The following is a 269,971-nucleotide window of genomic DNA, read 5'->3' on the forward strand; positions in this document are numbered from 1 at the left end:
GACGGGGTTTCACCATGTTGGCCAGGCTGGTCTTGAACTCCTGACCTCAAGTGTTCTACCCGCCTCAGCCTCCCAAAGTACTGGGATTACAGGCGTGAGCCTCCGTGCCCAACCTGGTCTTTGTGATTTCTAATTATCTTTTTTATCACATGGTACACTTAAAATAAGTGAGTCCTATCGTTGTATAGGATAGGATGCACTTATTACAAATTATTATTTGTATACGATAGAACTCACTTATTTTTTAAGGGTACCATATGATGACTTTGGTTATTGTGTGAAATTCTGTAACTACCAGCACATCAAAATATAAAACAATTCTGCCACCCAAAAAAGTTTCCTACTGTGCCTTTGCAGTTGATCCCCTGCCCCTTCCCTGGCCCTAGACAACAACTGCTTTCTGTCACTATATTTTTGCCTTTTCTGTCATTTTCTGTAAATGGAATAATGCAGTACAACCTTTTATGTTTGATTTCTTTCACTTGGCATAATATTTCTGAGATTCAGCCATGTTTTTGCATGTGTTATGAATGGTTCATACTTTTTATTGCTGAGTAGTATTCCCAAGTATGGATAATATGATTAATTTATCCATTTACTAGTTGACAAACATTTGAGTTGCTTCCAGTTTGGGGCTATTCTGAATAATACAACTATGAATATCTGTGTGTATCTTTCTTTTTTTTTTTTTTTTTTTTAAGATGGAGTGTTATTCTGTCACCCAGGCTGGAGTGCAGTGGTATGATCTCGGCGCACTACAACCTCTGCCTCCTGGGCTCAAGCAATTCCTGTGCCTCAGCCTCCCAAGTAGCTGGGATTACAAGCTCACACCACCACATCTGGCTAATTTTTTTGTATTTTTAGTAGAGATGGGGTTTCGCCTTGTTGGCTAGGCTGGTCTCAAACTCCTGACCTCAAGTGATCTGACTGCCTTGGCCTCCCAAAGTGCTGGGATTACAGGCATGAGCCACCATGCCTGGCCAAATATCTGTGTATCAATCTTTGTGTGGACATATATTTTAATTTCTCTTGGGTAAAAACTTGGAAGTAGAATTGCTGTGTTACAGGGTAAGTTTATGTTTAACTTTATAAGATGATAACATACTCTTTTCCAAAGTGGCTGTGCCATTTTGCATTTCCACTAGCAATCTATGAGAGTTCCAGTTGCTCCATATCCTCACCAACACTTGGTATTGCCAGTATTTTTCAGTTTAGTGTGTAGTGGTACTTTGTTATTATTTTAATTTCATTTCTCTAAGGACTAGTGGAGTATCTTTTCATGTAATTATTGTCATTCATGTATCTTCTTTTGTGAAATTTCTGTTCAATCTTTTGCCCATCTTCATCTTACAACATTGTAAAGATTCTTTATATATTTTGGGTATGCACTCTCCATATATGTTTTTGTTTTTGTTTTTGTTTTTGAGATGGAGTCTTGCTTTATCACCCAGGCTGGAGTGCAGTGGCGCAATCTCGGCTCACTGCAACCACCACCTCCCAGGTTCAAGCAATTCTCCCACTTCAGCCTCCCAAGTAGCTGGGATTACAGGAGCAGGCTACCACGCTGAGCTAATTTTTGTATTTTAGTAGAGATGGGTTTTTGACACATTGGCCAGGCTGGTCTCAAATTCCTGACCTCGGGTGATCTGCCTGCCTTGGCCTACCAAAGGGCTGGGATTACAGGTGTGAGCCACATTGCCTGACCTTTGTTTTTGTTTTGCGACAGGTCTTGCTATGTTGCCAGGCTGGTTTTGAATTTCTGGGCTTAAGTGATCCTCCTGCTTCAGCCTCCTGAGTAGCTGGGACTAGAGGCGCATCACTGCTCCTGGCTCCATATATGGTTTCTAATGTAAATTTAATTGAAGTATAATCATCCATGTTATACTGACTACATCAAAAAAGGTAGATAGTGGGCTGGGCGCGGTGGCTCATGCCTGTGATCCCAGCATTTTGGGAGCCCAAGGCAGATGGATAACCTGAGGTCAGGAGTTCGACATCAGGCTGGCCAACAAGGTGAAACCCCATCTCTATTAAAACTACAAAAGTTAGCCAGGTGTGGTGGTATGCGTCTGTAGTCCCAACTACTTGGGAGGCTGAGGCAGGAGAATCGCTTGATCTCAGGAGGCGGAGGTTGCAGTGAGCCAAAAGCATGCCTCTGCATTCCAGCCTGGGCAACAGACAGCAGAGCAAGACTCCATCTCAAAAAAAAAAAAAAAAAAAAGTAAAATCTGTCATTCTGCAATTGCCTATCTCCCCCCACTAGGCATCATATTTTTAAAATGTATCCCTGTGGATACATGTTGCTCTAGGTAATTCATTTTACCTGTTGTGTAGGATTCTGTAATGGGATCAAACCATGATTTATGTATCCGTTCTCTGTTGAATGATAGATTGCTTCCAATTTTTTGCTATTTCAAACAGTTCTGCAGTGAACACTTTTATACATATTTTCGTACACACATAAGAGCTTCTCTAAGCAAACACCTAGAAGAGGCATAGGGGCTGCATATCTTTAAATTGATTCCAGTTTTCTCTTTAGCTGTATTTATGCTACTATTCAGCCAGCCTACTGAGTTTTAAATTTGAACAATTATTTTAAATTCCCAAGATCTTTTAGTGATTCATTTTAGTAACAGCCTGTCCTCAAGTCATGAATATGTTATCTTCTCCCATCTCCCTCGGGATAGTAACTGCACACTTTAAGGTCTTCTTTGGTTTGTGTTTGCTCTTGAAGTCTTTTCCCTTGGGTCTCAGGTCTTCTCTTCGCTAAGTCTGATGCCTCTCTTTCGGGGTCGACTTTGTTCAAATACTTGGGCATTCTTGGTTTTCTGCTCACCTTTGCTTTGGGAATTCCTATCTGACTGCCTCTAAAGGATGATGTCGACCACAAGGGTTTGCCTCTGATACTTACCGTGAAGGCGTGCCACTAGTGGTCTGTGATGGAAGTTGATGTTTTTCCCATTTCCTAGTGTGCCACTAGATACTCTAGGGCAGGGGTCCCTAACTCCCAGGCCGAGGGACCTGTACTGGTTTGTGGCCTGTCCTAACTGGCCCGCACAATGGGAGGTGAGTGGTGGGTGAATGAGCATTACCTCGTAACGGGAGCATAACTTCCCGTTAGATCAGCGGTGGCATTAGATTCCCATAACAGCGCAAACCCTACTGTGAACTGAGCATGCAAGGATCTAGGTTGCACGCTCCTTATGAGAATCTAATGCCTGATGATCTGAGGGGGAACAGTTTCACCCCAAAATCATTCCTTCCCCCTATCCCCTCCATGGAAAAGCTGCCTTCCATGAAACCGGTCCCTGGTGCCAAAAAGGTTGGGGGCCACTCCTTTAGGGCATGTTCTGACTCTCAGACTTAAATATTCCCTTGCACACCTCCGGTTAGTGGGCAAACCCCACTTCTGCTGGATGTTCAGCATGAGTGATGGGTGGGGTGGGGGTGCTGGGGGCAGTTGGGCAGTGAGGGGCTGGCCAGCTTGGCTGCTCTAAACCCTCTCAGCTGTCAACTGTCATGACCGCCCCAGGCTCTCTCGCTGGTCTGAGTATTCCTGGGTTCTGCTGACTCTGAGCTTGGAGCACTGCTGGAGCCGGCCCCGCCTTGCACAGTGGATCTCTCCTCCTGTGGCAGAGACACTGTGAGCCCCTCTGTCAATCCAAGACTGTCTACTTTCTATCTTTCAGGAACTCCAAAGTTACCGGTCCACTGAGGATTCTCTTTCTTGTTTTCTACAACTGTTATAGATAGTATACATTTATTTGAATATATATATATATATATTCTGACAACAGGAGATTTAGAGACAGAACTGTATGCCCAGTCTGTCCCTTTTGCTCACTCTTCTGTGTTTCTTATCTTCCTTATTATTTATTTATTTGAGACGGTGTTTTGCTCTTGTTGCCCAGGCTGGAGTGCAGTGGTGTGATCTCGGCTCACTGCAACCTCCACTTCCCAAGTTCAAGCTATTCTCCTGCCTCTGCCTCCTGAGTAGCTGGGATTACAGGCGTGTGCCACCACGCCCGGCTAAGTTTTGTATTTTTAGTAGAGACGGGTTTTCACCATGTTGGCCAGGCTGGTCTTGAAGTCCTGACCTCAAGTGATCCACCTACCTCGGCCTCCCAAAGTGCTGGGATTTCAGGCGTGAGCCACCGCACCTGGTCCTTATCTTCCTTAAATTCAGTCTTCATTGGATCTCTCTGACCACGGGTCTCTCGGTTTCTCTCTGGCTGTGTGTGTCTCTCTGGGTCTCTGTCTCTGGCTGTTCTATTTCCATGTCTCTCCGTGGCTCCATCTCAGTTCTGATGATCTCTACTCACGCTTCTCTCCCTCTTCCTGGTCCTCTGAGCCCCTCTGCCTCATCAGGCCCCTCATCTCGGTGACTGCTCCCCATCAGCGTGAGGCTCTGGTCCCCAGGGCTGGCTGGCTCTGGAGCAGTTTGCGGGTGGGGGAGCCCCAGATTGCTGCAACATGGAACAAGGATTTCCAACACATGCTCCCCCTGGCAGCCTGCCACCACAGCTCGCTGCCTGCCAACATCACACTTCAACTTAAAGAGGGAAAACTGCCAGACCAATGTTTTAGCTACAGCCCTGTGTCAGGGTTGCATGGGGAATCTCACAGCAGCCCCTGCCAGGAGCTGGAACTGAGAGGGGGTTAGGGAAGGGGCTCTGGGCTGCTGGGTGGTGACGGGGGGTCCCAGCTGCCACCCTCCCTTGCCTCCCTTGTTCTAGGTACCAGAAAGTTTGCCTGGAATCCACTCTGGGCTCTGGGCTGAGGTGAGTTCCTCTGGGCTTTCCCCAGGATCGGGGCCTCCCTTATACTCCCCTCCTGGGCAAGTATAGGTCACCAGTGGTCCTGCTTCTTTCGTCATTCTCTCCCCGCCCCCACGCCACCCACAGAGTAGCTGCCTCTTCCATCCACAGGCAGGATGGTCTGAAACAGAGGACACGTCAGTGGGATCACACTGGTTTACTGGTCAAGATTTAGGAAATGTGCCAGGCATGGTGGCTCACGCCTGTAATTCCAGCACTTTGGAAGGCCAAGGCAGGCAGATCACCTGAGGTCAGGAGTTCGAGACCAGCCTGGCCAACATGGTGAAACCCCGTGTCTACTAAAAATACAAAATTAGCCGGACGTGGTGGCACATGCCTTTAATCCCAGCTACTTGGGAGGCTGAGGCACGAGAATTGCTTGAACCCAGGAGGCAGAGGTTGCAGTGAGCCAAGATCGTGCCACTGTACTCCAGCCTGGATGACAGAGTGAGACTCTGTCTCAAAAAAAAAAAAAAAAAAAAAGAGTTAGGAAATGTCAGAGACTGGTGTGAAAGCACACATCCTCACCAATGAGGGAATGCCCATCCCTTTCGGTGCAAAATCTCCATATTTTTCTAGGACTTAACCCTGCCGGTATAGATATGCCCATCCTCGCCAACGTGGACACGCCCATCTACAGAAACACTCATTCTAGCAAATGCCAGGATTTCCATTTATGCAAGTGTAGAAAAGTGCCCATCTCTATCTGCATAAGAGCACACTTCCCTGCCAGTGTAGACTCACCAGTTCCTTCAGAAGAATCATTCCTGTCCCCGTGGACACTCCCAGCTCAGCCACTGTAGATGCGTTTGTTCCCATCAGTGTAGAAGCAGCCACACATGTGAGCTCTATTTCTATCACTCTAGAAGTACCCCCTTGCTAACTCCCACCAGGATTCTCTCTAGATGTCCCTTCTCCCAGCCAGCCTTCCCATGTTCTGGGGAAGATTCCTCCTCCCTGCATATGCAGAGACTCATTCGGGGCAAAGGAGAAGCATGCTTATGTCTACAGTATAGAAGCGCCCGGCATGGTTGGTGCGCTATTTAGCATTCCTCGTGGTGTGAATTGCACCCAGTGGTCCAGCATGAATAGAATAAGCCCATGCCAGAACAAGGGCAATGCCTCCTTTAGGAGTACAGTGGCTCCTAGAGCAGCAAACATAAGCACATGCGTGTGTGTGTGTGAGCATTGAAGTGGTCACTTTAACTAGTATAGAAACACCCATCCTTGGCCAGGCACACTGACTCACACCTGTAATCCCAGCACTTTGGGAGTCCAAGGCAGGCAGATCACCTGAGGTCAGGAGTTCAAGACCAGCCTGGCCAACATGGGGAAACCTTGTCTCTACTAAAAATACAAAAAATAGCCAAGTATGGTGGTGGGCACCTGTAACCCCAGCTACTTGGGAGACTGAGGCAGGAGAATCACTTGAACTTGGGTGGCAGAGGTTGCAGTGAGCCAAGACCATGCCATTGCACTCCAGCCTGGGCAACAAGTGTGAAACACTGTCTCAAAAACAAACAAACAAACAAACAAAACAAAAGACACGCATCCTTAAGAACATAGAGGTTACCAATCCTACCAGCATAGAAGTGTCCATCAATATGGAGCCATGTACTAGTGGGAGTATAGAAGCTTCCAGCTCTGCCATTATAGATGCACCCATCTGCTATCAGAATCCAGAAGGCCCCTTGTGACACCTGGCAGACCCAGAAGGACCCTGTATCAATGAGGAAAGGCAGCAGGGAGGGGTGGGGCGGGGAGGAGCCACCTGATCAAACCTCCAGCCTGCGGAAGTGCCGGCTGCCAATATAAACAGATAAGCACTAATAATCACTCTTTCTTAAGAGCCCCACTTGTGCGTCCCATTTTCCTGAGGATGCCACGTGCACAGCTGCTCCTAATCAAGGACCATTTAATTCGTTCCCAGATCATTGTCTGCACTAATTGTCTTAAACAAACTGAAGTTCATTTCACCTTATTCCCCAAGGGCCTGGAGGGCTTCTAATTACCTGTAGGTGGTTCTCCACGCAGCCCAGCTTCATTAAAGATCACAATATGTTCCTCTAATACGTTTCCCATTAAAATCCAATGGGTTCCCATCAAAATGAGTTATGTCCCAGAAAAAAAAAAATCCACTAAAATTTATTTTAATTAAAGTGAATTAAATATTGCATACGTCTGTTTCTGCCAACAGGTTGCACTTGAGACTGATACTAGCAGAAAACAGAGGGAGAGGTGGGAAAAAGAGGGAAGGCCGGGACAGGAAAGCTCAGTTGTGACATGAAGAACTTTGGGATCAGATGGTGGCTGTGCAACTCCTGGCAGGGTGACTTTGGGCAAGCTCTCTTTGAGCCTCAGTTTCCTCATCTCCAAAATGGCAATAATAATCCCAAGATTGCAGTTTATTTTTGCTAAGATGAGAGGCTCTTTACATATATATGTATAAAGTGCTTCGTACATAAAAAGTACTCAAGAGATGTCACCACTGTTAATATTATAACTAAATGTATTAGTCAGCTGTGCTGTGTAACAAACAACATCTCCCCCACCAAATCTCAATGGCTTACAGCAATAAACCTTTATTTCTCACAAGGACTATAGGTTTGCTCTGCCCCATGTGTTTTCTTGTTCTGGGACTCAGGCTGAAGGCACAGCCCCACTCTGGGACAAGTCACTTTCAGGACAGAGAGCAGAAGTGCAGGAGAGCAAGCTGGACCATGCAACTGCACTTAAAGCTTGTGCTAGACATGCACAGGTCATGTCGCTCCCTTCCCAATGGTCAGAGGAACTCACTGCCAAGCCTGGCAAAGGTGCAGACAGCTGCACTCCTGCCTACCAGGAGGCAGGGAAAGGGTGGGGCTGGATAATCCCTCTTACAAAGAAGGGAATGAATTTTATTGTCAACGATAAAACCATATACCACAATCCTATCATTAGGTATTATAGCAGTGTTTCCCAAGCTTGCCTGATGATAAGGATCTCAGGGGGAGGGAGGAAGAAAAATATAGACACTGAGTCCCACCTCAGAGCTACTAAGTCAGATTCCCCAGGGGAGGGTCCTAGGAATCTGTACTTTTTTTTAAACAAGCATCAGACTCTTTTTTTTTTTTTTTTTTTTTTTGAGACAGAGTCCCTCTCTGTTGCCTCCCAGTTTCAAGCGATTCTCCCACCTCAGCCAAATAGCTAGGATTCCAGGTGCCCACCACCTGCCCAGCTAATTTTTGTGTTTTTAGTAGAGACAGAGTTTCAGGCCAGGCTGATCTCGAACTCCCGACCTCAGGTGACCTACCCACCTCAGTCTCCCAAACTGCTAGGATTACAGGTGTGAACTACCATGCCTGGCCAGATCATCTTTATCATTAGAAACATTTGAAAAACATGGTTTTAGAGAATAGTGGATAGGCACATGGGCTTTGAAATAGATCTGAAATTGCAAACAGTCTCCACCACATATTAGCTATGTAATCATGGGACAGTTTTAAAAAGCTCTCTGATTCTCAGTTTCTTCATTTGTGGAATAAGATAATACACACAAAGCACATAGCACAGCGTCTGGTACAAGGCAAGCCTTCCATAAACATGAGCTCTTCCTTTTTTAAAAAAGATCTTACTTTTTAAGAGCTACTTCAGGTTAACAGAAAAAATAAGCAGGAAGTATAAGGAGTTCCTATATGCCCTATGCCCTCTGCCCCCACATGGGCACAGCCTCTCCCATCAGCCACATCCCCACAAGAGTGGTCCATTTGTTACAATTGGCAAACCTGTATTGAGACATCATTATCACTCAGAGTCCATAGTTTAGCTCAGGGTTCATTCTTGGGGTTGTATATTCTATGGCTTTGGACAAATGTATAATGACATTTACCCACCATTATAGTATCGTACTGTGTGTTTCTACTGCCCTAAAAATCCTCTGTGTTCCACCTATCCATCCCTCCAAGAGCTCTTCCTATTTTAAAAATAACAATGATAGTAATGATGATAATGAGTATAAAGTGCCCAGCTCAATGCATTGCAATAAATGGTAAACTCTGAAAACAATCATATTACGTTATGATAATGATCAGAATAAAATGCGTAATAGAAATATATAATAATAATATCCATGTAAGGATTAAACAGGAAGAGCTATCTGCAGCAATAAACACACACTAATTTAAGCTCTGAACGCCTTAGTAATAGTCCTTGACCTTGGCTACACATTGGAATTACCTGCGGAACTTAAGAAATTCCCAGTGTCTTGTTCCCACCCCTGGGGATTCTGAGTTAATTAGTCTGGGATATGGTCCATGCTAGTCATGTTCTCTAGGTGTTTCCTCTGTGCAGCCAAATTTGAAACCCATGGCCCTGGAGCTCGCTACTCAAGGTGTGGTCCTCCCACCAGCCACAGCAGCAGCACCTGGGAGCTTGTTAGAAATGTGCAGTCTCAGGCTCCTCCTTGGACCTGAGGAATCAGAATTTGCAGTTTCAAGACCACAAGACCCCTCAGTGATTTTGTGCACGTTAAAATCTGAGCAATGGCAAGGTGTGGTGGTTCAGGCCTGTAATCCCAGCACTTTGGGATGCCAAGGTGGGTAGATTGCTTGAGCCTGGGGCAACGTGGTGAAACCCTGTCTCTAAAAAATATATATATATATATATTAGGCAGGGTTTGGTGATGTGCACCTGTAGTCCCAGCTACTTGGGAAGCTGAGGTGGGAAGATTGCTTGAGTCCAGGAGTTTGAGGCCAGCTTGAGCAACATAGGGAGACTTCATATCTACAAAAGTAAAAATAAAAATTAGCCCGGCATGGTGGCATATGCCTGTAGTCGCAGCTACTCAGGAGGCTGAGGCAGGAGGATTGCTTGAACCCAGGAGGTTGAGGCTGCAGTGAGCTGTGATCCCGCCACTGCACTCCAACCTGGGCAACGGAGCGAGACTCTCCCAAATAATAATAATTATTGTAATTATAACAACATCTGAGCAGCACTACCCCGGGTACCTCATCACCTGCCCCCAGCCCACCCCCCGCCCCTGCCGAGTGGTTGTGTCCCTCAGCCTCTCAGCAGCTCTCCACTGAGAAAATAAAAATGTGTTTTCTTTTCTTTTCTTTTCTTTTCCTCTTCTCTTTTTTCTTTTCTTTTTCTTTTTTGAGACAGAGTCTTGCTCTTTTGCCCAGGCTGGAGTGCAGTGGTGCGATCTCGGCTCACTGCAACCTCTGCCTCCCAGGTTCAAGTGATTCTCCTGCCTCAGCCTCCTGAGTAGCTGGGACTACAGGCGCGCACCACCATGCCCAGCTAATTTCTTTGTATTTTTAGTAGAGACAGGGTTTCACCATGTTAGCCAGGATGGTCTCGATCTCCTGACCTCGTGATCCACCTGCCTCGGCCTCCCAAAGCACTGGGATTACAGGCATGAGCCTCCGTGCCTGGTGTCGAGCAGTTTTTCAATCACTTTCCTTTCTCAGCTTCCAGGACACCACACCCTTCTGGTTTTATACATTTCTGGCCCCTTTGCAATTTTTTCCTTTATTCTTCTCCTCTATTGACCTGTAAATGCTTGAATGCCCAAGGTCAGTGTTGGGTCTTCTCCTTTGCTGTCACCTTCTATCCTTGGGTGTCCTCACCTGATTCCATGGTTTTAGATGCCATCTATTTCAATGTCATTTTGTGGCTCCTGAGCCACGAGTAGTGTTGGGAAAATAAATACCTGTGTCAGGACTGACTTCAGGGACAGGTGGCCTGTGCAGCCCCTAATTTGGTTCAATGCTCTGTGGTCACCGTCTTGAAATTTGCAAGCATTTTTGAACAAGGGGCTGTACATTTCCATTTTGCATGGGATTTGCATTTGCAATTTGCATAATTAGCCCTGCAAATGATGTTGCTGGTCCTGACCTCTGCTCTACCAAGACTCCGGGGGCCCGGAGCTCCCTGAAGGATCAAAGAAGCTTAGAGTCAAAAAAACGTCACAACACACCCACCATGAGCTTCCCCCACCCCAACCTATTCCTGTTCCAGGCTTACCCCTTTTTGGCAAATGGCACCCCCAATATCCTGCTTTTCAAGCCAACAATCCTTGATCACTGTTTGCTCAACTCCACGTGCATCTGTCAACCTCTGAAATATGTTTTGACCCTGTCCCCTTCCTCTCCAGCTCAAGCCCTCCTTGTCTCTTGCTGGGACATTTGTAACTGTTTCCCCTGCCTCCTCTTGTCTCCAGAGCTGCCAGAATGACCCTTGGTGGGAATGGGGGAGGAGGGGGTCGGATTTCAGCATTCCTCAGCAACACCTCCAATGGCTTCCTCCCTGCAGCCCCTGCTGACTCATTTTCTTCCTCCCTACCACTCCCTCCCCTTGCACCCCACCCTCCAACCAGACTGAGGGTCCTTCAGTGCTTTGCTCTGGGGTCTTTGCATAGGCTGTTCCGCTGCTTGGAACACACTTCCTTTCCCCATTCACACACTCCATCCCCCACAGGGCTGACTTCCAAGCTGCCCACAGCCCTTCCCCTGGACAGCCTTCCCTGACGACCCTCTCCACTTGAGGCTGGTTGTACCCTGAGCTCCCCTGGGCCCTGGGGATCCCCATCCATAACTCTTCTATTTTCACTTTTTTAATTTTTGAGACAGTGTCTCACTCTATCACTGGAGTGCAGTGGCATGATCTTGGCTCACTGCAACCTCTGCCTCCCAGGTTCAAGTGATTCTCCTGCCTCAGCCTCCCAAGTAGCTAGGATTACAGGCGCACACCACCATGCCTAGCTAATTTTTTTTGTATTTTTAGTAGAGACAAGCTTTCACCATGTTGGCCAGGCTGTTCTCAAACTCCTGACCTCAGGTGATCCGCCCGCCTCAGCCTCCCAAAGTGCTGGGATTACAGGCGTGAGCCACTGCGCGGGTCCCAGAACTTTTCACATGCAGTGCATTTTGATTACTTGCTTTCATGCCCATAGCCTCTGCTAGACTCTGAAATTTCCATGAAAGGAAGGGTCACGTCTTTCCTGTTCCCTTGTATCCCTGATCCCTAGCACTGAGCCTAGGACACAGTCAGAGCTTATTCCGTTTTTGTTGAATGAATGAGTGAACGAGTGAACCCCCCGAGCCTTTGCTGCTCCTCTAGCTCTGCTCACAGGCCAGAGTCCTGAGCAACGGGCCATTCTCTTATTTCCCAGGCTGAGGCCTCACTACAGTAGTCACCTGCCACGCACCCGTGGGGATAGTGCTAGGGACATAAACACAGTCCCATGAGCAACCAGGAAACCTCCTATCTCTTCTGATCCATTTGGTGAGAGCTGCCTCCCCATGCCAATCCCTCTAGTGATCCTTTGGGGCTGTGATCAGCTGCTCCCCATCCCCATTGCCCTGGCTGGCTGTGCTGGAGCTGGCTGTTTTCCCAACTCTGCATTCAGTGACATCCCATTGGTGGCTTGAAATCAGCCATGGTGTGAATATTTACACCATGGAAATTGGCAAATGCTACAAATTAGGGCTTTGCTGTTGAAGAGCTGGTTTACCAGCACATCACTGGGTTCTACTCTGCAAATCCACTCTGACTGCAAATCTAACACTCGTTCAGACCCCTTGGGCTTTGACATCTCTACCCTGGACCCAGCTTGACCAGGCTTCTCACCTTCAGATAGAATCCAGTTATACTGGCCCCCAATCCCACCCACCAGACAGCAGGTAAAGGACAAGACCATGAGCCTTCCCCAGAGCCTGGTCTGCTGGAAGACTAACAGAAGGAACAACCACAGACACCCTCGGCCCACCTAGCTCAAAAATAGTCTTTGAGATTGACACTTCTGGCCTCTGTCCACCTCTTAGGGCACCTCCCCAGCTCTCACTGTCAAGCCGCACCTCTGGCGTGAATGTCACCCAGGAGACCCCTCTTTCTCATGGCCTCTCCATGCTCTAGCCACATATGCACACCACCACTCTCTGTCCTACTGGGCCACCCAGCCAGACTGCCTGGCACCCAGAAACCTTGCTGTCTTTTTACAGTATGACTATTGGCATATTGATTATTTTACCCATTATTTTAATACAGTTGGCCCCTGAACAATGCAGGAATTAGGGGCACTAACCCCCTGCGTACTTGAAAATCCATGTATAACTTTTGACTGTCCTCAAACTTAACTGCTGATAGCCTGCTGTTGACCAGAAGCCTGACTGATAACCGTCGATTAGCACATATCTTTTATGTTATGTGTTATAGACCGAATTCTTACAATAAAGTAAGCTTGAGAAAAGAAAATGTTATTAGCGAAATCATAAAGCGGAGAATACATACGTACTGTTCACTAAGTCGAAGTAGATCATCATAAAGGCCTTCATCCTTATCATCTTCACATTGAGTAGGCTGGGGAGGAGGAGGAGGGGTTGGTCTTACTGTCTTGGGTGAAAGAAATGGAAGAGGTGGAGGAGGCAGAAGGGGAGGTGGGAGAGCAGGTATACTCGGTGTAACTTTTATTTGAAAAAATTCACGTATTGGCAGGGCACAGTGGCTTATGCCTGTAATCCCAGCACTTTGGGAGGCTGAGGTAAGGAGATTGCTTGAGCCCAGGAGTTTGAAATCAGCCTGGGGAACATGGTGAAACCCCGTCTCTACAAAAAAAATACAAAAAAAAATTAGCCAGGCATGGAGGCACACACCTGTCGTCCCAGCTACTGGGGAGGCTAAAGTGGGAGGATCACTTGAGCCTGGGAGGCAGAGGTTGCAGTGAGCTCAGATCTTGTACCACTGCACTCCAGCCTGGGTGACAGAGTGAGACTCTTGTCTCCAAAAAAAAAAAAAAAAAAAGGCCAGGCACAGTGGCTCACGCCTGTAATCCCAGCTGAGGTGGGCGGATCACGAAGTCAGGAGATCGAGACCATCCTGGCTAATATGGTGAAACTCCGACTCTACTAAAAAGACAAAAAATTAGCTAGGCTTGGTGGCAGGAACTTGTAGTCCCAGCTACTTGGGAGGCTAAGGCAGGAGAATGGCGTGAACCCAGGAGGCAGAGCTGGCAGTGAGCCGAGATCACACCACTGCACTCTAGCCTGGCCTGGGCAACAGAGCCAGACTCCATCTCAAAAAAAAAGAAAGAAAAAAGAAAAGAAAAGAAAAAATCTATGTATAAGGGGACCCACACAGCTCAAAACCCATCTTGTTCAAGGGTCAACTATAGTTGTATTCATAATTAATATTTAAAAAATGAATTAATACTTAATAAGTAATTACTGAGGCTGGGCGAGGTGGCTCATGCCTGTAATCCCAGCACTTTGGGAGGCTGAGGTGGGCGGATCACCTACGGTCAGGAGTTTGAGACCAGCCTGGCCAACATGGTGAAACCCCATCTCTACTAAAAATGTAAAATTAGCTGGGTGTGGTGGCACATGCCTATAATCCCATCTTCTTGGGAGGCTGAGGCAGGAGAATCACTTGAACCAGGGAGGCAGAGGTTGCAGTGAACTGAGATCATGCCATTGTACTCCAGCCTGGACAAAAAAAAAAGAGCGACACTGTCTCAAAAAAAAAAAAATCAATCAATCAATAAAAATAAGTAATTACTATTGCTTGGTTATTTTTAATTATCATCCCACCCCCATAACAAAAGCAACATATGTAAGTAAAGGGAGCTTTGAGAGCTGACCCGAGTAATTTTAAAATTCTACCCTCCTTTCCAAGTGGTCAACAGTTCTCAGACTCATCCTGGGAAAGGGGGCAGTTGCTTTTTGGTTCTGGTGACACACATACTGATGGCCTTTTGGTCACACAAAGCTCCTGTGTTCTGGAATGAAGAAGCTGCATAAAGAGACACTAAACGGACCCACAGAACGCTGACGAAGGCTGTCGCCCTTGTGGGCAGTTTCATCACAAGAGAAGGCTTGTGTGTATCTGGGGGCAGAGCTAAAGCTGGAGGCTTCAAGGATTGCTCTCGGCCCCATCCCACCCCTGGCTGCGGAGCCGCAGTCATTCATTCATTCATTCATTGTCACCACAGACCCTGTCCTGGGTACAGGAGATTCAGTGGTGAACAGAACAGTCAAGTCCCCTGTACTCATGGAGATTACAGTCTGATGTTAGTGGCAGACAAAAATCAGGTCAACAAACAAAAATGACTACAAAATACGATAAGTTCTCTAAGGGAGATAAACAGGGTGCCAAGATACAGAAGAAAGGAGACCTGCATTAGATTGGAGGAGGAGGCCAGGTGCGGTGGCTCACACCTGTAATCCCAGCACTTTGGGAGGCCGAGGCGAGCAGATCACTTGAGGTCAGGAGTTCAAGACCGACCTGGCCAACATGGTGAAACACCATCTCTACCAAAAATACAAAAAATTAGCAGGGTGTGGTGGTATGTGCCTGTAATCCCAGGTACTCGGGAGGCTGAGGCAGGAGAATCACTTGAACCTAGGAGGTGGAGGTTATAGTGAGCCCAGATCATGCCACTTCACTCCAGCCTGGGTGACAGAGTGAGACTCCATCTCAAAGATAGATAGATAGATAGATGGATAGACAGATAGATAGATAGATAGATAGATAGATAGATAGATAGATAGATATTGGAGGAGGAATCAGAGCTGGCTCTCTGAATTGGACCTGCAGGATGAGAAGGAGCCAGTCTCAGGAAGAGCTGTTCAGGCAGAGGGCACAGCATGTGTCAAGGGCCTGAGGCAGCAGGAGGCAGCCAGTGGGTTGGAAAGCAGGCATTCCCAAGAAAGTGAATCTGGAGAGGCTGGCCAGGCTGGGAAAAGCCTATGGGCTACAGTGAGAATGTGGGTTTTGCTCTTAATGACCTGACCCATTGGCTTCCCAATGGTCTGTGCTGTTCCAGCAAGGAGCAGGCCTGGTATTGGGCAAGGTTGCTTTTACATTTGCTGAACGCACGAGTGAGCCAGGCCCCTCTGCAGGAGCTGAGGCTGGGGACAGGATGACAGAGAGGAGGCTGAGCTGCGGCCAGGAGAAAGGGGAGAGGCCTGGGCTGGGGCAGTGGCCTCGGGGGCTGCAAAGGAGGCAGATGGAGAGATGGGTGAGGACAGAACCTGTGGACTTGCAGAAGGAGGAGTCAGGGAAATGGGAGACAGAGCCAGGGTAACTCAGAGGTTTCTGGTGGAGCATCCCTGGCAAATCTGATCACAGGGGCCACCCCTGCTATGTCTTAGATCAAGATTGTTGCTCTTTCTTTTCTTTTCTTTTCTTTTCTTTTCTTTTCTTTTCTTTTCTTTTCTTTTCCTTTCTTTTCTTTGAGATGGAGTCTGGCTGTATGGCCCAGGCTAGAGCGCAGTGGCACGATCGCGGCTCACTGCAAACTCCACCTCCCAAGTTCAAGCAATTATCTTGCATCAGCCTCCTGAGTAGCTGGGATTACAGGCGCCCGCCACCACACCCAGCTAATTTTTGTATTTTTAGTAGAGACGGGATTTCACCGTGTTAGCCAGGACGGTCTCAATCTTCTGACCTCGTGATCTGCCCACCTCGGCCTCCCAAAGTGCTGGCATTGCAGGCGTAAGCCACCATGGCCAGCCTATTGGTTTTTTTAAATATAAATTTTACTGTGTGTATGTGATGTTGACAACATGATGCCATATATAGAGAGAGTCAAGTGGTTACTGTAGCGAGGCAGATGAGCATACCTATCATCTCACAGTTACTTCTCTAAAATGCGTGACGAGAGCAGCTAAAATCTGCTTGTTTAACAGAAATCCCCAATACAATACAACTTTATGAACTTTAGTCCTCACAGTGCATGTCAGATCTCTTGGCTCCTTCATCCCGTATACCCACTATTTGATATCATTTTGACCCGCATCTTCCCATTCCCCCACCCCTGTAACCACTGCTTCATTCTCTATCTGTGTATTGAGATAGAGAATCTTTTGAAAAATGTTCCACGTATCAGCGAGATCATGCAACCTTTTTCCTCCTGTGTCTGGCTTATTTCACCTGTGTAACGTCCTCCAGGTCCATTCGTGTTGTGGCAAATGGCAGAAACTCCTTTTTTAAAGCCAAATAATATTCCATTGTACATATATGTCACATTTTCTTTATCCATTCATCTATCAATGGACATTGAGATTGTCTCCATATCTTGGCTATTGTGAATAACGTGGCAATGGACACAGAAGTGCAGTCTTTCCAAGGTGACTCCATCTCTGATGCGGTTTGGATCTGTGTCCCGACCCAAATCTCATGTCGAATTGCAATCCCCAATGTTGGAGGAAGGGCCTGCTGGGAGGTGATTGGATCACGGGGGCAGAGTTCTCATGAATGGCTTAGCACCCTTGGTACTGTATAGTGAGTGAGTTCTCACGAGATCTGGTTGTTTAAAAGCATGCAGCACCTCCTCCCTCTCTCTCTTTCTCTCTTCCTTCTGCTCCTGTTGTGTAAGATGCCAGCTCTGGCTTTGCCCCTCCACCATGAGTAAAAGCTCCCTAGACCTCCCCAGGATCACATGCCACCATGCTTCCTGTACAGATTGCAGAATTGTAAGCCAATGACACCTCTTTTCCTTATAAATTACCCAGTCTCAGGTATTTATTGCAATGCAAAAATGGACTAATAAAAATATCCTTTGGGTATATACCCAGAAGAGGGATTGCTGGGTCCTGTGGTAGTTCTATTTTTGATTTCTTTAGGAACCTCCACACAGTTCTCCATAGCGGCTGTGCTAATCTATATTTCCACCAACAATGTACTGGGGTTCCCTTTTTTCCACACGCTCACTAACATTTGCTGTCACTTGTCTTTGTAATAACAGCCATCCTTACTATGAGGTGCTATCTCATGGTAATTTTAATTTGCATTTTCTTATGATAGTGATTTTGAGCATCTTTTTATATACCTATTGGCCATTTTTATATCTTCGTTGGAGAAATATCTGTTCAGGTCATTTGCCCAATTTTAAAATTGGATTATTTGTTTTTCTGCTATTGAGTTGTAAGAGCAACTTAAGACATCCAAATAAATTTTGGATGTCAATCCCTTATCACATATGTGGTTGGCAATGATTTTTCCCAGTCCATTAGTTGTCTTTTCATTTTGTTGATCATTTCCTTTGTTGTGCAGAAGTTTTTTTTTTTTTCATGTAGTCTCATTTACTTATTTTTGTTCTTGTAGCCTGAGTTTTTTGTGTGATGTCCAAAAAATTATTACCAAGGCCAATGTTGAGGAGCTTTTCCCCTGTGTCTAGGAGACTTTATGGTTTCAGGAAGAGTCTAGAAGAGTCTAGGAGCTTTATGGTTTCAGGTCTTACATTTAGGTCTTTGATCCATTTTGGATTGATGTTTGCATATAGTATAAGATAAGGGTCCAATTTCATTCTTTTGCTTATGGAAATCCAAATTTCCATTTGGATTTCCATTTATTGAGGAGACTATCTGTTCCCCATTGTGTCCTCTTAGTGGTCTTATCAATAATTGATTGACCATATATGTTTGGATTTATTTCTGGGCTCTCTGTTTTGTTTCATCAGTCTATGTTTCTGTTTTTATGTTAGTTACATACTGTTTTAATCATTGTAGCTTTGTAATATAATTTAAATCAGGCTGGGTACAGTGGACCACACCTGTAATCCCAGCACTTTGAGAGGCCGAGGTGGGTGGATCACCTGAGGTCGGGAGTTAGAGACCAGCCTGGCCAACATGGTGAAACCCTGTCTACTAAAAGCACAAAAAATTAGCTGGTCATGGTAGTGCACACCTGTAGTCCCAGCTACTCAGGAGGCTGAAGCAGGAGAATTGCTTGAACCTTGGAGGCAGAGGTTGCAGTGAGTCAAGATCGCGCTCCTGCACTCCAGCCTGGGCAACAAACAAGAGCAAAACTCCATTAAAAAAAAAAAATCAGGAAGTATGATGCCTCTTTATTTTTCTTTTTCAGTATTTCTTTGGCTATTCACGGTTTTATTGTGGTTCCATATGAATTTTATAATTGTTTCTTCTATTTCTGTGAAAATGCCATTGGAATTTTGATAGAGATTCCCTTAAATCTATACATTGCTTTGGGTATGGACATTTTGGATAACCTAGAGGAAATGGATAAATTCCTAGAAAAATGTAACCTATCAAGATTGAATTGGAGGAAATAGAAAGCTTGAACACACTGACAACAAAGGGACTGAACAAGTGTATTAAGCCATTTTCACATTGCTATGAAGAAATATCTGAGACTGGGTGATTTGTAAGAAAAGAGGTTCCGTTGGCTCATGGTTCTGCAGGCCGTACAGGAAGTATAATATTGGCATCTGCTTCTGGGGAGGCCTCAGGAAACTTACAATCATGATAGAAGGTGAAGGGGGAGCCAGGCCTCTCACATGGTGGGAGCAGGAGCAAGAGAGAGAGGGGGAGGGCCACAGACTTTAAAATGACCAGATCTCGGGAGAACCCACTCACTATGGTGAGGGCAGCACCAAGGGGATGGTACTAAGCCATTCATGAGAAATCCGCCCTCATGATCACATCACCAGGTCACACCTCCAACACTCAATATGAGATCTGGGTGGGGACAACATCCAAACTGTATCAAAAAGTAATTTAAAATTTTCCAACAAAGAAAAGCCTAGGACCAGATGGCTTCATGGCTGAATTCAGCCAGCCATTCAAAGAATTATTACCAGTTCTTCTTAAACTCTACCAAAAAAAATAGAGCTAGATGAAATACTTCCAAACACATGTTATGAGGCCAGCATCACCTTAATACTTAAGCCAGACAAAGATACCACAAAAAAAAAAAAAAAAAAAAAAAAGGAGAAGAAGCTACAGGCCAATCTCTATAATGAACATTGATGCAAAAATCCTCAATAAAATATAAGCAAACCAAAATCAAGAACACACAAAAAAGACTACATACCATGACGAAGTAGGATCTATTCCTGACAGGCAAGACTGCTTTAACATGCACAAATCAATCAATATGGTACATAACATTAACAGAATGAAAGATAAAAACCACATGATCATCTCAGTTGAAACAGAAAAAGCACTTGACCAAGTTCAGCATCCTTTCTGGATAAAAACTCTTAACAGTTTTGGCAAAGAAAGAAAGTTTCTCAGCATAATAGAGGCCATTTATGAAAAACCACAGTTAACACCATAATTAATGGGGAACAATCAAAAACTTTCCTACTGAAATCTGGAACAAGGCAAGGATGCCCACTCTCTCCACTTCTATTCAACATGGTACTGGAAGTACTAGCAAGAGCAGTCAGACAAGAAAAAGAAATAAAAGTCATCTAAATCAGAAAGGAAGAAGTAAAATGATCTCTATTTGCAGATGACATGATTCTATATGCAGAAAATCCCAAAGATTCCACACAAAAACCCTGTTAGATCTAATAAATAAATTCAGCAAAATCACAGGATACAAAATCAACACACAAAAGTCAATAGCAGATCTACACAAAAACAACAACCTAGGTGAAAAGGAAATCAAGAAAACAATCTTATTTACAATGGCATTAAAAAAATACCTAGGAATAAATTTAACCAAGGAGGTGTAATATTTGTATACTGAAAATTATAAAACACTGATGAAGAAATTGAAGATCCAAATAAATGGAAAGCTATGTCATGCTCATGGATGAAGAGAATTAATATTATTAATATCTGTACACCCAAAACAATCTGTATTATTAATCTGCACACCCAAAACAATGTACAGATTTAATGCAATGAGGTCAGGGGATTTTAATTGCAAGGAAAGAAAGAAAGAAAGAAAGAAAGAAAGAAAGAAAGAAAGAAAGAAAGAAAGAAAGAAAGAAAGAAAGAAAGAAAGAAAGAAGGAAAGAAAGAAAGAAAGGGGGCTTCTTCAAAACAACCCAAGAAGAGAAGAGGATTTGTTAAAACAGGAGGGTCCCAGAGATCCAAGGCTGGACATGCAGCAGCCTCAGGAAGGCAGGAGTAGGGACCCAGAAATTTGTCAGGAGACCTGGAGGTAGCGTCTTAGGCTTCTTGTGACTCTCTCTCTTTTTATCTCAGTCTTCCTCTTTATTTTCCTTCCTTTCCTTCCTTTCTCTCTCCTTCTCCCCACCTTGTCTCAGTATCTCTCCTGCATGACTGCCTTTGTCTCTCTCTCCCATAACTGCATTTCAAGCTTTCCATGATTGAGTCTCCTCTCTGCCATTCTATGAGCATGTGGCCAAACACAGCCAGCCCAGCCCAGCTTCATGCCTCTTTTCAAATAACCAGCTAGGAAGTCAACCCAGTAATACTGATTCTCAAGGCCAAGGTCACAGGAGAAAGAAGCTGATTGGCTCAGCTCAAATCAGCCTGCACCTCTGGTCTAATCAGCTGTTGCCAGGGGAGCAGAGAGGTACAAATATGGCCCCTGAGGCTCCACCTGGGGGAGAGGAGGGTATAAGAAAAGGGAGCTGGAGGACTGGCCAGGAGCACAGATGCCCAGCACACCTTCCTGCCCAGTTGGACCCTCTCGGAGATGGGTTTTGACCTGAATTGAGCTTTGGTCCTCTTGGCCCCTTGGCCACGGTCATGTAGACTGCTAGCTGAGCTCCATTCCTTTCATCTCTGTGCATGGTACTTCCCTTCTCTGAGTCTCTGCTTCCTCATTTGTGAAATGATAGTGACAGCCCCTCCCAGTGGGGTGGTTACAAGCCCACATGAAGTCGTGTGGGCAGAGGGCCGAAGGCCCTGCTGGCCACAGTGACCATGACACATCTGAATTCCCTAAAGTCCTACAGTTCCCGTGGTCCTCGCCCACCTGCCCCACTCCTCCTTTCTTCCCCTACCTCCACCATCTTCCCCCACTGCCATTCAAAGAATGCCCAGGATGCATGTGGTTACACCCAGTGAGAGCTACCTCCATCACTCACCACCCACATATCACTAATTTGAGAAACACCAGGGTGCCTGGGTTTAGCTGTTGAAACCACACATTCTGACCATCCTCTCAGTCCACTGAGCCTCCGTGGTCAGCCTGACTGAGCTCTTGTGGACCACACATTGTTCTGCAGTCCCTACTCTAAAATTAGGTGGGAGACACCAGACAGCATTAAGGAAGCATTAGTGCCTATAGTATATCAGACACCCCAGATGCCCCAGGGCTCTCCTGGAAAGCTACCCTACATACTGTGGACAGATGCAACTGTTGATGTCATTTCTCTCTCTCTTTTTTTTTTTTTTTTAATTCGAGAGAGTGTCTCGCTCTGTCGCCCAGGCTGGAGTACAATGGCATGATCTCAGCTCACTGCAAACTCCACCTCCCAGGTTCAAGTGATTTTCCTACCTCAGTCTCTCGAGTAGCTGGGACTACAGGCATGAACCACCACACCTGGCTAATTTTTGTGTTTTTGGTAGAGACGGGGTTTCCCCATATTGGCAAGGCTGGTCTCGAACTCCTGACCTCTAGTCATCTGCCCGCCTCAGCCTCCCAAATTGCTGGGATTACAGGTGTGAGACACCACACCTGGTCTGTTTCTTCTTATTTTTATTTTCTTATTTATTAAGCCAGTGTTCCCCGCTGCCTGCTCTCTTCTTACTGGAGGCTGGTCACTGGGAATTTCTGTATCTATAGAAGATGGGGGTGTTGAACTTGGGAACCTCAGGCCATGATGTAAGGCTGAACAGGCCTCACCATCCTGTGGGTGCAAAAAGATCACATGGAGAGGCACATCCAGTACCCAGCCCCAAGGCCCACCTCTTTGTCCCAGAAGCCTAGTCCACCCCAAACCTCCCACCTTCTGCCCCCACAAGAGAGTTTGGGCTCCCAAATGGAGTCTTCCATGGACCTGTGAATCTGACCAGGCTGCATGGGCCTCTGTTGGCCTTCGATCCTCTGGTTGTGCCGTGGGCCTCTCCCAGCCCTGCTGGGCACCTCAGCTGGCCTCTAAGCTTTTTTGTTTGTTTGTTTGAGACAGAGTCTTGCTCTGTCACCCAGGCTGGAGTGCAGCAGCACGATCTTGGCTCACTGCAACCACTGCCTCCCAGGTTCAAGGGATTCTCCCAGTCAACCTCCCAAGTAACTGGAACTACCCGTGCCCGCCACCACACCCAACTAAATTTTTGTATTTTTAGTAGAGCTGGGGTTTCACCACGTTGACCAGGCTGGTCTTGAACTCCTGGTGACTCGCCTGCCTTGGCCTCCCAAAGTACTGGGATTACAGGCATGAGCCACCACGCCCAGGCCCTGGCCTCTGAGCCTTTGCTGCACCAGCCTCTGTTCCACACAGACCTTGCCTGTGCCTTGATCCAGCACCAGACGCTTCCTGACAGCACCAGCCCCTGAGACGCAAGCAGATCCTGGGTCTGTGACAGAATGCTTTATGCTCACTCAGGAGGTTCCTGCCTGGAGGTGCTTAAGCCCCAGTGCAGAAGCTGATGAAGCTGCTTTCTAAGTTCAAAAACCTACAACTAGCTTTTCCCTTGGGTGCAGCACACACCTCCGCAGGAGGATGGGGTTGGGGGTTCAAGTCCCAGCCACCGCCTCAAGTCTGGAACTCTCCTTTTTGTTCAGGCCCTATTGCTTACTCCAGAATCCATATTTTCTTAGTACATTCTCCCTAGGAGGCCCTGCAGCCGCCACCCCACCCCACGACCCGGCTTCCATCTCGGCTGCAAGTAGAAAAACTCTAACTGGACTGGTAGACACTCCTGTCTCACAGAGGGGAAAACTGAAGGCCAGCAGGGCTGTTCCTGGGTCAGTTATGTCTGTGGCTGCATGATAGGTTGGGGTATTGGTCCGTAAATATCCACAGGCCTCCGCCTGCCCTGGGTGAGTATACATCCTGAATGGTGTGCTGGGCTTGGTCACGTGACTCTCATCAGCCATTGGAATTTGAGTCAAGTTCTTTTTTTTGTGTGTGCTTCTTTGAGAAAGGGACTTTCTCTGTTGCCCTGGCTGGTGTGCAGTAGGACAATCACAGTTCACTGTAGCCTCAAACTCCTGGGCTCAAGTGATCCTCCTGCCTCAGCCTCCCAAGTAGCTGGGAATGCAGGTGCCCACCACCATGCCCAGCAAATTTTTAAATTTTTCATAGAAACAGGGTCTCACTATGTTGTCCAGGCTGGTCCCAAACTCTTGGGGCTCAAGCAATACACCTGCCTAGGCCTCCCAAGGTGCTGGGATTAAAGGCATGAGCAACCACGACTGGTCATCCAAGGCCTTAAATGTGCTCATGTGAGTTGACTTAGCCCCTCGCACTCCTGAGACCTGCTGAATTCATCCCAGCTGTAGCATCCCTTCAGCCTGGTTCCCAGAATAAACACATCGGGGGAAGACCAGAGCCCAGCCTGCAGCCTGACACAGGGTGGCCCAGCCCATTCTAGGTTAGCTAAACCACATCAACTTGCTCGCCTATGATCTGGGAGCCTGAGACAAGACTGCATTAGCCACTGAGTTTGGGGCGGCGGGGGGTTGTTTGCAGCATTATTGTAGCAACAGCTGACTAGTTCATATGTTCATGGCAGGTTCCCTTTGTCCTCAGGCCTGTCCCCAGAGGTCATGCATGGCTGCTGCAGGGCCAGGAGTTATGTCTTCAGTCACACAGAGAGGCAAGCGAACGTGGCAGCTTTTCCTCTTGCCATGTTTCTTTTCGTTTGTTTTATTTTTAGACTGGAGTGCTGGAGGGCAGTGGTGCGATCTTGGCTCACTGCAACCTCTGCCTCCCAGGCTCAAGTGATTCTCCTGCTTCAGCCTCCCGTACAGCTGGGGTTACAGGTGTGAGTCACTACTGCCCAGCTAATTCTTATATTTTTAGTAGAGACGGGGTTTCACCATGTTGGCCAGGCTGGTCTCGAACACCTGAACTCAAGGGATCCACCCGCCTCGGCCTCCCAAAGTTCTGGGATTACAGGCATGAGCCACCACGCCCAGCCCTTCTCTTTCTTAAATTCAGTCCTAGTTTTTTGTTTTCTATCAAAGGGAATGTTTCCCTCTCCCCAGTAGGCATCACCTCCTGTCTAAGGAGCAGAGTCCTGTCCCAGGCCTGTCGCCCAGGCCCTGATAGATCACTGGCAAGAGCGATGAAATCATCCCAATGGGTTCACCTTGGTGCCCATTTCCTCCCTCCTTGTGGCCAGAAAGGGAGCCTGTGAATCACAGGGGCACCCAATGGTCAACTCAAATCAGATTTCCGTCAGTTAGGACGGAAGTGGAGCAGGGCAATTGAGTGGGAACCCACAGGGCTGGCCACAGACTCCTGCTGCCCCAGGAAACCAATTACCAAATGTCAGATATGTGAAGCATATATCAAATGCATCAGTGGGAAAACAGCACTGCGGTTCTTGTTTTCCTGCAATTCCAGTAGGTCCTCCCTGCATTTGCATCTCTAAGGCAGTGGGGGACTGCCAGGTTGCTATTCATGGGCCCTTTGTTTTGTTTATTTGTTTGTTTTTTGAGATGGAGTCTCACTCTGTCACCCAGGCAGGAGTGCAGTAGGGCAATCTCGGCTCACTGCAACTTCCACCTCCCAGGTTCAAGGGATTCTCCTGCCTCAGTCTCTCGAGTAGCTGGGATTACAGGCACATGCCACCACGCCCAGGTAATTTTTGTATTTTTAGTAGAGATGGGATTTCAGCATGTTGGCCATGTGGGTCTTGAACTCCTGACCTCAGGTGATCCACCTGCCTCAGTCACACAGAGAGGCAAGTGAAGGGGGCAGCTTTCCGTGCTCAGCCTCCCAAAGTACTGGGATTATAGGCATGAGCCACTGTGCCCGGCCTCACGGGACCATTTTGAAAAACAGCATATAAAATGGACAATGTCAGAGATACTCTGGTTCCTAGGGGATATTGGGAGGAATGCGGGAGTAGAAGCCTGATTTTCTCTGCCTTCCTCTTCACTCTCTTCTTCACTCAGGACCTCCAGAGACATTGTCAAAAAAAACAGGATTTTTTCAAAGTCAGGAAAGTATTGGAAAGCAGAAACAGAGCTCACATTTACTGAGTATCTACTACATTCTAGGCAATTGGGCATAGATTTGCTTGGAAAATATCCTTTACGCTCATTTTAAGAAGAAATGAATCATTGTCTGAGGCCCTACCATAGCAGTAGAGCCAGGATTAGAAACCAGATGTCTGGGCCAGGCGCGGTGGCTCATGCCTGTAATCCCAGCACTTTGGGAGGCTGAGGCGGGCGGATCACGAGGTCAGGAGAGTGAGACGATCCTGTCTAATGCAGTGAAACCCCGTCTCTACTGAAAACACAAAAACTTAGCCGGACGAGGGGGCGGGCGCCTGTAGTCCCAGCTACTTGGGAGACTGAGGCAGGAGAATGGCGTGAACCCAGGAGGCGGAGCTTGCAGTGAGCCGAGATGATGCCACTGCACTCCAGCCTGGGCGACAGAGAGAGACTCCGTCTCAAAAAAAAAAAGAAACAAAAAAAAAGAGAGAGAGAAAAAAAAACTAAAAAAGAAACCAGACGTCTGCCTCCAAAACTCATTTTTGGTCTCAGTCTCAGAGCAGTGACCCTCAGCCCAGCTGAGGGCTGGCCTTGGGATGGTTGCCAGGCTGGGCATTTTGGAAACCGCCCATTCTGGAGCCTTGTGGTGGGTGACTTTGGAGAGGCCTGGGTTTGAGCTCCAGCAGTGAATATAACTTGCTGTGCGGCCTTGAGCGAGTCTCTTCACCTCTTTCAATCTCGGTTTCTTTATCTGTAAAATGAGATGTCGGGTCCTTAGATCTGTGACATCTTTGCACCTAAATTTAGCCCACTCTCATTGGCCTGGATTGAGAGCTGCTGGGCAAGCCCTCCCACAGCAAGGAGGCAGGAACAGCAGTGAAGGGCCTGGGCCTCCCAGAGAGGAAGTGAAACTGGACGCCTCTGCCTTCTTCCACCCCCTCTCCACCCTCACACACTGCCACCTTCTGTACTAATTGAAACCCAGCCGGAGTGGGCCCTCACCAGTGACTCAGCCCCTGGCCCTATCTGATTGTCAAAGTCAATTCCTAGAAGTTCAAGAGAAGTGACTTCTCTTCTGCTGCCATTGCTACCACCTCCCACTGCAAGATGAGTTCTAATTCTGTCCTTCAACCACAGTCAGGAGGAAGGCAGTGAAGACACAAGGGGCTTTCAGGGGAAAGTCTGGGTTTGACGTGCGGCGGCTGCGCAGCGCTGGAAGGGGTGAGGGAGGCAGGGAACCGTCCTTGTCGTGGTTGGAAACGTGATGTGCAAAGGTGGGGAGGGGGCGGAGGCGGGCAAGATCTCAGCTTGCCACTTATGAGCTGTGTGACCTTGGACACATTCCATCATCTCTCTTTGCCTCAGTCAAATAAACAGGGAAGCCCTCCTTCCCAATTTCACTTCTCAGAAGTAACCGCCGCTAATGGTTCAGGGTTGCAGATACCAATCCAGAAGAGACAGAGGTGAAGATGGGAATTGAGATGGAAAGTAGGTAGATGGGCACAGAGCTGCTGATTCTACACAGAATGGTGGGGTCAGGCTGTACTGGAAGGTGGGGACAAGGGGAAGAGTGCAGGCTCTGCTCTGAAGAACTTGGCTTTGAAGAATTTTCTATCTCCTTCACAACTCCAAGAGAATATAAACCCAACAAGAGCAGGAACTCTGCCTGTCTTACCCAGCAAAATACCCCCAGCACCTGGGCTTGGGCCTGGCGCACAGGCACTTGAACAGAGGAATGTCAGGAGGCAGAGAAGCTGGAGACCTGGCTGCTGCCCCTTGACTGCAAGGTAAACCAGCAGGTACTGGACAACAGCACCTGGTACCATGCACCCGGTTTCCAAGCGCAAAATGCACATGTCTGCTGCTTCACTTCCGTCTTCCAAATCTCACTCTTTTTTTGTTGTTTTTTTTTGTTTTTTTGAGACAGAGTCGCGCTCTGTCACCCAGGCTAGAATGCAGTGGCACAATCTCGGCTCACAGCAACCTCTGCCTCCTGGGTTCAAGTGATTCTCCTGCCTCAGCCTCATGAGTAGCTGGGATTACAGGTGCCTGCCACCACACCTGGCTAATTTTTGTGTTTTTAGTAGAGACGGGGTTTCGCCATGTTGGCCAGGCTGGTCTCAAACTCCTGACCTCGGATGATCTGCCCACCTTGGCCTCCCAAAGTGCTGGGATTACAGGCATGAGCCACTGTGCCTGGCCTCAAAATGTCTTATGACTGACACTACCCCAGAGCTACGCAGGGAAGGGAATCTGGGAAACATAGTTTCAGTTTAGTCAAGTTGTCACAATACAAAGCCACATCAGTTCAGATAATCAAGACATCTTCAGACTGTATTGTGACAGAGAGCAGGAACATTAACATCATCTGGGGTTTCAACAGTGACTGTGGACTGATGTCTGCCCCATGTGAATACACACTGCTCTCACCCACCTTTCTGATGGGGATAGAAAAGAATACACTCTATAGATCAATAGCCACATACCAAGCGCCAGAGGTGATGACAATCTGTTCAATTAAGATGCCACAGCTGGCATAGCAGCTGTGATTGGTCCTACCACTTAGTTATATTTGCAGTGATTTACCATCTTCTGCCATGATCCACCAGATTTTTTTTTTTTTTTTTTTTTTTTTGGACACAGTTTTGCTCTGGTTGCCCAGGCTGGAGTGCAGTGGTGTGATCTTGGCTGACTGCAACCTCCGCCTTCTGGGTTCAAGTGATTCTCCTGCCTCAGCCTCCCAAGTAGCTGGGATTACAGACGTACACCACTACACCCGGCTAACTTTGTATTTTTAGTAGAAACACGGTTTCTCCATGTTGGTCAGGCTGGTCTCGAACTCCTGAGCTCAGTTGATCTGACCGCCTCAGCCTCCCAAAGTGCTAGGATTACAGGCGTGAGCCACTGTGCTCAGCCACCACCAGATTTTTACAAAGGCTCTCTTGGTGACCTAAACGGGGGTTTGATAGGAACCACCAGTCCTGCATCCTTTAAGTCTTTGAGGATGGCTCTCATCTCTGCAATTGCTTCTAATATGTGGTATCACTTCTGATTTACTATCTTAGCCAGGCTAGGGCAGTCCATTCTAAGACATCCACCTCTATGAGCCTTTTTTTTTTTTTTTTTCTTTTGACAGTGTCTCACTCTGTTACTCAGTCTGGAGTGTAGCGGCACAGCCACGGTTCACTGCAGCCTCAACCTCCTGGGCTCAAGCAATCTTCCCACCTCAGCCTCCTGAGTAGCTGGTACTACAGGTGTGCACCACCACGCCTGACTAACTTTTTATTTTTTGAAGAGATGAGGTCTCGCTATGTTGCCCAGGCTTGTCTTGAACTCCTGGACTCAAGCAACCCTCTCACTTCAGCCTCCCAAGATGCTGGGATTGCAGGCATGTGCCACCATGCCTGGCCAGCTTTTTTATTCCTTCTTGAAAATTTACCATGGCAGTTTTGTCATCTCCATCTCATTTGCTGTAGGCTCTCTTCATGTCCAAGCCTCAAGTAGCCATCCCAGCAGCATTATAAATGGGACCAGGGCTCTGGAGTCATAGCAGAGTGTCCCATATATCCTCATATCCATATCACCTTATATCCTCTGTCCTCTAATAAAGGATGATCACTCCCAGGAGTGTTCTCCTAGTTCCTACCAGTACACACTAGCCAGCTCCTGCATAATTCATCTCTTCTTATTAAAAAAAACTTTGGCCGGGCGCGGTGGCTCAAGCCTGTAATCCCAGCACTTTGGGAGGCCGAGACCGGCAGATCACGAGGTCAGGAGATCGAGACCATCCTGGCTAACACGGTGAAACCCCGTCTCTACTAAAAAGTACAAAAAACTAGCCGGGCGAGGTGGCGAGCGCCTGTAGTCCCAGCTACTCGGGAGACTGAGGCAGGAGAATGGCGGGAATCAGGGAGGCGGAGCTTGCAGTGAGCCGAGATCGCGCCACTGCACTCCAGCCTGGGCGACAGAGCGAGACTCCATCTCAAAAAAAAAAAAAAAAAAACTTTAGACCATGTCAAGACCTGACCCTAGTTATTGGTCTGAATAGCAGTTGGGAAAAATTGAGGATGTTGCAGAAGAATCCACATTACCTTGAGAAGCAAAGCATCCACCTCAGGTGAGGTTTTGCATTGTCTCCCACCAAGGTGGGGCTGCTCTTCTCTAGCAAAGAGGATGGGGGACCACTTCTACCAGTCCAGATTCTCAGAGGAATCTGAGGGTCTGGTTTAACAGGAATACCCACACAAATGTTCCCCTCCTAGGTCTCAGGGTCCCAGTCTTTCCCTATTGGCTCTCTGATTTCAGCATAGAAGTCTTTCTGGGGTTGTGAATTTAGCCCCCTGTGTACTGCCACTACTCTTTCAATCAGATCTTAGGTCTGATTTTCTGCACAGTCTGCCCTCTGGCTTCAGGAGTTAATGGTCTATTTCAGCACCACCCTGTAAGCCTTCTGACTTTCACACTGGGACACAAATTGATAGTTGGCTAACCTGAGCCTGACATTTTCTTTGTCTAGGGCTTTAATTGCGGTTAACTTCAGCCAAACAATTCTGCAATCCTTACAGTTACCATTGCCCCCCATATCTCTCAAGTGCTAGAGATATACCACTGTGTTTTCTTCCATCTACAAATCTTCCCAGTCCAATCAGGTGAGAGCCTTAGCAAGGCTGAGGCTACAGCACACCAGGGGTTACCACCACTTCTCTTACCACCAGCAATGTGGTTTTTATTGCCATCTTGACTGTGAGTGATTGCATCCCAGAAGCCCAGCTTGAAAATCTACTTCCTAGGACCATTTGTAATGCCAACTGTCTCAGGTTATGTTCCCCTAGAAGCAGATCCTGAGACGAGGATTACGTGTAAGCAGCTAGTTTATTTTAAAGCTGATCTCAGGAAATAACAATAGGGAAATGGGGAAGCAACACAAAGAAGGAAAAGCAGTAAAGTATATGTGTTAATAAGCAAGCTCCCACCATGGGCAACTAAGGCTCGATGTCACTGGGGAACTGATGGAGTAGAACATGCCCTAGAGCTGTCCTACTCAAGAGGGAAGGAAGCTGGTATATTTATCCTTCCACTCCTATGCACCCTTGGCTGAACGCTGTTCCTGAGGGTGTTAACAACCCCACGCTTCTGGCCTCAGCCAACCAACTCTGCAATATGGTGAAGAGGAAGCACTCAGGCAGAAAATCAATCACAGGTGCTTGTGCAGGACACCATCTGCATGTACCAGAAAATCAAGTACCCAGGGAATCTGGGTGGGACACTGACTGCAGCAACAGGTCTGTTGAGAGTATAAGATATACAAGCATTGCAATTAAATAATAAAAACAGTGAAGTTACTGAAAGCTTACTATGTTTAAGCATTTTATACACTGTTAACTCCTTTCCATCTTTTTTTTTTTTTTTTTTTTCTGAGATGGAGTCTCGCTGTGTCACCCAGGTTGGAGTGCAATGGCACGATCTCAGCTCACTGCAAGCTCTGCCGCCCAGGTTCACGCCATTCTCCTGCCTCAGGAGTAGCTGGGACTACAGGCGCCCGCCACCACGCCCAGCTAATTTTTTTGTATTTTTTTAGTAGAGACGGCGTTTCACTGTGTTAGCCAGGATGGTCTCAAACTCCTGACCTGGTAATCTGCCTGCCTCAGCCTCCCAAAGTGCTGGGATTACAGGCATGAGCCACCACGCCCAGCCTACTCCTTTCATCTTCACAATAACCCTGTTAGTTGACTACTATTAGGATCCCCATTTTACAGGTGAGGAAACTGAGACACGGAGATACTAAGACGTGGAGATAGTTGCCCAACATCCCACAGCAAGTAAATCACTATTCTTCAAGCTCCATGATGGTTGTTTACTGTTCACCGATGTATATTTGGTAATTTTGTTTACCAATGTATATTTAATAGACATTTAATGTATCTTTGCTATGTAAAATGGATATTTACAATGTATATTTAAGGGATTAAATGAATGATGAGATAATCTCCTCTGAATGTGCAGTGGACTCCTCGAGGACCAGAACTGGATCTTTTGGTCTTGGTTTTCAGAGCATCTAGCACTCAATGAAAATTTATTGAACAAATGAGTGAACGACTTAGGAAGACGCTGAGAACTGGAAGTCTCTTCCTCTGCCACAAATAACTGTGGGAGCCTGGCTAAGTCACCTCCCTGGCTTGGCTTCAGTTCCCCACTCTAGAAACACCCCACACCACACTTGCCTCCTACCCTTGCACACCCTGGCTCAAGTACCACCACTGCCATAATTCTTGGGCTCTCATCAGGACTGCCAATCCATTGGCCCCGCCTCTTCTGACTATCCATTGGTCCCCTCCTGGCTTCCTTCCTCTACTTGAGTGAGTCAATTTCACCCCATCATCTTCCCTTGGTGTGTGAGTTTCCTAGGGCAGATGTAACAAATTACCAGAAACTGGATGGCTTCAAGCAAAAGAGTCTATTCTCTCACTGTTCTGGAGGCCAGAAGTCTGAAATCAAGGTGGCAGCAGGACTGAACTCTCTCTGAAGTCTCTAGAGGAGAACTTTCCTCATCTCTTCCAACGTCTTCCGGCTCCAGGTGTACCTCAGCTTGGGGCTGCATAACTACAGTCTCTCCTCCATCTTCACATGACCTTTTCTTCCTCTGTGTCTTGTTTTCTGTGTTTTTTGTTTTGTTTTGTTTTTGAGAGGGAGTCTCTCTCTGGTGCCCAGGCTGGAGTGCAGTGGTGCCATCTCGGCTCACTGCAACCTCCGCCTCCTAGGTTCAAGCGATTTTTGTGCCTCAGCCTCCCGAGTCGCTGGGATTACAGGCACCCACCACCACATCCAGTTAATTTTTTGTATTTTTTTAGTAGAGTCAGGGTTTCGCCAAGTTGGCCAGGCTGGTCTTGAACTCCTGACCTCAAGTGACCCTCTTGCCTTGGCCTCCCAGAGTGCTGGGATTACAGGCTTGAGCCTGAGCCACCTCACCTGGCTGTCTTCTGTCTTTTATAAGGACACTGTCATTGGATTCAGGGTCTACAGGAATAATCCAGGATGATCTCATCCTGAGATCTTTAATTACATCTCCATAATTCAATTACATCTCCAAAGACCCCCACCCCCTCTTTTTTTTTTTTTTTTTTTTTTTTTTTTTTGAGACAGAGCCTTGCTCTGTCACCCAGGCTGGAGACATCCCGGCTCATTGCAACTCCACCTCCCAGGTTCAAGTGATTATCCTGTTTCAACCTCCCAAGTAGTTGGGATTACAGGTGCACACCACCATGCCCGGCTAATTTTTTTTTGTATTTTTAGTAGAGACGGGGTTTTGCCATGTTGGCCAGGCTGATCTTGAACTCCTGATCTCAAGTGATCTACCTGCCTCGGCCTCCCAAAGTGCTGGGATTACAGGCGTGAGCCACCACGCCTGGCCTGAAGACCCTTTTTCCGAATAAGGCTACATTCACAGGTTCTGGGGGGTTTGGCTATGGACATATCTCTTTGAGGGCACCATTCAGTTTACTACACCCGGTGACTTCCTGACTCTGTGTGCCTGTGCCACCCCACCCAAGTGAGTATCACTGGAGAAAATCATACAACTAAGCTTCCGGGTTTCACTCTAAATTCATGACCACAGACCTCAAATGGGCACCTCAAGCTGCCCCACCGAGCCTTCTGTGTTTCTCTTTTCTGGAGTAAGCATTTCCTATCTTTTCACTTTTCAAATCTATCCCCCCCTTGCCACCTCATCTCTCTCAATAGGTCACCTTGCCCCAAACACCACTGACGGAACAGATGCTCAAGAGGCATGACTGCCTTCTTGGTCTTGCCCCATCCCTGTGAACCTATCGCATGTGTCTTGGTCTTTGTGTCCTCCTTCCTGGCACCCAGAGGCCATGTCCCTTCCCTTCCCAGAGGCCAATGCCATTACTTGTGCTCTGAATCCCATTCCTTCTCGTCATTTGTATTTTTGTTTGTTTGTTTGAGACACAGTCATGTGTCATGCAGTGGCGCGATCTCAGCTCACTGCAACCTCTGCCTCCTGGGTTCAAGCGATTCTCCTGCCTCAGCCTCCGAAGTAGCTGGGACTACAGGCACATGCCATCACATCCGGATAATTTTTGTATTTTTGGTAGAGACAGGGATTCACCATGTTGGCCAGACTGGTCTTGAACTACTGGCCTCCTTATCTGCCTACCTCGCCTTCCCAAAGTGCTGGGATTACAGGCATGAGCCACTGCACCTGGCCCCGCTTCTCGCCTTTTTAAGGGCTTGAATCCTATTGTGTGTTCACCATCGGTACCTTCCTCTCCTGTCAGCCCACAGACCTGCTCCGGGGTCTTGCATCTTGAAAAGTCCTCCCACTTCGGGCCCTTCCCCTCCCTTCCTCCTCCCATCATCTTGGTAGAGCTGCCGCTGCCTCCTCACCTCCCATCTTCCTTTCCTTAGCCCAACCCTATTGCCTCCATTCCTCCGAACGGAGTCTTGGAGTCCTAGGGCTCCTGGGATGCCCTCTAGGAGTCAAGGGAGGTAAGGGGCTCCAGGCCCTCCACTTCTCTCCAGCCTCAGCAGCAGAACACTCATCTGTTTAAACTAGGCTATTCCAGCCCGAGCCACCGAGACCCCCTGTTCCATCACTCTGAATGGAATCTCAGCCTCTCTTCCTTATGAGGCTTCGTTTTGGGGACACACTTCTTGATTCTTGGTTTGGACCTAATTTCAGCGAGTTCAAAGTGGTTTCAGCTGAATTAGGACAAATACAACGAGCCACTGCCAGCTTCAAATGGTTTGAATCAGCTGGATCAGTTTACCAGTTTACTGAGCTCAGATGGATTTCAGTGATCCATTGTGACTAAAATCAGGCCAACCCAGAGAGTTGAGAATGGGCCCAACTAGAAAGACCCCATGACAGGATGGAGCTGGAGTCACTTCCAAACCTGTTTGCTGGTTTCATCCAGTTTGCTCTGGTCATAGTGAGCTTTTGAAGTGTCTCGGGGGTACAGGGGGACACCATAAATTTATGCTTGGAAAAAAATTTCAAAGTGTTTGGAAACCACTGGGGGAATGATTACTAAGATGTCCAGCCCTGCTCTCTATGGTTTTAAATGCTAAGGGAAGGCCGGTGTTGATGTCCATTTTATTTTTATTTTTATTTTTGAGATGGGGTCCCACTCTGTTCCCCAGGCTGGAGTGCAATGGCACGATCTTGGCTTACTGCAACCTCCACCTCCCAGGTTCAAGCAATTCTCCTGCCTCAGCCTCCTGAGTAGCTGGGATTACAGGTGCTGCCACCACACCCGGCTAATTTTTGTATTTTTAGTAGAGATGGGATTTCACCATGTTGGCCAGGCTGGTCTCAAACTCCTGACCTCAGGTGATCCACCTGCCTTAGCCTCCCAAAGTGCTGGGATTCCAGACGTGAGCCACTGTGCATGGCCCAGTTTATTTTTTTATTATTAATTTTTAGAGCTTTCATTCTTCATTTTTTCACTTTAATTTTTATTTTTAAACACTACTTTTTTTAGAGCAGTTTTTTGTTTACAGGAAAAGAAGCAGAAAGCACAGAGAATTTCCATATACACCACCACCTCCAACCTCACTATTTCCCCTATTATGAACACCTTGAATTACTGTGGTTACATTTGTTACAATTGGTGAGCAGTATTAACACATTATTATTGACTAAAGTCTGTAGTTTACACTGGGATTCACTGTAGAATGCACGACACAAATGTATAATGCATGATGACTCATGTATACAAATTTAATGTACAATGACTAACATATAATGACAAGCACCCACCGTGACAGTGGCATGCAAAATAGATTCACTGCCCCAAAAATCCCCTGTACTCCACCTCGTCATTTCCCCTCCCTTCCTCCCCGCCCCAACTTCTGGCAATCACCAATCTTTTTTTTTTTTTTCTTACTGTTTTACTAGTTTTGACTTTTCCAGAGTGCCGTATCATTGGAATCATACAGTATGTTGCCTTATCAGACCGGTTTCTTTCACCCAGTAATATGCATTTAAAGCTCCTCCATGCCCTTTTAAGACTTAATAGTTCACTTCTTTTTTTTATTGTGGTAAAATATACATAACATAAAATTTTTCATTTTAACCTTTTGTGTGTGTGTGTGTGTGTGTGTGTGTGTGTGAGAGAGAGAGAGAGAGAGAGAGAGAGAGAGAGAGTCTTGCTCTGTGGCCCAGGCTGGAGTGCAATGGTGTGATCTCGGCTCACTGCAACCTCTGCCAACCAGGTTCAAATGATTCTCCTGCCAAGTAGCTGGGATTACAGGCGCCTACCACCACGCCCGCTTCATTTTTGTGTTTTTAGTAGAGATGGGGTTTCACCATGTTAGCCAGGCTGGTCTCAAACTCCTGACCTCAAGTGATCCACTTGCCTCGGCCTCCCAAAGTGCTGGGATTACAGGTGTGAGCCACAGCGCCCAGCCTCATTTTAACCATTTTTAAGTTGCATTAAGTACATTTAAATTGTCGTGCCACCATCTATCACCCAAACCAAGATCCATACCCATTAAACCGTAACTCCTCATTCCTACTGCCCATTTCTTTTCATTACGGGATAATATTCCATTGTCTGGATGGGCCACAGTTTGTTTATCTAGATAAACAAATATCTAGATATCTCACCTATTAAAGGATATCTTGGTTCTTCCCACATCTTGCCAATTATAAATGAAGCTGCTATAAATATTCGTGTGCAGGTTTTTGTGTGCACATAAGTTTTCAAGTCATTTGAGTAAACACAAGGAGTGTGATTGCTGGGCCTCTGTCTGACTTTATTTCATCAACCGCATTGAGCACCTGGAGTGTGGCAGGAGCCAGGCCCAACACTCTACGTCTGTCACCTTATTTAATAACAGCCCACAATACAGCCAGGCACAGTGGCTCACGCCTGTGATCTCAGCACATTGGGAGGCCAAGGCGAGTGGATCACCTGAGGTCAGGAGTTGGAGACCAGCCTGGCCAACATAGTGAAACCCTGTCTCAACTAAAAATACAAAAAATTAGCCGGGCATGGTGGTGCACACTTGTAGTCCCAGCTACACCGGAGTCTGAGGGAGGAGAATCGCTTGAACCTAGGAGACGGAGGTTGCAGTGAGCCGAGATCATGGCAAGATGCGGGAAGAACCAAGATACTTAATGCCACTGCACTCCAGCCTGGGCGACAGAACAAGACTCTGACTCAAACAAACAAACAAACAAAAAAATCCCACAATAACCCTGAAAACAGATGCTGTCATCCCCAAATTACTGAGGAGCAAACTGAGGCTCAAGGAAGTGAAAAAGAACTTGCTTGTGGTCACATATCTGTGAACTGGCATGGCCAGGATATGCCCATCCAAGCTCTCAGATTCAGAGAAATGCGCTCGAGTGAGAGTTGGGCAGAGAGATTATTTCCGGCTTTCTTTTTTCATTGGTTTTTTGTTGCTCCTTCTCTCTTTTTGACAAAACAAACCAGTTTGTTTTCTGATCTGATTGTTCCCAAAGGAACGTCCTTTCCTTCTCGGTTGCTCTCGGTTTAATTGGAAGAGTCCTCTGACTCAGGAATGACCTACTTTTGGCTAATAAAGAAAGCTCTCCACTCCCGCAAACACTCTCCTGTGAATCCCCTTCCTCACCCAGCCTCATCCCTGGACTCAATTGGAAACAGCTCCTGGTTGTGGAGAAACAAACACCTTCAAGCGGATAAATCCCTTTATCTTATGAGACCTTCTCCCGTGTGTGTGTCCTGTGGTTGTGGAGTCCCTGGAGAGACCCAGATTCAGAGCAGGCACGTCGGGAGGTGTTGCAGGCAGCAACCTCCGTGGGTGGTTTTCTTTATGGTCCGTAGTGTTCATGGGGAATAGAGCGGAAGTTCATGGGGTCACGTCACCCTGGATCCAAAGGAAAACACAACCAGAAAAGAGACTGGGCCCACCCATGCCAACAGCTCAGCCAGGCCCAGTCAGTACCCCCCAGTGGCCTCCCCTTCCTTCCCCACCCCGGCCCATTCCCTCCATCCCCAAGCCCCCTTAAGTACCAATAATGGAAGTGCTTACCAGGCCCCGCAACAATTCACCCTTATCTTTTATTTATAGCTGACAAAGCTCCAAGCAGGAAAAATATAATCACACTTTAAATAATGGAAGTTGTAGGTATTAGAGCTACACGGGCAGTTACCGGAGTTGCAGCGATGTCTCCCTGCAGACCTGACGGGGCGCATGCCGACTGCATTTTTAATTTTTAAGACATATTTCTTCCCAAATTATTCTGCGTTACCGAGGAGCCACATTTATGGGGGTGATAAATTACTGTAATAAAGTGCCTCTTCTTCAAATATATAGGAGGAAGCCGCGTTGAGCGCAGCCCAGCACAGGCAGCCCCGAGAGAGGGCGAGAAGTCTCGCTGCCTCCCTCCTCGCTTTAATTATTTGGCTGATGCGTCCTACATTTTTAATACAGTCACAAGTTTTCTTTAAGCAAGGAATTCGAACCGTGCACTAATTTGTATTTGTGTGTGCCGGTGCTTCGGAAGACATACGCGTGTGAGTATCTGTGTGTGTACCCTTGGGCGGTGAAACATGCGTGACTGCAAACCAATGTCATGTGCACGTGTGAGCATGTCTGCGAATATGCCTGCGTGTTTACATGTGCAAGTATAGGGGGCAGCTTGTGGGTGCCCGGATGTGACCCACACGTGTGGATGCGCAGGAGTATGAACAGATCCCTGATCTGATTGGGATGATTGGGCATGCACGTATGAGCACGTTTACATGGATATATGTGCATTAGCTAAACACGCATTTTTGTGTAGACCTGTGTGCACCGTACACATAGTGTGCATGGATTTGTGCGTGTCAGAGCACACTAGTGTGGATGTATGTGTCCAGGCATACAGCAAAGCACTGAGGTTAAGCCAGAGGCTCTGAGGTCGGACTGCCTGGGTTCAAATCTCAGCTCTGCCTCTTATTAGCTATATAATCTCAAGCCATCTGGTGCCTCAGTTTCCCCATCTATAAAATGGGGTTCATGTGAAGAGTAGTTACCTCATAAGGCTGCTGAGAAGATGAATGGGTTTAATACACAGAAAGTACCGCATGGGTAGTGAGCACGAGCGCTTCCTCCTTCCTGTTGGACATGCTTCCTTGGGAAGTTACATGCTAAAGAGAGCCAGGGGTGGGGAAGCCACGACCCTGTGAGGCCGTGGCCTAGCTCAGCACCTACCCTCCTGCTGCCCCAGTTCATCTGGTGGGAGGAGAGCCATGGCGGAGGGAGGGTGAGCACTCAGCTACGTGAGTTTGTGGGTGCTCCAGGGCAAGGCTGTGCCCACTTCATCTCTGCTCCCCTGGCGCCAGCATAGGGCCCGGCAGAGTGGGCACCATGGGCATTTGCCATCTGAACAAAAATGTGAACAAGTGACTGGGAGGGGAGATGGGGTTGAGGATGGGTGTGGGTGGCTTATTTGGGAGAAGGTGATTGCAGGAAGTAGGAGAGAGGGCATGGGGACAGTGGGGCAGTTAAGAGAGAAAAGTCAATACGGGTCTTTCTGTGCAAATGAGCAGGTTCCTGGGTGGGCACACGGGGCTCAGTTCCACTGGGGCCCTGCCAAGGGTCTTCACTGCCTGCCACCCCTTCCTGGGGGAGGGCCTCCCCGGGGACTCTTGCGGCCCTGACATTTCTGGGTCTCCCTGCATGAACTTGATTGCTGGGAGCTCCTGTGGTGCCAGAGAAAGCCCAGGCAGGGGACTAGGGGTGAGAGCATGTAGTGGGGACAGTCTACTGCAGGGCAGGGAACTCAAAGGTAGACCGAGGAGATACGGGCCGTGCATCAACAGAAGCTGCTCCAGGTCCGTGTTGAACATCCAGACCCACAGATGGACCTGAGGGTGGACGCATCTGCCTGTGGACGGCAGACACGTGTACTACTCTTGGCCACACGCCAGATTCACAAACTCAGGACTCCTTTCACTTCCCCACAAACATCCCCCAACCTCCTCGATTCTGCATGTGCTACTCCTCCTGCCTGGAAAGGCCTTCAACTAAACCAACCTGAAAAATTCCTTTAGATGCCTGTTCAGGCTCCATTCAAATACCATCTTGTGCACCAAGCCTTCCAGTCGAAAGGAATCCCTTCCTCCCCCACAGTCCCTGGGGGCTTCCCTTGAACCCCAAACATGACCCTTACTGGCAGCCATCTGGTGTTATAACAACATAGATGCTGACACATTTGTCCCCCACCAGCCCTGGGCTCCTCAAGAACAAAGAGCATATCTGTCACAGTGGTACCCCCAGTGCCCAACACAGAGCCCAGCGTGGATGCGGTGCCTCAGTTTCCTCACATGGATCATGGGGGGATAATGGCATCCACTTCATCCTGTCCTGGGGAGAGTCTCATGAGTGAATGTGTTTAGACTGCTGTACTTGGAGCAATGCCTGGCACTAGAGAAGCGTCGGACACGTGTTATTCTCATCAATGTGGTTACGAATGGACTTGGAAGACTCGGGTGAAAGCAGTGCCAGCTTCTACTACACCTACAACTGCCCTGTGTCACCCCTTTTACAGATAAGGACACTGAGGCCTGGGAAAGGTCACACAGCTAGACAGGGCAGAGCCAGGACCTGCGTCCAGGTCTGTGGCCACGGTACCTGTGTCCTCTCCTGCACCAGGCTGCTGCAGGCCCTCTCTGTCTCGCTGTCTTTCTCTGTCTCTCCTTCCTCCTCCCTAATGTTCTCCCCACCCAGGTATAGCTCTTCAGAGGCTGTTGCAGGTAGTGGATGAAACATGGATCTTTTTTTTTTTTTTTGAGACAGAGTGCGGTGATGCGATCTCAGCTCACTGCAACTTTTGCCTCCCAGGTTCAAATGATTCTCCTGCCTCAGCCTCCCGAGTAGCTGGGGTTACAGGCGCCCACTACCATGCCAGCTAATTTTTGTATTTTTAGTAAAGACAGAGTTTCACCATGTTGGCCAGGCTGGTCTCGAACTCCTGACCTCATGATCTGCCCACCTTGGCCTCCCAAAGTGCTGGGATTCCAGAGGAGAGCCACTGCGCCCAGCCGGACGTTGATTTTTAACAAACGCGGGTTCAAATCCTGACTTGCTATTCACCAGCTATATGACTGTGTTGGGCCTGTGGCATCCGCTCCCTAAGCCTCAGTTTCTCCGCCATCTTCTGAGGACTTTGGGGACACTGTCTAAAGGCAGGTTTGCCGTAGCACTACAGAAGCTTCAGCTTTGGGGCTCCTCACTTGCATAGGCCCTTTTGGAATACAAATTCACTGTCACAGGTAAGTCTGAATTTGATTCTTTTTTTTTTTTTTTTTTTTTTTGAGACGGAGTCTCACGCTGTTGCCCAGGCTGGAGTGCAGTGGCGCGATCTCGGCTCACTGCAAGCTCCGCCTCCCGGGTTCCCGCCATTCTCCTGCCTCAGCCTCCTGAGTAGCTGGGACTACAGGCGCCCGCCACCGCGCCCGGCTAATTTTTTGTATTTTTAGTAGAGACGGGGTTTCACTGTGGTCTCGATCTCCTGACCTTGTGATCCGCCCGCCTCGGCCTCCCAAAGTGCTGGGATTACAGGCTTGAGCCACCGCGCCCGGCCCTGAATTTGATTCTTATGTCTTCAGGCTCCCCACTCCAGTCTGCCCCAAGACTCTCTCTCACATCCTTCCAGCCGGGATGAAAGACCAGGGGCAGGGTGGCAGAGCACCCACGTCTACCCCACTCCCATACCGTGCCCAGAGGTCGGGACCTGTCCAGTGTCGGGTCTCATGTCACAGATGGGGACATAGGGGCCTAACAGGGGGAAGGGACTTCAGGAGATCATACAATAAGTTAGTGTCACAGCCGGACTTGGAGCCACGTCTCCCAGCTTCAAGGCTCCCTATTGTGCTGTGGGGAAACGGTGCACAGGGCTGGCCCAGGGACAGGGCCTGTTCCTCACTTATGAGTGCTGTGGGTTGGGGCTCAGAGGGTAACTTGGTGCCTTGTAAGGGGGCCAGGGGCAGCTGTGGGTGGGGGTGTCTGGGGATTGCTGCTAAAATAAGTAGCGGCTTCCTCTGAAACGCCTCTGTGGTCTGTGGAGGGGAAGGAAGTGGAGAACCGGAAACAGGAGGAGGCAGAGGGCTGAGAGGCTGAAACTTCTGCCAGCATAGCAGAGACCAAGCTGGGCACCCCCCACCCACCCAGACACAACACTTGGTCTCTGCCAGGCTGCAGCTTTGGGGCTGCAACCAGGAGGGCCCGAGAAGCTCAGGCCCAGTCCTAATATGGCCACGCAGATGCTAGAGAATCCCTCTAGGTCACTCCTCGCTGGCTGGGCTTCTTCCCTTCCTCAAAGCACCACTCACTTCATGTGCCATTGTCTTTGCCTGGAATGCCCTTCTCCACATTTTCCTTTAGTGCCCAACACCAATGTCACCTCTTCTGGGAAGCCTTCCCTGACCACCCACCACACACACACAGACACACACACACACACACACACACAGAGGCAGGACAAGACAGCCACAGACCATCATGAATAGTGGCATTCACTGTGACAGTGGCATTCATCTGGTGCTTCATGTTTACGAACCGCTCTGCATGGATGACCTCACTGAATGTTTACAAAAAGACAATGCGTGGTTCTATCAATAGCTTCATGTTACAGATGAGTGAACCAAGGCTCAGAGATGAGCAACTTCCCCAAGGTGGCATAGTCAGAAAATGGCTGAGTGGGGAGTGTGACCCAGGTCTGACTCCACGGCTGGGTCATTGAACCAGGCGCCATCCTCTTAGACTGGGATAGGAACAGCGTCGTGCAACACGCCGACTCCAAGGAGGCTGCACTGTGACACTAGCAAAGCTTCGTTTTCAGCCTTGCCCTTCCCAGCGCCCCTGGAGTAGCTGGGAGCTATAGAGTACTCTAGGGAGAGAGGAAAACCAGCTTGTAATGAGGAAGCATTTCCATGTAAACATTTCTGGTAAACTATGTGAAGAGATCTCAGAAGTATCTCCAAGCCCTTGATACTGTCTTGGGTTTTATTTTCTCCTTCTAAATAAATGCTTTTGAATCTAATTTTGTATTCTGTTTCTATACATGGGGCTTCCAAAATGCAAAAGCTTCAGACTTCACAAATCCTAGGTCCACCCTGTGGTGCGCTGTGACTTAACCACTGCACTGCCTGGACCCGCCCAGTCCTCTCCAAGGCCCACTCTCACTGCACCAGGGTTTTCTATCTATGGATCTGCCCCGCTGCCTGCCACTCCCACAACCCCCACCCATAGATGGGCCATGAGCTCCTCGTTGGCAGAGGGCAAGCCCTGGTTTCTTGGTACCCTAGGGACTGCTTGGTATCTAGAAGACCAGGACAGATTTGTTACAGGAGGGAATAAAGGAATAAATGAATGAGTGAATGAATGAATATGGGGCCCTTCAATGCCATCAGGAAGTATGAGAGGTACAACTCCAGCTTTAAAACTCCAGGTCAGCTGGGCATGGTGGCTCACCCTTGTAATCCCAACACTTTTGGAGGCTGAGGTGGGTGGATCGCTTGGACCCGGGAGTTCAAGACCAGCCTGGGCAACATGGTAAAACCCATCTCTGCCAAAATTAGCTGGGCATGGTGGCATGCACCTGTCATCCCAGCTACTCAGGAGGCTGAGGTGGGAGAATTGCTTGAGCCCCGTTAGTGGAGACTGCAGTGAGCCGAGATGGCACCACCGCACTCCAGCCTAGGCGACAGAGTGAGACTCTGTCTCAAAAAGAAACTCAAGGTCCATCTCCCTGTGTGCCAACCCTGCATGGGTGTTGAGGGTGACTGACAATTTGGACAGGGTTTGGCTGAAGCCAGTCTCTAGCAAGGAGGCCCAAAGCCCCTCCGGTCACTCTGCTCCCTACGGAGACAGCACTCTAGGCCCCAGGCCTGGACCTCAAGCCTGCAACAGGGCCCCTGGCTGCCCCCTACAGCCTTGGAAGCCCCTGAGATGAGGCCCTTTAGTGCAGCTGCAGCAGGTCAGACGCCTCCTCTGGAGAAGAAGGAAGTGAAAGTGCTATGGCAGGCAAGTCATTGGAGGGTCCCTCGGGAGGGATTGATTCCATGAGTGGCATAACGGGGACAGGCTGGGAGGGAAGAGCCACCAGGGTTAGGAACCCTTTCAGTGTCCTCCAGGAAGGCCCCACCTTACCTCCCGGCCCCTCCCAGATACTGGGGTCTTCAGGTTGGAGAAGAGAATGCCTTGGAGATGCCATCTTTGTCCTAGTCTCTGAAGTGGGTAGAAATTAGACACGGTCCACAGCAGCGGGGGAAGATGGAGCCAGAGGCTAACTGGTTGCTCCCAGGGCCAGGCTCTGGTGTGCTGGCCGCTGCCTGGCAGTCATGATGGCCAACAGCAAGTAGGGTGGTCACCTGCCGTGGGTCAGGGTGTGGATTCTGGATTTGAACCTCATGTCCTCAAACTCTGGCTCTGCCCCTCACAAGCTGCAAGATCCCAGGCAAGCAGCTCCCCCTCTCCACACCCTCTCCTTCCTCTGCTGTAGAGTGAGATCATAGCGCTTAACGCATAGGATGAGCAGGACACGATTAGATACATTAATGTATGTAAAGTGCATAGAAGAGTGCCCGTTCCCAGGAAACCCACAATCAATGGTAACTATTGTATCAGGCAGCGTCTCATCAGGAAGCCTGAAATGCCCTAAATTTTGAACAGAAGGGATTTAATACAGGGGCTTGTCTTCCAATGGAAGGACTGAGAAACAAAACAGGGAATGGTGCAGCCGCCCAGGGATAGGACTTTGCAGTCATATTCTACTTCCTACTGATGCTCATCCTCAACCTAGTTGCTTTATGTCTCAGAGCTTCAATATTTTCACATGTGAAAATGGGACCAGAAAGGACTTTTTAATTTATTTATTTGTTTATATATTTTTAGATGGAATCTCGCTCTGTTGCCCAGGCTGGAGTGCAGTGGCGTGATCTTGACTCACTGCAACCTCTGCCCCCTGGGTTCAAACAATTTTCCTGCCTCAGCCTCCCCAGTAGCTGGGATTACAGGCATGTGCTACCACACCTGGCTAATTTTTGTATTTTTAGTAGAGACGAGGTTTCGCCATGTTGGCCAGGCTGGTCTCCAACTTCTGACCTCAGGTGATCTGCCCACTTTGGCCTCCCAAAGTGCTGGGATTATAGGCGTGAGCCACTATACCCGACCGATATTTTGTTTTTAAGGATGAAATAGGATAATGTAGGTATAGCGTTTGGTAGAGTGCTGGCTTAGTGTAAGGACTCCACAATGATCCTAGCAATTGCTTATGCAACACACTAGTTCTCATGACAGCTCTATGAAGCAAGTACTGTGATCACCATTACTCCCATTTGACAGAAGAGAGAACTGAGGCATGGAGAGATCAAGTCACACAACTAGTAAGCGGCACAGCTGATCTGAACCAAACTGTTGGGCTCCTAAGTCCCACCCTTAACCATTACACCATGCCCCCTTCCCATTTTACCATCAACAACTCTCTCCCCAGTCAGCCTCACCCAAGCTCAACGCCTCTCTCCTTCTCAGAATTTTACCCAGGGCCTGCAACTCAAATCAATAACCAGCATCTGTTCCCAAGGGTAACGCCTGACACCTGACTTCTCACCTTTTTCCCAGGCCTGGGGCCCTGGAGTCACCAGGGTTTGAGTCTTGACTCTGCCCATTTTCCAGCCGTGGAGCTTGTAGAAGTCACTTCTCTTCCTAAAGCTTCCATTTCCTCAACTGCAGCGTGGGGAGGGAGGCTTGTCCTAAATTTGTTGGGCTGTGGTGGAGACAACTTGAAGCCACACTCACAGAGCACGTTGCACTGGAAGTGTGTGTGTGTTCAGTGTGTTCCCTGGAAGCGTATGTGTGTTCAGTCCATGAAACTCTGATCAACAGTTAATCATATCCACAGAGTCCTGGGGACACTGCCAAGTATTTCTTTGCTTTTCCCAACACGTTCTCAGCCCCTGCAGTGTGCATCGTGGGCAAGTGTGCTGGGCAGTCCCTGTGTGCTTGCCCCTCTCCTGCAAACTGCTTTTTCCAGTTTCCTTTGCCAACTGGCTTCCTGTTAGGTTGGGCCGAGGGGAAGCACTGGCAGGAGATTGGAGGGTAGGAGGAGGGGACAATCTGGGTATTTCTCCCTCCCTCTGCTTAGGGAGGGAGTGGGGGTGGCCTTTCCCCAGCAAGGCTTCTCTCTTCTGTGTCTTTAGCTTCTCTAGAACCACCCTCTTATCTGCAGTTCCAAGTCTCCAGCTGGCTCTGATGGTTCAAATTACCCCCAGGCAGTATCACTGCCTCTTCCTTTTGTCTCTCCACCCTTAAGTGGTAGCACTTGTTGCCATTGTGGAACAAGCAATTGCCTCACCATTTGCTGTTTGGCTTTTCAGCTCTTCCCTCTTCCAGGTAACCAATTCCCTATATTAAAGGTCCTCTGTTTGAAATACCTAGAGTGGCTTCTGTTTTTCTGACTGCCCCTGACTTTTACAGTGGGCATCTTCTGCCCAGGAATTGCCTCCCTCTTCTCCAGTTCCAGAGTTTTTGCCCTAGAGAGGCAGCATCGGACCCCTGAGGTCACAGGCGGGACCAATGGAAGAGGCTCTAGCTCCTTCAAGCTCTTTGCCGTAAACTTACTACAAGACAGCAAAGCTTTCTCACGCTACTGCTGTCTCTTGTGACATAGGTGGAGTAGCATTGCGCTACTGTGCTATTTCTCTACTTCACCTTCCTGAAGACTTATTGCACAAAGGTTGGGTGGAGCTGTTCAGAGCCAGGGGAGAGAAGAAAGTAGTGAAAGGGGAAAAGAAGCCCCTCCTGCCACACTAGCAAAGTGCTTAGTACAGGGTAAGCATTCAGCAGGATATCCATCCCTTCCCCTTCAGCATCTGTTGAAAATCAGGCTGCAGCCTCAAATATTGGAACCAGCCCTAAGGGGAGTGAAGGCTTGTTCTGTGCAGGGGTTCCACTGCTTAAGGAACAAAGGAGTGGGGACAGAATCCTTTCTGTGAGTAGAGGGGTGGTACTGCCTCCCACCCAGTGTCGCTGGGGTTCCTTTTGGAGGCTGTTCACGGAGGTTCGCCCACCTTGGTCCCCCCACTCCCATCCGCCCTTCCAGCTTCCTGGGCAGAGGTCACATCAGTCAGTCCCCTCCCTTCAGCCCACGGTGGTGGCTTGCCAGACGGAAAACAGTGGGTCCCTCAGGCCCTTGCTGGGCCTGCCCTATCCCAGGATCTGGGTCCCTAGCTTCATCTGTCACTTCAAAGCTTCCTGTCCCTCAGCCAGGGACCAAGGTAAATTCTAGGCATTCTGGGCTCTCACTTTCCTCATGTTTGCATGTTCTTTGCTCTGTGGTATCCAAGCCGCTGCAGAGGTAGGAGGACGCTGAGGGCTCATCCGATCTAACCTCTTCCTATGTGGTTCAGATGGGGAAACTGAGGTTCAGAATAGAGACTTGCTGGAAGCATGAAAGTCATTGACAGGTTGGTAGGCGTCCAGGGGGTGAAACGTGTGATAAGCTGGGCCAAGGCTCCAGGGACACAGATCCTACACCGGCACTTGCATGGACATCCATGTTACCTGCACTCACGTGTAGTAAAGAGGTCATGCATGTTTACAAACCATAATACCACCACAGAGACCACAGGCCCAGCAACTGGGGCTCACACAGGCATGCACACGCACAGACGTGTATCCTCGACGATAAACACACCCACCCACCATCGTGCACACATACGTGTATTTACACCCACACACACACTCATCGACACACAATCAGAGCCACACACCTGCATGTGCCCCACAGAATCACACGTGTGTGCAGTCTCACCTATCTGTACTTTGCCATGGGCCCCATTACATACATGCATGCAAACAGATAACACACATACATGTCAGTCGCCAGTGCCTCACACACGAGGACACACATCGTACCATCCCCACAGACTCATGCATGGACCACTTTCCAGGCACAAAACAGCATCCAGCATCCGACAATCTACCGGTGTCACTCCCCTGAGCGTAACCATGGCTCCATGCACAGGCAGAGGCAACACACACACACATACACACACACACACACACACACACACTATGACAGCTCCCCATTGGCCAGCCTCCTCCACTGACCACCCCCCACAGCCAGGTGCTCCGACACTCTCCTTGGTGGGACCCTCTCTCTTCAAGGGGCCCAGAGCCACCCGGCTGGCCTTGGAACTAAGCAAGCACCCTGCCCACCCCCAGCCTTGTCCCCTAAACTGGGTGGTTTAGGTCTGAGAGGTGGGGAGAAGGTTGCCCAGAGTTCAAAGTCCAGGGGCCAATATCTTGATTGCAGGCGCTGGTGGAAGTTGCACAACCTGCCAGCCGGTGACTCGGGCTTATTGTCTCCGAGTTCCCCTTGGCTGCAGGCCCAAGCCCAGCCAGTGACCTGTTTCTCTGGAAGAGGGTGGGGAAGGTGGTTCCTCCCTCCCCTGCCTGGGGAACTGATGGCCGTTCCTGGGGACTGGTGGCTGGTCCCCAGCTATGTGTGCAATACACCTGACACTGAGATACACAGAACTCAGCATCCAACCTGTCCTTTCCTGGGTGGGAAACTGAAGCTTAGGGAAGGAAAGGCTTGACCAGGGTCACCCAGCAAGCAGGAGGCCCAGCAAAACTGGAACTCAGGCTCAATTTCCTTTCCTTTCTTTTCTTTTCTTTTTTTTTTTTTTTTTTTTTTTTTTTTTTTTTTTTGAGATGGAGTCTCACTCTGTGGCCCACTCTGGAGTACAGTGGCGTGATCTCAGCTCACTGCAACCTCTACCTCCTGGGTTCAAGCGATTCTCCTGCCTCAGCTTCCTAAGTAGCTGGGATTACAGGCACGCGCCACCACGCCCAGTTAATTTTTTTATATTTTTACTAGAGACAGGGTTTCACCATGTTAGCCAGTCTGGTCTCAAACTCCTGACCTCAGATGATCCGCCTGCGTCGGCCCCTCAAAGTGTTGGGATTACAGGCGTGAGCCACCGCACCCAGCTCAGTTTTCTTTCAAACCCTTTATCAAAAGAAATATCATCCAAAGCCAGAGAGTTCTAATGCAAATGAACAGAACTACTCTGGGTGCGAAAGGAAGGGACCCCAGAGCCGGTGAGTAGAGACCACCTTCCCTTTCCACATCTACCGTGGCTAAGTCAGTCAGTCAAAGGATCACTGTGCCATATCACCAGATCATTGAGCTTAACAAATCTATCCCGACTTAAAACATTTTATTTATTTATTTATTTTGAGACAGGGCCTTGCTCTTGTCACCCAGGCTGGAGTGCAGTGGTGCAATCTCAACTCACTGCAGCCTCAACTTCTCGGACTCAACTCATCCTCCTGCCTCAGTCTCCCAGGTAGCTGGGACCACAGGCACGTACCACCACACCCGGCTAATTTTTGTATTTTTTGTAGAGATGGGGTTTTGCCATGTTGCCCAGGCTGGTCTCAAACTCCTGGCCTCAAGCAATCTGTTCACCTTGGCTAGGACTACAGGTGTGAGCCACCCCACTGGGCTTTTTTTCATTGTGTTTTAATTCGTAAAAGTTCCCACTGTGTGCATGAAATGAATTAGCAAGGCCATCATGGCTATGGGGAGTCAGGATCTGGGGCCTTCAGATCCCTCTCACCTCTGGGACCTGCAGCCCAGACTGGGCTTAGATCTCTATTGTGTTCCCTTCCAGTGGCAGCATCAGGGACGTGGGGTAGAGACAAACTGAACATTCCTGAAAATCAAGAAATCTTCTAAAACTTTTAAAACCCATCCTGTGCCTGCCTGCCTTTTCCCTCTCTCCTTCGCTGCCTCCCTGTATCTCTCCCTTCTTTCCTTTCTTCCTCTTGCCTGCCTTCCTTTATCAGTGCATCCAATGAAAATCATGAGGCCCAAGGACGACAGTCACAGTGGCCTTCGTGAGGCTGGACCTGGGCAGCAGTCTGCTGGAATCAAAGATGGGTATGTACTGGGGCGGAGCAGAGGTATAGCTTACCGTGGACAAGAGGATTCAGGTTTCTCCCTGAGGAGGCAGGGAGGTACAGATGCAGAAAGGAGGAAACCGGCTGGATGCAGTGGCTCACGAGGGTAATCTCAGCACTTTGGGAGGCCAAGAAAGGTGGATCACCTGAGGTTGGGAGTTCAAGACCAGCCTGGCCAACATGGTGAAACCCCGTCTCTACTAAAAACTACGAAAATTAGCCAGACGTGGTGGTGCACACCTGTAGTCTCAGCTACTCAGGAGGCCGAGACAGGAGAATTGCTTAAACCCAGGAGGCAGAGGTTGCAGTGAGCCGAGATTGTGACACTTCACTCCAGTCTAGGCAACAAGAGCGAGACTCTGTCTCAAAAAAAAAAAAAGATTAAAAAAAAAAAAAAAAGCCAGGCGCAGCGGCTCACACCTATAATCCCAGCACTTTGGGAGGCCAAGGCGAGAGGATCACTTGACATCAGGAGTTCGAGACCAGCCTGGCCAACATGGTGAAACCTCGTCTCTACTAAAAAATACAAAAATCAGCCGTGTGTGATGGCACATGCCTGTAATCCCAGATACTCAGGAGGCTGAGGCAGGAGAATCACTTGAACCCAGGAGGCAGAGGTTACAATGAGTCGAGATCACACCACTGCACTCCAGCCTGGGTGACAGAGTGAAACTCCGTGTCAGAAAAAAAAAAAGAAAGAAAAAAAAGGAAAAGGAGGAAACTGAAGAAGCCTGTGGTGTTGGAATGAAGTTGGAGCTCTCAGTGAGAACACATGGTGAGAATGTGTGTTCATGTGGAGAGAGAGAGAATACAGATGGAAAGGTGTATTTACATATATACATGTATATGCACCCGCATGCATATGTGTACACATGTATGCATATTTGATGTGTGTGTGTGTGTGTGTGTCAGCTCTGTTCACCAAGAAGGTCTGGGAGCAACAATGATCTGGTAGCACCTACTGCCAAGATCTTGTTTTCAAAATGCTGTTTGGAGGAATCCTGAGTCCTGGGCTGGGACAGAGGAAGAACAAGATGAACCTGGAACACCTTGTTGTGGCAAAAAGTCACTAAGCGTTCAAAGCATAGTGCGGACATGTCAAAGGGACACAGGGGCAGCTGGACTGGGCTGCACCAAATCTGGTGTAGTTGAAAAATCCAAATTAATAATGATAGCAATGAATGATAACCCATTGAATAAAAGAGAAGGCCCTGACTCCAACTGCTATAAACAAACAAACAAATAAGTAACTGGACAGAAGAGAAAGCTTTTCCTGACAGTAGAATGCCAAATAATACAGAAAGAAGGAAAACCACCTTTGGCAAGTATGATCATAATTATTATCTCAGGTAAGAAACATTGATGGACCCAGGTTAAAACTAGGGATGCAAATAGAGTGAAGAATAGGATATTAGCTTAGCACTGGAGCCCGGGAGTTCCGGTTCAGACTGGGCAATATAGCTTGAGCCTATCTCTAAATAAATAAATAGACAGAAAATGAACAATTCTAGGAAAAACAGAAAGTTGCACAAGAGAATAAATGCAATAATGCAATCACAGTACTCTGTATGGCAGGGCTATCAACACTGTTCACATGGCCACAAAATAAACCCCAAATATTTATTTAACCAAAACTTATGAGATGATCTTATAAGGAAGATAGTACCAGGGGAAGTAGGGACAGGGCAGTATGGGAAGCAAATTCTAATCTTCCAAAGTAAGAAGAGAGTAGACTGTACATAAAATGGAAAATCAAGAAAGAACAGTATAGACATGTGATTACAGTGGAAGCATAAAGGCAAATAAAAAAAGAAACTTGTTTCTTATTAAAAAGCAGTTACCTCTGATGGCTGGGAACTGGAAGCAAAGATGGATTAGACAGGAGATAGCTGTTTTTCATCGTTAAGTCTTGCAGAACAAAATGCATGTAAAATTTTTCGAAAGTGAAATCAAAATATAAAAATATAATTAAAAGGCATACATGTTGTAGACCAGGCGCGGTGGCTCATGCCTGTAATCCCAGCACTTTGGGGGACCAAGGTGGGTGGATCACTTGCAGTCAGGAGTTCGAGACCAGCCTGGCCAACATGGTGAAACCCTGTATCTACTAAAAATACAAGAATTAGCCGGGCATGGGGCACACTCCTGTAGTCCCAGCTTCTAGGGAGGCTGAGGCAGGAGAATCACTTGAGCCCAGGAGGCAGAGGTTGCAATGAGCTGAGATCATGCCACTGCACACCAGCATGGGTGGCAGAACAAGACTCCATCTCAAAAAAAAAGAGAAATATATTTTGAGATAAGCAGTAAATTTAGATAATTGGTTGAGTTGACCATTTAACAAACTCTTCAAAGGATCCTTCAGGTGCTAAACTTCTAAGACAGAAAATTACTTTTTTTCAGAGGTTTTATAAAACAATCAGTCTAAAAGCTAAAGTTCCCATGTGATACTGTGGAAAACATATTCATAGGATATTATTTAAGAAGAATAGACTGGGCGCAGTGGCTCATGCCTATAATCCCAGCACTTTGGGAGGCCGAGGTCAAGAGATCGAGACCATCCTGGCTAACATGGTGAAACCCTGTCTCTACTAAAAATGCAAAAAATTAGCTGGACATGGTGGTGCATGCCTGTAGTTCCAGCTACTGGGGAGGCTGAGGCAGGAGGATCACTTGAACCCAGGAGGTGGAGGTTGCAGTGAGCTGAGATTGTGCCACTGCACTCCAGTCTGGTGACAGAGCGAGACTCCGTCTAAAAAAGAAGAAGACGAAGAAGAAAGAAGAAGGAAGAAGAAGAAGAAGAAGAAGAAGAAGAAGAAGAAGAAGAAGAAGAAGAAGAAGAAGAAGAAGAAGAAGAAGAAGAAGAAGAAGAAGAGGAAGAAGAAGGAGGAGGAGGAGGAGGAGGAGGAGGAGGAGGAGGAGGAGGAGGAGGAGGAGGAGGAGAAGGAGAAGAAATGCATTAGAAGAGCAAATGTGTTACGGCCCTTAACTTTGGACAAATTAAATAGTCCTTAAAATGCTGCTAGAAATGGAATATATCCACTAGAAGAATATACATTAAACATAATTTTAAAAATAAATTTCTTCTTCTTTTTTTTTTTTTTTTTTTTTTTTGAGATGGAGTTTCACTCTTGTTACCCAGGCTGGAGTGCAATGGCGCAGTCTCGGCTCACTGCAACGTCTGCCTCCTGGGTTCAAGTGATTCTCCTGCCTCAGCCTCCTGAGGAGCTGGGATTAGAGGTGTGTGCCACCACGCCCATAGAGACAGCGTTTTGTTCGCCATGTTGGCCAAGCTGATCTCGAACTCCTGACCTCAGGTTATCCGCTTGCCTCGGCCTCCCAAAGTGCTGGGATTACAGGCGTGAGCCACCATGCTGGCCAAAAAGAGTATTTCTTAAACAGGTTTTTGAAAAACCAGTAATTCAGTAATGTGAGGCAGTGGTCCTTCAATGAGCTTTCAGAGAACTGCCTTTTGTCCAATCGGCCTTTGAAGGTGTGGCAGCTTCCCCTACACCCGAAGGAAGTCCCACCCCAGAACACAGGCCCTGGCCTTGGGCACGACAGGCCAGTCTCCCCCAGACCCACCCTAATCCCACTGGCAGCCTCCCTGCAGGAGGGGACTCACACTCCTCACAACAGCCCTTTGTGGTGTAAATACATAGCCCCATTTTACAGATGAGAAAATGGAGGCTCGAAGATGTGGATCAACTTGCCCAATGCCTCATAGTCAAAAAGCAATCAAACTGGACTTAGTGCACAGGTTGACAAACTGCAAGGCCAGGATTCTCTCCTTGTTCCCTCAACCCTTGGATCTCCCATCTGCTGGCGCCAGACCTAATTAGGAGCTCTGCTGGCCCCTGAAATGGGTTGGAAGGTGGGTGTGTCATTAGAGTGTGAGATTCTGGAAGCTCCTGCCATGTGTCATTATGTCTAATTACATGAGTTCAGGCTTCTGCGTGGGCTGGTGGAGCCAGAGCGTCTCCATGCCCAGGTGGCCAGGGAATTTCTGCAGCCAAGAAGTGGATGAGAGGCCACTGAAGGACCCTGGGAAAGTGTTCCCCACATCTCCTGGAGAAAGCCGAGTTCCAGACCCCTCCCTGAGGCTGTAGGGTGGCCCCAATGGGGAGTTGGGGTCTGTCCATGCTTCTTTGGGTATACTTAACGAGACTCCCACCTGGGCAGGGAATAGAGTAGAAGGAAATGGCTGCATGAGGGGCACAGCCCCCAGTCTCCTCATCCCAGCCCCAGACAGACAGGCAGACAGACACACTCACACATGCATACGCAAACACAAAACACAGAAACATGATGTTGGAACAAATATCTGGACTTTTATTTTTGTAGATTGTATCTTGCTCTGTCGCCCAGGCTGGAGTGCAATGGCATGATCTTGGCTCACTGCAACCTCTGCCGCCCACAGAGTTCAAGCGATTCTCCTGCCTCAGCCTTCCAAGTAGCTAGGATTACAGGGGCCCACCACCATGCCCAGCTAATTTTTGTGTTTTTAGTAGAGATGAGGTTTCACCATGTTGGCCAGGCTGGTCTCAAACTCCTGACCTCAGATGATCTGCCCACCTCGGCCTCCCAAAGTGCTGGGATTACAGGCATGGGCCACCATGCCCAGCCAAATATCTGGACCTTTGAGTAAAGAGCTGCTTACACTTTCATCACTTCCACTGGGTGTTCACTCTGGCGGAAAGGCGAGTGAGAAGGAACGTGGAACAGGGACAGAATGTGGTCATTGTCCTCCCTAGGCAGACATGGGTGCGGGAGACAATCTTTTGCATGTGTTCATTTAACAAGCAGGTATTGGCTGGGCGTGGTGGCTCATGCCTGTAATCCCAGCACTTTGGGAGGTTGAGGAGGGTGGATCACAACGTCAGGCATTCAAGACCAGCCTGGCCAAGATGGTGAAACCCCATCTCTACTAAAAATACAAAAATTAGCCATGTGTGGTGGCAGGCACCCGTTATCCCAGCTACTCAGAAGACTGAAGCTGAGAATCGCTTGAACTCGGGAGGCGGAGATTGCAGTGAGCCTAGATTGGGCCATCGCACTCCAGCCTGGACAGAGCGAGACTCCGTCTCAAAAAAAAGAAAACAAACACACAAAAAAAGCAGATATTGAGTGACTTCTGTGTGCCAGGCATTGTTCTAGGCATTGGGGTTATAAAATAAAGTCTCTGGGCCGGGCGCGGTGGCTCAAGCCTGTAATCCCAGCACTTTGGGAGGCCGAGACGGGCGGATCACGAGGTCAGGAGATCGAGACCATCCTGGTTAACACGGTGAAACCCCGTCTCTACTAAAAAATACAAAAAACTAGCCGGCCGAGGTGGTGGACGCCTGTAGTCCCAGCTACTCGGGAGGTGGAGGCAGGAGAATGGCGTGAACCCGGGAGGCGGAGCTTGCAGTGAGCTGAGATCCGGCCACTGCACTCCAGCCTGGGTGACAGCGCGAGACTCCGTCTCAAAAAAAAAAAAAAAAAAAAATAAATAAATAAATAAATAAATAAATAAAGTCTCTGTTCTCAAGGAGAGAGAGACGATAACCATACACTAAATATGTAATGTATCAGATGGTGACAAGCAGAGTGAGGGTGAGGGGCTACTGCTCATAGATGATTATCTGGCTGGAGAAAAATAGTCAAACCTTTCCCCACTCACTTCCCAAACCCAGAGGATAGATGGAGAAATGACGTGGGGAATAGAAAAAAGGACCCATCACCCCAGGTGCCTCCTCCTCCTTCTCCTCTTCTACTCCCTCTGCTCTAATGTTGTTTTTCCTTTAAAAGTTACTTAAAGCAGAGCAGGTACAGTGGCTCACGTGTGTAATCCCAGCACTTTGGTAGGCCGAGGTGGGAGGATCACTTAAGGTCAAGAGTTTGAGACCAGCCTGGCCAACATGGCAAAATCCCATTTTTACTAAAAATACAAAAAGTAGCCAGGCATAGTGGTGCGCACCTGTAATCCCAGCTACTTGGGAGGCTAAGGCACAAGAATCGCTAGATCCTGGGAGGCGGAGGTTGCAGTGAGTGGAGAGCAGGCCATGGCACTCCAGCCTGAGTGACAGAGAGATTTTGTCTTCAAAAAATATAAAAATAAAATTTTTAAAAAGTTACTTAAAACATACGGGAGGTATAGAAAATTATATGACAAATACTCATGTACCTGCTACCCATGTTAAAAAATGAAACTTTAGGCTTGTGAAAAAAGAAAAACTGGTCAGGTGCAGTGGCTCATGCCTGTAATCCCAGCACTTTGGGAGGCTGAGGCGGGCAAATCACGAGGTCAGGAGTTCGAGACCAGCCTGACCAACATGGTGAAACCCCATCTCTACTGAAAAGATGAAAATTAGCCAGGTGCAGTGGCATGTGCCTGTATTCCCAGCTACTCAGGAGGCTGAGGCAGGAGAATCACTTGAACCAGGAGGTGGAGGTTGCAGTGAGCCGAGATCATGCCACTGTACTCCAACCTGGGCAACAGAGTGAGACTCTGTCTCAAAAAAAAAAAAAAAAAAACTTATAAATATAATCAAAGTTCCCTGTGTTAGCCAGGAAAGCCTAGGTTATGCTGTAGTAACAAACAAACCCCAAATTTCAGTTGCTTTAAACAAGAAAGGTCTGTTTCTACCACATTCTTGATCCAGTGAAAGTTGACTAGATTGGGCTATATTCATTGTAGTCTCTTAGGAACCCAGTCTGAGGGACACGCCACTATTTATGATGCTGTGATCTCAGCAAAAGGCTTCAAGGTTCACCAGGTAAGGAAGGGAGCAAGAAGACTCAGGCGCTGGCTCTTAGATGTTTCCATTTGGAAGTGGCACGTGTCAGTTCTCCTCACATTTCATTGGCTAAAGCAAGTCATGTGTCCGTGTCCAACTTCGAAGGGGAAGTGAAGTATAATCCTCTCATATGCTCAGAAGAGAACTGACATGGTGGTGAGCATTGTTAATATCCACCACTTTTCTTATCCCATTTCCGTCTACCCTTCACTCCCAGCAATAAGACCCATCGAGAAGTTGTTGTACATCCTTTTCACCTGTGGATTTTTAAAAACTTTTAGTATGCCTGTATACATCAATAAAGAATATATAGAAAGAAATCTGCCAGGCACGGTGGCTCATGCCTGTAATGCCAGCGCTTTGGGAGGCTGAGGCAGGCAGATCATTTGATGTCAGGAGTTCGAGATCAGCCTGGCCAACCTGGTGAAACCCTGTCTCTACAAAAAATACAAAAATTAGCCAGGTGTGGTGGCACAAGCCTGTAATCCCAGCTACTGGGGAGGCTGAGGCACAAGAATTGCTCGAACCCAGGAGGCGGAGGTTGCAGTGAGCCAAGATTGCGCCATTGCACTCCAGCCTGATTGACAGAGCAAGACTCAGTCTCAAAAAAAAAAAAAAAAAAATATATATATATATATATATACACATATATATATATAGAAAGAAATCACAAAGAAAACTATAAAATATTTTGAGCTGAATAACAGTGAAAATGTAACATATCAAAGCCTATGTGATACAGCTAAAGCAGTACAATAAAGGGAAAGTTATAACATTAAATGACTTTATTTGAAAGGAAGAAAGTCCCAAAATAAATACCTTTGCTAAGCTTCCACCTTAAGGAACTGGACAAAAAAGAGCAAATTAAACCCAAAGCAGGTAGAAAGAAAGAAAGAAATAATAAGATAAGAGTAGAAATCAATGACTAGAAAGCAGAAAAACAAGACAGAAAATAAATGAAACCACAAGCTGGCTCTTTGAAAATATCAACAACATTGATGAACCTCATCTTAGTCAGTAGAAAACAGAAAGACATGGGCCAGGTGCAGTGGCTCATACCTGCAATCCCAGCACTTTGGGAGGCCGAGGTGGGAGGATCATGAGGGGAGGAGATTGAGACCATCCTAGCTAACGTAACAATACCCCATCTCTACCAAAAATACAAAAAATTAGCCAGATGTGGTGGCGGGCGCCTGAAGTCCCAGCTACTTGGGAGGCTGAGGCAGGAGAATAGCTTGAACCCGGGAGGTGGAGTTTGCAGTGGGCTGAGATCACACCACTGCACTCTAGTCAGGGTGACAGAGTGAGACTCCATCTCAGAAAAAAAAAAAAAAAGTGACACAAATTACCAACAAGAAAAAAGAAAGGCTGGGTGCAGTGGCTCTGCCTGTAATCCCAACACTTTCGGAGGCTGAGGCAGGAGGATTGCTTAAAGCTGGGAATTCAAAACCAGCCTAGGCAACACAGCGAGACCCTGTCTCTACAAAAAAATAAAAAATTCGCTGGGTGTGGTGGCTCATGTTTGTAGTCTCAGCTCCTTGGAAGGCTGAGGTGGGAGAATCCCTTGAGTCCAGGAGATCGAGGCTGCAGTGAGCTATGATAGCGCCATTACACTCCAGCCTGGGTGACAGAGCAAGACCTTGTCAAAAAAAAAAAAAAAAAAGCAAGAAAGCAAGAAGGAAGGAAGGAAGGAAGGAAGGAAGGAAGGAAGGAAGGAAGGAAGGACGGAAAAGAAAAAAAGAAAGAGAGGGCATCCCTACACACCCTATGAACATTAAAAAGATAGTAAGGAAGTATTGTGCCCAACGTTATGACCATACATTTGACAACTTAGATGAAGTGGACACATTCCTTGAAAGACACAAACTAGCAAAGTTCTCAAGAAGAAACAGAGAGAAGTGGAAAAGATAACTGTTGGTTGCTGGGCTTAATATCTGGATGATGAAATAACCTGCACAACAAACATGTTTACCTGTGTAACAAACCTTCACATGTATCCCAAACCTAAAATACAAGTTTTAAAAAAGAGGGAAAAAATTACTTTTTCTCTCTTTCACTCTGAGAAAGCAGCAGTTAAAATTTTATTATGTGAATACGTACGTTAGCTATTTCATGTTAGCATATATGTATCAAAACCAATAAAACTGTCATCAGCATTGAAATTTTTAAAAAAATAAAATGTGCTGGCTTTTTTTTTTTTTGAGACAGAGTCTAGCTCTGTCACCCAGGCTGGAATGCAGTGGTGTGATCTCAGCTCACTGCAACCTTTACCTTCCGAGTTCAAGCCATTCTCGTGCCTCAGCCTCTTGAGTACCTGGGATTACAGGCATGTGCCATCACGCCCAGCTAATTTTTGTATTTTTAGTAGAGACAGAGTTTTGCCATATTGGGCAACCTGGTCTCGAGCTCCTGACCTCAAATGATCCACCCACCTCAGCCTCCCAAAGTGCTGGGATTATAGGCGTGAGCCACCGCACCCGACCTTTTTTTTTTTTTTTTTTTTAAGACAGGGTTTCACTCTGTGGCCCAGGCTGGAGTGTGGTGAAGAAATCTTGGCTCACTGCAACCTCCACTTCCTGGATTCAAGTGATTCTCCTGGCTCAGCATCCTGAGTAACTGGGATTACAGGCATGTGACACCACACCTGGCTAATTTTTGTATTTTTAGTAGAGATGGGGTTTTACCATGTTGGTCAGGCTGTTCTTAAACTCCTGACCTCAAGTGATCTTTCCTCCTCGGCCTCGCAAAGTGCCAGGATGAGAGGCATGAGCCACTGTGCCCAGCCATAATGTGTTTGGCTTTGAGTACACAGTTTAAATAAAGCAACACCTAAGGGTGTCACTGGGAGGTCTGTGAAATAGGCTGAAGTACTAAAAACCAAGCAAAAATAGTAAGAAAAGCTGAGAAAGAAACATGGAAAGGAAAAAAAAAAAAGGAGTGAAAAAAGATTGGCAATGTAGTGCCTCACCAAGAAAATGTATTTCATGCTGTTTAGTGATATTCTCAGTTAATTTCTAAAAGCTGTGGAAAGCAAGTCGAATTTTGTTCTAGCCTTCTGTTGTGAAAAAACTAGGTAACAAATATGCTTCAAATCTATTGTTTTCCAAAATATGGTGTTCATGCTTGAAATATGCCATTGCAAAATAAAGTCTATTTTTGATATATAAAAAAAGAAGAAACAGAAAACCCAGATAGTCCTATACATCAATTAGGGAATAGAAATTCACAGTAAAAACTTTCTCATGAAAAAATTTCCCAGCCCAGATGGCTTCACTGGTGAATTTTATCAGCTAAATTTATTTTAAAAGAAATATTAATTCTACAGAAAGTCTTCCAGAATGTAGAAGGGGAGAGCAAAACTCCTAACTAATTCTATGAACTCAGAATTATCCTGATACTAAAGCATGACAAAGATACAAGAAAAGAAAGCTATAGGCCTATATCCCTAACGAATACAAATACAAAAATCTTTAACAAAACATTAGCAAATCAAATCTAATAACATACAAAAAGGATAATATATCAAGACCAAGTAGGGTTTATCTCAGGAATGCAAGGTTGGTCCAATATTCAAAAATAAATCAATGTAACTCAACATATCAATAGATATAAAAAGAAAAACTATATGATCATCTTTTTTTTTTTTTTTTTTTTTTTTTTTTTTTTTTTTGAGACAGAGTCTTACTCTGTCACCCAGGCTGGAGTGCAGTGGTGTGAGAAAAACTATATGATCATCTTATTAGAGGCAGAAAAAGTGTTTGATAAAAATTTACTCATGATTTTTACAAAAGAAATTTTTGGCAAACTAGAAATAGAAGGGAACTTTCATAATCTGATAAATAACATCTACAATAAGACCTACAGCTAACACCACACTTAATAATGAAAGATTGCTTTCCCACTAAGACTGGGAACAATGTAAGGATCTCTACTGTTGCCACTTTTATTCAGCATTGTACTAGATGTCCTAGATAGTACAATACAACAAACAAGCAAATAAATACACATAAATAAATGGCAAACAGATTGGAAAGGATTAAGTGGAACTGTGTTTGTAGAGAACATGGTGTCTACATAGAAAAATATATTACAAAGCTAATAGAAATAACATGTGAATTTAGCAAAGTTGTAAGACACAGGGCCAACATGCAAAAGTCTATTGTCTTTCTACATAACAGTAATTTTAAAATTTAACATTGAAATTAAAAACCGACTGGGTTCAGTGGCTCATGCCTGTAATCCCAGCACTTTGGGAGGCCAAGGCAGGTGGATTACAAGGTCAGGAGATCGAGACCATCTGGGCTAACATGGTGAAACCCCGTCTCTACTAAAAATATTAAAAAATTAGCTGGGCATGGAGGCAGGTGCCTGTAGTCCCAGCTACTTGGGAGGCTGAGGCAGGAGAATGGCATGAACCCAGGAGGCAGAGCTTGCAGTGAGCCGAGATCATGCCACTGCACTCCAGCTGGGGCAACAGAGCAACACTCCATCTCAAAAAAAGAAAAAAAAGAAAAGGAAAAAAAAAGAAGAAATTAAAAACCAATACCACTTAAAATAGCATTAAAAATATGAAAAGTTAAGAGACAAGTATCATTAAATAGGATTTGTGCACTGAAAACGGAAAATCATTACCAAGAGAAATAAAGATCTAAATAAAAGGAGAGATATACCATGTTCATGGATGAGAACTACTTTAACAAAATATTAACAATTCTGAAGAATTATGTTAGTACTTTCCTAATTGATGTTGCAATTTCAGTCAAAATCCCATCAGGCTTTTTTTTTTTTGGTAGATATTGACAAGTTGATTCTAAATTATATATGGAAATGCAAACGACCTAGAATAGCCAAAACAATTCTGAAAAAGAAGGAAGAAGTTGGAGAAGTCACATTACCTTATTTGAAGACTTACTATAAAGCTACTATACGGAAGACAGCATGCTCATAGCATAAGATTAGACCTATAGATCCGTGGAACAGAAATGAGTCCAGAAATAGTCCAAATATACATTTGGTCAGTTGATTTTTGACAATGGAACCAAGGTAATTTCAATGGAGAAACAACAGTCTTCTCAACAAATGGTGAAGAAACAATTCGACATCCATATCCAAAAAAAAAAAGCCTCAACCCTTACCTCTCACACCATATAAAACTTCAAATGGATCATAGCCTTAAATATAGAATATAAATCTTCAAAGACATAGGAAAGGAAAATATCTTTGTGACCTTGGTAGATAAAGATTATTTAAACAGGATGCAAATAACATAAACCACAAAAGTCAAAAATTGAAAAATTAGCCTTCAAAATTAAAAACTTTTCCTTTATGAAAGTCACTGTTAAGAAAATAAAAAGACAAGCCAAAGACTGGGAGAAAACGTCTGATAAGTAACTGGTATCCAAAATTTTAAAGTAACTCATAACTCAATAATTAGAAGACAAACTAACCAACAATAAAATAGTCAAGAGCTTTGAAGAGGCACTTCCTCAAAGACATATGGATGGCAAATAAGCGCATAAAATTCAACATCATTATTCATTAGGTAAATGCAAAGTAAAGCCACAATGAGCAAGTGCTACATACTTATAGAATGGCTAACATTTTTAATACTAACAATACGAAGTGCTGGTGAGGATGTAGAGCAGCTAGAATATATATTGCTGTCAGGGGTGCAAAATTGTACAACCATACTGGGAAATACTTTGACAGGTTATTTATTTAGTTAATAGATGAACCTTGAAAACATTATGCTAAGTGGAAAAAGCCAGTCACAAAAGTTATATTGTCTGATTCAATTTTCTGAAATTTCCAGAATGGGTAAATCCAAAGAGATAGACAATTGATCAGTGGTTGCTTGACACTTTGTGGGGAAGGGATGATTTCTCTTTTGGTGATGAAAACATCCTAAAATTGACGGTGGCAATGGTTGCACATATCTGTGACTTTGTGACTATACAACCAACAAACACTGAATTGTACTCTTTAAATGGATGAAGTGGATTGTGTGCTAATTATATCTCAATAAAGTGTTTTTTTTGTTTTTGTTTTTGTTTTTGTTTTTTTTTTGAGACGGAGTCTCGCTGTGTCTCCCAGGCTGGAGTGCAGTGGCGTGATCTCGGCTCACTGCAAGCTCCGCCTCCCGGGTTCACGCCATTCTCCCGCCTCAGCCTCCCAAGTAGCTGGGACTACAGGCGCCCGCCACCACACCCGGCTAGTTTTTTGTATTTTTAGTAGAGACGGGGTTTCACCATGTTAGCCAGGATAGTCTCGATCTCCTGACCTCGTGATCCACCCGCCTCGGCCTCCCAAAGTCCTGGGATTACAGGCTTGAGCCACCGCGCCCGGCCTGTTTTGTTTTTTTTTAATAAAAAGATTGAGCCAGGTAATTCCTCACATTTCTCCCACTCTCTATTTCCTAACTCCATAGTTTTTCTTTTTTCCAATAAGTATTTCTTGGCTGCTCCCAAGCAATTCTTGTTTCCAGTTCTCTCTCTTCCTTCTCCCCCCTCAAATGTTCCTGCATTAGCCCATAACCCGAATGGCCAAAGAAAGGATTCTCCTGGGGAGTGGTGGGTGCAAGAGAAGCTACAAGGCAAACACAGAATTCTCTCTCTCCATGGGGCAGGCCTTGGGCCCCAGGACCAGGATTAGGTAAGGCGAGTGAGGTATCCAGGACACAAGATAAAAAGAAGTGCTCACCCAGGGCGTGTAAGTGAAGCTCAACTCCTGAGAATGGATGCGTCCTTACGTCTTTTTTTAATTTATTTTTTATTTTTTATTTTGTTGTAGTAAAACACACATAACAGAAAATTTACAGGTTCAGTCATTTTTTGTTTTGTTTTGTTGTTGTTTTGGGTTTTGTTGTTGTTTTGGGTTTTGTTGTTGTTGTTGTTGTTGTTGTTGCTGTTGGAAATGGGGTCTCACCAAGTTGCCAGGCTAGGGTGCAGTGGCGCGATCTCGGCTCACTGCAACCTCCGCCTCCTGGGTTCAAGTGATCCTCCTGCCTCAGCCTCCCAAATAGCTGGGACTCAGGCATGTGCCACCACACCCAAGTAATTTTTTGTGTTTTTAGTAGAGACGAGGTTTCACCGTGTTGACCAGGATGGTCTCAATCTCTTGACCTCATGATCCTCGCACGTTGGCCTCCCAAAGTGCTGGGATTACAGACATGAGCCACTACACCAGGCCGGTTCAATCATTTTAAAGTGTACAATCAGTGATTTTCAGTACATTCACAATGTGTGGAACCAGCACAACATTGTCTAATTCCAAGACATTTTCTTTTTTTCTTTTCTTTTCTTCTTGGTTTTCGTTTTGTTTTGGACAGATTCTCACTCTGTCACTGAGGCTGGAGTACAGTGGTGCAATTGTGGCTCACTGCAGCCTCAACCTCCCAGGTACAGGCAATCCTCCCACCTCAGCTTCCTGAATAGCTGAAACCACAGGTGTGCGCACCACACCCTGCTAATGTTTAAATTATCTGTAGACATGGAGCCTCACTATGTTGCCCAGCCTGTTCTCAAACCCCTGGGCTCAAGTGTTGTGTCTGCCTTGTCCTCCTAAAGTGCTGGGATTACAGGCATGAGCCACTGCACCCAGCCCCAAGACATTTTCATTACCCTAAAAGAAAACCCTTTAGTCACAGGTATGGTTCCGGGTGTCAGCTGGCTTTGTGATCTATGGAGCTGAGGGTAGAAGCTTCTATTTGAAACGTCTGCTCAGGTGGCTTGTGGAACGTGGTGGGACTTCAGGTAGACCATATCTTAGTTGGCTCTAGACAGGCATCTAAGAAGTTGTTCAGAATTTGAAGTTGTATAAAAGGAGACCCATTTACAATACACAAAAGGGAGCTGACTATTGAAAAGAAGCCAGCAGTGAATCCTTAGGCATGCCTTTTGTGTTGAATAATTTGGAATTTTCATAGACTGGGTTTGCAGCTCCACCAAGTTCTGAAAAGTGTGAGTCCAAACCACATAGAAGTGAAGGTGGCAGGACTCAAGTTTCTATGGTTTTAAGGGTACAGGGACTTTCTCCTGGGCAATAATCTCATCTAAGAGAAACCCACGGCCTCCCACATGGGCTTGTACAGAGAAGGCTCCAGACTACAGAGAAAGGGGGAAACTGTGTTTTCCCCGCCCACAGATACTGAAGGTCAGACTAGATCATGTTAAAGCAAGAAGACGTGGTACTCTTCCCTGGGGAATTTGTAGGTTACCAAGATTGGCAGGGAAGGGGAGGAGGACCAGAGATGTTCTAGAGTGTCACTCAATCCCCATGTATGGAGGGAACATTAACCCTGTGTCACGCACTTGGCACTTGGTTCTTATTATTCCATTTAATTTCCCCAGCAAACTCTTCACTTACAGGTGAAGCCTGCAAAGGATCAACAAGGTAAAGTGGCTGACCAGGGCCACCAGCACATCAAGCCCTGCGGCTAGGATTGGAACCCAGATCTCATGGCTCAAGTCTTGAGGCTGGCTCCACCAAGCCACTGTGAAGTCCCCCTGAGAGCAAACAAGAGCCAGATATGTGGGTGGTAACGGGGCCAGAGAGGTTGTTCTCAGTGGGCAGTGCTAATGTGACCCTGTGGGAGGGACATTCCTGTCTTCTCTTTTTGGTTTGTCTTGGAAAGTCCCACATCTTTTGCAGAACTGCTTCCTAGTATCCCTATCTGGAATTTACACCAAAGACAGCCAAAGGCCAAGATTGGCTCCAAGGCCTAAGGAGTGGGGATCAGAGAAAAGGGCCAGTCCATCCTGTGCAGCCCTCCTGGCCTGGGCCCCTGTGAGTTGATGGAGGAAATCAGTGTTCATCGTTAACCCATCCCTATCCTGAGCAGGGGTACTGGAAGCCCTGGGAAAGCCCCCGAGCTAAGATTGATCTTCCTTGTCCAAAAATAGTTGCCTGGGATTCAAAGAGACCGCATGGGAAGAGATGGAACTTCAGATTCAGACCTAGGTTCAAATCCCGGTTCCATCTCTTACTTGCTGTGTGACCTTGGCCAATGTCCGTCACCTCTCTGCACCTTGGTTTCTCCATCTGTAAAGTAGGGCCAACCATCATCCTATGGAAGGGGCCAGTCCACAGGAAGCATCTCTCATCAAGGAATGGGAGCTGTTAGGAGGCTTCCCAGCATTCCTCCAGCTTCTAGAAGCCCCTTTCCAAGGAGTAAAACTTGTGGCTAAAGTGCTAGCACTCTGGCCTGGGCACTGGTTTGGCCCTGGGGAGCTACCATGATGGACCAGTTATGGTTCCTGCTCTTCGGGAGCTGGAAGTCTAGAGAGGAGGACAGAGCCTAAGCAGGCAGAGCTACACGTGGGATAGGGCTGCAGAGAGGGACACACAGGGGCCCCAAAAGGGAAGGAAGATCCTGCATGGGGTCAGGGAAGACTCCACAGGGACAGAGAATGGGGGCAAGAGTCTAAATATTTAATAATCTGTTTGTCACAGTCACTGACCAACCAGAAAGGACACTGGCTGTAAACAATCCACAGGACCCACCAGCGTCTACCAGTTGATGACTGATGCTCTGGGAAGGGGCATTGATTGGGGTGCTGACGGATGAATAAGAGTTCTTTCAGCAAGGGGGAAGAAAGGGCCCCCAGGCAAAGGGAACACTACGTGCTCAATCCTGGTGACAGGAAAAACCATGGCTGGAGCATAAGATGCGTGAGGGGAAGGTGGAGCATGGCAGCACAGAGAGTCTCGAATGCCACTAAGTTTGGGAGACATGGTTAGGACTTCTCTGTTGTGGCACTCCACACTGGTGACCCAGTTGAACAGGCACTGCAGTGGGAGTTTTCAGGGTCTGGACACGCCTCCTCTCCCAGGCCCACGACATCTACATGGGGCAGAGCTCTTACTAGGGGTACAGGCTCAGGCTCCATTCTCTTGGGAGAGGGGCTGGCAAGGTGGGTCAGGAAGAGAGGCTCAGTCAAGGGGCTCTAGAGAGCCTGTTGAGTGGGGAAACTGAGGCCAATGCTCAGCCAATGAGTGGGATCGAAACAGTGGGAGGTGGAGACACTGGTGATCTGAGCTTCCCTGGCTTTGAGTCCTCCCGTTAGAGTGGCACTGAGGCCTCCTGTTAGCTCAGGAGAAACTCAGGGATGTTTTGAGGGTCAGGTTCTAGCACCAGCTCTCCTACTGATGCACTGTGACCTTGAGTAAGGCACGGAACCCTCTGGGCATGAGGGACCCTGTTGATTGCTTCCTTGAAAATGGAAGGTGTCCCAGGTTGATCCTCTTCTGCCAGCCTCCCTGACCTGGCATCATGGAGAATGTGAGGGCTTCGGATTCAGGCAGAGCTGAGTCTGAACCTCCACTTTGGAAATGGACTGGATGTTTGACTTGGACCAAGTGCTAAGCTCTGGGCCTTCATTTCCTCATCTACAAAACAAGGAATTGATTGGTGAGGTTAGGGTTGAATGGAATAAATGAAAAACTCTGGTGGGTGCGGGGGGTAGGGGGCAGCTGGGCACAGTGGCTTGTGCCTGTAATCCCAGCATTTTGGGAGGCCGAGGTGGGCGGATCACCTGAGGTCAGGAGCTCATGACCAGTATGGGCAACACAGCGAAACCCTGTCTCTACTAAAAATACAAAAATGAGCTGGGCATGGTGGTGCACATCTGTAATCCCAGCTACTTAAGAGGCTGAACCAGGAAAATCACTTGAACCCGGGAGGCGGAGGTTGCAGTGAGCCGAGATTGTGCCATTGCACTCCAGCCTGGGTGACAAGAGTGAAACTCCTCTAAAAAAAAAAAAAAAAGAAAGGAAGGAAGGAAGGAAGGAAGGAAGGAAGGAAGGAAGGAAGGAAGGAAGGAAGGAAGGAAGGAAGGAAGGAAATAAAAAGAAAAAACTCTGGGGACTGGAGACAAAACAGTAAAAGGAGGTGGTAGAGAGCCTTGCTTCCTCCCTCACCTCCTATGAGGTGCTTGCAGAATCTCTGAGCAGTGGGGCTTTTGCAGAAGCTGCAGGTCAGTGGTGAGTGAGGAGGGACGCTGTATCATTGATTGTTCTCCCAGGACACTTTGAGCATGAAAGGGGGCACCGTTAGTAATAAACCGCCATAAACCTGGGTTGTCCCAAGGAAACCAGAGTTTATGACGCCCCTGGTGATGAGTGGAGATTCAGAAATTGAAATGGAGAGGCGGAAGCGGGGACACAATTGAGGAGGGATGTGAGCAGGTGCCAGGAGGCATAGCCTTTGGAGAGAGGGTGTGGTGCCCAAGCAGGCTTTGGGAGGCTTTTCTGTGGGAGGTACCGATTTGCTCCCCTCTCCTGGGTCCCAGGTGAACTTCAGGAAAGAGCGGCTTTGCTTTGCAGCAGTTTGGGAGCTGGATTGGGGCTGGAGACGTTTTGTAACCTTATCCCTCTGCACGCTGGTTGACTGCTTCACTTTTTTCTTGGTTGTAACTTCCTGCCGAGACTGGTCTTCCGCTGGGAGCAGGAAGGCCCCCTCAGAGTTGGGTTAGGAAAGTAAAGGGGCTTTTACGATGCCTAGAAGGCAGTAGTTGCTCAGTAAATGCTCATCCCCTGCCATCTTCACTAGCAAGGGCCTTTGTTCTGGGACCTTGGTCCACGGTTGCTTCAAGCCCCCAGAGGAACCGCTGCCTTCATACTCCCCCAGACGGCCTAAACCATCCCGCCTCCCACCCCTCCCACACACGAATGCTGAACCTAGGAGTGCAGGAAGTCCTCTGAGAGCCTGCTGGATCAGTTTCCTTTCCGCTTCCTTTCTCTTCCTCTCCGGTGGGGGCTGGGACGCAGCTGGCGGCGTTGGGGGGGTCTCCCCCAGACTGCTTCTCTGCACGGCCCCCTTAATGCGTCACTCACAGGGCCTGCATTCCTCCATCCTTAATGCCTCCTCTGGGAACATAGGCTTCCAGAAACCTGAGATGACCAACCAGCCGGTGCAGGCCAGAGGGAGAAGGGCCCAGACGGTGAGGGAGAGAGTAAGGGGCTTGGCTTCTGCCTTTGCTGAAAACAGAAACCACAGGCCTCCCCTTCCCGTTTCAGCTTCTGGGACTTCTAGACCAGGGAGCAAAAAGCACTGGCTCTTGCCAAACCCACTTAGGGAGATGGAAAAGGAAAGATGGCACAATAGTTTGTAAAGGTGGAAGAACTTTTGTCACATATATCAGGTACAAAGGTTTTCATACTGGGAACCCTTTACTGTCCCTTTTGGTTTCTAGAACAATAGGGCAGACTACGAGCAGGACCAAAAACAGAGAGGTGAACCAGGATTAAGTAATGGCTCCCAACAACTGCCTTGCAACTCCCTGATATTTAATAAGCAGCTCTTATTTAATAATCAGCTCCTGCCAGCCAATGTGCACCAGCTCTAGCACAACACTGGTCCTATCTATCCCCCTCTCAGGCCTGAGAGGTCAGGAGTTCGAGACCAGCCTGGCCAACATGGTGAAACCCTGCCTCTACTAAAAATACAAAATTAGCTGGGTGTGGTGGCGGGTGTCTGTAATCCCAGCTACTCAGGAGGCTGAGGCAGGAGAGTCACTTGAACCCAGGAGGTGGAGGTTGCAATGAGTCAAGATTGCACCACTGCACTCCAGCCTGGGCGACAGAACAAGACTCCGTCTCAAAAAAAAAAAAAAAAAAAGAATCCCGGCCACACAGCCAGGAAGTAGAGGGACTGAGGTCCAAACCCAGGTTGGTTTCACAGCATCTTATCGCCTCCAAGTATGTATGGCCAGGTACAATTGGAAGCATCTCCCCTCCTGCACACCTCTCCCTGGTTAACTAGTGAATCTCTTCCCTTGGGGATTTAATTCATTTCATTGATGTAAGCCCGTCCCCACCTCACTACACTCTTGCAATCTTAAAATTATGGCTCACTAGGCCCAGAAGGATCTTTAGAAATTCATTTGTCCAATTCTTTTCCCTATGGATGGGGAAACTGAGGTTCAGAAATAAGACAGGACTTCCTTGTATCAGCCCTAGATCTCCTGAGGCAGAGCGCTTCAGTGCAAAGGGTCTTATCAGACAGAATCGGCCTTGAGTCCTGACTTTTGACATTTACTTTCTGGGCCACCTTGGCTAGCAGACGTTACTTTGCTGCTGTTGTTCTTTGGGGTTTTTTGAGACAAGGTCTTGTTCTGTTACCCAAGCTGGAGTGCAGTGGTACAATCACAGCTCACTGCAGCCTCTACCTCCTGGGCTCAAGCAATCCTTCCACCTCAGCCTCCCGAGTAGCAGGAACTACAGGTGTGCACCCCCACACCTGGCTGATTTTTATGTTCTTCATAGAGATGGGGCCTCATTATGTTGCCCAGGATGGTCTCGAACACCTGGGCTTAAGCGATTCTCCCACCTCAGCCTCCTCCCAAAGTGCTGGGATTACAGGTGTGAGCCACCATGCCCAAAGTCACTTTTTAAATTTTATTATTTATGTATTTATTTATTTTTGACGGAGTCTCACTCTGTTGCCCAGACTGGAGGGCAGTGGCGAAACCTCAGCTCACGACAACCTCCGCCTCCCAGGTTCAAGTGGTTCTCCTGCCTCAGTCTCCCAAGTAGCTGGGATTACAGGCGCCTGCCACCACATCCAGCTAATTGGTGTATTTTAAAACAGAGATGGGTTTTCGCCCTGTTGGCCAGGGTGGTCTCAAACTCCTGGCCTCAGGTGATCCGCCTGCCTCGGCCTCCCAAAGTGCTGGGATTACAGGCGTGAGCCACTGTGCCTGACCTATGCTACTTTTTTGAGCCTCAGTTTCCTCATCTATTAAGTGGAGATCATAATACCTTCACTGACGGGTTGTTGTAAAGATTCAAAGAGGTCCCAGGTTGGGATGCAGCAGCCTCATTCCTGGCACACAGTGGGTGCTCAGTGCAGGCAGCCCGCCTTCTCCCCAGCAAAGGAAAATAGAATCTTAAGGCTCCGAGACCACAGTCACCCCTTTATAGGGGCCTGAGAGGGGGATAGATAGGACCAGTGGTGTGCTAGAACTGGTGTGCGTTGGTGGGCAGGAGCTGATTACTAAATAAGAGCTGCTTATTACATATTTGGGAGTTTTGGGGAGCTTTACATCAGCCATGGCAGAAGTATTTTACACCAAAGAAATCAGCCAACTCTACAAATGAAGGATTTTATTTTTTATTTTGCATTTATTTATTTAGTTAGTTAGTTAGTTAGTTAGTTAATTAGTTATTTTTAAGATGGAGTCTCTGCTGCCCAGGCTGGAGTGCAGTGGTGCAATCTCGGCTTACTGCGACCTCCACCTCCCAGATTCAAGCAATTCTCCTTCCTCGGCCTCCCAAGTAGCTGGGACTACAGGCATGTGCCACCACACACGGCTAATTTATATATATATATATATAATTTTTTTTTTTCAGTAGAGATGGGGTTTTACCAAGTTGGCCAGGCTGCTCTTGAACTCCTGAATTCAAGTGATAGATTTTTATTTTTTTTTTAAATAAAGGCCTATATGGCCGAGCACGGTGGCTCAAGCCTGTAATCCCAGCACTTTGGGAGGCCAAGGTGGGTGATCACTTGAGGCCAGCAGTTTGAGACCAGCCTGGCCAACATGGCGAAACCTCGTCTCTACTAAAAATACAAAAATTAGCTGAATGTGGTGGTGCATGCCTGTAATTCCAGCCACTAGCGAGGCCGAAGCAAGAGAATCACTTGAACCCAGGAGGTGGAGGTTTCAGTGAGCTGAGATTACGCCACTGAACTCCAGCCTGGGTGATGGAGTGAGACTGTCTCAAAATAATAAATAAATAAATAAATAGATAAATAAATAAAGGCCTGTAGTATGGAATTTTTCAGTGGTAGGAAGTGATTGAGGGGATCATTATGATAGTCAACCAAAAAAAAAAAAAACCAATGTAAAAATTTGGAAAAGGAGAGGAGACTTTGTTTCGTATAAAGAGTTACAGCCTGCAAGGGGGCCATCCCACAAGCAGGGAAATGTGTCTTTGGATAAGACCAGCAACAGTTACTTCAAAGGAGGAGGGGTTGGGGTAGAAGGTTTATGCTGAACAGGTTGCCTAAGCAACATATATATTTAACAGGTTACGAGAAAATATTTATGATGGTGGTCATGACACGTGTGTATTGAACAAACAGGTATGTAATATAGGACCCATTTTCATTTTGGGATAGAGACTTAACAGTTAAATGTATTATAATTAGGCCCTGTAAATCAAAAGGTCTTTTCGGGACACAAGGCACACAAGTGCACCATCTCCATAAACCCACCAGGGCCCGTCTACAGTCAGTGGTCCTTTTATCAGGAGAAAGTTACTGAAGTTAGTCTCTTGTCTAATGAAAGTTGTAGTTATGGTTGGCGGACCAGTAAGTCAGTATTTCTGAGTTGGATGAATTGTAATCGTTTTAATATTAATATTATTTTGAGGCCAGTGTTTGTTTAGTTGTCAGAGAAAAAGACAAAGCCTGTGGCAGTTAAAACACAGTTTATTTTTGAACTGTAGGGTGTTTGACTTAGTGCTTGCCTGGCATGGCCTTATGTCTTCTTCGTTATTATTATTTTTTTTTAAATAGGGTCTCTCTCTGTCGCCCAGGCTGGAGCACAGTGGCACAATGTTGGCTCACTGTGACCTCTGCCTCCTGGTTCAAGTGATTCTCCTGCCTCAACTTCCCAAGTAGCTGGGACTACAGGCATGTGCTACCACACCCGGCTAATTTTTGTATTTTGAGTAGAAACGGGGTTTCACCATGTTGGCCAGGCTGGTCTCAAACTCTTGACCTCAAGGGATCCACCCACCTCAGCCTCCCAAAGTGCTGGGATTACAGGTGTGAGCCACCACACCTGGCCTATAATTTGGTATTTTGTTGTTACTAAGAGTCTTTTCAGTCTTACGGTCTCTATCTTAACATTAATGTTGGAGGCAGGACAGGGTGGCTCACACCTGCCTGTAATCCAAGTACTTTGGGGGGCCAAGGCAGACAGATCACTTGAGGCCAGGAGTTCAAGACCAGCTTGGGCAACATGGCAAAACCCCGCCTCTACTAAAAAATACAAAAATTAGCTGGACGTGGTGGCTCAACCTCCAATCCCAGCTACTCAGGAGACTGAGGCATAAGAATCACTTGAACCCTGAGGCAGAGGTTGCGGTGAGCCGAGATCACACCACTGCTCTCCAGCCTGGATGACAGAGCAAGACTCCATCTCAGTAAATAAATAAATAAATAAATAAGTGACTCTGGGGCTAGTTGTGCCAGCCAAATGTATCTGCATGTCTGCTATGAATTGCAGCTTTCCTGGGTCCCAATTGTGTGACCTTGGGCGAGTCACTTTACCTCTATGAACCTTTTCTGTGTGTGTGGTGGGGGAAACTGAGGCAAATTCCCAGCTGTATATGTATCTATAAAGGATAACACTGACACTCGCCTCATAGGCTTGTTGGGATAATGAAATGAGATGATGTATGGAAAATGTGAAGTGCTAGGCTCTGAGCTTGATAAACAATTGGTATTGGTATTATTTCAGCCACATGCTGGGTCAGTGTCTTCCCACACAGAACTGTAACCTGGTGAGAAAGATGTTACACAGACAGTTTCCTAATGAGGCACCAAGGCTCTGAGAAGTGAAGTGACTTGTTCAAGTTCATAGTGCTAGAAGGTGGCAGAGCCAAGCTTTGAACCCTGATCTGATTGGCTCCAAGACTGAGGCTCTGCCAAGACTACCTGGCCTCAGTCCAGCTCTGGGGGGCTGACTGCAGAGCAGGGGTTGTGGTACTTGGCCACAGCCTGCAGACAGAATGTGTACAGCCAAATGGCCATCTATCCCAGGGGCCTGCCTGAGCAACTCATCTCAGATCCTGAAGCCTGCAGCTTTGAGCCATGCGGCTCACACATGCCTCCTTCTTTGGGGGTTCCGGAACCCCAGATTTACTGCCTTTTCCCCAGTGTGCCTCTCTAGCCACTCATCCTGTTTCAGGGGAATCACCCCAAAATAGCAAGCACCACCCCCAACCAGGTCCCTCAGAATACCATTTGAATGGTGGAAGGCGACTTTCTTTTTTTTTGAAACAGGGTCTCACTGTGTCACCCAGGCTGGAGTACAGAGGAGAAATCATAGCCCACTGCCACCTCAAATTCCTAAGCTCAAGTGATCCTCACATCTCAGCCTCCCGAGTAGCTGGAACCACAGGCACATGCCACTATGCACAGCTAATTTATTTTTTGTTCTTTCTTTTTTTTTTTTTTGTAGACAGGGTCTTAATATGTTGCCTAGGCTGGTCTCAAACTCCTGGCCGCAAGCCATCCTCCCACCTCGGCTTCCCAGAGCACTGGGATTTCAGCCATGAGCCACTATGCCAGGCCTAATTTTCTTTCTTGATGATGGGTTAGACTCTGACCACTTACAGTCCTAGTATGGAGGGCATGTTTGGGGCTGAGGGGAGGGAGTGGCAGTACCCAGACCCTGGCAAGCCCCTTCTTGAAGAATCTTCTCTGATTCTCTGCCCCTGCCCTCTTCCTCCCCACTCCCATCCCTGTTTTGCCAGGTTCCTCCTCCGGTTCCTTCTCCCCACTCCACCCCCCAAGACAAGCCTGGTGTGTCCTGATGCCTGGAAAAATTACACCCATTCCCAGCCAACCAGGGCCAGAGCTGAGAAACCCACAACCAAATGCCTGCCTCTTCCTTCAAAGCAGTTGCTTCACATTTGGGATTTGGGGTTGATGGACAGATGATGTCATCGGCCCCAAATCCAGGGGGCCCCTTGCCTCCATCTGCTCTGAGAGCAGCCAGCCCTACTGGGCATGCAGAGGAGGCCTCGAGCTCAGAAGACAGACTCACTCCAGCCACATGAGCCAGGAGTTTCAGGAAGGGTGTCTGGGCCCCCTCACTCATCTCTAAAGCCAAGGGGTTACCTGGACACCTGGAGAAGAAATATGGCCAGGGTGGGACCCAGCTGACTCAGTTCATGTATTCCCCTACACCGTCATGCTTGGCAGCACAGAGAAAATAGGAACACAGATTCTGAGCCTGTCAGACATCCTGCTACAAAGTGTGCTTCAGCCAGGTGCAGTGGCTCATGCCTGTAATCCCAACACTTTGGGAGGCTGAGGTATAGGTGGATTGCCTGAGCTCAGTAGTTCGAGACCAGCCTTGCAACATGGCAAAACCTCATCTCTACAAAAAATACCAAAATGTACTGGGTGTGGTGCTCACATCTGTAATCGCAGCACTTTGGGAGGCTGAAGCGGGGGGATCACCTGAGGTTGGGAGTTTGAGACCAGCCTGGCCAACATGGCGAAACCCTGTTTCTACTAAAAATACAAAAATTAGCCAGGTGTGGTGGCACACACCTGTAAACCCAGCTACTTGGAAGGCTGAGGCAGGAGGATCGCTTGAACCCGGGAGGCAGAGGTTGCAGTGAGTCAAGATAGTGCCACTGCACTCCAGCCTGGGTGACACAGCGAGATTCTGTCTCAAAAAAAAAAAAAAAAAAAAAAATAGCTGGGTGTGGTGGTACATGCCTGTAGTCCCAGTTACTTGGGAGGCTGATGTGGGAGGATTGCTTGAGCCTGGGAGGTTGAGGCTGCAGTGAGCTATGATCACACCACTGCACTCCAGCCCGGCAACAGAGTAAGACCCTGTCTCAAAAAACAAACAAACAAAACAAAACAACAAAGTGTGTTTGAGACAAACTGGTTAATCTCTCTGAGCATCAATTTTCTCCTGTGCATGTTTTCTCACCTGAGACACAGATACCCGCATCAGGGAGGTGATGCTGGTGCTACCTACGTGCAGGACTCAGTGCCTGAATGAGTGAGAGGCTGTTTGTTCACGTATTTAGTCACCTGCCTGTTATTGTTTCATGTGACATGAAATTCAGGGTGGCCATATAATTTATTATCTGATCCGGGACACTTGTGAGTGTGAAAAGGGGCACTGGGTTGTTTGTTTGTTTGTTATTGTTTTTGAGACGGAATCTAGCTCTGTCACCCAGGCTGGAGTGCAGTGGCGTGATCTCAGTTCACTGCAACCTCTACCTCCCGGGTTCAAGCGATTTTCCTGCCTCAGCCTCCTGAGTAGCTGGGATGACAGGCACGTGCCACCATGCCCAGTGAATTTTTGTATTTTTAGTAGAGACAGGGTTTCACCATGTTGGCCAGGCTGGTCTTGAACTCCTGACCTCAGGTGATCCACCTGACTTGGCCGCCCAAAGTGCTGGGATTACAGGCATGAGCCACTGCACCCGGCCAGGGGTTACTATTATGAATTATGCCAGGACAGTAGGCATCACCCAGGACCATCCTGGGGGCACATGCGATTCTTTGTGGGGAGAGAGTTCCAGTTTTCTCAGAAGGATTCATTTGCTCTCATCATCCAGGTGTGATTATTAACAGCAACCCCTTTCCCTCTGCAAGTGTCTTGCTTTGGATGATCAACTTTAGGGTCACCTTGGTTGTCTGCAAAGGCCACTGCATTGGGGAATTCATATTTTACATTATACAAAATGGGGGCATCTTGTCTGCTGGGCCCTTCGCCACATACCAATGTCTGGGTGTCCCGCCAAGAACTTCCAGGAGAGTTTAAGCAATTGAGTCACATTTTTAGGAGCAGCAAACCCTGCTGGCTACGGAAGGAGTTGGGACCCTCTCCACCTCCTCCCCAGCCCTGCCATCACTCCCTGTGTGACCACGGGCCAGTCCCTGCCTAGCACAATGCAGGGATGTGTCTCCAAGAATCCTGTCAAGCTTGACCTTCTAAGATTTCCTATTACCCAATGACCCTGGGGAATTTCAGTAAAAATTGGGATGCAAGAAACATCACACCATCATATGGCTCACTGGTCGCACCATGAATCCTGGGTCTTCCCTGTGCCAGGCTCTGGGCAACTGCTGGAAGCCAAGGCATATCCATCACCACTCCTGTTTCACGGGAGGAGAGAGACGAAGCCAGCAACAGATCGGCCTATTCAACTCAGCATCAGGAGAGAACAGGTGCCAGAAGGCAAGCAGGGATACAGCCCAGTGTATTGTGAGCTTACAAAACACCTTCAAAGGCCAAAATCACATTCCCCCAATACCCCCACTGCCATGTCTGCTGCCTCTCAGCAGCCAGAAACTCCTACTCTCTTCCTGAGGAGCACAATGATTTTGAGGGTTCCTTTGGGGACTGACATCGCACCAACTCCTTTGTGATTTTAGTATTCATGGTCTCTGAGTCTCAGTCTCCTCATCTGTACGATGGGCAACAATCGCTACTTCAAAGTGTAGTTGAGAGTATCAGGTAAGGGAACGGACAGGAAATGTGGTTCATATGCAGGTCATGGTGCTCCCTGCAGGTTGTAGGATTCGAGTCTGCTGGTTGAAACAGCCGATGTTAGAGTGGGTGGTGGAGGGAAGTTCAGGGAGGTGCGGGGAGGTGGGAAATCAGCGAGTGCATTTCTGCCTCTTGATGGCTGCGTGGCCTTGAGCAAGTCCCATCTGTAAAGTGAGGGTGGGAATGATAATCCTCGATAACTTCTGTTTTTTCCATATTCCAGAAACCGCCTGGGTGTGGGGTCTCCAACCGTGTGGGGCGAGGACTCAGTCCAACCGTGTCGGGCGAGGACTCAGTCGGTGGCAGTCACTGCCAAAGGCGGAAGGAGATAACCGGTTAGCAGGTCCTGTCACAAGACCAGCAACGCATAAAAGACAAAATGCTTCCCTGCGGCAGGAAGCGCTGATGACACACTGCGCTTAAAGTATTCCTCCAAGCCCCACCTCATTCTTCCCGGATCCTCTAGCCTTGGAGTACAGCCTCTAACTCTTCACTGAGCATTTTCAGGAGTACAATCTCAGGTGACTACCCCAATCCTGCAAGGGAGGCTGCCTGCCCCGCTTTGACAGATGAGGAAACTGAGGCCCACAATGGGGGAATGGAAGGCAGGAACTTGAACTGCGCAGAAGAGGCAGACTGAGTTTTCAAGTCTCAAAAGAACCTATGTCTGGACTCTTAAAACAACTCTACAGATGCCTGGAGCAGAGTTTTAAAAATTAGCTCCAAAGCTAACCTCGTGAACAGACATCGGGACCCGTGGAGAGAGCACTCTTCTCTTCCTCTCCAATGTTCCTGTCGCCAACCAAACCATAAAATCTTGAGGGCAGAGGTCATGGCTGAAACGTCTGTTCCCTCCCACAATATTTAGAACAGTACACAGAGTGTTTGCTCTATGCGGATTAAACAGAGCAGACACTTGCTCTATGTGGAATTTGTATGTGTGTGTGTGAGACCGTTTCACTCTGTCGCCCAGGCTGGAGTGCAATGGTGCGGTCCCAGATCACTGCAACCTCCGCCTCCCGGGTTCAAGTGATTCTTCTGTCTCAGCCTCCCAAGTAACTGGGATTACAGGTGCCCGCCACCACACCCAGCTAATTTTTGTATTTTTAGTAGAGACAGGGTTTCACTATGTTGGCAAGCTGGTCTTGAACTCCTGACCTCAGGTGATCCACCCACCCTGGCCTCTCAAAGTGCTGGGATTACAGGTATGAGTCACCTCGCCCAACCTCTATGTAAATTAAATGCAAATCATTTGGAATACTGTGCAGTCATATAAAGGAAGCAGTTTTTCTGGAGCTAACAGGAAATGGTCTCCAAGAAGTGAAGAAAACATAAGATATACAATAGTGTAGATTGCATGCTATTATATGAGCAAAAATTAAGAAGAAATACATATACATTCGCATATACATGACCATATACAGGTGCATACATATATACATGCCCACACAAAACACGCTGTCTGGGACAGCATATATTTGGCAACATTGGCTCCGTCCAGTGATAAGAACCAGGTGGCTGGGAGGTAGGGGTAGAAAGGACACTTTTCACTTTGTCCCCTTCTGTGCCTTTTGAATTTTGAACTGTGGGCATGTATTATCTATTCAAGAAACAAATTAAACCTTTTTAAATTTAAATAACTAAAAAATGAACCTGCTACTTTATAAAGTGAGCCATATGATGGTGTGATGTCTCCTACATCCCTATCCTGACCGAAATTCCCCAGGGTCATCAAGTAACAGGAAATCTTAGAAGGTTAAGGTTGACAGGATTCTTGGAGACACATCCCCGCCTTGTGCTAGGCAGGGACTGGCCCGTGGTCACACAGGGAGTGATGGCAGGGCTGGGGAGGAGGTGGAGAGGGTCCCAACTCCTTCCGTAGCCAGCAGGGTTTGCTGTTCCTAAAAATGTGACTTAACTGCTTAAACTCTCCTGGAAGTTCTTGGCGGGACACCCAGACATCAGCATGTGGCGAAGGGCCCAGCAGAGAAGACGCCGCCATTTTGTATAATGTAAAATATGAATCCCCCAATGCAGTGGCCTTTGTAGACAACCAAGGTGACCCTAAAGTTGATCATCCAAAGCAAGACACTTGCAGAGGGAAAGGGGTTGCTGTTAATAATCACACCCGGATGACGAAAGCAAATGAATTCTTCTGGGAAAACTGGAACTCTCTCCCCACAAAAAATCCCATCACCAGGAAGCTGGCAAGATGATATTTTGTAACAAAGCGACTTCAAAGGAACATGGCCTGATTCTAAAGTTCTTGCCTCTCCTGTCTCCCCCACTACCCCCTCCCCTAATACTGACAACGATAAAGGACTTGAGTTAACCCGGATTCAAATCCTGGCTGTTTTCTGAGCCTCGGTTTCTTCATCTATAAAACATAAATCATGACGCCTATCTCAAGGGATGCTATAAGAATTAACTGTCTCATACAGAGCCAGCTGCAGAGAAGGGGCCCGGTAAGCAGTAGTTTCTCTTCCCTTTGTGCAGAGAAATAATGAAACAACACACACTGAATCCTGAAACTCTTTGGGGTGAATGGAGACAGACTTTCTCCCAGACCAGATGAACAACACCTCGGTGGGCAGAAGCGTGAGGCACTGTGTGCAGGGAGACGCTGATCCTAATTCTGGGTGCCATTTTGCAAAGCAGCGCTTCATGATGACTCATTTTGGGACTCCCTAAAAACTCCTTTGAGTTAAAAACAAAAGTTGAGTGGGGTTCAGCTTGCATTGTACCTTATCACTCCACTGTGCCCTCGTCAGGGTAGCAGGGTACTGCAGGGAATTCAAGGATCTCTGAACAGGCTAAACCTGATGTTTGCCCTGTAGCGTCACCAGGAGCTGGGACCATCTGCACAGGGCCCAGGACAGAGGGAAGGAAGTAGCCATGAGGGATGGAGAAGAAGGAGGAAGGCCAGGAAAATGGGGTGCACAGGATTTCTCCCCCCTGCTCCCACCCCTCCCATCTCTGAATTGTAGTCCAAGGGGGAGGCAGAGCCGTGATGCAAAAGCATTCCTCGGTCCTCCTACCCATCCCTGCTTTATTTTTCCACCAAACTTTTTTTTTTTTTTTTTTTTTCCGAGACAGAGTCTTGCTCTCTGTTGTCCAGGCTGGAGTGCAATGGCGCGATCTCAGCTCACCGCGACCTTGGCCTCCTGGGTTCAAGAGATTTTCCAGCCTCAGCCTCCTAAGTTGCTGGGATTACAGGCACATGTCACCATGCCCGACTAATTTTTTTATTTTTAGTAGAGACTGGGTTTCGCCATGTTGGCCAGGCTGGTCTTGAACTCCTGACCTCAGGTGATCCACTACCTCGGCCTCCCAAAGTGCTGGGATTACAGAATGAGCCACTGCGCCCAGTCTTCACCAAACTTCTTATCTTTGAAATGCCAGACATTCACAGTGTCTTCCTCCCATCCCACTATCCCACCTTGGCTGAAGCCCCAAGAGAATCAGGGGTAGATTTTGTTCACGCCTATATCCCAGGACAAGGCTTCTTTATTCCCCTAACACTTAGCCTGCCTGCAGCCACACCTACCTCTGTTGATTATCACTGGCTCTGTGACCTGGGACAAACTGCTTGACCTCTCTGAGCCTCGGTTTCCTAACTGGAAAATGAAGACATCACAAGTATCTATCATAGGGGTTCTGTGAAGCTGGGGAAGGGCTTTGCAAACAGTAAAGTCTTACACAGATATTGTGTGTTGGGGATGGGGGCAGTCCTTTTCCTCCCAGTGGCCTGATGGGGCTCCCAAAGTTTCCTTCAAAAGGGAGTTTCTGGTTCTTGCTCTGTAGCTTAACTGAATAGCTGCCAGAGTATGGGACCTGCCCTCCACATAGTAGGCCCCTACTGACTTCTCCCACTCCCTCATTCAGGCCTCTGCTCAGATGTCACCTCATCAGAAGGGCCTTCTCCCAGCACCCCCTATAAAAAAGCACCCCTGCGTCCTCCTAGCCTTCCCTGAGTTATTTCTCCACCTAACTTCTTATCCTCGAAATGGCAGATATTCACAATGTCTTCCTCCCACTCCATCCCTCCCCCTTGACTGAAGCCCCAAGAAAGGGCCATATTTTGTTCACTCCTTTATCCCAGTGCCTAGAAAAGTACCAGGCCCATGGCAGGTGCTCATAGATGTGTCGGGTGAACCAATGAATGAACTGATGTTTGCTGCACGAATATGGCCAGTATCACAAATCCTCTAGTAACACGGCAATACGCTGTCTCAGAACTTCTATTTCTTTCTATTATTTGTTGCAGTGTTTATTTCTTCTATTTAACTTTTCAATCTGTCTGACATTTATTGTGGTGTATATCATGTGAGGCAAGGCTGTAAACAGACCTCCAGATAAACAGCTAAACAATTTGCAGAATGATCCATTTTCCCCCCATTGGTTTGTGATGTATGCATTTTCATCCACAAGAGCTGAGACCAGGCCGGCTCCTGTGGGCCAGCTGCTTCCTCGTCTGCCCTCTTGTTCCAGCAGCCCAGGGCTATGCTATTCCTGAGGCAGGGCTGCCTAGTAATTGGAATACACAGGTACTAGAATTAGACAATCTGCCGTCCACTTTCTAGCGCAACCACTTACCATCTGCGTGACTCTGAACAAAAGAATTTGCTTTTTATTGTTGTTGTCCAGGCTGGAGTGCAGTGGTGCGATCATAGCTCACTACAGCTGCTAACTCCTACGACAAGAGTTCCTCAAGAGATCCTCCCGCCTCAGCCTCTCGAGTAGCTGGGACTGCAGGTAGGCACCACCACACCCAGCAAATTCTTACATTTTTTTTTTATAGACATGGGGTTTTGTTATATTGCCCAGGCTGGCCTCAAACTCCTGGCCTCAAGGCATCCTCCCACCTCGGCCTCCCATAGTAGTGGGATTACAGGTGTGAACCACCACATCCAGCCTGAAATTTCATTTCTAAGCCTCATTAAGCCCATCTGTAAAATGGGCACAAGGGTAACGTTGGCACACATGGTGGACGCTCAGTTGGTGTCATTATTACACATCACGGCCAGTTAAAGAACCTTCACTCATTTGGCAAACAGAAGCCCGACACGCATTCACCCTGTGCCCAGTACAGTGCTGTGCCTCAGCAGGCAGTCAGTGTCCCTGGCTCCAGCCCTCCTGGGGGGCAGCGCAGTTTTGAATATGGAGGGGAGGCGGCAGGGGTGGAAACGACCCAGCCAGGAGCGGCTGCTCTCGGCGCGGGGAGGAGGTGAAGTGAGAACTGAGCTGCTTGGGTCCCAGGGAGGCTCTGACTTCTAGAGGGCGCGTTCAGCATTCTTTAGTGGGGACTTTTACCACTTCCAGAAACCTCTGCACATTGGCTCTTGCTGGACCCTGGGGGCCACAGGAAGTGGGAGCTCCAGATGAAGAGTCGCTGGCACTTTGAGGGCAGGGGGCAGGGCCTTCCCCTCATCGGAATACTCTTGGAGCCTACTTCAGTGCCTGCATTCAGCTGGTGCAAAATAAGTGCTTGTTACTTTGCCAATTTCAGTATGACTAGGACTGTGGCAGGACCAATGCTAGGTGATGGGGAATCCGAAGATGCACGGGAGGAGTTCAAGGGTTGGCTGCCTGCAGACCCTCATCGTAAGTCTAAAGCCGGAGAAGAGGGGGAGACGCCGGCCTGCGCCCTGTGACTCTGGGCCTCAGTCTTCTCATCTCTGAAATGGGGAAGGGGTTTCTCTGCCGAGCGGATCGGCCGCAGGACTTGGCGGAGTCGAGGGGTCCAGGCCCAGGAAGGACGCCGTCGGGGCGCCCCCCGCCCCTCAAGCTTGCGTGGCGGCAGCGCGCACGAGCGCAGGGGGCGGCGCGGCCCCGCGGCGGGGAGGGGCGGGCGCGCGCGCGCGCGGCGGCGGAACCGAGCGGACTGGCGTGCGGCCGCGGCGCCGCCAACTCGTGTGGGACGCAGCGCTCTAGCCGCCCGCGGGCCCGCGCACCGGTCCCCCCGCGGCCGCCGAGCCCGCCCGCGCGCCGGTGAGTAGCCTGGGGCTGGGGCCGGGCCGGTGGGGCCCCGCGGGCCGGGGAGGGGCGGGGGCCGGGCGGCTGGGCCGTCACCCCCAGCCGGGCCGAGGGCGGGCGCGCGCCCGGGGCTCCGCGGGGGAGAGCGGGAGGCGGGCGCGCGTGTGGCCGCGCGGGGCTGAGCGTGTCGGTGGCCGGGCGGGCGGGGGCGGCGGCGTGTCCGCGTGTCCCGGGGTGTGCGCGTCCCCGGCGGGTGTGCGTGTGCACCCCGGAGCGTCTGGTGGCGTTGTTGGGGTGAGTGCGTGCGGGGACGCGGGCATGGCTCCCCGCTACCCACTTCCCGAGTGGGGACGACGGGCGGAGGAGTGTGCCGGGCGCCGCAGGGAGTACGTGCGGGTTTCAGGGAGTGTGTGTGTGCACGTGTGTGCATTCCAAAGTGATTTGTGTGCACGCACATGCGTGAGCCCAGGAGGGCGAAAGTGTGCCTGTGTGGGTGTGAGTATAACGAGTGTGCAGGACCGCGCGAGCGTGTTTATTACTGAGGTTGAGGGCCCCCTTTGCGCCCACCAGGCCTTTGCACAGTGATGGCCCCCAAGCCAGGGAGCCCGTGGAGAGAGAATCGGCCTGGCATGGGCTGGGGGTCGGGACTGGGCCTGATCTGGTGAACCAGGGGCCGGGAGGACAGACTCAGAGCCTGGCTGGGCCTGACAGAGGCGAAGGTCTCAAAACCAGGCTGTGGCAGGGCCACTGGCAGGACCCTCTCTGCACACACAGGCTGGGCGAGCGGAGGCTGTGGTGGGCCTCGGCCGGGCACCCGAGGACGGTGTTTTCCTAAATACCCTCCGGGCTCCCCTGTCTTTGTTCTTGACTCTTTTCAGCCAGGCCTGGGGGGCTGACCTTATACTTGCCTGTGTATGTGGGTGCCTCTCTGCCCGCCCTGCTAAGTAGATGGATCTTTTGATTTATTTATACCTCGCTTAGGCTCCAAGTGTGAGTCCCAGGACGGTAACAAATTGATCACAGCGGGCTTGGGACACCAGCTTTCGAGGTCTGTCCTTGCAGTTTTGACTGACAGGCTTTTGTGTGTGTGTGTGCACTCTCTAACTGTTGAAAATCTTTGCAGTTGAAAGTCTTAATTGTTTTAAGGCAAACTTTAGAAACTCCAGAGCTCCCTACTTGCTCTGACTTTTCCAAATTCAGCTTGCCTTTTCTGGGGGAAAATGTCGCCTTAGTTTGGTGTACAGTACGTGCAGGCAGGTCTTGAAGGCACGTTTAAAAACCGTGTCGTTAATGGAAGAAGAATTTCATTGAAAGGGACGCAGAGCCGGCTGGAAGCGCCTGCCCCGGACTCAGCAAGTTTGAGCTTACCGAGTGAACTTTGGACGTCTTCTTTTAGCAAACAAAACCTGGAAGGAAGCAAAAAAGACCCACATTCTTTTTCTTTTTTGTCCTGAAAATGAAAAAAAGAAAACACCTTCTGAGTTTGCTGGAAATGCCCCCTCTCCTTCCCCCATCAAGGCCAAGCCCTCCCTGCATCCCCCACCCCCAAATAAAATATGCCTGTGGGGAGCCGTGGAATGAGTCACTCCCTGGCAGAAAGCCTGATGGGCAAACATTTGGGAAGGTTCTTGCCTAACTTCCCAGAAGAAAAGGCCCAGGATTTAAAATGGTCCCTGTGGTTTGTCAGCCTCTGCCGTCCCGTCTGCTTCGGAAATGACTAAAAAGTAGTTTGTATCTCCACAAAATAAAGTCTCAGACTGAAGGCCTTAGACCCAGGTTGGTCTGGATTTAGAGCTGTTTGGGTTTCCAGAAATGGAGCGCCCGGCTTTAACTGGTGGCATTTCTGGTGGGTTTGAACAAGGGCAGAGGAGGGAAATGGGGAGGAGGTTCCCATTTACAGAGCAGAAGGGACTGTGTGCTGGGAGCCGTTCTAGGGTGTGTGAATCTCCCAGTGCTCTTCTGCGACAGAAAATGCTTTTGGTTTTGTGCACAAGGAAACTGAGGCACACGGGTGTCAAGCCTGTGTCCTGGGGCAGCTGAGAGGAGGTGGGGGCAGAATCCTAAGTCACCTGCCCAACCTCACAGCCTTTCCTCTTTCCACTGCACTTGGGATATGGTATTTGACTGGCTGAGGTGCACAGACCTAGTGCTGAGTACTTTAACACACATCCGTTCATTTTCTTCTCGTCGTAGATAGGGTTTATTATCCCCATTTCACAAATGAGGAAACCGAGGTTCAGAGACGTGACCTGCATAATTTCGTTAAAGTAGCACCATGACAGATGGTCCCCATTTACTTTTACTTATTTATTTAATTTTGAGACAACGTCTCTGTTGCCCAGGCTGGAGTACAGTGGCGCAATCTCAGCTCACTGCACCCTCTGCCTCCTGGGTTCCAGTGATCCTCCTGCCTCAGCCTCCTGAGTAGCTGGGATTACAGGCACATGCCACTGCACCCAGGTAATTTTTGTATTTTTAGTAGAGATGGGGTTTGACCATGTTGGCCAACCAGGCTGGTCTCAAACTCCTGACCTCAGGTGATCCACCCAACTCAGCCTCCCAAAGTGCTGGAATTACAGGCATGAGCCACCATGCCCGGCCATGTCCCCATTTATTGAGGATATACTGTGTGCTACGTCTGGTGCCGTATTTCCCCCAGTCCACTCACCAACACTGAGATGGGAACCATCATGATGCCCATTTACAGGCGAGGAAACTGGGACACAGAGAGATGAGAGAATGCGCCAAAGACCATGTACCAATACAGAGCAGACCTGGATTTGAACCCAGGCTTGTCTGAGCCAAGCCCATGGTCTCCCCACTGTACTAGGAAGGTGGCAGGCACTGGGCTGGGTGCCTGGCCTGCGCTGAGGTTCAGTGTCATTTTCCTGATCTTACAGAGAGGGAGGTTAAGTAACTTGGGCAAGGTCATAAACCTGCAAATGGCAGAGTCGGGATTCGAACCCACATCTCTGATTCCAGAGTTCCTCACCTTAAACCACATCTGGCTGCCTTTGTCGTGCTTTGCTTCTGTTGCATGCTGCAAAGCCACGTAGGTTAAGACAGGCTAGGTTCCTGCAGGGCTGGGTTGCGCGAGACCTGGGAGAGGTCTTCTAGAAGGTACTGCTGGCCTTCCTCGCCCAGGGCCAGAGCTACTGGAGAGAAAGGGCCGCCATTCACATTTTTTCTTTTCTTTAAGTGCCCCAGATACTTTTCATAGGGGAAGTGTCAAAACAGTTGTCAAAAAGAGAAGAATATTTCCTTCCTCTTCTCAGGCTAGACCAAGCAAGGGAGTTGGAGGGTGGAGAGTGGAGGGCCCTGATGAATCATCCAAGATTAAATACGGGTAGCCACTGCCAGACTTGTGTGGAGATGAGGCTGGGACACTGCTCGCAGGAAGAGTCCGGCGTTCTGACCCCCCGATGTCACCTTCACGGGCCTGACTCACAGTCCTAAATATCTGACAGCGTGATCACTTCTAGGTAGGCTTCTTGTCTCTTGTCATTTAAGTCCCCTGCCTGCCTTTTTTCCCCTGCTCATTTCCATTTTGATCACGGCTTCTACTACGTGTGCTTGAAATGAATGTTGTGTGTGAGGACCTGTGTGGTTTGGGCCGTGTTGTGCCCCCCGCCAGTGTCCTTCGGTGTTGAAAGGAAAAGGTATTTCTCTCCCTTCCATGTACGTTCTGCAAATTGACGAACATTTGCAAATTGCTTTGAGATGCGTTAATTTAAGGTGTGAAATAATAGATCTTGTGCGAAGGCTCAGCCACATTTCTGGCATTGATGGATTTTTCTCCCGTCTGGCCTGTGATTTGGGGAGGTAAAAATAGTCCTTGTTTCTACGTTTTTATCTTTTTTTTTTTTTTGCTGACATCATTCTTAGGAAGTGGCGTGCACATGCCATGGAACTTTACACGGAACATGGAGCTCTGGGGAGCAGGAGTGCTCTTGGAATGAGGGGTGGTCTGCGGTGGCCGGGGTACCTCCTGGCTGTCTGTGAGATGGCTTTGAAATGAGCAGACACTGTTGAGGGCCTCAGTGGCTTTTTGGTATTTGGCTGTCTTTTCACTTGTGACGCTTGGGTAATGGCAAGATAACTTTTGGGGAAAATGTTAGTTTAAAAAGAAAAAAAAATCAGGCCAGCACTTTCCCTCATTCCTGTCTGAGCTGGTCCCTTCCCTTGGCCAAAGCTGAACTAAACCAATGGCCTTCTCAGACTCGACTTCCAGACGGAGGAGCCGACATCGGGGCAAATCAGTTGGTGGTGTAATTTCCTGTGACATTAACTTTGGGAACTTGAACTTGGAGTGGGAGCTAGCATTTTGACATCTGTCCCTCTAACAGGACTCGCTTGTGTGGACACAGACCCACATACACGGGCTGCGCCATTGTCTCCAGTTCTGGATTTTTCCACAGATGGCTTCTCGGGTGGTCTGGTGGTAAAGAAACAGGTCTTCTAGCCAGGCCTTCAGCAGGGGCAGGATCACAGCACCCCACCAGACCTGACTGGCCACCGCCACCGTAGCTGTGGCTGGGCAAGTGGGGGGGCCATGGGAATCGAAAGATGGGGTGGCCAAGATCTGAAATGCATTCAGTTGCAGTGGCCTGGATCTGCACGGAGCCGTTCTTTCTTTCTCTTAGACATCTGCGTGATGGTGACCTCATAGAAAAGAAAAAAGGGGCTTTATGTGGGAATTCCATAGAGTGTGAAGGAATTTGGACAGGGGAAGGGGGAGGGAAGTTGCCATTCAGAGCCTGCAGTGCCTGCATTTTCCCCGAATTATTTAACCCTCGTGCTTCAGAATTAGGCTGAGGTTTGCGGGGTGGGTCGTGTTGACCCGGGTGAACAGAGATCCCTTTAAGAAGAACTCCATGTTCCAGAGGGGCGTTCTTACTGCAGGTGAGTGGCAGTATGGGAATTAGTCCGCAGGCCCCTTCTCGAATGCCTGCCCTCTCTTGTTCCTTGTCCTCAACGTCTTTGAAACTTGGGCTTGTTGGGAAGACACCTGCAAAAGGATGGATGCACATGACCTTCAGCTCTAATGAATCCAAGCTGCTGATGAGGAATTCACTGGGCTCCCAATCCAGAGAGCTTCGCACACACCCACTGGGGTTGAGATGAGCACTGGGTTTATTTATTGTGGACTTTTGGAGTCGGAAGGACTCTCGCCAGCCATTTGTTTCACAGAATGGAACCTGAGGCTCAGAGAGAACAAGGCGCTCCCCTGCAACCGCATTGAGAGCCTGGGCTCGGGCACCCGATGGGGTGAGTGAGGCTGGAGTCCCAGACCTGCCTCTCCTGAGCACGTTGCCCACTGCTCTGAACCTCAGTGTCCTCATCTGGAAAACAAGGACGATATTATGACCTCAGAAAGTTTGGGGGAGGAACTAAGTGAAATAATGCATTTCAGATGCTCAGCACCTTGTAAGTGCTTGATGCTCCTTCCCCGAGATTACATGAGAGACATGGAAAAGCTTTAATGACCAAGGACCCACCCAGGGTCACTCAGCCAGGACCCATAGTCCATGGCCCAGAATGTCTCCAGTGCCCCTGTATTGAGGCCCTAAACAAGGCCGGAAGTGGGTGCCGGGGACCCCTCTGGATTCCACCGGAGCACCTTCCTAGGATCATGGCTCCCAAAACGGAAGGGAAGGAGACAGTGCAGTTTGCAAAGAGGCAGGATTTAAGCACCAGGGTGGCCCTGTGGCACCTCAAGAAAATGTTTGCCTCTCAGTGTCTGCTCTTGTCCCCACCCACCTCCCCAAGGCGAGGCCATAAGTCCTCGGTGTGGTGTTGGAGGTCTCTGAAGGCCCTGAGAGCTGTGTCAGCCACGGTGTGTTATGAAGCAAGGCAGATGTTTTGTTAATTATTTACACAGCGTCAGCCCTGCAGAGGACTGTGCTGACAGGAGCGGCTGGCACAGGCCTGGCTGTGGGGCAGAAGTGAGCAGCCCTCTTCACCCAGCAGTCCTCCTGAAAAGGTCTGCATAGCAAGGCCTGAGGGAGTCCTGCACATTTTGTGCACCCGCCCCCTGCAAAGCCGTTTGAGTTTCCCTTAAACTGGCTCATTTTCCTGAGCTGGTGGAGAGATCCTTGCCCTCTGGAAGTGGCCATCCCTCTGGGGCGGCTTCTGTGCCAGCTCGTCACAGCCTAGACCCAGCTGTAGTCACCAGGAGAAGGTGTCACCAGGCTCTGGAGGTTCACTCCTCTGCAGTCATCTCATGCAAGGAAGGCTTCACGGGGGCCCAGCCTCTACTCCCTCATCCGCAAAACAAGCCAGTGACACTAGGCACCAGCCCTGTGATCCTCCAGCACCCCTGGGGGTAATGTGCCTTAGAAATTCAACTTTAGGATTAGAATTCCACTAAGAGGTTGTACCATATGACAGAAAAGGTAATCTAAAAGTCACAAAGACCAGGACGGGCCTGGTGGCTCATGCCTGTAATCCCAGCACTTTGAGAGGCCGAGGCGGGCAGATCACTTGAGGTCAGGAGTTTGAGACCAGCCCGGCCAACATGACAAAACCCCATCACTACTAAAAATATGAAAAATCAGCTGAGCGTGGTGGTGTGCACCTTTAATCTCAGCTACTCGGGAGCCTGAGGCATGAGAATCACTTGAACCCAGGAGATGGAGGCTGCAGTGAGCCGAGATCACGTCACTACACTCCAGCCTGGGCAACAGAGCGAGACACTGTCTCAAAAAAAAAAAAAAAGAATTCTGCAAAGAATGGTGCCTGGCATCAGAGCTTTCCCTGAAAGGCCACTAAAAATGAGGAATGTGAGCTCCGGGGAGGCGAAGGGGGCAAACCCACCTTCCTGTTGCCTGTTTTACATAAGGAGGTTTTGCATAGGAGTCATTTTAAGATACATGAAATAGCCAGAATAGATAAATCCACAGAGACCGAAAGCAGATTGGTGGTTACCAGGGCCTCTGACGGGGGGGATACTGGGGAGCAACTGCTTAAAGGACATGGGTTTTTATTGGGGTGACGCAGATGTTTTGGAACCAGATGAAGGTGGTGGTTGCACAACATTGTGATTATAATAAATCCCATCGAGCGGTTTGCTTTAAAATGGTTAAATTTATCTGAGAAAAATGTTAAACAGAAAAGTTTTGGCCAGGCACAGTGGCTCACGCCTGTAATCCCAGCACTTTGGGAGGCCGAGGCAGGTGGATCATGAGGTCAGGAGTTTGAGACCAGCCTGACCAACATGGTGAAACCCCGTCTTTACTAAAAATACAAAAATTAGCTGGGCATGGTGATGGGCGCCTGTAATCCCAGCTACTCGGGAAACTGAGGCAGGAGAATCACTTGAACCCGGGAGGCAGAGGTTGCAGTGAGCCGAGATGGCACCACTGCACTCCAGCCTGGGCAATAGAGCGAGACTCTGTCTCAAAAAAAAAAAAAAAGACAAGTTTCTCTTGCTTAAAAAAATAAATAAAAGCATGAAACCCCCTCCTTTTACACATGGGGACACTGAGGCCCAGAGAGACACCATAACCAGCCTCAGGTCCCACATGCAGCCTGCTGCTGTGTAGCCTAAATCAGATCACTGTCCCAACTTTCAGACTAAGACTCTGGTTGTGACACCTGGGCCTGGACTGCGGGTGAAAAGTTTTGACGCAAAAACACAGACCTTCCACTGTCGTGTGGGCTAAGGGGACTCTCTTCTGCTGACCAGAGATGCTTGCGCTGGCTGTGTGGCACATTCTCTCATTCCTTCAAGACGTATGTCTGGATAGAAGTCCTGTGTCAGACATTGTGCTGGGAGCCCGCACAAAGACCCTCTAACGGCCCCACCCATTGGCCTCTCACCACCTGGTGGGGACAGAGGCTGTCACAACCCCTTCTTAGGTGCTCTTGATCGATTTGCAGGTGGCGTCTTTTGGAATGCACTCTCTGGGGAAGTAGGAGAGCTTGCGGCAGTGAGCGGTGTTTGAACCCACCTGGAGGGAGACGTGGGGTTTGCCAGAGGCCTGAGAAGGCTGGGGTGAAGGGCAGGTAGACCCCAGGGTGGGGAGGCAAGTGGGGCCGGGAGGTGAGAGCCGGGGCTGTGGAACTTCCTTCTGCTTCCTCGGCCTTTGCTCCCGTCGGTAGATCGCCTTACCAGGCACTTGCCGTGGCTCATGTTCTAATCTAACCCTTAACCTGAGGGAACGCGCTTCATCCTCCCAGTGATGCTGTGATGTGGGTACCATTATGCCCAATTTATAGATGAGGAAGCAGAGACCCAGAGAGTCCAGGATCTGTGGTACTTGACGAGCATCAGCGTGAGTGCTGTGAGGACACCCACAGCCTGGGGGTCTGAGCTGAAAATCGGAGGACAGAGGCTGCCCTCCAGAAGTGACCAGGATGTGGGCTGTGAGCTGCCCAGATCAGGGCCTGGGTGAGGGCCCGTAGGCAGCTGGAAGGAACAGCATGCACCCAGGTACCATGCCAGGGCCCCTGAACATCCGTCTTGTCATCGCATGGTTGTAACCTGCATCACAGACTGAACATGCAGTCCAGGAGGGGGTGGGACTGGGTCTGTGGACCACAACGGTATTCTCTATGCCCAGCATCGTGCCTGGCACATAGGAGGAGCTCAATTAATATTTATTGAGTAAATGGGAAGTTTTAAGTGGACATGCCGCGGCAAGATCTTTGGAGAATGTTTATATGGAGTGAACGAATCTGTTAACAAACGTTCCTCACTGCCCTCAGTGGGCTGCGCAGGGCTGAGTTGAGCTGAGCTGGCCCTTCCCTGGGAGAAGAGGTTTCTTAGAGAAATGCTCATCCTCGAATTATTCCAATGAGGAGGGACCTAAGCCCAGAAGGGCTCTGCCTCCCAGAGTTACAGGCTCTCCTTCCTATACCCCTTCCCTGCAGAGGCAGCTCCCACATGTCTGCATAGGAGGGCTTTGGGTTGGAATGGGTCAATGCTGTGTCTTAAAGCTGCATTTTCTACCAAGCACGCACTTATTTTGTTCAGAGGGCATTTTTTTGGGGGGTTGCTTTGAGGAAAGGCTAAGCAAGCCACCTTGTGGCACAGACATGACTTTTCAGCAAATAAGCAGGACCCCAGATTCCACCCCGTCTTAGAAAGCAGGAAACCCAGCATTGAAAGAGGAAAGATTCTGTAGCTGATGTGGCCTTGGCGGGCCACCAGGGTGGATGCCCAGATGGCAGGATCACTGGGCACCACATGGCACACAGAAGGCAGCAGAGGAGAGGGAACCCGCCCCTGGGCTTGGCAGGTCTGGTCGAGTCCGCCTGGATTCAGTTACACCAGGACCTCGAGTGGGCCCGGCGTGCCGGACTGAGTCAGTGTGTGTACATTTCCTTTGTTCATCTCCCCCGGGAATGTCGTGGCCTTTTGTGTTTGTTTAAAATGCCAGCCTCCTTACCTAACCCAAGAGGAAATGAGGACTGGGTTTTTGTCTGTGCAGAGGCTGGGACAAGTGTGGGAGCCACCTGCTCTTGGAGCCAGCCTGGTGGCGACAGCGTGGCATTTGGGAAACATTCGGTGGTTTTCTCCAAGGGGTAATGGGCACACTGGGTGCTGGGCTGCCCCTAGACTGGGCACCAGGACCCTGAAATGAGGAAGCCTCGTGACCAGGTTTCACGGTGCCATTCAGCAAAGGATGGCTGAGCACCACACGCCGCCTTGGCCCCTGGGGAAACATGCAGGAATCAGATGAGGTACCTGCCCCATCTTCCTAGGGAAATGTGCAGAGAAAGTGCTTGTACTCCGAGCTAACACTTTTCACTCATACAGGCCTTTATGGTGTTCTGTGTCTTCAGACATCGATCACCTGTAGGTGGGATACATCATGGCCCCACTTTCCAAACTCCCAAAGCGGCAGTGATCTGTAGAAGTATTTAGTGCCATTCAGGGACGGGAGAGGCGGTTTGGAAGATGCTGTCTGCTGTGCGAAGTCCCTGGATGCTCAAATGGCTTATGGGGTGGCATCTTTGAAATTACACAGTGAGGACATATGGTCACTGTGATGTGCTAATGTTAGCAATTGAGATATTTAATTACCCAGAAAAAAAACCTTTTCCTACCCAGTACAGGTTACTGGAGAGCCTTTATTTCTTAGGAGGAGGGTCTTACACAGTGTAATTTGGACCATCAGATAGGGAGTCATTATCCCTCATTCATTTATTAGCTAATTAAGTGGTTTATCTGGTCACACATTTATTCCTTCAGTTGCCATTCATGCAGCACTATTTGCTGATGTACCTGGCCTGGTGCTAGGCACTGAGGGTGGAATGAAACAGAACAAATATGACTGAGTCCCTACTGTGTGCCAGCTCGTAGGGTGTGCTGTGTGCCACAGGTGAATGCATTCACTTCCCAGTGGACATGTAACGACCACCTACTGTGTGCAGACTCGTGGAGGCACAGAAATGCAAATGGCACCGTCCGTAGTTGTTTGGACACTTGTGGTGTTTTGATGGGGTCTTTGGTCCTAGCCCTCTCTCTGCTTGGTGTGATATACCCAGTCAGCCACTGTTCACAGGCCACGTGGTGACATCCCCAGAATGAACCAGAAACAATCCAGATGCCCCAGGAACCGACGTGAGAGCAAGGCATCCGCTTCACACGTTGTGTCTCAGTTCAGCGTCTTGCCACCACCCAGCATTTTGAGACAGAATGTGAGATCGCGTAGTTGGCTAAATATATAAATATTTTATGTCTTGATATTCTGAAAATGAAGCCCAAATGCACAGAACTGCAGCACATCAGTGCTATAGATCATATGTTATAATAATCTGATGACATGTTGTTTAAATATTTATGGACTGATGCGACATGACAATGGGGGAGAGAGGAGGCTCAGAGCAGAGTCTCGGCAGATGCGGAAAGGAGGGAGCAGATTCCTGTGATCCTGAGAAGCGTCACAGGACACCTGGGTTTCTGATGTGATGTTTGGAGTTTTATGACAAGAACAGTGGCTGACATTTATTGAGCACTTGCTGAGTGCCATACCCTTCACTGATACTATGTCATTTAATCATCACAGCATCCCCAGAGGATGGGGTTCTTATTAACCCCAAGTTACAGAGGGGACACTGAGGCCCAGTCAAGGCAGTGGTCCACCCCAGACCCCACAGCCAGCGAGTGGCTCAGGAGCAAATCCAGGCTGACCCCATTCTGCATTGTAGCTCTTAATTACTGCGCCGTGCTGCTCTACGGGTGACAGGTCATATCCGAAAACCCCCCACCCCTGCCTGGGTGACCCCTTGCTTGGTACTAACTGGACTTTTTTTTTTTTTATTGAGACGGAGTTTTACTCTTGTCACCCAGGCTGGAGTTTAGTGGCACGATCTTGGCTCACCGCAACCTCTGCCTCCCAGGTTCAAGCAATTCTCCCTTGCCTCAGCCTCCCGAGTAGCTGGGATTACAGGCACCCACCACCACGCCTGGCTAATTTTTTTTTGTATTTTTAGTAGAGGCGGGTGTCACCATGTTGACCAGGCTCGTCTCGAACTCCTGGCCTCAAGTGATCCGCCTGTCTCAGTGAACTTTCTAAATCACAGGAAAGGAAGGTGATGTCTGTAAAATGTCAGGTGGGGTTGGAAGGCACAAGGAATGAATATCTAGCCCAGGAGGGGCAGGGAGTAGTGTGGAAGGGCCACTGCATCCCAGGGCCTGGCACATAGTAGGTGCTCAGGAAACGTGATTCTTGAGCCTCTGCCCTTCTCTTTGTTGTTGGTTTTGCAGAATCGTTAAGGGGGTTTACTGCGGACTGTCCCCCATACAAGTGTCCTGTGGCCCCTGAGCCTTTGCCTCAGCTTCTCCTTCTCCCTGCAGTGCCCTGGGAGGAATCAACTGACAGCCCTTTCAGTCTCCCACCATCCAGCCAGTTAAGGCAAGGTGTTCCCCTTTTATAGAGGAGTCTCCTAGAGCCAACCGCAGCATCCCTGCCTTTGGAAGCCACCTGGAATGTGCCAGCTGCAGTGGCCGTTCCTTCCATGCCCCCCATCCCGCTGTGTGCTCCATCCCCCCACATCTGCTGCTGTTGGTTCTGCCTGTTGCGTTACTGCTCTGTGACCTGGATCCCCTCCAGCACAGAGGTCTCGAAAGGTTGATCAGACATCCTCAGCACCTGGAGTGGGGCCTGGCCCACAAGACGGCAATAAACAGCCAGCCATGGAAATTCACCCGACAAGACCCACAGGGCGGGGGCTGAGTGTCCGAGAAGCCTCTTGGGAGGTGACGGTCTTAGACCTAATGGTGTCTTCCCATTCTGCAGAGGCCTAGGGGTGTCCCTAGGTCCCCAGAGTGGGAGGGTACAAGTCAGAAGGCCATGAAAATGGAACGCAGGGCCAGCTACAAAATTTGTGGGGCCCAGTGCAAAGTGAAAATGCAAGTTCCCTTATTCAAAAAACAGTAAAAAACAAGAAAAAAGGTTTTTCCTTTCCTTTGCAATCTCTCTTTCCATCTGTCATGATGTTTTTTGTTTGCTCTTTAATGTCTCACTCCCTGGGTACAAGATACTTTCAGGGTGAGCGCAGACCTCACGGGTGTGGGCGCACCTGCCCCCGACCCTCCTGCCTGCATCTGGGCCCCTGCTGCAGGTAGCGGGTGGGGGAGCAGGCAGCTGAGGACCCATCCTGGGGAGGCAGCTGAGACTCTGTGCTGCCAGCACGTGCTGCATTATTCCACCAGACTCCACTTAACACAAACTCGAAGATGACATGAAGCGTTTCAGGACAGTGAAAGCACAGCATGAAGCCCTAAACGCTTGGGGCTCCCTTCTTAGGGCAGGGCTGGGTCACCTGGACATGAAGCCAGCCTGATGGGGGAGGGGCCAGAGCACCCACACACACATTTCACACAGAGCAGGGGCCTTTTATTGGTTCTCTCCATGGGGCTGGGGCCAGATCTGATTTGAAGGGAAAGTTCTGTGTTAAGCACTGTCTGCAGACTGCTGCCCCGGCAGGATAGTCGGCCAGCCAGGAGCTCTCCTGAGCCTCTGGTGCCAAAGACACACCGTGGTCAGCCCTCCCTGACTTAATCTCTCACATCATTGCCAGAGATTTTTGCACTAACAAACCCATCCCCTCTGACTTCCGTTCCTTGAGTGACAAGGGTCAGAAATCAAGTGACGCAGTTGCCAGCCTTCTGGGAACAGCGCCAAACACACGGTGCCCCAGAGATCAGAGAGGGCAAGGAGCTCAGATTCCACCAGCCATCATGCTGTTCCCAGCCCTGAAATGGGGAGGCTCAGCAGCCACAGGGAGTGACGTCTGATTACTCTGAAAACATGGATGAGGAGGCTCAGGTGCGGGGTACTTACTTAGTCCCCCACTGTGCACCAGAGGCCTGGCCAAGTACTTTCCGCGTGTTGCCTTTATTAATCCTCGTGGGCTCTGAGCTGATCCCATTTTTCAGATGAAGTTAACTAAGGCTCAGAGAATGAAGCTGCCATGCCGGGCGCGGTGGCTCACGCCTGTAATCCCAGCACTTTGGGAGGCCGAGGCGGGCGGATCACAAGGTCAGGAGATCGAGACCACGGTGAAACCCCGTTTCTACTAAAAATACAAAAAATTAGCCGGGCGCGGTGGCGGGCGCCTGTAGTCCCAGCTACTCAGGAGGCTGAGGCAGGAGAATGGCGTGAACCCGGGAGGCGGAGCTTGCAGTGAGCCGAGATTGCGCCACTGCACTCCAGCCTGGGCGACAGAGCGAGACTCTGTCTCAAAAAAAAAAAAAAAAAAAAAAAGAGAATGAAGCTGCCAGTACAAAGCCATAAGCCACACAGTTTGGAAACTGAGATTTGAACCCAGGCCCTGGCCCCAAAGTTAGTACTCTTTGCATGTGAATCCCAGGCACACTGGCTGGCTGAGGTCCCTCCCGGGCTGGGCCTCTTGCCCCCACTGTCTGCTGCATCTGTGTGGGGGCAGGACAGGGGCCAGGCCTCAGTGCTGCTGCCTGTCCGCTCCTGACCCTGAGCAGTTACCCTTGTTCTTGGCAGGAAGCAGATCTCAGGGCCACGGCTCCAGCTTTTCTCCTGCAAGGCCTGGCCAGCTCTGTGGCTGTACTTATGCCCAGAGAGACAGGTGGCAGCGGCAGAGTTAGGCACACCTGGCCGTGAGTCACACCCACCTTGTGCTCACCGTGTCTCTTGGGCTTGTCGCCACCCACTCAGGTCTCCGTTTTCCCATTTGTGGAGCAAGGGGTAATAGCAGTTCCTGTCTCTGGGGCAGTTTTCCCGATCCATTGTGGTAAGGGTGTATAGTCCTCAGTTCCACGCCAGGCCCAGAAGTGGCATTTGATCCTCTGTGTTGATGATAAACAACATGGTGTGGGGTGAGATCGGAGCTTGGTGGCCCCTGTGACGCTCAGGAGCACCTCCCCAGGTCAGGGCATGTTGGTGGGCTCTTAGCCCAGAATTGCCCTCTCTAAGAAATTCATCCCTTCCTTGTTTTCTTTGTTCATTCATTTTATCCCACAGAGCCAAGTGCTCTGTTGAGATACAGTAATGAGCCCCAGGCATGAAGTCCCTGCCTGCACAAGGCTGGTGTTATGGTTCCTAAACAAGAAACAGGTGCAGGGTTCCTGGCCAGGCAGCACTGGGGAGAGGTAGCTGGGACAGCCTGGTGGCCCATGGCTGCCACAAAGAATGGAGTTCCTTCAATGTCTTCCTTCCATTAAAGGGCAATCCCTGGGGATTTAACATGCTGCCTTTTGTGTGAGGTTCCAGCACTCCCAGGGTCCTGGGAAGGCCTCATCGGGCTTGGCTTTGCTTCAAGGTGTCTTTGAGAAATCAGTTTTTCTGGTTGCAATGTGGGAGTTTTCCCCAGGCTCTCCTAAGACTCAGAACCGCTCCCCCTAACGCTGCTGGTCATGGGGACCTGCCTGGGCCAGGCCCTGGTCACATGTGATCGCATCGACTTGTCTCGGTGACCTTGAGAAGCAGGTCCTATTAATTCATTTTACAGGTGAGGAAAGGGAGGCTGAGTGAGGCTGCATCATTTGCCCAAGAGTGCCCAGTGTGCCCACTGCCAAGTCAGGATTTGAACCCACGCCCGTGGCTTCCAGACCACACTCTCGGAACCACTCTGTCCTGGTGTGAATGATGTTTTTTTAATTCTTGGCAGCAGAAAAACCACAGGTTCTGCTCAAAGCACTAGACTCTCAGCGGACACCTACCATGTGTCAGGGCCATGCTGGGTGCTGCAGGAGGGCACTGCAGAGAAGAATAGAGATAGATTGTTGGTGCTAAATTGGCCTGAAAAATGACCATTTCTGCATGAGCCAGGATTGTGTTGACTCCTTGCTCCAAGGCTGTGAGGTTCATGTGACAGATGAGGAAGTGAAGGCTCAGAGAGGCTGTGTGGTTTGCCGAGGTCACACAGCCCCGGTCAGCCTTATTCCACATCCACCTGCTCTGTCTGCATCATCCATGGCGGTCTTCGGACTAGCTTGGGCCTCCCCAACATCCTGCATTTGGATAAACTGAGGCCTGAAGAACAATTCAGGGCTTGATCCCGAACGGGGGCGGGGACGGAACCCTTTGCATACTTGTGGAAATGGACACTCATTCCACAGCGAAATTGCCTTCAAAATGCCACCGATTCTCAGGGCAGGAGAAGACCTAAGAAATGACAGCGGGCAGTCAGGGCACGTGTGTCTGTGACAGCAGAGGGGCCCGTATCCACCCTTCCTGGGACCGACAGCCAGGGTGATGGGGTTTTATAGCATCTGGAACAGGCAAACCTTTTATAACAAAATGTTTCCAAAGCTATCCCATCCCACCGTTGGCAAGCAGTCCTTAAACGGCAAAGAAGCAGCCGTGCTCCGTATTCACGCAATGGTGAGCTGGCCTTTAGGCCATTTATTTAAAGCGGGAGTTGAGGAGGCTAAAGGCTTCAGTTCTGAGCCGCGGCTCGCAGCCTCGTTGCAGCAGGGGAGCGTCATCTTCAGGGTTTTCTTCCCATTTACGGTTTTTTTTGTTGTATATTTGTAAAATGAGGCTTCTGCTGGCAAAAGCAGGTTTTAGCGAGTGCGGCAGCTCTTTCAGGACCTAATAAGGCCCCAGCGGAGGGTGAATTCCAGCAACACTTTCCTTCCCCCCAGGGCCCCCCCATTCCATCTTGCCTCATACACTTTGGGCACAGGGTACCATTCATCTTGCTTCCCATTAATGGAATTACTGCCATCACTTCTGCAGGATGAGATGGGCCCTTTGGAACTGCCTTGGGGACAGAGGCAGGATTGGCCGCCGAGGGTTTTGCTTAGAGGGGAAGGGAAAAGAGAGAGGGAGAAAACTCTTACACATGGATGCTTCCTTGGGCGGTAAAGATCCTTGGCCATGGAGGATAGAGGCCGCAGGGCCCATCCAATCTGCTTCCTGCTCATGTCCCATGTGAGCCTCGCAGTGGCAGGGTGTGTGTTGGCCCCAGTGGCAGATGTGAACGGAGCTTGACACCTGTGTACCATAGCCCCTAGACTTCAGAAGAAGGGAAGGAGGGGACCCAGGATTTACGGGCTGCTCACAGATACCTGGCACTGCGCTGGCCAAAATTTGGGGACTGGTATCTCTGTCCTCATTCTTAGATGAAACAACAGAGGCCCAGAGAGTGTAGACACTTAAGCTTTGAGTCACACAGCTCAGCTCATAAGCAGCAGCGCTGAAGTTTGAACCTCAGTCTGTCCATTTTCGCGGAGGACAAGCAGCGCCCCTCCTTGAGGCTCCAGGAAGCAGCAGAGCAAGGACTCACAGTCCAGGTACCTGTCAGCAGCCTGTCCCAGCATCACCTCCCAATTCCCTGGGAAAGTGAGCAGACATCTGGAGGGTTTTTTGCTTTCATATAAGAATGCTGGTCGAGGACAATGCTGAATGTCGTGTATTCCACCTGGACATCTGATAGAATTTCAGGGGTCTGGGATCCTGAGGATGAGGGAGGGAGGTGGGGAGCTGACTGGTCTGACACACTGTGCTTGTCATCCTGCATGTCCATTTGCAGCAGGGCTGGCAATCATTGTCCTTTCCAGTTCCGGCTCGATAGATTGATAGGGGCTGCTCGAGATGCCGTGTTGAGAAGGCTTTGGAGACTGGCATTGATTAGTAGCGTCTGCTGTGTGCACAGGAATGAAGAGAAGGGTGTGAAAAGGACCAGACCTAACTTAGTACAATTCTTAACCTGAGCAGCGACCCCAGGGGCACCAACCCTGCTCCGTTCTCATGATTAGTTCATCGTGTGCCTCACCACACTTCCATCCCAGGAAACTCCAGGAGGGTGAGACTGTGCACAGCACACAGAAGGAATTCCACACATAACAGAAGGAAGGATTGATGAAGGCTCTGCGGCCCCCAAAGAGCCAACAGTTGGAATCCTACAGTGGATGTTTTTAAAAACATATTTTTAAATGTCTAGGGATGAGATCTAGGTGCCCACTTATTTAAACCCGGGCCATTTCATCCATGTCACTAACTTGCTGGATATCTTTGAGTCATGGTTTCACCTGCCTGAATCTTGGTTTCCTCATCTTCGCTCCCAGCACTGTGGAGGGGTGACCCTGTTTATGACAGTCGGGGAGCCCAGAACCCATGGGTAGTGGGGTTGGCATTCAGAAATGTCAACTCCGGCTGCCTGCCCCTGCCTGCCGGGCCCTGTCCTCTGCCGGGCGGAGCTCCAGGCTCTCTGGGTCTATAATGCTTTCCTTCTCTCTTCTCAAACATCGCTGCCTCTGGGGAGTCTCCTCTGACCTCAGCACACTGCTTAGAAACGCTTGCTTGGTGCTTCCATAGCCCTTTCTGCATCTTCCCTGGCATGGCCCCCCCAACCCTGTGAGGCCCACTGATGGCCAGTCCCCTGCCCCAGGATCCCCTCCAGGGCTGGGACAGACCCACTTTCTTCTGTGGTCTCAGCGCTCAGCCCAGGGCCTGGCCTGGCGAAGGCCTCGGTGACAGTAGTGAGGGGAGGGAGAATGCACCCTTCGTTTGTTCCTCAGGCCTGTGGCCATGGGGACGACTGAGCTGCTGAGACCACTGTGTCCAAAACCCAAGCCTTTTTTGGGGACAGATAGGTCAGTGGGACAAACGGAACCGGCTCTGTGACTCACACACCCATTGTGCCTGCTACAGCGATCCTTTAAAGGACAGTTGGGTTTGATCCTGCGGGAGGCATTTGGAAAGGTTTTGAGCAGGGGCATGGCCCCCCGAAGCAGAGTGTGGCCCATGGAGGCTGGGGGTGCTGGGAGGGTGCTGTGAACTTCAGGAGAGATGAGGGGAATGGGGCTGTCCTGGGGAGAGTGGGGAGAAGTGGGGAGCAGCCTGGAACAGTGCCAGGTGCCTGGTGTCCACAGGCTGAGCTCCCGCCTGGAGACCCCTGGATCAGGGAGCAAAGAATTCAGGGCTGCGAGTCAGGAAACATGCTCCCCAGGAGCTTCCGTGGCTCCGGAGTCTCAGGAATGATCTCTGGATGGGCGACTGGGGCAAGGGGGGGCTGGGGCCCTGGTCTTAGTCTCTCATCAGTCAAGGAGGGCAATGTGCTTTTTGCCTTTGACTCTCCTCTGACCCAGGCCCTCCATACCTGGATCTGTCTTGGGGGCAGGGTGAGGCTGAGGCCCACAGAAGCCATCGGGTCAGCCTAAGAGCAAGAGTGGAAAAAGAAAAATCATGAAGCAGTAATGTATTAGCCCCTGTGGCACATCGAAGGGGCCGGTGAATCCCTGTGGACTCAGGGCAGACGGTGGCCGGAGCAGTGGTTGTCTCTGTGTGGCTGGAGTGTGTGCAGAGCGGCCAGTGCTTGAGCCTGAATCTTCACAGCCCCTCCGCCACACACGCGAATCCTAACAGTATATTATTATTGATATGTACATATTAACTATTAGCTTTTTAAACAATAATTGCTCCTCCTCCTGCTATTGTGGCTTGTTCATCAGAGCGCCCTTCATATCAGTAGGAGTTGGCCAGGTGGCGAGGTCCTGCAGTTAGAGCATGGGGACACTGCGTGAGCAGGGTGCAGAGGTGGGAAACAGCGGTTGCAGGAACCCGTAAGTGGCTCTGTGGAGCTGACATGGTGGAGGACAGATGTCACTTGGGCTCGATGGGTCAAGGGGTCTTAAGTGCTAAGCTCAGGAGGGATGGCAACCCGGAAACCTTGAAGGTGGATAAGGAAGGGGCGATGGAGGCTTAGGAATATGTTTCTGGTGGCTCATGTGGAAAATGATGGTGCTAAGGCTGGGAGGACTTAGAGGCCAGTGGGGAGGCCCAGGTGTTGATGCCACTGTGGAGGTTCCCGAGCCTCTCAGCTACCTGAGGCCGCACTTCCACTCAAAAAGAGTCCTTGGCTTGGCCGGGCATGGTGGCTCACACCTGAAATTCCAGCACTTTGGGAGGCCAAGGCAGGTGGATCACATGAGGCCAGGAGTTTGAAACCAGCCTGGCCAACATGGTGAAACCCCATCTCTGCTAAAAATCACAGAAATTAGCCGGGCATGGTGGCACACGCCTGTCATCCCAGCTACTTGGGAGGCGGAGGCAGGAGAATCTCTTGAACATGGGAGGCGGAGGTTGCAGTGAGCCGAGATCGCGCCATTGCACTCCAACCTGGGCAACGCAGTGAAACTCCATCTCAAAAACAAAACAAAGAATCCTCAGCTCTTTCTCCTGTTCCACCACCCGCTCCCACCCTTTCCTGCTGGTTGTTGGGGCGGTGGGGGGCTCTCACCTCAGCACCCTCGGCCTCTCTCAGCTTTCCTGTGAAAAACCAGGCCCACGCCTGCCGACTGGTGAGAATAAATGATAAAATCTGTGAAGCTCCCAGCAGTGCCTGGGGAGAGGACAGAAAGTGTTGTTGTCCCTAAATTCTGATTTCTGCGTGTCATTTACTCTCTTCCCTGTCAGAGAAACGGCTTTGATTCCTGGGGACGAGAGAGGCCTGCGTTCACGGGAACGCACCCGCAGGCCCCATCCAGGCAGGTCGGCGGCAGCCGCGGAATTCATTTGTATCCCCGATATCAAGGCTGCCTCGTGAGTCTGCAAGAGCCCTGCTCCGTGTGTGCTGTGGGGGAGTGCGTTGTGTTGTCCCTGTGACTGAATTTCGATCCTCCCTGCATTTATTTGTTTATTTGGGTCTGGAGAAGTCTGAGGTGAGGCTGTGAGAAGGGGCGTCTTTGAGTTTTTGTTTTTTTGTTTTGTTTTGTTTTGTTTTTGAGACAGAGTCTCACTCTGTCACCAGGCTGGAGTGCAGTGGCGCGATCACTGCTGACTGCAAGCTCCGCCTCCCGGGTTCACGCCGTTCTCCTGCCTCAGCCTCCCGAGTAGCTGGGATTACAGGTGCCCGCCACTACGCCCGGCTAATTTTTTTGTATTTTTGGTAGAGACAGAGTTTCACCATGTTAGCCAGGATGGTCTTGATCTCCTGACCTCGTGATCCACCTGCCTTGGCCTCCCAAAGTGCTGGGATTACAGGCGTGAGCCACTATGCCCAGCCGTCTTTGAGTTTTAATACAGTATGTACCACCACATAAGAACACTGTGGTCAACAGCAGACTGCCTATGTGTCATTGGTCCCATTAGATTATAATGCCATCTTTTGACTGTACCTTTTCCACGTTTAGACCCACAAATACTGACCATTTCATTACTGTCGCCTGCAGTACTCGGTACGGGACCATGCGGTATAGGTGTGTAGCCCAGGAGCGACAAGCGACACCCTATCGCCTAGGTGTGGGGGAGGCGAGACCGTCTGGGTTTGTGTAAGTCAACTCCGAGACGTTCACACAGTGACAAAATCGTCTAATGCTGCATTTCTCAGAGTGCGTCCCTGTCGTTAAGCGATATGTGACTGTTTGTATCTGTGGCACTTCGTATGCGTTGGGAGCGTGGGCTGGGCTCGTAGGTTCCCCTAGGTGAGCAGAAGTGTCCCAGGCAGTGAGGAGGGGCCGTTCCCAGGGTCTGTCTGGGCGTTGTTTTCCATGGAGGAGAGGTTGCTTAGGAAGGTGAGCCCAGGCTAGCCCACAAGCCCTCACTCCCTTGCAGACCCAGGTAGCTACAGGGGGATTCTAGAGGAAACTGGGTTCTGCCCACCAACAAGGGGCTCAGCCACACATCCCCACCCCTAGCCCACCATAGGACTTAGTGCCCACTTGGGATGCGGTCAGAATATTTTTAGGTCAAATGGGTGCATGAGGGTGGGCAGGCAAATGCGTCAGATACCAGCTGGATGACTTCATGTGTGTTGGTTGATGCATTTTACAGCTGGGGAGACTGAGACTCAGAGAGGCTGAGGGTCTTGGCTAAGATGCCCAGCAAAGAAGCCTTCATACCACATCTGACTCCCCACTCCCTTGAGAGCTCCCGTCACCTACAGCACCTGCCCCAGCCCCTGCCTCAGTGCGGGGAAGGATCGGTGGAGACCAGGGCGGGGGGACTAAGCACGATCTCGGACCTCCTGTGTACCAGGGCACTTTGCCTACACAATCTCATATTAAGTAGATCTCCTTCCTGGTTTTCTCATCACAAAAATGAGGCTTAGAGAGGTGATCGGTTTGGGCAGAGTTTCCCAGCAAATAGGTGGAGTGTCCCATATTTCAATTCTGGCCTGGCCTGGAGAGGAGACTTGTCTGCTGGAACAGGTGGAGGATGGGTGGCTTCAACCTGTCTTGGTGGGATAGCCTGGGCTGTGATATTGGAGGCATCATTTTCCCACCAAGAAAGAGCAGGAGGGTCTTTATGGGGGCAAACAGGGCAGGGAGCTCCCCCTTGGACCCCTGAGAAACATGGGGCTAGATTGGGCCTGATACCAGCCTAGTCCCTTTGCAGCCTGCTCCAGCCTTTCTCTTCCCCCACTCCCCCCTTTTTTTTTTTTTTTTTTTTTTGAGATGGAGTCTCACTCTGTCACCCAGGCTGGAGTGCAGTGGCACGATCTCGGCTCACTGCAACCTCTGCCCTCCGGGTTCAAGTGATTCTCCTGCCTCCGCCACCCGAGTAGCTGGGGCTGCAGGCACACACCACCGCGCCCAGCTAATTTTTGTATTTTCAGTAGAGACAAGGATTTCACCATGTTGGCCAGACTGGTCTCGAACTCCTGACCTCAAGTGATTCTCCCGCCTCGGCCTCCCAAAGTGCTGGGATTACAGGCGTGAGCCACCGCGCCTGGCCCAGCTTTTCTCTTTCTGACTTCACTTGTCCCACCTGTGCAGTGGGAGGACAGGAGAACCCCTTTATCTGTTGAGTGCTGATTATGTGCCAAGGAATTTGCTGCATGATCTGGTCTGATGGCCCCAGCGACTCTTTGAAGCCCAGCCCTTTATTGGCACCACCCAGTCACTCGCTGGCTGCGTTTCCCTCAAGGCACATATCACTGTCTGAAATGACCACGTCTGTTCATTCTCGTGTCTGTGTCTACCTCCCGACCACGCAAAACCTGTGGGAGGGGAAGGCATTCTCTGTCTCGCCCACTCCTGTGTCCCCAACCCCTCGGACAGTGCCTGGCTTCACGAGCTTCTCAAGAAATGCTTGGCAAATGATGGCAGAATGGGTTAACCCTGGTTTTCTCAAAAAAGGAATGGAGGCCCACAGAGGGCAGGCCTGTCCCTGGGTCACAGTGCCAGGGCAGGATTGGAGCCCCTGCCTGCCCAGGATTAGCTTGGTCCTCTCTCACGGACCAGTTTTGAGCCTGGAATTCCAGGTGTGCCTGGCTGTGTCCCTGCAGGTTCACACCGCCCAAAGAAACTTCCAGTCCATGCTTGTGGCTTTGGATCAGCTCAGAAAAAGTGTGTCCTGTGACTGCTCGAGGAATCTGGGCATTTAGCCCAGAAAAGAGTGTGTTTCCTGGCTTCCTGAGAACTGGGGCCCACCCTGCCCCCGGTCTGGGCGTGCAGAACAGGAGGGAGGGGAGTTGAAATCGGGGCCTGGAAGGCTACGGCATCAGACCTTATCATCCAAGTGAGGCTTGCCGCTCACGCCGAGACTGTCCCGCCCGAGCACTCCGGGAGAGGGCATCCCCACCATCGGCGCGTCCTCTGAGATGGCAGCAGCGCCTGGAGTCGCTGGAGAAGAAACATTCCTCACGCTCATGTGAATGTTTCCCCGGGCTGCTGTCCCGGCACTGGGTACCGTGGGGCAGACATGGGTGTGACGTTTTCCAAGCACGAGGTGACCAGTCCATTGGGTCATCAGGCCTCCAGGGCCACATGTTTGGAACGATATTCCTGGAGCACCAGGCATCTGGCCCCTCGCTCTGTGGCCAGGCACGGGTTTATGAGAGGACCCTGCAGAGAGAGCTGGGGTCCTCAGCCTTGACGTCTGCACATTGTGCATCATTTCGCTCTTTACTTTGCTTTTTTCTCTTCCTTTTTTTCTTTTCTTGAGACAGGTTCTTGCTCTGTTGCCCAGGCTGAAGTGCAGTGGCATGATCTCGGCTCACTGCAGCCTTGACTTCCTGGGCTCAAGGGATCCTCCCACCTCAGCCTCCCAAGCAGCTGGTACTGCAGGTGCATGCCACCACAGCCAGCTAATTTTTGTATTTTTTGTGGAGATGGGGTTTCTCCATGTTGACCAGGCTGGTCTCGAACTCCTGACCTCAGGTGATCCACCCACCTCAGCCTCACAAAGTGCTGGGATTACAGGCATGAGCCACCGCACCCGGCCTGCTTTGTTTTTCTTGAGAAAGATCAGAGCTTCCCTGCTGTGTCTCCCGCTCTTCACTTGTGTTTTCTTTTCTCCCTCACTAGCCGGCTGCCTCGTGACTGGCCTAGGGGTCTCCTCCCTCAGACTGGGAGATCACCCAGTACTCAGAGGGAGTTCACTAGAATTACCCTCATGTTCCCTGGAATATAGTGGTCCCGTTTCTGAGAGGGAGACCCCCTTTTTGTACTCATAGGAGAGTGGAGGAGGCCAGCCGTGCTTCTCCTCAGCCAGGATTGAAAAAGTCACCTAGCACAGTGGCCTGAGTCCACTGGTTCCCAAATCCCAGTCCCAGGCCGTGTGAAGTCTTCCGCAGACCCATGGTGAAATAAGAACAGGAAGGCCTGGCTTGGCATAGCTACTTTCCATGTCAGCTGTTCTTTCTTTTTCTTTTTCTTTTTCTTTTTTTTTTTTTTTTTTGGAGATGGAGTCTCACTCTGTCGCCCAGACTGGAGTGCAGTCTGGGTGCGATCCCAGCTCACTGCAACCTCCACCTCCAGGGTTGAAGCAATTCTCCTGCTTCAGCCTCCTGAGTACCTGGGATTCCAGGTGCGTGCCACCACGCCCAGCTAATTTTGTATTTTAGTAGAGACAGGTTTTTACCATGCTAGCCAGGCTGATCTCGAACTCCTGTCCTCAGGTCATCTGCCTACCTCTGCCTCCCAGAGTGCTGGGATCACAGGCGTGAGCCACCACACCCAGCCTGCCCTTTCTTTTATGAAAGATGGTGATACTCGGTGGACATTTTATTTTAGATGCTGGAAAAATCTGGCAACCTATGTCTGTCTTCAAAATGTGGGAGAAGCTGTCCAGGCCTGTGACACCCCCAGGCCCGGGAGCCATTGTTGTGCTTCTGCATCCAGACACAGAAGTGGAGCCCGGGGGAGACTTTGATGCCTCGAGAACCTCTGAGTCACGGCCACACATGAGCCCCCGGCTCTGCCCTGGTGTGTGGTGGGTCGTGTTGGTTTGCTAGGGATATTATAACAAATTACTGCAAACTGGGTGCTTGAAAACAATAGAAATTCATTCTCTCGTGGAGAATCCTGGGGGCCTGATGCCTGAAATCAGGCTGGCGGCAGGCTCAGTTCCCATGGACGCTCTCACACAGCACCTGCCGTGCCTTTTTCTGACTTCTGGCAGGTGCCAGCCACCCTCCTTGTTCCGTGTTCCGTGTTCCGTGGCTTGTCTACATGTCCCTCCAGTGCTCGCCTCTGTCACCACATGGCCTTCTTCCTTGTGCGTCTGTCTCTGTGTCCATCCCTCATAGAAAGACACCCATCATTGAATTTGGGCCACCCTAATCCCATGTGACCCCAGTGTAACTTGATTAGTATCTCCAGGTAAGGGCCTATGCCCCAGTTCAAGATAGACAAGGGTTTGGGGGGAACATTACTCAGGGGGCATAAGAGATGAGGAGGGCAGATCCAGGGAGCCCGCCCTCATTCCCAGGAGGAGACAGGAGACCAAGGCGCAGAGTCTGGCGGGGGAACGCTGTCACCACAGTGAGGGCCAGGCTGAGGCCACAGCGGGTGGGTCAGACACGCCCACTGAATACTCAGGGGCACAGGGGAGGGCCGGGGTCCCCCTGACTCTCTGCATCCCAGATTCGTTCCTGCGCTTTCATACAGGCCCCAAAGATGAGTGCTGAATAGATCTTGGTCTTCAGCACGATGTTGTTTAAAAGCAGGCTTGCAGCGTTTAGTCCTTTGGCTGCACCAGCCAGGACTACTGAGGGCTGAGAACGTCTCAGCGCCCAGCACAGGCCGCCAGCTCTGGCTTTGCTCTTTTGGGTGGAAGAGCGGCCCCTCCCAGTAATGACAGGGCCCCGCCATTCCTGGCAGCGCCCACCAGCACGGCCTCCCCCGCTTTGTGGACAAAGGGCAGCCTGTGGGGCAGGAAGGAGGGAATCCAGCCTCTCCTGTTCCCCCAAGGGCCTTTATCTATTTTGGCAAAGGCCCTGTGATCAGACGTTTCCGCCCTGACAACTCCCTGCCAAGTGATCTCAAGCAAGGGAGTCCCAGAGCTCCCCTGAGCCCCACTTCTCTCCTGTGAAGCGGGAGGCACAGTTCCAGCCCTGTGCCTCTCAGGAAGGCTCGGGATGACAAGGCGAACCCTTCCCATGCCTAGCCCAGGGCCTGGCACGTGGTAGGTGCTCAGTCAATACTGAATGAGAGAGAGCATCTTGGGGCCAGGAACATAAATTTCATGCCACTGCTGCAATGGAGCCTCAGTGGGGCCTCTTGGGAAGGAGATTCTATAGGCGTTTCCTTCCCCACATCCTGAAGACACAGTTAGCCGAGACGACCGGGCAGGGCTGGGGAAGTTGAGTGTGCGCAGGTAGCATTGGACAGAGGACAGATGTGCTGCTAATCTGCATCTCAGGCATTGATTGGTCACATGACCCATTGAGTAAAACCCACCTAGACTTGGTATCGCGGGAGGGAGGGTAGTGTGCAGGGAGCCCTGGAAGGGAGCCTGGAGAGCTGGGTGCCAGCCCTGGCTTTGTACCACTTGCCAGCCATGTGCAGGCCGTGGCGGTGCCCTGTGGATCCTACTTCCTGAGCCTCCCCTCTGCAACCTGAGCCTCCCCTCTGCAACCTTGATGCCACTGCTGTCATTCCGGCCCCTATCCCACAACTCGCACAGGGCTTGCCTCGCCTCCAGGCCTTTGCATATGCCATGCCCTCTGCCTGCAGTGCCCTGCCCCTATTCCTCCACTCAGAACTGCTTCCCGTTCTGAGGAAAAATCCCATGCCCCAGGTAGACTGCACACACGTTTCCCTGTGTTTCCACACCCTGCCTTGCAAAGCAGCGGGCACACTGGTTGTAGTTTATGCGATGCCTAAGAGCCCCATTGAGGATGGAGATTGGTCCCCCTTGCCTGGCACGCGGTCGGTGCCCAGCACTTGTGTGTCCATTGAGTGAGCAAATAATGGAATGTCTGGAGGCCTGTCACACCTCTGCTGTGTGGCTTGGTTTCCCCATCTTTAAAATACTGGATGTGGGCCAGGCGCAGTGGCTCCCGCCTGTAATCTCAGCACTTTGGGAGGCTGAGGTGGGAGGATCACCTGAGGTTGGGAGTTGACACCAGCCTGGCCAACATGTTTAAACCCTGTCTCTACTAAAAATACAAAAATTAGCCGGGTGTGGTGGCGCACATCTGTAATCCCAGCTATTTGGGAGGCTGAGACATGAGAATCGCTTGAACTAGGGAGGCGGAGGTTGCAGTGAGCTGAGATGGCACCACCACACTCCACACTGGGAGAAGAGCGAGAGTCTGTCTCAAAAATAAATAAAATAAAATAAAATACTGGGTGTGGACTGGCGGAGTCCTTGGTGAAACGTGAGGCCTCGAGTGAGTGGACTCGGGTCTCTCCTGCTCCCGGGAATAGAATGGGAGTGTGGCAGCAACCACACACACGTTTGTTTAATGATTATCCAATGTTGACCCAAAACTATGAACAAAGCTCCGGGGATTTTTCTGGGCGTTCAGCACAAAATTCCCGGTTAATGGGTTCCAGTGTCTGAAAAGGCAGGACTGACATGGTCTCTATGGAGTCGTTCTGACTGCAGCTGGGCCCTGTCCTTCCACACCTGCCCCTGCAGGAATTCTCCCAACGCCTGTGGAGGGAAGAATGTGTGTGTCTGGGGTCCGAGACCACGTGCACCGCCTGCTGGAACTTTCTCTGCTCTTGCATGTATGTCTGGTGGGAGCTTCCCTTCATGACACATCCAGTATTTTATTTTATTTGTTTATTTATTTTTGAGACAGAGTCTCACTCTTCGCCCAGTGTGGAGTGCAGTGGTGCCATCTCGGCTCACTGCAACCTCCGCCTCTCTAGTTCAAGTGATTCTTGTGACTCAGCCTCCCAAGTAGCTGGGATTACAGACGTGCGCCACCACACCCGGCTAATTTTTGTGTTTTTAGTAGAGGCAGGGTTTCTACTAAACCCTGCTTCTGCCGAGATTCATCCCCAACTCCAGGCTGGCACCAGTGTTCAAGCCCCTGCCTCTGCTGTCTCCCAGGTCTTCACATTTGCGCCACTCTGACTCTCATCTGCAAAATGAAGGCAGGAATGCCCATGTCATGGGGTGAGCTGATGGACCCAAATATGTGGTGCGGTAGGTGCCACAGAGTAGTGGCACGTGATTTCGTGGCTCTTGTTAGCATGAGTATTCCTTACTTTAGAGAGTGGAGCAAAACAGACCAGCAGATTGTTTAAGCCAAAAAATGTCTGTTGTCTAAAGAATTTTGTTTTGGAAGGCAAACCCAGGTTTTGGGTCAGAACCGTATTCCCTCAGGAACGGCACGGTTGAATGTCGTGGCATATTTTACAGGCTTGGTGACCACTCAAGTCTTTGAGCCCTCCATGCGGATGCTCTGAGGTCCGGCTTTTCGGGACGCCCTCGCACAGCTGGTCTGCTTGTCGCGTTGGTAGCACCGTTTCCACAGAGCAGGCTCTGTTTGGCTATGAATAGATGTTTTTCTCACTCTTTTCTTGGATGCCTGAATGGCAGGCTCCCTCCTGCAGTCCCAGAGGCCGACCTGCATGTAAAACTCCAAACGGACATCAGCGTGGGGTCGTCTGTTCCTGCTTGGACTTGAGGCTCTCAGCGAGGCTCAAAGAGCTGGGTCGATGGCTGCCGTGACCCAGGGAGCCTCTCGAGAGTCTCCCAGGCTATACTTTCTAAAGGCTACCGAGTGAACTGAAGACATCAGAGTTCACGGAAGAGGCAGCAGATCGGAGCAACAGCTGAGATGGAGGAGGATGGTTCAGGATCTCCAAACACGGGCCCGCTGGCTCCATGGTGTCCAAGCCACAGATGCAAAGCCTGTTAGGACAGGAAGGACACGAGACAGCAGCCAGGGCCGGCCGCAGACGGGAGGGCCGGGCCACCAGCAGCTAGGAGTGTGGGTTCTGGAGCCACACAACCTGGGTTCAGATCCCAGTTTTTCCCACCTCTATTGGGCAGCATACTGTAGGCCTCAGTTTTCCCCTTCTGTAAAACGGAGATAATAATTTACCTGTATCACAAGGCTGTTACCAGGATTAAAGGAAGTTAACATGACTCACGTGCATAGGACGATGCTGGGTACACAGTAAATAAATACAGATAAACTGAGGCCCAGAGAGGGCAAGGGACTTTGCTGTGGTCACTCAGCAAGTCATTGGGGCAGCCAAGGCTGAAACTCATGACTCCTAGTCTCGTGGACAGTCCCCCCCTTCCCCACCCTCCCCCTCAGTCAGACTTTTTCAACGCTGCCTTTTGCAAAGGAAATCGCGTGACCCTTCAGCCCACAAGAATTCCAACTGCACAGAATGTCTGAAACCTCTTCGGGCTGGCTGGGGGCCTTGTTGCAATTCTGTTCAGCTGTTAGTTCTTTTTTTCCCTTCTCTTTCTTTTAAAGCTCTATAGGATCCTCCTTTCCTGTCTCCACAAACAGAAAAATTAACCTCTTGACAAAGGAGTTGGAAGACTTGAGTCCCTGCTGTGTGTCCCTGAACCAATCCCCCAGCCTCAGGTCCCCCGGCTGTGAAATGAGAAGGTGTCCCCTGTTGACAGGGAGGTGGCCCCACCTGCCAGTCTGTGATTTGTGATTGCCACAGAGACAAGCCAGCTGAGAGGTGCCACCCCTGACGACGGTCGGGTGAGTGCTGATTAAACAGAATCTGGTGACACATCCTTCTAAGAAGCAAGGTGAAACCTACCAGAGATACTGCGTGCTTCCGCCCACCTCCTCGTGTCAAAGGTGATTTGAGTCATCAGACTGGCCTGCACTTTTCTCGCTCTGCTGTTTCCTTGCGGTGCCCCTGAGCCACTCGGGGTCCCATCTGCAGACTCCAGGGCGTCAGACCTGAGGGGCCTGGTCACCTTCTGATTTCTGCTGGGCGCCCCAGCCATGAGCTTCAGAGGCTGCCAGCCTAGTGTGTGAATCTGTCTCCGAAGCTGCTGACACGGGTAGGGACTTCCCCTCTCTCAGCTTCAGTTTTCTCGTCTGTGAAATGGGTGCCTGGGGGTGAGATGAGGTACACAAGCCCTACCCTACTTCACTCCCCTCTTCCTTCCTGCCCGAGAGGCCCCGGCTCACCTGGGATCCAGCTGAGGCACAGCAGGTGTTGATATGTCCAAGTCCTCCCTGGCTGCGGGGGACAGGGGACAGAGGGACAGCTGGCCACGCCAGGAAGCCTGGGGACAGACCCTCGGACATCAGGGTCAGGAGCATCCAGGGTGCAGCCCTCTTGGCCTAGTGACGGGGATCCCTAGGGGAAAGACCTAGGGGCCAGGAGGTCATGGAGACAAGACTCGAACCCCGGATTGGGGCCCCCAGGTCCTCCTGTCCTTTGTGCAGGCTCACTTTCAGGTTACCCTGGCACCAGCAGGGGCCAGCCTGGTTGGGCCTGGGAATTCAGAGATGGGTGTCAAGGTGGGCCTGGAGCACAACATAGGCAGATGCAGGGCCGAGCCCAACCTTGCTACCTACCCCCTGGTAGGGGCCTTGGGCAAGTCATGGCCACTCCTGAGCCCCCATCTCCTCATCTCAAAAATGAACATCATTCCCACTCTTCCCACCTTTCAAGGTTTTTGAGGCTTCCTATGATAGTGTGGACAAAAGTCACTCTGTAGACCATCAAAAATTGCCTAGGCCGGGTGCGGTGGCTCACGCCTGTAATCCCAGCACTTTGGGAGGCCGAGGTGGGTGAATCACCTGAGGTCAGGAGTTTGAGACCAGCCTGGCCAACACGGTGAAACCCCATCTTTACTAAAAATACAAAAATTTGCTGGGTGTAGTGGCATGCAGGTGTAACCCCAGATACTTGGGAGGGTAAGGCAGGAGAATCACTTGAACCTGGGAGGTGGAGGTTGCGGTGAGCCAAGATCACACCATTGCACTCCAGCCTAGGTGACAGAGCGACACTGTCTCAAAAAAGAAAAAGAAAACTGCCCAGAAGAAATGTGTCATGTCACCCTCTGGGGCATTTCTGTATCCCTGTCACCAAGGCAGAGTCTGGTATGGAGTAGGTGCTCAGTAAGTGTTGAATGAATGAATGATAAAAGTTACCTATTACATACCGAGTGTCACCCAGGGAAATTTCCATAAGGTGTTCTCATCTTCACAGCAACCCCAGGAGCTTAGGTATGGCCCATTTTACAGATAAGGAAGCTGAGGCTCAGAAAGTGAAATTACTTACTGAAGGTCACACTGCAGGTGGCTGAGGAAGTCAGGATTCACACCTGTCTTTTGAGCCCGTGTCCTTTCGGGTGCTCAGGTGCCCACTGAGTTATTCCTTCCCTGGGGTGCGCTGGTGAGTGTTCAACAAACAGTTCCGGGACGAGGGAGATTTGTACACACCCCTGACTTGTAGCATTTGCCAGTTCCCGTGGTGTAAAGATTCCCACCATGGCTGATATCAAGCAACCGGTGTGGTATCAGCTGTCTCACAAAATCCCTAAAATGTAACAAGCTGCCCCCATGAGCCAGAAGCCAGCTTAGTGCACCCCCATAGCCCTCTCCTTTGCACAGCCCCTTGCTCACCTAAGAACAGCCGCAGAGTTAGGAGTGTCCCTCGAGGCTGAAACAGCAGACCGGAACTAAGCCAATGGCTTGGGTGGGAGTACCTGTGCCTGTAGACCCCCAGCCCTGTCCACCAGAGGCCGTGGAGCTCCCTGGCGTCTCAAAAGCACACAAAGACTTGGTTGGATGGATGAGACCTGAGGATGGATCTGCAGGACCGAGACTGGAATATTAAGGTCGGCCAACCCCACGGCGTGCGATATTCCTGCCAGGCCTGGAGCAGAGCCCTGTAAACGCCGGGATATAATGGACAATAAAAGTCACTGGAAAATAGTGACTCTCCTAGGACCCCTGTCATCTCTGCCACATGCTGCCACTGGAACCGTGAGCCCTGTGATCATGAGGCACAATCGTCATGTAAATATATAGGGTCTCTCGCCAGCCGCGCGCCAAGATTTATTTTATAGAGACAGTGGGGGAGGGGGCCAGCTCAGTTTCATTGTCCTGGTAACTTTGTAAAATGCTTTGCCGTCACCTCCCAGCTCCTGGAAGGATGCAGCAGGAGCCCAGCGGCCTCACTCGCCCTCTCAAAAGCGAGCTCCCCAGAGGCCCTGGACACCACCTTCTAGGTCCACAGGCCCGAAGGCCTGGTGTCCATAAGGCTGGAGCTCCCGGGAAAGTGGGTTGCTGGAAATACTTGTTGCAGGGATATTGCTGTTGCATGAGTGCTGGTTGTTTATGATTACAGGAATTATAATGGTAGCAGTACCCACATTGATTGATGGATGGATTAATTGATTGATTGAGACAGAGTCTCACTCCATCACCCAGGCTGGAGTGCAGTGGCTTGACCTCAATTCACTGCAAGCTCCACCTCCCGGGTTCACGCCCTTCTCCTGCCTCAGCCTCCCGAGCAGCTAGGATTACAGGTGCCCACCACCACGCCCAGCTAATTTTTTGTATTTTTAGTAGAGATGGGATTTCACCGTGTTGGCCAGGCTGGTCTCGAACTCCTGACCTCAAGTGACTCACTCACCTCAGCCTCCCGAAGTGCTGGGGTTGCAGGCGTGAGCCACCCCGCTCAGCCCAGTACTCACATTTATTAAGCTCTTCTGCATACCTGGGCCCTGATAGTCCTGGGCTGGGATTTTACCTGCATGTAAAATACCTCACTCGGTCCTCACAGCAGCGCTACAAGATGGGTCCTACTGTGGCTCCCAGTTTATAGAAGAGGGAACTGCAAAGGGATGACCCTGGGACCGGCCCAAACTCACATGGCCAGACGGAGGCAGCACCGGATTTGCACTCAGGGCTCTCAGACCCCTGAGCCCGTGCCGGCTGCCGCTCCACCTCCCCACTGCCTGGCCTGCTCTTCCCAGATCCAGGACATTGCCTCCCTGGAGCTCCCTTCAGTGCCCCACGTTGAAATTAATGGCCGCTTCTGTGATTCAGCAATGCAGTTAAGCACTTTGGGGTTTTTTGTGGTGTTTTGTTTTTTTGTTTTTGTAGAAACAGGGTCTTGCTCTTTCACCCAGGTGGAGTGCAGTGGCACAATACTAGCTCTCCACAGCCTCGAACTCCTGGGCTTAAGTGGTCCTTCCACCTCGGCCTCCCGAAGTGCTAGGATTACAGGTGTGAGCCACCACGCCTGACCTAGTTAAGCACTTTGATTGGATCCCGCCCCCACCGCCAACACACACACACACACACACACACACACACACACACACACACACACACATATGTACACACTCCATCTGCTCCTTCGCTGAGGGGAGGGTGCTCTGGACACACTGCTGAGGGTGTCCAGGTCAGGACTCAGGCCTGCATTCCCATCCAAGCTCTGCCTCTGCAGCTAGGACTCCCTGAGCCTCAGTTTCCTCATCTGTCAAATGGATACACTGTCTGCCTTCCAGGGTTGTTTTGTGAGCACACAGGCTGCCACTATCCCTGAAGGATCCGGCCCAGCACCTGACACTGATGGGTGCCCTGGGTGCATGCCTCCATTCACACACCTCCATGGCTGTGTGTTGGGGAGCCCAGGAGGCATCCAAGCCACAGCTCCATGTGGCTGTGGCTACTGTGCATGAGGAGGGCAGTGTGCAGGGGCTGGAGGGCTCAGAACTGATCCAGGGTCCAAGAACAAATTCCCTTAGCAATGCCAGACCGAAAAGATCTGGTTTTCTAGTGCCCAGAAATGAGCACGTGATGAGATGTAGGATCCCCAGCTTAATTTCAGAGCAACCCAGTGAGGCACAGATCCTCTGGCAACCATACAAGAAACATCTGAACAAGAAGAGCCCTTCTAGACTGTGGAGTCCAGCCCACCCATGTTGCGGGTGGGGAAACTGAGGCCCAGAGATAGCCCGTGACTTTCCCAAGACCATGCAGCCCTACAGGAGTCCGAGCTCTGACTCCGGGGCCACCAGAGCTCACACAGAGCAGCTCAGAGCACAAGCCGCTCCCGCAGAGCTAAAAATGGCCACATACTTCCTAAGCCCAACTCCAGGGTTCAGTGAGGATCCTGGTCAGGAGAGCGACACTGGAAGGTGCAGGGGTTGCCGTGGCGTGGCCCCAGATGCTGTCATTTTGTGCCAGCCCTGTCACACCGTACGGGTGGTAGGACTGGGTAAAGAAGACGCCGCCACTCGGACGCGCTGAGCTGTGCACAGCTGCATGGAGATGGTGCTGGGGGCTCGCGGTGACTCTCAGGAGGTCCCGGCCTGGCCTATCTGGAGCCTTCTCTGTGAATTGACGCTGGCAACGCCCACTAGCAGGGTTGTAGGGGCATGGATCTGTGGCCACCTCTTCCAGGGGTGCCGCATGCACCAGGTCCTGACTGGGAGTCCAGCCCCCAGGGCCTGTGGACGGCTGGCCTGGGCCCAGCCTCAGCCCCCCCAAGGGTGCTGGTACCTGGCATCTGCCCGACAGTTGGGGCCGGCTGGCAGGAAGGTGTGTGGCAGGTGGCGGAGCCTCGGTGCCAGGATCTCACTCGTGCGTCCTCCAGGGCCTCAGCTGCTGTATGCCTGTGTCGGTCCCGGTGGTGGTGGAGCTGCAGATGGGGCACGAGGGTGGTTTGCCCAGGGCAGAAGTGGCACGTTCTGAAGAAGGAAGCAGGCGCTGGCCACGGAGAGCCCCTCTTGGGGACCAAGGGCTGTGGCTGGCCTGCAGAGCCCAGATTCCTCTCACAGACTGGGTGGTGGGGCGGGGGTCTTTCTAGCCTCCGTGCCCTTGATCCCACGGTGTCTTCTACTGGGAATCCCCTTCCCCTTTAGTCCAAACCCTACTGGTCCTTCTGGGCCACTCAGGTTTTCTACCTGTTGTCCAAAGCTCCCCGTAAGCTGGCCCAGCCAGAAGCAGCAGCCGTGGGTCCTTTTCCTGGGCAGCTTCGTGCTCTTTCTAGCTTGTGGATAGCGGTTCCAGGGCCTGCTCCTAGGGACCTGTAAGAGCAGGAGCTGTGTCTGCGTCGTTTTGGGGTCCCAAAGGGAAGACAGGAACACTCCGCGTCCTCTGATCCTGGATCCGCACCCTCATTTTGGAGAATGCAGGGCTCGAATAAGGATGCAATAACAATCAAATAACAACCCCATTGATGGGGTATCTGCTGTGTGCCCAGCCTGGCTCTAAGCTCTTTCGACTCGTGCGATGTCTTGTAACCCGCCAGCACCCTGGGCGGTAGATACTACCATTGTCGCTGTTTTACCCCTGAGAACGCAGGTGTACACAGCTGGGATGTGGCTAAGCCAGAACTTGAACCAGGACTGCCACCTGCCAGGGCTCTCATCTCATGGGCAACCAAGGATTTGGGCCCAGTTTACAAAGGAGAGAATAGAAAGGGTTAAGCTTTTAAAGGGACAGCAAGACCTGGGCACGGTGGCTCACGCCTATAATCTCAGCACTTTGGGAGGCTGAGGCCAGCAGATCACCTGAGGTCAGGAGTTCGAGACCAGCCTGACCAACATGGAGAAACCCCATCTCTACTAAAAATAGAAAATTAGCCGGACGTGGTGGCGGGCGCCTGTAATCCCAACTACTCAGGAGGCTGAGGCAGGAGAATCACTTGAACCTGGGAGGCGGAGGTTGCGGTTAGCCAAGATCATGCCGCTGCACGCCAGCCTGGGCAACAAGAGCAAAACTCTATCTCAAATAAATAAACAAACAGCAAGAACAGTTATGCTATTCAGCATCTTGCTGGGCCCCGGTGTGGATAGGTGGGGAGCGAGCACAAGGACCAAAGGAAAGGACCCTTATCCCTCCCTGAGCCCACACTGGTCTAATCGGGTGGCACTGCCATCCGATTCCAGTCCCTGGTGAGCAGGGGGCTCCGTGGTGGCTGTGACAAGTTCCATTCGCCTTGGAGGTGGCAGCCGGAGCTATTTTTAGAGCAGCGCGTGGTGGGGGAGTTTCCTTTTGGCGGTGTCTGGGGACTGGAGTCTTGGGAAGGGGAAGTCCCATGCGGAGACAGAGGCCCTTCTTCCTGCACCCAGCCCAGCCCAGAGAGGCCACCCGGCTCCCTGGAGGCACCGGCACCTCATGTCCGTCCTCAACCCAGAGCTGAGCAGACCTTCCCTGGAGCTTCTCAGGAGCCACTTCAAAAGGTACCCAGACTTTCTCTGCCTCCTGCTATGGGAGCCGCTTGCTCTCAGGGGTGTGTCCAATGATGGATGGGGAACCAGGCCCTAGGGACCTCCAGGGCTGGGGCTCCAAGTACCTCGACCTGGCTGCACCTCTGCCACCCACCACTGCCCATTTGGCCAGTCCCACCAGCCTGGCAGGACCTTTGCCACTAGCCTGGGACCGGGTGGCTGCTGATGGCTGGTTTTACGTTCAGTAATCCCCGCGCTTGGCCAGAACTTCTGAGTTTCCAGGGAAGCAGAAAAAGCAAGTTTTCTTTCTCCAGGGTGGGTTTTGTCTGCCCCTTCCTGCCTGTAGGAAGGAGACAAAATTAGGGGAGACCAGGGGCTTGAAAGCTTTCCCTGCATGGAGGCCACTGGATGGGGAACACCAAAGCCCTCCAGCCCCGGGGCTGTTCCGCTTGGTCCTCCTTCCACTTGGTCCTCCTTCCACTGTCGGTCAGCAGGGTATAGCTGCGGTTTGAGACAGGAGTCTCTGCTTTGAAATTCATCCCTTCCCGTAAGCCCTAGGCTCTCCCCAGGGGCCCGCCCTGGCATGAGTTGGCCTGGGGGGCCAGGCTTCTCCCTCCTGGCCTCAGGTGTTTCTGTACTAAGTCAGCAGCCCCTTACCCAGCCTCTCCTCTGCCACCTGCTGGGGCTGTTTAGTCTCTACCCCCAAGGAAATTTCCATGTTCAAGTAGAGAAGACACAAGGATTAGACAGAGACAGCACGGGTGAGCAGGCTGTGGAGCTGGGAGTGACTGAGTGAGTCCAGGAAGGCTGCCTGGAGGAGATGCCCAGGAGAGAAGTTTGCTGGGAGGCAGCTCATTCCAGGCAGGAGGAGCAGAGCCTGCCAAGGCCTGGAGGTGAGAGCAAGATCATTTCCCCAATCAGGCAGGGGTCTCTGGGATGAAGGACCTGCTAGCGGGCCTGGGACTCCTAGAGTGAGACCGCAGCTTTCCCCAGCTGCATTGTGATCTCCAAAGGATCACCTTAGGCAAACGATTCAAATGCAGACTTTGGAGAGGGTTGGATCTGAGTTCAGAAACGGGCCATGCTGCTTCTCAGCTGCATGAGCTTGACAAGCCATTTAACTTCCCTGCACCTCAGTTTCTTCATCTGTGAAAGTGGAGGGCTTGCAGACCTCACAGCAGGGATATGCTGAGCTGCTGCCTGCAGTTCCCGACACAGAGGAAGCACTCAACAGATCTCAGCTTCGTCTTCAGGGAGGCTGGGAGCGAACCCAGCCTTGACTAGGTCCCAGAGTCAAGAACCTTCTGGGCAGAAGCCAAAATGCCTTGTTGCTCTTTTAACTGAGAGACAAGATGTTTACAGCTCCTGCATTTTCTTCTTCCACAATTGGGTTTTATTACCCGAGGAGGAAGTGAAAGGTGATTGCAGTGCTCCTCGATTTTCAAAAAGGCGCTGGGAACCCTGCAGTGTGTGGCCCAGTTGGTTTTGAATCGCCGGTGACTTTTGGCTGATCTGTGACCACAGGGATGCCGAGCCTTCAGCAGAGGTTTCTTGGGGTTGCAGGAGGGGGATGGGAAGAGCCCCCTCCACCTACTGGTCAGAGATTCATTCCGCCGACCCCCCCTGGGTGCCCACTTTTCACCAGGCCCTGGGTGAGGCACTGGAGGTTTAGAGATGACCACAAAGGTCAGTCCCTGCCCTTAAAGGCTGGCCGAGGAGGCAGACATGGTGACAAAGGAAGCGGTTTGTGCCCGTAACAGCCCACCTTTAGGGAGAAACCTGTGTAGATACCACCAGATGGGAAAGGGAAGAAGGGGCCTGAGTGCCCCCTGGATGCCCAGTGTGTACTCACAGAGTCCTCGCAGCCTCCCTGCCAGTTCGGGCTGTTCCCCTTTGTGGATGGGGACGTTTAAGGCTCAGGGAGGGGACGGGACTTCCCCAAGGTCCCATAAGAAGTGCCAAGACTATGGCCGGGCGTGGTGGCTCATGCCTGTAATCCCAGCACTTTGAGAGGCCAAGGTAGGAGGATCACCTGAGGTAAGGAGTTCGAGACCAGCCTGACCACCATGGTGAAACCCCGTCTCTACTAAAAATACAAAAATTAGCTGGGCGTGGTGGTGTGCGCTTGTAATCTCAGCTACTCGGGAGCCTGACTAGTGTGTTAGGTCCTCCCTGCCAGCCAGTCTGCCTGGGTGTGGTCGTCCTTCCAGCCCCTGGGCTTGCGCTGAGTTTCTTTCTGCAATTGCTTGCTCTGGCTGCTCTGAGAAGCAGGTTCAAATGACAGGAGAATCGCTTGAACCCAGGAGGCGGAGGTTGCAGTGAGCAGAGATCGCACCATTGCACTCCAGCCTGGGTGACAGAGCAAGACTCCATCTCAAAAAAAAAAAGAAAAAAGGAGTGCTGAGATGAAGGAGGGCCCAGAGACCCGGTCCTGGCAGATGAGTGGGACTTTGCCCATTGAGAGGCACCAGTGGGTCTTTAGTCCAGGGCTGGTGCATGGAATGACGTGGAAGCGCCAGGTGCTGTGTCGCTGGGGAGGGGGGCTGGTCATTTAATATGGCTGCATATAGGGCCTGGCGGATATTGGGGGCAAATGCATGAGGGCAGGCTTATGCCAGGTGGTCAGGGAATGGCTTCCTCCAGTGTGCGGACCTTGTGCTGTGGAGTTTCGGGAGAGATCTGCAGGTTCAGGCTTGTGTGTTAGGAAAACCTTTCCATGGCGGGCTGGAGGTTGGGCTGGAGGGGAGTTGGAGGCTGAAGGTGACTGTAGGGACAAGGCCAGCACAGGGTAGAGGCCCCGGGGTGAGTGAAGACATTTGGAGGAACAATGGGTGGGACTGGATGAAGACCAGGGTGGGTCCTGGAGGCTACAGCGGCCCTGTTTCTGGGTAGGCACCACGTGGCCCCCAATCAGCTGGCCTCCTGATCCTGCAGGCCTACCCTGGGGGAGGCCCCGCCACCCTGAGGAAGGGGGCAGCGGGGAACCTGTCTGCATGGCCACCTTCCAGGAGTGGCTCATGGTCCTGCGTCCCTGCACCGTAGAGAAGCCAGGCTTCCGCTGGTCATGGAGCTACAGAATCGGGGTGGGATGCATGGCGTTGCGGGTGGAGGGCTGAGGCGAGCGTGAAGGAACACAGGACCCAGCCGGAAACCAGACACCATCTGTGGCTTGTCCCCTCCAGCTCGACAGGCCCCCATGACTCTGGCCTGAGATCAGGCTGCTTCCTGTCAAGTGATGAATGGGCAACGTCTGCTTATCCTGAGACCAGACAAGAAGGGGGGCCGGGGCTGGGGAAGGGCCCAGCCGCCAGCGCCACAGCTCTGGGCCAGAATTCATTCATTCAGGCATTTATTCACACCCTCTTCCAAGGCAGTTCGGACCAAGGCAGACTTGGTTTCGAGTGTCAGTTCTGCCTGCCGCCTGCTGTGTGACCTGGCACCCGCCACTTAACCTGTCTGAACTTTGGTTTCTCCTCTGAACAATGTGGAACATAGCGGTGCCTGCCTAGGTGTCTGTAAGGGTGAACGAGGTACACGCAGCACTGGGCACCTGCCTGGTGCATGCGTGGTACACGCTGTGTTGGCGGGGGCTGTTATTCTGGTCCTCCCTGCCAGCCAGTCTGCCTGGGCGTGGCATTCCTTACAGCCCCTGGGCTTGTGCTGTTTCTTTCTGTGATTGCTCAGTCTGGCTGGTCTGAGGAGCAGGTTCAAATGGCAGCTCTCTCCACTGTGTGGACTTAACTTTGGCCAAAACCATGTTTCTCCTTGGAGCCTTAGTTTCCTCATCAGCAAAACAAGGGTGATGGCACTTTGCAGGTTTCTTGGGAGATGCCGTCTCACCCGTGGATGTTGGCTGATGTTGAAGTCGGTCCAGCCTTGACCCAGCCAGCGGCCAGGTGCAGTGAGCTGTCCTTGCCGAGCCTCCAATCTCCAGCTCCCTGGGGCACGTGTCAGTCAGTGGAGCCTCTGCAGGCTGCCTGAAGGCCCCAAGCAGTGGGCATCCATCCTAGGCCCCTGCCACCAGGAGCCAGCTGGACCAACAGACATCGCCCCTGGTGCTGGCACTGGTGCTGCCAGTACCATTCGCTCGGGGCAGAGAGAAAGCTGTGTGTGCCTGAGTGCGAAGCCACAAGGACGGCTTCCTGCTTTAGGGAAAACAACCTGTGTGAGGCTGTCCCCTCGGCTGGAGGCCCAGAGGAGGGGCCTCGCTCGGAAACTGCGGGGGAGTACAGTGTCTGGCCAAGGCTGACCTCCAAGGCCAGGAGTGTGGTTCTCCCTGGGCTTGGCAACACCTGTCAGTCTGGGAGCCACAACTTCCTTTGCCACCTCTACCCTCTGCTTCAGTGGACAGAACGAGACCATGCCTGTGCTCAGAGCCTGGTGGGCATTAGCTGACCCCTGACCATGCCTGTGCGCGTGCACACACAGGAGCAGAAGAGGCAGGCGGGACACACACTGTTACCGCCTGCGGGGTTCAGAGCAAGGAGAGGTTAAGAGCCAGTATATGAATGCACTTCCGTGGACCCCGGTACACATGGATCCTTGCAAGCTCATGCCCCGAAACCTGCTCCAAGCGGGGTCCTTGGACAGAGCCCGCCTGGTGTCTGAGGTCGTGCTTCACTGGCCGGGCCACGATGAGCCACCAGTCTCCATGAAGTGTGGCATTTAGTAGGGGGCACAGGGGGGACTTCCCCTAGGTGAAGTTTCCAAAAATTCAGAGGCAAGGGCCGCATGACAGCCTTGGTCAGAAAGGCCACTTGGAACCTCAGAGCCAGCCCATTACAGCAGCCGATCCCTTCCAGCAGGTGCCTGGATTAAACCCAAGTGCTCGTGTCTCCCTAGGGTCACAGCCCACATTAGTGAGAGCCTCACCATGGCCGGGCAGGGTGCGGTACAGCGGTGGGCTTTGCTTCGTCAGCCACGGCTCATGAAGATGATGAAGGTGTTTGCTCCAGAGCAGTCCTAAAGAGGCCATGCAGCGTAGGACATAGAGCGGCCATCTTGGGTCCAGCAGCCCCAGCTCTGTCACTTACCAGCTGCGTTACCCAGGGCAGGAGCGACCCTGGGCAAGTCCCTGCCTCAGTCCCCGTGTCTGTCACATGGAGGTGATCACTTCTCCATTGTACAGCGAGGGTAGCTTCAATAGCTAAGTAGCCTCATAGCTAAAGCCTCAGAGGTCCCTTCCCATGTGCCAGGCTCTGTGCTAAGGAGTTTACAGTGACCCTAAGAGGACGATCTGACTCTTAGCCCATTTTCCAGATGAAGAAACTGAGACACAGCGTGGTTAGATGAAACCAGGCCAGGACCTGGACCCCCGCAGTCCAGCTCCCCACCAGCCTCACTGAACCCTGAGGCTCCTCCCAATCTGGTCCCTAGGTGCCTGGGGACACACAGCAGGCGGCAGCCTATTGTTGTTCAAAGCCAGGAACCGGAGCTGGGAAGCCTCACTGCGCAGCTATCCACAGTGCCTTGCAAATGCAGGGCCGTTGCTTGAGGCAGAAGAAAAGCCCTCTTTGAGGTGGTGTTCAGTGTGGCCTGCGGCTCTGGGTCTTGCATTCCATGGATTTTTGGCCCCTGACTTGGGCTTGGCAGCCACTACCTCATTGTTCTGCAGCTTGGCAGGAGCCGCGGGATCCCAGGGACAGGCAGTCCCCAGTGTTACCCGGAGGCGCCTGCACACATGTGCTAAGGGTCTTTTCCCTGCTCCCTGTGGCTCGTCCTTCCACGTACCCTTTGCCTTGGTCTTTCTGCATCTGAGCCCCCTAAGAAGCAGTTTCTGGCAGGAATTTCCAGAGCAAAGGGCTTGGGTTTCTGTTGGGGAGTAGACCAATAGAACAAAATGCCTAAAATCCAATACCCATGGAGAGCCCCAAGAGGCAGTGGTTCCTTGGAACAAAGACGGGGTTTAGAGTCACTGAGAGCTGGATTTGAATCCTTTCTCTGCAGCTTATTAGCCTAATGGCATCGAGCCTCTTCTCTCTGAGCCTCGGTTTCCCCATCCATAAAATGGGTCTACTAACAGCCCCGAGGGTGAATGGGAAAGACCTGGCTCACATGAACCCTCATCCCTTCCTTTCTCCCTTCCTCCTTTCCCCCGCACCTTCCTGCCTCCTTCCCCTCAGCAGGGACCCTCTCTGGCTGTCAGTGAGCAGGGGCTTGCAGAGTCCTCCGTGGCTGCTGCTTTCCTAGAACAAGGAACATCAGCAGCCACTGGCTCCTCCCTGGAGGCTAACGGTGCCGCAGGTTCCATTAGGTTCTGGACAGAGCAGCTTGTAATGACTGGGGTTTGGCAGCAAAGGCAGTGTAGACAGTGGTGCTGCATCAGCTTTCTGTGGTCAGTGGGGCAGAGTCTCTGGGGGCTCCAGCCCCTGGGGACCCTGTGGGGGAAATGGGCCCTTGTGGTCCGCCAGCCCTGAGATCACCCCTGTGCATCAGCAGCACAGGCCCCATTCTCAGGTGGACAGAGGGCCCATTCTGGGTGGAGCCGACTGGAAAGCTGATGGTGTTGCCGTGTAAGACCTGTGGGGAGTGCAGTGCCGTAGTTTTGGACAAAGATGCAGTTGTCGGTTCAAGTCCTGGCTCCTCTTGCCTGTGATCCATGAGACCCGGGCAAATCTCTTAACCTTTTCGTGCCTCAGTTTTCTCATCTGGAAAATGGGACCATAATAGACCTTACCTCATGGGGTTGTTGACAAAATCAGATGGGCTAATAGAGGTGAAGAGTGTAGGACAGGGCCCAGCATGATCAGGGCCCTGCAATTATTAGCTCTTATTCCTGGTCCCCCTTGCACTGCTCCTGGAGCCCTGCCTGTGTGAGGCCACAGGTGAGCTCCTGAGAGTGTGCAGACCATGGCCTCTGGCCACAGCTGTTGGAGAATGCGGTCAGCGCCAGGTACCTGCTAGGCTCCCCCCGCAGTGGGATTTGCCCAAGGTCTCAGCTGGTGAGTGACAGGGTCGAGATTCACTGCCAAGGTTTCCTGTACATGGGAGGCCCCAGGGCAGGTGGGCAGGTAAGCCGATGTGTGTGTGGGTCTCGCAGGGGTGACCTGTGGGCCGAGCCTGGTGCCTTCTGAGATAAAGGTGGAACCTTCTCACTGAAGACAGTTCTCCACCCTTTCCCTGGAGGTCTCCCTAAGGGCAGAGGACAGTGAACATGTCACCTTGGGGGTTCTGGGGCTGCAGCTGGAAACAGCTGCAGAGCCTACAGGAGGCTCTGTTTTATCTTCAAATTCATGTGCATTTTACATTCTGCTCCCTCTCGTGTTTCCCCCTAACAAAGATGCCTGGAGAAGGTGCTCCGTGTTTATCTGTTTGTCCTGGGGCTCTTCATACCCTGGGTCTTCCACTGTGTCATCTGGGGATGTCACCTGCTCTCCAGTACAGGAACTCAGCACAAATGGTGGAGACACTGAGGGTGCCACGGTCCCATCTGCATTTGAGGGCTTGGCAGGGAGAGCACTGAGCGCTGGGAGACCCAGGTGGGAGATGAGGCCTGTGCTGAGGCAGAGGCAGGGGTGGGGAGGGAAGAGGCAGGTGCACCCATAATGCCCCTCCATGTAACACTGATCTAACAGTGCTCTGTGTGCACAGAGTAAAGACAGCAAGAGACCTGCTGATTGGTCTGTCCACACTGGGATGAACCACATCAAATGGCCGAGTCTGTGGGTCAAAGTTGGTTGAGTTTCTGCAGCTGCCCAAGCAGGAGACTGTGTGAGCCGGGCTTGGCAGGACTTGCAGCCAGCGAGGGCCCCCCGACCCTGAGTTGGGCGTGTTTTACAGTCCATACCATCCACTTCCCTGTGCTCTCACGTCCTGTAATCTATCTTGAGAGAGCAGGTTTACCCCGGAACAGCCTGTGGAAGGTGTGGGGCAGGGAAGGGAGCTGGGCCGCCCTGAGGATGCAGAGGGAGAAGGGTGCTGGGAGCCAGCCTGCAAGTTCTGGGGAGCCTCAGGGTGCCTTTGAGGGCACAACTTGGGAGGCCCAGCTCAGCGGGCGAGTTAGGGTTTGGTGGACATCCTTTGAGCCTGAGAGATCTGGTTGGTCAACCACTGTAGCTGGAAACAGACTACAGTAGGGGGGAAGGAAGAGTGACTTGTACCCTGAGACACAGTGGCCGGACCTCTTGGAGCTGGCTGTGACAGCCCGGCGGGTGTTGATGCCTTTCGCACCTCCTGGAACACCCCCGTGTTAATGGGGGCGTGGGTCTACCCGGGAGGGAGTGGCAGGGCTGCTGGCCCAGCAGACTCAGGGAAGACTCTTGTTTTGGAATTTGACTGGGGCGTAGGTGACCAGGTGAGACAGCAGAAGGTGGGGTCTGTCTGGAGAGAGATGACATCTTCGGCTGGGTCCTCCAGAAGCCAAACCTGAGATGGGGATATGTAGGCGTGGGATGTATGAAGTGCCCCTGGGGGAACCACTCAGGGAGGAGGGAGGGCAAGGCCAGGAATGGGCAGGAGATGGACCAAAGGTTCCATCTCAGACAAAACCCGCTGACCACGCCAGGGGCTCTAGGATGTGAGTCACAGCTTAAGAGGGCCCCAACCTGAGACAGGGGACTGGCTTTCATGCTCAGTCCCTTAGCTGTTGAATAAGGGCCACTGCAGGGGGGCCCTCCGTTCCTCAGGACTTCTGATTCTCCAGGGGTACAGCAGAGCTGCTCTGGGAGCCTAGGCCAGACCTCAAGGGGTTCTGCCTAGGATGTGGTCACACGAGAGGTGCCCTGGGGACATCCAGGGCTTGTCGGGGAGGAGGAGCAGCGGCCAGGAACGGAGGCCTCACCACTTGCGTGATCTAGTGCCTTTCATGCACACCACGTGGGAGCCCTGGCATACAGGAGGTGCTGCAGAAATGCTTGTGAGGCGAGCGCAGATCTCTCCTCCCAGGGAGGAGGAGGGCTTTTCCCCTGGCATCAGGAAGGATCCCGGTGGCTAGGTCATGTAGCTTCTGTGCACATAACCTCAGACCCTGCCCCGGAAGCACTTGTCTGATGGTGGAGGCCAGAGGCTAAAATATTGGAGGAGATGCTCCGATGGCCTTGAGCTCAGGACTGGGCACCTAGTGGGTGCTTAACCAGGGACCTGTGGCTGCTGTGACTACCTGTGACCAGCGTCTCTGACTCTCCCAGGGCAGCACAAGCCCTGGAGGCTGAGGGGGGCTGTTCCTTTGCACAGAGGTCTAAGTAGGACGGCAAACAGGACCTCTTGACCCTGGCCTTCCCTGTGTCACATGTGTGGTGTGCCAGGGCCCAGCCAGGACAAGGACATGGGCTCCTTCCCAGAGCCGCTGTCTGCAGCCTGATCAAGGCCTTTCTCTTCTGAGCACCCAGGCTGCCAGCGTGGGTATAGGTGAGGGTGACAATGGGGGATAGGGGTACAGAACGGCTCCTCAAGAAACAGGGGCAGTGCTGTGGAAAGAACAAGCCTTTGGACTCCAGCAAATGTGGGGTTGAATCCAGTGTCTTCCTTCCTGGCCTTGGGGGCTGTTGATGGACGTTTACCTGCCTGGAGCTTCTTCCGGTGGGAATAATCCTAGTGACTTAGGACGGTCTAACAGAGGGCGACTGTGTCACCCGGGGATGTCCAGTTGTAGCCCTGCCACTTCAGAGCTGGGTGGCCGTGGGCAAATTACTAAACGGCTTTGCACCTCAGCTCACGCGTCTGTAAAATGGAGTGAGCAAAAGCCCCTCCTCCTCCTGAGGGTCTCAGAGAAAGTGACCAGGCCGCTGTTTTCTGTTGCAGCTCGTGCCCTTGTGAGGCTGGCATGCAGGATGGCAGGACAGCCCGGCCACATGCCCCACGGAGGGAGTTCCAACAACCTCTGCCACACCCTGGGGCCTGCGCACCCTCCTGACCCGCAGGTAAGCCCCTCACCTTTGTCTGCAGCACACTGAAGATTCCCCAAGGAATACAGATCCCTGAGCCTCCTTTGTGCAAACTCCTACTGGTGGAAACCCTTCAGCTTCCTGAAACAGAACCTCTTCTTGAATGCTTCCAGTGATGGGGAGCTCACTACCCTATCTAGTGAGCTCATCATTGAATTCAGTAATACTCAGAGAAGCCTCCTCTGCCAAACTCTAGGCGGGGACCCTGGACCCTAATCATGCCCCTGGGTGTTCTGAGTGGATGGAACAGCTTTATCTCGGGGATCAGCGTGGTTGGAAGGGTACAGAGGGTTCTGTGGAGGCCCTGAGGACAGCGAGGGACTCAGAGCAATGGGCTGACTATCCTGAGAGTCAGAAAATTCTTTCTTACAGTGAGCCAACATTGCCTCCCATTTTGGTCTTAACTGTGTTTCAGTCCCTTTCAGCGTTTGGGAGAACACTGGCTTCTTAACACCTGGCTCACGCTCTCTGTAGATACCTTGGAGAACCGGGCAGCCTTCAGGAGCTTTTCTGAAGGTGACTTCTAGGTTTCTGAACTGCCTCATGCACCCCATGCTGCCCGGGCCTGGCACTCCCTCCCTGGCCCCTCTTCCAAGTCGGTGCAAATGCTGCTCCCTCTGGGGACACCTCCACCTCCACCCTGCTGTCTGCTCTGGGGCTGCCCGCACACCTTGTCCACACACCTGGGTGATGGCCGTGATCACATACATCTCACTGGGGCACTAGTTCCTGGGTCTGCCTCACTTTCTAGACAGAGAGCTCCACTGGAGCGGGGCTTCGCTGGTGGCACCATCCCACGCCGGGCACAGAGAGGCCCTGCATGCTCGCTGAGTTAAGGAACTGTGGATGCGTGTGCGGCGTAACCACGTAGGATGGGGCTGTGTGCAAGACACACTCAGGTCTGCTGTTAGGCAGCACACAGCCTCATGGGAGAGAAAGATAAGGAACTGAGCAGAAGAACCTTGCGGGCCTGGGGAGCCCAGCACGGCACCTGATCCGGGGCCAGAGACGCGTCCTCACGGAAGCGGCATGCAAAGGCCTGGAGGGGACAGAGAGCTTGTCTGGACAGGCTGACCGAAGCCAGATCCTGGAAGGTCCTGTGGCCAGCTTAGAATGATGAGAAGTTCTCTTACGTGGTGTTGGCTTTTTGTCCAAAGGATGTGAGACCTAAATTCAGGGGAGGCTCAGAGATGGCCACCCTCCTGAGCCATGGAGGTCTTGGTCATAGCTTCTTATTAAGCCTCATCCCTCTTGGAAGACTTTAGATTGGCTGATGTTTGACCTCAATGGCAAGGTCGCCATGTATAGTTGTACAGGTTATGCACTGCACAAAGCTTCTGGCCTAAGGAGGCAGATAGGTCTGAAATCCTTCTCCTGTGCTTGCATTATCACCAAGCCATGCTCCGTGGTGGACAGCTACATCAGCCCAAGGAGGGCAGTGATGCTGCAGATTCACACAGAGGCGACACGTGAGCTAGTGGACGCTGCGTTTGTGTGTGTCTCTGGTGGGGGGGTGTGTATATGCATACACACAAGCATGCAGAGGGTCCAAGGAGCATCTATGCTATTTTTACTCATGCAAGGGCCCGTTTCCTAGGTAGAATTTTGGGAGGCAGATCCCAGAAAGCTGGGAAGCCCCAGGACACTGTGGGTCCAGAGTCTACCAGGACATGGTGCTGATGGCTGGGGGCAGCAGGGCCTCCTCGAGTAATGTAGCAATTTGTCATATTAAGTCATTCACTAACAATTGAATCCCCCTTGATTAATCTCCCAGAATTAGCCAGTTGCATTTCGAGCAATTAGGGTTAATTACAACCTCATTTGGCAGAGGAGAGGGCCCCGTAATTATTTCACGAACAAGGCGAAGAGGCGGTGGGCTGCGGTGGCGGCGTTCACGACGTCTCGTCGCACATGTTGGAGAGGGTAATGACATAGTTAAGTGTAATTAGATACGATTACTCAGAGCTGGGCGGCTCTGGGCAGCGGCTGTCGGGCAACGATGCCCCCAGTCCCACCAGCATCTGGCTGGGTTTGCAGAATGGGGACGCAAGGCCACCCATGTGCTGCGGCAGCTCCAGGTTGGGATGGGAATGGAGGACTTTCTCCTCCGCTCCTGAAGCCCTGGGGTAACACTGTCTGGGGAGACATCCTGGCCGTGTCTCGTCTGTTTCAGGACATAGAAACACCTTGAATTAATGGGCCAGGCATTTTCCTTAATAGCAGGAGGCACCGCTGCTTCCCTGAAACCGTCCTCAGAGGAAGGAGCCGGGCTCAGAATGCTTTGATGTGGGCCAGGCTGGTTCCGTACCCAGCTCTCCATCTCTCATTAGCCAGTGAGACTGGGAAAGCGACCTCTCTGAGCCTCAGTTTCCTCATCTATAAAATGGGATAATAATATTATCTCCCTCATGAGGCGGCTGGGAAGACTAAGCGAGATAGTTACTGTAAACATCCAACACGGCACCTCACGTCGTGGGTATTGAGGAAATGTTATGTCATGGATCTTATATTTTAAAAATCATTTCTGTTTTCATAGCTAAAGACCTCCGAGCTGGATAATACCCCCAGTGTAGAAAGAAAGAAACTACAAACACCGGAACTGTGGTTTTTGTTAACCTTCTATGCCCAAGGCTAGTGGCTTGTTCTTTTCAGGAAGCTTTCTAGCCTTGAGAGCCAGCAGCAGTGAAAAAATATTTGCTGAATGCGGCAGAACCATATATGAAATTCATATATACTTAGGAAAGCTGAACATGCTTGCTTTTATAGAGGTTTCTAATGAATGAATGAATGGAATTGAGGAAAGAAGCTTAAAAGGCCTCATGCTTTTTAGATTTTACCAATTTGCTGCAGAGAGCTTTCATTGGGCATGAAGTGTAAGCCTCAGCCGACACACTATGAATCACGTGAATTTCCAAGAAGGGGGAAGGTATTCTTGCCTGAGAAAGCCCCAGCTAATGTGTCTTCTGTCTGGAAAGTCTTTGCAAACCCGCTTGGGATATGCCAAGTTCAGTTATATTTGGGCGCTCTTCCAAGAGAACTTTTCAGGGGATGGGGTCAGCTCTTTCTAGGTGTGCATTGCAAGGGCCGAAATCTTTGTCAAAACCTTCCCAAAGCAGTGATGCTAGTTGGTTAAGGTTTAATGACCAAATATCAACGGCTATTAAAATTAAGTTAGTGGAGCCAGGCATGGTGGCTCATGCCTGTAATCCCAGCACTTTGGGAGGCCAAGGTGGGTGGATCACCTGAGGTCTGGAGTTCAAGACCAGCCTGGCCAACATGGTGAATCCCCTTCTCTACTAAAAATACAAAAATTAGCTGGATGTGGTGGTGCTCACCTGTAATCTCAGCTACTCGGGAGGCCGAGGCATGAGAATCGCTTCAACCCGGGAGGCAGAGGTTGCAGTGAGCCGAGATTGCACCATTGTACTCCAGCCTGGGCAACAGAGTGAGACTCCATCGCAAAAAATAAAAATTAAAAAAAAAAAAATTCCGTGTCTGCTAACTGTTGTCAATTCAGCAAGCGTTTGTTTTGTTTCTGCCATGGGAGGTGCCCAGTGCCTGCCTTGGGGGGGTTCCCAGTCTACTGAGAAGCTCTCCGTGGAAGCTCCCCGGGAGGGATGGACAGATGCTGGGAGAGCCCAGAGAATGGGGAGGCCAGTTCTGCTAGATGGATGATAAGGAATTTGTGGGGGGACAGAGAGAGGCCCCAGACCTGAAGGTGCATGGTCAATCAGGTTAGAGAAGGTGTTGAAATACCCATGCTTAGATAAGGTAAAAGAATAGTGTTTATGAAGGTCTCAAATCCATGCTATCTCATTTGAAATTGAATCTGTAGCAGATGAGTCCATTATGGGTTTTCGGGTGGCAAGGGGGTGCTTGGGTTGGGTTCTAGATTAGATCACTGGTGGCTTGTGCTCAAGGCTCAAGGAAGGTGAAAATAGGGAGTGAGGAGACCCCTTCTTCACTAGGCGAGATGATGCCTCATGGGGCTGCAGCACTGGGGGCTGGACATGGGGAGAGAGGGTTCCAGAGACTTACAGGGGAAAGCAGCCACACTTGGTAGTGGAAGGGATGAGGGAGAGGGGGTGTCAGGGGTGGCAGCTGGATCTCTTTGTGGTTTCGTCCTTCATGTCTTTGCTTGTGAGTCATCGGAGCTGGTTCCAGATCATCTTTCGTATGTTTAAGCTTAGCCTTTTCCAGACTCAGTTAATGAGAATTGTCCTGGGGGAACCACAGTGATTTAGATCGTTTTGGGTTTTGTTATTAGGAATCTTCCATATGATGGGCATTGGCTCACTGATCCCATGAGCCAATGGCCCACGGAGTGCGGTGCAGACATCTAAGCTGAGCCAGTAATGGTGGTGGTTGTACAAACGGCCCAGTGCCTGGGACTCATCTCATTTAGTACTCCGGCCGACTCAGAGGAGTTGCTTATTGAATGCTCCATTTTGCAGGGAAGGAAGCTGATGTCAAAATCTGCCATCGCGCCATCAGGGGGCAGAGTTGGGATTGGGTCCAGGCCTGCGGGATCCCACGGTGCCCCTTCGGGCAGCTAGGTTCTTCAAAAGGGATGACTGGCTTTGGGTCTGAAGTTAGCCGGATCGTGAGGAGCTGAGCTGGACTGGCCTCAGAAGTCTGACAATGTGGACTCTTTGTAAATCGTGCCCTTTTGTGCAACACAGATTTAAAATATATCACTATATACGCATCTACCAAATCCATTAGAAGTTCCTCACCCACGGTGTCAGATGTCTTTAAAGGTGAAATTCGTTTATAAGAAATGTCATCCTGATGAAGTGTGCTTTTTAAAATCATAGAAACGGTTGCCTTAAAATTAATGATGCATTGCAAATATCAGGGAAAAAAGACCCATCCAGTGTAAAGATGATTAAAATTCAGGTCAGAAGTCTGACTTAGTCAGGCTAAATTTTTTAATGAGATTTCAGAAAATTAATTGGGCGAATGCATTTTTATTCTTTATAGCATGTAATTTTATGCTCCTGTTTAAAAAAAAAAAAAAAAAGATTTGTCTATGGCTGAGGCTGATTGTGGTTCAAACATTTTAAACTCAAATTAGCGCAGGGTGGGGGGGTGTTTGTGGCCTAATTTGATCTGACTTGGAGGAGAGAGCGTGGGTTTGTCAGAGCTTTCTGGGTGAGGGTAGCTATAGTGGTCTGAGACATTGTCCCCGCCCCCCAGTCTCCCAGTCATGCCTTGCCTCTTCCTGAGAAAGCCAGCGACATTTCTTGGGAGGTGGGATTGGGGTGGTGGTGGCTCCGAGACCTCAGCCGTCTCATTGGCTCCTGCTCGCCAGTTTCCTGCTGCTCCCCAGGGCCCTTGTTCCAGTGGTCCCTCCATCCTCCTCCTCTCAAATCCCATGTGCCTGCCCCAGGCAGCTCAGGCCTCCTGCCTCGTGCCCACGGTGACAGGCAGCACAGTGAGTGGTGATGCTGCAGGGTTAGCCTCCCTGTCCCCCAGCCCCTCGACCCGTCTCCTCTGCCTTTGTGGGAGAGCAGAGGGCCCCCGCGCCCTGGCGGAGGGGCCCGAGGAGTCAAAAGTGGTCTCTATGGCGTTGCCCCACAGCGCAGCCCTGGAAGGGAGGCTGAGGGCCGCTCTTGCCTAGCACGGTCCCTTGACAAATGGTCCTGGGTGACAGAGTCGCAAGGTTGTGTCTTTTACCTGTCCGCAGGTGCATGTCAGCCCCACGGCCTAACTGCAGCCCCCAAGGTTACTGCCAGCCCCCGGGTCGGCAGACCTCCGAGGGGTGGGAACGGCAGGGCGATGATATCAACAGCCGAGAACCTGCGGGCTTGTCCACTGCTCCCCAGGGAAGCAGGTGCCACCCCTAGGCCCATTCGACAGATAGCAGCACAGTCACCGTCACCACAGCAGCTGGAGAATGACATGTCCCAGCACCTAGTGCCAGGCCCTCTTCCAAGAGCTTGCATTCACTCATCCATGTAACCCCCAGCAGCCGCCTGAAGGGGGTACTGTTATGATTTCAACTATACGGAAGAGGAAACTGAGGCCCAGAAGGCTCACCCAAGGCCCACAGCCAGGAAGTGGCGGAATTGAGGTTTGAGCCCGTCTCCATGCGCCAGCATTGGAGTCTCAACATCAGAGCCAGAGCAGTGGTTACCCCTCTGCCAACTTGTGCCCTGGGGTGCGGTTGGGGGTGTTATTTTGCCCAGAAGCCAGAACAGGGTTTCACACAGAGCAGGGACAGTGAGCAACAAAAACCAGTTTTCTGGGCTGGGTGCGGTGGCTCACGCCTGTAATCCCAGCAGTTTGGGAGGCCGAGGGTGGTGGATCACCTGAGGTCAGGCGTTCAGGATGAGCCTGGCCAACATGGTGAAACCCTATCTCTACCAAAAATACAAAAAAATTTAGCCAGTTGTGGTGGTGGTCGCCTGTAATCCCAGCTACTCGGGAGGCTGAGGCAGGAGACTCGCTTGAACCCGGGAGGCGGAGATTGCAGTGAGCCGAGATTGCGCCACAGTGCTCCAGCCTGGGCAACAAGAGCAAAACTCTGTCTCAAAAAAAAAAAAAAAAGCAGTTTTCTGAAAGACCATCGAGGTGGTCGGTCATTAGTCAGCAGTGATCACATTTGGGGCCACCCTGGGCACACTGTTCTGGGGCCAGCGCCATGCCTGTCTCGCAGTTTAGAGCCGCACAGACACTTATCACCAACATCATCTCCCGGAGTCCTCAGAGAAATCCTGGAGCCAGTGTCCCTGTGTGTGGATGACCAGCCCAGGATCACTTGGCTGCAGGGGCAAAAGTGGAACTTGCGGGGGGCTGACCCAGGAGGGGAGGGAGGTCTTGGAGGTGGCAACAGAGAGCAGCCAGGCCTTCCAGGCCAAGAATACAGTTCACCCTTTCCCTTCTGCTGAGAACCCCCAGGTGCGTCAGGGCCAGGACTCTGCCACCCAGGCAGCTGCCCCCAGGAGACTGGTGTCCTGAGGTGCCCCACACCTGAGCAGAGGCCACCCTGGGAACAGGGTCCCATGGCAGCCCTGGGAGTGCAGTGGTGTCCCAGAGCCTGCTGGACCATGCCCCTAACACACGTGCTGCCATCTAGGAAGCTGCCCCACCAGAGGAGCTGGCCTCTAATTGGGTTGGATGGGCTGTGACAAGAAATGCAAATCTGGGTCATCCATATGCATGTGAACAGCTGGAGCCTCAGCCACCTCCACCCACATCCACTAGGAGCTTTGACCCCACTGTGGAGCTGCACAGTGTAGCCTCCCAGGACGGGCAGTGTTGGGAACCCCGGCCAGACTCCCACTAGTCACAGTGAGAAGCCTGGTCTCCCCAGGGCAAAGACCCTCTGGGATCACTTCCTCTAAACCCTTCACTGTGTCTGGGGGAAACTGAGGCCCAGGAGGGGAGGGAGCCTACCCCCATCACTGGCGGTGCAGCTGCCTCTAGATCTGACAGGGAGTTCCAGCCTGTTTCCTGGTTTGCGAGATGGGATTCATAACTCTTGCTTCATGAAGCTGTTAGGAGTTTGGAGACATAGAGCTGGCTAAGCAGCTGGAAGCTGGCACATAGTAGGCGTCTAATGCGCACCACCTCATGGTTATTTTTATGAGTACGTGCGATTCCTCTGAGTGCTCAGAAAGCTGCCCTGGCTATTTCTGAGGGTGTGTGATTTCAGCTGCATTCCTAGAGGTGATGGCGTCTGAGTCACAGAGTCCCACTGTGCGCCAGGTCGTGTCGGGCGCATTCCATGTGTCATTCCACAAACATGCTCCAAGCAGTTGCTCTGGGCAGGTCAGAGCCTCAGTGCAGAGGACGTGGAAGGGACTAGACGGGCCCGCTTTTGAAGAGGCTGGTAGCGGGGCATGGGTCAGGGCTCAGGTAACTGAAAGAATGGAGGCTGGAGCAGGAAGTGGCAGTTCTGGCCGCTCAGGGGGTCTTGAGCGAAAAGCCGAGAAGAGATCTGAGCTGAGAGCCCACCCCATATGGAGCAAGGGCTTGGGCACCACAGTCCCCAGTCCTGGGGTCACATCCCAGCTCTGCTGTTCTTCGCTGCCTGATCAGAACAGGTCACTGCTACCCCTCCAAGCCTCAGATTCCTGAAATGGGGACAGCAGTGAGGCCTACTTATAGGGTGGTTCTGAGTACCCAAAGAGTTGGCGCATGGGTGGTGTCTGCACACAGCCCAGCATGCAGTAGGCACTCAGGGATGCCTGCTCTTCTTAGGTTTGCGCTCCGTGTACAGGTGTATTTACCCAACAGACATTGGCACTTGGTGAAGAACTAGAAGTACCATATGACCCAGCCATCCCATTTCTGGGTATATACCCAAAGGATTATAAATCAGGCTGCTATAAAGACACATGCACACGTATGTTTATTGCAGCACTATTCACAATAGCAAAGACTTGGAATCAACCCAGATGTCCATCAGTGACAGACTGGATTAAGAAAATGTGGCACATATACACCATGGAATACTGTGCAGCCATAAAAAAGGATGAGTTTGTGTCCTTTGTAGGGACATGGATGCAGCTGGAAACCATCATTCTCAGCCAACTGTCGCAAGAACAGAAAACCAGACACCGCATGTTCCCACTCATAGGTGGGAACTGAACAATGAGATCACTTGGACTCGGGAAGGGGCCTATCACGGGGAGGGGGGAGGGGGGAGGGATTGCACTGGGAGTTATACCTGATGTAAATGACGAGTTGATGGGTGCTGACGAGTTGATGGGTGCAACACACCAACATGGCACAAGTATACATATGTAACAAACCTGCACGTTATGCACATGTACCCTAGAACTTAAAGTATAAAAAAAAAAAAAAACCATCATCTTCCTCTTCCAGCAGCCCTCCAGGTCGGGTCCCCCAGCAGGACCCACCATGAGAGGTAATTAGGCCTCGAGGCTTCAAAGTCAAGGTTGGCCCAGCCCTCACCTTGCTGTGTGCCGTGAGGCCTGGACTCCCATCACTCACTCCCACAGGAGGGTGTTCTGTAGAGTTCCCTCAGCCAAATCTGGAAGAGAGATTTTCTTTTTTTTGAGGTGGAATCTCACTGTCGCCCGGGCTGGAGTGCAGTGGCACGATCTCAGCCAACTGCAACCTCCGCCTCCCAGGCTCAGGCAATTCTCCTGCCTCGGCCTCCCTAGTGGCTGGGATTTACAGGCACACACCACCACCCCCAGCTAATTTTCGTAGTTTTACAAGCATTTTTTGGCCAGGTTGGTCTCAAACTCCTGACCTCAAGTGATCCGCCCACCTCGGCCTCCCAAAGTGCTGGGATTACAGGCGTGAGCCACCGCGCCCGGCCTGGAAGAAACATTTTCACTTTACTTTTTTCCCTGCTTTTCCAGTGACTTTCTGTTTCTCATTAAGTCATGATTCAGGGTCCCAGAGTAGGGATCACCACATAACCAGGTTCCCCTCAGGCACCCTGGGAGAAGGACGGAGGAGAAGTCGATGGACCCAGCTTAGACCTGCCCAGGGAACGTGCCCCTGCTCCGCAGCCATCTCAGGCTGAGACCCAGGTGGTCCAGCCAGCAGTTCCTGGTGTTTCCGGGTAGGGAAGCAGCTGTCAGAAGGACCAGTCCTGTAGTTCTCGGTTTGGTCTTGATTCCTTCCGCCAGGGTGCTGACGCCCAAAGACACCTGGTGCAGCACCCAGCTCAGTGTGACCCTCAGCAAAGACCCATTTCATGCTAGAAAGTTGAACTGCTGGTTCCTGCTTCAGTTGGGGCAGTGGCATGGAGCTGGGTGATGTGGGCATGGCTGGGCCCTCTGGGCCTCAGTTTCCTCATCGGGCAAATGGAGACACAACAGGGCCCATCTCACCATAGGGCAGCCCAGAGATGTGGCATCCTCTCCCCTTGTCTGTCTCCTCCTTCCCTGGCCCAGGGTTGGCGCCCCCTCCTGCCTTTTCCTGAGAGCTCACTGCACAGATGTCCCGGGGCCCTCCTGGCCACTGCGGCCTCACCTGGAGGCTCCATCCCTGGGGAGGTCCCAGCGCAGGATCACGTGTTCCAACGCTGGCCCCTGCTGAGTCTTCGTGGAGCTCTAGTTTCTTCCCGGCACCCTAAAAAAGTAGTTTATTTAAAGCATGGGCTCAGTGTGTAAGGCCGCACATTTTTTTGAGTGGGGGACAGAGTCTCCATTACCCAGGCTGGAGTGCAGTGGCATAATCTCTGCTCACTGCAACCTCTGCCTCCTGGGTTCAAGCAATTCTCGTGCCTCAGTCTCCCGAGTAGCTGGAATTCTAGGCATGTGCCACCACACCCAGCTAATTTTTGTATTTTTAGTGGAGACGGAGTTTTGCCATGTTGGCCAGGCTGGTCTCGAACTCCTGACCTCAAGTGATCCGCCTGCCTCAGCCTCCCAGTGTGCTGGGATTACAGGCATGAGCCACCACATCTGGCCAAAGCTACAAATATTAACCTGCGTTTTCTTGTCTGAGATGGGGAACGGCTGTCCCAGGAGGGGAACTTACCATTTCTTACAATGACCTGGGGCATTTGGCATGGTGGCCATGGGCGGGGGAGACCTGACCTGCACCCAGCTTGCTGGACCCCAATTTGGGCATCAAGGATTCAGGAGAGGATGAGATGGGCAAGGCCCCTGGTCCCACGGAGCTAACCCCCGGGGATGGGATTCAGCGACAGCAAACAAGCAGTCAGATAATGAAGGCGGTGATAAGGGCAGTGGGGAGCGTGAACAGCCTCAGTTTTTCACCTGCAGTGGGGGTCCTTAAGGGGAACCAGGGACCCTGTGCAGAAAGCCCCTGGGGGTGCGCCTGGGAGGCTCTGAGAGCAGGGTTGGCAGCAGAGTCCCTCCTTCACCTTAGAGGGTGCTGTTGGGGTGCTGGGGCTCTAGGGGTCGTCCCCAGGCCTCTGCTCCAGCCTGGCTGCTCACGGAGACCCTCTGTCCCCTCTTCCAGAGGCACCCCAACACCCTGTCTTTTCGCTGCTCGCTGGCGGACTTCCAGATCGAAAAGAAGATAGGCCGAGGACAGTTCAGCGAGGTGTACAAGGCCACCTGCCTGCTGGACAGGAAGACGGTGGCTCTGAAGAAGGTGCAGGTGAGCTGATGACCCATGGGGTCAAACCTGCATCTCTGGAGGCCGTCTCTGCATCTGGACGGGGTGCCCGGGCCAGTCCCTTCTCTCTCCTCCTCGGTGAACGAGGGAAACAGCACCCAACCCACTGGGTTACAGGGAGAACCAGGTAGACACCTGTTCACTGTGAACCACAAAGGAAAAGAAAAACAAGCATGCATTGAGCGCCTGCTGTGTACTGGGTCATGCAAGGAGCACGTGGAGCCTGGCAACGGTCCCGTGGGTGGGGACTGTCATTTCATCTCTCAGATGAGGACAATCTCTCAGAACACCCCAGGGTCCCAGCGTGTCACGGGGGAGCTGAGGTTCAGACCATGTCCACTCATCCTTGTACCTGTGCTTGCTCCACAGTTGTGGGCTTCCTGCCTTCTGCGTCCCTCCTAAATGGAGGAAGTAGATCAAGCGGCAAAGTCAGGACAGGAGCCATGTCCACGGGAGCTGCTGGGCCCATCTGAACACGGCTTTGCTGGAGGAAATGGCTTCAAATCCTCCAGCAAAGCTTCCCAAGCCCCTTGATTTGCTTACTTGTCCTTAAAGAATGAGATTGAGAGCCTGGGCAGAGGAGGCCCGGGAGAGAGAATGGCGTCGGGGAAATTGGGAGAGAACACCAGTAGCTTCAGGGCACTGGAGGAGCAGCGGGGTCCTCTGACCAAAAAAGGACCAGTTTTTCTCTTGATTTTTTTTTTTTTTTTTTTTTTTTTGAGACAGAGTCTCAGTCTGTCACCCAGGCTGGAGTGCCGTGGTGTGATCAGCTCACTGCAACCTCCACCTCCCGGGTTCAAACGATTCTCCTGCCTCAGTCTCTTGAGTAGCTGGGACTACAGGCGTGCACCACCACACCCGGCTAATTTTTATATTTTTAGTAGAGACGGGGTTTCACCATGTTGGCCAGGCTAGTCTCAAACTCCTGACCTCAAGTGATCCACCCACCTCAGCCTCCCAAAGTGCTGGGATCACAGGTGTGAGCCCCCATGCCTGGCCCTCTCTCTTGATCTTCTGGGGAGGGGCTCACCTGAGCTCCCTGTCTTGATTCTTTAGTGCCACGATGGGTTTTGTGGTGGGACAGTGCTGGGGGACCCACAGTGAGTAAACCTTACAGGGGCTGGGGTGCGGGGGGTCCCTCGGTGAGGAGGTGGGAGAGCCAGGACTGGAAAGCAGACCCCGTAGCCCCCTACAGGGGCTCTGGACACAGATTGTAACCACTCTGTTTCTCTTTTTCCTCCCGCCCAAGATCTTTGAGATGATGGATGCCAAGGCAAGGCAAGACTGCGTCAAGGAGATCGGCCTCTTGAAGGTGAGTGCCCGGGGCTGAGTGGGAACCTCGCGTCCTCGGGGAGGTTCTGGGGCACCGGCTAGGCCATATCATGTCCATCACTGCCCTTGGGTGCCAGGAATCCACAGCCCCTTTGGACGGAGTTTCACTCTTGTTGCCCAGGCTGGAGTGCAGTGGCACAATCCCTGCTCACTGCAGTCCCCACCTTCTCGGTTCAAGCAATTCTCCTGTCTCAGTCTCCCGGGATTACAGGCACCCGCCACCATACCCAGCTAATTTTCATATTTTTAGTAGAGACAGGGTTTCACCATGTTGGCCAGCCTGGTCTCGAACTCAGGTGATCCGTCCACCTCAGCCTCCCAAAGTGCTGGGATTACAGGTGTGAGCCACCACGCCCGGTGGCTCACATTGTTAATTTTTTGTAGGGATGAGGTCCCCTTATATTGCCCAGGCTGGTGTCAAACTCCTGAGGCCTCAAGCAGTCCTCTCATCCCAGCCTTCCAAAGTGCTGGGATTACAGGCAGGAGCCACTGCGCCCGGCCCCCAGTGAAACATACTGGATTTGCTCGGCAGTTTCCAGCAAAGTGGGATTGCTGGTGGCAGGGATGCCTGCTGAAGCCACAGCTGCAGAATTTCAGATTAGCAGTTTATTCTACCACACCCTACCCTGTTTTCTCAGGCCTTGGCCCTGCCCTTGGGGACTTCCAGGCTGGTGGGGAAGCAGATGGTGACCTTCCAGGGTGATGCAGATTGACTGGTGGGCCAGGAGCCCCGGGGAAACCCACTTCCTGAGCGGGTCTTACAGAGGCCGGGGCACCATCCCAGAATCTGGAAGGCCGAAGTGAGCCTGCTTCCAGGCACTGCAGCAGTGTGGATTATGGGAGGTTGGGGAGACAGAAAGCCGGACATGGCGGCAGGGCCAGATACACACGCAGAACCAAAGGGGAGCCCCTGAAGTGGCTGCAAGCTGGGGGGCCATGGCGGGGTGTGAGTTGTGAGTGCCTGCTCTGGTGGCCCCCGGCCACAGTGGGTGATGGAGTCAAGGCTGGAGACAGGAGATGTCCTTACCGCTAACTATTATAGGTCAAAAATATCCCTCGAAAGCATTGTTTAAATGTTTAAGTAATGGTCAACTTGCTGCCACTTACCCAGCCCTGATCACCCATTGCCCTCTCCCCACCTTGCATGCCTTTCTCCCCAAGTGAGGGAACCCGCAGGTGAGCATGCTGAGCACAGCCTGGTCTGGTCCCTGGTCACACAGATGTGCCATCGCAACTCCTGCCTTGCAGGAGCCTGAGCCTGGCGTAAGCCCACCTGGCCGCGGAGGGGATTCTGCCCCTTCCCCAGGGCTGTGGTGCAGCGAAAGGCGTCAAGCCTGGGTTCAGAGGACACACCCCTCGCTCACTAGCTGTGTGGCTGCGGGCCAGCCGTGGGCCTCTCAGGACCTCAGTTTCCTCATCTGTAAAGGGGGCATGATGACAACAGGCATGCTGGAGAAGTCAGTGAGGAAGCACGTCTGACGAGCTCAGGGCAGCACTGGTGTGTGGTACACTCGCCGTCCAAGGCAGCCCGGTTGTCATGGTTACCACCTCTGCCCGCCAACGCCAGCCACTTTCCAGAACACGGGTCCCACTCCTCGGGTAGCCCATGGGAAGTCAACAGGATGTGCCGGGGCCCGAGGTGCTTCCTTCAAAAAACAAAAGGAAACGTGGTTCTCGGAGGGGTGACTGGTTGACATATTATATCATTCATGCCAAGAACCCAAACCCAAAACCTCTCAAGTGCAGGGGGCTTGTCAGCACCACTGCCAAGCGTGGCACAAGAAGGCGGGTCGTGTGGAATACAGAAGTGTGTTCATTCATTCCGTGCAATTTCTGAGCACCACTGAATGCTGGACACCAGGATGCAGCCCAGTGGGGAAGACAGATCATAGACAGACACTCTGTGTTACATCCGAGAGGGCCTGGAGCTTGTAGCAGAGCCCCTGATGGCAGAGATTCAAAGGACAGGGACCCTTACTCTCAGCTCTCCCTCCCTTCCCTCTGGCCACCACCACAGCCAGGCAAGGCCCAACCACGTTGCGTCTTTGCAGCACCTTCCCTGTCCCTGGCCCAAGTGTGTCCCCTTCCAGACCCACCTGGGCCCACCAAGAGGCCACAGGCTGTGAAGTGGACCCCGTGTGGACCAGGTTCTAGAATCAGCTCAGCCCCTGCTGCTGTGGACCCGTGGCTGATCCGTTCCCCTCTCTGGACCTTGAGGATTTAGCCCAATGGATGTCCAGAGCCTCTTTCTGCCTGTGCCTTTGTCGACTACCTGGGCATTTAAGGGAGCCCTTCCTTAACCCCCTGCCCTCAGACCTGTAGGGAAATGGGGGAGGAGCCTCCCTCCTGCCCTCCCCAGGAACCAGCACCTCCTTGATGGGGCTTTACTTCCTACCCAACCCCTCTCATTTCTCCCTTGCTAGAGAAACTGTCATGCCTGGACTGCCAATGACCTGGGCAGTTTTTGGGGAGTCCTCCCTGAGAGGGTGTGAGATTTCCTGGTAACATCATGAGGTGAAGTTCAAGAGGAGGGTGAAGGAGCAGGGTGTTCCCATTTATCCTGGTAGCAGCTTGTCCACGCCATAGGTCGTGTCTTAGAGATTTGAAAGCACTTTCAACTTGCCATTCACTTGCTTTGACACTTTTTTTGGTAACTGAAAAACATGTCTATGGAGCGTGATGTGTGCTGAGGGCAGCGATGCGATGGCCAGTGTTCGCGCAGGACGGCCTTCTCAACACAAAATCTGGGCAAAAGGATTTTCCTATTTCTTTTCCTTTGTTTCTTTTTTTTTTTTTTTTTTTTTGATACAGAGTCTTGCTTTGTCACCCAGGCTGGAGTGCAGTGGCGCGATGTCGGCTCACTACAACCTCCGAGTAGCTGGAATAGCAGGTGTGCACCACCACACCCGGCTAACTTTTGTATTTTTTTAGAGACGGGGTTTCGCCGTGTAGGCCAGGCTGGTCTTGAACGCCTGACCTCAGGTGATCCGCCTGCCTCGGCCTCCCAAAGTGCTGGGATTACAGACATGAGCCACCACGTCTGGCCCACCTTTTTAAAATTTCCGTTTTTATTTTAGATTCAGAAGGTACACATGCAGGTTTGTTACGAGAGTGTATTGTGTGATGCTGAAATTTGAGCCTCTGATCCTGTCACGCAGACAGTGAACATCGTACCCAATAGGAAGTTTTTCAGCCGTTGCCCCACTCCCACCCCCTCTTGTAGAGCCCAGTATGTCTACTGTTTCCATCTTTATGTTCATGTGTACCCAAGATTTAGCTCCCACTTATAAAAGTGAGAACATGCAGTATAGATGTGTTTCTATGTTAATTCTCTTAGGATAATGGCCTCCTGCTGCATCCATGTTGCTGCAAAGGACATGACTTTTATTCTTTTTTGTGGCTGCATGATATTCCGTGGTATACATGTACCACATTTTCTTTATCCAGCCCACCATTTCTGAGCACCTAGATTGATTCCATGTCTTTGCTATTATGAATAGTGCTGTGATGAACATACAAGCCCATGTGTCTTTTTGGTAGAACAATTTATATTCCTTTGGGTATATACCCAGTAATGGGATTGCTGGGTCAAATGGTAGTTCTATTTTTAGTTCTTTGACAAATTTCCAGACTTCGTTCCATGGTATCTGAACAAATTTACATTCCTACCAACAGCATACAAGTGTTCTCTTTTCTTCGCAACCTCACCAACATCTGTTATTTTTTGACTTTGTAGTACTTGCCATTCTGACTGATGTGAAATGGTATCTCATTGTAATTTTTTTTTTTTTTTGAGAGTGGGGCACACGCTGTCATCTAAGCTGGAGTGCAGTGGTGTGATCACGGCTCACTGCAGCATCAACCTCCCATGATCAAGTGATCTTCCGGCCTTAACCTCCCAAGTAGCTTGGGCTACTGGCCTGCTCACGAAGCCCAGCTAATTTTTTTTTTTTTTTTTTTAGTGACAAGGTCTCACTATATTGCCCAGGCTGTTCTCAAACTCCTGGGCTCAAGCAGTCCTTCCACTTCGGCCTCCCGAAGTGCTGGCATTATAGGCATGAGCCCCTGCACTCAGCCTATTGTGTTTTTGTGTTTTTTTTTTTTGAGACAGAGTCTCTCTCTGTGGCCCAGGCTGGAGTGCAGTGGCTGAATCTCAGCTCACTGCAAGCTCCGCCTCCCGGGTTTACGCCATTCTCCTGCCTCAGCCTCCCGAGTAGCTGGGACTACAGGCGCCCGCCACGTCGCCCGACTAGTGTTTTGTAATTTTTAGTAGAAACGGGGTTTCACCATGTTAGCCAGGATGGTCTTGATCTCCTGACCTCGTGATCCGCCCGTCTCGGCCTCCCAAAGTGCTGGGATTACAGGCTTGAGCCACTGCGCCCGACCCTATTGTGGTTTTGATTTGCATTTCTCTGATGATTAGTGATGTTGGGCATTTTTTCGTGTTTGTTAATTGCTTGTATGTCTTCTTTTGAAGAATTACTGTTCATGTCCTCTGCCCACTTTTTATTTTATTTTTATTTATTTATTTTGAGACAAAGTCTCACTCAGCCACCCAGGCCGGAGTGCAGTGGCATGATCTTGGCTCACTGCAACCACCGTCTCCCGGGTTCAAGCGATTCTCCTGTCTCAGCCTCCTGAGTCGCTGGGATTACAGGCACCCGCCATCATGATTGACTAATTTTTGTATTTTAGTAGAGACAGGGTTTCACCATGTTGGCCAGGCTGGTGTTGAACTCCTGACCTCAGGTGATCCGCCCACCTCGGCCTCCCAAAGTGTTAGGATTACAGGTGTGAGCCACCGCGCCCAGCCTGTTTACTTATTTTTTATTTTTATTTAGATAGAATCTCGCTCTGTCACCCAAACTGGGGTATAGTGGCGCAGTCTCAGCTCACTGCAACTTCCGCCTCCCAGGTTCAAGCGATTCTCCTGCCTCAGCCTCCCGAGTAGCTGTGACTACAGGTGCCCACCACCATGCCTGGCTAATTTTTGTATTTTTAGTAGAAATGGGGTTTTGCCATGTTGGCCGGGCTGGTCTCGAACTCCTGATCTCAAGTGATCCGCCCACCTCAGCCTCCCAAAGTGCTGGGATGACAGGCGTGAGCCACCATGCCCAGCCTCCTCTGCTCACTTTTTAATGTTTTTTGTTTGTTTGTTTGTTTTCTTATTGATTTAAGTTCCTTATAGATTCTGGACATTCATAGTTTATGAATGTTTTCTCCCATTCTGTCAATTGTCTGTTTACTCTGTTGATCACTTCATGCAGAAGCTCTTTCATTTAATTATGTCCCACTTGTCAGCTTTTGGTTTTGTTGCAATTGTTTTTAAGGACTTGGTCATAAATTTTTTGTCAAGGCTAACGTTGAGAAAGGTATTTCCTAGGTTTTATTCTAGGATTTTTATAGTTTGAGGCCTTACATTTAAGTCTTTAATCAATCTTGAGTTAATTTTTACATATGGTGGAAGGTAGGGGTTCCGTTTCATTCTTCTGCATATAGCTAGCCAGTTAAGTGAGTAGGGAGTCCTTTCCCTTTGCTTATTTTTGTCAACTTTGTTGAAGATCAGGTGGTTATAGGTGTGCTGCTTTATTTCTGGGTTCTGTATTCTGTTCCATTGGTCTGTGTATCTATTTTTGTACCAGTACCATGCTGTTTTGGTTACCATAGCCTTGTAATATAGTTTGAAGTCCAGTAATGTGATGCCTCCAGGTTTGTTCTTTTTGCTTAGGACTGCTTTGTGTGCCACCTTCTGAAGTCCAGTCACCCTGTGTAAATTACCGACATTTGTTACTGACCAAAGTGCTTCCACAGGGGAGCCTGCTGCTAAGATGGCAACAGGGCTCCCTCCCAGCCACCCCTGGGAACCAGGATTGAATGTGCCGCACCTGTATCCAGAGCTATGCAGGGTGCCTGGTTCCTTGGAGTGGTGTCTGGATGTTTACTGAGCCCTGGCTGGGGGCAGGCAGGGGCCAGCACACCCACCTCAGGGTCAGACCTTGGTCCAGAGCAGGGGCTTGAGGACTCGGACAGGCAGTGGGCGCCATAGCAGAGAGGGATCAGTCTCTGGGGGGACCTGGTGAGAGGATGGACACATGGGGAGGAGCTGGGGCTAGTGGCTGAGCCCACTCTGGCCCCCAAGGACCTGAGCTGGGGCCAGTGGCTGAGCCTGCTGTGGCCCCCCAGGGTCCACACATGGGGGGCTGGCTTGGGGAATGAATTAATGAATAGGGGCTTACATGGCTCTGTAACATCTGCCCAGGCTCCCCTCATTTTAGAATCCATGGATGGGCACAGTGCATCCTTCTTCCAGCCACTTCCGGGCCTTTTGGGAAATGTGCTCACTATCGGCCTCTGGTGGTCGGCTGGTGTCTGGACTAGTCTGATCACACCCACACCAGGGCAGGATCTGAGAGAGCAGAGTCCCCTCTGCTCTCTCAAATCCTGGAGTCACTTCGATATAAACAGTCAGCTTTGTTATGAACAGATGCCAGGGGCTCCTCTTAGCCTAGCAGGGCCTGACTTCCAGCCAGAGGGGCACCGTTCTGTCCTGCTCCATGCTCCAGCTCCGTGCTCCACTGCAGCAAACATGCAGGCTATGGTGCGAAGGACAGAGGCAGGGTCTCAGCATGAGCAAATCAGCTGGGCGGCTCTCATGCCTCCAGGGATTTTTTTCAAGATTTCACAAGGGCCGGGCATGGTGGCGTGCAGCCGTAGTCCCAGCTGCTCTGGAGGGTGAGGTGGGAGGATCGCTTGAGCCTAGAAGTTCAGTTTCAGCCTGGACGACATAGTGAGATCCTATCTCTACAAAAAATATTTTTGTAAAAAAAATGATTTCCCAAGAGACAGGTCAGGGATTGAGAGAGTGGGAAGGATGAAGGGAGGAGACGATCCTTCTGAGGAGCACCTGCAGGCTGGCCGTGTCTGAGCACAGGGCACCGGGACAGAGGTGGGGCCCGATGCCGCCCTCAGGGTCTGGTTGGTGAGGAGGAGGGGGAGAGTCCTTTCCACAAGCCCATGCTGAGTCTCACGTAGCTGTGCAGCTGCCCTGGTACACATTTCAAGAGTGTTGACCCGTGTCGTCTTCACAACTAGGCTTCAAACATGACTTCAGTTTTACAGATGAGGAACATGACTTCAGTTTTACAGATGAGGAACGTGACTTCAGTTTTACAGATGAGGAATCTGACCCTCGGGGAGGCCAGCTGGCTTTCCCAGTGTCACCCAGGCCTTCCTGACTCCCCAGCACAGGCCTTTCTTTCCCTGGGACCCACCTCTCTAGCAAATGCCAGGGCCTCAGTGACCGACCGGGTGCCAGCAGGGTGCCGGTGGTGGGCAGGCGCTGGGTCTGTCCCGTCTTCACTGGTGCCCCCTCCCCTCTTTCTCTCCTCATGCAGCAACTGAACCACCCAAATATCATCAAGTATTTGGACTCGTTTATCGAAGACAACGAGCTGAACATTGTGCTGGAGTTGGCCGACGCGGGGGACCTCTCACAGATGATCAAGGTAAGCACTTGGCGGGTGGGGGTGCTGGGGCTGCACAGCTCTGGAGCCAAAGGTGGCAATCTGCCTTCAGCCCAGTCCTACAATGCTCTGCCCTTAGCCAGAGGCGGCCGCCGGGGACCCTGGGCGCCCCTGCGGATGCCCACAGGCCTTAGCTGCGGTCTGGTGAGGGCCGCTCAGGGTCCGTCCCCAGCTGCTGTTGCTGGAGGCCTCTTTCTTTCCATTGACCTCAGGGAAGCCCAGCTCAAAAGAGCCCGTGTGCAAAAGCAAGGCGAAGGTGGCGCCAAGACAGGATGGTGGCTGGGAGGGGGCAGCCATGGGCAGAAGGAACCCCTCTGGCCACCCCCCATGCCCCAGCCTGTCCACAGGCACGTGAGCCACTTCTCCTGTCTCATAGAAGGAGCAGGGGCAGCACCCTATTTGGTCCGACCCCAGCTCTTGGGAAAGCGTCTTGTAGATCCCACTACCTCATTTTACAGGAGAAAACTGAGCCCAAAGAGGTTAAGAGACTTGCTTGAGGATACCCAGCATTGTGGGGACAGAGCCATGCCTGTGGCCCAGGTCTCTTCCTGGCCTGGGACCCTTTGGTGGACATGGTCCAAGATGACTTCCCCAGCCCTAGACGGGGAACTCCATTTCCATGTTCCAGCTGACGCCCAGGCCTGGGGTCTTCAAGAGATTGAGCGATCGTTCGAGTCACATGGGCAGGCTCAGCGCCAGGGCTGGCTCGTGCTCCGCACCCCTACATACCTCTCCACCTGCTTCACCCCGCTGCCCAGGGCACAGGGCGGGGTCCACCGTGAGTCTGCTGTCCAGGACCACTGCAGCTTCAGTGAAAGAGCAGCACCTCCTGCCAGCCACCACCCAGCACAGTACGCTCACGCATCCCTCACCAAGTCCCCGCTGTCCTCAGATAGCAAAGCTCAGAGAGGTCTAGTCTCCTGCCCAAGGCAGCTAAGCCTCTACATGGAGGCCCCCAGGCCTGCCTGACCCCCAGGCCCAAACCCTCAGCCCCTACTCCTCTGTTCCTTAGTGGAGGTCCTCACATCCCTACTGGCTTGGACCTCAGTCCCCGGGGCCCTGCTGTGGCCCCATCACCTCTCTCCTCTGGATGCAGCCTGTCTGCTCCCAAGTGAGGCTGGGCCCCACTCGAGCGCCTACCCTACTCACAGCCGTGCGTGGAAACGGGGCTGGATGTGGGTTCTCTGTCTTTCCCATCAGGCATTGGGGGTTGAGCAATTGCTTGGTGCTTTTCTGAAATTTGGCTCCTAGGAATATAGGCGTCACTGGGAAGTGGCATTACTTGAGCTGTTATCACCTGCTCTTACATTTCCGTTGACATATTAATGCCTTTGCAGGGATGTTAATCTGCACACAGATCCCTGGTGGGAACAGATGTGCTAGATCATGTCTTAGCTCTTCCTCTCCCCCGTCCCCGCTTTACTTGTTTCTCCTTCACACATTCCCTTGCTGGACACACAAGCATCGTGCATCCACCGTGTGTCACCCTCGTGCCAAGAACTAGGGATGTCACCGGCATGGCTACTGCCCTCAGGGATCCCGGATTCTAACAGGAAGACCCTCGAACAAGTAGTTAGGAGCCAGTGTGAACAAGCCATGTGCAGGGCCTGTGGGAGTCAGGGAAGCCTTCCTGGAGGAGGTGACACTGAGCTGAGCCATTAGGGGAGGCAGGCTGTCCAGAAGCAGGAATGGTCCAGCAGGGATGGGAAAGGGAAAGGGGAGCTGAGATGGAAACCACCGGATCATGCAGGGCCTCTCACTCGAGGCTCAGGATCCGGGACCAGGCCCTAACGTCAGAGAAGCTTCCTAAGATTCATGGCAGGGAACAAACATGGTCAGCTCTGTGTTCTAGAAGAAAGACTGGAGGCTGGGTAGAAGAGGTGAGGGCGGGGACGGAGGAGGAGCAGGAGGTAAAGGAGAGGCCTCTCCCGTGTGGCAACACGGGAATGCAGCCCATGGAGAGGACGCCTCACCCTCTCGGCACCAGTGGAGCCCAGACACTGCGGCCTCTCAGTCCATGGAGTGGGCCTGCAGTCAGACAGGCAGATGGGGGGCTGAGGCTGGGCAAATCCCTCTTCCCTGAGCCTCAGTTTCCACCCTGTCCCTGGGAACTCTTGGAGGGAGCATTGTGGGAAACCCAGGCCAGATGCAGTCTCCTTCAGCAGAGAGAGAAGAGGAGGCATGGGGGCATTCTATCCAGCATCCCTCCTCTATGCCAGGCTTGGGAGGGGGTGTCCCCTTCCTCTTCACCGCTTCCTTGGCTTCCCCAGAGCCAACACTGGCTCAGGGTTCAAGTCAGTCATAAACCCAGCGGGATTGAGTCTAGGATAGGTGTGGCCTCAGTTTCTGAGCAGCCACCTGGCCCGCCATGCCTTGGGTCCCTCCTCCTCCCCTGGCATAGTTCCCCCTACCACAGCCCCCACCTCTCCCCGCCAGTGTCCCTGCCTGCTCCTGTTCCCTCCAACCCAGCTCAGGGGCCCTCACCTGCAGAGCTGGCTCGGTGCAGCTGCCAACAGGGGAGGCCTGGCAGTGCAGAGACCCACCCGAGTAAGACACGTCTCCTGGATGGCCTCGGGCGGGTCCCTGTGCCTCAGTTTCCTCATCTGTAACATACCAGCACAGTGTCTGGGGCTTGGTGGGAGCTCGGTCCCCCTGGTTCTGCCTGCTCTCAGGCCACCTCTGGGTTTCCAGAGGAACAGGGGCCACCGCATGGTCGTTCCACTGGCCTCAGAGGCTGTCAGGCAGCAGGGCTTGTGTCCCAAGAGCCTGCAGCCTCAAGGGCTAAGCTGCGCCATCACAGCCATGGTGCCCGAGTTATTTATGAGGAAGAGTGAAGCTAGGAGCTGCCTTAGCCCCAGAACCCACCAGAGACTCTGCACCTCCCTGCTAAATGTCAGACAGTGCTTATAGGACGTGACATTTAGAAAATCACCACTCTCGGCCATGCGCATCCCTGCTTAAATGCTGTAATGAGGATTCACTCACGTCACAGCGTGAATAACATCCCAGCCTGGCCTGCCGCAGGCCTGGAGGTGGCCCGGGGTTGGGGTCTGTGCTGACACCTGGGACGGCTCACCAGAGAGGTTCTCCCAGAATTGCACCTCAGAACGGCCTTGAGGGGATTTATGGTGAGGCCAGGGGTTCCTGCCTGCGACTGTCCCACTGTGGGAAGCACCCAGACCTGGGTCCCAGCTGGGTGCCAGGTGACCTTGGGCATGTTCCTGAACCTCTGAGCTCGGTCTCCCATATCAATGGTTACTGGTGTTAATAGAAGTGAGCTAAGGGGGCCAGGCGTGGTGGCTCACACCTGTAATCCCAGCACTTTGGGAGGCCAAGGCAGGCAGATCACCTGAGGTCAGGAGTTGGAGATCAGCCTGGCCAACAAGGCGAAACCCCGTCTTTACTAGAAATACAAAAAATTAACTGGGCCTGGTGGCGCACACCTGTAACCCCAGCTACTCGGAAGACTGAGGCGAGAGAATTGCTTGAACCTGAGAGGTGGAAGCTGCAGTGAGCTGAGATCACGCCACTGCACTCCAGCCCGAGCGACAGAGGGAGACTCCATCTCAAAAAAAAAAAAAAAAAAAGAAGTGGACTAAGGGCTTGGGCTTTCTCGGTGGGAGGCCTGGGGTTGAGCTGTGTTTCTGCCTCTTTCTGTGTGACCCTCAGTTTTCTTTCCCTGGCTGTAAGATGGGCCCAGCCCTCCCTCTTAGGCGCGGCGTGGTGGCCACACCCTGCAGGTGGTCTGAAAGTGCCAGCCCAGGTCTTTCCTCCACCCATGCCCCTTCCCAGGCCAGTGTGTCCTGGTCAGTTCTCAGCTTCCCAGCACCAGAGCAGCTGCCCTGACCATCAGGCCCACAGCGCCGCCTCTGCCTGCTTTGGGGAAAGATGGTTGCTTTGAAGCAAAAAGCCCCTGAACAAAAAGCTGGTTTGCAGGTAGCTGGTGAAGTCCTGCCCCACCGCCATGGGCCTGGCATCCGAGAGCCACCCCCGTCTCGAGCTGAACCGTGGCTGTCACATGCTCTGGGCCTGCCCTCTGCAGGACCTTCTGTTACGTACGGCTCACTCAGTGCGGCCGGGGGCCTTTTGTTCTGGTTTCTTCCTGGATCACTAAATATGTTTTCCCAGGCAGTGAAGCAGAGTGACCCCGGGTTCCATTTGAACGTGTCCAGCCCATTTCCTCAAGGTTCTCGCCACGTTTGTTAAGAATTCCAGTGCGGGGCCGGGCGCGGTGTCTCACGCCTGTAATCCCAACACTTTGGGAGGCCGAGGCGGGTGGATCATGAGGTCAGGAGTTTGAGACCACCCTGGCCAACATGGTGAAACCTCGTCTCTACTAAAAATATAAACATTAGCTGGGCATGAAGGCGCACGCCTGTAATCCCAGCTACTCGGGAGGCTGAGGCAGGAGAATCGCTTGAACCTGGCAGGCGGAGGTTGCAGTGAGCCGAGATTGCGCCACTGTACTCCAGCCTGGGTGACAGGGCAAGACTCCGTCTCAAAAAAAAAAAAAAAGAATTCCAGTGCACTGAGATCTGCTGGTTCCAAGGAGGTGGGAGCAGCTGTGATTTAACCACCACATGTGTCCTGGGTGCCACCCTCCTGGGCCAGGTTGGGGCTGGGGACAGGGAGAGTCCACACCATTTCAGTCCTGCAAGGAACACCCTGTCTGGGATGTGTCCAAGAGGTTCTGGAAAAATGTAGTTGAGGGCCACTTTCAGCATATTTGATCTGGGTGTCCATGCAGCAAAGCCATTCGGACACACCAGGCCTGTCTAGCCCTCACGGAGCTTTCGGGGTGGGGACAGGGTGGCCGCGGAGTGCCATTCAGGTAGAAGGAGAGGCGTGGACACATCACTCTTGGTTCTGGGCTTATTGTTGTTTCTCAACTGCCCAATCCCCACTCCCTCCCCCGTGCCAGGCACCAGTTGCCCACTGGGGAAAAGACAGAGACAGTGCCCTGTGGTCACCCACCTCCAAGCCCGCTCACCCGGGCCTATCCCTCTGCCTGTCTCCCCCGCTGCAGTACTTTAAGAAGCAGAAGCGGCTCATCCCGGAGAGGACAGTGTGGAAGTACTTCGTGCAGCTGTGCAGCGCCGTGGAGCACATGCATTCACGCCGGGTGATGCACCGAGGTACGCGCCACCCGCCAGGAGCCGCCCGGAGCCCAAGTGCCCCTGGAGCCCCAGGAAGACGCTTCCCATGGCTCCTCCAGGGTCCTCAGGGGCAGCCCCTTGAGGAAGTTGGACCGCTCTGCATTCCCTAGGCGGGGAGGCTGTCCAGCAACCACACACACACGCACCCGGGTCAGGGACCTAGGTGGAAAGTGATGTGAGCCCCAGCACCACTTCCAGTTCCCCACAGCAGCCTGGGAGGGAGGTGAGGGGAAGCCCCACACACAGGGGCCTCTCATGGGGGCTTTGCCGTCCCAACGGGCTGGGCTGAGAACGGGAGGCACCTGAGAGGGATGTTACCATAGCTGACATCACTCCGAGTTGTGAGAAAGGAGCCTGGTGGGTGCCCGGCAGGGCGCGGGGTCCTTTATGTAGGCTGCTTCCTGAACACCTCCGTTCCTTAACTCTACCTGTATATCTCGGTGTCTGCTGTATTTGAGGTCCCGCCCTCGCTGAGGGCTACGGCACAGGGTGCCCCACCGAGCGCCTCCTTCATTCGTTACACAGATTTTCCCTGAGGGCCTCCTGTGTGCGAGGCACTGGTCTAAGCCTGGAGGATACGGCTCTAGAGCCGGAAACAGGAGCGCAGAAACCCCTGCTCTCTTAACCCTCACAGCAGCCCTGTGAAGTTGGTGAAGGGAGACCCATTTTACAGGTGAAGAAACTGAGGCTCAGAAATGGTCAATTTCCCGAGGTCCCACAGCCAGAGCCAGGACAGGGCCTTGCCCTGAGGGAGCAGGACCTGGGCTAGGCCTCACCTCACCCGGAGCTCCCCCTTCGTCTCGTCCTGTCCCACCTACCCCAAGCCTCCTACCTCACACCAACCTCCTTCTGCTCACCCTGCAGACATCAAGCCTGCCAACGTGTTCATCACAGCCACAGGCGTCGTGAAGCTCGGTGACCTTGGTCTGGGCCGCTTCTTCAGCTCTGAGACCACTGCAGCCCACTCCCTAGGTAAGGGGGACCTGTCTGTGCCCCAGCATCCCCCAGCGGTCCTGGTGACCATGCAGGGAGACGCAAACATTCTCCCCACGTGTCTTTGGTCAGTTAGGGCAGGAGGATGCCTTTTTTAAGCCCCGGAGTTTTCTCATCTGTTCAGAACAGTGACCCAGAAGGGAGTCAGCCATGGCCAGAGGAGTCCAGCTGGGGCTTCCCGCACCCTCTGGTCACCTCCCGGCCCTTGCAGGAGAAGCTGACTGAGCCGGTTGCTTGGAGCTGGGGGTGTGTCTGTGGCACAGGGCAGCATCTTCCCACTGCTGTGAGTGTCTCGTTCACAGGCAGCACCCGGGGTCCGTCCCTCCTGGGGGCTGGACATTTGTGCTGTTCCTCGTTTTTGGCCTTTAAACCGGCGGTTTTGAGGCTGTGGGTGCCAGGTGCCTGCCAGGGAGGAGGTGACATTGTAGCTGGACCATAAAGGGTGACCAGGTGCTGCTGGGACAGGGAAGGCGGGAGCAGTGTTCCAGGAAAGAGTGGGTGAGCCTCGGCGTGCAGCTGAGCCTGGCTTTGCCACAGACCAGGGTCCTTGCAGGAGCGGTGAGAAAGGCGGGCAGGGCTTTGAACTCTGAGCTCTGTGGGCTGGACACCACCCTAGGGGTCGGGGGTTGCTGAAGGGCTGAACTCGGGAAGAGACTTGGTCAGATGTGTGTTTTGGGGACACGTGAAGCAGTGGCAAGCTTTAGAATCCACACACTGGGTATGTAACCAAACGTGAAACTTAGAATGCTGGACAATGGAGGATTTTTCATTTAGTGAGAACACAGGAACCAAGAAAGCCCCGCATTCCCCCGCAGTGGGACACAGGAGCAGGGTCTCCGGTGCGTTACTACAAGGCTGTCTGGGTTTCACCTTGCCCGTCTGTGGGCACATTTCCCAGAGGCCCATGGAGTGGGCGAGGGCCCCTGCTTTCTCGGGGCTAGCTCCTGGCTCTTTGAGGTGCGTTTGCAGAGGAAGGTGCCCCCAGGCCCACCCACTGTGTGCTGCGCCCACCAGCATCTGCTTCCCCAGGAGGGAGCTGGGCCCCAGGAGCTGCCCGCCGCCTCCTTGAACACCGCCCCATTCCAGCTCATTTCCACCCCACTCCATGGCTCAAGCCAGGATGTCTCCCATCCCCAGACCCCTGAGTGCCTGCAGCAAGTGGGGTGTGAGAGAGAGCAGCATTGTCTGGGCGGAGGCACTTTCTGAAAGTCACAGTGTCCTGTGGAAAGTATCACTGTTCACACAGATTCCAGGGAGACTCTCAGCGCGTTGCACACAATTAGGAGAAATGTACGAGCCTAGAGACTAGTGGCTCCCAGCAGCTGCTGGAGCCAGCGGGGGTAGCGGGGAGGGGGTTGTTTTGAAACTCTCGTCCCCACCTGGCCGGGCCTCAGGAGCTCTTCCTTTAGCTCCAAAGGGAAGATGTGTCTGGACCCACCCCCCCGGGAGTATGGGACACTGCACTCATGCCCCTGACAGCCCCAAGCATCCAGCGATCCTTCCCTTTAGCAGAAGAAGAATCTGAAATCCAGGTGCTCGAGAGATTTTCCTGAGGTCACATGGCAGCAGGCCTCTCCTTCCAGAACCCACGCTGCTTCCAGGAAACGAGGGCCGGGGCCTCCGTGGATACTGTCGGAGCCCCCCTTTGGGGACCCAGGCCACCGACTCTCTGTTGCTGGAAGGAAGCCTTGTCTTTCCCTGTTCCCTCAAACATTGACTTCCCTTGTGAAAAACCAAGTGTTTCGGTCACTTTGGGACTATTTACCTATGTGGTTGAAGGGCTTCGAAAAGACCAGGAAATTCAAGGGAAGTTGTCAAAGAGAAGAGGTCAAACCGCTGCCTCCTGTCCCCTGTCAGTCAGCACCGAGCCTTTCTCTGTCCCACTGCAGAAAAGAGACTGCGGCGCTCCGTCAGAGCCGGTTAGGATCGCATCATTAGGAATGGGCAGAGATGCGTCTCATCCGACAGTATGATTTTATTGACTTGGACTGGTGCACTTATTATATTAATGAGAAGGAATTGGAACTTGGGAGAAGGCCGCCCTCATAAGCTGGGCTCTTCCCGAGCCCTCCGAGCGCCGACCAGGCCATGTGATGGGTGGAAGGAGCCCTCCTGGGGCCTGTCCCCGCTCCGGGCTGTGTGCCCAGCATCCAGGAGAGGTGGCCAGTGAGCTGAGGCCTGCACGGAGCTGAGCAAGTCCATCAGCAGGACGCGCTCCCAGAACCAAGGGCCTGCACCCACCGGCTTCCATAATGGTGACAGTGCCGAGCCAAAGCCCAAAGACAGTGCCGAGCCAAAGCCCCTTCCACCAAGAGGTTCTGCAGACTGCTGACTAAGTCTTGCACACACGTTTGGTTGGGCAAGAGATTGAACTAATTACCATTGCATCATGACTCAGGAGGGGCACAGGGGCCAGGGACACTGCACGCCCTGTGCGTGGGGATGAATTATGCATCTGCCGCACCTCATGTGCACCTACTACGTGGGAATGCTGTGCTGGCAGCCACGTTGCCCCGGCAACCACCTCATCCCCTAAGGCTGCTGACCCAAGAGCTGGGCTTATGCAAATCTGGTCTCCTCCCACTTCCCCCTCCCGGGCCCCTCCCCACCTCTGTATTTGCTAACACGAGGCTGGCATGAAAGGGCATTAGTCAGTGCCATGGTCGGGCTGACAGGTGCGGTACCCAGCGGTGGCAGAGCGGCTGCCTCGGTGTCAGAAATAGGAGCTGTAATTAGAGCGCAGAACAGAATGAGCGTCAGACGAATTACCAGGCAGCAGATCATATTTGTCAGGAAGGATTGCATACATAAAAATTAAGTGACAGTACACGCCGGCGTAATGCAGGAAAAATGAAAGATTTGCCTATACACAGCTCACAAGCTGCAAGCAAGTGTCTCGCTCCGAGCAAGGCAGCAGCTGCAAGACAAATCACGGGGCTGGGAGAGTGGGCGGGCAGGCCTGGCTGCTCGGCTGTAGTGACAGGGCAGTCTTGGTGACAGCCACGGGTGACAGGGCGGGAAGGGCGGCTGGTCACACCCAGGCCCAGGCAGGGCCCGTGCTGCTGCCTCTTGGGGTCTGGGGGAGCAGGTCTGGTTGGGGATGACCCCGTCGGGCTCTTGAGGTCAGGGCCCCACTGGGTCTCCCGGGGCTTAGCCTGGCCCTGAAGCGCAAACCCCTTCCTTCTCCTTCCTTGAGCCTACTGCCTGGCCCTGGGCTGTGTGCTGGGGATATGCAATTATGCAGTTTTCAAGGGGACAGACAGTCTGTGCCAGGTGGCATGTTGAGGGGACAGGTGGGACTGCCTCTTGGGGCCCGCTGTGGGCAGGCAGGGCAGGTGTGGAGCTCCGTCATTCTAAACAGAGCCCCAGGGTGGCCAGGAGCCCAGGCTGGCGCCACCCCTCCCAGAGCCACTCTCACTTCGTTTCTCTGTAGCCACTGAACTCACTGAAAGATGAGTTAACGACGAAGAAAAAAAGAGTTCAAAAAACATTTTGCTTTTTCGTTGGCCAGACATGGTGGCTCTCGCCTGTGGTCCTAGCACTTTGGGAGGCTGAGGCAGGCAGATCAGTTGAGGTCCGGAGTTTGAGACCAGCCTGGCCAATATGGTGAAACCTCATCTCTACTAAATACAGCAAAAAATTAGTTGGGCATGGCGGTGCCGTCTGTCATCCCAGCTACTCGGGAGGCTGAGGCAGGAGAATCACTTGAACCCAGGAGGGTTAGTTTGCAGTGAGCCGAGATGGCGCCACTGCACTCCTGCCTGGGCGAGTGACTCTATCTCAAAAAAAAAAAAAACAAAAAAACCACATTTTGCTCATTTTGCTTTTTTGTAAATCATCACAAGGCTTATTATCCCATTTTACAGATGATGAAACTGAGGCTCAGGGAAGTAAGAGAGACCACATCCCTCTGGTCACCCAGCAGCCAGGTACCAGAGCCCCATGGGAAATCAGCTCAAGCAAGGAGCCCATCTCCAGGCATCAGCCTGCAGCATGGCCCAGGGAGGGTTTGGGTTGTGGGTGCCCAGGGAAGGGGTCGAGAGAGAATCCCCAGCGAGACCTCGGGTGCGAGGAACACCTAGGGCTCTGAGCACTGCTTCCTCGAGGAAAAGCCCATTTGACCTCGCCAACAGTGGGTGTTGGTGGGGGACCTGGAGCTCAGCCTGGGCCCCACAGGGAAGGACAGAGCCTCCTCTCGTGGTGTGTGTCAGCGCTGCCTTGCAGGGGATCACACCATGCTGTGATGTGTCTGCGCCCAGGCATGGCACGGGGACCCTTGTGGAACATTTGTTGAGTGGACGGACGACCTTCGTGGCCAGGCATCCCTGGGGACACCCGACAGTGCAGGCACGGAGGGCCATGCAGATGCATCCCAGGCCACCTCCTGCCCAGCCCCACCCTGTGTCCCATCCCAACAGTGCAGGACGCCTGGGAATGATCTGTCAGTCCCTCGGGCCCAGAATCCCTACCTCAGCAGATGGACCTCAGGCCTGAGTTTCGGCCAAGGTTCTGAGCACTAACCCCTGGGTGGCAGTCACAGGTCTGCCACATTCCTGGCATTTTCAGGGGAACGAACTGTTAGGAAGAGATGAGCTGATGCCGAAAGGGGAGGGGAAGAGAGGGAAGGGCCTTAAGGGGCCAGCAAGGGATGTAAACTCCAGCTCTTTGGTTCATTCATTCATTCATTCATCCATTTGATGAGGATCTGTGCTGGGCCCGGCCGTTCCCTGGGAAGGCTGGCTTGGCCCCCGCCTTTGTGGAAGATACAGCCTGGTAGGAGAATCCGTTTAGTCTTCACCATGAACCAAACACTCCTCCAACAATCGCTTCTCATTTTCCAGAGAGGGAAACCAAATCTGCAGAGGTTGGGGGGGACCTTCTGTTTTCCTGATGGGAGGACCAAGACAGAGAGAGTTTCTGTTCTCAGCCAGGGAGTGGAGGAAGCAGGTCCAGCCCAGCGAGCTCGAGCTCCACATCACTGCTGTCCCCACCTGCCCCTGCCTGTCCCGTGGAGGATTCGGTGCCAAGGCACAGCCACCCAGCCCGAAGTCCCGCCGGCTGGACGGATGTCGGCAAGGAGACCACATTTCTCCAGCTGCTTTCCAATCCACCATCTGGGGAAGAGGGGCAGCTTGCAGGCACCAGCCTCCCCTCCCTGTGAAATCTGCCTTTTTCATAGCTAATGAACATGTTTCAAACACCGAGAGCATTTCAAAACATGGCAAAGTTTGTTTTGACAGGAGCGGTGCATCTTGGAGAAGCGGGACCCCTTTAATCAACCTCCCTCTTTCAGATCCCACATTCTCCTCTGATATCTGCTGGGTTTGAAATCGGGGAGTTCTAGGTAAAGATTCCGGGAAGGTCAGGGTTTGTCAGGCTCTTCTTTCATACACACAGCTCTGTCCCCCACCGAGAGGAGGGGGCGGTGGGAGTCGCTGCGAGGGGCATTGAAACCCAGCGTGCATAGGGCTCTGCCTCTGCGTCTCAGCATCGCCGGGAGATGGGCTGGGATAAGGAGGTTGTCCTGGGCAGGGCCCCTGTCCGTGGAGACCCCTCCTCCTGCCAGCTTCCCCGACTTCCTCAGAATCCCAGCTCCCCTCACATCTGGGGATGCGTCCTCCAGCGGCCCGCTGCAGGCTGGGGGTTTCTTTGAAAACTCTCGTTTTATCTTCAAAACTCATGCGAGTTGGGCATTGTGCTCCGTAATGTCTGAGTGGCTGTTGTCAGCATAGACACCAGGCTTTACGTGACTTATTCCCAGACAAGTTGGCATCACAGGAAGAGGTGCTGTATCTGCTCCTGTAGCTTCACACAGCCCTAGCTCCAGTCCAGGATACCCTGCCCCCCGCAAGACACAGCACCCTGACTTTAAGATGGAAGGGGGAGCAGCCCCTCCCCTGGGTCAGAGGGTTGGGGAGCAGCCCCTCCCCTGGGTCAGGGGGTTGGGGAGCAGCCCCTCTCCTGGGTCAGGGGGTTGGGGAACCTGCCAGGAGGCAGAGACCTGAGGACCCTGTGCTGCCCGGCTCAGGATGAGCCAAGCCTCTCTTAGTTAAGCCTTCACAGTTCCTTCACTTTCTTTACCTTTCTGTTGCACAGATGCTCACCGAGCATCTGAAAGAGTGGGGTGGGTGAGTGAGGCCTTTTGGCAGCTCTTTTTAGACGGAAACTACCAGTAACATCTCTTGTAAGAGATGCAGGTGTCCAAGTTCCACCCCTGGAGATTCTGGCCCCCAGGTCTGGAGTTGGACTGGGGATCCAGATTTTTAACCAGCCTTTCCAGGCAATTGAGCTGCAGCGCGGATCAGTTCGGTTCTTCCTTGATAGACGCGGTCAACTGGCTCTTTCTGGATACTTCCTAGGACAGACAGCTAACTCCCTGCCTCCGGATGGGCCCACTCCTGCAAGGTCCCAGCAGGGTCAAGGCTCAGTTAATCTTAGATAGAGGTGGGCAGGTGACTGGCTGGATGGATGGGTGATGGACAGACTGATGGATGAATGAATGGGGGATGGATGGATGGATGGATGGATGGATGGATGGATGGATGGATGGATGGACAGCCAGACGATAGACAATTATGGATGGTTGGACAGTTGGGTGGATGATGAATGGATGGCAGTTTGCAACACTAGCATCTTACAAGAAAGCTCCAAATTGCATTTGGGTGTTTGTCTTTTCTCCTTACACCAGTGGAAATGGGGTAAGCAGGAAAAGCAGTGAGGTGGCAGAGGACTGAGGTGAAGAGAGGAGGGGACGGAGGGCTGGTGCCCCAAACCTCTTTCTGCCTATGTGCCCAGGCTTTCAATACAAAGCCAGGCTGAGACAGGGATCTGTCAGCCTGCCTTGGAGACCCAGCAGAGGGAGGAAGTGGTGATGGAACAAAGGGACAAACATAACGTTTGGGTCCTGCTGAGCAGCTGGCTCTCCCTGGCCAGGGGAGGGGACCTTAAAGGAGCCCACAAGGTGGCAAAGGGAACAGCATGTGCAAAGGCACAGAGGCGAGTGGAAAAGCAGGCTGGGACTGGGGCTGGGGCAGGGGCTGGAGTGGCCACTGTGGGAGGACCCGGGCTGAGGGCCAGGCACTCCAAGCCCTTGCTTTCTGATGGACCTGGCCAGCGCAGCGCCAGGCCACAGCCTGGCCCCAGTGTAGGTGACCTCTCCTTACAGCGCCCCACCTGTAGAGGCCCAGGCAGATCCGCAGTGAGCAGAGGAGACTGGGGGTGGGAAGAGCCTATGGGGTCAGACAGAAGGGACAGGAGTCGCTGCCTCCATCTGTCCCCTGTCATCTCTGTGTGCACCCCATCTGCCCTCCATCATTGTCCAACCTGTGGGCACCTCCATCCATAGCACCTGGGTGCTGGAATCCACTTACATATGTCCTGAGGTTCCCACTGTTCACCAAGAACTGTGTGTTTCATCCCATGGCTGGCTACAACAAGCCATCCATTTCACACTGGCCTGTTCCTTTCCTTTTGCTCCCTCATGACCAAAATATACAAGGTGTTGCGACTGGAAGTCGCCGTTTGCTTTCCCAGTAGAACCCCGCACGGATTCATATGTTGACTGACAGCCCTTTCTGCTGAGTAGCGGTTAGCCCCTGGCTTCGCTCAAGTATGCATAGAGGATCACAGCTTTCTTATACACAGGGCTTTAAGTGAGGGCTGCTGTGCTTGGGGATTATTGCCATGAAAAGGAACTTGGTGTCCTGATAAAGCAATAATCACATTTCAGACACTTGAGCTCCAGGCAGCCATCGGTTAAATAAGCACTGTGTTCAACTGCAAGGAAGAATTGTGGTCAGTGGCACACGCCGCCACATAGCTCACAAGCAGGCAGAGTCATTCATCCAGTGAGCGGACGCCCACAAGGCACCCACCATGAGCCATCCTGCTCAGGGTACTAGGATGCAGCAACCAACAAGGTCCTGCCCCTGGGGGTTTTCACAGCCCAGAGCAGAGACTTCCAACACCATTCACAGCCTCTCCAAAACTGCAAGGTAGTTCTTCATCCATCTCCATTAAGATAAGAAAAACAAGGCCGGATGCAGTGGCTCAGGCCTATCATGCTAACACTTTGGGAGACCAAAGTGGGAAGATTGCTTGAGGCCAGGAGTTTGAGACCAGCCTGGGCAACATAGCAAGACCCTCTCTCTACAAAGAATTTTAGGCGGGGCTTGGTGGCTCATGCCTGTAATTCCAGCACTTCAGGAGGCTGAAGCAGGCAGATACCCAAGGTCAAGAGTTCGAGACCAGCCTGTCCAACATGATGAAACCCGTATTTACTAAAAATACAAAAATTAGCCAGGCGTGGTGGGGTGTGCCTGTGGTCCCAGCTACTAGAGAGGCTGAGGCAGGAGAATCACTTGAACCCGGGAGGCGGAGGTTGCAGTGAGCCAAGATTACGCCACCACACTTCAGCCTGGGTGACAGAGCGAGACCCTGTCTTAAAAAAAATAAAAAAAGAAGAAAGAAAGAAAAAACAAGAATATAATAAAATTCAAAATGTTGTATTGTAAAGAACTGTCCTCAGTTTTGAGAAATGGGTTTTCTTTTTTTTTTTTTTTTTTTTTTTTTTTTGAGATGGAGTTTTGCTCTTGTCGCCCAGGCTGGAGTGCAATGGCACGATCTCAGCTCACTGCAACCTCCGCCTCCTGGGTTCAAGTGATTCTCCTGCCTTAGCCTCCCAAGTAGCTGGGATTACAGGTGCACACCACCACGCCCAGCTAATTTTTGTATTTTTAGTAGAGACACGGTCTCGCCATGTTGGCCAGGCTAGTCTTGAACTCCTGACCTTGGGTGATCCACCCGCCTCGGCCTCCCAAAGTGCTGGGATTACAGGCGTGAGCCACCGTGCCCGGCCACTGAGAAATGGGTTTTCTAAATCGTGCCAAGCTGTCTTTTCTTTTAAAAATCATAGTATGACACTAAGTGGTAGTTGGGAGCTTTGTGTTTTTAAATGCTTCCTTCATGAAATTAAAAGTTACCTGTGTTTTTCCCGAAATCTCCTGACTGTGAAACCCTGAGGCCTGGACCCGGCACCTTCTGATTCCAGCCCCTGAATGGTCCATTCTCCTGCCAGCGTCCTGGGTCCTCTCCTCCTTGTGTCACAGGCTACATCTCAGCGAGCCTTTGCCACGTTGGGTCTCCAACTCCCCACAGAGACTCTGGTTAGGACAGCAGCAGCCTCTGTCACACGACATGATGTCTCCAGGCCAGTGAAAATGTTCTCAGTTTAGCAACCTTAAAAATCCAGGCCAGGCCAGGCGCAGTGGCTCATACCTGTAATCCCAGCACTTTGGGAGGCCGAGGCAGATGGATCACCTGAGGTCAGGAGTTCGAGACCAACCTGGCCAACATGGTGGAACTCTGTCTCTACTAAAAATATAAAAATTAGCTGGGCAGGGTGGCGCGTGCCTGTAATCCCAGCTACTCAGGAGGCTGAGGCATGAGATTCGCTTCAACCCAGGAAGCGGAGGTTGCAGTGACCTGAGATAATACTCACACTGCACTCCAGCCTGGGTGACAGAGTGAGACTGTCTAAAAAAAAAAAAAAAGAAAAAAAAATTCCAGGCCTGTGCCTCCAGAATAGCCGTCTACTCAATGGGCTGATAGGAGAATGTCAGGTTGTAGGACCAGATTCCTGAGCTCCACCCCAGACCTGCTAAATCAGCCCCTCTGCTGAGGTTTTCATGCCTCTGGTGATGGAGAGCTCACTCCCTCAGGAAATCCTCCCATCTTTGCACAGTTTCAGCTCATCCAACATGTGCCCTGCTGCCCGGAGATAGCCCTACAGGCACTGGGAGGTCAGGGAACAGCCCTCCACAATTTCCTCAGTGTTGGCCTTTCCTACGAGGAGAAGCGGGACCCTGAGGACAGGCCCTGAAGCCTTCTGGCTTCCCTCTTGGCAGCAGAGCCCCATCTTCACCATTAAAACCTTTTTCCTCTTTCACTTTTTAACTGAGGTATAATATACATACAGTGAAGCTCCTGGTCACCACTCCTATAGAGTAGCTTTTCCTGTTCTTGAATTTCACATAAATGAAATACAATAATGGGCTCTTTTGTGCCTGGTTTCTTTTACCCAGCATTATGTCTATGAGCTGCATTCATTTTGTTGTGTATAACTGAGGTTTGTTCTTTTGCAGTGCTGTATAGTATCTCACTGTGTGAACAGAATGCAGTTTATCAGTTGATCCAACATTTGTTTCCAGTTTTTGCTGTTACAAACAAAGCCACTCTGCACATTCTTGATTGTGTCTTTTGATGGACGGAAGCACTGATTTGGGCATCTACGTAGGAGCGGAATTGCTGGGTTATAGTGTTGACAGTGTTTGGCCATGGTAGAAACCAGCCAATGGTCTTCCAAAGTAGTTGTACCATTTTACCTTCTCATCAGCAAAGCATGGACATTCCAGGTGCTCCACACATCACCGACCTTGTTTTTCTTTAACTTTGGTTTTTTTGTCTTTAAGCATTCAGATGGCTACATAGTTATATCTCGTTGTGTTGTTTTTGTTTTTGTTTTTTGTTTTGAGACAGAGTCTCACTCTGTTGCACAGGCTGGAATGCAGTGGCTCACTGCAGCCTCCACCTCCTGGGTTCAAGGGTTTCTCCTGCCACAGCCTCCTGAGTAGCTGGGATGACAGGTGTGCACCACCATGCCTGGCTAATTTTTGTGTTTTTAATAGAGACGGGGTTTCATCATGTTGGCCAGGCTTGTCTCAAACTCCTGACCTCAGGTAATTCACACACCTCGGCCCCCCCAAAGTGGTGGGTTTACAGGCATGAGCCACCGCGCCTGGCCGCTTAAGTGTTTTAATTTGCCATTCCCTGATGAGTAATGAGAAAAGTAGCCTTGCTTCATGTGCTTATTGGCCACTGGGATATTCTCTTTTGTGAAGTGCCTGTTCAAGGCTTTTGCTCACTTGAATAAGGGAGTAGTTTGTCTCTTACATATTGATTTACAGAAGCTTTGAAATATATTCTGTAGAGTCCATTGTCAGGTGTATGTGTTGGGATGATTTTCTCCCAGTCTGTGGCTTGCCTTTTAACTCTGAATGGTATGGTTTGATGAACGGAAGTTCCTAGTTTTAATGCCTTACACACATTTCCTTTTTGGTTAGTGCCTTTTCCATCCTGTTTAAGAGATCTCAGCCAACCCCGAGTCTGGATGGGCTAACTGGTGGTGGCCACAGGCAGGACTAAGCGCTCGGTTTCTGGAGCCTGAGGGTCTGGGTTTGAACTAATTCCTGCCACTCTTATGCAAACTGAGCCTCAGTTTCTCCATCTGCAAAATGGAGATGCTGCCTCGTAGCACTGTTGGGAACATGGATGAGCTGACACATGCAAGATCTTGGTTAACCTCCACAGTGATGGTTTTTTCACTCTTCAGAGCCTGATCCTGATTCTTGTGGATTCAGACAGTCCCCTTAAAGGACATGTAGTCAGCTGCTTCCCCCAGCCGGGCCGAGGCGTCCCCTTCCCCTGGGCAGCTGGCAGAAACACCAACCCCCAGCTCTCCAGCCCCATTCTGATTTTTTTTTTTTTTTTTTTTTTTGAGACGAATCTCACTCTTGCCCAGGCTGGAGTGCAGTGGCATGGTCTCTGCTCACTGCAACCTCTGCCTCCTGGGTTCAAGCGATTCTCCTGCCTTAGCCTCCCGAGTAACCGGAATTACAGGTGCCCGCCACCACACCCAGCTAATTTTTGCATTTTTAGTAGACACAGGGTTTCACCATGTTGGCCAAGCTGGTCTCAAACTCCTGGCCCCAGGTGATCCACCCGCCTTGGCCTCCCAGAGTGCTAGGATTACAGGCATGAGTCATGGCGCCCAGCCTCCCAGCCTGATTCTTGGTCTCGGTGGGTCCAGGGAATCTGCTTGAAGTCCCCAGCACCCCAGGTGTTTAGTATCCTGCTAGCATGGGAACCTCTAATCTGATCCACCTGCTCATCTGACAGAGGAAGGCACAGGCCCAGAGAGGGAGAGGGCTGCTCAGAGACCGAGGCACAGTCTCTCCCCTGCCCCTGCATGCCCTCCCTCCAGCCTCACCTCTGTGCCCTGCCCCTGCCCTACCTGACGTGTAAGCAGCCCCGCTTGCTGTATTGCAGTGGGGACGCCCTACTACATGTCACCGGAGAGGATCCATGAGAACGGCTACAACTTCAAGTCCGACATCTGGTCCCTGGGCTGTCTGCTGTATGAGGTGAGTCTCTGCCCGCGGCTCAGCAGCATTTGGTGAGACGTGTTGGGGGTGCCCAGTTAGGGCAGGGCTCACCCTACCAGCTCAGGTTGGAACCCAGGAATGTCACGTCTGCCTGAGGCATCGGTACCACCAGGGCCCTGTCCTTCACCCTCCTCGGCCCACGTGGGGCCTGGTCTGCAGGGTCAGGCTGGCGGAGGCTGTTGGGGGTGGATGGCAGTGGGTGGGGTCCGGGAAGGGAAGACAGGAGGAGAACAGGCCGGCACCTGACCCCCAGCTGCCCCTGCCCGTCGCCCTGGTGCTCACGTTAACACGCCAGCGACTGTGTTCATCATTTATTAAGGATCAGTCCCGTGCAGGGCACCGGGGTCAGGAGAGGGGTCAGACTTGCCTCATGTCCCTGAATCACTCTCCGCGGACAGGTGGCCACCCCCTCCAGGCCCAGAAATGTGGGTCTCCCTGAAGACCACCCGTCTCCCCTGAGCTGTGAAATGGAGCTCGGGGATGGCCACTTCAGACCTGGTGGCCTGTCTGGACGAAGGGACAGGAACCGTTTTGAGTTTTGATGGGCCCAGACGTGTAACGATAAGAACAAATGGAAGTCCCCCACCCATTTTGTCCAGCCACACTGGGGCCCCAGGTGACGAGGGGTGTGCGGAGCATGAATCACTCTTGGCCGTGAAGTTCTTGCAGCCACTGGCCGGAGGGAGGCCTAAGCCCTCTGGTGTCCAGGTTGGCAGCCACACAAACTCCCCTCTCCCCTAGACCACCAAAGGCTGGGTGGCTCTGGGATTCCATCCAGCTGGCTGAGTCCCTCCGCATCTGTAAAATGAGAACAGGAGTACCTGTCTTGCATTGTCCTAGTCCTAATAAATGACAGACAAGAAAGGGCTCTGGAAACCGCCCCAGGCTGTTAGACACCAAGCCCGGCTTGGTTTTCCAGTTGGAACCGAGTCTTTTTCTGCTTTCCCCGGAGCTGACTTGAGCAAGCGTGGGGTCTGGCTTGGAGCTGACGCACTGAAAGAAGCTCAGTCCCGGCTGCTGTGGCCGGTGACAGTCCACAGCAGTGATGCTCAGGACAGCGTGTCCAGGACCTGCCGCGAGTGCTGAGCAGTTGTCCGCAGAGCCTGATTGCTCTGTCCCCTGGGGACCATCGACTCTGAGGCTGACGTCACAGCCCTTGTGCGTGAACTTGAGGGCTACGCTGCCCGCCGCTGGGCCACGTGCGGCCCATAACAGCTCTCGTGGCCGGGGTCTTGTGGCCACAGTCTTTGGGTGGTGAGATTTCCCGTCCCCACATTACAGATTGAGACTGTGAGATCAAAACTCTGATCTGTTTGCAGGGCTTAAACTTCACAGAATCTTTCTTTTGTTTTTTTGAGACAGAGTCTCACTTTGTCACCCAGGCTGGAGGGCAGTGGCACAATCTCAGCTCGCTGCAACCTCGACCTCCCAGGTTCAAGTGATTCTCCTGCCTTAACCTCCCAAGTAGCTGGGACTACAGGTGTCCCCCACCTGGCAAATTTTTGTATTTTTTGGTAGAGACGGGGTTTCACCATGTTATCCAGGCTGGCAGCCAGTGACCTGCTATTGTAAGAACACATATTTTATTTTAACAGACTGGCTGGAGGTGTGGTCCTTGTGGAACTGGTGCTTGGGACCCCTTCTCCCGGGGCTCAGCAGATGCGGGTGACAAGAGGGTGGGACCCCTTCTCCCGGGGCTCAGCAGAGGTGGGTGATAAGAGGGTCTGTGGGTGAGCCTGGCCCTGACAGAGCTGGGTGCTCTTTCCAGGACTCCACAGGGCATCGGTCGCAGGAGGAGCTCTTTGAATGAGGGTCTAGCTGGAGCAGCTGTGCAGTGTGCAGTGGATGGCGGAGGGCCCCGCAGGTGAAAGGGGGACAAGCCATTTGTCCTCCCTGCCTCCGTGTCTCTCCACAGCCCAGCTCCTGGGTGGGTTGGAGTGGTGGTGGGTGTTGAGCAGGGTGTGTGGGTGGGCTCGGGGGAGGGCAGTGGAGGTAGGAGAGAATTTGGAGGGGAAGTCAGTGTCTTTAGCCGCGGGAGACAAGACATGTAAGTCCAAACTCTTCTGAGACAGGAAGAAACCTGCTGGTGTTGGCCCCGTGTGCCTGCATATTCCGAACAGCCCCGGGGAGGGTGCGTGTGTTAAATCCAGGTGGGGAAAGCCCCGGGTGACAACAGTTGCTGAGCGGCGTGGAGCCACCGAGCTGCTGGTGTGTGTCCCCCAGGAGAAGTCGTGAGTCCCAGTCTCTCCGGGACTCCTCTGAGTACAGGCACTTACGCAGGTGGCCACTCTGGCCACCAAGGTCGCTGAGGCTGGCAGAATCACACCCATGTCACCTGCTAACCTGGCTGTCCCTGGGCTCAGGGCTCCAGGGTCACCGCCCTGCCCCCACCTGCTGTAGGGTCTCAGGAGGGGATGCAGACCCACCTGTAAGTGGGCATCATCCACCCAGTGTCAGACCCCGAGGGGCAGAGACAGGCGTTCTAGGTTTCCCAAGGCCCGGGCAAATGCCCGCAGCAGCGTGGACAGCCGGGGAGCACAATTTTGAAGGAGAGCACATGTCTGTGTGTAGGCAGCTCACTTACCAACTCACTCGAATCCAAATCCCAGCTCCAGGGCCCACCCACGGAAGGATCCGGGCAAGTCAGCCCCTCCCAGGTGCGCTCCAGGTGTCCCATATGTAGAATGAGATCCCAGCCCACCTTGTCATAGTGAGGAAGGAATGAGGCCCTGGGGGTGAGGTGCCCAAGTCAGAGAAGGCCCTGAGGCCTGTCCACCGGCCGCAGGCCAAGCACGCGCACTTCTGCCCGCCTCTGGCCTGAGGCTCCTGCTGCTTGCCACATTTCCCTTTTTGCTTTGGCCAGCGGGAAGCCAAAGTGCAGCCCAGCCTCAGTCCCCGAAGAGGCTCCGCTTCGTCCTCCTTTCCTCCTGTGTCTCATCCCTGGGTCAGATGGTTTTTTGTTTCTCTTTCCATTCTGCTTTGTGTTTTTGTAAGCTGCTTCCTGTCTCCCATGAACCATGGGGGTCTCCATACGTAAACACACACACAGCATATGAACACACGCACAGGCTGGCCAGGCTCTCAGAGCTATGCCCACCTCCCCGGGGTTGGGGCTGGGCTGGGGCTGGGGCCGGGAGGCCGGCAGCTGGCTCCCTCTGCCTGTGCCAGGCCCTCCACTTGAGAACCAGCCCTGCAGTTCCCAGCCCCGTTCCCTGCCTGAGTCTTTGTCTCGGCTCTGCAGAGGCAGACACAGCCCATCCTGTGCCAGGCCTCACTGGATTCTGGGTCGGGCCGTCCTCCTCCGAGTCCTCGTTTGTGGGCACCTAAATGTGCATTTCACGAGGCAGCCCCGCCTTCGTGGCTCCCTGGCACTGAGGCCCGGGTTCCACCGAGCTGACTCATTTGTTGGAGTAAGTGGGGCTGTGCGGCTCGCAGCTGCGGGGGGACAGACCACAGCCGGGGCGGGTGGGGGGACGAGGGGACAGATTGCAGCCGTCCAGGGCTTTGTGGTGTGGGGGATGGATCACAGCTGGAGAGGGTGTTGGTGGCGGGGGGGACAGATACCACTCTATGGGTGGATACCAATCAGCAGTGGGAAGTGAATGAAACACAGCAGTCGAGCCCTGAGGGGATTGGCGTCCTCAGGGACGGCAGGCACTGACCTAACCCTGGCAGTCCCGGCCTCACACAGCAGCAGGCTGGTGTGGCCACCCATGGCCAGCCCGTCCAAGGGTGACGGGGCAGGGGCTCTGTGCCAGGTGACCCCCCTCCACTCCTGCAGCCCCGAAAGGGGAAGGGGAAGAAGGGGAAGGCGAAGCAGGCATTTCCCCAGCAGACAGGGAGGGGAGCCACATCTGAGCCCACGGCCATGTAATTGGAAAGAGGCCTCCCGCAGTCATGCCCGGAGCCTCCCACCCGCACAGCCTGTGGTGTCTTCCAGGGGCGCCAGCCTGAAGAGCTGTGTCAAAGTCCCCCACCCTCTCCGGACTACAGCTGAGGATCCTGCACAGGGCACATACCCAGGTCACCTGGGTCCTGGTGACAAACACAGCCAGAGAAAACCTGCCCTTCCCCAAGCCCCAGCACGACCTGGAAGGCTCAAAAGCCCCTGTGCTCGTCCCTGTGGCTGCAGCGACAGATGCCACCACGCCGATGGCTTCAAGCAACATAAGTGTACTCTGTTAGATCTCGTGGATTCTGGACGCCAGATGTCCAAAATCAGTCTCGCTGGGCTAAGTCAAGGTGTCAGCAGGCAGGCGCCTTCTGGAGGGTCTGGGGGTGAATCTTGTTTCCTTGTGTTTTCCATGGAAAATGGAGAGGCCACCCGCAGTCCTCGGCCTCCGCCTCGTGTCACCGCAGCCTCTGGTGTGCGTCAGCCTGGCGTCTTCCCCTCTTCCGTGCCCTTCTCCCTCGGGCTTCCTCTCATGAGGGCTCTTGTGGCTACGTTGGGGCCCACCTGGATAATGCCCCCATCTCAGGAGCCAACATTTCATCACACCTGCAAAATCCTGTTTGCCCTATAAAATGTCATTTACAAGTCCCAAAAATTCAGTGATGGATGCCTTCGGGGCCCATCATTGAGTCCCCCATACCCTCTCTCAAACTTGGGCATCAACTATTACCGAGGACCTCCTGCGGCCACCGGAGTTGCTGGCACTGACCCCAGCTAGTGGGAGCCACCACAAAGCCCTGCCGCTGGCCCCCGGCTGGGGCCCCAGCAGAGTTTGTTGAAGAGGCTGGAATCAGGAGTGCTGGCCCGAACATGGAGTGAATCATAAGACTCGCAGGCCAGGTGGTGGGGAGCCCCCAGTGGGAGCTGGGAGCAGCAATGCCCGAGCTTGGGATATGGGAAGGCCGGGCTCTGTTCTCGTTACCCACATACCCATGGAGGTGCCCAGTGGGCTGCCCGCTCTGCAGGACTGATTTTTACCTATGTGGGAGCTCAGCTGCAAGTACGGAGCTGGAGGAATTGACTCGTTCAGTGCCAGTCCCAGGATCCTCATGGGGGGCATCCTTGCAGCAGCCTTGAGGTGCCCAGCTGGGACTGAGACCCAGCGAGACAGCGGACTCAACGGGAAGATCCGCGGAGCCTTGGCCGAGACACTGCTTTGGAATCCTGCTCGGATGATGGAGTGGCCTGGACGCCCCTCCGTGGTGGAGGAGCAGGGCTGCAGACCTCCTGGTCTCCAGTCACCCTTCAGTCTGGGACATGCTCGAGACACACTGGGTGACGAGATGGGTGTCTGAGGCCCTGACAGGCAGGAGTCAGATCCCCCTTGTCCCTCTGACATCTCAGATCACACACCAGCTTCTCTCAGCCCTCCCGGTGGGGGCCAGGGCCCACCTGCCCCCTTTTCCTCGGCCATGTGTCACCCCGATAACACCAGGGAGAAGAGCTTGGCATTTGAGGAGCAGCGCTGAGAACCATGGCTTCGGCAGTTCTAACGAGGCCCCAGACAGTGTGTCCTCTGTGTTTCGACCAGTCAGAGGCTGGGTGGTCACTGGTAGAAGGAGATCTCGCCGTCCAGGGTAATCGTTCTAATCCCCGCAGCCCAGAGCTTCCTTCACAGCCCGTCGCCCTGATGAGGGTGGAAGGCCCGTGGCCGGCAGCGGAGTGGGGGCAGGCTGGGGCGGACGGAGGAGGCCTGTTCCTGGGGAAGGCTGAGAGGGGTCCTCTGGCATAGCTCACTGCTGACCCCATTCCAAAGGCTTTTCTGAAACGATGTGGGGAAGGTGCTGGAAAGAACACAGACATGATCTGAAGCAGATGCCAGCTTGGGGGCTCAGTGCTCCCCTCAGCGTTCGGGGGCCTTCGGAGTTCCCAGCAGCGAGGTTTATAAAATTCACAGCAAATGGGCGTGATCTGAAGTTGAAGGTTGGCCGATTCCTCTCTGGGGTCAGGCACGTGAAAAACTGGGGCCTGCGTTCACTGGACCAGCACTTAGAATGTCCCTTCTGTGCTGCACCGTAACGGTGCCCAGGAAGATCCACCTTCATCCTCCAGCTGCAACTCGGGGGCACCCAGCTCACCCCAGGTGACTGTCCTGGAGTCTCAGCTGCTCTCTGCTACGGCAACAGATGTCCTTTGAAAATGCTCGATGAACCCTTTGCACCAGAGAGTCTTGTTTTAATTCCTGGACATGCGTCACCTGGGGGGCGCATTTGGCAGACTCCCAGCTGCTCCCGGTCAGGTCAGCAGCCCCCAAAATGGCAGGGCCTCTGCATCCTCACACTTCCCCTGCCTGGCCAGACCCTCCCTGCAGCCCTCCTCCAAGGGTGGGTTTCAGGGTCCACATGGGTTCCCAGCCCTTCTCCGAGGGGCCCAAGCTCCCAGCCAGTGGGAAGACAGAGGTGATGCTGTCCCTAAACACCCGCATGAAGGCACCTGGCCTGGCCTGGCCTGGGCTCCTGGTCCTGAGGGTGCTGAACCTGGGGCTGAGGAAAGCCCACAGTCTCCAGGCCGCACTCAGTAGCTTCCCCAAAGGCCACCTGCAAACCCAAGGATGGTGCCAGGCTCTGAAGCTCCTCTACGCCCTCCTGAAGGAGGCAGGCCCTTGGGGTCACCAGACCTGTTCATGGACGAACAGAGAATAGGGCAAGACCAGGAAACCCAAGCTGACGGGCACCCTCAAACCCTGCTACCAAGGACGACTCCTCGCTCAGCCTCTGGGGCGCGAGGACAAGCGACGGTTCCCCAGGGATCCAGGGCCCCTCAGTAGGAGCCCAGGAGCCCTTGGCCAAGGAGCCAGAGCAGGGTGGCCCTGGCAGCCTGGCCCCTCCGAGGGGGAACCGGGGCCAAACAGGAGGGCACTCGCCTGACAGCACTTCACTAGCCGGAGGCATTGGGCCTCGGGGGGCGGTCCAGGGGGCAGTCAGCCACAGTGAGCTGGAGTGACCAGAGGCCCTTTCCCATTATGGGTTCATAATGGGGTGGCCAGCGGGTGCCACGCTGGGCTACTGCACCGCCGCCTCAGGGCCACTGTGGCCCCGGCACACCCCCTTGAGGAGTCCCCTGTGAGTGAGTGGTGGGGTGGGGCGGCCTGGCAGCACCCTGATAGCTGGCAACTCACGGGGGGGGCCACCGCCCCACAGGCCTTTCACTCCCCCGTGGCCGTGGCCGGCCTTCAGGGCAGAACCAGTGCCGCAGGCCTCACCTCATCAAAGGTGGTCATGGCCGTGCTGGTGGTGCCGCCTCCATGTGCCAGCCTAAGCCTCGCCACAGGCCTGCGGGTGGGGCCATTGTACACATGAGGAAACTGAAGTCCAGACACGCAGCAAGTGCAGAGCTGGGGTCGGGACAGACCTGGGGCTGGCTGTGGAGCCAGGCGCTTCCCTCCCACCTGAAGGTTCCCTTGAACAAGCTGCGGCGCCCCTCCATCCGGGGGCAGGAGGCTGCCTCCCTCCCTCTTGAACCCCCTGCAGTAGTAGCTCCGCCAGGGGCTGGCGAGAACAGCCACAGTGAAATGCCTCACCCTTCTCGGGCCCACCCCACCCCAAAACATCAGTCCATAGGTAAGGAAAGCTCCCTGAATGTGCGAGGCACAGACACATGCCCCTACGGGGATCTTCGAAATCGTGTTTTATGGAAATAAGACCGTGCACTTGGGAACCTGCCGCACGGAGCCTGGGTCCCCCGGGCTGAGGTGGGAGCAACGTGAGAATTGGCTCGCAGCGTCCAGCTGCCCTTCTTGATTGCCTTTTAAAGTTTTGTCACCGAAACCCTCGTGCTCACTTAATCCAGTGATAACCAGGATGGTGGTGCGCCTGCTCCTCTGCTGAACCCCCAGCTCAGCGATTCGGGGGAGAAGTCCTGCTGGACTCGCTGCCATCAGGACCAGAGAGAGCCCATGCCCCAATCTGGAGCAGCCTCCTCTCCAGTCCTTCCGAGCCTTGAGGCCGAAAGCTCATCTTCGTTGTCCCCCTCCCTTGCAGATGGCAGCCCTCCAGAGCCCCTTCTACGGAGATAAGATGAATCTCTTCTCCTTGTGCCAGAAGATCGAGCAGTGTGACTACCCCCCGCTGCCCGGGGAGCACTACTCCGAGAAGGTGAGTTTGCAGGAGCCGGAGCCTCGCAAGCCCCGGGAGGCCACCGAGGCTTATGAAGGCCGCTCCAAAACACCGTAGCTGTGGGGCTGAGGATAGGCTCACTTTACACGGTGCAGAAAGGGGGCTTTCTGGAAAAGTGACTTGGAGAGGGGAAAGCAGGTGATTGCACTGAAGAAGGGGTCTCACCATGCAGCTCCAGTGTGGGACCCCCAGGTAGGAACCAGTGGGACGTGGCCCTTGGCACACCTCCACCTGTTCAGCTGCCAACTCGGTGCTCCAGTGGGAGGCCCACCGCTGCAGGTCCCCAGGACAGGGCCTGTGCCGTGCCAGACATGGGAACAGATACAGGGGCAGGATGCAGCAGGCCTGGCGTCCCCATACTGCCCATGGTGGCCACTCTGCTCCCATGACAGGAAACTACAGCAGGGGGACTGGTCAGTTTCCTCCTTATGATATGACAGACTTAACACCCTGGGCTTCTACTGTCAACATTTTACACTGGCTGCAGGGGCCGCGGACACAGGCTCCCACGGGTCTGGCATGGGGCTGTGCCAGTTACTAGGAATGTGTGAGTATCTTCTTCCTCGGCTCCATCCCCTTGAAGATGGGACTAACAGATAATCTCCTTGGTGGATAATCGTGAGGAAGAAAGCACAGGTTTCCTGGCATAGCAGGGTGAGCAGGGTCAAAAGTGTACACACATGTTCACACTCTCTCTGCACTGTTCCTAGGTGAGTCACATAACCTCCCTGAGTCAGTTTCTTCACCTATACAATGGGGATAATATTAAATCTTCCACACAGGATTAGCATAAGGATTAAGGTAAGGCACCAGGCTAACTAACACTGCCACCACCACCGAAAGTGGCCAATGGACGGGGCCTGGCCCAGTCGGTGACTCAGTGGTCACTAAATGTCATGTGACCCTTATTTCTGTTCAAGGTCAATGCTAGTGGGTGAGTCTGGGGCCTCCCTGGGCCCACCCCATAGGACCATAGGCCATCACCTCAGGATAATAGTAACAGCTCATGTTCAGACTTCCTGAGTTGAATCTTCCCCTCACCCGTTTACCAATAAAGAACAGACAGACACAGTCAAGTTAAAAAGACCGGGGAGGCAGGATCTGAACCCAGACGCCCAGCCACGGAGCCATCCTGCTTCTTGATGGCGTGTCTCTTTGGTGGTCCATCAGTTAGCTGGGGTGAGGCTCTGGAAGGAGCGCCCTTGCCCCGGCCAAGCTGCACAGGGCAGGTCCTGAGTGCTCCGCCCCTGTGTCCGGGCAGGAGGGTCCTCGCGGGGCGCCTGTGCTGAGCCTGTGCTCGCTGGCGTTGCAGACTCCAGGGCTAGAGGAGTTCGAGTGTCGGGCGCTGCGCAGTGCCCTTCCTCTCCTGGCTCCCAAGTTCTGACCTGCACCTTTGGAGGAAGTGTTTCTGCTCCCAGTGGGAGGAAAAACAAGTTGCATCTCTTTACAAAGTTGCCATTTGCTTTTTCCTTTCTCCTCTTCTGAATGCGGACTTGTGTACCAAGCCGTGCAGCTGGAGCTGATGACCACTCTGCTTTGGCCGTCAGTCTAAAAATGGGAGCTGCCCTCTCTGCTTCAGTTATGAGGCTGAAATGAGCACCGAAGCGCCCATCCCAAGTCAGCCCTTTCCCGGCCACGAGCCCTCACTCCCCGGAGCACTGGCTCTCTCTGGGCCCTACTTTTAAAGTTATATCACCGCTTAGAAATGAAAATAAGACTTTATTATTTTTGTTTCTCTTGAATTCTGAAAATTTCAAACATGCACTTATTGCCAACTGTGCGTTTACATCATAAATTAGTTTGAGTCACAGACACTTCACCTGAATCTGGTTTTCTTGGGCATTTTAACCTGTTAGAGGCCAACCACAGGTACCTCCCCCGAATACTGTAAGGTTCAGAAAACAGCCGTCCATCCATAGGCAACCTCAGACGCCAGGAGTGGCCTAGCAGGCTGCGGGCCCCGTGTCCCCTGGGCTTCTCGGTTGGAAGGCATGCACACAGGTGGGAGGGATACCCTAAGGCTCTGCGGCCCAGGGAGAAAATGCCCCATCAGCTGCGAGGAGCCCTAGTCTACAGGAAGCCCAGGCCCCACCCCTCAGCCTAAGGAGCCTGCGCAGCAGTAGTCCCCGGGCCTCCAGAACGTCCTGTGGGCCCTCCCCAGACTCCCTGAGTGTGGCCACTGAGACCACCAGAGCCCCCTCTGGTTCAAAACCACCCGGCTTCCTGCTGCTGCGGCCTGCGGGGCTGGCCACCCCTCCAGCAGCAGGTATTTAAATGAAAACCAGTGGCTATGAGCCCGTGATGCAGGGTAAGATGTAGGCATTTTAAGGTCATTATTTTAATTACCATTAAAATAATTGGCACTCCGGCTATCAGAAGAATGGAGGCGATCAGAGGTGCAAGGCACCCCTCCCCCACCTCGGGGCGGGAGCAGCCTTCAGTGTCTGTATAATTAAAAGCTCCGTCTTTCATGAGCACAATAAAGGGGCCGGGAGGTGGGCAGACTGCAGCCCTGCTGCATGTTAATGCGTTTATTATGATCAATAAGCCCTTGCCTTGAGTTTTGTCCTCTGGTTTGGGCATCTGCGTGACTGACAGCAGATACACACACACTCTTCCCAGCGGAGAGAGACACACAGTTTGCCCAATGGTGTGGACAGCTTACAAGTTCAAAATTATTTGGAGGTTAACCATTCTTAGAGTCTCAAAGCACAGTCTTTGGGACTAGACAGGCCTAGGAAGGGTACTGGCTAGCCCTTGGGAGCCACACGGCTGCGCACCCCTTACTTGCCCCAGCTAAACACCGTTCTTCGGCTCTAACGGGGAAAACAGGACTGTCTGGTTGCTCTGAGGAGGAAGTGCCTTCATGCAGACTGACTGCAGAGTGCGGAGCCTCAGCAAGGCTGCTTTCTTTTCTTGAGAATCACACACCGTTCTCTCCCCTGCAGTTACGAGAACTGGTCAGCATGTGCATCTACCCTGACCCCGACCAGAGACCTGACATCGGCTACGTGCACCAGGTGGCCAAGCAGATGCACGTCTGGACGTCCAGCACCTGAGCGTGGATGCACCGTGCCTTATCAAAGCCAGCACCACTTTGCCTTACTTGAGTCGTCTTCTCTTCGAGTGGCCACCTGGTAGCCTAGAACAGCTAAGAACACAGGGTTCAGCAGGTTCCCCAAAAGGCTGCCCAGCCTTACAGCAGATGCTGAAGGCAGAGCAGCTGAGGGAGGGGCGCTGGCCACACGTCACTGACAGCCAAATTCAAAAGTCCTTTCTTTATACTGTTGGGGACAATCTTAGCTGGGTTAACAAGGGCAGGTGGTTCAGCGAGCCACGGCAGCCCCCTGTATCTGGATTGTAATGTGAATCTTTAGGGTAATTCCTCCAGTGACCTGTCAAGGCTTATGCTAACAGGAGACTCACAGGAGACCGTGTGATTTGTGTAGTGAGCCTTTGAAAATGGTTAGTACCGAGTTCAGTTTAGTTCTTAGTATCTTTTCAATCAAGCTGTGTGCTTAATTTACTCTGTTGTAAAGGGATAAAGTGGAAGTCATTTTTTTCCATGGAGTGGAGATTCTGCTAATATTTTTATCTATGTTTTATAACTTGGTGAGTGACGATGAGAGCCCTGCACCTGCCAGAGCATCACAGGCAAATGGCATCGGGAAGCAGGGGCATCTTCCTGGCAACCAGGCTGGGCCATCTTCTCCTGGACACCTGCTGTGTACCAGGCATTTCATCACCTCCTTGAATGCTGGCGGTTCATTTCATGATCAGTGTTAAGCATTTTCCTCCATGGGAAGGAAGGATGGGATGTAAAAAAGCTAAGGGCTATCCTTTACAAATTCTGGTTCTGCAACTTCCTAGCGTGACTTTGGGCTTGGGCAAGTTTCTTAGCCGTTCTGAGCCTTAGTTTCCTCATCTGTACAATGAGATTAATAGTACCTATCTACCTTCAGGATTGCTGACAGAATCTGAAATAAAATATGCAAGTTAGCTAGTACAAAGTAGATGATCCAAAAATGGTAGCCACTCACCCTTCACAAACTGAAGTCCATGGGCCACGGAAGCCAAGAATTAATGTACACCTGTATCATGTGTAGGAAACCAGAAAGGTGTTCCTTATTTCTTGTTCCCAAACAGGATTAACTGTGAAGACTAATTTATAAATGTGAACCTAAGAAAACTCCAGCTCTGAAGGAAATCATTTGAATTTTGTTTTTGTACGTAAAGTTAACCTTCCAGTGGTCTGAGCTGTCGTCACTGACTTGATGACAGTCTGGCCCTCCAGACGAGAGCAGCGCTGGCATCGGGCAGGTGATTCCTGACACCTGCTGCCTGCAGGCATTCGCTGACCGGGCTTTTCCTGGAGGAAACTCCCAGGGCCAGACGGCTGCTGCTTCCGCGCGTGGACTCGGATCTGCTGTGACACCGTCTGCCCGACAGTCTCTCCACAGGCAGCCTTTCCTCTGTACTTTTTCTCCATGGTCGAAATAAAACAGGGTGACTGGGAGTTACTTATAATTCATGAAGATTTTAAAATGGCTTTGGAGATTTTGCTTTTAAACCAGTAGGTCCAAAACTTAAAACAGTGTCTGCAGCACAATTGCTTGAGGAACCTCGAAAAACACAACTTCCCAAGCCCCATTCAGTCATCCCAGGATTTCTTTAAGCTCCCCAAATAATTCCGATACTCATCAGCCAAGGTGCTGCGCTCATGAGGTAATTCCATTGTTCTCCCCGGCCTGCTCCTGGCAGCTGTGACATAGGAGCTGGCCTGAGCAGATTCACCCTGGAATGTTCTCTCCAAGGGAGAATCAAGTCCGTGTCGCCTGCCTAGTGCTTACCACTGAAGGTTTTTCTGATTCCAGACACACTTTGTGCCAATATTCTGCTTGCAGCTCTCTGAGCCCCTACCGTGCCTCCCCAACACTGCCAGCCCCAGCATGCAATGAACCTACTTTGTGCATGCCACCCGCTTTCCACACCATGAGAACAATCTGCCCACCTGGACCCTCTGGAGGGGCACGATGTCAGCCGCTCACCGGGCCTGAGTGTGTGTGAAATGATCATGTCCTACTTACTTCAAAACAGTAACCCCAAAACATTCCTTTTATTTCTGTGAAACCGGCCAAAGTGAGGTCCACCCACCTTCACGCAGCTCTGGCGGTGCACCTGCCCACCTTCTCTTGGTACTCAGAACTGAGCTGGGCTTGAGAACTCAGAGGTTTGGCTTTGCCATTTCTTTCCTACTTGCTGCTGAGGTGGAAGCTGTGCTGCACTTACCACCCCATTTCAAAACCAGACCAAACCAGAGGCCACCCCGAACAGAGTCAGCCAGCAAAAGGGGCAGGTATCGATGTTCACCTGAAGCCTCAAGGGAGTCCACTCTGACTTCTGACAGCAGAGGGGTGCATGGCTCCTACGCTCTCCTGAGCCAGTGCTCAAGGAGGATCAACACCCTGAAGGGCCAGGCCAATGGCCTTAGCAGCCCCAGACTGCCCCCTAAAACACCACACAGTGCCCAGACCTCAGCTGCCCAATTTGGTTTTTGTTTTTTATTGAGTTTCAGCAAACACTAGCCACATGAATGTCTTACTGGGCCTCCAATGCCCACCATGTTCCAGAACCACAGCCAGCCACCCACTGACGCCATTCAGGAAGTGTCCATTGTTTGGACTGTTTCTTCCAGCACCTCAATTTCCAGAGGAGTGATTTTCTCAGTGAGGACTGCAGTGGTCCCTTTCTCACACCTGTACCGGCCAAGCCTAGTGAAAGAAAAACAAAAGCACAGAGTTAGGATTCCCCTCAAGGTGCCAGCGGGCAGGCGACAGTGAAAATAAATATTCAGGTGAGGCAGTGAGCAGGGTGGACTGGAATCCTGGCTCTTCCGATCCCAGCTCTGTGATCCTGGGCGATTCAACTTCCTCAGTTCCTCAGTTCTCAAGTGCTGCAAAATGGGGGTGCCTGGGAGGCACAGAGCGTCATCAGTGAACACGGCACCTGGCCCTTGGTGGACACGTGACTCTCCCCCACCCCACCAGCCCCAGCAAGTGCTGGGAAGCACTTGGTCCCTTGACATCCATCTTCAACCTCCCTACAGTACCTTTCAGTGACAGCAGGAAGCAAATCCCATCATTACACAAGAGAAGGGCATGACTGCTCTTCTGGGCAGCAACAAGAATGACTGAACTGTTACCTCAGACACTGTACAAACATCTGGAAGCATAAACTGTGTAAAAATATGTGCAGCCACACTCTGGGCTTGTCATTTCAGACCACTCTCAAGACTCAAGAAAAGTTAACTGTCCCCTTCAGGGACACAGTGCCTCCCCACTAGGACACACCCAACACCTTCCTGGAGTGAATCTGGCAGAGGTTTCTTTGAGCACCAGACAGTCTAGAAGATACATATGTGGGCTGTTAATTCTCACAGTGGGTCAGGAATTAGGATACTGTTAAATGGCAGCACACAACCAACTGCTCCTGGGCTCTATGCCAGCCGAGATAATATCTCTATCAAACTTACTGTCCTTCAGGGACTACCAGAAGGCTGCTGGCTGTGCCATGACCTTGTGCTCCAGGAACACCCATCCTCTCGCCTGGGCACATGGGCTAAAAGAGGGAGCAGGAAGCAGAACAAGGAGAGCAACTTCCACAGTTCTGCATCCAGGTCAGGAGCACGGTCAACCGAGTGGCCTGTCTTTATTCTGCCAAGCCTCCCCCAACCCCCACTCTCTTAAAGGATCCAAGCAAAAGTACCTTTTAACCATGTGTCCCCACCCCATCAGTTTGAGGATGCCTCTCATTCCAAAGAGCCAAAGTCCCACGTGGCCTCTGTGTGCCTGATGACTCTGAACCGCCCCTCAGTGTCTCCGGGAGGCTTGGACACCTCCTCACCACTGTGGTGATGGTGCCCGATTTCGGCAGCATGCATTCAGTGCTTCCACCTTACGTGCCAGTGGACTGCAACACTGTGTTGGAGGGCTGCGAGCAGAGCAGGCAGCAGGGACTTGCCAGGCAAGGCCCACACTGGCGCAGGCATGGGACGCTTGCTCAGGCCTATAGCCCTGCCCGCACCCTAGCATCCACCCTGGGAAGGGCTCCCCTAACTCAGGCAGTGCCCCCATCTTCAGTCACTGGCAGAGAAGACAACAGGGAGGTTCCAGGGAGCCTGGACACTTGCTGCCCTTGGCCTCAGGACACCGATGGGGAGCGGGCCCCGTGCAGGTTACTGCACACCCACCACGCGCCCAGCACCTTCTGGGCCGCCTCGCTGATTCTTCACAAGCAGCCACAAGGCGGTTTTCTTTCTGTTCTTGGGTGTTTAGAGCCTCTGTTTACAAGTGGAGCAGCCCACGTCCCAGAAGTAGGATGCGCCGCTGCTGCGCTCCCTGTGGATGAAGACTCCTGCGCTGAGCACAGGTTCCCTAGGCAACCACAAATACCACTTCTCACTAGCCCAAACGTGGCTTTCAGAGTCCTCGCCCAGGACCCTGTCCAGCCTGAATGGTGTAACCATTCCCTACCCCATCACCGCTTCATCGTGGACTTGCTTAAATTACACAGCATCTCGCAAATAACTAGCAAAGCAGGCTACGTGGAGTACTTGGGTCCTGCCTACCCGGAGCTCGGCAAAGCCTGGTTCCCCAACACAGCTCTGGGCCTGAAAGGTAGCTTGCCTTCCTGCTAAAGGCCCAAGGGACTTCATGGTCTCATTAGAGGTCATCTGGTTGAGCTCCATTTCCCAGACAGACTGATTTGCTGGAAGCCACCAAGCCAGCCACCAACACTCTCCAACCCCAGTGCCAGAGCTCTCTGACGCCGTGCTGCCCACCCCATCAACAGCCCACTGAGCTTCCACAAGGTTGAGTGCAGCCCACAGTGAGTATCCGCTGGTTCTGAACGTGCCATTCTTTCCTTGTGAATTACTCCTGATACGGAGTTGTGTGTGCAGTGGGAGATGAAAGCAAGCTTGCAGAAGGTGATGCTCGCTTCCTCTGTGCTAGCTGTGGGGCTGGGTGGGAGCCGTAGTTTATAAATGCCCTGTGCTGCACCCAGACGCTACAGCTGGAAGCAGCACTCCAGGATCCCATCCTGAGCTGCTCGGGCTCCCAGAAGAGGTCAGGAGCCACAGGACGCTCAAGCAGCTGGACAGTGATGAGACACTGCAAATGAGCTGCTCCGGTGACACATGCCAGCCGCTAGGTTTGGAAACCTTCCAGTTCTGCTCAGCAAATCAACTAAAACCTTCTCCCACTGCTCTGAGTCTGGGCTGCACCACCGAGCTGAGGGGCCCACTCGGCATGTAGCACAGGCTAAATGGCACAACTCCCTGTGGCATAGCAGACACACATCAGCTCCCAAGGCCACCTCTGGGAAGCTGTTAGCATTGCTGACTTACACCCAGTTAGGAATCTCGGGGCACTCTGGGGGAAAGTGCTGGGGCTGCTCTGAAAAATGCACCTTCTCACAGAAATCAGGGGATTCTTTAAGACACTTGAGAAAGGACAGCAGATGATCCAAACCGCTCCACCCCACCTCCCAGCCTAGGGCTCTTTCCTGGGCCACCCTCCACCTCTACCATCAAATTAAATCACTTTCCTACACCTGACAGCAGCCCACTGGCATAAAGCAAGTAACGAGCCGAAGGTCTGTGCGGGAGGCTGATTTGGGAACACTGGATGTACTTAATGTGGAAAGAACCAGGAAAACTCCATCCAGATGCCATGGAGATACCAAGGGTGGCATGATGCCACGGGACCCAGGAAGAACTTCGTCTCCTTCACTCACCTGGTCCCCTTCTTGTTGGGCACCGTGTACGGGCGGAGAAAATCCAGCTTGCTCTTACTGATGACGCAAAGGTCGATGTTGCTTCCGGAGCCCAGGTCGTTGAAGATGCCGGCTGCGATGGCTTCGCTCACCAGCTTCTTGGCTTCCTCCTCCTGAGAAAGAGAACGGCAGCAATAACATCCACGGCCAAACCAGGGCCTGCTCTGACATCCGCAATGTGCTCCCACTAGCAGTTCGCAAGACCTTCTGAGAGATAGGTGTTGTTTTTAATGCCCATCTCACAGATGAGGAAAAGATCTCAAAGTGCCTCGATGATTTGCCCAAAGTTCCCGACCCGGGCCTTTAAAACTCTTTATGCATGCACCACCTCTTGACCACGTCGGACACTCACCACCAAACGATGGGCTGACAGTTACTAGAGGATTAGTAACGTACCTTGAAAAGGGCCAGGTAGTAAATATTTTAGGTTTTGAGGCCAAAAGTCTCTACCACACCTACTCAACTCTGTCATGCTAGCACAAAACAGCCACACACAAATACATAAACAAATGGGTACAACTGTGTTCCAATAAAACTCTATTAGCAACAGGCAGAGGGCCAGATCTGGCCCATGGACTGCAGTTTACTAACTAACCCCTGATCAAGAATGTCCAACAATAGCTGAAACTTACTTCCTGATAACATAATGGAGAAAGTCAGCATTGTAAGGGGAAGAAACTGACACCAAAACACAACAGTAGTTCTGGGGAAATGCTGGCAGACCCAGGGTGGGACATCTTGCCCGAAAGAATCTGTCTCTCCTACTAAGGCTGGAGCCCACAGGTTCACTGAAGAATCACTGTCTCCTTTGTCCCACCTTTAAGCACAAATCCTCATCCCCAATAGTTACTGGTGAACAGATGGATTCAACCCTTTCTTATCCAAGAAGGCCTATCACATGCTATGTCCTAGACCAGGAGCTAGGGCTGCAGAGGTGGATGACGCCCCCAAATACCCGCCCTCTAGGGGCTTAGAGTCCAGCGGGGGCACCTGACCCAAGTAAGAACAATGCAGGGTGAGAATGGCTACAGAGCATGTGAAAAGGAGCTGGGAACATGGCTGGCCAGCAGAGCTTCAGGGAGGGCTGAAGGACAGGCTGCACACGAGGCACTCAGAAAACAGCAGTGAAACACAAGGCAGACAGCAAAGGCAACGGTACCAGACCTGGGGAACGCCAAGTTCAAGCTCTATATACAACGAGGACAAAAATGAACCAGGCTCCCTGAAAGCCGGGAATCTAACCTGTGCTATGGCGCCTTCCCAATCCACGAGGGCGTGGGAGTACATACATGTGCAAGTGCACTCCAGCGCTCATCCAAGTAACATCCTTGGACAAACACGGACTCCAGGCCCAAATTCCAGCCTGAGACCCTCAAAGGGCAGATCTGCTAACCTCAAGTTTGCAGAAGATCTGAACCCATTCAGGGCTCCTGCTCCTCTGCCTGCCCCCATGCCAGACTAGGATTCCAGTGACATAAGCACACTCTACAGACTCAGAAGAACAGAGAAGGTTCTGCTGGAAGTGGGCTCCTCAGCAAACCAGCTGACAGCAGTTCCTTTGATTTTATACCCCAGGTTTTTTCACTCTCATGTGACATCTATGTGGGGCTAATTAAGCTGATTCTTCTTTTGTACATACATAGTCCTGTAAGAATACATTCAAACAGGATTAGGAATTTTCTCCTAGAATTCTCAACAGTCTATGGGGCCAGAAGCTTTCCACAAACCAGTGAAGGTGGTAGCAAAGAAAGCCTCTTAGATGAGGAGCTGGCGGCAGCTGCTATCTAGACAGCAAAAACCAACCACTAATTCAGCAAACGCAACCTCATTCCCAACCGCTTCTCTTTAAATGGCCTTAAGTGTGTGTGCATATGGGCACGTGCGGGCAGAACCATACTTATTCCCTGTTCCTGGCCTACCACCTCTGCTCCCCTTTCTCTTCTTTACCATTTAACTATTTCCTCTGCTTTGTTTCTCGTCACTGCTGCTAGCATCTCCAGCCAGTCAACAGTACCTGGCGGACATCGCAATCCGTGGGCACACTTAGGACTACACATTTGCACTTCCCAAATGATCTGGGTAGATGGGGACAGGTGAAGAGAAGACTTGGGGGAAACAGAAATATACACATGACATGAGACATGCATATCTAGTGTCAATTGATTCGACTGGACAGAGGACACCAGACTGCTGACAGTGCTATGTAAGATTACGAGTGATCCTCCCTCTATTTTGCAAACAGTCTGTAATGTAAGTAACTGATAAAACTTTAAAATATGCAAATTTTAAAATGATATAGTTTGATTTACTCATAAAATGATCATGTATGCTGTTATTTAAGTATAAATAAAGGCTTTTTTAAATTGGGGAAATACATCTTTTAAATTCCTTTCCTCCCCACCAATTCTAGGGAAGATCATTCCTTAAGGAAGAGAATCTCAAGTCTCTCACTTTCTTCACTCCACGTCCCATATACACATGGCTGAAGATGTTAGGAGATGGAATGAAACTTACATTTACGGAGCACCTATATGCTCACTAAATCAATCGATCAGTCAACATCTATCAGCACTCAGACGTGCCAAGCACTGAGCTGGGCACTTTGATGATCATCAAGCTTACCCCTGCCCCCAAACCATCTTTTCATGTTGGTATGGTCAGAAACTCGGGCTGACAGTCAATGACTTACACAAGGTCACACAGCTGGTAAACAAAAAAATAGTAAAACAGGCCCATCAGGCCCCAGAGCCAGAAGGCCACAGCACCACACCAACTCGCAAGTGACCTTCCTTGGGCCGGGGACTCCTCAGCTAGTCCCTGACTCAAGGCCGTGTCATTCACTCCCCACCCCCAAAGAGCCTTAAGACCTGAGCAAATTTAAGAGGAGGAGGATGGTGTTTGCCGGTTTCTCTCTGGGTCAACCTCTGATGGTCACTCCCATTGGGGGTGGAGGGCAGTGTCTCCCAAAACACCCAAGACTACCACTTCCAGGGCCTTCTTCATTCTCAACCAAGTTAGGGCAAGAGTTCTACAATGCAACGCCAAATCAATACTAAGATCTAAGGTCTCATTTAACATATCCCTCCCTTAACACCCCAAACCCTCAAAATCGAAAGAGGGTGGAAATGACCAAAGGCTCTACTGTCCACTCACTACTTACACAGTTAATGTCTTCAACACATACCTGTAGGGACCTACTATGTTCCAGGAACTGCTTCAGTGTTGAATACTGTCTCTGACTACAGTATTTCCATACACAGAATTCTAGACACGTATGCAAATATGCTACTGGGCATATTCATACTGTGTTTTCTTTATAGTGGAATTTCACAATTAAACAACTTTTGTCTTTCACATGTGCTACCAAATATTTAAGAAAACTATCAAGAAAAACCACAAACTAAAGGCAAAAGGTGGGGAAAACACCACATTTGTATCTGTCTCTGGCCCACAGTAAGCGCAAGAAGCGCTGTCTCTTCCTTTAGGATTAATTCTTCGTAGGGAAATTGTACCTCCCCTTTCTGGAAGATGCACAGTGACCTAGGTCCTGGGCAGCATCTGCCTGGGGACAGCTGCTACAGAGGGGCCTTGACAAGGGCCTGCAGAGTCCATGGCCCCAGCTGGTCAGGCCCAGGTGCAGCGCTGTCTCCCACAGCCAGGGAGGCACCCTCCCCCAGTCAGCTGCCGATGCATTTATGTAGCAGGTCACAACGGAACCTCGGTGTGGAGATGGGTGAATAGGACTTATCCTCATCACCAAAAAACAGCAGCTTCCTTTTGCTTTCAGACACTCAGCCAAAAGATCATCATGACCCTGATGATTAAACACCAGCTAGGGAACCCAGGTTCAAAGTCATCTGGCAGACAGAATGGGTTTGAATCCCCAGTCTACTACTTACTGCTGGGCAACCCTCGACAAGTCACTACACCTCTCTGAGTTTACTCTCCTGCTCTGCAACATAATGATAATAAATCCTACTTCACAAGATTACTAACAAATTAGAAATAAAAGCACAGAAAGCACCTGCTATAGTTTCTGGCACATAGCTACTGCTTAATAAATGGTAAGTTATTTAATAAAGCAAGCCAGAGGGCTCCTAAAAACACAACTTATCTCTAAGCAGCGACTGCCTATAACAAAGCCCAGGCCAGGAGAAGGAGGTCCAGACAAACCTGCTGACAAATCTTCACACAGTGCCATAGAGAAGTTCCTATAATAATTAATCCAAGCAAAAAGCACACTCCCTAAAAGTTGGGAGAATATAAAAGGAACACTTCTTGCTTTATGGCTACAAAGACCAAACTAACTGGGAATATCAGTCCCCCGGGCCACCCCGGCTTCTTAAATGAGATTACAATAAGAGTGATGTACTGTACTGCAAGTCAGCTGTGACAAGCAGCACTTTATAGAGCTATCTGTTTGTCTCCATCACCGCATCGCACAATGTGTCCCCGGACTCCAATGTGCAGTTCCATTTACCGCTACATGACAAATGGGCAGCACTTGTAAAAGGCACAAAGAGGTCCACGTCGGCCACGTAATGGTCACCACAGCTGTACCCGAGTGCTTGAGGGGACAAAACAGACCCCCAAGTTCATTAAACTGACCAGTAATGGATCTTTCAAAAAGTGCCTTAGGAATCGTACAGAAAAGGCTAAAATAAATAACTCAGCATGGAAGGCTAATCTGAAATGGTGTTTGATAAATTATTTATAACACGGGCGATTGTCTGCATTTAATATTGGAGCTACTAGTAGCATCTTTAAAAGATGATTTATGTGTTGTAATGCTATTAAACTTTATATTGGCCCACTGCTAGCTATAAAGTCTGCTGAGATTTAGAGAATGAGTTTTAAACTGTCACTGCAACATCATAGGAGATGGAGACTGTATTAAATCTTTACTTTAAACCTGTTATCTAGAGAGTTGCATTTTGTAGACACTCACAAACTGATAGATTACCTTGGCATCCGCTACAGTGCGGGCCCAAAGTAGTACTGCCAAGAAACTTCTCCGCATTATTCTTGTCTACAGCTACCATCGAATTTCTCTTCTCACTTAAGTGATTTTTAGATTGGGAACGTCACCAGAGAAAAATGTAGCTGTGCCAGCCAATGGGCACTCTGGACAGTTCAGCATCAAATTAATACTCTTTAAATACACTCTCTTGACTGTTCAGCTATGCATCTGAACGCTGCTTTACTTACACTGTAGGCAGGCAAAATATTAAATATGCACTTGACTGAAAACCTAACAGACTATTTTACACACAGCTTTGGAATGTGAAACTTCATGTATGTGGCAAGTCATTTGACATAACTGATTAGTAACTAAAATTTTTAAAAGAATTTAAAAAATAAAATTGGTTATTTGCCGGCAAATATACTGTGTATGGAGCTAAGGAGCTGGCATGGGGGCAGAAAACAGAGAGAGAGTCAGCCTTTTTCCTGAGGAACAGGGTTCCCCCCGCTTTAAGGGTTTTCAGGGCAGCACCCAAGGGTCCCTTGCCTTCTGTGCCACCTCCATGCCAGGAGGAAGGGGTGCAGCTCTCCTACCTTTGCTGGGGGAAACAAGAATGTGGATGGCATGACAGCTGAACCCTCACGACTTCCATCAATTTCCCTGTGTGTTGCTGAACCTATATTTAGTTCCATTAGTTCACAACCATTTGCTCCTTCATTAACTACTAAGGATTTAACTTGTAAGAAGTGAGGCATGGGAGGGTTGGGGAGATGCTGGCCAAAGGATACAACATCTCAGAAGGAGTAAGTTCAAGAGATCTATTGTACAACACAGTGGTAATAGTTAATAACAATGTACTGTATTCTTAAAAACCAGCTAAGAAAGATTTAAGTGTTCTCACCACAAAAAAGTATTTGAGGTAATGTATGTTAATATATTGGCTTGACTTTGCCATTCCACAATGTACACAAATTTTAAAACATCATTTGCATATGATAAGTATATAGTTTTTATTTGTCAAGCCAGATAATTTTTTTAAAAGAATTAAGGCAATCCAAATGCAGCTTGGAAAATCTTCATTATCTTTTGCCACTTTGATTTGAAATAGCAAAAAATTCCATTCCTCTGATGATCTAGAGCAGAACAGATAAAAGTCTGGGTGTGATGAGAATTTGGACTCTAAAGAGAGAGGATGAAAATTCTGAACGTCAGGGGGTCCGCCCTACACCTTCTCCATCTTTGTATCCCAGGGAACTAGCCTGGTGCTTGGCATGTAGGGTCAACAAATGAAAAAACGAAACGTTCACTTCAAATGCATGCATGGCTCTGCCAAACTCAAAGACTCTGAAATCAGGAGAGAGACCCCTACCAAATGGGGCAATTCCCAAACTGCACCAGCCCCAACTGGAGACCATTCAAAGACAAGCACTTGAGAGAAGGTCTGAACATGATGTGTTTATTGGGAGCCTGCTGACAGGCTAAGGCTCTGACTCTGCCACTGATGCGGCCTGAAGACTCATTAATGGTTGATGGCTGAATACAATTGAAAGAGTTCAAATAAGTGTTTGAAACAGTCCCCGCGAAAGCAGTATGCTCCCTGCACTGAGTCACAGACTTGACGTATCCCATGTGTAGCCACATTTTTTTACAGTAGAAAACTTTTTTTTTTTCTTTCCATACTAGGCTGTGTGACAAGAGCAAAGGTTTCTGAGTTTGGGGTTTGGCCTGAGCTGTAGAGGTGAATACGCCTGCCTGTGTTAACACCTAGGAATTCAGCAGAGCTGAGCTGCAGCTGATGCTGGGCACACTTAGAGCCGGGAGTGAGCCAGTGGCTGCATCTTTAAGGCCTAGCTGGTGTTGCCATTTCTTTCTTTGACAGTTTTTTTTTTTTTTTTTTTTTTTTTTTGGTATCAGGATCTGGGTGACACAAATAATGAAGGAGAAACTCGCTGTGGGTGCAGGAGTGATGTGAGGGGTTTTAAGTGGGAATGGGAAGGGGTGTTCATGTTCATGGAATTGCCAACCAGGTCTGTCCCAGGTCACTGAGTGATGCCTGTCAGAACTCGCAGCCAGGAAGAGATGGCAGTGGCTGCACGGCCACAATGGGCTGGAAAAGGGTAGCCCAGAATGAGGACAGCCCTGGACAGCGGGTCACTCTCTGAGCCAAAGAGTGCCCCTCGTAAGAATGAGAATAATACCCCTGTCCAAGGAATAAAATGAGAGAAATGACCCCGACACAGCAATTTCACAAACAGGACAGTTAGCAAGTCCTAGGGTGGAAGAAAACAGGCAAGGATAAGAGAGAACTAACACCAGGCACCTGCCACACCCCCGGGTCTGAGCCAAACACTTGCGTTATTTATTGAATTCCCAACTGCTGGTACAGATGAGGAAACTGGGGCTGTCAGAAAGGTTGACTGATGCACTCAAAGGCACACGGCTGTGTACAAGCAGGAGAGTCGAGGATGCATGCCAGGTTAGTGCCTGGCACCACCAAAGCCTGTCTTCCTATCCCACCATTAGGAAAATCTGTGGCGGGCAAGTGGTTTTGCTGGAATCTGTGACAGTGAATGGAAGGAAAAATACCTAAGCTTCCAGAGGGAAAAGAACCAAAAGAGACAAGAACATATTGCTTTCCACAAGGAGAAGAAATCAATGTTCACAGCATATGTGTATACAAATATATATTTCCAAGGCTGCATTGAATCAAATGTAATCAGAGAGAAAAAAAAAAAAAAAAAAAAAAAAAAAAAACAAGAAAGCCTGGGTTTAAAGAAAGTGAGAAATATGCTCAACAATCCTCAAAATGAAAACCGGGCTGCCGCAGATACTAATAAGATCCTCATCATATTTCTCTCTCTCTGCAAAAACAACGTGGCCAGTGATAACTCTGGCAATAAATTCCTGGAGCCACTGAAAGGGCTATCACCTGAAAACAGAGAGAAATGAAGTGAATCTGTTCCATGGGTCACAACAAAGCAGCAACTAGCACTAGAATTTCTCAGGATAAGGAGAGTAAGCGATGACAGAAATCCAGTCCTGTCAGAAGCAGAGACTGAAATCAGGGTCTGAGACCAGCAGAAGAGCCGCGTTCCCATCTCCAATATCTGGATAGGACAAAACCACTGCTAGATCCCGGGCACATGTGGGAAGGCTATCACAGGCACTATGTTATATGACATAATCCTGCTTCCACAGCCTGACAAGGCCCAGACAGAACCAGGAGGAGATCCAAGGAAGTACAGAGTGCCCTTGTTCTAGGAAGTTTAAAGATGGCCAAAATGAGGCAAATTTCAAATGATGCAAAACTCCTGCAAAATGGTCAGGTTAGCTTAGCTCAGCAAGCATGCACGAGTGGCCTGCTACGAACACACCGCACATGCTGTGCTGGACAATGGAAACAGGCCTGAACACAGAGCCTGACCATGAGAATTGTGGAGCCCAGAAGGGGAAACAAGGAGATAATCTCATTACAATGAGGTAAGAGCTAGTAAGAGACAGGCCTGACAAAGGAGCCACAGATGGACCCAGGTCTCGTGGGGTGTAGGTGATGGAGACTGGGCAAGGCCTTGTACCGCGAGTGAAAGGTAGCCAAGCCAAAGGGCAGACGTGTTGGCAGGAGGAGAGCCATGGACATGGGAAGGAGAAAGGTGTGGTCGAGTAGGTAGTTCAGTGTGGCTGACTGCCAGAGAACCTCACAGGCTATACAGACGGCCCACCCTTTATGCTAAGCAGCAGGGAGACATGAAAATTTTTACCTGGAAAATGACATACAGTCATGCACCATGTAACATTTTGGACAACAACGGACTGCATATAAAAGTGGTCCCATAAAATTATCATGAAGCTAAAAAACTCCTCCAGGCCGGGTACAGTGGCTCACACCTGTGACCCTGTAACGTTGGGAGTCCTGAGCCCAGGAGCTCGAGACCAGCCTGGGCAGCATAGTGAGACCCTGTCTCTACAAAATACAAAAAATTAGCCAGGTGTGGTGATGTGCGCCTGTAGTCCCAGCTACTCGGGAGGCTGAGGCGGGAGGATTACTTGAGCCTGGGAGGTTCAGGTTGCAGTGAGCTGTGATCGTGCCACTGCACTCCAGCCTGGGAGACAGAGCAAGACCTTGTCTCAAAAAGAGAGAGAGAAAGAGAGAGGGATTACTATCACTTTCTACCTTCCAGTGAGGTAAGATGTGGATGCAGAAGACGGTGATACTGATGGCCCTGTCCCTGCAAAGGCCTACACCAATGTGTGTGTTTGTGCCTTAGTTTTTAACAAAACGTCTAAAAGGTAAAAAATAAAAATAAAAAAATTTTAACAGAAAAGAGCTTATAGGCCAGGTGGGCATGATGGCACACGCCTGTAATCCCAGCACTTCGGGAGGCCAAAGTAGGAGCATCACCTGAGGTCAAGAGTTTGAGACCAGCTTGGCCAACATGGTGAGACCCCATCTCTATTAAAAATACAAAAATTAGACGGGCATGGTGATGCACGCCTGCTCTCCCAGCTACTCGAGAGGCTGAAGCAGGAGAATCGCTTGAACCTAGGAGGTGGAGGTTGCAGTGAGCCGAGATCACGTCCTGCTCTCCAACCTGGCCAACAGAGCAAGACTGTCTCAAAAAAAAAAAAAAAAAAAAAAGTCTATAACAAAAGAGCTTATAGACTAAGGACATAAAGAAAAATATTTTGTACAGCTGTACAGTGTGCTTGTGTTTTAAGTTAAGCATTATAAGGGTCAAAAGTTTTTAAAATTTACAAAGAAGTAAAAAGGTTAATTACTGAAGGAAATTTTTGTGTGCGTAAATGTAGTGTAGCCTAAGTGTCCAGTGTTGATAAAGTCTACAGGAGTGGACAGTAACACCCTAGGCCTTCACATTCACTCACCAGCCACTCCCTGACGCACCCAGAGCAATTTCTAGTTTTACAAGATCCATTCATGGCAAGTGCCCTAGACATATACACCATTTTTTATCTTTTATACCATACTTTTACTGTACCTTTTCTACATTCAGATGTTTAGAAACACAAATACTTACTGCTGCCACAGCTGCTGACAGTATTCAGCACAGTAACACGCTGTACAGGCTTATAGCCCAGGAGCAACAGGTTGCACCATAGTGCATAGGTGCGTGGAAGGCCAGACCATCTAGGTTTGTGTAAGTACATCCTATGACATTTGCGTGATGACAAAATCACCTAAGGATGCATTTCTCAGAATATGTCCCCATCGTTAGCAACACATAACAGTAGTTAGACTTGTGCTTTTTGAAACTCCACTGGGGAAGCCGTGGGGGACGAAATGCCAAAGGCAGGAGACCAGAGAGGAGCTGATGATAATATTCTCAATGAGAGACAGTGGCGGGGCAGCAGGGCCAGGGAGGAAGACCAGCAGCAGAGCAGATGTGGGTGAGGAGGAAGCAGCAGTCAGGTGAAAGAGCAGGACGGAAAGACGTGGAGGGTGCCAGCTGGACTTCCAGCCTCAGTCATAGGTGCTGACCACTCCTGTGAACAAACACAGCCTTCACACAAAGGCCTTTCGTAACTTCTTGGCAACTATTTTTCTGGTGGGTGGTGAGCAGCCAATGGCTGACTTGATTCTATTCCCCCCACTGCACCAGGAGGAGCTAACTCAGCTACTTCTCCATAAAACCTCCAGGCACGCACAGCATTCAGATACACTTGGTTACTTAGGTGGCGGGAGGGAGGTCTCAAAAAGGCATAAAGAAACTTCTGGGCTCTGGAGCTGATGAATATAGTTACTATATTGACTGTGGTCATGGGGGGCAGGGGAGGCAATGCTTGACAGAGGCAAAGAATTTGAGAGAATAAAGATCCAGATATGAATCTAGTCCTGTTACTTAACAGCGGTGTGACCTCAGTGATAAAAATCACTCCACATTTTTAAGTTCCAATTTCCCCACCTGCAAAGGAAGACCTAAAACCCCCAAGCACCCAGGATGGTCATGAGGATTAGACGAAGCGTCACGCACAGGAGATGCTTGGCCACGGTGCCTGCAGTGCAGGAAATCCACAATGAACGCTGACTTCACCTGATCCTACCCATCTCCATCGCTCACTAACACGATTACCAAGGCAAAGCCAGCCTTCCAGAACGACCAATGCAATAGGCAACCCATAGCAACTTAGTACTTCTTTGTTTCAACCCCCATTTAAAAGCAAATCAATTATGACAGCAGCCATCATACTGCAAATGAAATTCAATATATTGCCATAAAATCTTTGTTCATATGCACATCTTCCATATAGAATTACGGCCATTTCGGTAAGAAGTTTAAGTACCACATTTTCATTTATTCTCTTTCACCAAAAATTATATTCTAAAAAGACACAGAAAAAGAAGGCAGACTTACTGTGTGCAGGCTCTGTGCCAAGTACCTGATTCCACACACTCACCCATACAACGCTTTAAGGTGGTTTGGTTTTTTCCACCCAAGAAAACAAAACCTCCAGTCTCCAAAAATACCAATAATGCCACCAAGTCTTTATGTAAATTTAATTTATAAATCACTGGCGGGTTTCTCTTTTTAAACTACTTTACCTCTAAAATCATTTCACAGTTGCAAATATATTGCTTAAATTATGCTACCCTAACATTCCATCACTCATCTGGCTTGTTACATTTGGTAAAATTAAACACATCCCAATGAATTCCTCTACTACAGAATCTAGCCATCGAATCCCACGGCAAAGCAACTATCAAATTCACTGCATCAAAACTACATTCAAATGCTGACATTTCCCTAAAATACATGTAATAAAACCTCTCAGCAAACAGAACCAGTCAAATTATTTTCGGCCGCCCCGTATATCAATAAAAAAGATACCATTTCATTTTCCCATTTGGCCAGTTGTTGATTATAAATCTTAACTGAAACTGACTGAGAAAGCAAAGGCACTTGAATTTTCTGTAAAAGTTTCAGGACAAGAGGGAGTCAGAGACTCAGAGTAAACTCTTGTTACACCTGATTAGCGTTTTACAAACGGTCCTCCTAATGATCCCTTCAGGTATTGACTTCAGTCCATTTCATAAGAGTGAGTTTTACATCTTGTATCTTATAAACTGGGGCTACAGGGGTTACACAAGAGGCAAAAATCAATCTTCCAACCCAGGCCTCTTCAGAGCCCACGCGTGCACGCTCCATCCAGTCCATTCTTACCGCTCTATCCCCTAATTCCATTCAGCTGAGTTAAAAGCCACCGTATTTGTCAAAGAACCAAAGTTAATGAGTCTTTACGTCTTTTTAATATCCTGTTATCACCAAGGTTCTGATTCTAGAAAAACTACATTCCAACACGACAGGGTGACAATGCGGCGAGAATGACCACATTCTACAGATAAAATATTCACTGCAAATATTTTTTTAAAATCTGTACCACTAGCTGGAATTTTAAAATATCTATTTAGTATAACTTCCTATCATTTTTTGGTTTCTGCACAATTTCAGGGTTAGGGGAGGGTAGTATAAATTACCTAACAGACACCCACAAGTAACATTACCTGTTAAGGTTAAAACTTTAACTACCTTCCTGAGGTAGGCTGCTGGGGTCTCATTATAGCAGGTAATCTGACATTCCGCCATGCACAACACACTAAGTACTAGCATCTCCCAATTACACTGCAACATAAATCTCAAAGGACATTTGAAAAGTCTACACAGCTCCTGCACCCACTGCCGAAACACAAGCACCTCTAATGGAACGTGGCAGCTTTCTAAACTAAATATTCACACGCAGGGACAGGGATGCTCAGCTCTGGCCTTATCTCACACTGAAGAGTGGATGTTAATTAAAAGGCCACACTGACTCGGGAAATGACCGCCCAGACAACTTTGGACACTGTCTGCAATTTCCTTTCCCAGCTGTCCCAACTTCCAGGACTGCACAACTGAGAGGCAGAGCAGGGGGCCCCCGTGCCTCTGGACATAACGTTCCTGTCCGAAATGCTCCCCTTCTCTTCCGCCTCCCTGTCCCACCCTTCTTCACACCCCAAGACCAAAAAAATTCATGTGAGGAGTCACATGCAATTTGAGGTCTTATAGTCCCCCAGACAGAGTCCATCAGCTCCGCTCCCGCTGTACCTCTACTGCCCACTGGATAGGTAACGTTCTCCACTTTTCATGCTGTAGTGTCCCTGCTCATGGGCCTGTGCACCCCACTAGGTTGTAAAGTCACTAAGAAAGGGACCATGTCTTAAAACCAGGCACAGGGCCTGATCAACAAAATCAAAACTCAAGGTGAATGGCATGCAAGTCCACCCTTCACATCTCTGAAGGACCACCGTCTATCAACAGCTTACAGAGGCCTTAATGGCAACTCCAGTGGCAACACAGATCGCTTCTGGTGGCGCAGATGCCAAGGAACTTCTCCCACTACACTCTGCCTTTGCCAGTTTCGATGTGCCTTAGGAGTTTTTGAGAAAGAGCGCCGTTTTTTTTTTTTTTTTAAAGCTTTCACAATAGCAGAAGGTATCCAGGGTATATTTGTTCCTACCATAATCATTTGGCTATTTTTAGAACTGTTTTTACTTCAGCTAGCAAAACCTACACTTGATATAGGCTGTCATGGAGGAAAAAAAAAAAAAAAACCTGTCATAAAAGTAGTAATGGCTTTGAAATAGCTCATCCAAGCCAACTTTATTCTCATCCCTCTTTACTTAAGAATCACCAATCCTGGCCGGGCGCGGTGGCTCAAGTCTGTAATCCCAGCACTTTGGGAGGCCGAGACGGGCGGATCACGAGGTCAGAAGATCGAGACCATCCTGGCTAACACGGTGAAACCCCGTCTCTACTAAAAAATACAAAAAACTAGCCGGGCGAGGTGGCGGGCGCCTGTAGTCCCAGCTACTCGGGAGGCTGAGGCAGGAGAATGGCGTGAACCCGGGAGGCGGAGCTTGCAGTGAGCCTAGATCGCGCCACTGCACTCCAGCCTGGGTGACAGAGCCAGACTCCGTCTCCAAAAAAAAAAAAAAAAAAAAAAGAATCACCAATCCCTTCAAATATTGGCAGTTCCGTTTATTCAGATCTTCCAATATATAAAATTTGCTGACTTTTCCCCCCTTGAGTTGATATAGATACACAAAAACTGCAAAGCCTTTTTTTTTTTCTTGGCTAGAAACAAAACTTCTCTGCCAGTGTAAAATACAGGGGCATTTTAAAATTACCATATGATTTAGATCCGAAGGCAAAAACAGTACAGTAGCAATTTAAAACCTTCCAGCCTGTGAAAGCTGACAATTAACTCAGTGAAATACGGTCCAAGCCCTCACGCCCCCCACCAACTCTTGTAGGCAGTGGTCTCAATTAACACCTACATGCCCTGCATTAGAAGGTTTACCATTTTATATTTTAGGTTAATTTATATATATCATGTAAACCTACACAGGTACTACATTTAAATACTTGGCCCCAAATATTATTTTAAACTTAATTTTCCACAGAGCTAATAAGAAGAAAAAACTATGCTAAAATTCTTCATCATGCTCCAGTGTATATTAGCAAATGAGCAGTGTGTGACTGCCTTGCACACCCATGAGCCCACCACCTCCCCCTTTCTGATATCGCACACCACACAAGTATAATAAACCATGTGAATATTTCATACCGCTGTGAAATATGCTGGAGTATCAATTCAACATCTGCTGTCTTTAGGGTCCGAGAGTCCCGCAGAGACACTTTCAATTTGTAATTGAGTTCTATGCTGAATTAATCAGCAGTTTATCTTTTTTACTAAAATAATGTCTTCACCACTAACCCAGATTTACATTAACAATTTATGCCAAATTACCTGCCAAGGCAAAACTTACAAGATTCTACGCTACAATCCAGTAACACTCAGTCCTATATTTCATTGCTTGTATTTCTTTAACCTATATACAAGAAAAGTGGAAATCCATTGTTCCAAGAGCCTGCAAAACTCTAACCACAGATGACCTCGTAGATTTGTAAGAGCCTCACTTTTGATGGTGAAATTCGTGCTGGTTTCCTCCTCTCCCCCTGAAAGCCACTGTTCAGTAAATGGTTATGACTCCAAATTTTTACCAAATAGAATTCTAAAATGAAATAAAGTCAGTGAATAACAAAAGAATATCTTTTATTTCTTTTCCCAAGGAAAATCTTCCCATTCTCAATCTTGGCTTGGCTCAAGAGACAGAAACAAGACAACCAAGATAAAGGAAGGATTTTTAGTGCTTATTATGCACCTGAGACCCAAGTTAGCAAAGGCAATTCAATTTGAAGAGGGGTGAAGTCCTATTCTCTCTATGATATCACGACGCAGAATATTTTATTAGCAGTATCTTCCTCTGAATTCCACCTGTACAGTTAAAAATCTCCAAACACTTACTGAATTCAACACTATCTCTGAATCTAGCTCTCACCTCTCTCTCTCTGAATCGTCTCTGGTCACAAGACCAGAAGTTTTTTGCTTGCTGGACTTTTGCCACAGGTGCCAGCAGACAACATACTTCATGAAATATTTCTCCTATATGGTGTATGTCCCCCTACATTTCAGTTCTAGGAAATATGTAAAGCAAAAGCATTTCAAATGGAACACCTGCTCCAAAGAAATGCATCATAAATAGTTACCTATCAACTACAGAATAGAATAATCCCATCTTTTCAATCTACTTTGCCAATAGCTGCACAAGGAATTGCCACCACCATACACAACAGCCTCTCTCAGTACTGCCTCTGCATTACAGCACCAAACCTAACAGCTTGCAATCACTTGGAACCTGTGACTATCTGCTGATGACATACTGGTTACATGAGAAGATGAAATTCAGTGTTTACACAGCAGGGCAGAAGACATGACAGAATTTTCAGAAATATTTTTGGGAGAAAAATCAACAACGTCAATAACAAAGCCAGTATACCATTTGTTGATATCCTTTCATTACTCCTGTAAGAACTGGAAATAGAGACCTTCAAAATGTATATAGTCACTTTTCTAAGATTTGTTGATTCTTGAATTCCAGAGACCTGGCACCAAAAAGAATCCATTCCCAGCTTATGGAGATTTTTGGTAAACTATGCCTTTCCTTTTCTGTTTCCTTCCATCTAACCCATTTCCTGAAATTAAATGGGAATAAGTCACACTTTCTAAAATTTCCTTCAACCCTTCCCCAAACATCCCACTTTCAACTTCAACTTTTATTAAAGGCAGAATGCAATGGCAAGCATAGAAATGAGGACCAGCTACCACCATTAATTGAGGTTCTGGAGATAAAGAGATGAGGAAGACAATGACTTGACAGAAGAATACACATTCTGTGGCCATTTCTAAGTCCAAGAAGACTAACGAATCCTAGAGAATCAAGAAAGAAAGAAGCAATTACTTCTAAAATTCCAAACTCTGTGTGGTAGGAAGCCAAGTCCTGCTCTTGAAATCAGGTGAAAGACTAAATACAATTTCTGTCTGCTCTGTAAGATGCCACAAAATGCAAAAAGCAAGAAGACTGAAGAGCAGCCTTAACTCAAGAAGTCCCTTGTGACCTCTCCAAAGCTGGCCACCAGTGGGCTCCAATGCACAAGAACAAGCTCACTTCTTAAAAGGGGGACAACTCAAAATATCTGGTGCTGGTGGGAACCTTTCACCTTCAACAGTGTTCCTCATCATCATCTATTCTAAAGGCAGAATGGGTAATTTTCCAAATCACCCACTGAACCATAAATGCCAACTTCAATAACTGTTCATTTCTAAAATTAACTGGTTAGCACTATTAGAAATCACTACTTAGAATAATTCCATACAGGACCCCAGGGATTGTATCTTAGGGTTCGGACATCTCTAAAACCTAACGTTTTATGTTAAATAAAGCCAGAAAATTATTGGGGAAAACTGATACATCTTTTGATCCAATAATAAAGACAATTTATTACATCTAGTGCTTCAGGTCTTAAGGAAAGCCAATAAGCAAGAATTATGACCAAAATCAAATGACAGAAATAGCCTCAGGGAGAGCCTCTGAAAAGGCCCTTTCAATATTTAAACAAATGTACAATCACCAACCCAATTACGGCACAAATCCAGTGTACAAAGGAAGCACGTCAAATGTTTCAATTGTCTCATCTAAATATTTCCACAGCTGCACTAGTTCTTAGCAAAAAATCCATCAAAACCACAATAAGATACCAACTCACACACACCTACCACAATGACTACAATCCAAAGGATGATAAGTCTTGGTGAGGATGTATGGAAATCGAAACCTTCACACACTGCTAGTGGCACAGACGCTTTGGCAAACTCTGGCAGTTCCACAAAAGGTTAAACATAGAGTAACTATATGACCTGGCAATCTTGCTCCTAGAATTTCTCTTCCCAAGAGAAATCGTAACATATGTCCATACAAAAACTTGTACACCAATGTTCATAGCAGCATTATAAATATAGTCATATAGTGAAAACAATCCAAATGTCCAACTAATGAATAAATAAGTAAAATGTGGTATGTCCACACAACAGAATACTATTTGACCGTCAAAAGAAATAAAATACTGATATATGCTACAACACGGGTGAAATACCACACGAAGTGAAAGAAGCTAGGCACAAAAGACCACACATTATATGATTACATTTATATGGAATGTCCAGAATAGGCAAGTGTACAGAGACAGTGGATTCGTTATCGCCTAGGGCTGGGAGGGTTGGGGGAAAATGGGGAGTGATAGCAAATAAGAATGGAGTTATTATTTTTTTAAGGTGATGAAAATGTCCTAAGATTGACTGTGGTAATAGCTGTACATCTCTGTGAATACACTAAAAACCACTGAACTATACACTTAAGAACAGGTGAATTGCATAGGTGTGAATTATCAATGAAGCTGTTATTACGTAGTAATAGAACTAGGTATCCCACACTTTTAGAATAGTAGACCTAAAAAAGTAGTCAAAACATCTGATTAGTTACAAGTCAATCAATAAACTCACACTTTAATATTAATTTCTTTAAAGCTAAGACACCAGCACAGTGGCTTGTGCCTGTAATTCCAGCTACTCAGGAGGCTGAGACAGGCAGATCACTGGAGGCCAGGAGTTCAAGACTAGCCTGGACAGCATAGTGAGACCACTTACCTAAAATTTTTTTAAAATTAGCTGAGTATGGCAGCACCCTCCTGTATTTCAGCTACTTGGGGAGGCTCAGGCAGAAGGATCCCTTGAACCCAGGCATTCAAGGCTGTAGTGAGCTATAAGTGTGCCATTGCACTCCAGCCTGAGCAACAGAGCAAGATCCCATCTCTAAAAAATAAAAATAAATAAATACAAGCTAGAGATTGGCCAGGCACGGTGGCTCATGCCTGTAATCCCAGCACTTTTGGAGGCTGAGGTGGCAGATCACCTGAGGTCAGGAGTTCAAGACCAGCCTGGCCAATAACGGCAAAACAGCATCTCTACTAAAAATACAAAAATCAGCCGGGCATGGTGGCGTACACCTGTAATCCCAGCGACTTAGGAGGCTGAGCCAGGAGAACCACTTGAACCCAGGAGGTGGAGGTTGCAGGCAACAGAGTGAGACTCCATCTCAAAAAAAAAAAAAAAAAAAAAAAAAGCTAAGGCTCATAATAAACAAAAATACCAGCATAAATCTTTTTTTTTTTTTCTTTCTTTCTTTGAGACAGGGTCTCGCTCTGTAGCCCCAGGCTGCAGTGCAATGGCACAACTCACCACAGCCTTGACTGCCCTGGCTCAAGCGATCCTCTCTCGCCTCAGCCTCCTAAGTAGCTGAGACTACAGGGATATACCACCATATCCGACTAATTTTTTCTATTTTTTGTAGAGACAGGGTTTCATCATGTTGCCCAGGCTGGTCTCAAACTCCTGAACTCAAGCGATCCGCCCGTCTTGGCCTCCCAGAATGCTGAGATTACAGGCATGAGCCGTAGCGCCTGGCCTAGCATAAATCCTTAAAAGCATTTAATGAGAAAATAATTTTGGGTCTAAACACACATTTTTCCCCCCAAGACAAACGAGATACCGAAAAAGATGTAACAACCAAATATAACCTTAAAACCTAAAAATCGGAGAAGTGAGTCAAGTTCAGCTCATTAAACCGACACCTATTAAAGCACCCTAAGAAAAACAGCCTGAAACACCATCAAAACAGATAGGAAAATCATTGTTTATAATAGTTATCGAAGGTCGGGGTTTTTTTTTGTTTAATTTTGCATTTACGTAAAACTCTGTGTTTGATGCCAACAGGGTTCAAGTTGCACAGGAAGGTGCTTCGGCTAAACACAGATAGTCTTCCTTGATCTCCATTGTCTGCTGTGTGGGTTCCGCCAGCAAACCTCCCAGCGAGTGGTCACCTTCCTATGGAGTCATTAAACCTCTGAATGTCAGCTGGTGGGATTAGCCAGCAGCTTCCACACCTGAGCCCCTGTGGCAGGGACAGAGGCATTTGGATCAAGATCACTAATGAATACAGAATTCATATGCCGCTTGTCAGGGCTCCTGAGCTCAGAGTCGCACAGATGCAACCTAAATAAGACGGAGGACAGAACAATCGTTGACGAAGATTAAAAAGTTTTGGCAGTTGGGAAAAAAAGAACACCTCATTATTCAAATATGATAGTCTTGCTTATTTTTTTTTTTATTTTTGTTCAAGTTATTCATGATTCGCCTCAAATGGACAAATGCCATTCACCAATATTTAAAGACTTCTTGGTCTCATTACTAAATTTGAAGAGGGCTGTGCTGTCTGTACATCAGCCAAACTGGGAAAACAGCTTTCCTGTAAAACAGCTCTCTTATAAATAATATTTGAAAATTTTAGGGGAATAAAACAATCACAGGCTATTTAGTATAGAGAGCAGTTACAAAGTGAAAACAAAAATCTAGAATTAAAAGAAAAAAATGAACAGCCACATGATTTTATTATATTTACTAACATCTCTGTATCTCTGACTTCCTTAAACCTTTCTGTTCCTGGGTTCCCTCCAATCACAGAGCTTGCCAAAGAGGGTTACACACCTTGTCTGACACTTGTTTGGCTTTCTGCCGCCTTCACAAGACCTCATCAGATAAAAGGAACAGCGCAAGCAGCCCACACCTCTGCTCACCTGGAATAAGATGTCTTTCCCGGTCTTGTTAAAGAATTACAGGAACAATAAAATGTTAAAGAATTAAAGAAATAAGATGCCTTTCCCATTCTGTTGTGAAAAAATGACAAAGGGGCAGATATAGCACAGTGGCTGAACCCATCAGAGGGCTCTATCGTCAGGCTGACCAAGGTTCAGACTCTGACTCTTCCACTGAGTGTGTGACCTCTGGCCAGTTATTTGACCTCCCTACGGCCCAATTTTCTTCTCTACAAAATGAAGACAACAAAGTACTGAACTCAAGGAATTGCTGAAAAGTAAATGAAATAATATACCATTGTCTATGACCACCACCATATGCCTGTCTCCAATATTACGCTTTCAGATAAGAAGGACTGTATCTATCTATATCACACTATAAATTCACCAAGCCTGATGCCAGCACAAATAATCACATTAGTCGTTGCTATGCGATGTTTGTATCCTACTACTGAATAACTAAAAAAATAAAAGCAGCTGCCATATTTTAGAGCCAATTTTGTGTGAGCCAGCATCTAAGGTGTTTTACAGGCCACATCTAATGCTCACAGCAACGTGCAGGCAGGCAGGTAGGTCTCTGTTCCGATTGTACAGACGAGGATGCCCCTCTTCCCAGAGTCCTGATGTGAGGACAGAGGAAACAGACCTGCAGCCCAATCCTCTAGTTCCTAAGCCCCACGCCCCTTTCCATGCGACCATATTGAACTCAGGCTATGTTCTCCTTTGGGATCATTCTATATGCCAAATTGCACAGATTTTTTAATCAAAATAATGTAGATCTCTCACACTGTTGTCCATCTGCAAAGCACAAATGAACCTGCAACTCAGTGTCTTCCTAATACTGGACTTATTAAAAAAACACACACAGTTACTTCTAAGATTTGCTGTCAGAAAACCATACTGGTATCAACTCTCATTATTTAAAGTGGATCTATAGCTGCCTGCAATGACAGATTAATTCTGTTTCCTCAGTAGCTAGGTGTTTGGCATCACGTTTGTGAGGTAACCACAAGCCTTTAGGGCGAAAGCTGCTCACATCTTTAGCAATCTATAAGGGCTTCTCTAGAGGCCAACACTTGCCGAGTGATGAAATATGACTCCATAAATCAGACGGCTGAAGTAGCGCTTGTATACGTCACCATCTATCTTCATAGCTTCTCTCTGAAGGGTGTGGGATAGGAGCTCATCCCTCGGTATTGCAACCAGAGAAAGGACCATCACAGTTGGCATTGACTAAGCATGTGCTACTTAAAACTGAAGACACACTAAGACTAGGAAAAAAAAGATCCTGCTGGTGTTAGCACGCCTCAGGCAGTGGTAGAAGCTTCAGCAACTCATCTTCAAAAGGCAGAGAGCCAGAGCTCTAGAAACCTGCAAAAATTGGCTAAGCCTGCAGTCTTCATTTCTTTAAGTTGAGCATCTTCAAAGTCTAGAATTCTAACTGTAGGGCACAGCAGCTGCCACTGCAGATCTGATCCTCTCAGCTTTTGGCAGCTCTCAACTTGAGATTCTAGCAAAAGAATTTTTCAAGTTGCTATTATTGCCTGTCATGGATTTATAAATATTGTGCACTATCTGCTGTGGCATGGCTCTCATGGGACGCCAGAGCATGCCAAATGCATAACAGAATGAAAAACAGTTTCTATTCTTCAAATAAATGCTAATTTTTTTTTAACTGTGCTCACACGATGTGTTTGGTGACCAACTTCAATAGTACAGAATATGTATCAGAGAAGGGGAAAAAAAAGCTGATTGTCTTTTCCAGCAGCATTCAGCTGCTACTTTCATTAAGCTTGTTTAATTAGATTCCAGATGCTAATTTGCAAGTCGATACCAGAGGGTGCAGGACAGTTTGCCTTTGAATCATCTCCCTGTGATGTGAGGGTCCTGCCGCACACCACTACCCTTCAGCGGCCCTCGCACGATATTCTGACAATTAGTGCAAAGAGGGGGCAGTATTGATCTTGACACACTAAATATTAATCTTCTACCCATTTTAATGAATTGTAATCTCCCAGAGTTTAAATTTCTCAGTAGGCCAAATGAAAACATCCCTTCTTACAAAGAAATGGAATGGAAGGAAAACTCACCTACATTATCGGATTCATTTAATTCTCTCTCCCTTAAAACCAAATACATGTTTCATTTTAGAAATTTTCAAGATACATATCTGCCAAGCTAGCACCGTATTTCCAGGTACCATGGTCAAACTCCTTATTCTTAACTGGAAAATGGACTGAAAATGCCCCAGCATGGTTATCACTAGTTTTCCTGTCCAGCTAAGCTAGCCTATGGGTAACAACCAGGACCAGGAGCTGAATTCTTATACCAGCCTTAACAATAGAGAAAAAAAAATCTGGGGGAACGCTCTGAGCAATTCATCATCACCAAAAAAACCTCTCATCTAACTGACCCCTTGTCATCAGGTCAACTTACACTTTTTATCCACCCATTCAACACATACTGGCTGAATACCTACGACGCACCAGTCACCATACTAGGGCAAGGGAACAGAAACGACCAGGTGTACCCACAGTCCCTGCCAGAGAAGAATTCAGGCTCACAGCAAGGGAACAAACAAAAAAATGAAAATTAGAAGACCACTCGAGGTAGCGTTTAGGCCAAAACTGGGTGAGACTTTTTGAAGATTTTTAATGTGCCCTAAGCTCACAGGGTTAGTTGAAACTCAGGAACTGAGGGCTTTTACTTGAGGCAAGTCATGGCTCAGATAACTTTAAACAGCAGAAGCCCATCTTGGGCATTTACAAATCCCAGCTGGGTTTCACTCTTCCGCTTTTTTGGCCTGTAATTTCCCAATGAGCATTTGCCCTTTGCCCCATCTTCATTTTCCCTGTGTCCTTAATGGGGTGCTTGCTTTGCTGATTCTGTGCCCCAACACTGCATGCTATTTGAGAAGTGTGCTGGTTATCATCCTCTGTTATCTTGAAAAGAGGTTCAGCACTTTCCGGATAAGAAGAAGAGAAAGTCCCTTCCATTTCCCAGGTGTTTTTGAGAACTCAGACTAAGCTCAGGGTTCTCCTACTGTCTCAAGGCAACACACACATACTGAACCTCAGGAGCTAAGAACAGAGATGATTTCATGGCCCCTGCCCTCAAGGAGCTCCCTCTCTCACTGGCATAGAGGAGATGCCTCAGAAAACAACAGGACAGGTGTGTACAGTGCAGCACAGGGACACAAATAAATGAAGCAGCAGGCCGGGCGCGGTGGCTCAAGCCTGTAATCCCAGCACTTTGGGAGGCCAAGACGGGTGGATCACGAGGTCAGGAGATCAAGACTATCCTGGCTAACACGGTGAAACCCCGTCTCTACTAAAAAATACAAAAAAAAAAAAACTAGCCGAGCGAGGTGGCGGCGCCTGTAGTCCCAGCTACTCGGGAGGCTGAGACAGGAGAATGGCGTAAACCCGGAAGGCGGAGCTTGCAGTGAGCTGAGATCCGGCCACTGCACTCCAGCCTGGGTGACAGAGCGAGACTCTGTCTCAAAAAAAAAAAAAAAAATTAAGCAGCAACTGAGGGTACTGCTGGGGGGCACCAGAGGTAAGGAGTCCATGGCCAGCCAGTGCACGCTATATTCAAAGAACAGTGAGCAGACAAGAATAACCAAAGGGAACCTATGTTCCCCCAAAATTTAATCCCTGGGCTTACACGTGATGGTGATATATGAATCATTTTTATTTCTATTAATAGTATGTACCCACTTTCATGTGTCTTTAAGAAAAATACAGGCTGGCCATGGTGGTTCATCTGAACTCAGGAGTCTGAGACCATCCTGGGCAACACAGTGAGACCTCATCTCTACTAAAATTCAAAAAAATTAGCCAAGCGTTGTGGTACACAACTATAGTCCCAGCTACTTGGGAGGCAGAGGTGAGAAGATCACTTGAGGGTGGGAAGTTGAGAGTGCAGTGAGCCCTGGTCATGCCACTGCACTCCAGCCTGGGCAACAGAGCAAGATCCTGTCTCAAAAAAGAAAAAGAAAAGTAGAACCAGTACATCAAATCCAGGATTTCAGATATAAACTGTATTTTAAAAATAAATTTAAGTTAAAAAGGTGAATCAAAGTGGTTGTGGGAAAGATGGAGAATGGAACTGACTGAAAAGGGGCCCTCAGGGTTAAAGAAATGTTCTCTGTCTTCATTTGAGTGCCAAAACCCACTGAACAATATACACTCAAGATCTGTGAGCTTTACTCAACGCCTGTAATCCCAGCACTTTGAGAGGCTGAGGCAGGCGGATCACGAGGTCAGGAGATCGAGACCATCCTGGCTAACAAGGTGAAACCCGGTCTCTACTAAAAAATATAAAAAATTAGCTGGGCGTGGTGGCAGGCACCTGTAGTCCCAGCTACTGGGGAGGTTGAGGCAGGAGAATGGCGTGAAGCCAGGAGGCAGAGTTTGCAGTAAGCCAAGATGGCGCCACTGCACTCCAGCCTGGGTGATAGAGTGAGACTCCGTCTCAAAAAAAAAAAAAAAGATCTGTGCACTTTATTATATGTAAAATATACCTTAATTTATTAGAGTTAATTTAAATTTTCAAAAAAGTTAATAGAGCAGGTGGCACCTGGATATGGCAGAAACCTTAAATGTAATGTGTAAATGACAAGTTCAAAATACAGTGATAGGCTGGTCCTGCCCAATAAATGTTCTAATAGCTACAGTTTAAAAAGTAGAATTAGATGACATTTTATTAATATGTTTATTTAGCCAATATACTTAAAACAGTACCATTTAACATATAATCAGTATAAAAGTTATTGAGATGTTTTAAAAGCTTCCTGCATTAAGTCTCTGAAACCTGGTGTGTGTTTTCCACTTACAGACCCTCTCAATTGACATTTCAAACGCTCAATAACCACCTGAGGTTAGCACTGGACAGTGCAGCTAGAGATGACGAGAATGCAAGAAAGGTTTTTAAGGTGGGAGGAACTTGTATTCCATAAATATTATAGTCCAAAGGCCCAGCACTATCCAAAGTACAGGTTTGTAGATCAGGAAACAGAAAGACTTTGGGCTTCCTCTATTTTGTTATTTGTTTTAACAATAAAGCCAAGAGTTTGTTTCATAAGTCTGGCCTAAAAATTACTGTTGGTTAAAAAATTTGTTATTACAACAGCCTAAAACTGCCCCTTTGCAACGCAATTCTCTGTGAGTGAGTGGCAGTTACTGTCCTGGCAACCCATTCTAGGTGTGAAAGGCAGCAGTGCTGTTCTCCTGGCTTTCTGTCTGAGACACATCCAGAAGCCTTTCCACACTGAAAGGAAACAGCAGGCTTAGTCACCCAATTCTGTGGTCTCTAATTAGGCAAGAAAAGTTATCCTGGGCTTCTGGACACAGAAAGTAAGTCTCCCTGGAAAGAAGGAAAAGTAAAAGTTTGGAAATTTTAAACCAAAATGTCTTTGTTAGGAGTTCTATACAAACGCAGAACCAGAAATGACAGTTACCTTGGCTGAATCTAAAATGGTGTCCTCTCAACTTTGCTAGGCAGTCTCGGCCTTCATTTAATATTCACCAAAAGCAAACACTGTGGTCAGCACAGTTAGTGGCTTGGTCTTCGCAATAAATGTTTCCTACTAACTATTAACATCTCTTGAGATCTTTAAACAATTATCTGCTGACAGCTGTTATTCTATTATGTGCCTTCTGTTTACTTTCAAACTCAACCACTAAAGAAGAAGGTACCATCTTCACCTTAATAAAGTGATTTTCGGCCGGGCATGGTGGCTGACACCTGTAATTCCAGCACTTTGGGAGGCCAAGGTAGGCAGACTGCTTGAGCTCAGGAGTTCCAGACCCACCTGGGCAGCATGATGAAACCCAGTCTCTACAAGAATTGCTTGAACCCAGGAGGCAGAGAGGTTACAGTGAGCCGAGATCATGCCACTGCACTCCAGCCTGGGTGACAAGAGTGAGACTCTGTCTCTCCCTCTTTTTTTTTGAGACAGAGTCTGGCTCTGTTACCCAGGCTGGAGTGCAGTGGTATGATCTCAGCTTTCTGCAACCTCCGCCTCCCAGGTTCAAGTGATTCTCCTTCCTCAGCCTCCCAAGTAGCTGGGATTACAGGCGCCTGCTACCACGCCTGGCTAATTTTCATATTTTTAGTAGAGACAGGTTTCATCATGTTGGTCAGGCTGGTCTCGAACTCCTGGCCTCAAGTGATCCCCCTACCTCGGCCTCTCAAAGTGTTGGGATTGCAGGCATGAGCTGTTGCGCCCGGCCGAGACTGTCTCAAATAAATAAAGTGATTTTCACTGATTGTCAGTGTGCATGTGGTTTCAATAACAAGTGAATAAAAACCAGTCACCTAAAACTGTCCATTTAAATAATCAATGTGAAATAAGAATATGGCCAACCTGTTTCAAGGTCTCACAGCTAATGCAGAACCAAGTGCTCCCAGTTATGGACGCAACTGATCTAAGAAACATTCTTCAGATTGATAGTATCAATTTTATTGAAGGGATGCTGACATTCCCCTTTACTTCCCAAAATCACATCAAATATTAAATTCACAGCCTTTGAACCATTTCAAATCCAAACTCTAAATAAGGTAAAATTAAGTCACTTCTAATGTACCTCATACTCTCAACTTTTCCTGCAATTCTCATTTTTATTTAACATACACAAGTCCAATCAAAGCTTTCAGGAAGATTTGAAAAGATTAATGTGTTTTAAAGAAGGATTTGGCATTACTGAGGTGATTTTCTTAACAAAACTCCGAGTCTGCCTCCCTGCACCTCTGTGAATTCTAATGGATGTGTAGAACCTTAGGAACTCCTCTCCTGTAGTTAGAAGACTGGGGAACTTTTTTCTTTTCTTTTTCAAGTGACCTAGTATTAATATATCCTATTTTTTTCTCTGTATTTAAGAAGGCCAAACAGAAAATAATGCTGATATGGGAACAACTGTTCACATGGAGAAATGAGAACAGAATCCCAATCTCATTTATAGTCTATACTTGGACTTGTTTACTATTCTTAATTGGAACAAGACACCATCATTTTTAGTATAAAACCCCTAAATTCTATACACTATGTTTTAATTCCTGCAGCATCCGAGAAGGGAAGGAATCTAACAGAGTGACCAAGTCACTTATTTGAGCTGCCCCCATGTACAGGGGGGAGGCGCCGCAGTTTCCTGCAGAAAACCCCTGTCTGTCCTGGCTGATCAGCATCTTTCATCCTATTTTCTCTGGCTCTGACAGCACTTGGTCCGAACCTAAAGGGCAGAGAGAGCTTCAGAGTTCCAACGACACTTGGTGCTCCAATGACAATGAGATGACGGAAGAACAAAGTATTTTTAATATGCAGTCTTTTCCAAAGATGACTGGACATAAGGCACTGTCAAAAAGCAATTCCCAGAGACACCCTCTGGCCCCTAAACAATACTGCAAAGTCAGAAATGGCAGAAACCTATATACTAAGAAATAGGGTAAACCACTCATAAACTACCTATTAATTGTTAAAAAGAAGTTGATACTCCCCATCAAAAAATTAATAACCATCAAAAAAGCTTATGTGCCGAATGCTGGTTTAGCGGCAAGGATGTAGTGCCGTGGAGGAATAACGTGGTACCATGATGGATCCAGGCATATCCAACATTCCTGTGACAGTGACCATGGAAGAGCTGTGTATTTGTCCTGAAGATGTGGGGGGTGGGGACAATCTATCATTAAAGTAGACAAGTGGAGTGTCATTCAGAAGATACCACCTTCCCCCACCACCAAAGAAAATACAATAAAAGAATCTCTCATACATGTATCTGAGACACCAGATCACTACACTCTGAGATGATTCCACCACATGCATGGTCTTGTCCCCATCTTCTGCCAGATGCAGAATCACCTATAGGGATTTTTAAAACTGCCTCCATTTTCAGGTTATGTCTCTGTAACATGCAAAGACATACACCGTTTTTTCTATTCTTAGTAAGAACAGAAAAACCTGTCATTTTGAGATATCGTGACACAGAAAGCTTGGTGCACAAGAAAACATTCCACGTTGTCGCTGCCTTTACAGTCCAGAAGATTCCTAGACAGCCCAAAGCCCAGAGCAAAAAGCTGGATAGCGCTGGTGCCTCAAGCCCAAGGAAGGGCACAGCTGGGCCACTACAAAAGGAAGCTGGTCTCTTCGGCAAAGAGACCATCTGTGCCAAAGAACATTCCAACTAACAACAGTGCCGCACAAGCTCGGGAGGAATCAACAATCAATTTGTAAATGTTCAAGACAAAACCAGAAAAATCTCTGAAAGAGAATAAAACTGCAGGGACTTACATACCTCCATGTCTGGCCTAAACTTATCTTCAAATACAGCCATTGCTGCCAAGGAGCCAGAACCTGTAAGAAAAAGGTGCACTTTTAGTGTATTTTATGATATACCAGCTTCTCCATCTCAAGTTTACCTAGGGGCAACAAAAACAGCAAAACATGCCCAGTGTCTCATTCAAGTGCAGTGTAAATATTAATTCCACAGGGCCACATAAACCAGGTGAAAACAGTGCTCTTCAAAAGCCCGGAGTCACACTTACCACTATCTAAGGTAAATCTGCAACTGGTCCTACTTCCACCACTGACAGGTTTAACTGTAAATTATTCACAATAAAATGCTGAAGCATGAAAATGAGGTTATGGAGAATTTGGATTTTTTTCAAACAGTGACTGCCACATAATTTCCCATGTTCTATGTTGTGAGTCTAGTGCTCCATATTGTGCCTTGGCAGGCTGCTGGGTATAGCGCTAAATAGCAAGCCAGTTCGAAAGAAAAGATTGTTTTAATGAGCTGGCCCTGGTAGAGTCACCTTGACATGCAGGGAAGAAACTACCGCACCAGCAATGGTAATAGAACTGCGAGCAGCAGCCACCAGGTTATTCCAGCTACAACTGTAAAACACTTTATTATGTGGCATTTATTTGGAGCTATTATTTTTAGTTTGTACTTTGAAGAGTAACAGCTGAATAGACAAAATGACAAAGAAACAAAAATTTATTATCACAATAGCAAATGGCTGAAAGGTTATGCTGCATAGACATTAACAGATAGCAAATTTATCCCTACAAAAGTAGGATGTAAAGGCATTACGAATAAGTGTGGGCTCCCTTTGAATGGACGCAAAAGGCAGCTCAGCACTCCTTGAAAATTTAAATTTGCTTTGTTCAAAAACCAGAGAATCCTTAGAAAATCATCATCTTGTCTTTACAGGTCCTGGCAATATTTCAGTATACTCCACTTTTGGAGAGAGGATAGAGTTGCCCACAATTTTTTACTCCAATTAGAAGATTTTTTTGGCATTTATTACTTTTTAACTTGTTTTGCATAACACTATCTATTTAGCTAGGTCACAGAGAAAACCATATTTTCTATTTAAAATGATTTGTGTACATCGCTTGACCACCTCAATGGTTTAGCAAAAGAAAAAGGCAGCGATTAAACAGTTTCAAATGAGGTGTCCTGCTGATTTTATCAAGTCTGCTGAATGTATAATGAAAAAGGAGAAGCTGACAGCAACGCCGCGTTGAGAAAATACAGACTACCTTATCTGAACCATTTAAGGAGGTCCAATTATAGATCAAATTTAAAGGGTAGAAACAGCAGATTTACAGACACAAATCAATGAACATGGTAATCCCGATGAATATGACAGATACTCCTGTTAGGGAATATTGCTGCGGTTGAGGATCATTACCTTCACAGTACCGGATACATCACATCTAAAGCAGTAGGAAGCGTCAAGTGTAGACCAGCATTACAAGCAATGACTATTCATTTAGGCTTTGGGAGCAAAAGGCAACCCCATTTTCCCCCCCTCACAATTTTTTCTCCTTTTAAAAAAAAACTAAAATGGCGATCTAAAGGGACATTAAAAGCCCTCTGAAAAGGAGACAGAAATTAAACAGATATAAAACTAGTACACTCGGATAAAACGAGCACATAGGCGAGAGCAAATTCAGCAAAACAAACCTCTGAATTTCAAAGTAAACATGTCCTTGAAGATGTGGAAACAGGGTCAAACTCCACCAACGTTCTGTGAGTCACACGTTTACTCTGAGATTCAGGGGTCACGGGGAAAAGCAACCTAAGTTGCTGTTTTCAGGCCCAGGTGAGAGCCAGTCTCAGACTTACTAGTAAAGGCAAGCTGGTTTTGTGTGGAAAGCGAAAGACAGCTGCCATGAATGAACGAGGCAACTGCAAATGAAGAATCTCAGCAAAAAACACTTCTAGATATAAACCAATCCTGCAGAGCATTTGTGAGCAGGCTGGCCTCTTCCAAGGAAGTCCAGGAGTATCTCCACGAAGAGCCCAAGGGTGATCAACCAGAGGTCCGAAATAAACATTTAAAAAAGGACAAGGAGAAGGCAGGTATTTAGCTAGGAGCTAACAACTTGTGGAAAACTGTAATGAATTGTTAAAAGAGAAAAACAAGCTTACCTTAAAGGCATTTTTCCTTAAAAATCACTAGCTGTTTTTTCCTCCGGGGCCATTCCTTTCTTTGGCAGTTTCACAGTAAATTTTTTTTCTTTTTTTTTGGCTCTATTCTTTTTCCTAGGCACATATATTTCCTTCTGCTCACCTTCACTCAATAATTTAAGAAATGAAAAATACTTCCCTCCCCAAATAATTATTTCTTTAAATCCTGGCTGGGCGCGGTGGCTCACACCCGTAATCCCAGCACTTTGGGAGGCCGAGGCGGGCGGATCACGAGGTCAGGAGATGGAGACCATCCTGCTTAGCACAGTGAAACCCCATCTCTACTAAAAATACAAAAAATTAGCCGGGCGTGGTGGCGGCGCCTGTAGTGCCAGCTACATGGGAAGCTGAGGAAGGAGAATGGCGTGAACCCAGGAGGCGGAGCTTGCAGTGAGCCCAGGTGACGCCACTGCACTCCAGCCTGGGTGACAGAGTGAGACTTTGTCTCAAAAACAAAACAAAACAAAACAAAAAACCTTTTTCCTGCCTAGAAACAATACTACAGACAAAATTTCTATAAGTGGAAATCACACACTAAACCCACAGACTCTTGGAACAAAAGAGTCTCTCTCCAGTGTGGGGAGGCTCTCTACATTATCAGACAGGCAATTTTGTTATGTTTTTTTTAGAGCTGAAAAGTATAAGACAAGTGAACATAGGACTTGGGACTTTTACTACACTGTATTTCTGACTTCCCCTTTTTGTACCTCAAAAAAATATATACATATACACACACACGTGCAGGCACACACAGACACACTCTCGAGAAGTTTTCTCAAAAGCAGGAGCTTCCCAACCTGATTCTGCTTCCCATGAAATCAAAGACAAGTGGGCCCCAAAATAAACTTGAAAGGGAAATTCAACATTAAAAATAATTTCCAAATCACTTGCAAATTAGCTCCTGCTCCGAGCTTTTCAGGAAAGGAGGACTTTGGCGCCCCCCTTTTCAGAAACACACAGAAGTGTTTGGAGATAGAAAACCTGTCAACAGGTTTGTAGGTACCTCTGAATGTGTGTCTGCCATTTAGAAAACTGGGGTGAGAATTTAAAATACAACTGCAATTGCCTGAAGTGACAAGAGAACATCATTTCAAGGCAATGCAGTGGGGGACACAAGGAACAAGAAATTGGCCATTTAAAAAAAAAAAAAAAAAAGATGGTAAACTAAGACCAGTATTCTTTAAAGATAACTTCATTCAAGTTTCCTAGATACTGGTCCAACATCCAAAACCATATACAATAAATCACCAGTCAAATGCCATTCTATTACAGCCACTATGTGACCTGTAAAATGTTAAAATATTATATCCTCTTTCCCCATAAACCACTAACAACGCCCTGAGACATTGTTATTTCAGCATCAACTACCTAAGCTGGCACCCTCTTCAGAAACAAAACCAAGGTGAAAATCTTTCGAAGGATCATTTGCTCTGAGTTTTTATTCCAAAAGCAGAGACATCTTAGACATCAGAACTGTCTGATTTCCCATTAAAGAAACAGATACACAGAAAAGCCAGGGGACAGTGTGGCCAAGACTGGGTCTCTGCGGCACGCTCGAGTATGCCAGAGAAGGAAAGGCATGTCAGAGAGGACATGCAAGAGTGAGGCCTCAGAGAACTTACTCCAGTTGGGAGGAGAAGGAAGCCAAAGAGAAGAACAAGGGCCTTCTGCTGAGCACCCGCCAGGTGCCATGCAGTCTATTTTAGGTCATTTCATCATCCTCATAGCAACCCACTAACGTGAGAAAGCTCCTTGTCTAGGACTACAGGAAACAAGCACAGGGGCAGGATTCCTGTCTCAGCTGTGACCCTATGTCGCGCTCTCATACAGAAAGTCCTATATACCACAATACAGTTGAGAGAGGACATGCAAGACCTTCCATGACCAGGTTTCTACCTCCTTCTGCTCCCTCCCATCCCCCATACACACCCCTGATACTCCACCAACACCACACTGCCCATGATTTCCTAAATGCCCATGCCAGTTCAAGCCTATCTCACACTGCACATGGCAGTCCGTTTGCCCCGAGAGTCCACAGAACTCCCAGTCACCCTTCAAACTCCAGCTGAGAGAACACTTCTTCCTAGAACCCGTCCTTGGTCACCCCCCAGCCACAGGGTTTACCACTCTCATCTCTGCAACTTGTCCATCCTTTCATATCCACAGCCCTCATCGCCAACAGTCTCTGACACATGGCAGCATTAGGAGAGACGCTTATTGAAGTAAGCTGCACAAAAAGGTGAGGCCAACTGTCCAAATGAGGGAGCCGGAAAAAACTCTGAGCTGCCCCTGAAGGCGTGAGGATAGCAGTAAATGCCTTGATAAGGTGTAAAGCAATATTTATTGCCTAGTTTACCATACTAGGTTGAATATAAGACAAACTCAAGTGTAAAGCCAGTTCAATTTTCTAAAAGGAAAAAGGGCTTTAAAACCGCAAAACCAAGTCCTATTGTACGTCCTAGTCCAGTCCAAACCACTGTGATATCACAGGAGTGAACGGCCCTTCCTGGATTTCTGCATTATATTAACACTACTGACACTCCCAGTCTCATCAGTAGTTTCCATGAAGCTGCTCCCTAGCAACCTTCACCAAGCCTGCCTTTTCAGCACACCCACGGTTACTGAGTACCCAGTATTGCTTCCAGAACAAAGCTCTTTGAAACAGAAAAACAAGGTGCAATTCAGTGACCAGCACTTAGAGAGGTGACTATAAGTAAGGACACTATGATGGCTACCTAGTCCCCTCAGACTGACCTCCTGCATCAACTGCCCTCCCCTGAGCCCACCTAGATACCCTGCTCAACACTCGCCACCCCAACCCACCAAGGAGCTGGGCTGTGGAGAGACAGGGAGGCAGGAAGGACAAATGTCTCCTTCCCTTTCACCTGCAGGGCCCTCCCCCATCCACTGCACACACTCCACAGCTGCTCCAGCTAGGTCCTCATTCAAAGAGCTCCTCTGCAACCAATGCCCTGTGGAGTCCTGGAAAGAGCACCCGGCCTGTTTCCCAGTTGTGTTAGGGCCAGACTCACCCACAGACCCTCGAGACAATACTCTGGGTCACCTGCATCTGCTAGGCCCCGGGAGAAGGGGTCCCACCCTCTTGTCGCCTGCATCTGCTGAGCCCCGGGAGAAGGGGTCCCAAGCACCATTTCCACAAGGACCACACCTCCAGCCAGTCTGTTAAAATGAAACATCTTATAACAGCAGGCCCACTGGCTTATAAACAAAATTACTAGCTCCTCTAAGAATGTAAAATGAAAACCCTGAAACTCAGAAAAATACATGCAACATGCACAACATTAATAACTAAAAAGAGCTCACAGATAAATACATCAAGACTCCAACGGAGAAGACAGTAGTTTACAAAAGAGAAAAGGCAGAGGCCAATACACATTAAGCAACACTGATCAAGTTCACTAGCAATCAAAGAAATACGAATTGAAGTAAAATAACTACTTTTTGCCTTTTAAATTAGCAAAGATTAAAAAGAATAACAGTGCTGACAAAGGTGTGATCAAATGGGTACTCTGACACACTTGGAGCAGCAGAAATGGATAGAACTATTCTAATGGGCAATGTAGAAACATCAACTGGAAATCACACAGCTACACATACCCACCAAACCAGCAAGTCTCTTAGGAACTTATTCTAAAGAAACACATGGACAAGTACCCAAGTCACGTATCTTAAAAGATCACTGTTTAGATTAAAGGGGAAAAAAAAAATACCTGGAAGTAAATGTAAAGGTTCAACAACCAGGAGCCAGGGAAAATCAACAATAAAATACTATACACACAGACATTAAACATGACAAAGTAGAAATACATTTTTTTGGCAATGGAAGCTATCCATGCTATAATATTTAGTGGGGGAAAACATGTTCCAAAGCAAACTTAACAGATACACTTATGCACTATATATTATACAAACCTGGAAGCACATAAATCAAAAGATTAAGCTTATTTTCTTTTTGTTTACTTGTATTTTTTAATTTTTCTTCAAAGTGCATACATTAATAGCAATTTTTTAAGGTATAAAAAATTGGAGAAAATCTAACATTGTGAGGGGATGGAAAAACCAAGCAAAAGACCAAGACTTTGCTAGCTGTCATAGTCTTTCTGTATAACAGCAGCAGCAGGCAGCTTATTTCTTAAATTTGTATACAAGGGCCTAAAGGTCAATCCATGCATGAGTCAACAGACCCAAAGAACAGCAGCAATCAATCATCACAAACAAATACCCCAATCTCTCCTTCTCACCGTCCTTAAGAGGGCTTCCTTAGGACTGTCTTAGAGGTACAATCATCTTAATAATGAAGTCCTCTGAGCATTTCAGCATGGGGCTAGACCCCACTTATCCAGAAGTGTACTCTGTGGCAAACACAGCACTGAACAAACTACAACAGATGCACACAGTACTTAAGAACTTTCACAGCAGAGTCACATCAGTTTTGTTTGCTCTTCAGGCATGGCAAGTAGTAGCAGTCCCACTTACAAAAGGAGAATAAAGCTCAGAGATAAGGAACGTGCCCAGATCACACAGCCAGTGATAAGCAAATCTGGGATTCTGAAGCCAGATCTTTCTGAATTTAAAGTGTGCGATGTTCTTTCCATTCCACCACGTTTGCCTCTTAAATAGCAAAGCCAAATGCTTGAAATCAAGATTAGCAAGTAAGCCTGGGAGATGGAGCTATCTTTTCTTAGCTCCCCACCCCAAAAAAGCATGCTTTCAAACTTGCTTTTTCTTTAGATTTCAGCTCGATTACCACACACATCTGGATATAGTTAATTTGTGTTGTTTTGCTTGGAAATTCAAATGAGATTGGAATTTAGTTAAATATTTTAAATGATTAAACATATGCCATTCACTGTTTAGCAATGCCACTCAAGTATCTGTTATAACAGCATTTATTTTAAAATAGTCTCATTCAAAAAAAAAAAAACCTGAAATTAGTCTCCATTTTCTAAAACCTCTGAAAGTGTTTCGATCTTAGCTTAACAGGATTAGTAATTCACTTTGAAACTAACTTTTTCTAAGAGAACAATCCAATTCAGGATGAAATCTGAAATTTTACAATCTAGATATTGCTTTTACTTGTTCTACACATTTAAAAATGTGTTATTTTTCTATGTCAGAGTTCACTAAAATACTCAACAAACTTAGCAATTTTATAATCTATGTTATTAGATATGCTAAAGAAACAGTAAGACTGAAATAATTTCCTAAAACCTGCTGCTTCTAAGTCAAAAGCTAGGAAGGACCTGAAAGGTAGAAATTTGCTTTTTCTAATAAGATGCTCACTAACTCTCAAACTGGGGAAGGGGAAAATATTTATTGAGGGTCTTAGGTCCTGGACCCTGAACTCAAGTACTGGGAGTATTTGCCCCTTTTACAGACAAGGAAATCGAGACTCAACTGGTTCCAAATAGTTTGCCCATGGCAAGAGTCGACGGGAAGCGGGGCCAAGCTTTAAACCTAAGTCCTGTTCTGAAGCATGGGTTATCAAGCTCATGCACCCTTCAGAAGGGCAACTTCCCACTCTTTCTTCAAACAACCCATTCCCAGGTGCCCACACAGCAGCGGCAGGCTCTGGGAACACCAAGAGGCACAAGAGGTGGCCCAGCCCTGGTGCTCCCTAGCTGTGGACATCACTCTGAGCTCTGCAAAGCTGCCAAAGTTGCTCCAGGAGGCACAAGCAACTGCATTAAGCACAACGTGAATGCTGCGACCGGAAACCATGGGGCACAGCAGCCCTACCGAACTAGGTTCCTTTCCTGAACAAGGGGCACAAGACAGGAGGCGCCTTCCTCAAAGAGTGGCTCTGAGGGTTGCACAAGATGGCGCGTGTAAAGCAAAATGCTGGGGACACTAAAAGCTCAAGAAAAGCTGGCTGATGAAATTCCTCTCCGACAAGATCCTGGCCCTCCAGGCAGCTATTTTATACAATCACTCTCAGTGAGTCCCAGGGTTGGCAGCTTTCATGGAAACAGAGGTCTTCAGAATGTCTTTCTCAAAGTCATGAAGTCATGAGAGGCAGCAGGAAATGGATTTCTACCACTTTTCCCCAAATCAATTTAACCAGATCTTCTCAGGAAAAAAAGCTGCTCCTTCTGCTAAAGAGCGGTCCATTTTAAGCAGCCAAGGACCTGTTTGCCACCGTGGCCTGCCAAGGTGTAAGATGTATGCGGTGATAACAGAGTCACACACAGAACTTTCTAATCTATCAGTGTCAGCTCTCCCTGACAGAACGCTTACTCACACTTGCTCATTGTTAGTCAACTGGCCACTCATTCTGGGTAAAATTTGGTGCTTTCCACATACCCACAGACTGGGATCATTTTTCACTCCATTCCTGCCTCCAAGGCCTCGTCTCCTGGTACTGGTGCTTGCTCTGGAGGCCGACAATGCCAATGTGTGCAGAGCTGATTGATGAATATAAAACAAGCTGGGCACCGGGGGACCACGTCCAGCCACTAGAGAGCAGTGGAGCACCTCTCACTGCTCGGTAGAGCACACGCCGGCTTTAAATGGTTTAATTGTATGCATGCATTTCATTATAAGTCTTGGCCAAAAGCTCCTGGCGAGGCAAGCCAAGCAATCAGACAATCTTGCATCGCTTGCTGAAATCCAGATTTGTCCTTTGTCAGCATAAACAGTTTAATTTGATGTTTTCACTCCTGAGTAAGCACCGAGTATTACATTTAAACCCCTCATGAGGGGGAAGAATGCTTCCTTTTCATCAGTAAATGTACCTTAATGTCAAAGTCTACCTTTTATTCCCAGTGAATTGAAAAAAAAGTATTCCATTTAATATGCTAAAAATATTTGTAAGGCATTCAACAATTTCACTCAAAAACTAATTCCTCAAAAAATGGAGTTCCTTTTCTAAATGTAATGCAGTCAAAGAGGAGTTAAATTTCACCCTAATAATTTAAAACACCACTTGAAGGGAACAGGGATTTTTCTTATAATTGCAACTGCAACATCTCATTGAACTGACAGGTTATAAACACTTATTCTTCAGAAAAGACTAACAATCAGGGCATCAGGGCCTAAAATGTGAAAAGTTTTATTTCATTAATGCATTTTAATGAAATGTCACAAGATATGGAGCGAGAACATCTTTTCCCTAAAACACAGGTGTCACCTACCCTTTCACAGGACAAAATGGAGGATGAAAATTACCCAAAAATGCGCCTATCTTAATCAGTCCCCTGCACCATGAGGCCCCACCGGGAAACCAAAGCTGAGTGCAAGGCATACACTCTGCCTCCTGCCGTGGGAGTGCAGGGCAGAGGGAGCTGGCAAGTCTCTTAAAGGCACCCTTTACTCAGCTCCATATTTCAAAGTAACTTCCCAAATTTCAGGGCATTCCACTTTAACTGATGGACTAGACGGTATTATTTTCATTGTATGGATGGAAGAAGCTAAAATTCACAGAAAGGAAGGAGGCTACCCAAAGTCATGCAGCCAGAAATGGCAGCACGGGTACATGAACCCAGATCTGGTTAACAGCAAATCCCTCGTTCTATGAACTACACAGTGAAAAGCCTTCTGATGCCTAAGATGACTTTCCACGTAGTCTGACCAATGAGGAAGTAAAAGGCATCAAGCACTAGGTCATAAGCATATAAAGGCATTTTCCTTTAGCAGGGGCACTCTGGTCTAATTCTGAAACAAGAGCAGATAAAGATGAGCTAGTTAACCTCACTCTCTCTCAGTGGGGTTTAAAGCAAAGAACTTTAAACTGTTAGCATTTCCTTTAACCGTTCTGAAAAGTGCTCTGGCAAGGGCTTTACTTGGTTGTAGGCTAAGGACAATTCAAATCAGGAGACTTTGTGGTAAAATGTCAGAGCAGGGAAAAAAGGAGGAAGAGCACCCATACATTAATTCAATATCTCACCATTTTGTCTATAAAAGGCGTTTAATATTTTTTTACACAGAATCAAGAACAAAATCCAATCTAATTAGAATAGATTAAGAACTGGCAAGGGCTGACTATATTACATTCCCTGTAACAATATGATGAATTTTAGAAGTAAATATTTTCTCATTTCCTGATATCATGGCACCATCTATTGGCTTAGTACCACCTTTGCAGCAACCAGGAAACAAGATGCATTCATTCAACTTTCACGGGCTTTTGGTTCCCAGTTGTTTTATTCTTGGCACTCCATTGCAACATAATTTTAAGATATAAAATCCATTCACTGCACATTTTAAATCTTCTAAAATGCATCTTATATTAAAGCAGGAAGTGCCAGAGAAATCTTGACACAGAGAGCTACACACAGAAACATGTATTGGCACTAAAACATGCTACATACAAAAGACTTATGTTTGGTATCTCACTTCATGCTCACACATGAAGTAAGCATTACAGAAGAAACCAATGTTCATAGTCAAACAGCTAAATGAATGTTGGACTTAAGACCTGAACCCAGGCTAAGGACAGTGGCTCACGCCTATAATCCCAGCACTCTGGGAGGCCAAGGCAGGAGGATCACTTGAGACCAGAAGTTCCAGACCAGCCTGAAAAACACAGTGAGACCCAGTCTCTACCAAAAAAAATAAAGGAAAAAAAAAAAATTCAGTGGTGGTACGCCCAAAGTCCCAACTACTTGGGAGGCTGAGGTGGGAGGGCCACTTGAGCTCAGGAGTTTGAGGGTACAGTGAGCTATAATCACACCACTGCACTTCAGCCTGGAGACAGAGCAAGACCCTGCCCCTAAAAAATAAAAACAAATAATTAAGTTAATATCTTTAAAAAATATCTGAACCTTATTTGACTTCAAAAACCAGTTTTCACTCAGCCACACTGCCTCAAAAAATCGCCAAAAGCAACATATCCACATAAAAAGCAGTGATTTACAGAGCATGTGCACATAAAACGTGACCTTTCAGCATCCCAATAACCCTGGGACCTTCCCAAGTCAAAAAAAGTAGCTTCATTTTAGAAATAGGGGTTATGAAGTTGCAGAGGTTAGGTGACTAGGCTCTGGTCAAGCAGAGCTAGGACCAAAGCAAGGGCTTCCACCTCTTTTTCTAGAATCCTAAGTGCTACTTCATTCAGGAGTTTAGAGAAAAGCCTGCTCCAGGCAGTCACTGGCTGTGTGGACAAAGCTCCTGCTGGAATAGGGTCTCCTAGACCTAAGCACAGAGGCAATCCAGTTCCGATGGAGACACATGATTCTAAAGGCTCTTATACACAGTCAACCACATGGCTGACCCCAGAGCAGGCAGAAGAATTTCCAGCAACACACGGCTGTGAAGTTCATATATATGCCCTCTGAGGTTTTTATGAAGTAAACATGCTGCTAAATTTGCATCCAATTTAAAAATTGAAAACGAATACAGAAGAAACATTTGCCATCTTAAAGTGCACTAATTTGATCCAGTGCAGGATAACTTTCAAAATCAAGTCATGTGGCGATATCAAAGGATCTATACAAAGGTTGTACTTGAGTATAAAAATACAGAAAAGGTTGTGCTTTAGTATAAAAATACAGAAAAGCTTGTACTTTAGTGTAAAAATACAGAAAAGGATGTTCTTTAGCGTAACAATGGCAAATCTTAACTCCCTATCCATGTTCCTAAGTTCTCACTTAATTGTAAGATTCTTCTGCCCACAAGGTGAGACATCCAGCATGCTTACTACTCTGTCCCACATCTTCCTCACTGCTTGGGGGCCCTGTAAACTGGGACTTAGTAGGTGCATTCCAGTAATTAGGAAACTGTATAACCAGTTTATCTGGAGAATTTTACCTGGATGGCCCTGGCAGTGACCCCAAGTCTTCCCTAATGGTGCATACCAATGTTTATTCCTTAAGTTAGCATTCCTAAATTGTCCAAGGACCTCATTTTCAGGAATGTCATGCTTGAAATTTTATTCATGTTAATTCTCTATGTGGATAAGCAGGCAAAAACAAAAATTTTATATACCTTGCCAATGCTGCTACAAGGAACACTGCCAAGCTAATAGCAAAAGATGGTCCCCAAGCTTCTTCTGACACTACTTCAGCTTGCCTAATAAAGAAAAGCTGGCAAGTTCAAAGAATAAGCTAATTAATCTGAGAATTAAAAGAACCCACATTATGTCTATAAAAACATAACTAAAATGCTTTCCCTTTCTTAATAAAAGTCAAAAAATCTTGCCTAGCTTTTAACAATCAAATGAATCGATCACCAGTAGTCTCTTCCAAATTACTCTCTTAAAAAAGAAGTAAATGAAACAATAGGGATCCTTTCTCTTTTCAGAGAATAAACCACATGCCACGTACCAACAGGAAAAAGTCAGAGACTGAGGTTCCCATTCCCACTCACGTACTTCCTTACTTGTGGTACAAGTAACCTCTCTGAGCCTCAGTTTCCTCATCTTTAAGACAGGGATGATGGCACCCACCTCACAATGGTGCAAAGACTATATCAGTAAGGCATCCCACAACAGGTGTAGGTGCTGTAGCTGGATGAACGCTGCTCTCATTACGGTCAATGTGATGTTCACAAAGGTTTTAGGACAGAAGCTGTCCAGAGGCCACACCACAAACAGTCTGATATATTAGTCTCCCAAGTAAACTCTCAGGAAGGCCAGTCCTCAGACAGGAGGCTCCGGGACCCTACGTTCAATGCAGATCGAGCTGGGCAGCAAGTTAAAGATGAGCAAGACAAGACAGGTGTCTTCTATTCAGTGTAAATTAAGAGCAGCCTTCAGGCGCCTGGCTAGTCGCCAATACAGGCCCATGGGTAGACAAAATTTAGACACCCTTGTCTTCCGGTTAATTTATAGCTTCCAGCTCTTACTGTCAAATTGCTCAGAAAAAAAAGAAAAAAAAAAGATTAATTACAAAGTTTTGCTTTTATTCTTCATAATAAAAAAACTCACAATCTAACTAAAACATGAGAATTCAGATGAAATATTCATTTTCTCACTTAAGCTACAATTACAGAAAGCCTTGATTCCACAGTGAATGCTAATGTTCCATGGAGGCACTTCATTTAGGAGGACCTTCTATTTTATCTGGAGTGTGAGGTTTGGTTTGTAGCTCACTCAAAATAATAAGCATGAATTAAAACAAAATCCAGCCAGGCACAGTGGCTCACGCCTATAATCCCAGCACTCTGGGAGGCTGAGGCGGGTGGATCACTTGAGGTCAGGAGTTCGAGACCAGCCTGGCCAACATGGTGAAACCCTGTCTCTACTAAAAATACAAAAATTAGCAGGGTGTGGCTAATTACAGGCACATGCCCATTATCCCAGCTACTTGGGAGGCAGAGGCAAGACTGCTTGAACTCAGGAGGTAGAGGTTGCAGTGAGCCGAAATCGAGCCATTAAACCCCAGCCTGGGCAACAGAGCGAGTCTCCATCTCAAAAAAAAAAAAAAAAAAAAAAAACTCCGCCAAATTTTGGCAATTCTCAGTTCTCTCAATACCCAGCTCCTCACTCCCTCAAAAGGAAAGGGGAAAGAAGTGGGGGAGGGGAGGGGTGAAAGAAGGGTCGGGAAGCAAAAGAAAAAAGAAGAGACAAAACCACAACAAAAATCAAACTTAGATTAGGAAGAAAGCTAGCCCTGCACAGCTACAACCATGGAACAATGGCTGAAAGAAACTAAGACAGCCACAGAGACAAAGCCCAGGCCAATACAAAACTGTGATCTTACATTCTCTGTCAAGTGCTCCTCTTCACAGTGGACTTGGATTGGAAAGAAACAAAAAGTGAAAATCACGTTGTCTTTGGGTCGTAAAATTGTGGGGTGATATATATACATATATATATAGAGAGAGAGTTTAATTTCCTTTGCTGCAATAAGGCTGTTTCAGTAAACACTGTTTTCAACATGCAGGACAGAGAACCCATGCAGAGAACAGTCAAAAATACAAAAACAAGTACCAGGAATTTGTATATTTTTAGTATTCAGAAGCAAGGCTTAATAGCTAAGTGAAATCACATCTGTAGGATGATAAAATCACAGCAGCTGTGTTGTACTGGGGCTTGCAGGAGATAGAAAAAAAGGGTTCAAATCCCAGCTTGGTCACTTATGGGGCTGAGTAACACTAGGTAAGTTGCTAAATCTAAGTTGCAGGTTTCTCGTCAGTAAAATAGCAATAGTAGCATCCCTTACACTGAATTTTAACTGAAAATAATGTGCCAGCACCCAGTACTCTGGCACTGAGACATTCCCATAAATATGCTTTAAATTTAAAATAATACTAAGATTTAACCAAAAAAAAAAAAAAAAAAAGTAAAAGGACATGTCACATTTACAACACTTTAAACTGGGACCACACAAATGGAACACAATCTAAACCAACTGCATTCCAGGGGTACTGTAAACTGCTAGTTCACAAACAATGAATAGCAGCTAAGGTTTCTGACACTAAGTTTCAGACATTCTTTAGCACAAACAAGCTGGAGAATCAGAAAATTAATTCACCATCAAATATTCACTGAGTTGCACAGGGCTCTGTGAGACCCTGAGAGTAAGGCACAGATGCTGTTCTCAGAGGTCTGGAATTGTGCAGGAGCAGGAGAGACAATGCCTAGGGGAAGCAAAGTGGGGCCAAGGCAGGAGTCCTGGGATCCTGCTTCACTCCTGGGAGGGACTTGTTAACTCTGCCAGGGGCAGCCAGGAGGGAATGGCTTTTGGGCTACTCCAGGCAGAAAATGCGCTTGTGAAAGGAGGCAGCAATGGGTGTTGGGCTCTGTTCAGAGGAGGACGAGGGGGCTGTTGCCACAGAAGCCCAGGGCACAAGGGAAGGAAGAACAGGAAATGAGATGAGAAAAACGGCCTAGAGCCCAACTGAAAAGGGAGGTGGCCCCAAATGAAGGAGTGACTGCAAGACTGCAGCCAAGAGCCAGCGAGGAGCTGGCACTGAGGAAGGCCAGGAGAGAATGATGACAGAAACCCAGAATGTGGCCCAGGGTGAGCTGCTGAGAGATCTCTGTAATGACAGTGGCCATCCCTACTGCCACCACCACTGGATTAGTCCTCATCCTCAACATTTCTGGCCAGGATGCAAGCTCCCTCCCCGCCCCAGGCCTCTCACGCCAATGCTCCCCACAGCTGTCAGCTGCTCCTTCTAACAAGCGAACCTAATCCTCTCATTCCCTGGCTTTCGAGCAGGAAACGTCCAGGACAAAATCAAAACAGCTCCACCTGCGCCTGCAGCATCTGGACCCCCGGGGCCTGCTTTCCAGCCTTGCCTCCACTCCACACTAGGCAACATCCATCCCTCTTCCACCCTCTCCATCTTTGTTTCTGCTGCACCCACTGCATGGGTCCCTTGCCCCGCCCCTACTCACTGCTCCTGCCATCCCCATGCAGCACACTCTGGCCTTTCAGTGCTTAACCACACGGAGCCCTTGTGCACTACAGGCCTGAGTCTATCCCTCGGGGTAAGGGGTGCATAGCACATTCCTACTCATCCCTCAGGCGTTTAAGTGTTCCTTCTTCCCACTTTCACCCATCAGACTGGCAAAAACACTCAGCATCCGTGACGTGGTGGGAGACAAGCGTCCTTGTATTCTCTAGTGGGAGTATAAACTCGTGTCAGCTTTTTGGACAGCAATTTGGCAATAGCTCTCAAAAGGTAAAATGCACCGTCCCTTTTCTGGGCTGCCCAGCAGCTGTATTTCCTGCCTCTGTCCGGAGAATTCCACTGCCATCTGAGCTTCACCAATCACAAGCACCCACCTTCCCCGTGAGGAACTCTCTGGTGGTGGAAGGGATGGGAGGAAGGCTCAGTTCTGCAGCAGCCAGGGTCCGGCACCGGCTGTGCCCATGGCATAGACTGAGACACTGTTCTTGGCCCCAAACCCAGTTCTTGCCCTTCCAACTACGTTGTGAGTCACCTGCTATACTTTTCTCAAAAATCCCTCTCTTCCTTAAATCATCCAGTGACTCAACTGCTTACAACAGAGAATTCTGGTCAAAACATGTGTACACCTTAATTCAGAAATTCCACTGCTAAGAATGTATCTAAATGAAGTATGTATTTATATAAGTAGAACAAGACACATTTGTTACCAAAATATGAAAAACAAGATATTAATTAGAAGAATGGGTCAGCAAGCATGGTATAGCCACATAATGCGATTCTGTACAGCTTGCTATTACAGAAATTCTATAGGCCCACATAAGCTGATGCAAACACTTCATCAAAACAAGTTAATAGTAAGGGAAGAATATTATGTGTAGCATGTGCTCATTTGTGTGTGTTTTTTTTTACAGGGGTAACTACCTGACAGAGAAGGAGATATGTTAAACTATATCATAACACATTTTCTGGAAAAAATACAAACAATTCTTAAGAGTGGTTACTCTGGAGGGATGTGAAGGAGACTTTTCTTATACTTCTTTGTCCCACTTCAATGTTCTGTCATGTTCATAAATCACGTTCATTAGAAAATGCTTGAATGTCACTTGCTCAGAAAGGACTTCCCAAACACCCACTAGCCACACACTCCTTCCTAGTATCCTCACTAATGAAAGTTCTTTTCCTCTGGGGCACTTACCACAATGCATTCTTCTAGCTTCATGTGAATTCACCTGTCTAATGCCTGTCTCCAGCACAAGACTATAGGCTCTGAGGCAGGTGATGTGTTGACCACTAATCTTCCCAGCTCCTAGCAAAGTGCTTGGCACTAACGATGCTAAATACACATCTGACAAACGAATGAAAAGATCCAATCCTCCTTTTAAGACTCGGCTCAAGTGAAGTTCTTCCTGAATTCCCCCAGTTTGGAAGTGACCCTTTCTCCCTTGGGTCCCCTCCTGCCCTTGTCAGTGTGTACATCTGTCTCCCCCATTAGACTGGGTATCTGAGGACAAAGACCCTGATATTCCCTTCTATCTGTGCTGCCTGCTACAGTTCCTTTACACAGAAGGCACTCACTAAAGAGCTGATAAGGCCGGGCGTGGTGGCTCACACCTGTAATTCCAGCACTTTGGGAGACAGACGCGGGCAGATCATGAGGTGAAGAGTTTGAGATCAGCCTGGCCAACACAGTGAAACCCCCCTGTACTAAAAATACAAAAATTAGCTGGGCATGGTAGCATGTGCCTGCAGTCCCAGCTACTCGGGAGGCTGAGGCAGGAAAATCGCTTGAACCTGGGAGGTGGAGGTTGCAGCAAGCCTACAGTCCCAGCTACTGGGGAGGCTGAGGCAGGAGAATCACCTGAATCCGGGAGGTGGAGGTTGAAGCAAGCAGAGATTGCACCACTGCACACCAGACCGGGTGACAGTGCGAGACTCAGCCTCAAAAAAAAAAAAAAAGCTGATAAATGAGTGGAGGAACAAACAAGACCTCAAAGTAACAATTTACTTGGGTATTAAAATCACATGTTACTGATGTCTCATTCTCCTTAGTCTGGTATTTTAGGGCAGCAAAACCAGTCTGTGTGGAGTCAGTGGTTTCTAAATAGAATTCTCCTATAAACTCAGAGCTGTGGATCCACCACCGGGAACTCAAACGAGACTTGGACAGACAGGAGGTCACTGTTGGCCAGGAAAAAGCACAAAGTGGGGTGGCAGAAGTGAAATGGGCAGACACAAAGCTGTTTACCTACTCACTTTCAACAACTTTTCCTAATTCAGCTTTATGCTCATGACACAAATTACCACAGTTCACAGGCAAGAGAAACCAATTTTCCCATTTTACAAATGAAGCTGCTTTGTATCAATGTCAAACTTCTTAAATTTGATGACTTTATCAAGGTGCTAGAAGAGAACATCTTGAAGGATTCAGAGGTGAAGGGTTGTGGTGCCTGCTATTTACCCTCAAATGGTTCCCCACGCACTCGAAACAATGATAGTAGTAACAATGTGTGTGAGAGGCAGAACTAATGTGGCAAAATGCTAACAACTGACACATCTGAGCAAAGGACAGATCAGTGTTTGTTGAACATTACTGTTACTTTTCTGCAGTCTGAAATTTAAGTAAAAAAGAGAAGAAATAAAACTACTTAATAGAAAAGGTTATTCCACCTTTACCACCATTTAAAGGTATCAGATGGGGAGAAATAAAAGCAATACTTTGATGGAGATACCAAATACATTTGAATAAAGCAATTCAGAAAAATTCTAAAATTACCATAAGTATCGTCATTTTAGAATAATTGCAAAGATTCATCCATATGGTATCTGGGGGTAAATCATTCTCCCCAACAAACAGTGAACATCTGTTATATAAAAACCTAGTAAGAGGCTAGATAATAACACAATGGCATAGCAAAGTCTCAAACTGGCAATTTCCAAACTACTCAAGGCAGCAGTTTTCCTAGATGTGGAGCCAAGACACCAAGACGGAAAATATAAGAGGTAAACGACAGCTGGAAAAACACCAGCTACACCATACACACAACCTGTTCGAAGCTCTGGACCTGTGCAATTTGACCCAGAAGCAATAACATAAATGCTAGAACTTGAAAATCCCAATTCTTCCAAATATAATTTTATCACTATTTTTTGCAGTCATTAAAAAAAAATTATCAGCCGCCTATAATCTCAGCACTTTGGGAGGCCGGAGCAGGCAGATCACCTGAGCCCAGGAGTTCGAGACCAACCTGGGGAACATGGCGAAATCCCATCTCTACAAAAAACACAAAAATTAGACGGGTGTGGCGGAACGTGGCTATAGTCACAGCTACTCAGGAGGCTGCGATGGGTGGATCACCTGAGCCCGGGGAAGTTGAGGTGGCAGTGAGCTGTGATTGCACCACTGTACTCCAGCCTGTGCAGCAGAGTGAGAAACTGTCAAAAGAATAAAATCTCCTAATCTAGCAGCTAGACCTAAAGCATAAATGCAAAACGCTGGTTAGCAAATGAGGAAGAGAGGGGGGAAAAAAAAATAACTACTATTTACAGACCAGGCATTGGAGCACATGCTTTATGTATATTATTTCCAACCATCACAACTTGGTGTGGTAGGTATTGCTGATACCACTTCACAGGTGAGGAAATCGAGGTTCAGACAGAAATCAAATACCCTAATCCCTCAGAGATTAAGTAGTAAAGAAGGACCGTGATCAATCCTGTAGGTCAAAATGTACCCGACAAGTTTCAATGTGAGGCTTCTACTCTAGAATTCTACTCAAATCTCATCTTCTTCGTAAGACCTGTCCTTTTTTTTTTTTTTTTTTTTAAAAAAAAAAAAAAACAGACAAGGTCTCACTCTGTTGCCCAGGATGCAGTACAATGACTTGATCACAGCTCACTGCAACCTCAAACTCCCGGGCTCACGCAATCCTTCTGCCTCAGCCTCCCGAGCAACTGGGACTATAGGCACACACCACCACACCCAGCTTTTATATATATATATACATATATTTTTTTGGTACAGACTGGATCTTGCAATGTTTGCCTAGGCTGGTCTTAAACTCCTGGCCTCAAGCAATCCTCCCACCGCAGGCTCCTAAAGCACTGGATTACAGGTATGAGCCACAATGCGTGGCACTGCTCTTTCTATTTAACACTGCCATCTGCCTCCACCCCAGCCCCTGCCCACAACTCCCAAGTCCCCTTATCATGTGTGAATTTAATTTTTTAAGATCATTGCAAATTCATATGCAGCATTTCCATATGAACTTGACTCAGTTTCTCTCAAAGATAGTATCTTAACTATAGTACAATACCATCCGTATTACCTTTTTTCTTAATATCACTTTCTAATACAGGCTGAGTAGCCCTTATCCAAAATGCTAGGGACCAGAAGTGTTTCAGATTTCAGGTTTTAGAATATCTACATTATACTCACCCAATTCAGCATCCCTAATCCAAAAATCCAGAATCAAAAATGCTCCAACGAGGCTGGGCAGAGTGGCTCATGCCTATAATCCATTCAAGCATTTTGGAAGACCGAGGCAGGCAGATTACTTGAGGTCAGGAGTTTGAGACCAGCCTGTCCAACATGATGAAACCCCATCTCTACTAAAACTACAAAAAATTAGCCGGGCATGGTGGCACACGCCTATCATCCCAGCTACTTGGGACGCTGAGGCAGAACAATCACTTGAACCTGGGAAGCAGAGGTTGCAGTGAGCCGAGATCACGCCACTGCACTCCAGCCTGGGCAACAGAGCAAAAATCCATCTCGAAAAAGAAAAAATAATAAAAATTAAAATGTTCCAATGAGTATCATGTTGGCACTCAAAAACTTTAGGATTTTGGAGCATTTCAGATTTCAGACTATAAAAAATATATTCATAATACACAGGTTGCATAACCTGTGTATATTTATACATAAATATATTTATAATACCTGTGTATTATACTTCTCACAGTTGTTTATTATCTATTTACCCTCACTAAAATATAAACTCCTCGAGGGCAGGAATCACTATTACAATTGTGTTCACTGCTATATACCAAGCACCTAGAACAGGGCCTAATCTGTAGTAGGAACTCAGTAAATATTTGCTGAATGAATCAAAGCACTGTACTGCACCTCCTCTTCTAAGAGAAAACAGACCAGCTCTTCAAGAGACCATCTTAGTAAGTAAGAGTACTCTGAAACATCAGGGAAACGTTACACTCACCCATGGTGACATAAGGCAACTTATCAGTTGATCCGTGAGGATAGATGCTGTACAGGTGAGGTCCAGTAACATCTACTCCTCCTAAAACTAGGGCTGCACCAATGTAACCTTGATACCTGGTGATGAGAGTATGCATAAGAAAAAAAACATGAGTCCACAGAGCATCACTGTAACTTAGCCAAAAGTTGCATGAGAAGTCAGACAACAAAAACAAAAAGCTTTCTTTAAGACTGTTTCATTAAGGGGTTATTGTTTGGATGGTAACAAAAAAGGGAAGGGAACATTAGATGAACCATCTACTATCAGCCAGTATAAATTATGTGAGGCACTCCAAACACCTCATTTCAGCTCAGCCTCACAGCCCCCATTACTATTATCATTTTTGAGACAGGGTCTCACTCTGTCACCCAGGCTGGAGTACAGTGGTTATTATCACGGCTCACTGTAGCCTCAACCTCCCCAGCTCAAGCAATCCTCCCACCTCAGCCTCCTGAGTAGCTGGGACTACACCTGGCTAATTTTTGTATTTTTTTGTAGAGATGGGGCCTTGCCATATTGCCCAGGCTGGTCTCAAACTCCTAGACTCAAGCAGTCCTCCCACCTCGGCCTCCCAAAATGCTGGGATTACAGGTGTGAGCCACCACACCCAGCCCACAGTACCCTTTAAAAGACAGCATTATCATTCCCATTTTAGAGAAAAGAAAACCAACCCAGAGACATTAAGAACTTGCCCGGTCTCAAAATCAAATTGGGTTGACTCCAAAGATTATCAGCACTTTTCCCATCACACCTCTCTGGGATCAGCACATACTCCACCTCCAAAGTTAACAATGAGGTGCTAAGCTCAGCTGTTCCACTATTCAAATTATCAACCTAGCCACAAAGGTGAGGCATGGTGGCTCACACCTATAACCCCAGCATTTTAGGAGGCCAAGGTGGGCAGATCACTCGAGTCCAGGAGTTCAAGACCAGCCTGTGCAATATGGCGAGACCCCGTCTCTACAAAAACTACAAAAAATTAGCAAGGCGTGGTGGCATGCACCTGTAGTCCCAGATACTCGGGAGGCTGAAGTGAGAGGATCCCTTGAGCCCAAGAGGCAGAGGTTGCAGTGAGCCATGTTCATGCCACTGCACTCCAGCCTGGGGGACAGAACAAGAGTTGTCTCAGAAAAAAAAAAAAAAAAAAATCAACCTCACCACAGCCCAAACAGAAAAACAGCTCATGTTGAAACACCTTTGCCTTTGAATTAACCCACATTATAATCATATATATGAACGCATATCCAAAGAAAATATTTCATCATTCAGGAAAGTGAATATTAAAATAACTCCATGATAGCCTAAGAAACCACTGCTATTACACACAGGATAAACTTACACTTCTTCAGGAACATCACAGGAATACATTTTCCACCCACCCCATCTCCATTTAATTGTGCACATATTTGTTCCTTTGGACCCTTTTTTCCATTTCTATAGATTCCTCTCCCTGTATTTGGTACAGTTTTTTAACATTAGAATTGCTGTGCTAGATAAACATGCTGGATTTAAAGTTCTCCACTGTGAGCCCTCAGCTCTTTGGGAAGAAAAACAAAACCAACACATACTGAATTTGCCAAACAATGTAATCATTAAAACTGTTACAAATAAATTAACACAAGAACCAAAGTCATAACTTTGTCTGAGACATAGCCGCCCATCCAGAAGTGCACTAAGTAAACAGAACAGTGGTCCAATACTTGCCCTGTTCCTCGATTACCAAATTGTTATTTCAAAAAGAACCTTCCATTTATAAGTAAAAACTTCAAGAACTTCCTAGGAAAAGATTTTAGAAGTAGTCTAAAAAGAGAACAGAGCCCCAGACAAGGGAAGAAACTGGTTCAAGGCCACACGAGCTAGCAGCAGGGTGAGACTAGGGCCAAGGGCTCCAGGAAGAGAAGCCACAATCGCCCAGTCCCACCACCCTCAACTAGTTCAGTGCCTATTCTACTATGCCAACTGTCTACTGAACAGGGTATTTAAATAAAGTCAATAATAATCAGCTAGTTGCCTTCTAAGCTAAAATATAAACTGTTAGATGCCTTTAAAAGAATCAAGATGTTTTGGCAAATTATTGAAATCGTTAAAATTTCAGTAATTTACTGATCCAGAGATTCTAGCAGGACTCTATTCTAAGGATATAAACAGACAAATATACAGAAATAAATGCACAAGGATGCTTACAAACAGCATTGTTTATGATGATTAAAAAAGTGGAAACAGGCAGAGGGAGAAACGGCTAAACTGATCCGGCTGTACAACAGAACATCACACAATCATTAAAAATCATGCTAAGCTCAGTGCGGTGGCTCACGCCTGTAATCCCAAAACCTAGGGAGGTCATGGCAGGAGGATTACTTGAGGCCAGGAGTTTGAGACTAGCCTAGGTAACATAGTGAGACATCGTCTACAAAAAGTTTAAAAAAACAAACACAACAAAAAAATCAGCCAAGCATGGTGACATGGGCCTTTAGTCCCAGCTACTCAGGAGGCTGAGGCGAGCAGATGACTTGAGCCTAGAATTTTAAGGCTCAAGTCATCTGCCATGCACTGCTTTTTTTTTTTTTTTTTTTTTAAATTGAGACGGAATCTTGCTCTGTCGCCCAGGCTGGAGTGCAGTGGCGCGATCTCGGCTCACTGCAAGCTCCGCCTCCCGGGTTCATGCCATTCTCCTGCCTCAGCCTCCTCAGTAGCTGGGACTACAGGCGCCCGCCACCACACCCGGCTAATTTTTGTATTTTTAGTAGAGACGGGGTTTCACTGTGGTCTCGATCTCCTGACCTTGTGATCCGCCCGCCTCGGCCTTCCAAAGTGCTGGGATTACAGGCGTGAGCCACCGCGCCCGGCCCATGCACTGCTTTTAAGTGAGCCATGATCACACCACTGCACTCCAGCCTGGGCAACAGAAAGAGACCCTATCTAAAATAAAATAAAATTTAACAATCATGCTGCATTTTCTCCTTTGCTACTGATGGTAGCACAACGTTTGTCAAGGGAGAGCTCTGACAACATCTCTCAAAATGTTAAATGTGCAAAACTAAATAAATGTGCATTTATTCTAGAATACAGTCTAAGGAATTAATCACACCAGAACCCAAAGGTTCTATGTTCCAAAGCGTTCACAGAATACCTAACAATAGCTTAAATACCTTAAAATGGGCAATTTCATTAATGTTCAAAAATTGGTTAAGTTGTAACACAGCCACAAAACGGATACTATGACACCACCAAAAATTATGATACTGATTAATAGTTCTTAGGCTTTTATGGGTCACAGAGCCCTCTTAAAAACTGATTACAATTGTGGAAACTTTCCCCCATAAGAGTACACACAAACATTTTTTTCTGATTTCAGGAGAGTTACAAGTATTCAGAACTTCTCTATTTTCTCTAAGAGAAAAACTCATCTACTGACTGGAACAATATTTGTAACATACTATTATGTACATATGGGAAATTACAAACCAACACACAAACAGTTCATTCTTTTAAATGCATACATACAAGGATACACGTCTATAACAAAAGGTATGAAAAAACAGATCTTCAAAAATTTACAGTGTATGTGTCTGAGTGGCAGAACATCAGGTGGCATTTACTTCCTTCTATCCAGGTTTCTAGCGTCTACATTTTTTACAATTACATTATTTTTATACTTTTAACAACAGTTATTTTCATTTTGAAATGCCCTAGTATAGAACCCATTCAAGACACACTGTTAGGTGAAAAGATCAGGCTATACTATAAAGAGTCAGTACAACTATAATCCCATTTTTTAATAAAATATTACTGAACATATTTTTAAAACCTTGAAGGGTGTGTAATAATCTCTTAGCACTAATTGCTTGTGGGTGGCAGGAATTCAGATAGTTTTTTATATTCTTTTTGTTTGTATCTTCCAGCTTTGTTTTGTTTTTACCATGAACATGTAATAGTAATATAAAAGGAAGAGAGGAAGGGAAGAACTTAGAAGACACAAGACTGGAATAATATACAGTAAACCAAGAGTGATGCTCCCTGAATGGCAAAATTTTCATTTTGTTCTTTGGGCTTTTCCGTATTTTCTAAATTTCCTACAACAAATGTACATGTTTATTAGAAAAAAGGTTACAATGTAAGAGCCTCTACATATTCAAGTAATAGTTTCCAGAACACAGAACAGCATTTCACTAATATTTCTATGAAACTCAACAAGGAGGCAGGCTCCATGCCCACAGAACAAGCATTACTTACATCGCCTACATCGAGCCAGCATAGGTGTAAGATAAAGGCAGTGCTTAAGTAAGGGAAAAGAGGTCACTTCCGTTTATCAAACCTTATTTTCTCGCTGACTCACATACATGGAAATGGGCAGTTCAGAAAAAAAAAAAAAAAAGTACAGCAGTACCAAGAACACCTTGTATTCCTTTCCAGACTGAATTTTATGGGGCTCTAACTATGCAGTAGGCTCTGTAGTATGCAAGGTCAGAGCCTAGCTTCTTTATTCCTGTCCTCCTCAAAAGTCAGACAGACAGAAACTATAATCCTCATTTTATTGAGAAAGAATCACCCAAATTTACACAACAGTCAGTGCTGTAGGTGGGAGGTGAACCAAAGTTCTAAAGTCAAATCCTAAACTCTTTCCTTAAACCACTCTCATTTTATGTAACTCACCAAAAATGTAAGAGGACATAAAAGACTCTAACTATTATGCTGGTTTATATTTTTAAATGTTCCTCTCAAAATTTGATAAAATTTAACTTTTACAAAGTATCTTAAACTAAAAAATGACAAAACACTGAAAAAAGAGACTAGGATTTTTTTTTTTTTGAGACGGAGTCTCACACTTTCACCCAGGCGGGAGTACAGTGGTACTATCTTGACTCACTGCCAAGCTCCACCTCCCGGGTTCACGCCATTCTCCTGCCTCAGCCTCCCAAGCAGCCCAAGGACTACAGGCGCCTGCCACTACGCCCGGCTAATTTTTTGTATTTTTAGTAGAGACGGGGTTTCACCATGTTAGCCAGGATGGTCTCAATCTCCTGACCTCGTGATCCACCCGCCTCGACCTCCCAAAGTGCTGAGATTACAGGCATGAGCCACCATGCCCGGCCGAGACTTTAGAATTCTTAAAACATTCTAAAGTGATTAACAGAAACATGTGCTAGATTATTTTGCTAATTGTTTTAAATGACATTACAAGGAATCTTGAAACATTCTATTTGCGGCAATTTTAGAAGCTTGAAAATTGCCTTTATTACATAGACACATTGTGTAGAAAAAGTTTTCAAAAAAGCCTTACATATAATGTGCCAAGCAAGCCACCAGAGGGAGCTTTATATTTAAAATTAAAATCCACAAATCTCTTCAGAAATCTAATCAATAGGTGTGCTTTAACAAGTTCTACTCACTGTACTGGAAGAATTTGGTTGGCAATAATTCTCCTGGATTAGAACAATATGTACACAAACACAAAGCAGCAATTGGGTAGACTAGGCTTCCTATACATATGACTCTACGCTTTGGTCTCATTTGTAAAATGGGAACTATACTACTGGCCTTGCTACAAGGCTACCCTCAACCTCATATACACTACTGAAAACCCACAGGCCATGCTAGACACACAGAGGAGGACCCGCAAATTCTCAGGAAGGCCAGGGCCCTGAAGGGAACAGTGAAGTGAGCCAGGCAGAGAATGTGACAGAGCACCCACTCCCACTTCTAAGGCAACATCCACCAATGAGTTCCCGAAGATTATGACCACGTGTTTCTGAATGTTTTCAAAAGACAGAAATCTAGACTTTTTTTTTTTGAGACACAGTCTTGTTCTGTCACCCAAGCTAGAGTGCAGTGGCATGACCTTGGCTCACTGCAACCTCCACCTCCCAGGTTCAAGCGATTCTCCCGTCTCAGCCTCCCGAGTAGCTGGGATTACAGGCGAATGCCACCACGCCTGGCTAATTTTTGTACTTTTAGTAGAGACGTTTTACCATGTTGGCCAGGCTGGTCTCGAACTCCTTACCTCAGGTGATTCGCGAACCCTGGCATCCCAAAGTGCTGGGATTATAGGCATGTGCCACTATGCCAAGCCAAAATCTAGACTTTTAATTCAAATCTACCCATTTATAATTATTGGCCACTATTTAAAAAAAAAAAAAAAAAAAACAGTCGTATGATCCAAATAAATTTCTCTACAAGCTGATGGCCTATAAGCCACCAGTTCAAAATCTTTACTGTCTATCCATGCTCCCCTTTAATTCTCACAACAACCCTGCTAGGGGCAGGTATTATGATATCCATTTCACATAGAAGGAAAAAGGCAAAGAATGTTAAAGGTAAGGCAGGTCCCTAAAGGAGAAGCCAGTATTCCACCCAAGACTAAATGCCCAGGGTACTTCTCCTATAATCACTGCTTCTCTTATGAGAAGCAAATAAGAAAATGCACTTTGAAAACTCCCAAGACCCATACAAACATAAGGTAATGACGCAATTATTAAAGGAAAAAGAGAAACAAAACTACTAATATGAGCTGTGAGTCAGCAGAGAATGAAGGTCAGGTCATAGCTCCTATCTCAGAGTTAAAAGGATGAGATCGTGCGTAAAGCACTTTAACATAGGTCCTGAAACAGAGTAAGAGATAGATAAAGGTTGGTTAATATTAATATTATCATACCCACTGACAGCCAATTATAAATACCACTTTTCATTCATTGTTATTTTGCCCCTAAAGGGGGCAGGGGGGAAGAGGAGACACTCATTTGGCTTTGTGTTTATGGGGAGGAGAGAGTAGTTTCACAATACAAATTCATAGTTCCTCCAGCTATAACTCTCTTACTATGAGCAAAAAAGTTTCTCTTACCCAGTAATATCCCTATGCTTCAGGAAATGACTCAACCGGTGACATGTGATTTACTCATGAAAAGAATCAGGCCCCAGAAATTCAAATGCACTATCAAAAACCATGTAAAGTGGCTCTTTAACATAACAACTGATTCATGGAACAAAATGTGTATTTCTGAAGGCTTTTTTGCTACTTTCTAGGCTTCTCCTGGCTGAAAAAAATCTAAGATATGAGCAAAAGACACCACCAGGAATCCCCATTCTGGAAACTTACCTGAAAAGCATCTGCTTCAGCATCCGATTGGCTGTCACAACTCTGGGAAGACGGCCAGTGGAGAGGGAGTGGAGCTCCAAGTTGGAAGAAATGAGCTGGGTTGTCATGTCTGTGTCTGCAGCTGTCCCAGCACCACAACAACTGAAAAATCCAATTAGAAACTCAGTTGAAATCCAATTATCAGAGGGCTCAATTAGAAGTAGGGGGTTCTTGGATAACTTCCAAAAAGTCCAGGTACCCAGAGAGATGTTTTTTTTTGTTTGTTTGTTTGTTTGTTTGTTTGTTTTTTGAGACGGAGTCTCGCTCTGCCGCCCAGGCTGGAGTGCAGTGGCCGGATCTCAGCTCACTGCAGGCTCCGCCTCCCGGGTTCACGCAATTCTCCTGCCTCAGCCTCCCCAGTAGCTGGGACTACAGGCGCCCGCCACCTCGCCCGGCTAGTTTTTTTTTTTTTTGTATTTTTTAGTAGAGACGGGGTTTCACCATGTCAGCCAGGATGGTCTCGATCTCCTGACCTCGTGATCCGCCCGCCTCGGCCTCCCAAAGTGCTGGGATTACAGGCTTGAGCCACCGCGCCCGGCCCCAGAGAGATGTTTTTGAGTATATCTATGCTGTAACTTTTCTGCTTAATCAATCTTAAATGAACAGAAAATTAAGAAAATGCATCTAGTTATACGCAAATATATTATCTATGGCCCAATGGAACGTACGAAATTATTGGTTTCTGTGATAAGACTATGCATTTCATTAATGCTACAAATATATCCAAGTTGTACAGAAGTGCAAGGTGTGTTAAAAGTCTTGCAATTCAACATCTACCAAGTACTTACTATCAGATACCAGTTATTACACTAAGCACTGGGAATAAAGAAAATATGACAGGACTTGTACTGGATTTCAAAGCTGAGTGGAAGACACACGAGACGACAAAAATTATAATACGTAATTTAATACACTGTAGTAACATAGGTACAAAATGCTACGGGAAACCAGAGGAGAAAGCAATTGATTCTGCTCATTAAGAAAAGGTTTCAGGCTGGGCATGATGGCTCATGCCTGTAATCCCAGCACTTTTTGTGAGACCCAGGCGGGATGATCACTTGAGGCCAGAAGATCAAGATCAGCCTAGGCAACACAGTGAGACCACATCTCTCCCAGAAAAAAAAAAAAAACTAACAAGAAATATTTAAAAAAGAAAAGAAAAGGTTATATATGAGCTGGAATAAAATGGAATAAAAACACTCTACAAGCAGAGAAGGAAGAGTTTCTAAATAGAATCTCACATAAGCAACAGTGGAATAGCTTGGAGATGAGGGAAACAGGGACAGTTCAGATGACAGTTCAGATGTAACTGGAGCACAGGGTGATGGCAACTGAAAGAGAGGCTTGAAGGGTAGGCTTTCTATGGACTGTGCAAGGCCACAGAATTTTGATTTTTATCCTAAAAGTCGTGTGGAAATGTGACAAGTCTCATGAAAAGCTTTTTAACAAAGGGACGTCATCAGATCTATGTTTTACAAAATCCAATATGGCAGAGGAGTGAACAATAGGATGCCTAAGAGGAGCAAATTAAGTAACTGCAATAGTCCAGCTAAGAAAAAAGAACCTCTATGGTTCAAGTTAATGTTTGAAAAAAAGAAAAAGAAGAAAGAATCCAAACTAGAGCCTTAGCAAAGGAAAGGATAGGAGGGAATGGATTGAAGAGGCACAGGGAGGGCAAAACTCGCTACCAATTCAATTGGAGACTGAAGCAAAGAGAGGACTTGAAGATGACTAGCTTGGGTAACGGGTGGACGGAAATGCCATTTAAAGGAGATAGAAAATACAAGTTAAACAACAGGTTTTAGTGAAGAGCACAGGAAGGTCAATTTTTACCCCTGACACGTTTGAAAATATAAAAATTATTCAAATGAATCAATACTTACTAAATATTAGGAGATATGAAGTGTATTTTTGAACAGTTCTTGTCAGCAACAACCATTCCTTCAGTTGCTCTTGTATCTGCTCCAAGAACTATGCCATCCTATTGAGAGAGAAAAAAAAAAGTTTTTAAACAATATTACAGGCCGGGCGTGGTGGCTCAAACCTGTCATCTCAGCACTTTGGGAGGCTGAGACAGGCGGATCATGAGGTCAGGAGATCGAGACCATCCTGGCTAACACGGTGAAACTCCGTCTCTACTAAAAAAAATACAAAAAACTAGCCGGGCGAGGTGGTGGGCGCCTGTAGTCCCAGCTACTCGGGAGGCTGAGGCAGGAGAATGGTGTAAAAACCCGGGAGGCGGAGCTTGCAGTGAGCTGAGATCCGGCCACTATACTCCAGCCTGGGCGACAGAGCGAGACTCCGTCTCAAAAAATAAATAAATAAATAAATAAACAATATTACAAATATAAACCAACCACAACTCTCCATTCTACTTTAGGGAATACTATGTTGCCCATACCATGCTCCCCTAATCTCAAAACGCCAAACAAAACTCATACCAAAAATATTGTGCTACACTTTCAGGATTTAAGATAAAATTTCTTAGTAAATGCTATTAATTGAATCCTGAGTAGGTAAGAATTATTCCCAGTTTCAAGTGAGGCTCAGGTGTCGGGTGAATTCCTTGCAAATCAGAGCTAATCTGGAAAAAACCTGGACTAAGACTCAGGAATCTTCCCATTAAAGTAGCCATCACAGTCAATTTCCTTTTAAAACATGTTGCTCTTCCTTAAAACAAGTTGCGCAGGTAATCATTATCTCTTTTGACGTTTACAACAATTTAAGGCAGGAGTTATCTCCATTTGATGCATCTGAAGGAGACCTGTGAGAAGGAAAGCGAGCTGCCCGAAGTTGGAATTAGTATTATAGAGGTCAAAGGTGAGACAGACCTGTCTGACCCCAAATCTCGTGATCTCCCATCACATACTTCGACTTCCTAAACTAGTAATTAAGAAGCTAACTGACCTGTTAAAAAAAAAAAAAAAAAAAAAGGAAAAAAGAAAAAAAAAAACTCAGCAAAGTGAGGGAAGAACATAAACTGTTAAGAAGCACACAAAACCAGACAAAAGCAGTCCCTCCTGAAAGACGGTCTCCTGATGTATTTTATAGTATTTGCCTTTCCAGACCGAGCCGGGAGACACAGAGGAAGCCAAGTGTTCTGATTCCTGTTACCGGTTCAGTCACTGCTGCTCTTACCCTAACCTGGCTTACCTTATAGACCACCCCAGCGATGGTCGTGCCAGTTTTCCGGGCCTTTGGAAGCTTGTACCCCCTCTTGGCAAAATCGGCTTCCAAGACGGCATTCCTGAGAGCAAATGAGAGAATCAAGTGTTGAAGGGCAGGACCACATCGCGCAGCACTGGCATGAAGAGTGCCTAACAGAGAACTCAGTAAAGCTGCTATTTGTTTTCACGCCCATCTGTTCAATGAATCCTCCCATCAGCACTGTTCTCCCGTTTTCCAACGAAGACAGTCTCAGAGAGGGGCCGTGACGTGCCTTAGGAGACGGAGATAAACGGTGGCCGAGTGCGCTGTGAAGGTGGGAGAGCAGACCCGGCTTCAGGAGAAACCCACGCCCAGGCCCTGATTCCCCTGAGTCACACGGGCCGCGGGCCACAGGCCCCGCCATGCACTCTTCCCTCAGAATTCTTGTATCAGGCCTTGGCCCAGCTCCCACCCGAGCACGGCACTCTTACTCCCTCCCTGAGCCAAGCCCCAGGCAAGGCCGCACCTGCGACAGTTATCAAAAGAGAAGCCTCCAACCGGCGGAGCATACACCGACACAGCCGCCATCTTCCCAAGAGAGCACTTCCGGGCCGGAGGCGGGCGCAAACCAACAGATCCGAGCACTTCCGGCGTCGCTGGCAACTGGGGCTGAAGGGGCGGGGCAAACGCCGCACTAGAACGATTGATCTTAGAGATTCTGGTTCCTAGAGAAGCCAGAGATGTTTGAAGTATATCGCCCCAAGTGGCACGGAGGAGAAAGTGACACCCGGAACGAGGAAAGGACTTGTCCAAAGTGAACGCACCGGCGACCAGATCTCCTGCCTTTCAGACTGGACCTGCTTCTACCTTTAATTTGGTTCTGCGGTGCTTCGGAGACAGACACACCCAAGTCCCAGGCACAGCCCCACCACCCCCTTGCGTTAAGCAAGTCTCTTTAACTCTCTGAATCTGTTTCCTCCACTATCAGATGGAGATTACACCTAGCTCAAAAGGCTGCTGTGGAATGGCCGTAAGTCTGTGAAAAGAGGCTCAACATGGTTAGTCATCGGGTGAATGCAAAGCATGACCACAGCGAGATCCCACTTCGCACCCACTGGGATGGCCATAAACAAAAAGACAGAAAAGCGCAAAGGTTGCGAGAGTTCGGAGAAATTGGAACCCCCATACAGGGCTGGTGAGAATGCAAAATGGTGCGGCTGCTCTGGAAAACAATTTGGCAGTCCCCCCAAAAAGTAGTACCCTCTTAGATACGCACCTGAGAGGGTGGAAGACATGTATTGGCAAAAACTTTCTACAAAGGTGAGGCAGAAGGCAGGACTCCGTTCAGAGATGGGGCTGAGATACCTGCCCAAATTGAGAACTAACTAAAACAGGGCCTGGGCAGAAGCTGGCTTCCCTAAAACTAGCTCACCAGTGCGCCAAGTCAGTTTACCGTTGCCATGGCAACACTCGTGCGTTACCGCCCCTTTCCATGGCAATGGCACCATGACCCAAAAGTTACTACTCCTTCCCTAGAAACGCCTGCATAAACCACCCCTTAATCTGCATGTAATTAAAAGTACGTCTAAATATCAATGCATAACTGCCCTGACTCTACCTAAGAGGGTAGCCTTGCTCTGCAGGAGCAGTCATGGAGCTGTAAAGCCGCCACTTCAATAAAGCCGTTTTCTTCTGCCTCCAACTTGCCCTTGAATTCTTTCTTGGGCAAAGCCAAGAACCCTTGTGGGCTCAGCTCCACTTTGGGGCTTACCTGCCCTGCTTCAAAAGGGGGTCTCATTGACCGGGTGCGGTGGCTCACGCCTGTAATCCCAGCACTTTGGGAGGCTGAGGTGGGCAGATCACGAGGTCAGGAGACTGAGACCATCCTGGCTAACACGGTGAAACCCCGTCTCTACTAAAAAATACAAAAAACTAGCCGGGCGAGGTGGCGGGCGCCTGTAGCCCCAGCTACTCTGGAGGCTGAGGCAGGAGAAAGGCATAAACTCGGGAGGCGGAGCTTGCAGTGAGCTGAGATCCGGCCACTGCACTCCAGCCTGGGTGACAGAGGGAGACTCCGTCTCAAAAATATATATATATATGTATTACGAATACACTAAAAACCACTGAGTTGCACACTTTAAAATGATTAAAATGGTGATTTCTATGTTAGGTGAATTCTATTTTATTTATTTTATTTATTTATTTATTTTTGAGACTCAGTCTCCCTTTATCACCCAGACCGGAGTGCAGTGGCGTGATCTCAGCTCACTGCAACCTCCACCTCCTGGGTTCAAGTGATTCTTCTGCCTCAGCCTCCTGAGTAGCTGGGATTACAGGCGTACGCCACCACGCCCAGCTAATTTTTGTATTTTTAGTAGAGACAGGGTTTCACCATGTTGGCCAGGCTGGTCTCAAACTCCTGACCTTAAGTGATCCACCCACCTCGGCCTCCCAAAGTGCTGTGATTACAGGCATGAGCCACCATGCCCGGCCAGTGAATTTCATTTGAATAAGGCTGCTATGAGTATTGAACATTGTACATGAAGACCATCTATCTTAGCATATAGAAGCTTCTTAAAGTTATTATTAATAATACATTCATTTCACCCTGTCAACAAACCTAAGAGGTAATTATGTAATTCAACTCATTTTACTGAGGGAATTGAAGGCTCCTTTTACAACCTGAATGACTATTGAATGAATTAATTTACTCACTAAACAAACATTTATTGAGCTCCTATTATGTGTCAGACATGGTTCTAGGTGCAAATGAATGAATGAATGCCATCCTAAGCACCTAGAACTAGTGTCTATCACAACTGCGTATTTAATAAACATTTGTCAAAGGTTGATTCCCTTTCATTACCTTTCTGAGTTTTCTGTTGAAATGAGAAAAATAAATTCATATTCTGCAGTTCTAGCCCCTAGTAACTCAGTAGCTGACCTTACTTGGAGGTATTCCAAATGGATTGAATTTGATTTGATATTACAGAGGTAATCAAGTTAAAAAATGAGGTCACTAGGCCCTAATCCAACAGGACTGGCGTCCTTACAAAAGTTGGAAATTTGGGCCAGACGTGGTGGCTCACACCTGTAATCCCAACACTCTGGGAGGCCGAGGCAGGTGGATCACTTGAGATCAGGAGTTCAAAACCAGCCTGGCCAACATGGTGAAACCCTGTATCTACTAAAAATACAAAAATTAGCTGGGCATTGTGTTGGGTGCCTGTAATCCCAGCTACTCAGGAGGCTAAGGCAGGAGAATCACTCAAACCTGGGAGGCGGAGGTTGAAGTGAGCCAAAATCACACCATTGCACTCCAGCCTGGGCAACAGAGCAAGATTCCATCTCAAAAAAAAAAAAAAAAAAAATTGGCAATTTGGAAACAGACATGCACACAGGGAGAACCCCATATGAACATGAAGACAGAGACTGGAGTGATGATTCTATGGACCAAGGAATGCCAAAAGTTGCCATCAAACCACCAGAAGCTAGGCACCAGGTCTGGAACAGTCTCCCTCACAGATCTCAGAAGAAGCAATTTTGCAGACACCTTGCTTTGTACTTTCACCCTCCAGAATGGTGAGACAATAAATTTCTGGTGTTTCAGCCACCCAGATTGTGGTACTTTGTTACAACAGAGCTAGGAAACTCAGACACCTCCTGAGCTCACAGTCAAGGGGAGGAGAGGAAGTCTCAGCAAAGAAAGACTCCCAGCGCTGTATGCCAACTGCCAGGCGGGGGAAGTATGGGAATGAGAGTAGGGGGCACGCAGGCTAGTGAAGCCTAGAGGCTCAGACAGTGTGGAGCCCGTCGAGGCGACAAGGCAAGAGGGACAGGCACGTGGGCAAAGCCTTGAGATGTGCCAAAAACACAACAAAACCAAAAACCCTGGACATGGCTTTTAGGAAACAGCGGTGAGGCTTGTGCGGTGGCTCCTGCAGCCTCCGGGGCTGGTGGCGGGCACCTGTGTCCTGTTGTAGGGTCTCAGTGGGAGCTAGAGAAGCCAGGACCCAGCCAGGCGTGGTGGCTCACGCCTGTAATCACAGCACTTTGGGAGGCCGAGGCGGGCAGATCACTTGAGGTCAGGTGTTCAAGACTAGCCTGGTCAGCATGGTGAAACCCCGTCTCTACTGAAAATACAAAAATTAGCCGGGCATGGTGGCGCACGCCTGTAATCTCAGCTATTTGGGAGGCTGAGGTGGGAGGACTGCTTGAACCCGGGAGGTAGAAAGCCAGCCAGCCAAGGCCCCTGGCACAGCACAGGGAGCTAGGGAAGTCATTGTAGAAATGATTTGTGACCTCGGTTTGTTTGAGGGGTCTTTCTCTTCCTAGCTGGGTTTCTTTGGTATCTTTTTTTTTTTCACGCCCAGACTGAGCTGAGGAGGGGACATGGTTTCCTCTTACAGCCTCTGGAGGTGGCCCCGCAGAGGCACCCAGAGCCCAGCAGAGGGCGACCGAGAGCCTCCAGCCGGCCTGGGCGTAGAGTACAGGAGTCAGGCGGGGATGGGGGCAGCCTCTGCACCTCCAGGCATGTGGAGGGCAGCCCTAGATCCCCAGCACTGAGAGACCCCCGCTCAGCCTCCCTGCCCAGCATGCCTGCTGCCCCCTGGGACTGTAGCCCAACCCAGCGGGCCCTCCCCTGGGCCTGGACACAGTCCCGCTTCATCTGTGGCAGTGCTACCAATCCCAACTCTCCAGTGAAGCCACCACTTCTGCTCTGGATTTGGCTGGGTGACCTCAGGGGAGCCATCAGGCTCTCTGTGCCTCGGTTCCCAAATGACACTGTAACAACCAACAGTCCCTGAGGGCACTCAACATCCTGGGCTCGGACCCAGTCATTCTGTGTGCAAGATCTTATCATCACCCTGGGCACCTAGAATGTTCCAGGCAGTAGGAAAGCACAATCAAGAGACAGACACAAAGCCTGTTCTCAGGGAGCCGGCAGTCCCCAGGGACCGGGCATCATGGCCTCACTTTCCAGATGAGGCAACCAAGGCCTGGAGAGGTGAAGTCACTAGCTCAAGGTCACACCACTGATAAGTGGCAGAGTCGAGAGTCAAACCACACCCCTCCCAGCCCCAGACCACACACAGCACCACTTCCCCCACCCCTGACCATGAGCCTAACTGGAACCCAAGTTCCCTCGTATTTTGCCAGCGCACAGGTGGGGCTTCCTCCTCCAGGACTCAGGCCAGCTCAGCTACTTGCCAGCTGCGAGACCTTAGGCTGATGTCTTTACCTCCCTGAAGCTTAGTTTCCTCATCTATAAAATGAGAGACTATTGCAGTGCTCACCCTGTCCTACATGCATCGAATAAGAGCACGCATTGTAAACTACACAACACTTCGTGTATTCCATTATTTATTAAACCCTTCCTTGGTGCCAAGTTTGGTGCCAGCTCTGTGCTGGATGACAGCCTTGGGGGCATTGATCTAGGGTCTAGGCCTCCAGTTCACTGTGCTAAGTGCCCTAAGGGACACAAGTCAGAGCACAGCCAGGGAAAGAACTTCCAAGTCTGCCTGAGGCTGCAGGTGGGCACCTGCAGGACAAGAGTTAGCATCAAGACCAGAAGACAAGGGTGCATCTCATGCTACCGAGAGCTCAGCTGTGCGTGGCCCCAGCAGCATCCTGGATTTTCCAAGGGCCCAATAAGCGGCACCCTGCTCCCCACCCACCCTGCAGGCTGCCCAGGAACCCAGCATGGGACAGGCCCTTGAAGGCCCACCTGTGTCCTCTGTCAGGATAAACACATCCAAGGATTCACCCTTCAAGGAGACTTGGCCATCTTCCTCTTGCAGGGAAAGCAGCCCATGATGCTCCTGGTTGCTATGGCAACCGGGCCCTTGTTTTTCCTTCTTCATAAATAAGCTATAAATAGACAGGGCAGACCTGGGCGCCTTCCTTTGCATAAATTACAGCAGCTGCTCCAGGCTCCAGGGCCCCTGGCACAGCACCCAGGTGCTGAGCCTTGCTGCATGGGCCACAGAAACACAGCTCCCGTGGGAGGGGTAAAGCACAGCACGGGGCAGCGTCTCAAAGTGTGGATTCCCACCATCCACTCCAGACTCTACTGGGGCGCTGAGCAGATTCTGGGGCCCACCTGAGACCTTCAGAATCCCCACCACCATGAGCAGGGCCTGGGATGGGCGGGCCCTGAGTCTGCCAACCTCAGCCACTGGTGAGCAGGAGGGGCATGCCTCCCTTCTTCCCTTCTCCTCCGTCCAGGGCCTGTTCAAGTCACAGTGAAATCATGAGAATACTCCCCACTTCCTCAGAGGGTTCGAACGTCCAAACACTCTCCCTACCTGGTTTAGTCCTCATGTTTAACATCTATTTGCCAGATCCTTTCTCTACGCCAGGTGCTATGGTAAGCGCCTTCCATGCCACAACCCAATTCATTCACCCAAACACCATCTGAGGTTTCCAGCTTACAGGTAGGTGACTCCACTTGGAGACAGGAGGTGTAACACAAGGTCACGCAGTTGGTTAGCAAGAGAACTGGAATTTGAACCCAAGCCTGTCCTGGTCAAAGCTCATGTTCTTAATCTTGGCCTCTCCTTTCACCATGCCTGATTCTCTTAATAATTTCTGAGGGAGGGAACAGCAGGTAGGATCCTTTAAGGGGGAAGGAACAGAAAAAGGAGCTGAGACTCAGAAGGACCAGGGACCGACCCACGGCCTCGCAGGGAGGAGAGTCAAGGCTGAGACTTGGGTCTCTGGAAGGCAGGCTGCAGAGAGTGGAATTACTTTCCCCATAGTGAGGAAGATTCAGGGAAACACAATTACCTGGTGGGCCTGGGCAGACTTCTTGGAGGAGGTGAAGCTAAAACAGAGTCTTGGAGAATGGCAGTGGAGAGAAGGAAAAAAGCATTCAAGACAGAGAGAGCAGCTTGGATAAAGGCTCGGAGGTATGGTAGCGCCATTGGGCTGGCAGGATAGCAGGCAGATCAGTCTAGTTATGGGCCAGGGGCAATGTGGCCAGCTGGCGAGGCCCCAGTTAAGAAGGGCCTTGTAGAGGCCAGACGCGGTGGTTCATGCCTGTAATCCCAGCACTTTGGGAGGCTGAGGCAGGCAGATCACCTGAGGTCAGGAGTTCAAGACCAGCCTGGTCAACATGTTGAAACCCTGTCTCTACAAAAAATACCAAACAAATTAGCTGGGCTTGGTGGTGCACAAAAGTAATCTCAGACACTTGGGAGCCTCAGGCATGAGAATCACTTGAACCCAGGAAGTGGAGGTTGCAGTGAACCGAGATTTCACCACTGCACTCCAGTCTGGGAGACAGAGTGAGACTCTGTCAAAAAAAAAAAAAAAAGAAGAAGAAGAAAGTCCTTGTAGGCTGGCTGAGAAGCCTGGGCCTATCCCATGTTTTGTTTTTGTTTTTGTTTTTGTTTTTGAGATGGAGTCTTGCTCTGTCACCCAGGCTGAAGTGCAGTGGTGCGATCTCTGCTCACTGCAACCTCCATCTCCTTCCATCTCCTGGGTTCAAGCAACTCTCCTGCCTCAGCCTCCCTAGAAGCTAGGATTACAGGTGTGCACCACCACACCTGGCTGATGTTTGCATTTTTATAGAGATAAGGTTTCACTATGTTGGCCAGGCTGGCCTCAAACTCCTGACCTCAAGTGATCCACCCGCCTTGGCCTCCCGAAGTGCTGGGATTAGAGGCATGAGCCATCACACCCAGCCTCCATGGAATGCTTTTGAGCAGAGAATCAACATGACATCTAGAGAAAACGGGCTTCCTGCTTGACATGGGAGTTTGAACAGAACTCATCACCCAGGGACAAGGTATTCTGAAAGAATCACGGGTGCTTTCGCCATTGAATCTTGCAGGATCCGTCTCTGAATGTGTCCCCCTGATCCAGACACATCCAGTCCCATTATCTTCTCCACGCTTCAGACCTGCCTCACCCTAGGTAAATGCTCTCCATTCATTCACTCATTCATTCACTCCTTCAGACGTTCCTTACGTAAACTCCAATCCTGTGTCTGGCACCATGCTAGGCACCAGAAAGCAAAGACTCTGCCCTCGACAGAAATGGATACAGAAATAAATAAGCAAGTAAAAGGATCAGAAGGTTCTGATAGAGACGGTGTGGGTTACAGAGACTCCAAGAAGAGAAAAAGTCAACTCCCCCAGGGGAGGAACAGCAGCAGCAAATGCTTTGAGGAAAACAGGAGACTGTAAACAGGACGCAGAAGAGGAGCAGGGGTTGGCTAGCTGGGGTTGCAGCGAGGAGAGAGTGGGCAATTCCAGAAGGAGGGGACGGTGTGAGCAGACCCATGGAGGCGGGAAATAGCTGGGCTTGTTGGAGAACAGAAGATGAGAGGAGTAAGAGGGTGTGGGCAGCTGGAAACTGGGCATCCCAGAGTAGGAGGCAGGGAACAGAGGCTGACACATCACTGTGGGTGAAAACCACTCCAGCAGCCAGTGGGAGGACGGAATGGACAGGGAGAGAATGAAAGTGGGAGAGCAGGGGCGGTGGGGTGCTCCGACCACGGACCAAGGAGGAGAGGAAGGTGGCCTGAACTAGGGCAGTGACAGTGACAACAGCGAGAGGGAACAGTCACTGGAGATGTGACAGAGGCCAGATAGACAGCACGTGGTTGAAGTTTGGATGTAAAGAGAGGTAAAAGGAGGAGTCGACATTGTTCTCCGGGTTATCTGACTTTGGTGGCAGGAAGGTGCACGTGGGAGCCTTGGGGACACGTTGTACTGGAGGTCTCCGTGGGTCCCTGGAGCTGGAGGGAAGGGTCTGGGGTGGGGAGAGAGTTGCAGGAGTTCTCCAACAGCAGCGAGAAGGCGGTGGAAGTCCCAAATGTGAAAACACGGGAGAGTTGGGCAAGGGAGAGAGGAGAGCTAGAGATGGTCATATGTGCCAGGTGAGTAAAGACCAGGTGGGCGAAGAGTGGAGTGAAGGGGAACTGGAGGACAGTAACATCACAGCTGCCAAGATCAGAGTGCCTGGAGATGCAGGGAGAGCACCTGAGTGCAGCACCACAGGCTCCAGCCAGCAAGAGGAAGACAGAAGTGTGTCCATGGGACCATCGGGTCTGACAAAGATAATTATCATTATCTGTAATGATAATATTCAGTGTTAGGGATGATCCGGCAACATGAGCACCTTCAAGGGTTGCTAATGGGAAGGCAAAATGGTATAATAGGAGCTTTCCGGAAAGCTCTTTGCCAGAATAGTTCACGATCCTTGAAAAAGTTCGGAACATTTGACCCCAACCTTCCCCTTGTAGGGATCTATCTTCAGTCAAAGATTGGTGTATAAAGATGTTCATTGGAAAAGTCAGGTGTGGTGGCTCACGCTTGTAATCCCAGCAGTTTGGGAAGCCGAGGCAGGAGGATCACTTGAGGCCTGGAGTTTGAGATCAGCCTGGGCAACATGGTGAGGCCTCATCTCTACAAAAAATAGAAAAATTGTCCAGGCAAGGTGGCATGCACCTGCAGTCCCAGCTGCTCAAGAGTTCGAGGTGGGAGGATCGCTTGAGTCCAAGAGCTCAAGGCTGCAGTGAGCTGTGATTGTGTCACTGCACTGCAACCTAGGCGACAAAGCACAACCCCATCTCAAAAAAAAAAAAAAAGGTTAATTGTAGCATTATTTATAGTGGATTATATATTGAATAAGGAAGTATATATTGGATACTGAAATGGATTAAATATTATAATATATAGCAATATTATAATGAAAATCTAGAAACCACTTTAATGTCAAACAATGGGAGAATAGTTTATATGAAATCTATGAGGCCATTAAAAATTGTCTTCAATGCATGTTTAAGGACAGAAGAAAGAATGAGAAAATGGACATAATGTGTATGGTTTTATGTGTGGGGGGTATACATGCTTTATATCAAAAAATCCTATTATTAATAGTGGTAATTCCTTGCTGGTGGGATTTCGGCAGGGATTTTTTTTTTTTTTTTCAAATTTTCAAGTTCTCTACATATTTATTACGTTTCTCCTCCAAATTATTATTGTGAAGTTTGTCAGAGCTTCAGAAGGCTACAAGGATGGTTCAATAAACACACAGAGACCCTTTATCCCGGATTTACCATTTTCTCTTCTCTCTCTTGCTCTGAACCATTTGAAAGTTACACAACACAGGCCGGGCACGGTGGCTCACACCTGTCATCCCAGGACTTTGGGAGGCCGGTCATCCTAGCACTTTGGGAGGCCAAGGTGGGTGGATCTACTGAGGTTGGGAGTTCGAGACCAGCCTGACCAACATAGAGAAACCCCAAATCTACTAAAAAAAAAAAAAAATACAAAATTAGCCGGGCGTAGTAGCACATGCCTGTAATCCCAGCTACTTGGGAGGCTGAGGCAGGAGAATCGCTTGAACCTGGGAGGCAGAGGTTGCGGTGAGCCAAGATCGTGCCATTGCACTCCAGCCTGAGTAATAAGAGTGAAACTCTGTCTCAAAAAAAAAAATACAAAAATAGAAAAAAAGAACGTTACACAACACAGCCGGGCGTGGTGGCTCACACCTGTAATCCCAGCACTTTGGGAGGCCGAGGTGGGTGAATCACCTGAGGTCAGGAGTTCGAGACCAGCCTGGCCAACATGGTGAAACAGCATCTGTACTAAAAATACAAAAATTAGCCAGGCGTTGTGGTGGACGCCTGTAATCCCAGCTACTCAGGAGGCTGACTCACTTGAACCCAGGAGGCAGAGGTTGCAGTAAGCTGAGATCACACCACTGCATTCCAGCCTGGGCAACAAGAGCAAAACTCCATCTCCAAAGAATAAATAGAATAAATAAATAAATAAATATATATATATATATATATATATATATATATATTTAAAAAGTTACACAACACTCCACCCCTAAATTCTTAACCATAAATCTCCAAAAACAAGTTCATTCTCCTATACAACCACAACGCCATTCTAGGAATTCGCTATCATTTAATTTTCAATCCACATTCAAAGTTCCCCTATTGTCCCAGGAATAACTTTTATAACTTTTGTGATCCAGCATCCAACCAGAGCCCCCATGCTGAATTCAGTCACCATCATGTTTCAGCCTCCTTCAACGTGGAACAATCCCCCAGGTTTTTTTTGTTTTGTTTTGTTTTGTTTTGTTTTTTGTCTTTCATGAAGAGCTCAGGCCAGTTGTTCTGAAAAATGCTCCTCAGTGAGGACTTGCCTGGCAACTCTGGTGAGCGTTTTTGCAGGATCACCTTGTGATGACGCCTGTCCTTCTCAGGGCATCACAGAAAGGGCACGTGATATTGACTTCACCTGATATTTGTGGTGTTAAGTCTCATCCTTTATTTAAGGTGGTGCCTGTCAGATTTCTCCATTTATAAAGATAACTTTTTCCCTTTATAATTAAAAAGTAACATGTGGGTGATTCTTGGAGGCTGTGTGGATATCTCATTCCCAGTGGTCTTTTGCCCAGTGGTGTTAAACAGCCCCTGACAATTCTTTTTTTTTTTTTTTTTTTGAGACGGAGTCTTGCTCTGTCGCCCAGGCTGGAGTGCAGTGGCGCGATCTCGGCTAACTGCAAGCTCCGCCTCCCGGGTTCACGTCATTCTGCCTCAGCCTCCCGAGTAGCTGGGACTACAGGCGCCCGCCACCATGCCCGGCTGATTTTTTGTATTTTTAGTAGAGACGGGGTTTCACTGTGTTAGTCAGGATGGTCTCAATCTCCTGACCTCATGATCCTCCTGCCTCGGCCTCCCAAAGTGCTGGGATTACAGGCGTGAGCCACCGCGCCCGGCCAGCCACTGACAAGTCTTGCCTGAATCCATTATGATCATGTGGCTGTGAGAGACCATTCCCTGTGTCTATCCCTGCCCTTACCCGGAACCCTTCTGTCCCCTCTGGGTTGTTTGTTTGTTTGTTTGTTTGGAGACAGGATTGTGGTCTGTCACCCAACCTGGAGTGCAGTGGCACCATCACGTTCATTGCAGCCTCTGCCTCCTGGGCTCAAGCGATCTTCCCACCTCGGCCTCCCAAGTAGTTGGGACTACAGACATGCACCACCATGCCCGGCTAATTTGTTAATATTTTGTAGAGTCAGGGATCTCACTATGCTGCCCAAGGTGGTGTCAAATTCCTGGCCTCAAGTGATCCTCCTGGATCACTTGAAGATTTGGGAGGTGCTCCTGGATCATAGTCATGAGCCACCATGCCCGGCCTCCCTGTTTTTTGAATTCTAGATTTCTTTTTTCTGTGAGTTAGAATCTATTCTTATTTTAATCATTTTAAAATCATTTATTATCTCTAATTCTTATTTTAAATCATTTTTATCTCCAATTCTCCCAAACCTACCCAGGGGGAGTGCCTTCAGAGCGGCTCCCTGCCCAGCTTGAGTTCTCTGTTTTCTGGCCCAGTGAGAAGGCCGAAGTGGCGGAATCACATGAGCCACAGAAACGACCCCTCAACTCCAGACCCACTGGAGGCTGGAAGGAAGGCTGCAGGCACCAAGGCAAGCAGCAGGGCTGTGTGGACATTGGGAGTGCCTTCTCTTAGAAGCTCTGCAGCCAGGGCTTAATGAATGGCCCTACTCCAGGGCCAGGGCCAGGGCCAGCTTAGACACAGGCCACCAGCCTGCCTGGGCATCCTGGTTTTACTTCTCATCTATTTACTTTTTGCATGTGGAAGGAGATTAATTATGGTACGAAGATGAAGAAGAACTCTGTATTATTTTGGAACTTCCCCAAGGAAGGAAAAAAAGTAGGGAATCATGCCGAGATTTGAGGAAGCCAAAGTATATGTGTGCCCGCAAGAGTGAGTGAGAGAGAGAGAGTGTGTGTGTGTGTGTGTGTGTGTGTGTGTGTGTCACAGATTCCCCAGGCTTTCGGATCCCCTTTCTTCTCCTCTATCTTAACTTTTAAGAAATTGGCATATAGCCTGCATGCAGTAAAAGGCACAGATTTTAAGGATACAGTTAGATGAGTGTCGACGAATGTGTGATCAGCACGCTGACCAAGATCTGGAACGTTTCACCATCATCAGAAAGTTTCCTCATGCTCCTTCCAGTCAATACCCCAACCCTCCATAAAGGGAACCACTTTCCCATATCAAAAAATTCTAGGCCGGACGTGAATCCCAGCACACCTGTAATCCCAGCACTTTGGGAGGCTGAGGTGGATAGATCCCTTGAGCCCAGAGGTTCAAGACCAGCCTGGGCAACATGGCAAAACCCCATCTCCACAAAAAGAATACAAAAATTAGCCAGGTGTCATAGCACTTACCTGTGGTCCCAACTACATGAGAGGCTGAGGTGGGAGGATCCCTTGAGCCCGGGAGGCAGAGATCGCAGTGAGCCATGATCACACCACTGCACTCCAGCCTGGGTGACAGAGCTAGAAACCTGCCTCAAAAAAAAAAAAAAAAAAAAAAATCTAGAACTTCACACAAAAGGAATCTTACAACGAGCACACCTCCTTTATTTTAACTGCCAAATAAAATGGTGGTGGGAAGGCTCAGTATCACCACTGCTCCAAAATATTTCTGAGCTTTCTTGGGGAGAAGCAAAGAGGTACTGATGTCCCACTGTAGCTTCTGGCTCCAAATGTCTGCTCCCAGGCTGGTGGCTGACAAGGAGACACAGACGAGTCTCCTTCCCCTAGCTAGGAAAAATCATTTTCCATGACCTAGAAATTATGGCCTCAAAACTCCACTGGACTTGGCATCAGTCTGTCTACCCAGAAGTGAGGCTCGGCCACTCTGACAGTCCTTCTGCACCCTTGACTGTGGGGACCCCCAGGGGACTGAGATCCTGTCCGTCTGCCAGCAGGAGCGGCGAGCAGCACCAGCGGCCACCCGACGTCCTGTATCTCCGCTGTCAATCTGCCCACTGCCCTGGGTTGTTTACTGGAAGCTGGCCTCCCTGCACAGGTTCAAAGCCCTGGCCCTGGGCACGTCTGCGGCAGGAAGCAGGCCGGGCAGTAATTGGCGGTGCGGCCGTGCTAAGTGGCCAGCACCAACCCTGTATCCTCCCCCAGCAGTCGCCTTTGAGTGGCTCCATGCTGACCTTCCAGGCCTGCGGGGACTTCCTGCCGAACGCCAAGCCAGCTCCAGGAACAAATTACTTGTTCCCCAAGAAATCTATTAAAAGGTGACAGCAGTCGGGAGACAGGTGGCCAGGAGGCCTCCAGCACCGGAAGCCGAATGTCTTCCATTCCCAAGGGTCACCAGCCAACTCCCCCTGAACTTGCTGGCTCAGAGGGAACTGGGCTAGAACTCTAACTTTGGGGCCAAGGAAAAATGACTCAGAGCTGGAGAGAGGCTGCCGTACCTGCGGCCCAATATGGCTTCACAACAGGCAAAGCGGCAGGAGGCAGAGTCACCCAGACTCGGTTCTATCTGTCATTCCTACTCTGTGTGACCTTGGGCGAGCCACCTGGCCTCTCTGAGACCGCCATGCCTATCAAGGCCATAAGAAGCCCCACCCATTGGGTTGGCACAAAGCAGATGTACGCGAAGTGCCAGGCACATAACGGATGCTCTGTGGGTGTGGCTGGATCAGAGCCAACTGGGTTTCATTTTCCCAGCGGAGAGAGAAGTGAGCCCAGAGTGACCTGCGTCTGCCCACGGGCAGAGGGAGGCAGAGATCAAGCCTCAGGATTGCATGGATCGGGGCTGGTGCTGGAGGAGCTGGGGGAGGGCACAGGGCACAGCAGCATCTGGTCTCCCCCTCGCAAGGAGCTCTTACCATCTCCAGCAAGGCCCTGGCTGATCAATGAGCCACACTAGGTGAATGCATGAACAAATTAATAAATAAACTGGCTGGGCACGGTGGTTCATGCTTGTAAACCCAGCACTTTGGGAGGCCGAGGTGGGTGGATCATTTGAGTTCAGTAGTTTGAGACCAGCCTGACTGACATGGTGAAACCCCATCTCTACTAGAAAATTAGCCAGGCATGGTGGCATGCACCTATAATCTCAGCTACCCGGGAGGCTGAGGCAGGAGAATCACTTTAATCCGGAAGGTGCAGGTTGCAGTGAACTGAGATAGCGCCACTGCACTCCAGCCTGGGTGACAGAATGAGACTCCATCTCAAAACCAAACAAAAAAATTAATAATAATCTTTGTATTATTGAATAAATGAATGAATGAATGCCCAGCTCATTGGTAGATGTGGCAGGCCATGTAATGGCCCCCAAAGATGTCAATGCCCTGATCCCCAGAACCTATAAACATGTTACCTTACATGATAAAAGGGATTTTGCAAGAATGATTAAGTCAACGATCTGGAAATGAGGCGGTTATGCTGGAGTATCCAGGTGAGTCCAATGTCCTCACAGGGGTCTTGAAGGAAACAGGAGGCTCAGAGTTGAGGTGTTAGATGTGAACTGAGAGAGAGGCATCTGCAACAGACACAGGTGACATCAAGGTCCAGGCCTCACAGTTGTATAACTGATGTCCTCTGGACCTGGTTGGCTCCAAACTCCAAAGCACTCTTCTTATCATATGATGGAGGGCTGCTGGGTCCACCCGACCTTATAACTTGGGGAATCAGAAAATACCAGCTCATGATGGACAGCTGAAATCTCATGGTCATATGATGTCTCCTGGTTAGGTGCTTGCTTGGTCTCTACTAGAGTCCAGAAGGATGCCAGGAGCTGATTTTCTAAGGGTGAGCATTTCTCTATATCAAAAGTCATGAACTGGCCTCTAACTCTAGGGGTCTGTGCTACAAATCTTCTGTTAGGGTGTGGCAGACACAAAACATTGTCTACATGGATACTTCTTTTGCACTTTTGGGTATGCAATTGGGTAAGGCCCAAGCAGCAAGGTACTTACACCACAGCCTGGCTCTCTTGTGCTTCGATCCCCACTTGAAACTGATCATCTTGACTGGGTACAGTGGCTTTTGTCTGTAATCCCAGAGGTTTGGGAGGCCAAGGCAGGAGGATCACTTGAGACCAGAAGTTTGAGACAAGCCTGGGCAACACAGTGAGACTCCATCTCTACAAAAGTAATTTTTTTTTTTAATTAGCCAAGCTGGGTGCGGTGGCTCACACCTGTAATCCTAGCACTTTGGGAGGCCAAGGCAGGTGGATTGCTTGAGGTCAAGAGTTCAAGACCAGCCTGGCCAACATGGTGAAACCCCATCTCTACCAAAAAGGCAAAAATTAGCTAGGCGTGGTGGTGGGAACCTGTAATCCCAGCTACTCAGGAGGCTGAGGCAGGATAATCACTTGAACCTGGGAGGTGGAGATTGCAGTGAGCCAAGATCGCACCACTGCACTCCAGCCTTAGCAACAGAGTGAGACTCTGTCTCAAAAAAAAAATTTTTTTTATCAATATGAAGGCCAGGTGCAGTGGCTCACTCCTGTAATCCTAATATTTTGGGAGGCCGAGGCAGGCAGATTGCCTGAGCTCAGGAATTCAAGACCAGCCTGGCCAACATGGTGAAACCCTGTCTCTATTAAAAATACAAAAAATTAGCTGGGCATGGCAGTGCATGCCTGTAATCCCAGCTACTTGGGAGGCTGATGCATGAGCATCACTTGAACCTGGGAAGCAGAGATTGCAGTGAGCCAAGATCAGGCCACTGCATTGCAGCCTGGGTGGCAGAGCAAGACTCTGTCTCAGAAAAAAAAAAAAAAAGTTATATCAATATGCAGGTTCCTGAATCTCTGTAGGGTTTTTCTCTCACCCTCTAACACCGATATGTCTGACTAGGACACCCAGAGAACTGTCCACTCTCTGTCCACAGAGTCAAAGGAACATAGTGCCATCACTGGAGTGGATGAGTGGGGTGTTTGGCAGAATGCCAAGCCCGTATGAACTTTGCAACACAGAACAGGAGAACTGACATAGCCCTGGAGTGAGACAGTAAATGTGCTTTACTGCCCTTCTATCATAAATGCAAACTACTTTTTTTGTTTTTGTTTTTTTGTTTTTTGAGACGGAGTCTCGCTGTGTCGCCCAGGCTGGAGTGCAGTCACGCGATCTCGGCTTACTGCAAGCTCCGCCTCCTGGGTTCACGCCATTCTCCTGCCTCAGCCTCCCGAGTAGCTGGGACTACAGGCGCCCGCCACCATGCCCGGCTGATTTTTTGTATCTTTAGTAGAGATGGGGTTTCACCATGTTAGCCAGGATGGTCTCCATCTCCTGACCTTGTGATCCTCCTGCCTCGGCCTCCCAAAGTGCTGGGATTACAGGCGTGAGCCATTGCGCCTGGCCTGGTTTTTTTGTTTGTTTGTTTGTTTGTTTGTTTTTTTAGATGGAGTCTCACTCTGTCGCCCAGGCTGGAGTGCAGTGGCGCAATCTTGGCTTACTGCAACCTCTGCCTCCTGGGTTCAAGCAATTCTCCTGCCCCAGCCTCCGGAGTAGCTGGGACTACAGGCACACACCACCACGCCCAGCTAATTTTTTTGTATTTTTAGTAGAGACAGGGTTTCACCACGTTGGCCAGGCTAGCCTCGAACTCCTGACCTCAGGTGATTCGCCCACTTCGGCATCCCAAAGTGCTGGGATTACAGGTGTGAGCCACCGCGCCCAGCCTGCAAACTACTTTTGATCCTTTTGACTGATAGGAACTCAAAAGAATGCATTTGCCAAACCAAGAGCCCCATGCCAAGTGACTGAGGCTGTGTTGATCTATTCTATATTGGGACTACACTCTGGCTAAGGTTATGGCCATTTGCCATCATCCACCATGATCCATGTGGCTTCTGCAGAGACAGGGGTAAATCAAAGAGTGTGGTGGTGGGGTCTCAGGTAGTGAATCCACTCTGATAAGCCCGACTCCCTGGACCATCTGACCTTTTCATCAATACTCTGCTAAGGCAGCACCAGCATCTCCAGCTCAACTCCTGTAGGTCGTTGTCATGTCCAAGCTTTAAGGAGCCACTCCAACAACGTATCAGGGCTTCCTCAAGGTGCCTGGGCCAGTACACTAAATCCTGAGTCATAGGTAAGGACACCCAGGCCAATGAACTCACCCCTCTCCTACCTTGTGTTACAGCCTCCAGTACAATGACCTCAAGATCTACCTCTGTAGGTGATCTTAAAACTCCTGTTGAGCTGTATTAGCCAGAGCCTGCAATTCTCTCCAAAGTAAACTACCCTTTCTGGAAAGTATATCTTCACTTAGGCTGTGCTACGATTTACTTTTAGTTTAATTAGTCTGGAGGCAATTAAAGGGAGGTGTGCTAGATGGAATAAGGGCCCCCAAAGATACCCAGGTTCTAATCCCTGAAACTTGTGAATGTTACCTTCTACAGCAAAAGGAACTTTACAAATGTGACAAAGTTAAAGATGTTGAGATGCAGAGATTGTTCTGGATTATCTGAGTCATTCCTAAATATTATCACACGTGTCCTTATAAGAGGGAAGCAGAGGGAGACTTGACTGCAGAAGAGGAGAAGGAGACGCAATGACAGATATGGTTTTGAAGCTAGAAGAAGGAGGCCGGGCGCGGTGGCTCATGCCTATAATCCCAGCACTTTGGGAGGCTGAGGCGAGTGGATCACTTGAGGCCAGGAGTTCGAGACCAGCCTGGCCATCACGGCAAAACCCCATCTCTACTAATAATACAAAAATTAGACAGGCACGGTGACTCACACCTGTAGTCCCAGCTACTCGGGAGACTGAGGCAGCAGAATCCCTTGAACCTGGGAGGCAGAAGTGGCAGTGAGCCAAGATCATGCCACTGCACTCCAGCCTGGGAGACAGAGCAAGACTCCGTCTCAAAAAATAAAAATAAAAAGAGACGGAGGAAGGGGCACAAACCAAGGCATCCCAGCAACCACCAGAAGCTGAGAGAGGTACGGGAACAGATCCTCTGCCCCAAGCCTCCCAGAGACGCCAACTGCACCAGCACCTCGGCTTAGCCCAGTGAGACGGGTTTTGGACTGTGGACCTACTGAACTGGAAGAGAGAAATCTGCATTGTTTTAAGGCACTGAGTTCATGGTGATTTGTTAGAGCAGCCGTAAGAAACTTGTCCAGGAGGAAAGTGTGACTGTGGCTCTTGAGAGGGACGAGCGTGTTGCAAACTCTCTGCCCCAGTAAGGTCTTTGCAAGCTCTCCAGGGAGAAAATGATAAAAGCCTGACGTGCTTTGCAAGAGGGGAAGAACCACTTTTGCTGACCCAGAGGGTTCTAGGGAAAACCTTGGGATTAGGTTTTCAGGTGCATCCATCCAAACGGCTGCATCCTCAGACTCGAGATCCCACTCCTCCCCTATCACGACCCTGACTTTAGCACAGGACACGAGACTAACCACTCAATCTCCACTGAAGCTGTGCTGTCCTTCCAATCAAATCCAGGGCCTGATTTTTAGTGCCTAAAGAAATAAAGTTACTTGGCCGGGCGCAGTGGCTCAGGCCTGTAATCCCTGCACTTTGGGAGGCCAGAGCAGGCAGATCACGAAGTTCAAGACCAGCCTGGCCAACATAGTGAAACCCCATCTCTACTAAAACTACAAAAAATTAGCTGGGTGTGGTGATGGGCACCTGTAATTCCAGCTACTCAGGAGGCGGGAGGCAGGAGAATCGTTTGAACCTGGGAGGCGGAGTTTGCCGTGAGCTGGGATCGTGCCACTGCACTTCAGCCTGGGTGACAGTGTGAGACTCCACCTCAAAAAAAAAAAAAAAATAAAGAAAGAAAGAAATTAGATTCCTTTTAAACACTGATCTTTCACAGAATGCCCTGAGCTATCTGATCTAGCGGAGTCATTCTCTTTCTTCAAGGTGCCCAAGGCAATGGACAAGAGCCAGCCAACTCAATAATGTGTGTAATTGTCAATGCCACCATATTGCTGAAGTGCTAGAGTTAGTGCGTAACCCAGTGCGTTCCTGTCCACCTATTCCTCATCCCATTCCACCACAACACACCTGCGCGTCCGATCGTGATGCTTTAGCATGCCGGAAATGATCGCTGCCCCTCTTACCTGTTGCCACGGGCTTTTGTTGACATTTGATGAGTGATCCGATTTCAGAATCTCATTCTCAGGGTTTGTTTTCTAGTGAACCATTTCCTGTACAAACTGTCATAGTTCTTTGTAGAAAAATCATATTGAAAAGAAACTTGTAAAAAGCAGGGGAACAGAAGTAAGTCTATCTGGAAGAGAACAATCACTCTAATCAAATTCTTGATATATTTCTGATTTCTAGAATAATAAACCAACATTGAATTGATACATGAAAAGCTGGTGAAAGATTCAAACTAATAAAGGTTTAGCAAAAAAAATAAAGGGATGGAACAAGTTGAAAAAATATGTAAACAACATGCCTGTATATATATATTTCTTTTTTTTTTTTTCTTTGAGACAGGGTCTTGCACTTTTGCCCAGGCTGGAGTGCGGTGGTGCAATCATGGCTCACTGCAGCCTCACCTCCGGGGCTCAAGCAATCCTCCCACCTCAGCCACCCAAGTAGCCAGACTATAGGCGTGCACCACCACGCCCAGCTAATTTTTCTATTTTTTGTAGAGATGAGGTTTTGCATGTTGCCCAGGCTGGTCTCAAACTCCTGAGCTCAAGCAATCCTCCTGCCTCAGCCTACCAAAGTGCTGGGATCACAGGCATGAGCCACTGCACCCGGCCTCCAAAATATTTCTTATTGAAGGAGTCATTAGTCTGTTCACCAAATATTTCTAGACCTATCTTCAGAGCACATGGCAGGTTAAACTTCCTGGATCCCTTTAGACTGGGTGGTACTCAAGAATAAGGAACAAGCTGGGCACAGTGGCTCACACCTGCAATGCCAGCACTTTGAGAGGTCAAGGCAGGAGGATGGCTTGAGCCCAGGAGTTTGAAACCAGCCTGGGCAACACAGTGAGACTCCATCTCTATAAATACAAATTTTAAAAGTTTAAAAAATTAGCCAGGTGGGCTGGGAGCAGTGGCTCGCACCTGTAATCCCAGCACTTTGGGAGGCAAAGGTGGGCAGATCATCTGAGGTCAGGAGTTCGAGATCAGCCTGGCCAACATGGTGAAACCCCATCTCTACTAAAATACAAAAATTAGCTGGGCATGGTGGCGGCACATGCCTGTAATCCCAGCTACTCGTGAGGATGAGGCAGGAGAATTGCTTGAAACTGGGAGGTAGAGGTTGCAGTGAGCTGAGATTGCGCCACTGCACTCTAGCTTGGGTGACAGAGCGAGACTCTGTCTCAAAAAAAAAAAAAAAAAATTAGCCAGGTATGATAGCACTTGCCTGTAGTCCCAGCTACTCAGGAGACTGAGGTAGGAAGGTCACTTAAGCCCAGGAGTTTGAGGCTGCCACAAGCCATGATTGCACCACTGCACTCCAGGCTGGGTGACAGACCAGTCTCACACACACACAAAAAATATGTGTCACTTCAGGGCTGGTGCATTTAAATACCAGGGTGGGTTCCTCTGGAGCTTTCTTTTGTTTCCTAGTCACAGTGACTCCTGACACTCTGAATGATTTCTGCTGTATCAGCCAAGTCCCCTGATGAGGGCTTTTTGCCACAAGAATAGAACCTCCCCATGATGGATGTAGCATGAGCAAAACAAACAAAGCCACAAAACTACTATTTTAAGGCACCGAGATTTTAGAGTTGCTACTGCAGCACAACCTAGCATGTCCTGACTGATACAGGGACCACTTGAAGATTCATGAGGAAATACCCTTTCTGAGTATAAAATATTTTTATAAGAAAACTCAATCATCCTAGACCCTTAGCTTGTAACAAATCAAACATTCCTTAAGATGCTACTACAGAAACAAAATCAAAATCAGTCGACTAAAATCTTCAACAGCCATCCTATTCACTTCAAACTTCTTTCCTTTTTTTTTTTTTTTTTTTTTTTTCCGTTTTTGAGACAGAGTTTCACTCTGGTACCCAGGCTACAGTGCAGTGGTATGATCTTGGCTCATGGCAGCCTCGACCTCCTTGCCTCAAACAATCCTCCCACCTCAGCCTCCCAAGTAACTGGGACCACAGGTACACCCCACCACACTGGCTAATTTTTGTAATTTTTTTTTTTGTAGAGACAGGGTTTCACCATGTTGTCCAGGCTGGCTCAAATGATCTGGCCCCCTCAGTCTCCCAAAGAGTGAGTGAGTCTGTTTGACCCGGGCATTCGGTTTCCTTATTGGAGGAGCCTGGGTTATATCCCCACCTGTGGCAGTCAGAATTCTGAAGATGCCCCCTCCAATCCCACATGATTTCCACTGTTGGTTATTCAACCAAACACTAACCTAGGTACTGCCATGAAAACAAATACAAAACAAATAGCCACTCCAGGAGGATAGAGCGGGGTCGGCCCCTCCCAGCACCACAGGAACTCATTATGGAAGCGGAGGCTCCTCAAAGAAAACCAGGTGCTGGCCGTGCGTGCTGGCTCATGCCTGCAATCCCAGCACTTTGGGAGGCCAAGGCCAGGAGTTCAAGACCAAGTCTAGGCAGCACAGCAAGACCCCATATATATCCATATATATCCATATGTATCCATATAAACATGTATGTATATATTAGCCGGGCATGAAGGTGCATGCCTGTAGTCCTAGCAACTCAAGAGGCTGAGGTGGGGCCGGGTGCAGTGGCTCATGCCTGTAATCCCAGCACTTTGGGGGGCCGAGGCAGGCGGAGGGTCAGGCATTCGAGACCATCCTGGCCAACATGGTGAAACCCCATCTCTACTAAAAATACAAAAATTAGCTGGGCCTGCTGGCACGTGCCTGTAATCCCAGCTACTCAGGCGGCTGAGGCAGGAGAATCACTTGAACCAGGGAGTCAGAGGTTGCAGTGAGCCAGGATGGCGCCACTGCACTCCAGTCTGGTGACAGAACAAAACTCCATCTCAAAAAAAAAAAAAAAAAAAGAAAAAAAAAAAGAGGCTGAGGTGGGAGGATGGCTTGAGACCAAGAGTTCAAGGACTGCACCCTACTCTCCAGCCTGGGCAACAAAGACCATGTCTCTTAAAAAAGAGAAAGAAAGAAAGAAAGAAAGAAAGAAAGAAAGAAAGAAAGAAAGAAAGAAAGAAAGAAAGAAAGGAAGGAAGGAAGGAAGGAAGGAAGGAAGGAAGGAAGGAAGGAAGGAAGGAAGGAAGGAAGGAAGGAAGGGAGAGAGAAGGAGGGAGGGAGGGAGGGAGGAAGGAAGGGAGAGAAGGAAAGAAGGAAGGAAGGAAGGAAGGAAGGAAGGAAGGAAGGAAGGAAGGAAGGAAGGAAGGAAGGAGAAAAAGAAAGAGAGAAAGAAAAACCAGGTACTGTTTCCAGAAGGAGCAGGAAAGCACTGGGCAGCATTGACAGTGTCGAAGCTGAAAATGTATTCCCCATGGCCCAGCACCCTGACACAGCCAGGCTCTCGCCTAAGCATCAGACCCATTCCCCCTTTGTTTGTGCCCAGGGCCATGCCCCTACAAGGCGCCAGTTGTTTCCTGTGCTCCAGGAATCTCTCCAGCTCTCCCCCAACTCTTCTCTCCATTCTTTGGCTTCTTCAGTTTTCACCCCACTACTCAGGTGTCCAGAAAACTCCCCACACGTGGCCAGCACCCGGGGCCTGACAGGTGCAGGTTCCATGTAAACCTTCAGTAATCACGGAGCAGAATCCCTGGAACTGGCGGCAGGAAGACGAGCAGGTCAGCCAAGCTGTTTGGGGCAGGGCTCCCTGATGTCACACATCCATCCTCGTCACGGCTCCGTCGGCAGCCAATAGGAACCCCATTTCTCAGAAGAAAAAAAATCAAGGCATGAAGGAGATAAGTCCTTCCCCAAGGTCAGCACATTCATTCTTCCCCTTCCAAGTGACGGGAACCCAATTCAATCTGGCTGAAGAAAAAGCGGAGGCCAGGCGCGGTGGCTCACGCCTGTAACCCAGCACTTTGGGAGGCCGAGGCGGGTGGATCACCTGAGGTCAGGAGTTTGAGACCAGCGTGGCCAACATGGTGAAACCCCGTCTCTACTAAAAATAAAAAAAAAATTAGACCTGGTGGCACGCGCCTGTAATCCCAGCTATGTAGGAGGCTGAAGCAGGAGAATTGCTTGAACCTGGAAGGCGGATGTTGCAGTGAGAGATGGTGCCATTGCACCCCAGCCTGGATGACAAGGGCAAAACTCCGTCAGAAAGGAAAGGAAAGGGGAAAGGGGAAAGGGCAGAGAGGGGAGTGTGGATTCAGCCACCTGGAGCTCAGTGGCTGGCTTCAGGCCCCCTTTAGTTCAGGCACTGGGGAAGTCTTCATTCTACTTCTGCCTCCGTCCTTGCCTCTGTGTTTTCCTCCCTGTCTCTGTCTCCTACCTCCTCCTCCTCTCAGGCTTTATTCCCCTCCCACTGCAGATGGATATGACAGGAAATGCAGCCTGCAGCAAAGAGAGAAACCTGGTTTTCTTTGGGGCAGCAAAATGCCCAGATGATAAATGACATTTCTCAAATACCTTTGCAACCAGTGATATGTAAGCAGACGTATTCTGTAGTACATCTGGGAAGGTTGCCTGAAGGGAGCTGACTCTGCCGGAGAAGCAGCTCCTGGGCCCTTACCTACCTTTTCTCCTTCCTGTTGCCTAAAACATAAGTGCAATGGCTGGAGCTTTGGCAGCTATTTTGGGCTATGAGGTGAGATGTAATGTCTCAGTGAGTCACATGAGCCCTGGAATGGCCAGCATCAGACTTCTTTTACATTAAAAATAATAATACATCTTTACCTGTTTAAGCCACTTTTATTTGGAGCTTCTGTTGTGTGCAGTTAAACTTAACCCCATGACATGGGGCCACCGGCAGCTCCAGCTTCACGTTCCCAACTCAGAAACCCCAGGGTATGGACTGCTCTTCTCACTTCACACCAAGGTGTTGGCCAAGGCGAAGCTCTGAACTGCAGAGCTGGACCATGACTGGAGGAACGGCCAAACCATGGCTCAGGCCCATTCCCGGGCCATTTTATGTTACTTATAGGTTTGCTTTTGAGGAGAGGTGGCTGGAGTGGAAGCCCATGAATGGTGGGAGAAGAGAATTCCCTAAGAGAAGCAGGTGGGATGGACACAGGAAATGATGGTGCCCATGGGAGCCAGCACGTGGTGAACCCATTTGTGGGCTCACAGGCAGGAACTCTGACCTGCTCAACAGTGTCTCAGTATCCTGGAGGGCTTCCATGGCCATCCTGTCAGGTGCCCCCCGGGGTGCATCTCACCTCTCCCAAGGAGGTCCATCAGGAGGCCCCACCCCTATTGTAGGGGGGTCAAGAGGACAAAGGTGTGGAGGGCTCCAAGGTCAACCCTAGGGAGCATGTCTCAAAGCCTGCACTGTCAACTGCTTGCAGGAGGCCAGTCAAATAGACCTGGGGTCAAAGCCCGCCTCAGCCACTTCAGCTGTGTGGCCTTGAGTGAGCTGCTTTACCTCTCTGAGCCAGCACGCCAGTTCACTCATTTCTGCCTCTGGGTCTGTCTGTATTCTCTCCCAGCTCCCCACACACCTGGAATTCCCTCTTCTTCTTCTCCTGTCACTCCTGTCCATCTACCCTCCCCAAAAAGGCCCACCTCCACAGCTCCAACCACACCCACCAGCCTGGCACCTAGCCTAGTGACCCACTGAGCCCTGGGATGTGTCAACACTCCCCTTGATTCCAGGGCACTTCACATAGCCTAGGAAACAATTACGCTTTCAGATTTTCCAAATGAGCCGGGTGCAGTGGCTCACGCCTGTAATCCCAGCACTTTGGAAGCCTGAGGCAGGCAGATCACTTGAGGTCAGGAGTTCAAGACCAGCCTGGCCAATATGGTGAAACCCCATCTCTACTAAAATTTTGTGTGTGTGTGTGTGTGTGTATATATATGTGTGTGTGTGTGTGTGTGTGTGTGTACAAAAATTAGTCAGGCGTGGTGGCAGGCACCTGTAATCCCAGATACTTAGGAGGCTGAGGCAAGAGAATCACTTGAATCTGAGGGCAGAAGTTGCAGTGAGCTGAGATCATGCCACTGCACTCCAGCCTGAGCACAGAGCGAGACTCTGTCTAAAAAAGAAAGAAAGAAAGAAAGAAAGAAAGAAAGAAAGAAAGAAAAGAAAGAAAGAAAGAAAGAAAGAAAGAAAGGAAGGAAGGAAGGAAGGAAGGAAGGAAGGAAGGAAGGAAGGAAGGAAGGAAGGAAGGAAGGAAGGAAGGAAGGAAAGAAAGTAGAGGTCAGCATGTTTGTTGGAAAAGAGGAAAAGAGAGAGGGAAAGAAGGGTAGAGAAGGAAGAGAGGGAGCCCCCCACTTCCTTGCTAAAGCAGACAGATGGACAAAATCCTGCTGGAACCCAGAGGGAACCGCTCCCACTGCCAGGAGGGGCTGGGGAAGCCACCAGAGAGACCAAGCTGAGGCTTGAGGTACAACTAGGAACTCTCTAGAATTTCTGGACCTCCACTGGGCAGAGAAACAGGGGAAAGACTGTTCAGGCGGAAGGTGTGAGGCATGGCAGGAGAAAACATGGCATGCCAGGGCTTTCCACGCATGGCATGACCAGTGCAGCCCGAGAGGAGGCTGTTTGGAGAACAGAGGGGGACAGGGGAGGGGCGAGGACTTGGAAAGGACTTCACGAGCCGGGCCAAGGCCTCGGGACTTTTTCCCATTGATTTCAGGGAACACCCGGTAGATGCTCACTAAGCCTTGGTTGAAGGAATGACTTGGTTGACTGTTGAACCCGACTCGGAGGAGGGGGACCCCAAGTCCCACCACTGGAGGGGTAGGAGCCCCGGGACCCCATCCCCAGCCTAGGCCCCTAAGCAGCCGCTCCTCCCCCTCCCACAGACTCCAGCCTGGATGTTTTTCTCTGCACTTGATGAAGTTAAAATAAGCCCTCTCTGGGGTGAATCGCAGGCGTTCAAATTGGATTGGCACATGGACGTCGAGCAGTTGGTGGCAGGAGCCAGGGGACCGGAGAGCAGGTTTTCGCTGGAGGGGACATCGGCTTTATTTCCCTCTTGGTTGCTGACGAGGAAGCAGCTGTCCTTGCCTGATTATTTTTACCTCGAGTCACAGCCTCTGCCACTGAGCCCCACCTGCGCCTGCCTGCCTGCCAGGGCCAGGTGAGGAGCCCACCGCCCTGGCCCAGCTCTGCTGCAAGCTGCGAGCTCCACCTACCGCCACTTCCACTCAGGACTCAGAAGCAGCCCCAGCCTCAGGCCCAGACCCTTCCACACCACGGCGTGCTCACTGTCCAGAAGAGAGAGACCTGGAGCAGCCTTAAGAATATTTGAGACAAAAAAAAAAGAAAGAAAAAAAATGACCA

General features: G+C 49.5%; 2 protein-coding genes across 10 annotated transcripts; one reads left to right on the forward strand and one right to left on the reverse strand.

Moving 5' to 3' along the window:
* The first annotated feature begins 82,213 nt into the window (after positions 1 to 82,213).
* LOC105463902 (NIMA related kinase 6) lies at positions 82,214 to 185,801 on the forward strand. Of its 9 annotated transcripts, none has more exons than XM_071078311.1 (10): positions 82,214 to 82,230; positions 128,082 to 128,200; positions 139,142 to 139,282; positions 140,550 to 140,612; positions 148,027 to 148,137; positions 153,182 to 153,290; positions 154,176 to 154,283; positions 166,410 to 166,504; positions 174,458 to 174,571; positions 177,541 to 178,154. In XM_071078311.1, exons 2-10 carry the CDS (start codon positions 128,111 to 128,113, stop codon positions 177,649 to 177,651), a joined length of 942 nt encoding a protein of 313 aa, XP_070934412.1. In that variant the 5' UTR covers positions 82,214 to 82,230; positions 128,082 to 128,110; the 3' UTR covers positions 177,652 to 178,154. The 9 variants fall into 9 exon arrangements, 8 of the variants coding, with proteins under 8 accessions (XP_070934412.1, XP_024643152.2, XP_011709621.2 ...); XM_024787384.2 differs by lacking the exon at positions 82,214 to 82,230 and adding an exon at positions 82,490 to 82,617; XM_011711319.2 differs by lacking the exon at positions 82,214 to 82,230 and adding an exon at positions 82,773 to 82,896.
* Positions 180,127 to 243,500, reverse strand: LOC105463905 (proteasome 20S subunit beta 7). Its single transcript, XM_011711322.2, has 8 exons — positions 243,347 to 243,500; positions 242,827 to 242,920; positions 241,557 to 241,654; positions 239,635 to 239,775; positions 232,503 to 232,618; positions 211,780 to 211,838; positions 183,389 to 183,540; positions 180,127 to 180,363 (listed from the first exon to the last, which is right to left on the reverse strand). The coding sequence occupies exons 1-8, from the start codon at positions 243,406 to 243,408 to the stop codon at positions 180,252 to 180,254; spliced, it is 834 nt and encodes a 277-aa protein (XP_011709624.1). The 5' UTR covers positions 243,409 to 243,500; the 3' UTR covers positions 180,127 to 180,251.
* Between the last annotated feature and the right edge of the window lie 26,471 nt (positions 243,501 to 269,971).

The sequence above is a fragment of the Macaca nemestrina genome, chromosome 14, assembly GCF_043159975.1.
Source record: "Macaca nemestrina isolate mMacNem1 chromosome 14, mMacNem.hap1, whole genome shotgun sequence".
Taxonomy (NCBI): domain Eukaryota; kingdom Metazoa; phylum Chordata; class Mammalia; order Primates; family Cercopithecidae; genus Macaca; species Macaca nemestrina.

Coding starts and splice junctions, on each gene's coding strand:
- LOC105463902 (XM_011711316.3), top strand. CDS start 119,164: ATGCCCAGGAGAGAAGTTTGCTGGGAGGCAGCTCATTCCAGGCAGGAG. Junction 140,613..148,026: donor AGGAGATCGGCCTCTTGAAG/GTGAGTGCCCGG, acceptor CTCCTCATGCAG/CAACTGAACCACCCAAATAT. Junction 153,291..154,175: donor ACGCCGGGTGATGCACCGAG/GTACGCGCCACC, acceptor CTCACCCTGCAG/ACATCAAGCCTGCCAACGTG.
- LOC105463905 (XM_011711322.2), bottom strand. CDS start 243,408: ATGGCGGCTGTGTCGGTGTATGCTCCGCCGGTTGGAGGCTTCTCTTTT. Junction 241,655..242,826: donor TCGCTGGGGTGGTCTATAAG/GTAAGCCAGGTT, acceptor CTCTCTCAATAG/GATGGCATAGTTCTTGGAGC. Junction 211,839..232,502: donor GTTGCCTTATGTCACCATGG/GTGAGTGTAACG, acceptor TTTTTCTTACAG/GTTCTGGCTCCTTGGCAGCA.